At 42.0% G+C, this 288,358-nt stretch overlaps 5 protein-coding genes and 1 long non-coding RNA gene across 14 annotated transcripts in view; 2 read left to right on the top strand and 4 right to left on the bottom strand.

Annotated features, from left to right (window-relative positions):
- Positions 1-8,593: 8,593 nt before the first annotated feature.
- LOC145877559 (uncharacterized) lies at positions 8,594-15,067 on the bottom strand. Its single transcript, XR_014391872.1, has 2 exons — positions 14,954-15,067; positions 8,594-11,696 (listed from the first exon to the last, which is right to left on the bottom strand). It is a non-coding gene; the product is annotated as an uncharacterized LOC145877559 (long non-coding RNA).
- A 6-nt stretch (positions 15,068-15,073) lies between these two features.
- LOC106599287 (biliverdin reductase A) lies at positions 15,074-27,558 on the top strand. Of its 3 annotated transcripts, none has more exons than XM_014190446.2 (7): positions 15,074-15,168; positions 15,840-15,964; positions 16,308-16,427; positions 20,779-20,876; positions 21,904-22,011; positions 23,002-23,170; positions 23,366-27,558. In XM_014190446.2, exons 2-7 carry the CDS (start codon positions 15,846-15,848, stop codon positions 23,637-23,639), a joined length of 888 nt encoding a protein of 295 aa, XP_014045921.1. In that variant the 5' UTR covers positions 15,074-15,168; positions 15,840-15,845; the 3' UTR covers positions 23,640-27,558. The 3 variants fall into 3 exon arrangements, with proteins under 3 accessions (XP_014045921.1, XP_014045918.1, XP_014045919.1); XM_014190443.3 differs by having other exon boundaries at positions 15,097-15,229; XM_014190444.3 differs by having other exon boundaries at positions 15,116-15,225.
- Positions 27,559-30,582: 3,024 nt separating this feature from the next.
- ecop (EGFR-coamplified and overexpressed protein) lies at positions 30,583-49,074 on the top strand. Its single transcript, NM_001146409.1, has 3 exons — positions 30,583-30,704; positions 38,199-38,276; positions 48,097-49,074. Exons 1-3 carry the CDS (start codon positions 30,625-30,627, stop codon positions 48,134-48,136), a joined length of 198 nt encoding a protein of 65 aa, NP_001139881.1. The 5' UTR covers positions 30,583-30,624; the 3' UTR covers positions 48,137-49,074.
- Positions 49,075-53,580: 4,506 nt separating this feature from the next.
- On the bottom strand, positions 53,581-138,601 carry LOC106599285 (TGF-beta receptor type-1). 2 transcript variants are annotated; one of them, XM_014190439.3, is made up of 9 exons: positions 138,443-138,601; positions 93,837-94,091; positions 87,075-87,311; positions 83,877-84,107; positions 83,273-83,440; positions 82,934-83,090; positions 71,870-71,994; positions 71,120-71,250; positions 53,581-58,128 (listed from the first exon to the last, which is right to left on the bottom strand). In XM_014190439.3, the coding sequence occupies exons 1-9, from the start codon at positions 138,510-138,512 to the stop codon at positions 58,003-58,005; spliced, it is 1,500 nt and encodes a 499-aa protein (XP_014045914.1). In that variant the 5' UTR covers positions 138,513-138,601; the 3' UTR covers positions 53,581-58,002. The 2 variants fall into 2 exon arrangements, with proteins under 2 accessions (XP_014045914.1, XP_014045916.1); XM_014190441.3 differs by lacking the exon at positions 53,581-58,128 and adding an exon at positions 63,826-69,279.
- Positions 138,602-140,688: 2,087 nt separating this feature from the next.
- On the bottom strand, positions 140,689-192,106 carry LOC106599284 (collagen alpha-1(XV) chain). 4 transcript variants are annotated; one of them, XM_045714691.2, is made up of 44 exons: positions 191,971-192,106; positions 191,803-191,876; positions 170,111-170,667; positions 168,197-168,271; positions 167,700-167,792; positions 159,357-159,480; positions 159,062-159,099; positions 158,741-158,941; positions 158,591-158,617; positions 158,426-158,488; positions 158,257-158,334; positions 158,104-158,163; positions 157,650-157,781; positions 157,335-157,430; positions 155,294-155,347; positions 155,144-155,170; positions 154,844-154,972; positions 154,677-154,736; positions 154,529-154,564; positions 153,207-153,248; positions 153,031-153,093; positions 152,561-152,596; positions 151,651-151,734; positions 151,296-151,355; positions 150,705-150,740; positions 148,076-148,138; positions 147,828-147,917; positions 147,697-147,732; positions 147,386-147,439; positions 147,217-147,273; positions 147,047-147,097; positions 146,699-146,740; positions 145,291-145,318; positions 145,096-145,170; positions 144,916-144,941; positions 144,525-144,623; positions 144,178-144,322; positions 143,942-144,006; positions 143,619-143,747; positions 143,401-143,496; positions 142,989-143,057; positions 142,676-142,873; positions 142,359-142,474; positions 140,689-142,213 (listed from the first exon to the last, which is right to left on the bottom strand). In XM_045714691.2, exons 1-44 carry the CDS (start codon positions 191,979-191,981, stop codon positions 141,997-141,999), a joined length of 3,912 nt encoding a protein of 1,303 aa, XP_045570647.2. In that variant the 5' UTR covers positions 191,982-192,106; the 3' UTR covers positions 140,689-141,996. The 4 variants fall into 4 exon arrangements, with proteins under 4 accessions (XP_045570647.2, XP_014045910.3, XP_045570646.2 ...); XM_014190435.3 differs by lacking the exons at positions 191,803-191,876; positions 191,971-192,106 and adding an exon at positions 173,591-174,348; XM_045714690.2 differs by lacking the exons at positions 157,335-157,430; positions 191,803-191,876; positions 191,971-192,106 and adding an exon at positions 173,591-174,348.
- Positions 192,107-202,114: 10,008 nt separating this feature from the next.
- The window catches only part of LOC106599281 (solute carrier family 12 member 7), a 101,256-nt gene continuing 15,012 nt past the window's right edge, over positions 202,115-288,358 (bottom strand). Inside the window, exons 1-26 of one of the 3 annotated variants that reach the window (XM_045714692.2) lie at positions 264,111-264,388; positions 245,993-246,087; positions 245,645-245,776; positions 238,079-238,225; positions 237,801-237,855; positions 237,451-237,581; positions 236,992-237,233; positions 236,560-236,771; positions 235,833-236,000; positions 235,494-235,592; positions 235,264-235,321; positions 234,617-234,791; positions 234,414-234,532; positions 234,218-234,316; positions 230,688-230,807; positions 228,661-228,765; positions 222,650-222,818; positions 220,375-220,570; positions 219,872-220,041; positions 219,494-219,625; positions 219,275-219,382; positions 218,085-218,219; positions 216,984-217,159; positions 216,500-216,514; positions 211,439-211,572; positions 202,115-208,937 (exon numbers count right to left, since the gene is read on the bottom strand). In XM_045714692.2, the coding sequence (XP_045570648.1) occupies positions 208,846-208,937; positions 211,439-211,572; positions 216,500-216,514; positions 216,984-217,159; positions 218,085-218,219; positions 219,275-219,382; positions 219,494-219,625; positions 219,872-220,041; positions 220,375-220,570; positions 222,650-222,818; positions 228,661-228,765; positions 230,688-230,807; positions 234,218-234,316; positions 234,414-234,532; positions 234,617-234,791; positions 235,264-235,321; positions 235,494-235,592; positions 235,833-236,000; positions 236,560-236,771; positions 236,992-237,233; positions 237,451-237,581; positions 237,801-237,855; positions 238,079-238,225; positions 245,645-245,776; positions 245,993-246,087; positions 264,111-264,141 (3,315 nt within the window). In that variant the 5' untranslated portion in view covers positions 264,142-264,388 and the 3' untranslated portion in view covers positions 202,115-208,845. Of the gene's footprint in view, positions 208,938-211,438; positions 211,573-216,499; positions 216,515-216,983; positions 217,160-218,084; positions 218,220-219,274; positions 219,383-219,493; positions 219,626-219,871; positions 220,042-220,374; positions 220,571-222,649; positions 222,819-228,660; positions 228,766-230,687; positions 230,808-234,217; positions 234,317-234,413; positions 234,533-234,616; positions 234,792-235,263; positions 235,322-235,493; positions 235,593-235,832; positions 236,001-236,559; positions 236,772-236,991; positions 237,234-237,450; positions 237,582-237,800; positions 237,856-238,078; positions 238,226-245,644; positions 245,777-245,992; positions 246,088-264,110; positions 264,389-288,358 lie in introns of those variants that run through there. The other 2 variants (XM_014190430.3, XM_014190432.3) reach the window with 2 other exon arrangements.

Consider the following 288,358-nt stretch of genomic DNA (forward strand, 5'->3'; position numbering starts at 1 on the left):
TCTTGAAAAAGCCAAACCTTGACCCAGAAATAATAAAAAACTATCGGCCTATATCGAATCTCCCATTCCTCTCAAAAAAAATGAAAAAGCTGTTGCGCGGCAACTCACTGCCTTCCTGAAGACAAACTATTTTATTTATTTCACCTTTATTTAACCAGGTAGGCAAGTTGAGAACAAGTTCTCATTTACAATTGCGACCTGGCCAAGATAAAGCAAAGCAGTTCGACAACATACAACAACACAGAGTTACACATGGAGTAAAACAAATATACAGTCAATAATACAGTACAAAAATAAGTCTATGTACAATGTGAGCAAATGAGGTGAGATAAGGGAGGTAAAGGCAAAAGTCCATGGTGGCAAAGTAAATACAATATAGCAAGTAAAACACTGGAATGGTAGATTTGTAGTAGAAGAAAGTGCAAAGTAGAAATAGAGATAATGGGGTGCAAAGGAGCAAAATAAAATAAAGAAATACAGTAGGGGAAGAGGTAGTTGTTTGGGCTAAATTATAGATGGGCTAAGTACAGGTGCAGTGATCTGTGAGCTGCTTTGACATCTGGTGCATAAAGCTAGTGAGGGAGATAAGTGTTCCCAGTTTCAGAGATTTTTGTAGTTCGTTCCAGTCATTGGCAGCAGAGAACTGGAAAGAGAGACGGCCAATGTATACGAAACGCTTCAGTCTGGTTTTAGACCCCATCATAGCACTGAGACTGCACTTGTGAAGGTGGTAAATTACCTTTTAATGGCGTCAGACCAAGGCTCTTCATCTGTCCTCGTGCTCCTACACCTTAGTGCTGTTTTTGATACCATCGATCACCATATTCTTTTGGAGAGATAGGAAACCCAAATTGGTCTACACGGAAAAGTTCTGGCCTGGTTTAGATCTTCTGTCGGAAAGATATCAGTTTGTCTGATAAATATCGGTGTTCCTCAAGGCTTTGTTTTAGGACCGCTATTGTTTTCACTATATTTTTTACCTCTTGGTGATGTCATTCAGAAACGTAATGTTAACTTTCACTGCTATGCGGACGACACACAGTTGTACATTTCGATGAAACATGGTGAAGCCCCAAAATTGCCCTCCCTGGAAGCCTGTGTTTCAGACAGAAGGAAGTGAATGGTGGCAAATGCTCTACTTTTAAACTCTTGACAAAACAGAGATGCTAGTTCTAGGTCCCAAGAAACAAACAGATCTTCTGTTGAATCTGACAATTAATCTTGATGGTTGTACAGTCGTCTCAAATAAAACTGAAGGACCTTGGCGTTACTCTGGACCCTGACCTCTCTTTTGACGAACATATCAAGACTGTTTCAAGGACAACTTTTTTCCATCTACGTAACATAGCAAAAATCAGAAACGTTCTTTCCAAAAATTATGCAGAAAAATGTATCCATGCTTTTGTCACTTCGAGATTAGACTACTGCAATGCTCTACTCTCTGGCTACCCAGATAAAGCACCAAATAAACTTCAGTTAGTGCTAAACACGGCTGCTAGAATCTTGACTAGAACCCAAAAATTTGATCATATTACTCCAGTGCTAGCCTCTTTACACTGGCTTCCTGTTAAGGCTGGGGCTGATTTCAAGGTTTTACTGCTAACCTACAAAGCATTACATGGGTTTGCTCCTACCTATCTTTCCGATTTGGTCCTGCCATACATACCTACACGTACGCTATGATCACAAGATGCAGCACTCATTATTGTCCCTAGAATTTCTAAGCAAACAGGAGAAAGCTCTGCCTCCAGCTATGTGAGAGACGCAGATTCGGTCTCGACCTTTAAGTCTTTATTGAAGACTCATCTCTTCAGTAGGTCCTATGATTGAGTGTAGTCTGGCCCAGGAGTGTGAAGGTGAACGGAAAGGCACTGGAGCGACGAACCGCCCTTGCTGTCTCTGCCTATCCAGTTCCCCTCTCTCCACTAGGATTCTCTGCCTCAAATCCTATTACGGGGGCTCAGTCACTGGCTTACTGGTGCTCTTCCATGCCGTCCCTAGGAGGGGTGTGTGCGTTGAGTCACTGACGTGATCTTCCTGTCTGGGTTGGCGCCCCTCCCTCGGGTTTGTGCCGTGGGGGAGATCTTCATGGGCTATACTCAGCCTTGTCTCAGGACAGTTGGTTGGTGGTTGAAGGTATCCCTCTTGTGGTGTGGGGGCTGTGCTTTGGCAAAGTGGGTGGGGTTATATCCTGCCTGTTTGGCCCTATCCGGGGGTATTATCGGACAGGGCCACAGTGTCTCCTGACCCCTCCCGTCTCAGCCTCCAGTATTTCGGCAGCAATAGTTTGTGTCGGAGGGGCTAGGGTCAGTCTGTTCAATCTGGAGTGTTTCTCCTGTCTTATCCACTGTCCTGTGTGAATTTAAGTATGCTCTCTCTAATTCTCTATTTCTTTCGCTCTCGCTGTCTTTCTTTCTCTCGGAGGACCTGAGCCCTAGGACCATGCCTCAGGACTACCTGGCCTGATGAATCCTTGCTGTCCCCAGTCCACCTGGTCGTGCTGCTGCTCCAGTTTCAACTGTTCTGCCTGCGGCTATGGAACCCTGCCCTGTTCACCGGACGTGCTACCTTATCCCAGACCTGCTGTTTTAAACTCACTGGAGACAGCAGGTGCGGAAGAGATACTCTGAATGATCGGCTATGAAAAGCCAGCTGACATTTACTCCTGAGGTGCTGACCTGTTGCACCCTCTATAACCACTGTGATTATTAATATATGACTCTGCTGGTCATCTATGAATATTTGAACATCTTGGTCACGTTCTGTTATAATCTCCACCCCGCACAGCCAGAAGAGGACTGGCCACCCCTCATAGCCTGGTTCCTCTCTAGGTTTTTTGCTAGGTTCCGGCCTTTCTCTGGAGTTTTTCCTAGCCACCGTGCTTCTATACCTGCATTGCTTGCTGTTTGGGGTTTTAGGCTGGGTTTCTGTACAGGACTTCGTGACATCAGCTGATGTAAGAATGGCTTTAGAAATTGATTGATTGGTGTTTTTTTTATCAGTGTCAACGTCAACAGTGAAGAGGTGACTCCGGGATGCTGGCCTTCTAGGCAGAGTTGCAAAGAAAAAGCCATATCTCAGACTGGCCAATAAAAAGAAAAGATTAAGATGAAAAAAAGAACACAGACACTGGACAGAGGAACTCTGCTTAGAAGGCCAGAATCCCGGAGTCGCCTCTTCACTGTTGACGTTGAGACTGGTGTTTTGCAGGTGCTATGTAATGAATGAAGCTGCCAGTTGAGGACTTGTGAGGCGTCTGTTTCTCAAACTAGACACTCTAATGTACTTGTCCTCTTGCTCAGTTGTGCACCCGGGCCTCCCACTCCTCTTTCTGTTCTGTGAAGGGAGTAATACACAGCGTTGTACTGTACAAGATCTTCAGTTTCTTGGCAATTTCTCGCATGGAATAGCCTTCATTTCTCAGAACAAGAATAGACTGACTAGTTTCAGAATTAAGTTCTTTGTTTCTGGCCATTATGAGCCTGTAATCAAACCCACAAATGCTGATGCTCCAGATACTCAACTAGTCTAAAGAAGGCCAGTTTTATTGCTTCTTTAAATCAGAACAACAGTTTTCAGCTGTGCTAACATTAGGGTTTTCTAATGATCAATTAGCCTTTTAAAACGATAAACTTGGATTAGCTAACACAACATGCCATTGGAACATGGTCGCTGATAATGGGCCTCTGTACACCTATATAGATTATCCATAAAAATAAAACAAAATCAGCCGTTTCCAGCTACAGTAGTCATTTAATACATTAACAATGTCTACACTGTATTTCTGATCAATTTCATGTTATTTTAATGGACAAAGAATGTGCTTTTCTTTCAAAAACAAGGACATTTCTAAGTGACCCCAAACTTTTGAATGGTAGTGTCCATTTGCTTCCATCCCAGTATTTTTGTCAGCCATCTTTGCTGAAGAAAGTCTCCAGCCTTGGGTCGATTAGCGTCAAATTCATCATGGGAACCACTCAATATGATTGGTCATCGCCTAGCAGTCGCTACTGGTGATTTGCATAAAGTTGGGAAATGTTGAACTTTTTCACCGCCTCCCACGCCACGTTCGCGCCTCCCAACGGTCCCCACCCTCTAAGCTTCTCATCACTTTCCTTCCATTGAAAATGAATGGGAAGTGGTGTGTCACGTCACATTAACGTTAGCTGACGTTAATAATGGACAAACTTTGACAACAACCATGACCAGTCCAGAAATGAAGCTAGATGCAATGTCACAAAGTATTTAGCGACTACGACAAACTACACTGAAACAAATACAATAACTACAATTACCAATTTTGAACTTTTTGGTATTTTCTCCAGCTGGCCTCGACTGTTAACCAACTGACTGATTTTCACAACGACCGCTGGAAAGACAGGCACTGTGTTCGACTCGAGCAGCAGCTACCGCTGCTGGATCGTGTATTTCTTGTTCCTTTAGAGCAGTGGTTCCTAAACTTTTTATAGTCCCGTACCCCTTCAAACATTCAACCTCCAGCTTTGTACCCGCTCTAGCAACAGGGTCAGCGCAATTTCAATCATTGTAAGCCTGCCACACACACACAATCCGATACATTTATTAAACATAATAATGTGTGTGAGTTTTTGTCACAACCCGGCTTGATAATACTAATCAATAATTTTGCTCTTTATTTAGCCATCTTACATATAAAACCTTATTTGTTCATCAAAAATGGTGAATAACTCACCACAGGTTAAAGAGAAGGCTGTGCTTGAAAGGATGCAAATAAGTCTGCAATGTTGGGTTTTATTGGAGAGAGTCTCAGTCTAAAATAATTTTCCACCCACAGTCTGTGCCGGTATGTAGTTTCATGCTAGTGAGGGCCAAGAATCCACTCTCACATAGGTACGTGATTGCAAAGGGCATCCGTGTCTTAACTAGTGATGTACCGATATGACATTTGTGGCCGATACCAATATCCAATATTTTCCTTGCCAAAAAAAAACTAAACCGATAACCAATATTTAAAATGTTTGCGTCCTTTTAAACATTCTAGTTAAATAGTTAACATACATGGACGCAGCGGTCTAAGGCACTGCATCTCAGTGCAAGAGGCATCACTGCAGTCCCTGGTTCGAATCCAGGCTGTGTCACATCCGGACGTGATTGAAGTCCCATAGGGCGGAGCACAATTGGCCCAGCGCTGTCCGAGTTTTGCCCGAGTAGGCTGTCATTGTAAATAAGAATTTGTTCTTAACTGACTTGCCTAGTTAAATAAAAGGTTGCACACACACACACCAAAAAAGTTATTTTGTTGTCATTTACGTATGTCCCCATTACCAGTAAAACATAATCAAAACCTATTTCTTTCACTGACTTGCAGTGCTGTTTCGTTGTTCATTTGTTCAGTCGTTTCATTCTCAACCAGGATTTCTATGGAACGCCGTTTGGGTCTTTGCATGTCAAAAAAGATACATATCAAATAACACTTTGCTGCAGATCACAAAATAATTAAATGCCTTAATACATTTTTTACGTAGTTATTAAACATTGATTACACTATCACTCGTATTTCATATGTCACAACGATTCGTCGATACGTATGCTATGATGATGGTAAAGTTGTCTAGCGCACCTACAGTGCTGGTCATTAAAAAAAGCTAGCTAGCTCATGGATGCAAACAATGTTCTTCCCCAAAAACATAGCAAAGTGACATATCTGTTTCAGTAGCTATCGTTAGCTAGCTAACTATATAGCTAGGTGTCATCATCTAAAATAACCCTAATTTATAAGACAGTTATTTTAAGTGTGGCCGGACCCATCTATGTGAAGCTAGCCACAATAAGGATTAGCCACAAGTGGACTTTGCAGTTAGCCTTCAAAATAAAAGTATGTCATTGACAGTGATGCAAATGAATACAAATAGTATAATTATGCCATAATTGAATAGATCATGCTAAACGATGTTGGAATGTTATATAAATTCAACAAAAGACAATAATTAGTTAATTTGACAAAAATTGGTTGAAATCACAATGGATGTATTATACTTTAGAATTGCATTGGGGGCATACTTATTTCACTGTACAGCCTTACCTATGGATTGTGGATCAATGACAAGGGGTACGAGTCTACTCAGTGACACCCAGAGAACATTAGCATCGTAGCTCTTATTGCGGGACTCTGAAACAACTGAATTGAGCCACATTTATGTCAACCTATGTGTATTGAACACTATTCCAGAGGAAAAACAATACTGTGTGGATGTTTTGGAGTCTGATAACTCTGAGGACGTGGGGAAAAAATATATTGGGTATTGAGTAGACTGTTACCCCATTTCATTGATCCCCAATCCTTAGGTAAAGCTGTACAGTGCAATATGAATGTCAATACACACAAAAGGCTGTCTGGGGAGGTGATTTCACACAGTCACAGTCCCGCGATAAGAGCTACAACACTAATAATGGTGTAAACTCTTCACAGTTGTGTTCTGTGGGTGTCACCGAGTAGACTCATACCCTATTTCATTGCTTCACATTCCAACCTTGTTTAACATTATCTAGTCTAAATATGTCATGATTCCACCAATTGTAACCTTCTGCATCACTTTGAAAAGAGGTACTTTTATTTTGAAGGCAAACCACAAATTCCACTATTGTGCCTAATCCTTATTGTGGCTAGCTTCACGACACATAACCCAGTCAGGTCGAGTCTCACTAGCCAGATGAAGCTAGCTGGCTGCTTATAACGTTAGCTTTGGGCACAGGGTTAAGTAGCTGGCTAGCTATCTATTTTCATGAACTGAAGTTCAATTTCAATAGGCGAACAACAAGTGGCTACCTAGCTAATACTTACTCACAAGGATTCCTAAATCATTGCTAAGAACAGTGAAAATGACTGCAGTTTCGACTGGTCATTGTTTTCAGGCTGGTTGTATTGGTCCTAACTAGGTACCAAGCTAAAGCTAGCTAGCTACCGCAGAAGTTGCGGTCGATCAAATAATGCTTTATTACCAATGCGGTATTGTAAACACATGGTTCATGGCCTGTGTTTGCAGACTTTTTGTACAGCTTTGACAGTGCTACTGATAGTAGTGGTGGGGCTTGGCTTGCACACGCAAATTCACAACACACAACATTCTATAATAGAACTGTGTTATTTGATGTGTCAAATTAAAAGCTTATTTAACGCGCCACATAGTGTTATTTGACGTGCATCTTTTTTGACACGCAAAGACCCAAACGGCATTCCATAGTATGTCATGAAGCTAATAGCACTGATGCTACTAGTGTGTAACTACGATAGGGCAACATCTGAACAATAGCGCACTTGGTAACATTAGCGTGTACCGGTGCTCGACCAGTTGCGAAAGCCAACATCACCCACAACAGAGAACGGTTGATTGTCAAGGGCAATGAATTCCATTATCTTGGCGTTAATGGATTTCGCCTTTGAGTTGTCTCGCTAAAATGTTCTTACTCTTTCAAATGACTGCTCGACTTGTTGACTGCTCGATCCACACAGCAGACATTGTGGGCTAGGTTAGGAATGCTGTGTTGCATGTGTAGCGCTAAATGTTATGTGGTGTCATTACGTCACGTACCAATGTTATATAGGTATGCATGTCAGCTTTGATATCGGTTTTTCACATCGGCGTTAAACTAGACATCGGGCTGATACCAATGTTGGCATTTTTAGCTAATATCGGCCGATTCCGATATGTTCACCGGTATATCGTGCATCCCTAGTCTTAACAGCGCGATTTTGCCAAGGCAAGAAACTCTTGCAGCCCTATCCAGAAATCTGGCAGTGGCTTCTGATTAAATTCAAATTTTCACAGAAACGCTTGTTGCAATTTCAATGAGGCTCTCTTGTTCAGATATCGGTAAGTGGAATGGAGGCAGGGCATGAAAGGGATAATGAATCCAGTTGTTTGTGTCATCTGTTTCGGGAAAGTACCTGCGTAATTGCGCACCCAGCTCACTCAGGTGCTTCGCTATATCACATTTGACATTGTCCGTAAGCTTGAGTTCATTTGCACACAAAAAATCATACAATGATGGAAAGACCTGTGTGTTGTCCTTGTTAATGCAGACAGAAAAGAGCTCCAACTTCTTAACCATAGCCTCAATTTTGTCCCGCACATTGAACATAGTTGCGGAGAGTCCCTGTAATCCTGTAAACTTGTCTGGAGGTTAGTTAACCTCACTAGGGTAGGGGGCACTATTTTCACCTCCGGATGAAAAGCGTGCCCAAAGTAAACTGCCTGCTACTCAGGCCCAGAAGCTAGGATATGCATATAATTGGTAGATTTGGATAGAAAACACTCTAAAGTTTTCAAAACTGTTAAAATAATGTCTGTGAGTATAAAATAAGTGATATGGAGGAAAATCCATCCAGGAAGTGCCATTATTTTTAAATAGCTGTTTTTCCAATGAAAGCCTATCCACCATTTAAAGGGATAGGACCCAGATTCCATTCCCTATGGCTTCCACTACTTGTGAACAGTCTAAAGACATTGTTTCAGGTTTTTATTCTGAAAAATGAGGGAGAATGACCACTTTGAGTGAGTGGATTGTCAGAGTGTGTGCAACTGGTCGAAGGAAGTCAGGTGCAGGAGAGCAGAGATGAGTGAACAGGCACACTTTATTCAGGCAGAGGAAAACAGCCGGACGCAACTGCGTCACAACACTCTGGCGCGAGGCAAAAAGCGATAGCGCACAAATTACACGAAATGGTACAAATAACAAAACCACAGGTTACAACAATACCCGGCGCAAAACCAGCCTGTAGCGTCACACACGTAACGAACGAACAATACCACACACAGACATGGGGGGGAACAGAGGATAATATACACATAGAGTAATGAGGGGATGTAAACCAGGTGTGCGGGACAACAAGACAAAACAAATGGAAAATGAATGGTGGAGCGGCGATGGCTAGAAGATCGGTGACGTCGACCGCCGAACGCCGCCCGAACAAGGAGAGGGACCGACTTCGGCGGGAGTCGTGACGTGGGATGTCCCCAGAGCTGTTTCCTGTTTTTCTTTTATATTGACGACGCTATTGTCCGGTTGAAATATTATCGATTATTTAGGCTAAAAACAACCTGAGGATTGATTCTAAACATCGTTTGACATGTTTCTACGAACTTTACGGATACTATTTGGAATTTTCGTCTGCCTGTTGTGACTGCATTTGAGCCATTGAATTACTGAACAAAACGCGCCAACAAAATGGAGGTTTTTGGATATAAAGAGGGACTTTATCGAACAAGACAAACATTTATTGTGTAACTGGGAGTCTTGTGAGTGCAACCATATGAAGAGCATCAAAGGTAAGTGATTAATTTTATTGCCATTTCTGACTTTTGTGACTAATCTACTTGGCTGGTAACTGTATGTAATGTTTTGTGTGCTGGGCGCTGTCCTCGGATAATCGCATGGTTTGCTTTCACCGTAAAGCCTTTTTGTAATCTGACAAGGCGGCTGGATTAACAAAAAGTTACTCTTTATTTTGATGTATTACACTTGTGATTTCATGAAAGTTAAATATTTATTGTAATTTAATTTGAATTTGGCGCTCTGCAATTTCACCGGAGGTTAGCCAGGTGGGACAGTAGCGTCCCACACCCCCTAGAAAAGTTAAGTGTCCAAAGAAGGGCCAGAAGTATCCAGAATGGTGTCGTCTGTGTAAAGTTGGATCAGAGACTCACCAGAAGCAAGAGCAACATCATTGATGTATACAGAGAAGAGAGTTGGCCCGAGAATTGAACCCTGTGGCACCCCCATAGAGACTACCAGAGGTCCGGACAACAGGCCCTCTGATTTGACACACTGAACTCTATCAGAGAAGTAGTTGGTGAACCAGGCGAGGCAATCATTTGAGAAACCAAGGCTGTTGAGTCTGCCAATAAGAATGTGGTGATTGACAGAGTCAAAAGCCTTGGCCAGGTCAATGAATACAGCTGCACAGTAATGTCTCTTATCGATGGTGGTTATGATATCATTTAGGACCTTGAGCGTGGCTGCACCCATGACCAGCTCTGAAACCAGATTGCATAGCAGAGAAAGTGAGGTGGGATTCTAAATTGTCAGTAATCTGTTTGTTAACTTGGCTTTCGAAGACCTTAGAAAGACACGGTACGATAGATATATGTCTGTAGCAGTTTGCGTCTAGAGTGTCTCCCCCTTTGAAGACGGGGATGACTGCGGCAGCTTTTCAATCTTTGGGAATCTCACACGATACAAAAGCGAGGTTGAACAGGCTAGTGATAGGGGTTGCAACAATTTCGACAGATAATTTTAGAGAGAGAGGGTCCAGATTCTCTAGCCCGGCTGATTTGTAGGGGTCCAGATTTTGCAGCTCTTTCAGAACATCAGCTATCTGGATTTGGGTGAAGGAGAAATGGGGAGGCTGGGGCGAGTTGCTGTGGGGAGTGCAGGGCTGTTGACCGGGGTAGGGGGAGCCAGGTGGAAAGCATGGCCAGCCGTAGAAAAATGCTTATGGAAATTCTCAATTATAGTGGATTTATCGGTGGTGACAGAGTTTCCCATCCTCAGTGCAGTGGGCAGCTGGGAGGAGGTGCTCTTATTCTCCATGGACTTTAGTGTCCCAGAACTTTTGAGTTTGTGCTACAGGATGCAAATTTCTGCTTGAAAAAGCTAGTCTTAGCTTTCCTAACTGCCTGTATATTGGTTCCTAACCTCCCTGAAAAGTTGCATATCACGGGGGCTATTCAATGCTAATGCACAATGCCACAAAATTCAAAATGTCATGTTTTGTTTCTAAATGTCTGCGCAAGAGTGATGGTTCCCTGGAGAGAGTAACGATTAATGTGATTGGATGTTAATTATTTGACTTGGCTACCTGTATTTAACATTGTGTTGTTATTTCGATGAACACTAGATGGTTAAATTTTAGGCAGTGAAACGAGGCTACTCAGGCGAGAAAAAAACCTCACCCAATTGTATTGCCACGTTGGAAAATATAAAAGTGTACTGTTTGAAAATGTGAATTCTTTTAATTTTTTATGTGAATCACATTTTTATTTGGCGTACCCCCGACGGCATTGCCAGTTTGGGAATAAATCAAATCAAATTTCAAATCAAATGTATTTATATAGCCCTTCTTACATCAGCTGATATTTCAAAGTGCTGTACAGAAACCCAGCCTAAAACCCCAAACAGCAAGCAATGCAGGTGTAGAAGCATGGTGGCTAGGAAAAACTCCCTAGAAAGGCCAAAACCTAGGAAGAAACCTAGAGAGGAACCAGGCTATGAGGGGTGGCCAGTCCTCTTCTGGCTGTGCCGGGTGGAGATTATAACAGCACATGGCCAAGATGTTCAAATGTTCATAAATGACCAGCATGGTCAAATAATAATAATCATAGTAGTTGTCGAGGGTGCAACAAGTCAGTAACACAAGAGTAAGTGTCAGTTGGCTTTTTCATAGCCGATCTTTGAGAGTATCTCTACCGCTCCTGCTGTCTCTAGAGAGTTGAAAACAGCAGGTCTGGGACAGGTAGAACGTCCTGTGAACAGGTCAGGGTTCCAGCAGGTCTGGGACAGCAGGTCTGGGACAGGTAGCACGTCCGGTGAACAGGTCAGGGTTCCATAGCCGCAGGCAGAACAGTTGGAACTGGAGCAGCAGCACGGCCAGTTGAGCTGGGGACAGCAAGGAGTCATCAAGCCAGGTAGTCCTGAGGCATGGTCCTAGGGCTCAGGTCCTCCGAGAGAGAGAAAGAAAGAGAGAAAGAGAGAATTAGAAAGAGCATATTTAAATTCACACAGGACACCGGAAAAGACAAGACAAATACTCCAGATGTGACAGACTGAACCTAGCCCCCCGACACAAACTACTGCAGCATAAATACTGGAGGCTGAGACAGGAGGGGTCAGGAGACACTGTGGCCCCAATAACTGCTTTAGAGGTAATGCTAGCTTCCTATTAAAGATACTTCAGCAAGCTATGATGTTGGCAATTGATGATACATGTATGCTGCTATTTGCTATGTTGAAAATTACAATCACAGATTTGTAAAACAGACAGGAAATAGTAGCATCTTGGTTATGTGAGGGCTCAATCTTGAATTAAACTTTGTTTTGGTTCAGCAAAAATATGGCATGCAACCTTGGGTTATGACAAATAAACACTATGACCAAGTTACACAGTTGGTGATAGAATTATTAATTTACCCAGTTTAGATATGCCGTTTTATTTTCTTCTGTCTTCTCAGAATGGGAAGGCAGCCCATAGCTACAGGAAAATGTTCGATGTCTCACAAATATGAGGTGTGCAAAAATAATGAATGTGACATTAAGCAGACTTTTTTTCTAAAGCGGCAGTATGCATGGGTTCATTTTCAGTTTATGGCACCGGGAATCGAACCCAAAATCATGACGTTTCGAGCACCATGATTTTTTCTATTGATTGTTATGGTCGTTATTTATTTAGCTATTTTGATAGGCCATAGACTACATCTGTAATAGTTTAATAGCCTACTGCAATAATTCAACATACAGGGTTGTAGGCTGCATCACTCCTTCAGCCTAAATAGCAGATTATCAAAGGGAAGATATAGGCTAGGCCTTTGCGTTCCTCCAGGCTGCGCTCTGCGGGCTCCGGGCACGCGCCACTATTGATAGGCCTACGTTTTTAGAAAATATAATTATTATACCTCTAGGCTACAACAACACAGTGCGATGAGTAATGTATTATTATTAGTACACAAATATTGTCTAAGGTGTAAACTGCAGTGATGTAGGATCATTTGAATTAACGCTCAAACGTCATTTTGTGTTTTATGCCTGAATAAAGCCCCGATCAGCTATGGGTTTATTCTCAACAGTTTACAAAGTCCAGAAAATGACATCAGGCCACTCATATGGTGTATTTTGTCAGGATGTATCGGCGTTTAACGATAGGCCTACTATAGAAAAATAGTAGCCTATGAGAGTGAGATGTAGTCTGTCGTGGATCATGTATTCCAAGTCGTCCTAATATTCACATGGCCACCAGTATATGCCTACAAATCGTTAATGCCATTATATTAGGCCAGAATTGTCCGAAGGACTGAAATTAATAGAATTAGTGAGAGTGACGTTCCCCCAAGAAATCTGTAGTAAAATCTAATGAATTTATAGCATAGATTCTCTACGGTCCTTCTCCATGTAATAGCCTAATGGGCCGAATTTTAGCATGCAAATGACCCAGCATATTCTTGGTGAAATTATTACATTAAATCGTTTTTTTCTTTATTCTTCCATCACCTGCCTAATAGAAACCTCATATGGCCTACTTCTGAAAAAGTTAATCGGTCCAGATATGATGAAGTGTACTCAGCCCGAGTACCATTAGCCAGAACCCCAGTAGCCTAATATGATTCCGCCGGACTCGGGAAGAGCTCGGCCCGTATGAAGTCCCCCGAGTCTGAGTCGATGCCGAGTCGGAATAGGCCCGAATCCACAGTGTTGACTATCAGACCCAGAGAACACCAGCAAAGACCAAGATTGAAGTAGTCTAACACAATAGAACACTGAAAACCCATTGAAGAACTCACATGTACAGATTTACAATGTATTTATAAAAATGATCTCCATATTAATTTCAGGGTCAACACCTTGGGATTCTTGTGGCAACATCGCCATCTGGTGTATTCAAAGTGCAATTACAGCCGTCGAAGATAAGCGCAACCAAGGACAGCACTGTAGCAGACAGCGTAGGAAATTCGTTCCAGCAAAGCTTTCCTGTAGTCCAGTGTAAGCATTTTGTTCGAAGACTATTACAACGAAATTAAATTAATAAGAAATTCAGTACTTTTAAAATAGATTTCAGGCCTTCATCTAGGTAAGGACTAAAGAAGTCTTAACCATAGACCGTATATAAACCATAGACATTTAGGGTGTTTTCACACATAGGCCTCTTTAATATAACCGACCTCAGTCCTGTTTCAAGTGAACTCTGGGGTAGAAAAAAAAGGCAAAGTTCTCAGTTCTCTTTGTATTCACACCGCCCTTACCTTTGAACGAGGACTGAAACTCTTTTGCCAATGTACTTCACCTATTTTGTGGTCCGAGTCCCCTTTGCATTCACATTGCTATGTTTAGAAAGGAACCAAGATCTTTTTCCAACATTCAATCAATGCACTGTGGGTTTTTACAAAGTGCAGAACAAGCCATTCCATCAGACTGTATTATCAGACAGCTAGATATACCTTATACCTACTTACATTTTGGAAGCTAATATATTGATTGCATTTATTTCAAAAGTGACACATCATAATTGTAATCAGAAGATACTATTAACATGTAAATATTATTGGTAACAGAATAAATAGAAGAATAACTGCAGATTAAATAATGCTGTAATTGACAATTTTACAGCCAATTTAGGCTACTGCCCCTTTAAGAGCTAGAATATATTTTTTTACCATATGTTGCGATTCTTACCAAACATGTTGTCGTCTACTCACACTATTCAAACGCCACAATCGAATTAACAGTTAATGAAGCTCTCTTAGCCTATAGATCACATATTGCAAACAAATAATCTGAACTAAAATCGGAATTTTGTGGCACTAATGTGAGGGGCTATGGCAGGGGTTAATGGTGTTGCAGTAGTGTAGTGCGGGAATAATGACAAGAGAACCTGGGGAGTTTTGTGTTCACAATGACCTAAAAAAGGGAACCGGACAGCGGAATTCAAGCCAACCGAACTCAGTCAACCTCTCATGATGTTTTTCACTTAGGCTCGTTTCAGGGTCTGAGTTCCTTTGGAGTGTTCACACTGCACACAAAAAACTAAGCCAACCGCACTGAGTTCACACAAATTGTCTGTAAGGGACCATGTGATAACACCCTTAGTTAAACTGAGGACATTCATGCTGCCATGGGAGTCGCCATATATTGTTGCATAAACCATCACATACATATATCTAAACATTCGTGGACATTATGTGTAAAGAAACGAAAATATCATAATTACCTAGTGTCATAGCAGGTCTGTATTTGTTTTATAACAACAACAAAAAAAAGCAAACCACATAACTTCCGACGAGACGTCCATCACGTGAGTAGACTTGATTCACCAATCACCGCGTTATATGGACGTCACACGCAAGCAGTAAAAAAAAAAAAAACACGTGAGCTGGTTATGAAAGTTATATCACCGGGGCAAGAGAGTCGATTACTTTGTTTAACGTAAGCATTTTATTCACTTCAACGAGACAAGGGTCCTCAAAGGCAATTCAGAAAAGGGTTGGTAAGGAAATCAAGCTTGAATTTAAAGCAGTTTAAATTCAGTACGGAACTAGCTACTCATTCAACGAGGACAGCATTGTTACCTGCATTGCAACATTGTTGATGTCATGTTAGATCATATACTTATCATTATTATGTCAATTATGAATTTCCTGGTCATTGGTCTAGTTTCAAGTTACTTTGTGTAAGGCATTGTTTTTCTGTATAGTTTTGTTAGTTAAAAAATATGGCAACTGCCATCAATGGAGAATGTGACGATTCAAGATATTTATATGGATTAACTAAATACATCTGTATTAAAACTGTTGGATCTGTCTGAATTTACAGAAGTGAAACAGGGTGGTTTCTTTCTAACCATTTCCTTCCCAACCACCATGTTTCACTTCTGTAAATTCAAACAGATCCAACAGTTTTAAGACAGATTTATTTAGTTAATCCATATAAATATTTAGAATCGTCAAATTCTCCATTGATGGCAGTTGCCATATTTTTTAACTAACAAAACTATACAGAAAAACATTGCTGTGTTCCTTCGAATCTCTGTCCAGAACTTGTCTTGGGTCTTTATGCAGAGTGCACAGTTGATAAGCTCTGACTCCATCTCTTTGCAGTCAGACATGTTTGGTTCAGTGGTGGTTGGCATTGGGACGGCAGGCTTGGTGAGGATCAGGGACATGCTAGCCCCTCTGCCCTCCAGCGCAGCTGAGAAGCTCAGTGTCAAAGGCTTCATATCCAGGTGAGGCACCAAGACTCATCTCATAGTTTTTTTGGACACGCTGTGCACAGCAGTGTGTCTAGGTCCATGTGCTGGTTTTGGCAGGAACAACTGGTGTTAAAAAAACAATGGTAAAATTCGCACACTGAAATAATACCTTGATTTTAGTGCTTTTTTATTATATGTGCAGTGCAATTAACTTTGTTGCACTGCACATATTAAATAGATATATAGTCACTGTCCTGTGACCTGTACTCGGTCACAGAATCAGCAGCTCGGTCCTGCATACTGTAGCAAACAATGTGACTCTATTTCAAAGCAATTTTTCCGTAGTGAATATGACTCTGGTGTTGTCTTTCCATAGGAGGATCCTGGAGGAGCAGCAGGGAGTGAAACAAATCACTGTTGAGGATGCCCTGAGCCGGGACGACATAAAGGTGGCTTTCGTGTGCACCGAAAACGCTGCCCATGAGGAAAACATCAGGTAAAATGCTTTCTATCTCTCACTGACCACATATCTCTATTATAGTCCTCTGTGGTAGTTGTTTAGCTATCCCTTCGTCAGTTTTGTTTCTATCTGAAATGCTCGTACACAAGAGCTATATTTTCACCATGTTACAAATCACCACTAGGAGACAGCACTAGAACACGTATATTGTCTGTATCAATCCTCAGTACACTATTTTCTTTCTTTCTCAGTCCACTGAGGCTCCATCTCGGTGTAAAAACTGTACGTTAATTAACCATTCATTGAACCTGGCCCATTTACTAAACCCTCAGACAAACTGTTGGAGCTAGGAACACAAGCATTTCGCTACACCCGCAATAACATCAGCTAAATATGTGTATGTGATCAATACAATTTGATTAGATTTAACAGTTCTAGTTTATAAGCTATATATTATACAGCATTGAGACATATTGTGACACAGTAAATTCAATGTTATATTACATGTACAATCCACATAAAATCAACAGTGTAATGTTTGGATTCAATCTTGTCAGGTGAACTGTTGTGTCCTCACCTTTAGTCTAATAATTTTACCATAATTTTCAAACTTCCCTTTGAATTATTGTCACCCACTTCCCTTGAAAAACAGTTTGCCCTACAGCTAATTCTGCCAAATCAAAAGAATGTGCAAAAAACTATCAGATTTCGACAGAAATATGACTGAGACGCAAATAAAATTCAAGGAGAGGGGGTACAAAAATGGTCAGATTAATACTGCCATTGAGAAAATTCAAAATAAAACAAGACATTACCTTTTTCAAGGTCAGTCTCGCAAAAAGAAGCATTCTTGCGTTCTAACTACCCGATATTCAAAGTGCTCTGAACAAATTAAGGGAATCGTTCACAAACATTGGCACGTTCTAAGATCCGATGACAGTATCGGTAATGTGTTTTCGGACCCTCTCTTGGTCGTATTCTCGTGGGGCAGAAATCTCAGAGATCAACTGGTAAAGTCTGATTTACCACCCCAAGATGTCCCTGCACAAAGTCTATTTGCGCCCCTACTGGATGGAAACTACCAGTGTAATGGCTATGCTCAATGCAATGGCACTTATAAATGTAGATCCTTCAAACACCCCCAAACAAGGAAACAGATCCAAATCAAAGTTGTTATCACGTGCTCCACTAAGGCAGTTATTTATCTTATAACTTGTCCTTATGGTAAAAATTATGTGGGTAAAACAAAGTGCGAATTAAAAGTACGAATCTCGGAGCATCGTAGCACCATTGGGTGCAAAAACTCGACTTACCCAATTGCGGCCCACTTTTTTGGAAGCAAACCACTCGATTTTGTCCCTACGTTATATTGGCATCAAACATGTCACCCTCCCTAGGAGAGGGGGTGACCTCGACAATTTATTGTTAAAACGAGAGGCTGCCTGGATCTTTCATTTAAAGACCCCTGCTCCCTTCAGTCTCAACGTAGACTTTGACCTGAAGCCATACTTGTGATTATTGTGATTTTGCTATTGTAAATGTTTGTAGGCTTATGTAGCCAAATTGTATATATGATCGTATGCTATTAATTTAAGTTTTTTGAATGCTATTTTAATATATGAGAATGAACCAATGATATCAGGCCACACCCGGCCGTGATTACAGACACCTGTGTGTGTCCTTTGACACTATATAAACTAGTCACCCCGCAGAGTTTGTCATTATACCCTAATGAAGACAGCTTGTCTGTCGAAACGTTGGTTATTAAATTATTGCATCTGAGCTCCTAGAGTGTGCGGCTCTCCTTTAATTTTTCAAAAACCCTTTTAATTGCTACCATGCTTATGCGTCATATGCATTTCATATTTCTTCTGTAAGAAACATTTCCGTGTAGCTGTTTTGATGTACAGCACTCAAACCCTGGAGAGGACCACCAAGGCTACAGCTCTCTAATGGCTCTCTTTATGACTGCGAACTGTAGCGAAAAAACACAGAAATTGTTTTTTTTTTCTCTCTCTCACTGCTAAATGTACAGAGTGTGCAGAGATGGGCTATTAAAGAATGGAGAGTTATTTTAGGCTGGTTAATGAGGGTGTTTAGAACATGGCCATCATGTTTCACTGGTAGACAGTTCCAGGCTAATTGTCTAAATGGAACAGCAGGAACTGCCCTTCATACTGTAAAGGGAAAAAAGCCATGAAATGTTATTGAGAACAGCTTTTTCATAGAGGATACAGTGAGGGAAAAAATTATTTGATCCTCTGCTGATTTTGTATGTTTGCCCACTGACAAAGAAATGATCAGTCTATAATTTTAATGGTAGGTTTATTTGAACAGTGAGAGACAAGAATAACAACAAAAAAATCCAGAAAAACGCATGCCAAAAATGTTATAAATTGATTAGCATTTTAATGAGGTAAATAATTATTTGACCCCCTCTCAATCAGAAAGATTTCTGGCTCTCAGGTGTCTTTAATACAGGTAACGAGCTGAGATTAGGAGCACACTCTTAAAGGGAGTGCTCCTAATCTCAGTTTGCTTCTGTGGACAGTTGTCTTTTATACAGGTAACAATCAATCAATCAGATTCCAAACTCTTCACCATGGCCAAGACCAAAGAGCTCTCCAAGGATGTCAGGGACAAGATTGTAGAACTACACAAGGTTGGAATGGGCTACAAGACCATCGCCAAGCAGCTTGGTGAGAAGGTGACAACAGTTGGTGGGATTATTCGCAAATGGAAGAAACACAAAAGAACTGTCAATCTCCCTCGGCCTGGGGCTCCATGCAAGATCTCACCTCGTGGAGTTGCAATGATCATGAGAACGGTGAGGAATCAGCCCAGAACTACACGGGAGGATCTTGTCAATGATCTCAAGGCAGCTGGGACCATAGTCACCAAGAAAACAATTGGTAACACACTACGCCGTGAAGGACTGAAATCCTGCAGCGCCCGCAAGGTCCCCCTGCTCAAGAAAGCACATATACATGCCCGTCTAAAGTTTGCCAATGAACATCTGAATGATTCAGAGGACAACTGGGTGAAAGTGTTGTGGTCAGATGAGACCAAAATGGAGCTCTTTGGCATCAACTCAACTCACCGTGTTTGGAGGAGGAGGAATGCTGCCTATGACCCCAAGAACCATCCCCACCGTCAAACATGGAGGTGGAAACATTATGCTTTGGGGGTGTTTTTCTGCTAAGGGGACAGGACAACTTCACTGCATCAAAGGGACGATGGACGGGGCCATGTACCGTCAAATCTTGGGTGAGAACCTCCTTCCCTCAGCCAGGGCATTGAAAATGGGTTGTAGATGGGTATTCCAGCATGACAATGACCCAAAACACACAGCCAAGGCAACAAAGGAGTGGCTCAAGTAGAAGCACATTAAGGTCTCCAGACCTTAATCCCATAGAAAATCTGTGGAGGGAGCTGAAGGTTAGAGTTGCCAAACATCAGCCTCGAAACCTTAATGACTTGGAGAAGATCTGCAAAGAGGAGTGGGACAGAATCCCTCCTGAGATGTGTGCAAACCTGGTGGCCAACTACAAGAAACGTCTGACCTCTGTGATTGCCAACATGGGTTTTGCCACCAAGTACTAAGTCATGTTTTGCAGAGGGGTCAAATACTTATTTCCCTCATTAAAATGCAAATCAATTTATTACATTTTTGACATGCGTTTTTCAGGATTTTTGTTGTTGTTATTCTGTCTTTCACTGTTCAAATAAACCTACCATTAAAATTATAGACTGATCATTTCTTTGTCAGTGGGCAAACGTACAAAATCAGCAGGGGATCAAATACTTTTTTCCCTCACTGTACTTCATTGTCTTTATTTTGTGTCAATTTAATTTGAAGGAACATTTTGAGAAAGTTACAAGAAGTTTTAAGAGTGGTCAATGTGAAGTTTTCCCAACTCTTAGCTCGATGGGTTGTTGAATCATTGACCAATGGCTCTTTTTTTAATTTTTTATATATATATATTTTTTTTATTTCAACTTTATTTACTAGGCAAGTCGGTTAAGAACACATTCTTATTTACAATGATGGCTAAGCCCTAACCCGGACGATGCCGGGACGATTGTGCGCCGCCCTATGGGACTCCCAATCACGGGCTGGTTGTGATACAGCCTGGAATCGAACCAGGTCTGTAGTGACGCCTCTAGCACTGAGATGCAGCGCCTTATACCGCTGCGCTACTCGGGAGCCCTTGCTGGTCAGTTTGGTTTACAAAGTTACATTTCAGTTGTGCAACTCCCTAGTACAGGACAGTCTTTGAAATCGAATTTATGTTCGTTTCAAGCACTGTCTCTTGGAAACCCTTCTTGGATACTGTAAAAAAAGGAATTTCTCCTATAATATGTTTTATGTTCTAATGGACCATAGGATGTTTCTGGAAGCTGGGAAGCATGTCTGTGTGGAATATCCAATGGCCATGACACACAAAACTGCTGTGGACCTCTGGGACCTGGCTCAGGAAAAAGGTGAGCTGGACAGAATCATTGGAATATATTTTATAGAGAAGACATGGTGAAGTCTTGATGACATGGTGATGATGATGTAGTAGACGTGTATCTGTGTCAGGGTTTCCGTTTGGAAAATATGGCGCCGGACATTTGACCGGCAGCATTTTAATTGACAGGACATTTGAGGAATTTAACGGCCCCGTATGCATTGGGTGTGTAACAAGATTAGGGCGTCTACACACGGTGCTCAGAATGACAGAAATCACATTTAGATTATGGTAATTCATGTTTACACTGTACATGCAACTCACTGGACAATGAAAGAAAGTTGATTTGAAAGCCAATAGAACATAGTGGTTTCAATGGCATTGAAATTAGATTTTGGCTCAGCTACTTTGAAGCAAGGTAAGACATGCCTCATAATATGAAGTAAAACGTTCAGGTTTCACACAATTAAGTATGTTTTCAAAATGCATACTACCTCCAGCTCACATTGTAAAGTGTGATGCGCTGAAGCCTGACTACCGTTGCACATGAATGACGAATGGGAGGCGCGCTTCAATTACCAGTTGAGAAATAAAAATAGTAGCTCTTTTTAATCATGGCCATCAAAACAGTTTGTAACATGCAATTTCATTTTAGAATTGTTGCACAATGATTGGGCTTATAAAAGCACATTTTACTCCAGCAGAAACAGGAGCTGTAGCAGCAGCTCTTGCGCTGTCTGACAGACTTTCTGCTTAAACTAGGCTCTGTATCTGTATGCTGTCTGCGATAAGCATAGACCAATAAGCATGACTGGTTAAATGTATTTACATCGACTGGTATTTTTTATCAATGAATAGGATAAAAAGCATTATTTCACAATTCCATTTTTTTTCTCCCGGACAATTGGCCAGCACCAATTTTATTTATTGGCTTTTCATATTTTTGGGGGGGTGGCCAAAAGCCTGGCTATTACCGGCTAATGGAAACCCTGATCTGTGTATCTTAACAACTACTGATCACCTACGTATTTAATGTTCTATGTCTTCTATGTTCCTAGGAGTGGTCCTGCATGAGGAGCACATAGAACTCCTGACAGCTGACTTCAAGCAGCTGAAGAAGGACGTAGCAGGGAAAAGGCTGGAGGAGGGATTCCTTCACTTCACAGGTGAGACGGAGACCGGAATTGAGAATATAGCACAAATCCCAGGTGAAAACACAACCGTGATACACGAAGGCCCCAGCACTACTGATACAGACATCACCTCAATATAATATTTGCTACAGAAACTAACTGCATAGCATGTATCAAATTGATGTGCATCATCCAGGTAACAGGCTTTGGGATGAATATTTCATTCCAGAGCTTTTGATATAATGAAGGCTCCCATCAAAGCGACTTGTGAAATGTTGTTTTCATTCTCCACAGTACACTTGTTGAGGTTGATGTGAAAGAGAGCCTGCCTGTGGAGTGTGGCAGGCAGACTGGTCTCTGGTATGAAACACAGAAGGGTGTTGTTGATGAAATCTAGAGGTGTGTGTCAAATGGTACTGTATTTCCTACATAGTGCTATACTTTTGTCATTAGTAGTGCGCTACATAGGGAATAGGGTGCCATTTGGGATGTTGACTAGCTCTGTCCTATTTCATCAGAGCCTCGTCGCTGGGGAAGAAGCAAGTTAATGCATATGAATGGACTTCTCCTAAAGCACCCATGATTGAATAATAAATAATAGTTATCAACTCCACACGCTCCACATAACCTCAGATGACAGACAGTATTTTATAGCAGCTGCCTGTTGACCAAGAATGGAAGTCAGAGCTTAGTGGAGAGAATGGAGTAGTTTTTCTTAAATTTGAGTCGGGGCAGTTTTCGTAGTTCGACTGTAGGAGGCAGCAAGCGCAAAATGAAATGAATCATCTGTTGGGAGATTCACTTCAATGGTTCATTCATTTTATGCATAATGGTGACATATACTGCAACAGCACCACACCAGTTTATGTACTGTCGGAATGTGATGAAATACAAAATCAATACAAAGGGCATAATGTGTCCGGATCTTAAATGTGAGCAGAGGATGATTAACATGAGCCATTTGGATTACATGTCCCATTACAACTACTTCTGACTGTAGTTTTCCTGTGTGTCTCACAATAGGAGGTCCTCTGAAGCCGGGCTTTGGTTTCCCAGCTTTCAGTGGCATCGCCCGGCTCACCTGGCTGGTGGATCTGTTTGGAGAGCTGTCTGTCACCGCTGCCAGCATGGAGGAAGACAAGGAGAACAAGTACATGAAGATGACCGCTCAACTCATAACCAAAGAACAGAAGTATGTACTCTGTACTCCATTGGAATAATCAAGTAGTCATATCAGATATTAAGTCCTTTCACAACGTCTCAAACCTAGCTATTCTGCCAGCACAAAACGTAATTGCCTTTATTACATCTAGATATACTGGTAGTCCACGCTGAAACGTTGGGTTAACTATACTCCTCTATCTCTTCTATTATGGATTTAATACAGACCTCTCACGTGGATTGAGGAGTGGGCTCCCGGCCTGCCCAGGGCCAAAGACATCAACTTCCGCTTTGACTCATGCACCATCACCCAGCTTCCCCCAGCCACCAGGGAGCCGGTGGGTATCTTTATGCAGGACCTGGTGCTCTTCAGTCAGAAGCTGCTGGGCCAGGTGCCCCGTGACCAGCTCCATGCAGAGCGCCGCAGAGTCCTCCACTGTCTAGAGCTGGCCGACCGCATCCAGCAGCTGAGCCTGAAGGGCTCAGCCCAAGACGCCTAGTAACCAGCAGCCTACCGAGGGGCCCCAGCAGCCTACCGAGGGACCCCAGCAGTCTACCGAGGGTTGTGAAATTACAGTAACTTTCCAAAAATTCCCATGTTTTACAGAAATTTGCAACGCTTAACCTACTGGTGGATGTCCAAGCGCACAAGATCCATCCATAAGCCTTCTACAGTAAAGCTACTGTAACACGCTGTACTGTAGACATATGCTCGGCGCATCTTTGAAATGTTAAGGGATTTTATGTGTTTCAGAAACAAATTGGTTTCAGAGGCTGCATTTACACAGCAGCCTCATTCTGATATTTGTTCCACTAATTGGTCTTTTGATCTTGCCTGACGACTGAATTTTTCCACTGCTCTATGTTTGCTATATACTTCAGTCTGAGACTGCCGTCGTTGAAGTCGTTTGTGGGGACATCAAAATGAGGGGTGTTGTACAAAGCAAAGTAATAAGTGATTGGATCATCTTTAGCCAATGACACATTTTCAAAACGCCACTTTACCCACGTGTGTTCTGGCTGGGTAGATACTCCGATCCTGACTCATTGTGGAAAAGAAGCTAACATCCGTGGGTGTGGCATACTGTAGAATTTGACCTGAGCAAGGAGTTTGGGTAGCAAGGAAACGTTTGACCAATCACATCAGATCTTTTCACATCAATCTTTTTCAGAGGTGATCTGATTGGTCAAAAGATCAATTAGACATTTTTAATTTTTATTTTATTTCACCTTTATTTAAACAGGTAGGCCAGTTGAGAACAAGTTCTCATTTACAACTGCGACCTGGCCAAGATAAAGCAAAGCAGTGCGACAAAAAACAACAACACAGAGTTACACATGGGATAAACAAACGCACAGTCAACAACAATAGAAAAATCTGTATACAGTGTGTGCAAATGAAGTAAGGAGACCAATAGTGGCGAAGTAATTACAATTGAGCAATTTACATTGGAGTGATATATGTGCAGATGAGGATGTGCAAGTAGAAATACTGGTGTGCAAAAGAGCAGAAAAACAAATATGGGGATGAGGTAGGTAGTTGGTTGGATGGGCTATTTACAGATGGGCTGTGTACATCTGCAGCGATCGGTAAGCTGCTCTGACAGCTGACGCTTAAAGTTAGCGAGGGAGATAATGGGCTGCCTGTGTAAACTCAGCCTAAGGCATGTCGGCTTATTATCTTAGGGTTAGGCTGTTACTACAGACTACGCCTTAACATTGATGGAAGGTCAGTTGATATATAGTTTGATGTTTGCATTGTGTTACTTATTGAAGTTAATCTACATTACAGTTGAATATACTGTAACATTCCTCTGGTTGATCACAGCTCATGGTGCTTTATCATTGGCTGGTGTGCTTTACTTATCTCATATGACATTTTAATATTGACATGTTGTATAGCTATTGTGCGCACAGAAGTGTAAGGCAAAACAGTGACACTGATCGTTGCATTTAATTTGTATTTTTTTTATTTAACCTTTTTATTTAACCAGTCAAGTCAGTTAAGAACAAATTCTTATTTACAATGACGGCCTGCATGTTCAAATCGTTAACACCCTACAATAGGTGTTATCATTTACCTGAGGTATCATGCAATCTCAGATAGCTCAGGCAGAGGAAAGTGTGTTATTTACACCGCAACTGGAACATTGTCAGTAGACTGCAATTGACACATCTGTTTAGTTGTTTTAAAGTAGCAATCCAGCCTCCTTTTTACCTAATTTAACACCTGATTTACTTAACAAAAGGCATATCTCAATAGGTGGTCCAGGCAAGTCCTGACATAGCACAAGTGGGGGGTGGGCCTTTCCTCTTTTGTTCTCTATTGTTCCTCAAGCAAGGGGGAGGCCGATGACATCACGGATTCCCATCAGACCGACTCTTTGAATGCCCTACCCCTTGATGTTTGCAGTTGTCTAAAAAACACTATTTTGCTCTTTTTTTCTAATCTTTAGTTGGTGTACTTTATTGTATTTATACATGGACATCGCTTTTCAACAGTACAAGTTCAAAAATCACCGGAGGACATATTTCAGTGTTTGATTAAAGGGGCATTGCAGTTAACTTGATTTAGATGTTTTTGTAATGTCTGGAATTGCAGGCTGTTCAGGTGGGATGGAACTTTTGGACCGCATCATGACTTCACACCGCTTCCCTGGTTTTAGCACTAAATCATTCACTAGCTTGTTGCCTTAGTTGTAATTTGTGCAATGCGCTTCCTTTCCTTTTTCTGTTTCAAACCAGTATTTCAAGGGTCTCAAAATTAGCTGTTCACCATACAATATAAGTTTTCTACTTAATTCTGGGATGCTGACAGACTGAATTTGTGCCTTGGCCTGCTCAGTTCCCTCTCCCATTGTTATCCATTCATGTCAGTCCCATCTAATGATGTATATGTCTACCATGTCGTAAGTATTCACTACCCAGTGAATGCAGTTTGGCCACTTTAACTGTCACTAGTGTTATTAGCAATTTATATGGAGAGAAAATTACATTCTTTAACAGTTTAAGAGGGAGAATTGTACTGTTATATTGAATTATAATGCCTGAATGTTTTAATAATTTGTGTGTATTGTAACTGTGTATAATTTGCAGTTTCCCATATTAACAGGCCATATGTGTGCTTGATTGATCATCTTCCTGTTTGATTCTGGCAATGATGAAAGAAGTAGGCAACCATCAATAATAAGCATTGCAGAATCCTGCACGAGAAATATTATTGTTTTTTTCACAAGCAAATAGGTAGCTGTTGCACCCTGGCCCAGGGTCATAATACTGGTCTGATCTGCAGGCTATGGTTACCAGTCGATGGACATGAGTGTTGCTCCTGCCTGTACCATCTGCTTCTGTTTATAGACTCACAGAGTAGAGCTGATGGGGATCAGAGAGAACACTGGGTTACTCCTGAAACCGGGTAAATCCACACCAATAAGATCATTAAGCGAAAAATGAATACATTTATGAGTTACTCATTACTTTTACAAATGACAAAACCTATATTGCATTGCCTATACTGCATATGATTTGTGTGATCTAAATGTTGTGACACTGAAGTTGTGACAGTGTGGACTCATAGCCTGTCCTGGGTTTAAAAAAAGCTCAAAATGTTCAATGGTCTGCGATTGCTTTCAAGCAGTGCTTCTGTGTCCTTGATTGCAGTGTTCCTAGAGATACTGTGGGGGCGTGTCGCGTTATCATCATCTTTATGCGTGTGAAAAGAATAGGCTACGTTCTATACAATTTAATGCAAAAGATAGTGACAAACTGAACTGTGACGAAGAGATCAACTCCGATTGCTTGATGGTCTGAAGCCGTATCGACTAATGGCACCGACAGTCGACCAAACATCGGACAGTCGTGGCCGGTGGCTCACCAAACACACTATGCGGCGAGATGGACGAAAAATGATTTCTTAACATGTCTGATTAATTTTGGACTATCACGGTATTTAGGTGGAGGCTACTGCCCGTGAGCGGAGTTGACATTTCGTGAATGATGCCAGTTCTATGTGGAATCATATTTCTGTTTTGGTTAGTGGATGAGGTGAGTCTGATATTCATAGTCAGAAATTCAATTCAGTGTTAAAGTGAATAACTGTTGCCATGAGTCCTCTTTTTGTTTCCATTAAAAGGTTTAGGCCTTGGTAGGACGGGCTTCGGAACTGTCTCGTTGGTCTCTGAAATATCATAGCCTTGGGGTTTATTGAAAGTCAACAAAACAATGCGCCCTGCTGCTGCAGAAGTTGTGAGCTATTGAGAGCTATTTAGGCCTATGAACGCTAGGCATTTATGTAAGGTCACATAAATCCGTGGTATATTGAATGATATTCTGTACATAATGTATTAAAATCTATATTCTTGAAATGAAACAATATTTCGAAACTCACCATTCATTAAAGTCTTACTGGACTCATATTTACATCAGCCTGGATAATATCATATGTACCACAATTTGTTTGGCCTTGTCTTGCCTCTGACCATTTGGTTCCATCCAATAAGATACAATAAATAGATCGCACAATACCATTTTACAAAGCTGACTGCACATACAAACAGACACATGCACTCACACACACCTACAGTTCACTCATTCGAACACACACACAGGCATCTCTTCTTCTGCTAATCGTTGTTAATTGTGACAGAACTGAAGCAGTGACAAACAGCTCTTTGTGGTATTGTTTGTGAGCCCAGCTCCTCTGCTGATGACCAAAAGCAGGCTCCAGTCCTGCTCAGGGACTGCTTTGTCCCCTTGCCATGAGTGTAAATGGAAGGGACACGCTGCAATTGACCGTGGACACACATCCACCTGGCAGATCTAGGCTGGAGTTTTTCTCACAATGACTTCCATCCAATAAGGGCCGAGGCTAGCCGGCTCACCTCACAGCTCACACATGCCTTACATGGACATCAAACAAAAATGGATGCCTCATCATCATAGAAGCCAGAGCCATAGAAAATAACACAGGGGAATAGTGTGATTATGTCTGGGCAGATAGTGAGAGTCCACAGACAATTTTTCTCTAGTATCTCATTTTAGAGGCTTGTTATACATTAGGTGCTGGGCCTGGTAGGACAGAGGGTGCATTGAACTGTATGTGTGCATAGTGGGTTCTGGACTGGACTTTGCAGTCACCGGTTCACAATCATCTTGAGTTGGCCTCTGAACATAGAGCATTGCATGAAATAGAAGTTTGGTTCATCAAATATAAACGTTGCTTACAGTAAGTGATTTTTATATCACTTGTGTTAATGAAAAGCCAACCAAGTCCTGTTTGGTGGTCACATCTGGCACATCACAGAGAAATAAAACTACAAGGTATTCACATGGTTGACAAGTTTCCTACTTAAATGCCGAACACTTCATTTTCCCTCTGACTTGGCCTCTGATCTCATACCAGCAAATATAAATCAATGACTAGTTTTCTTCTTCTCATTGACAGTGCACAGCTTCCAAGAACTACTGCTGGTATTTTGAAGGAGGCTACCCCATCTATTTCATGTAAGTATACTGTACACACACATGGGTAACAAAATGATCTGGACACAGACAACATTTAATTGTAGCATACATACATTGTTAAGACATTCATATTTTACAACACATCTTCATTTAACCAGGTAAGTTGACTGAGAACACATTCTCATTTACAGCAACGACCTGGGGAATAGTTACAGGGGAGAGGAATGAGCCAATTGTAAGCTGGGGATGATTAGGTGACTGTGATGGTATGAGGGCCAGATTGGGAATTTAGCCAGGACACCGGGGTTAACACCCCTACTCTTACGATAAGTGTCATGTGATCTTTAGTGACCACAGAAAATCAGGACACCAATTTAACATCCCATCTGAAAGACAGCACCCTACACAGGGGAATGTCCCCAATCACTGCCTTGAGAATTGGGATATTTTTTTTAGACCAGAGGAAAGTGTGCCTCCTACTGGCCCTCCAACACCACCTCGAGCAGTATCTGGTCGCCCACCCAGAGACTGACCAGGACCAACGCTGCTTAGCTTCAGAAGCAAGCTAGCAGTGGGATGCAGGGTGGTATGCTGCTGATTGAACTGTTTGTGAACTTAAAGAGTGCAGTCTATTGATTCCCTCTGGCTTGTTTAAAGGCCGGTTTGTGTTTGATTAAAGAAAATGGTCCCTGGATGTGGATGAATACAGCGAGATCACCAGATTGGTAAAGTTCTAATGAGTCAATACCGGCCTATGACTGCACTTTAATAGAAGATTGATTTTGTCTGTCATTCAAATAGGATGCCGTCGAAGCGGCGAGGGGAAAGAAAGAATAAGCTGTAACTTTTCCCAATCCAATCATCAAATCCCACACAGCATCCACTGGGTTGAGAAATCACCCCGTAGAAGATCTTTGATTTCGATCTAAATCATTGAACTAATGAGCTAAGTATTAGTCTTCAGACCAAGTCTTTGAAATTATAAAGACATGTTGGCCACTAAGCTGGCCACTATGCTTTTAGAAATGCATTACAGTGGTGATACATCAGTAGGAGTTGAAGTAATGGTGGTAGAGAGAGGAGATCTTTACCGCATTGACTTTGAGATTTGGATTGCATTGCCTCTGTAAAAAAGTGCACACACAGATCTATTGAAATAGAGTATAGTGCAGACAGACTATGTGGAATTATAGTGCACTACTAGGAGACTGCTGGCTCAGCTCTATGCCCTTTCCTAGGCCCCAAATCCGACACAAGTGTAAATGGAACATTATTCCCTTTAAGAAATCTAAGAAATGAAGGTGTGGTGGAGGTGTGTTTACAAATACGCTGTAATCTGACCTTGACTTAATTCCCTCATAATTCCACCAGTTTTACCCGAGAGTAAAACATGAATAAGGTCGAGAGAACCTACCGGTTCCAAGTGGAAAATGCATCTTCTTAATTTCTTTTGATAGAAATAACAGTATTCTCCATGCACTGTAATTCACAACTTGATAAGAACTATTGAATGGAGCTAGATAAATGAGTAATTTGTTTGGATAAGGGAATTGTAAATATAAATTACACTTGTTTTAGATCTGTTTTAGAAAAAAAACACATAGGCAGTGGTGACCCGTCATTCAGGGCCTGTTTAGAGCCCTACATTTGTAGAGGGGGGGATTTTAGTTATTTGGATTTTTACGAATTATCTTTGAAAGACAGGGTCCTGAAAAAGGGACATTTATTTTTTTGCTGAGTTATATATATATATATATATATATATATATATATAATAAACTCATATATATATAGCTAGATTTTTTTTGGGGGGGGGGGGACTTTCCTGTTTTGCATGTTATTTTGGCATTAATACGTGTCACATATTTGTTTCATCCAACTCGGAATTGTACATTTGGAACTCAGGCCTCTTTTTAGAGCTACAACCTGAAGATCACTGACATCATCATGATTAAACAATTTTTTTTCTCGAGTTCCCAGTTGTCTTGAAAGCACCATGAATCCAGAGAATGGCAGACTTTGATGACAAAGTTTGATGACAAAATTTGCCCACGAAGGACCGCCGCACCACCTTCCTGTTCAAGTGAGCACAGCACAACAAGGTGAGTCCAAAAATGTCTTGTATGCTGCTGCATGAATTATGTAATATGCCAGGGAGATATGTATAATGTAGCTAAGAAAGTAATACTAAGTGTATGTTGTGTAGTAACCTGTAATTAGCCAATGTGCCTCACCCTAATAATTTGGTATATTTTCCTCTTAATTTCGCCTACTGTTCTGACTTGGTGGTGCATATGTAGCCTATAACCTGTTTTTGAGAAATGTAATCATCGAATATTGTAAGAGCTTTCATTGTCTTCTTACAGTATATGCCCCCTTTATTTATCCTACGGTTCTGACTTGGTGTACAGGGAGAACACTGTAAGAACGGCCCATGTTCTGAATTATGTTGCTGTACATTTCAAAGGTGCTGAACAAATAGTTAAATAGACTACGTCTGTCCTAGCTCGCTCATTGATGTCTTAATCGAAATTACAGATGGCCTCTTATCTGCTTGTCGTCCCCTTATGGCATAGTTTGTACATCTCATTTGTCCGTAGAAACCACATTTGTTTAAGCAAGTCAGCCATATCAGCTATGTTTTTTTTAAAAGGCAGTAAATGAGGCTGAATGAACTGTTTCGCTGCCAGTCAAGGCTCCGCTAATAGCCAGGTGTAGCAGTGGTTAGGTGTTGGGACTCTGCTGTTGGGACAGCTTTATGTAGGCCCTAACAGTTTGTGGGTACCATTTGTCACCGTTATAGTGCAATTAATGTATAGTTTAGTGTTGTGTTGTGGCTTTGCTGGCATGCATCCCACATTTTAGTTTTTTTTGGCCCCACCCGTAGCATGCGCTCCAGCAGGTATATCTCACTGGTCACCCCCAAAGCCAATTCTTCTTTTGGCCGCCTCTCCTTCCAGTTCTCTGCTGGCAATGACTGGAACGAACTGCAAAAATCACTAAAGCTGGAGACTCTTACCTCCCTCTCTAGCTTTAAGCACCAGCTGTCAGAGCAGCTCACAGATCTCCATGCAGATCTCCATGCACTGCATAGCTCATCTGTAAATTAGCCCATCCAATCTACCTCATCCCCATACTGTATTTATTTATTTATCTTGCTCCTTTGCACCCCAGCATCTCTACTTGCACATACATCTTCTGCACATTCCACCATTCCAGTGTTTAATTGCTATATTGTAATTACTTCACCACCATGGCCTATTTATTGCCTTACCTCTCTTATCCTACCTCATTTGCACATGCTGTATATAGATTTTTCTACTGTATTATTGATTGTATGTTTGTTTATTCCATGTGTAACTCTGTGTTGTTGTATGTGTCAAACTGCTTTGCTTTATCTTGGCCAAGTCGCAGTTGGAAATGAGAACTTGTTCTCAACTAGCCTACCTGGTTAAATAAATGTGAAAAAAATACAAATAAAACATGCTAAAATTGCCACTGCATGTATGCTAATTCAATCGTTATGGAGCAGAGTGCAGACCAAGCTGTACAGTTTGAACCCAACGCATGGCACAATACTTAGCTGTGTCATCACACAGTTCCATGGTTAGCGTAGGCAATAGAGGAAGATATAGCCTACTAATGTACACTATTCTCCCTATTATAATTCTATATAGACTAATCTTCCAACATTACCATGGGTTAAAGAACTGAATGTGGCAATTTTCAGAATGACTCAAACCACTGTATTTTTTTATTCATCAATATATTTCATCCCTAAAGTCTCTCCAAACCAGCATTTTTTATATGATTCATACATACATTCCTAACCCTAAAATTTGCATAAATAATCTACAAGATCTGAGTATTTTTAAATCTACTAGTTGGTGTCGAAACGGAGACGAATATGTATATATTTAGATGGCTTTCTTTCATTGATCTCTATTTTCTGAACCTATTCTCTCAATGTATTCTAGTCTGTCAACAAAATTAACGTACACCGTATTTTTATTTATTTCACCTTTATTTAACCAGGTAGGCAAGTTGAGAACAAGTTGTCATTTACAATTGCGACCTGACCAAGATAAAGCAAAGCAATTTGACACATACAACACAGAGTTACACATGGAGTAAAACAAACATACAGTCAATAATACAGGTGAAAGATAAGTCTATATACAATGTGAGCAAATGAGGTGAGATAAGGGAGGTAAAGGCAAAAAAAAGGCCATGGTGGCGAAGTACATATGATATACCAAGTAAAACACTGGAATGGTAGATTTGCAGTGGATGAAAGTGCAAAGTAGAAATAGAAATAATGGGGTGCAAAGGAGCAAAATAAATAAATACAGTAGGGGAAGCGGTAGTTGTTTGGGCTAAATTATAGATGGGCTATGTACAGGTGCAGTAATCTGTGAGCTGCTCTGACAGCTGGTGCTTAAAGCTAGTGAGGGAGATAAGTGTTTCCAGTTTCAGAGATTTTTGTAGTTTGTTCCAGTCATTGGCAGGGCTATATCTGTTCCTGGTTCTAAATTTCTTGAATGGGGCATGCTTATTTAAGATGGTGAGGAAGGCATTTAAAAAAATAACCAGGCATCCTCTACTGACGGGATGAGGTCAATATCCTTCCAGGATACCCGGGCCAGGTCGATTAGGAAGGCCTGCTCGCTGAAGTGTTTCAGGGAGCGTTTGACAGTGATGAGTGGAGGTCGTTTGACCGCTGACCCATTACAGATGCAGGCAATGAGGCAGTGATCGCTGAGATCTTGGTTGAAAACAGCAGAGGTGTATTTAGAGGGCAAGTTGGTTAGGATGATATCTATGAGGGTGCCGGTGTTTACGGCTTTGGGATGGTACCTGGTAGGTTCATTGATAATTTGTGTGAGATTGAGGGCCTCAAGCTTAGATTGTAGGATGGTGGGGTGTTAAGGATGTCCCAGTTTAGGTCACCTAGCAGCACGAGCTCTGAAGATAGATGGGGGGCAATCAGTTCACATATGGTGTCCAGAGCACAGTTGGGGGCAGAGGATGGTCTATAGCAGGCGGCAACGTTGAGACTTATTTTTAGAGAGGTGGATTTTTAAAAGTAGAAGTTCAAATTGTTTGGGTACAGACCTGGATAGTAGGACAGAACTCTAAAGGTTATCTCTGCAGTAGATTGCAACACCGCCCCCTTTGGCCATTCTATCTTGTCTGAAAATGTTGTAGTTAGGGATGGAGATTTCAGAGTTTTTGGTGGTCTTCCTAAGCCAGGATTCAGACACGGCTAGGACATCCGGGTTTAAAGGGATTTAAAGGGGTGGATTAACATAAATGTACTGAAAACCATATTGAATGAAAACGGCATGAGAAAATCTGTTGGCCAGCAAGTGGGAGAGTTTTCAGCAGTTGAATTACATTTATTCAGCGCGCGCAAGGGAACCACGCCTGCAAAGCCTGTTACACACCTTAATAAGGTAAGTCTGAATACCGATTACTGAGAAGTGCGTAAGAAAGGCATACTTTCCCAAATCGAAATCGGGCCCCTAGCGATGTGCTGCTAATGACTTGTGTAATGGATGGCCCTCAAAGGATACTTCGGGATTTTGACAATGATGTCCTTTATCTACTTCTCCAGAGTCAGAAGAACTAGTGGATACAATTTTTATGTCTCTGTGTCCAGTGCCGTGGAATATTTCTGATTCAAAGGAGCGAGACTTTGTCATTTCTTGTCATCTTTATTTAATATCGATTCATTATTGCAATGAAGCGGGTGGATTCCACACTCTGAAATGTGATGCCGAGAACTCAACGAGCAGAACCGAGCCACAGTATTTTATAGTTAAGACACATACTCCTGAATACGTGACAAACAACAGATGTCTGGAATAGTTTGTATGAATCATAAAGGTTAGGATTTGTATGTGAGAAAGAGTATCCCCCAGCAGATAGCATTTACTGTGAAGACTGTTCGAATTGTATAGAAACAAGGGTTTGGCCCCTAAGACAAGGTTCCTCCTATCAGCCGTCCAGACCAGAGACATCTCCTCCCTGGTACCTCACAGTATACAAACACCAACTCATTCTATGGAATGCAGGCTGTAGATTTTATCACCAAGGCATCATAAATCAATTGCTATCGCCAAGGCCCAGAGGCCCAACCCCAGTCCCACAGGCACAGATGAGAGTACTCATCAAACCTTATTTGATGCATAAACAGTATTATAACATCATCTTGTAATTTTTCTACCATACCAGTATGAAGGAAGTTAAGAGTATCTGCTAGAATGCTAGCAGATACCTATAAACTTCGTCATTGCACTAGTGCAGTTGTGATTTTAGCATGTAAATCTTAGTGGGGGAAAAAACAAAAATGTGGGATGCATGCCAGTAAAGCCACTACACAAGACTAAACAATACATTAATTGCACTATAACGGTGACCACAAACTGTTAGGGCCTACATAAAGCTGTCCCAACAGCAGCATTTCTGAAATGTACAGTGACAGAATTCAGAACATGGGCCGTTCTTACAGTATACTCCTTGTACAACAAGTTAGAACCTCAGGATAAATAAAGGGGGCATATAAAACAGACAATGAAAGCTCATATAATATTCAATGATTACATTGCTCTAAAACAGGTTATAGGCTACATGTGCACCACCAAGTTAGAACAGTAGGCGAAATTAAGAGGTGAAAGTAGAGCAAATTATTAGGGTGAGGCACATGGAACGCCGTTTGGTTCTTTGTGTCTCAAAAAAGATACACATCATATAACACTATTTGATGCGTTAAAGAAGCTTTTAATTTGACACGTGAAATAACACAATTATATTATTGAATGTTGTGTGTGCTGAATTTGCATGTGTGGCCACGAACGATATGTTTACAATACTGAATACTGAATTAGGGTGAGGCACATGGGCTACTAACAGCTTACTACACAACATACACTTAGTATTACTTTCTTAGCTACGGCATACAGTTGAAGTCGGAAGTTACATACACCTTAGCCAAATACATTTAAACTCAGTTTTTCACAATTCCTGACATTTAATCCTAGTAAATATACCGTGTCCTAGGTCAGTTAGGATCACCACATTATTTTAAGAATGTGAAATTTCAGAATAATAGTGGAGAGAATGATTTATTTAAGCTTTTATTTCTTTCATCACATTCCTAGTGGGTCAGAAGTTTACATACACTATATTAGTATTTGGTAGCATTGCCTTTAAATTGTGTAACTTGGGTCAAACGTTTCGGGTAGCCTCCACAAGCTTCCCACAATAAGTTGGGTGAATTTTGGCCCATTCCTCCTGAAAGTTCTGCTTACAAATTTTCTATAGGATTGAGGTCAGGGCTTTGTGATGGCCACTCCAATACCTTGACTTTGCTGTCCTTAAGCCATTTTTCCCCAAATTTGGAAGTATGCTTGGGGGCATTGTCCATTTGGAAGACCCATTTGCGACCAAGCTTTAACTTCCTGACTGATGTCTTGAGATGTTGCTTCAATATATCCACATAATTTTCCTACCTCATGATGCCATCTATTTTGTGAAATGCACCAGTCCCTCCTGCAGCAAAGCACCCCCACAACATGATGCTGCCACCCCCGTGCTTCACGGTTGGGATGGTGTTCTTCGGCTTGCAAGGCTCCCCCATTTTCCTCCAAACATAACGATGGTCATTATGGCCAAACAGTTCTATTTTTGTTTCATCAGACCAGAGGACATTTCTCCAAAAAGTACGATCTTTGTCCCCATGTGCAGTTGCAAACCGTAGTCTGGCTTTTTTATGGCGGTTTTGGAGCAGTGGCTTCTTCCTTGCTGAGCGGCCTTTTCAGGTTATGTCGATATAGGACTCGTTTTACTGTGGATATAGATACTTTTGTACCTCTTTCCTCCAACATCTTCACAAGGTCATTTGCTGTTGTTCTGGGATTGATTTGCAATTTTTGCACCAAAGTACGTTCATCTCTAGGAGACAGAACGCGTCTCCTTCCTGAGCAGTATGACGGCTGCGTGGTCCCATGGTGTTTATACTTGCGTACTATTGTTTGTACAGATGAACGCGGTACCTTCAGGCGTTTGGAAATTGCTCCCAAGGATGAACCAGACTTGTGGAGATCTACAATCCTTTTTCTGAGGTCTTGGCTGATTTCTTTTGATTTTCCCATGATGTCAAGCAAAGAGGCACCGGGTTTGAAGGTAGGCCTTGAAATACATCCACAGGTACACCTACAATTGACTCAAATGATGTCAATTAGCCTATCAGAAGCTTCTGAAGCCATGATATCATTTTCTGGAATTTTCCAAGCTGTTTAAAGGCACAGTCAACTTAGTGTATGTAAACTTCTGACCCACTGGAATTGTGATACAGTGAATTATAAATTCATCTGAATCTGGGGAAGTAAATAAAAGGTCTCATTGCCAAAATCCTGAAGTATCACTTTAATGCTGAAAGCTGGTAATTTAGCTCTTACCCTTCTAGTACGGCTTGTGTTGAAATACAGTACAAAATATTTATAGTAGGAGAGGGAGCATTTTAAATGTTGAGGAGGATTTGTCATGGAAGTGGTTTGCCGTCTATTTAGCCAGAGGATTTAACGTTCAGTGCAGCTCAGTGGATGATGAACATTTCTCTGAAATCTGTAATGATTCCATAAATAATCTCTCCTCCATGTTTAAAACTGAAGCTGCTATATGCCCTTGAATAACATCAGACACTGCTGCTCTCTGTGCAGGGTAGATCTGAAGCCTGGAACTGCCAAATCACATCTCTGCCTGACACAATTAGCCCCACCCCATCAACAGAAAAAGAAACATCACACTGTATCAAACATATTATTCTACATTAATATTTTTAACTAAGCATGAATAATTGTTAACTTTCAAAAAAAATATACAAAAATGAAATAAATGGCTACCTAAAAGTTCCAATATTTGACGTAGAAAACTTTTTGTATCTGGGTGAGGGTAGGTGTGTGTGTGTGTGTGTGTGTGTGTGTGTGTGTGTGTGTGTGTGTGTGTGTGTGTGTGTGTGTGTGTGTGTGTGTGTGTGTGTGTGTGTGTGTGTGTGTGTGTGGCGCACACACAGTAGTCAAGTCACAGAGAACAATTCATCATAAGATTTCCTCTATACAGATGCTGACAATTGATCTGCAGGGGGTTCAGATAGCTATCCAATTTCAGCTCAGGGACTCAAGACAAACTGAAATGAATGGACGTGGAACTAAACTCAGTGTACCCTCAATAGTTTCTCAATATTCATCTTAGACCGCAGAGCAGTTTTCATCTGCTTGACGTGTCTATTTTACTGGGACACTTGGTATTTTTCTCAGACTTTTCCCTCAGTATTGTAAATTGTACTGTGCCTATGAGAACTGCCATTTGTTAATGTGTTTTGATAGGGATGTTGGAAGACTATACTGTTTGCACAAAAGCCTTCTCTTAGTCAGTATTCTAGATGCTGGTGATTGGAATAACCTTTTCCTCTGTGTGTGTGTGTGTGTGTGTGTGTGTGTGTGTGTGTGTGTGTGTGTGTGTGTGTGTGTGTGTGTGTGTGTGTGTGTGTGTGTGTGTGTGTGTGTGTGTGTGTGTGTGTGTGTGTATTGTAGATGCCGGTCGTATGAGAACTGTTGTGGGACGAGGTGCTGTGTCCGAGCCCTCTCCATCCAGAAACTATGGTACTTCTGGTGAGTTCCCCCAATACTAGCCTGCCAGTCTTACTTCTCTCCTCCCTCCTCTCTCTCTCTCTCTTTTTCTCAATCTTCTTTCTGTCTCGCTCTGTACTTTTCGCTCTCTCTCGCTCCCCTCTCTATCTCTCTCATCAACTTGCTCCCTGCATGTACTTGTGTGCATTTATGCATAAGACATTGGTTTGTTCATAGAGTTTATGGTCCTTTGGGAACTCCTTTGTTTCTACTTAGACCATGCCCCTCATGCGAGGGCTTCTTGCTGTAGCTTAAAATAGCTACACTGGCTCACAGTGAAATGCTTAATTGTTATGACATGATCCTAATATGCAATTCAGTCAGAAACTGCTCTCTCTCTCTCTCTCTCTCTCTCTGTGTGTGTACCACAGGAGGCTGCTGAGGGGAGGAATTCTCATAATGGCTGGAATGAAGTAAATGGAATGGTCTTCAATAACATTCCATTCACTCCGTTCCAGCCATTACTATGAGCCCATCTGTTTCAGTATGATATATTGGATAAAGTAATAAAGACAGACACCAATGTCTAGTTCAATAGCCTTGTTCATGCATTGTACAAATCCTTGCACGCGGAGTCCGGGGAACAGTCCGGCTAGTCGATTACCTATCAACTAGACTCCGTAACATCATCCTTTTCAATAGAAAGTGCAAACATAACAGCATAACATTAAATTGTTAACAATCAAGTCACAACAATTGAAAAACCATGACATTTTCTTTTTACTTCAGTTGTCATCTTCCTTTCTTTTTCTTTTTTTTTTATAAACAGAGGACAAGTTAACACAGTCTCTTGCTTACAGAGTAAGCCTGTCCGGTGGCTTGCACAGCCGACCCACCCGTGAGTAAGTATGGGCTCTGACAGGGGTAGGATTAGGGCCACGAGCTGGAGAGCTTGGTGGGGTAGAAGCCTCACCTTCAGTTGGCTCATATCTCAATTCTGCGCCTCTTACCCTTGGGCCTGGACTGTGATCCAGCTCATCTAGGTGAGTGTATGGCGTGTTCTGGTTTGTCTGCTCTGCCACGCGCAGATCCACCCGATTGCGACGATAGAGGGAGCCACCAACATCCACCAGGTAAGAATGTGGTGCAACTCTCTGTAGGCACGTGCCCAGCCTCCAAAGTCCTGTGTGGTCTCCCGGCAGCAGTTTCATCCTTATCGTTTCACCCACCTCCAGCTCTGGTAGGTCTCGAGCAGTCCGGTCGTAGAAGCACTTAGCGAGCTGCTTTCTGTGACGTAGTTTGTCCGTGACGCCAACCATGACGCAGGGCTCAAGTAGCTTGTTAGCTACGGGGATGGTAGTCTTCAGACGTCTGGACAGAAGGCGTTGTGCTGGGCTGCTGTCCATGTTTTCGGTGGGTGTGTTCCTCCACTGTAAGATCGCTTTCCACGGGTCGTTGCTGTCGCGCACGGCCCTGCTTAACAGGTTTTTTGCAATCTTGACAGCTGACTCTGCCTTGCATTTGCTTTTGGGTGTCTTGGAGAGGAGGTCACGTGGTCAAACTCCCATTCTGAGGCGAAACGCTTGAACTGTGCAGTGAATTGTGGGCCATTGTCCGTGATTACCTTGTCAGGCTGACCTTGCCTTGCAAACTGCGCCTTGCAGCGCTTTATGACCGTCTCTGCAGACAAGTCAGGGAGCAGTTCAATTTCCCAAAAGTCAGAGTAGTGGTCAACAATGAGAAGATAATCCTTTTGTCTGTGGCTGAATAAGTCCATGCTGACGATTTGCCAGGCCCTTGTGGGCAGTTCGTGTGACATCATGGTTTCCTTTTGCTGTTCATGAGCGTACTCGTTGCATGTGGTACAGTTGCTGACAAAGTCTTTAATTTCTGCTTGCATGTTTGGCCAGTATAATGTTTCACGAGCCTGGCGGTAGCATGCGTCACCTCCAACATGACTGGAGTGTATGCGGGTAAGCATCTCTGGACATAGTGATTTGGGAATAATGACCTTCTGACCTCTGAACAAGACGCCATTTTGCATGCTGATCTCATCTCGAAAGGTCCAGTATTCTCTCACTGTGAAAGGTGTCTCCTCTTTCAGGTATGGCCAACCTGCGAGTGCCATGGACTTCAGTGATTGTAGGTGTTCGTCCTTGTCAGTGTGTTGCCTGATCTGGGCTAGGCGGTGATCTGTGACGTTTAAGTAGTCTGCCTGATTGATCTGTTGAACATCTTGTTCCTGCTGTAGCGAACAGATGGCCTGCTGCTGATAGGAAGTGCCTCTGCCTGTACATTGTGCTGTTGCCCTGCTCAGTGTGTCGCTGATGTACAGTGGGGGGAAAAAGTATTTGATCCCCTGCTGATTTTGTACATTTGCCCTCTCATAAAGAAAGGATCAGTCTATAATTTTAATGGTAGGTTTATTTGAACAGTGAGAGACAGAATAACAACAAAAATATCCAGAAAAACGCATGTCACAAATGTTATAAATTGATTTGCATTTTAATGAGGGAAATAAGTATTTGACCCCCTCTCAATCAGAAAGATTTCTGGCTCCCAGGTGTCTTTTATACAGGTAAAAAGCTGAGATTAGGAGCACACTCTTAAATGAGTGCTCCTAACCGCAGCTTGTTACCTGTAAAAAAGACACCTGTCCACAGAAGCAATCAATCAATCAGATTAAAAACTCTCCACCATGGCCAAGACCAAAGAGCTCTCCAAGGATGTCAGGGACAAGATTGTAGACCTACACAAGGCTGGAATGGGCTACAAGACCATTGCCAAGCAGCTTGGTGAGAAGGTGACAACATTTGGTGCAATTATTCGCAAATGGAAGAAACACAAAAGAACTGTCAATATCCCTCGGCCTGGGGCTCCATACAAGATTTCAACTCGTGGGGTTGCAATGATCATAAGAACGGTGAGGAATCAGCCCAGAACTACACGGGAGGATCTTGTCAATGATCTCAAGGCAGCTGGGACCATAGTCACCAAGAAAACAATTGGTAACACACTACGCCGTGAAGGACTGAAATCCTGCAGAGCCCGCAAGGTCCCCCTGCTCAAGAAAGCACATATACATGCCCGTCTGAAGTTTGCCAATGAACAACTGGTGAAAGTGTTGTGGTCAGATGAGACCAAAATGGAGCTCTTTGGCATCAACTCAACTCGCTGTGTTTGGAGGAGGAGGAATGCTGCCTATGACCCCAAGAACACCATCTCCACCGTCAAACATGGAGGTGGAAACATTATGCTTTGGGGGTGTTTTTCTGCTAAGGGGACAGGACAACTTCACTGCATCAAAGGGACGATAGACGGGGCCATGTACCGTCAAATCTTGGGTGAGAACCTCCTCCCCTCAGCCAGGGCATTGAAAATGGGTCATGGATGGGTATTCCAGCATGACAATGACCCAAAACACACGGCCAAGGCAACAAAGGAGTGGCTCAAGAAGAAGCACATTAAGGTCCTGGAGTGGCCTAGCCAGTCTCCAGACCTTAATCCCATAGAAAATGTGTGGAGGGAGCTGAAGGTTCGAGTTGCCAAACGTCAGCCTCGAAACCTTAATGACTTGGAGAAGATCTGCAAAGAGGAGTGGGACAAAATCCCTCCTGAGATGTGTGCAAACTTGGTGGCCAACTTCAAGAAATGTCTGACCTCTGTGATTGCCAACAAGGGTTTTGCCACCAAGTACTAAGTCATGTTTTACAGAGGGGTCAAATACTTATTTCCCTCATTAAAATGCAAATCATTTTATAACATTTTTGACATGCGTTTTTCAGGATTTTTGTTGTTGTTGTTATTCTGTCTCTCACTGTTCAAATAAACCTACCATTAAAATTATAGACTGATCATTTCTTTGTAAGTGGGCAAACGTACAAAATCAGCAGGGGATCAAATACTTTTCCCCCCCACTGTACATCTCTGGTCCTGGCTTGTAAATTTCCTTCAGGCTGTAGTTTTGCAGAGTCAGGAGCATGCTTTGAAGCCTCTTGGGTGCGTTGAGGAGAGGTTAGCCTTCCCTGTAGCTCAGTTGGTAGAGCATGGTGTTTGCAACGCCAGGGTTGTGGGTTCGATTCCCACGGGGGGCCAGCACAGAAAAAAAAATGTATGAAATGTATGCATTCACTACTGTAAGTCGCTCTGGATAAGAGCGTCTGCTAAATGACTAAAATGTAAAATGTAAATGTTTACTGAATATGGCAATGAGTGGTTTGTGGTCAGTTTCAGCGGTGACCAGCTCTCGACCATATAAGTAGTGATGGAATCGCTGGCAGGAGAAGACGATGCTGAGGCACTCTTTCTCAATTTGTGCATAGTTCTGTTCAGTGGGGGTGAGCGCTCTCGAGGCAAACGCAACGGGCTGGCCTTCCTGCATAAGGCAGCATCCAAGTCCCCTTTGGCTGGAGTCGCTCTGGATTGTGACAGGCTTCGTGACGTCGTAGTAGTGCAACACAGGCATGGATGAAGCCAGAGATTTCATCTCTGGCACTGCGGCCTCGTGTTTGGGTAGCCAGTGCCATGGTGTGTCTTTGTCCAGCAACCGGTGCAGAGGCTCACAGACTGCTGATAGGTGTGGCATGAACTTACCAAGATAGTTTGCAAAACCGATGAGACGCTGTACTCCTTTTGCATCAGACGGGTTTTGCATGTCGAGGATCGCTCGAAACCTTGTCTGGGTCCGGCTTCAGGCCTTTTTCCGAGAGAATGTGGCCATGGAAGTGGACGTCTTTCACCTTGAACTGCAGCTTCTTCAGGCCAAGACAAAGCTTAACTGATTGACAGCGCTCCATCAGTGCCAGGAGCTTCACATCGTGGTCGCGTTCTGCTTCTTCGTCTGTGTCACCACAGCCTACGATCAGGACATCATCGGCGATGGGTTCAATGCCCTTGAGCCCAGCCAGTAACTCGTGCTGCTTGCGTTGGTATACCTCAGGCGCCACTGAGACACCAAACGGGAGCTTGAGCCAGCGTTTCCGACCCCAGGGGGTCCAGAAGGTAGTCATGAAGCTGCTTTCTTCGTCCAGCTTGCATTAAAGGAATGCATCTCGGGCATCCACCAAGGTGAAAATCCTGGCCTTGGGAAGCTTGTAGAGGACATCCTCTAGTGTCGGCATGATGTAGTGGGATCGTTTCAGTGCTTGGTTCAGATGCTTTGGGACGATGCAGACCCTCAGCTTCTCTGGTTTTTTCACTATGACCATATTGCTGATCCAGTCAGTTGGTTCGGTCACAGATGTCATGTGGCCATTGGCCTCATACTTGTCCAGCTGGGCCTTCAGAGCCACTTTGATTGCAATGGGCACATTGCATGGAGCACACTGGACTGGAGTGATCCACTTCAAAGTGTACCTCCCCAGGCACTGATTCAACGGGCATGTTGAATACATCGTCATATCTGCTGACTAGTTGTTCTTTGGACAGGGGTCCATGCTGGACATGATCCACAATGTGCAGGTCATTTGGTACAGTGAACTGCACCAGTCCCAGGCGTTTGCATGTAGAGCCTGAGAGGAGAGGATGTTGACTAGTTTTCACAATCTCAAACTCCAGCTTGTGTTTGCGTCCCCGAATAACACATTCGGTCTCAAAGGTGCCCATGGAGCTCATTAGCTCTCCTGAGTACAGCTTTAGTCTAGTGTCGCTGGGCAATAGATGTGTCAGGTGCCAGATTGATTTTGTCTTTGTAGCTCATTACTTTGCATGTAGCACCGGAATCCAGTTAACATTGTTGTTGCTTGTTGTGTAATCGTAGTGTCACAAACCATTTCTTCCCTCTTGAGTGTACAGCCCCAATGGATTCATGCATGTAAATGTCACTTTCACTGTTCAGCTCTGAACATTGAGTGACATCATCAACACAGTGAATCTTGCCCTCACTCACCCTTCTTTTGCTTTTGAGACACACTTTTGCAAAGTGATTATTAGTTCCACAAGCTCTGCATGGTTTTCCACAGGCAGGGCAGTGCTCTTTGCCACGTGTGTGTGTGTATTCCCACAGTATTTACATGCTACGGGGCTCTCTGTGTTCACCGTTCGTGGTGAATTACTCTGCCTCGATTGGTTTTGTCTGAATGTCTGCCTAGCAACAGCGTGAACCGTATCAACGTCGGAGCGTGGGGTTTCGATTTCCATTGCTCTCATTCGCATGTCAGTGACTTCAGCAGTGCGGCACATTTCGATGGCAGTTACTAATGTTAAGCCTCTCTCAGTAGACGCCGGCGCGTATCCTCATTTGCAATTCCCAGTACTATTTTGTCACGAATCAATTCATCCTTCAATCCCCCGTATTCACAAGTGGCGGATTTTTATCTCACACGGGTTACAAAGTTGTGTACTGACTCACCCTCTTCCTGTTTGCAGCTTCCGAAAACGAACCGCTCGTAAATGACGTTTCTGGCGGGTTTGAAGTAATTCTCCAATGCATCCGATATAGCCTTTGCATCACACTGTTGTCGCGCTGTGAGGGTGAGATTGTGCCGGTAGATATGCCTGCATTCGCTGCCCATTAAACTCCTGAGAGTTGCCGCTTGTACCTCGTTGGGTTTCCCATGTAGACCGGCCGCCAGCGCATAGTCCTCGAATTCATCCCTGAAATTGTCCCAATTAGTATTCCAGTCCCCTGTGAGAACCATGGGATTTGGTGGCGGAATGTTCGCTGCCATAGCGATGGAATAGGAGATTTCTTTGCCTTCAGTCATTGAGGTAGGTAGTGATGCTAGCTAGCCAGCTAACAACAAGTTGATCAGTGTTGTGACTAGGAGTAGGAAACGGCATGTGTTCGCATATGGAACGTAACTGTGCCTATACTGTACTTAGCTACAAAAATAACAAACGTGTGGTTTTTGAGCCACTTCTGATACCATGTTTCAGTATGATATATTGGATAAAGTAATAAAGACAGACACCAATGTCTAGTTCAATAGCCTTGTTCATGCATTGTACAAATCCCTACACGCGGAGTCCGGGGAACAGTACGGCTAGTCGATTACCTATCAACTAGACTCCGTAACACCATCCTCCCCAATATAGGTGCCACCGGCCGCCTGTGGTGTGTGTGTGGGTTTCTTTACTTTACATTACAAATTTTGTTGCAGTGTCATGTACACGTTTAAAGTGGCGTTTAAATAACAAAACAAATTGACAATACAACTTTCATAACAGTTACATACCAATAAAGAGAGAGTAGCCTGCTGGCCTTACTGGGTCGGTAGGAACATTAGCCCGAGCTATTTAGGAGGGATATCACACCTGGCACAAATGATTGTCTAGTTCTGTTTTTCCTGCTGAGGGGTGCCCTATACCAGTGCCCAGAGGGGAGTAGTTCAAAGTCCGAGTACAGGGGGTGGCTTGGGTCTAAAATTATTTTTCATACTTCAGCATTGAAGTTCCTTTTGACCTCAATTTTTGGGGAGAACTGAGCAAATTTTAGGTCTTGTAAGCGGAAACTTGAACATTGTGAGATTTTTGTGCAACTCGTGGCACGCGTTTACAGTGAACACTGAGGCTGTACCCTTACAGTTTTAGACAGTAGCCAATAAGCTATTGTGGCTATTTGAGCATAATGTAGACCTACCAACAAAACCAATGGAGCAAATCTCATAAAATTTTCACATGGAAATAGCTTTCGATTTCTATGATAGGCCTACAGTAACCTATATGTAGTGTTCAATGCAGGCCTACATTGCATGAGACCTTTAAAAACGTTTTTACCTTATGAAGGGCTTGATATTAACTCATGATTTTTTACTTTGTCTTTAACACCATGGGCCAAATAGGTGACTGTAAATTGCTTTGTATTGTGTTGTATGACCAAGAAACCACTTTACAAAACAAAATGTATTATTATTACAATGTAGGTTGCTTGTTTGCATATTCAAGTCTGTCTCAAAATACTACACTGCCCCTTTAATTAAGACATACGTTTTTTACCTGACTGACTTTTCAAAGAAAACTTGAAATGTAGCATACACGTTTTGTGCTCTTGTATGAAGAAGTATCTCCCTGTTGCTGACCTATACTTATCTATAACTTGGTTAATAACTCGCTCACTAGCAATGAATAGCAACATGTGCACACGCGCTGCTGTACGCTCTGAACTGGGTGATTGAAAGACCGCTCGTGGGCTTCCCCGGCCAATAGAATACTACCCCATTGCGCTCTGGCTCTCCCTACAACAAAATCACAGACTTACTCTTGCAAAGTTTGGTTTGTTTTGGTTTGTTTAATTGAAAAGGGGCTGATATAATGTTTATCAGAGAAAAAGAAAAAACATTTATCTATATAGTGCAAACTAATGGGACGAACTCAGTGAAATTCAGTCTCGTCTCTGCGCGTCGTGGTATTTCTTCAGCGCAGCAGTCCTTCAGGAGGGAACATTGATCATGACTTTAGTTTGTTCTTCAGTTCAGTACACCAGTTTGAAAGAAATGTCCCTGTACTATATTTACACAATAAGGCATGGGGGTGTGTGGTATATGGCCAATATACCACGGCTAAGGGCTGTTCTTATGCACGACTCAACGGGGAGCCCCTGGATACAGCTCTTAGCCATGGTATATTGGCCATATACCATAAACCCCCGAGGTGCCTTATTGCTATTATGAACTGCTTACCAACGTAATTAGAGCAGTAAAAATATATATTTTTTGTCATACCTGTGGTATAACTTCTGTTATAAACTTAGTGATTCGTGCCTTGAATGCTGATTGTCTGACAGCCTTATACCAGGGGTATGGCTAAATATTTATTTTAACTGGTCTAATTATGTTGGTAACCAGTTGATAATAACAATTGTGGTATATGGCCAATAGGGCTGTAGCCAGGCACTCCTTATACACAACACAACACGAACAGCCCTTAGCCGTGGTATATTGGGCATATCCCTTTAATGACACCCAATGACAGCTCCAGGTGAGTCCCATATGCATTTCCTCCTCCTCTATTCCCTCTCCCACTCTTTCTCCTCTCACTCAATATCCCAGTCCACCTCCTCCCTTTTCTTTCTCAATACCCCACTACCACATCCTCTCTCCAGATCTTCTCTATTTTATCCCCACCCCATCAAGTTATTTCCTTTTATCTCCCACTATTCCAGACTCAGTACAGTCATTTATACATAGCAGAGTACAAACAACCTTTTCTCAGTTTACTATAATAATCTGGTCAGAAAGGACCAGTCTCTGATCTCATACAGTACAGTGATTGACTCTCTTTTTCTGGTTCTGGATCCAAAATGGCACACTAGTCCCTGTATAGTCCACTACAAATAGGGTTTGGGCCAAAAGTAGTGCACTATGAAGGGAATAGGGTGCAATTTGGGACTAACACTGGGTCGGCTTCTTGGATCCATTCTGGCTGATGTCACTCTGAACACATTCTTGCTATTTTGACACACACCCCATACCACCTCCACTCATTGACCTGGAACTATGGGTATTCCTATTTCATGTTCTGGCTCTGGAGGGAAGAAGAGTAAAATATAATAGTGCTATTATTCCATGTGTTTTCTGTGTTGAGGTTTAAAATGTGATGTATTCTAGTTCAGTGCTGCACCAAGATCTGTCCCTGAGTGGACCAATTGAAACTGAGCTGTTGGAGAGAAATGCTGCTTATTCATATTTATGCCTTTAACACGTGCTCAGATTCTGACCTCTCTCACACCAAATGTCACTCAGTTCAGCTCTCACTGTAGCAGTCAGGCAGTGTAGCAGACAAGTCTGGACGACAGTGGTATTTTCGTGAAATGCCCTGTATTGCTGACCACATTATTTACGTCAACCTTACGAAACAAAATACAGTGCGTAGATGGTGAACTACGTGAGTTTTCATTCATTTATCTACTCTCTTTGTCCTCCAGGACTGCAGCATGCAGAACTATGGGGACCCAGGAGGGCTGATCTTCACCCCTACCTTCCCCTACAGCCCCCATCCCTACCCCTCCCACTTGGCAACCCTACCCTCCTGCAACCTCCCTCCTCCACCCTATGAACAGGTGCTGCAGGCCTCAGAGAAGAGGTAACCTGGAGGAAAGACATTGGAATTAATACAATTATTTCAAACCCTTCAGAGTTCCCAACACCGCCACAACTGGCAGCAGAGCGAGTTAGAGTTCTCTGCACATCAATAGGGAAGGGTCACTATCCTACGTTTTGACTCATGAGTAAAAAGCGAGTCTGATATTGTAGACTACTAGAAATGGAATAGCATCTCTACATTAAAAACATCTCATTAAGGGACGCTTTCCCGGACCAAAAAGCATGCATGGAAGCATGCATTTAAATAGCTTTTTAGTCCGGGAATAGGCTTAATCTGTGTCTGAGAAACCAGCCCTGAAAGTAGCTTCAAATCTGTACCACAATGAATCGGTGTCAAAGTGTTTGTTTTGACGTCACCTCTCGAAGAGACTCAACAGGATCAAAACAGACATAGATCCAGAAAGAGAGGTGCTCTGTCAGTGTGTCAGCTGGAAGAGCAGCATCTGAGCACAACTCACTCAGGACACGGTATTATCGCCCACTGTCTGGTATGTGTTTAATATCACTGCCGTTGGAGCATTTAGTATCTCTAGTTGAGGCACAAGTTTACTGTAGATCAGAAGCCTGTAATGCTGTGGACATACTATAGTCATGGCAAATCAGTTTAGCTTTGTCTCTTAAAATTCATTTTGGTGCATGACTTTCCTCTATATTTTATTAAGGTAGTGTAGCCTATAATCTAATGAATTCAGGTATAGAGTGTGGTCATTGTTTCAACAACAACAACAAAAATCACAGTATCCTGAATTAACAGAGGGTAAATATATCACCAGCTTGCCTAATAAAGTGATTTAGTCTGGAAATAAATTGTGTTCCTTCCAAATATTACAAGTTAAGGTCGCTACAATGCTCTTTGCCCAGAATCCCAATGTAATATGTCTTACCACAACCTTACAGTGCTCCCTTTTCCCATTCAACAGGAATACTGATACATCATGGAAGACTTTAAACCACTAGGTGTCAGTATAATGTTCAACATGCAGCCAGCTGTGTTGCAGTATGTGCTCTGGAGGCAAGCTGCTGGGCTGTACAACACAAACCATTGATTTTCTATATCACATTAGTTCTCATTCATTTCCAATGGATTTGATCAGTTTTGATCTTCACCTATTTCCTTGAATTGTAAGTGTGCCACATTAAATCCTGGAAATGGGTGTTTTGTACACATCCTTCACACAACAGGTACAGTGCATTCGGAAGGTATTCAGACCCCTTGACTTTTTCCCCATTTTGTTACGTTACAGCCTTATTCTAAAATGGCTGAAATAATTGTTTCCCCCTCATCAATCTACACACAATACCCCATAATGAAAACAGGTTTCTACAAATGTTAGCAAATGTATATATTTTTTTAAACAGAGATACCTTATTTACATAGGTATTCAGACCCTTTGCTATGAGACTCGAAATTGAGCTCAGGTGCATCCTGTTTCTATTGAGCATTGAGATGTTTCTACAACTTGGAGTCAACCTGTGGTAAATTCAATTGATTGGACATGATTAGGAAAGGCACACACCTGTCTATATAAGCTTTTTTCAGAGAAAAAAACAAAGCCACGAGGTCAAAGGAATTGTCCGTAGAGCTCAAACAAGATTGTGTCGAGGTTCAGATCTGGGGAAGGGTACCAAAACTTTTCTGCAGCATTGAAGGTCCCCAAGAACACAGTGGCCTCAATCATTCTTAAATAGAAGAAGTTTGGAACCACCAAGACTCTTTCTAGAGCTGGCTGCCCGGCCAAACAGAGCAATCGGGGGAGAAGGGCCTTGGTCAGGGAGGTGACCAAGAACCTGATGGTCACTCTGACAGAGCTCCAGAGGTCCTCTGTGGAGATTTGATAACCTTCCAGAAGGACAACCATCTCTGCAGTATTCCATCAATCAGGCCATTATGGTAGAGCCCGGGACTTGAACCCAATTTAACATCTCTGGAGAGACCTGAAAAGCTGTGCAGCGAGGCTCCCCATCCAACCTGACAGAGCTTGAGAGGATCTGCAGAGAAGAATGGGAGAAACTCCCCAAATACAGTTGTGCAAAGCTTGCAGCGTCAAACCCAAGAAGACTCGAGGCTGGAATCGCTGCCAAAAGTGCATCAACAAAGTACTGAGTAAAGGGTCTGAGTAGTTATGTAAATGTGATATAAGGTTATTAATACATTTGCAAAACAATTCTAAAAACCTGGTATTGCTTTGTCATTATGGGGTAAAGGTATTGTGTGTAAATTGAGGGGGGGGGGGGGGGGGGGGGGGGGCAATTTAATTAATTTTAGAATAAGGCTGTAACGTAACGTGGAAAAAGTCAAGGGGTTTGAATACCTTCTGAATGCACTGTAAATACAGAACATTAAATAACTGTAAGCCACACTCATTACAGAGAACAGTTCTCTGAATGCAGAACTAGTGAGCCGTACAGACATTACAACTGCAGGCAGGCTGACTTTCTAGAGATATAGATTTCTTAGTAAACAGCTCTACATTTGCAGCAGCAGCAGTCAGTGACTCAGAGGATTACTCCCAAACCCCTGCAGCTATTTGCATAATGCCACCAATAGCTTAATGATGCGATTACATGCCATTTACCCAGCACCCTGAATGTAATCTTCTGATTCCAAATATTTGTTCACAGTAGGAACCATCTGTATCAAAGGAATAAGACACTGTTGCATCTACAACACAACCAAGTTCAGTAGTCCATACAGCTTGTGTGCGTGCGTGCTAGTGTATGCATTTGTGTGTCTGTGTGTACCTGCACTACATGCTTTCTCTCATTCACTTTCAAAACTTACTAGAAAAATTTGCTCTAGGACTGTTTTCCAACTCCAGTCCTCGAGTCCCCCTCAACTGCACACATTTTTGTTGTAGGAGACTGACTGAGTCAACCTTGAATCTAGATCCACTGGTTCAATCTAGTTCTGTTTTCTGAGTAAGCTATAATTTTTCTTTATAAAGTACTGCTACTGTATAATTAAGAAAAGGCCCGAGGGGGTGTGGTATATGGCCAATATACCACGGTTAAGGGCTGTTCTTTAACACGACGCAACGCGGAGTGCCTGGATACAGACCTTAGTCGTAGTATATTGGCCATGTATCAAACCCCAGAGGTGCCTTATTGCTATTATAAAACGGGATACCAACATAATTAAAGCAGTAAAAGAAAGTTGTGTCATACCCGTGGTATATGGTTTGATATACCATGGCTGTCAGCCAATCAGCATTCAGGGCTCTAACCACCCAGTTTATAATACCGTTTAGAGTATAAAAATAGTCTTTACTCATGCCTTTGGACATATCTGTCAGTGCACAGTAAAAACAGTGTTCGTTCATGCGTCATCTAGTACGTATAATATTACCCAGGTTACTGAATTGGTTACTGAAAAAACAGAACTCAATGAGAAACAGCAAGATAATTGAATAATGGCACAAAATCACAACTGAAAATAGCTTGGATGGAACTTTACAAATCCTGCTGTATTGGGGAAAGGGATAACAGTATGGTAGCTTTCCAGTATGATTGGAATTGCCTAGTCTCACAAACCTCTATACAATGGGACAGTTGCTGGTTGAAAAGTGTGAATGAAAACCACCCTGCACTCTGCCAATTCAGGAACTGAATCAAACCTTGTGGCAAAAAGAGATTGAATCTCGACCCTGGGATTTTTCTCATTAGATTGGACCCCAGAGTACTAAGGGTCTGTGATGCACAGTGGGTACATGCATGGCTGCACAGATGTGGGATACAACATGGCAGAGGGAATACCAAACACATCCTTGGCTTGCATCTTACGCAACCACTCAATGTCTAGACTGCGCAGTTAAAAATGTGGGTGGCATGTACATCAAGCATTAATCACTACCATCAAAGCCTTTACGAAACACGCTGGATAAGTTGAGGAGAAATAGAGATGGTGTCATGGAGAGAGAATAATGAGAGGCAAGGACAGAGCTCCCTGAATGAACAGTGAAACAAGTGGAGTGGAAATGTAAGGCTGGTCTTTAACCACAGTGGGCTGGAGGTGAACACATGACGTGACAGGTGGATTGACTGCAAGTAAATTATTTGTCATCAAGGGGAACAGAGACCAAAGTATTTTGAAAAATAACTACGAGGTATATGTTGTTATAAAACCAGTGGAAGTAGGCCAAGGCATGGAGAACTAGAACTAACCTGAGGGGAAATCTGACTTTTCCCCAACTGTCAGAACATAACTCTCCCCAGAATGGGAATAAAGCACAAAATAGGATCCCAGAAGTGAATTACCTCTGGGAATGATCATATAACCAGAGTTTGTATCAGCACCGTTTTTTTTAAGGTGATAAATGTTTCTCCCTGCTCTCACTATTCCTACTGACCCCCATTATCATGCTCGCCAGAAATATGGCTATGAGAAAAATGACCACGACTGAAGTTAGGCTGGGAGAGAGGGAGGGATAGATTTGACTAGTTAAGTGCAGAATTATTTCAAATCAGAACTTTCGATTGATTATTTCCACCTTTTGAAAATAATCTCCCTTTTCAAATAGCATGCAGACATAGTTACATTGAACAGCTCAAATTAAATTTCTCAACATGGAATCCAATCATGCTGATATCTTCACCCTTCAAGAGTCCAATCATTGATGATAGAGTATCAAACCAGAACACACCCTCTTGGAGCCCTGTTGGCTTTGAGAAATGAAGGAACACTGCATGGACGTCTGGATAGCCAAAACTCAAGAGATGACGATGAACTGTCAAGAGATGGGTTGATGTTTGGCCAGGCCAATAGCTTCTCAGCCTGACTACAGTGAGTCAGAACAAAGGGATCTCCAGACAGACAGGGTCTACAGGGAATCTCTAGACTCTAAAGAGACCCTGATAGAGCCTCCCCATTTGCCCCTGAGTACTTATAACGTATTTACGTTCCAGACATCATAAAAAAGTTTGAACACCTGAGGGGGTCAACTGATATAGAGTGGAATAAACACTGAAACAAAACACTCCTTATGGCATACTAAATGTAGTCAAAGTCAAATGGATGCATTTACAGTACTAGAATTGTTGAATGTGCATTAGCAATAATCCCTGTGGCCATCATGTTGGTGGGGGGAACATGTAAAGGGGAAATGTGGTTGACAGAATAATTTGATAACAAAGCTATACTATTTAGATTTATAGAAAGCATTTAAATTCTAGTTTGTCTGGATACTTCAATATCTTGCAGTACAATGTGAATGACTTGAACCTGAATGACTAGTGATTTTTTTTATGTATACACTCACAGAAGATGGGTTCTTTCAAAGAGAAGAAGAAAAAAAACAAATGTGACAAGGTAAGAAAATGTGTATATATTTATTCACAAAACATCCTACTTCACTATACATGAACTTGAAATAATAGTCAATGTCCTCTGAATTCCTATGTCGAGCGCTCGTTCTTTTAAACACTTTACAACATACATGTACTTTATCTCAGGGAGGAGAAAATACGCACCTCTGAAAAGGTGTGTGGTGTAACATGACCCTCCAAACAAATGGTATATATGAAACTGTACAGGGGCTTTCTCTACAACTTGACAGGGTTCTAAAGAGATTAAAAGCATTCTTCAAATATCAACAATTCTCAAATAAGAGATTGTTCAAACCGAGCCAGTAGGACAACTTCCTAAACATATGGGCACAACAAACACCGTATATGGAGTACCACTGACAAAGAAATGTGCATTAATATTATTTCAATTAGACATTTCATAGAAATAGAATGGCAAAAGTGGAAAATAATAGTATTATGTACATTGAGGTAAATTATAATAATACAAAATTAAAAACATTGGTGTGCCGAGGAGGTATCGTTTCCATTTTTTGATTGTGTTTCAAATCAAACTTTGTTTCATTTTCTTTTCAGCAGAACATGTGGTGGGCTTTGAACATGGTTCCATATAATAGAAGTCAAACATAGGCACTGGGAGAAATAAGAAGGCTTTCTTCTGCTGGAGCCAGTATGTAATAGCACATACTGCAGCTACTTTACAGCTACTGTGCAATATGTGATAAAGATGACCAGGGAATCTTCATATTTTCCCTCAAATACTGTACGTTTCAGAATGGCTTGCTTACCAGAAGCGGTTTTTTAAATTTTATTTTATTCTGTTTCACAATCTGTACTACACAGCAGAGCTTAATACCAATTTCCAATTTTGTGGTTGCATCAGAAGCCCACTACTAAATATGTATACTTCGCTGCCTGCCTCACTGGTCTTTTTCCCCTTCTGCTAATCAGATCATCTCATTCAGTACATACTGCCGCAGGGCTCTTCTCCTTTAGCAAATGAGTGCTTGAGTTCAGGTCAATGAGAGGTGACGACCGTAATCATGTATGTGTAATGATGGCTACATACTGCATTACTGGTAATTGGGAGATTCAATTCCACTCATTGAAAATAATGGGGAGTGCTTCAGAAAGTATTCATACCCCTTGGCTTATTCCACATTTTGATGTTACAGTCCAAATTCAAAATAAGGACTTTGTTTTTTCTCACCTCCCTGACCAAAGTAATCCATTTTGAAAACAGGCTGTAACACAAAATGTGGAATAAGTCAAAGGGTATGAATACTTTCTGAAGGCACTCTACATACAGGTATAAAACACAGTACAATTCACAGCACATTTATAGATTACAGAACAATTGGGAAAGGAAATATCAAAATGTAAAACAGTTTTGACACTGGGAGGGGGCAAATGCAAGGTTCCTGGTGAAAGCTAGACTAGCAGATAATGATCATAGTTAGTGGAGTCCTTGCTGGTAAGGACTCAGAGGCTGTTTATGTTGCCGAGATAAATACCTGGATGTTTCTATGAGAGTCAGAAAAGAAAAAGGCTGCTGATGAGACAGAGGAATGACGTAGAAAATAAAATTGTTGGATTAGTCATGACAACAGTTGCATTTCTTGTTCCACTGTAAAATACTACTTTTTTTGGTTTAACATACACTGTATATCGTAGCAGCAATATCCAGCACCTCAAGTCTGACAAATGTGAAAAAAACACCACATTGTTTTTCCATCCACAACACTGTTCTGTAATGACCAGTTGACCAATTATGCATTCCATGCATGGCACAATAGTTCAAGGGCGTTTTGATTTGGTTTAAGCAGGTTGATGTAAACTTGCTAAAAGACAAAAACAAATAACACAGTAGCAGATATGAATACAGCATGCACCTCCGGTTTTGCAAAAAAATAAAAATAAAAAAAGAACCCTACAGGTCAAATCTAAATGCCATGGCATTGACAAGCGTTTATCTGACCTCTCCTCACAGTACTTTATAGTCGATTATATTATTGTAGATTATATTTTTTAAATGTAATTATGCAGCAATGCTCAGAAGTGCACTTATTGCTACTGAAGCGATATGATACAATGTCTACTTCAGATGACCTACAGAATTTCCTTGACTCGTTTAATTATCCTTTCTGTGTTCTGTCCTACTGGAAAATAATAAGGGAGGTCACATGATCACATCTGTATGTTTAGCAGCATAATGAATCTCCAACTAGTAAAGTAAAATGTTCTGTCTTTCATTCATGCAACAAATGAAAGATCGACTACAGGACCTGTATAGGTCTCATGGGGCTTTCTCACTGTAAAGGTAGAGCTGTACACAAATCTAAGACATCCAAATGTACATTCTTGTTCGAAATGTTATGCCCCTAGATGTGAAAACTCATTCACATAAAAGCAATACAAATATACAGAAAATAGTGTATATAATGCAGCTCCATCAATGCTTTCCCTTAAGGATTGATTCCTACTGAGAAGATTTAAAGGTAAACTGGTATCACGGTGATGCTTAATTGTATTCATTAGTGCACATCGTAGCACTACTCGGTGGAATACAAAAACAAGAAGGTCTTATTGGATAAATCCAGGTAATCCGTTTGGTGCCTAATGAATATGACCCTGACTTCCACTGCATTTTTTTCCTATGGCAGTGGGAGGACCCATTCCTTCAGAGAACCTCCTTGATTCAGAGCACTTCATGGTTATGGTTGAAAGAATGAAGAGTGCTTTGTATAAAATAGAGGTATACTATACTGAACAAAAAGATAAATGCAACATGTAGAACATGTGAAAGTGTTGGTCGCATGTTTCATGAACTAAAATAAAAGAGCCCCTGCCCAGTCATGTGAAATCCATAGATTAGGACGTAATTAATTAATTTTAATTAACTGATTTCCTTGTATGAACTGTAACTCAGTAAAATCTTAGAAATTGTTGCATGTTGTGTTATAAGTTTGTTCAGTATATCTATCAGCTTAGGTGTACTGTATGTACACATAGAATGTACACCTGTATACACACACGAATAGAGTACAGCATACACACCCACTCCAGAGGGGGCTGGTGGGAGGAGCTATAGAAAGGACCGGCTCACTGTAATGGCTGGAATGGAATTAATGGAACGGAGCCAAACATGGTTTCCATATGTTTGATAGTTCAATTAATTCCATTCCAGCCATTACATTGAGTCTCTTCATAGCTCCTCCCACCAGCCTCCTCTGACCGACTCATATTTACACTAAGAAATACATTTACAGGTGACTGCCAAAATAAAGGAAACACCAACATAAAAGTGTCTTAACAGGGCGTTGGGCCACCATGAGTCCCAGAACAGCTTCAATGTGCCTTGGCATAGATTTTACAAGTGTCTGGAACTCTATTGGAGTGATGCGACAATATTCTTCCACGAGAAATTCCATCATTTAGTGGTTTGATGATGGGAGGTGGAAAACGCAGTCTCAGGCGCCACTCCAGAATCTCCCATAACTGTTCAATTAGGTTGAGATCTGGTCACACACACTCACAAACCCTTTAAACCCCCTATGCTCCTTTGAGACCCCTCTTTCAAAGGCAGATCTCTTCTACTAGCCATGGTAGTCAAAATAATGGGAAACTGGACATTTTTATACATAACCCCAAGCATGATGGGATGTTAATTAACTCAGGAACCACACCTATGTTAAAGTACCTGCTTTCAATATACTTTGTATTTATTCAAGTGTTTCCTTTATTTTGTCAGTTACCAGTACATAGCAATGAATAAAATACTGCATATTTCACTGCATATTTGACAAGTCTTGATAGAGGTCATATCCAGTTTTTCTTGACAAAAGTATACACAATTATGGAACTGGCATCTGTAAAATAAATGTTAAAGGTACAAAATGTTGAGTGAAAGAAATAAATGCATATGAGTAACACTCAATCCTGTTTGAATGAAATGCTTAAATAGACACATACCGCGGTACTTTGAGAAATAACCAGACAGAGGTATTTGAAAATGTATATTTTCTTTCAATGCAAGTCATTTCTTTGATTCAGAATATTTTCAATGGAATTCCTACCAGCGGTAGGAATAGTCAAGTAGTGTCTGTTGGGGGTAAGAAAAAGGGCTTGTTGCAACCAGTCAGGCAAACCGGTGGGAGGGTCAGGGGGTTGTGTCTCTGCATCCAGAGTCCAGACAGAGTATTATCCAGGTTATCCACTGGAATCAACCCATGTTTTAATGCCATATTAGAGAGCAGAGAAACAATCTCTCCAATCAGCCTTAAAGGAATGAGTCATAGAAGGGTAAACACACCCACCTGATTGTACCATCACCTCCCTCCCTCCTTCTTCAGAGAAAGAGGAGTCGAGGAGAACAGCACATAGATGGGGACCGATATTCCAGACATTCAGGTGGCGTTGTCTCTAGTTTACATCTTGATGCCTTCCTGCTGGCTGAGCTGGGACAGGGACTTCTTGATGCGCAACGCGGTGAGGCGGGCCGCCCCGTTGGAGTACCAGCACTCCCTCATGATCTTAGCCATCACCCGCAAAACCTGGGGATGGGACAGAGACAGGGGAGATGGCGTCAACATCACAGGACAGCAATTACACATCCATATTTTGTTTTGCACGTTGTTGAGCACTGAGATATACATATGGATTGGTCTAGCTGCCCCCACCAATCGTAGAGTAAACACCATGACTGCGGCAATTGCAATGTCACAATGTCATTCTTCAAGTGGAAAAAGTAATGGAATCACTGCGGTTGTGAAAGAACTCAAGAGCGAGCGAAAGAGAGAAACAGCAATAGAGAGACGCTACTCATAGACATGGTGTTGAATCTGCAACCGCAGTCTGAATTAAGACTTAAACCCCTGGTCTGCGGCCCAGCAAAGACAATGGAGACACAGAGGAGCTCCAGCGTTCTGACCTTGAAAAGGCTGGTCAGACTTACAACATCCAGGCCACAGGTCTGAATACCAATCCATTGCATCCCTATTCCTCAATCTCACGAGGGCTGCCGAAGGTCTTTGTCAGTGAGTCTCGTGTCGAATGCAGGGCTGTATTGAGCAGTATGCCCTCTGGCAGATCGGACAGGATGTTCTGCTGGTCCCCTCTTAGAGGCTTTTTTTCTTCTTTTTTTTCTCAATATTAGGTGTATTATGCATTTGACCTAACTGATTTGAACTGAACACTTTCATATTCTCATTTTAGCCAAATACATTTAAACTCAGTTTCACAATTCCTGACATTTAATCCTAGTAAAAATTCCCTGTCTTAGGTCAGTTAGGATCACCACTTTATTTTAAGAATGTGAAATGTCAGCATAATAGTTGAGAGAATGATTTATTTCAGCTTTATTTCTTTCATCACATTCCCAGTGGGTCAGAAGTTTACATATACTCAATTAGTATTTGGTAGCATTGCCTTTAAATTGTTTAACTTGGGTCAAATGTTTCAGGTAGCCTTCCACAAGCTTCCCACAATAAGTTGGGTGAATTTTGGCCCATTCCTCCTGACAGAGCTGGTGTGACAGTTAGGTTTGTAGGCCTCCTTGCTCGCACACGCTTTTTCAGTTCTGCCTACACATTTTCTACAGGATTGAGGTCAGGGCTTTGTGATGGCCACTCCAATACCTTGACTTTGTTGTCCTTAAGCCATTTTGCCACAACTTTGGAAGTATGCTTGGGGTCATTGTCCATTTGGAAGACCCATTTGCGACCAAGCTTCAACTTCCTAACTGATGCCTTGAGATGTTGTTTCCATATATCCACAATTTTCCTACCTCATGATGCCATCTATTTTGTGAAGTGCACCAGTCCCTCCTGCAGCAAAGCACCCAGATAACATGTGATCACATCCATTTTGTGAAGTGCTCCAGTCCCTCTTGCAGCAAAGCACCCCCACAACATGATGCTGCCACCCCTGTGCTTCACGGTTGGGATGGTGGTCTTTGGCTTGCAAGCCTCCCCCTTTTTCCTCCAAACATAACGATGGTCATTATGGCCAAACAGTTCAATTTTTGTTTCATCAGACCAGAGAACATTTCTCCAAAAGGTACGATCTTTCTCCCCATGTGCAGTTGCAAACCGTAGTCTGGCTTTTTTAATGGCGGTTTTGGAGCAGTGGCTTCTTCCTTGCTGAGCGGCCTTTCAGGTTATGACGATATAGGACTCGTTTTACTGTGGATATAGATACTTTTGTACCCGTTTCCTCCAGAATCTTCACAAGATCCTTTGCTGTTGTTCTGGGATTGATTTGCACTTTTCGCACCAAAGTACGTTCATCTCTAGGACACAGAACGCGTCTCCTTCCTGAGCGGTATAACGGCTACGTGGTCCCATGGTGTTTATACTTGCGTACTATTGTTTGTACAGATGAATGTGGGGCCTTCAGGCATTTGGAAATTGCTCCCAAGGATGAACCAGACTTGTGGAGATCTACAATTTTCTTTCTGAGCTCTTGGCTGATTTCTTTTGATTTTCCCATGATGTCAAGCAAAGAGGCACTGAGTTTGAAGGTAGGCCTTGAAATACATCCACAGGTACACCTCCAATTGACTCAAATGATGTCAATTAGCCTATCAGTGGGTTTGATGTTGCACTTCTTCAGCTGGTCCTTGTAGTGCTTCATCTGCCCCCATACAGACCGCCGGCCAAGATGTAGCTGGCCATACATGATCTTCCGTGGCAAGCGCTGCTGAGACATTCTAATGACATGCCAAAGCTAGCGCAGTTGGTGTTGGGTGACCATGGCCTCCATACTCTTGCAGTTGGGTCTTAGCAAGTATTTCAGTATGGGGCACACAGTGGCAGCAGGTGATTCCCAGGATGCGCTGCAGGCATCTTATGTGGAATCGCTCGAGCTGCTTGTTGTGGCATCTGTAATTGACCCAGGCTTCACAGCTGTAAAGAAGTATGGTGATGCAGATGGCAATTTGTGTGGAGGTGGAGATCCCTGTTTTGGAAGACCCTATATTTGAGTTTCCCGAAGGCAGCTGATGCTTGCTTGATCCTATTTTGAATTGAGGTTGATGATGCAGTCCTCCGAGAGTATGCTGCCCAGGTATATGAAGGACAGAACAATTGCCAGTGATTTGTGTTCAATGGTGAGGACAGGCATGGTGGATGGAGGGCTTGATCTCCATTGGCAGACCACCTGTCTTGGTGGTGTTGATAGACAGTCCCATCCTGCTAGACCCTCACAGCCGCTACAAGGATGGACTGAAGGGCTTTCAGAGTGTGGGCCACAAGAGCACAGTCATCAGCATACTGCAGCTCAAGAACCTGCTCTATCAAAATGTTGGTGTTTGCTTGGAGCCTCCTGATGTTGAATAGGTTTCCATCCAGCCTGAAGTTCACCGCAACACCGCTGCTGTCTTCAAGCTCCTTGTGGAAAAGCTGGGTGACACATAGGAGGAAGTTCCCTGCTCACAGTGTTGAAGGCCTTGGAGAGGTCGACGAAGGCCATGAAAAAGGTCCGGATGTTGTTCACGGCACTTCTCCTGGAGTTGCCGTACCGTGAATATCATGTCGACCGTACTCCTGTTCTTTCTGAAGCCGCATTGTGACTCTGGCAGCAGTTCCTCTGTGATGTTGTTCACCAGCCTGTGTAGCATCACCTTGGACAGGACCTTGCCGGCAACAGCCAGAAGGGGTATCCCCCGGCTGTTGTCGCAGATGGACTTGTCACCAATTGTTCTTATAGATGGTGACAATGTTTGCAACCCGCCGCTGTTGGGGGACGATCTCCCCATCCCAAACCTCAGTGATGTACTGGTGGAGCGTTCTGGTGCAGAAGTAACCTCCCTTCTTAAGTAGCTCTGCCGGGATGCTGTCAGCACCAGGAGTCTTGTTGTTCTTGAGGGAACAGATAGCTGATAACACCTCTTGGAAGGTTGGAAAATGGTTGAGGTCTGGAATGGGTGGACAGACAGGCAGTTCTTTCAGGATGGAGTGGTCTGTAGAAGAATGCTAATTGAGTAGTGCTTAAAAGTGGTCAGCCCACCTCATCAGGATCTGGTTTTGGTCCTTCAAGAGAGTCAGACCATCAGCTGTTTTCATGGTGGTGATTGAGCGACTTCTAGGGCCATAGATATCTTTAGTTGAGTTGTAGAAATTGTGCATGTCGTTTTTGTCTGCATAAATGTGGATTTCCTGTGCCTTATTCGTCCACCATTCATTTTTTTCAGAGCGTGCAAGATTGTTTGCACTTCCTTGCGCAATGCATGCCATTGCTTGCGAAGGATAGCAAATGTGGGACTGTTGAGAGTAGCCCTGTACGCTTTGTGCATATTGTCCAGTAAGGCTGTGATGGTGTCAGAGGCTGGGTAGAAGGCTGTTCTTAATTGCCAGTCCCACACCGTGCTTATGTTGTCCACCCGGAGGGTAACCTTTCCAGAAGAAGGTGTAACCTTCTCCCTCTTATTTCTGGGAACCTTCATCCAGGAACTTGGTCTCACTCAGGGCAGCAATGTCAATGTTGTAGCGCCTTAGTTCTGCAGCAATAAAAGCTGTTCTCCGATGGGGTCTATTGCTATTATCGCCAGTGTCCAAAAGAGGTCCGATGTTCTTTCTCACTAATTTCAGGGGAATTATTTTCTTTAGCATTTTTCGACCGCTGAGTGGAACTCCCGATAGGTGCGGTAGTCTATCCAGGATGGAGTGCGTGGGCAATTTTTAGGTCACCTTTTCTAGGCCTCTCCCCAGCTGTGGTGAGCAGTGTGGCTCCTAAATAGGGCTGCTCAGTCACACAGGGGTCTGCCGAGAGCAGCTGCCACTCAAGTCACAGCTGCTGGCAACCATAATAGCCCTGTGCCGCTGGCACTGATTAAGGGCTCCCGGTGCATTCACTCCTGCCCCCGTCACCAAACACCCCAACGTCGCCAGACTTTAGTCCGGTTTCCAGTTGATGGCTTCACCAAGGCCAGAAGTGGATACCTGCGCAAAGGAAGTTATTTAAAGTGCCGCTGAGGGTGCGCAATCCCCAACAGCACTACTTCACTGTAGGAAGGTGAAATTCCAGTGGCAAGGGGGAAACCCAGGATGACCAGAATCTTCCACAGCTGCCGGAGCCCCAGTCTGTCAGCGTCCACCTATCACGCACCACCAGCACGCTGCTTCTCTCTCAGGGTGTGCTCCCCTAGCCTTTGTCGTACCAGACTAACCCACAAGGCAGCGGGACAGTGGTTGATAGCTGCCAGGATGTGTCCACAAAGAGGTGGGCCTGTACAGATGCATCTCTGGGGCCCACAGCTGCTCCGAGATCCCCTGCCAGTTAGCCTGGAGTTTCAAGACAACCAGTAAACATGTGCCGTCGCGAGGAGGCCCGACAGGAGTCTTGGTCATGGAGAGGCTTTGTACCAACAAGGGGAGACTTGTAGTGAATTTGGGAGCGGCTTCATGCACAAGGGCTTGCCGGCGGCAGCGAGCTGTAAGCGAGAGTATGCAAGCGGGCATGCAACTAACCTCTACCTAGGCACTACTGCACTAGATGCGTCACATGCACGCTGCGGTTGCCTGCCAACACACACAAAAAAAAGAATTAACATAGATTGTTCCATTATACAATACATAGCCTACTGCATATATGCATGGCAGAAAAACATAAATCAAAACTGATTTAAGATGTCTTTGATACATAATTAATTGGTCTGGCCTTTGAGTGTGTACTGTTATTATGCATCCTGGATGGACTGGTTACCTTATGCTACGCTTCAAAATGTATATTCATGAGTCTGGGAGAAAAAGTATAGTCCTAGGCGATGCTGTTGGTTCATTGATTGTGCAGGGCAGATTACAGTTAGCCTACAATTAGTGAATTTGTTTTGGATTTTCAATAACCTGGTTATAGGGAATTTTTATATTTTCATAATTAATTGGGTGACACATTACCTTTAGCTATACAGAATCTCTCACCACCATACGTTTCCATCTCCTCCTCTCTCTCCTTTATTCCTTTCTCAAGCGTGCAGAGGGGCTGTGAACAGTTTAGTGAAATATGTTTAGTTGCGAAACGTTACTAATCGATGTTCCCAAACAGATTTCACTTGGTTCCCCAAATTAAGCACTGGGTAGCTGCAAGAACAAGGTTGGAGAGCCTATGGCAATACAGCGTTTGGGTGGAATATCACCTGTTGGGCAGCCAAAGCATACTCCTCAAACAGTGGTTGATGCAAGGAATGAAAAAAGTGTTCTTGTATTTCTTTATCAGCGGCTCATATTAAGCACATGCTCCACTATAAAACTGAAGTAGCCTACAAAATAGACCAACGTTCCATATTCGAGTGCATACAGATGACATGTATTTTCCCCCCTGCCCCTTTGATAATGGCCAATTCTAAACCTCGACAAATTTTGCATATTAGTAAAGACAAGATTAAATTGAGAGTAGTCTGATGAGAAAACAGCTGTGCAGCCTGAGGAAAGGAACAGAGTGCAAGCTTTTTTGCTGCTTTGTCAAATCATCAATAGCCTATAGTCGTACCTTGCAGCTCATATAGTGTATGTCTTGATTTCTAAGACATTCTATGGTTTGTATCATTCACAAATAAAGTTGGTCACTCTGACAGAGCTCCCGAGTACCGCTGTGGAGATGGGAGAACCTTCCAGAAGGACAACCATCTCTGCAGCACTCCACCAATCAGGCCTTTATAGTAGAGTGACCAGACGGAAGCCACTCCTCAGTAAAAGGCACAGGAGGAAACCAGGCACTGCTCATCACCTATCCAATACCATCCCTATGGTGAAGCACGGTGGTGGCAGCATCATTCTGTGGGGATGTTTTTCAATGGTAGGGAGTGTAGGGCTAGTCAAGATCGAAGGGAATGATGAACGGAGCAAAGTACCGAGAGATCCTTGATGAAAGCCTGCTCCAGAGCGTTGAGGACCACAGACTCACCTTCCAACAGGAAAATGACCTTGAGCACACAGCCAAGACAACACAGGTGTGGCTTCAGGACAAGTCTCAATGTCCTTGAGTGGCCCAGCCAGAGCCTGGGCTTGAACCCGATTGAACATCTCTGGAGAAACCTGAAAATAGCTGTGAAGCGACACTCCCCATCCAACCTGACAGAGCTTGAGAGGATCTGCAGAGAAGAACGGGAGAAACTCTCCAAATACAGATGTGCCAAGCTTTTAGCGTCATACCCAAGAAGACTTAAGGCTGTAATTGCTGCCAAAGGTGCGTCAAAAAAGTACTGAGTAAAGGGTCTGAATACCTACAGTACCAGTCAAAAGTTTGGGCAAACCTACTCATTCAAGGGTTTAATTTATTTATTTTTTTCCATTTTCTACATTGTAGAATAATTGTGAAGACATCAAAACTATGAAGTAACACATATAGAATCATGTAGTAATCAAAAAAGTGTTAAACAAATAAAATATATTTTAGATTCTTCAAAGTAACCACCCTTTGCCTTGATGACAGCTTTGCACACTCTTGGCATTCTTTCAACCAGATTCATGAGGTAGTCATCTGGAAAGCTTTTCTAAGTCTTGAAGGAGTTCCCACATTTGCTGAGCACTTGTTGGCATCTTTTTCTTCTCTCTGCGGTCCAACTCATCCCAAACCATCTCAATTGGGTTGATGTCAGGTGATTGTGGAGGCCAGGTCATCTGATACAGCACTCCATCACTCTCCTTCTTGGTCAAATAACCCTTACAGTCTGGAGGTGTTTTTGGGTCATTGCCCTGTTGAAAAACAAATGATAGTCCCACTAAGCACAAACCAGATGGAATGGCTTATCACTGCAGATGCTGTGATAGCCATGCTGGTTAAGTGTGCCTTGAATTCTAAATAAATCACTGACGGTGTTACCAGCAAAGCATCTGTAAGAATATTTTAAGACATAATGCAGAGGACTAAAAGGTCAAGAGGGAATTAACGATCAATGGAAATAGTTGTTTTTCAGCAATAGGGAATTAATGAGTAATGGGTCAGAGACATGGGAGGAATTTCAGTCCGTGACTCATAGCTACATGTGGCAAGTTCTCATTGGTTCAAATTGTCTATAGATTCAGCCTGAAACAGGATACATTAGCAAAATTTTATTGCCAGGAATTAAAATTGGTCAACCACAGGCTAGGGTTGGGGGTTATAAATTACATCCTGTCCCTTTGTTCAAGGGAAGAATCAGTGAGGACAGGGAAGAAGGACCATCTACTTCCCAGCATAACAACTATGATTTGTTCTCTTTGAATAAACCTATTTTTCTCCCCCTGATTTGCTTTGGAGTCTGTGTTATTGATGAATAACATCAACTCCTAACACATCCCACACCATCACACCTCCTCCTCCATGCTTCACGGTGGGAACCACACATGCGGAGGTCATCAGTTCACCTACTCTGCGTCTCACAAAGACAAGGCGGTTGGAACCAAAAATCTGGACTCATCAGACCAAAGGAAAGATTTCCACCGGTCTAATGTCCATTGCTTGTGTTTCTTGGCCCAATCAAGTTTCCTCTTCTTATTGGTGTCCTTTAGTAGTGGTTTCTTTTCATGAAGGCCTGATTCACACAGTCTCCTCTGAACAGTTGATACTTTTTCCAACCTACACTCTGAATGTTTAAATGATGCATACAATAGTGTTCTTAAACTATGTCTATAAAAATAAAATAATGGATTAATTGTGATGGTGTATATTTAATGATTTATTAGACTTTTTTTAATGGCGATGTTCCAAAGGTGCGCATCAGCGGCTTGTATGTGTCAAGGCCTGGAGATGCGTGTTTGTTATTTAATGGTCAATTACCGTGAGACCGGCAGACTTTTGCATGACAACATTTCATGACTGCTACAGCCCCTCCCGAGACAAAAAAATAAAAAATAGTAACACAAGGCTTTATCATTGTTTTTTTTTACAGAAATGTTTGGTGATCGACTAGGAATACCTTGGAGATAAACTGGTTGGTGACCACTGGTCTAGAAAGTTGAGTGAAGTGGGCTGATATATTTCTGCGCGGTAATCCCGGGGAGCTGCGCCGCAGTCGGGGCTACTGCGCACGCAGCTTAGAGGGAACATTGCTTGTATCATTGCACATCCTGCAAATCACCAGCAGAGGGCAACAATTTTGAATCCATTTTCCCATTCACTCTATTGGTAATGCTTACCAATTGGATCACAACTGTAGAATTTGCAGAGATCCCTCTCTGGAACTTTGATATGCCCGTAGAGTATATTATGTTCAACAAAAAAATATACAAATAAATTGCATATATTCAATATTCATGCTTATTTTTAAATATTAATTTAAGAATTGTTATTGAAATCAAAATACTACTCATATTACAGTGCAAGCAGTAAAGCTTCACATGACACCAATTTTTGCTTTGTAGCACCTACATATGAAACATTATGGAGTCTTAAAAGGAGGTCATAAATATGCCAATTGATTATTTTTAGATACAAATGTCAATAATCCTTCCTCCAAAAGGACCATTCTATGGATTTACATTTTGTGAAAATCCATAAAATCATGGTATTTTTTGTGGCCTGGTTTCATGAGGAATCACTCCATGGCTCTACTATTGCCAATCTGTTAACTGCCCAACCTGCTCTCTCTCAGGATAAGGCCAAATTAGCACCTAAATACGCTTTCCAGGAACCCCTTTCCATTAGGAATGTTCCAAACAATAGGTCAAAAATACATTTTAACCATAACTTCTTATTTAACCAATAAATATTCTTCATTGACTCACACATTTTTGTCATGAAAACCGTATACCATGGGCATGACAAAACATGTATTTTTACTGCTCTAGGTTTTCAATGGGGTTCAAGTCTGGAGACTGAGTTGCCATTGCAAAATGTTGATTGTGGTCAATTAAGTTGTTTCAAGTTGTATTAGTCGTATGTATGGGATACATATGTATACACTGTCCAACAAAATCCTTACTTGCAGGTTCCTTCGACAATGCAACAATACGAAATAAAATAAACAAAGTAAAATGGCTCAGTAGAATAGAATAAACATTTTAGTATCAGTATAATACAGGAAGGCACAATTTATAATCCAATATTTTACACGCTTTGGGGACGGGGGGATTAGGGGGCAAGTGTTTAAATTGTGCAGTATTTAGCAATCATAATACGAGTCTGGTAGCAGCAGTTGTGTCACGTCTGCTCCTGCTCCTCCACGCCAGAATACTAACCACCGGTCCTGGGATTCATCATTACGCACACCTGTGAACCATTATGATTCACACCTGGACTCCATTACCTTCATTTCCTCCCCTTTATATGTCACTCTTCAGTTGGTATTGTTTTGTTGTTTTATTAAAACGTTTCACCTGCACCACGCTTCCGACTCAACGCCCCATCATTACAAGTTGTGATGTGTGTGTGTGTAGCGTACATTTATACGTACGTGGGTATGTGCTAAGGGGTGCAGAGTCAGTGTAGGTGGTCAGTCCAGTTCAAGTGTTCAGCAGTTTGATGGCTTGTAGAATGAAACTTCTCTGACCCTGTTGGTATCAGACCTCAAACTCCGATACCGTCTGCCCGATGGTAAGGGAGAGAGAACAGCTCATGGCTGGGGTTTCTAGGGTCCTCGATAGTACTGCGGGCCTTCCTCAGGTGTCCTGGATGGGTGGGAGCACGGTCCCAGTGATGTATTGGGCCATCTTCACAGCCCACTGGAGGGCCTTGCGGTCGTGGAAGGAGCAATTCCCATACCAGGTCGTGAAGCAACCGGTCAGGACCTTCGATGGTGCAGCAGTAGTATTTGGAGAGAACCTGGGTGGCATGCCGAATTTCTTCAGCCGCCTTAGGAAGTAGAAATGCTTTTGCGGCCTCTCGACAAGATTGGTTGTGTTATTGGTCCATGTCAAGTCCTCAGTGATGTGTACACCGAGGAACTTAAAACGGCAGACTCTCTACCGCAGTCCTGTTGATATGGATGGGGCCATGTTCCCTCCTCTGCTTCCTGAAGTCAATAATCAATTCCTTTGTTTTGCTGATGTTGAGGGAGTTTGTCCTGGCACTACAATGCCAGTTCACTTACTTCCTCCCTATAGGCTGACTCGTCATTGATGGTTATCAGGCCTACAATCGCGGTGTCGTCAGAAAACCTGATGGACTTGGTGTCGTGCAAAGCCACGCAGGGGTGGGTGAACAGGGAGAACAGCAGAGGGCTGAGGACACACCCCTGGGAGTCGTTGTGGAGGAGGTGTTGTTGCCAATCATCACATCCTGTGGTCTGCCTGTCTGGAACACCAGGATCCAGTTGCAGAGGGTGGTGTCCTTTTTTTAATTTTTTTTTTTTTTTTTAAGGCATCTCCGATCAACAGACGCATATCTGTATTCCCAGTCATGTGAAATCCATAGATTAGGGCCTAATGAATTGAATTGATTGATTTCCTTATAAGAACTGTAACTCAGTAAAATCTTGGAAATTGTTACATGTTGCGCTTCTATGAAGAGCTGGAACAAGAGTTCGTGAAGAGCTGGAACAAAAATCTGTAAACTCCTGTCCTGTCTATTAAATTTGCCCTCATGTACTGAACAAGTTTATGAATGTTGGAGGTTCATCTCCTGGATATCCCTCACTTGGGAATTACTTCTTCGACAATGGACTGTGCTTTAAGGACTCAGATAGAGGAAAACCAATAAAAAATGTAACATTTATTCAAAGTGTTGATGTCCACATGTTTCTAGTTTAGAGGCTTGGGCATCTGGTGACTGCAGTTAATCTGTCTAATCCCCTGCAAGGAGAGAGAAAGTCATCAATAATATTACAATTCATTCTACTGAACATTTATTCCTGTTTAATATGCATTTATATTGGATATGTTATCTTGTTATCACATGCCAGTATTTGTTTTGTATCCAATGCATTTAGTTTCCATTAGGATGAAGTAGCCTAGGCCTTCTAATCTAGTTAGATTGCATCATATTACCTTTCAATATTAGTTATCGACAAATATAAAAGCATGTTATCTTGAACATCTGTGTCATGTAATAATATGCAAGGGTGTGATAGTTGTATGAATTAAAAATCACAATTCAAGACTACTCATTAGAAAAAACATCAGCTCTAATGCAATATTAGCTTCACAGTGAAACTCCACTATTCTGGCTATTGATCATTCTTAAACAGTCAGTAAAATAGCTTATTTAGCTATCACAAACGATGGAGCAGCAGACCAAGCAATATGCGAGAGGAGGACCCTATACTGTAGGATAATTATTCTGGTCGGTGTCAATTTCATTCACTAACAGGTACTGAGGAGATCAATTCTGTTACTTGTTATTCGTATCAGATATTTCCATTTTGGGCTTGGTCACTGAATTGCTAGCACTAGTTGCTCACGCTGCTACAGTGGCTACAAACATCTCGCCCCTCGTCGAATGCGAATGCGTTATCACGTGATGCTGCCTTTGAATCCCTTCCCAAGTGGCAGTAACCTAATAGAAAAGATTTGGAGGTAGGCAGCTGCCTTTGGATTGGTTAAATAATAAGAGTAGGCTACGTCAACATTAGTTTCCACTCATAACAAAGTTTCAAAACGATTGCCCAGCAATGGGCGTGAACTCCTGATGCTCCGAGCCGAAGTGTGCTGATCAGACCACTGCGTTACGGCAGTTCACAATGCTCTAGCAAGCCGTACAAATATTTGATGGTGTGAGGTTCGTTGGTTTGCAGAGCCTTCCCCAAACCATAGCCCCTTAGGTATGGTACGACAGTGCATTGTATAGCCTACAAAAACCACTTCCAGTTGCCCCCAGGCGGCGATTCTAAATATATATAAAAAAAAAACATTTCTCCTGCTTCAGTATTATTTTTCTCCTGCGAAGAAATGGGTCATATTAAGATCCGGCATCTGTATGTATGCACTCACGCAGCCGAGTTGGGAAATAGCTTTCAAGATTTTTAGAATTGGTAATACTGTCAGGTGGGGGGGAAGAAAGAAAGAGAGCAGCACTGCTGAAAGAACACCAGTCCATCTATAGATTTTAAAGTGAGGAGCAGCAGAGACAGGTAGAAAGATGGGTCTTTTAGTCATCTCTCCGAATGTGTACCTGATGTGCTCATGTTAATTTAGCGAATTAGCTTTGAGTGATTTAAAACCGCACATTTTTTGCCTCTTTTCTCCAACCGCAGACAGAGTGAAACAAATAGACTGATGGGACATTTAATATTCACCAGCCTGGCCATCAATTCAGGGGTTTGCTTTACAGCTGGCCTGGGATGCCTAGGCTCTGGCAGGAGCCATTGTAACCTTGCAGGGGATGATGATCAGATTACGATGCTTTATGACTGCAAATTGGATGTAATCTAATTGTCTGTTTCCAAGCAATAAAAATTGCATCAATAAAGACAGAGAGAAAGTGGATCTGGTGATGAAGTGGGAAGGCTGCTGGCAGGAGACCAAAGAGGGAGAGTAATAGAGGAAACAAAAAAAACAAAAAAAGAGAGGGAGAGAAAGTGAGAGACAGAGGCGAGGCAGACAGTTAAGAGACTGACCAAGAAACAGAGAGAAACAAACTGATGATATTCCCAAGGGAAGCGAAGCAAGACAAGAAGCACATAGTATGTCATACCTCGCAGCTCTGCCACCTGTTGGGGATGTTGGCCCGTAGTTTCTGGTCACACACCACCCTCCTCATCTCTTCCACCGAGGGATCTGACTGGACCAGGTCATAGTAGGGCAGCTGGTAGTCCTCGTGGATACCTGGGGAGCAACAGACATGGGATGGGATTAGACACAAGGCCAATGGCAATCTAGGAACAAATTCTGACAAAGTGTTGAAAATATCAGAGAAAGGCAAATGATGACTCCAAGCCTTAGAGGGACAGACTAAACTAGAGTCAGAGTGAGTCCCACAATATATCCCAAACCTTGGGCCTTGTGTCAGTGGCAGGCTGCACTGTGTAACAGACATGAGGCTTTCAGAAATTAGCCGCGGTCCTTGGGGCCAAAACAACTCACTGTGTGATAAGAGCTAAAAGGAGCGTAGTGTTATCTCCAGTGGTGGGTAAAGTACTCATTGTCATACTTGAGTAAAAGTAAAGATACCTTAATAGGAAATGACTCAAGTAAAAGTTACCCAATAAAATACCACTTGAGTAAGTCAAAGTATTTGGTTTTAAATATACTTAAGTATTAAAAGTAAATAGAATTGCTAAGATGTACTTATGTATCAAAAGTACATTATTTTCTTTAGGAATGTAGAGAAGTAAAAGTAGGCAAAAATAAAAATAGTAAAGTAAACTACAGATACCTAAACAAAACTACTTAAGTAGTAATTTAAAGTATTTTTACTTAAGTACACTACACCACTGGTTCTCACCTCCTATTGAGCATCTCCGTGCGATCTCCCAGAACACCAGGCCCATGGCGTAGATGTCTGCCCGCTTGAACGACTCAAAATGCTTCATATTGATTGAGTCATCCAGGACTTCAGGGGCCATGTACCTGAGGAGACATTCACCAGACAGTTCTCTTTAGCCTTTCAAACACAGGGTCGACAACATGAGCTCTTTATTCACTCTTCATTCTCAAAGAGTATCCTGAGTGACCAGGGCGAACAAGTGTCCTCCCAGTTAAGAGGTACTGAATGTACTATGCTGATTTAAACATGAACGTTCTAAAGATGAATATTCTACGCTGACCTTTTCTGATCCAAAGCTCCAATGACGGTCTAAAATCTTGATTTAAACATCCCTGTACAGTCTCAGTCTATTGTCTAATCCTTTACTAGGTGATGATCTGATCAAGGCGAGCCTTGCAATGTCGTCAGGAGAGTGGGAGAGTAAAGGGCAGGAGCAAGAGAGAAGGGCTGTAGTAGGTTAGAGGTCACAAGAAAGGCCAAACCCAGACAACACTCAGGATTTTTATTAGCCCGTCACACTGTCACTGACTGCAGTGCGTTGTGGGAGGCCCGCGTGCGAGTGCACAGGTGTGTGTGTGCATGCGTGTGTTCATGTGTGTGTTCCTGCGTTGAAGGGATGGTTGGCAGACGCAGAGCAACATCAGTGAAAGGGATTGGCTGTGACATGCTCCTGCCCAATGCTTGCTAGTGTCTGCTGAGACCAGCCAAGCCTCCCAGCACTGCTCTTCACGCCCCATAATGCAACACATCACGATCAACATTCCTCCCTCACACTCCTATCCATCCCTCTGTATAGCCTTAGCTTGACGCAGGTAACCATTTTCACACCCTCATCTATTCTTTTACACATCAAATCTCATATCCTTGCTAATTCCTTTTAGCACTGGAAACCACATTGGAGTGGACACATTATTTCTGTGTTATAATTAAGAGGACAATGTACATTTGTAAGAAATGGCATTAGTGTAGCAAATAGAAGTAATGCAGGCAATATTTGAAAGACATGCTCCGGAACTCTGGTGACTACTAAGTATATTTTAAATGTGTAGTTCATACAAACATAATCTATGAGCAGAATTATTGTCGTACCTTAAAAATTCCCTAGTTTGAAAGCAAATTTTTCTGGAACCTGTGCTGCGCAATTTCCCCTACATTTCCCCCCCATGCGAGCCAGCCCCCTAGTGATTCGAGTCCTAGCCAATGAGTTTTGGCGCCTTGTCATTTGAGTGACGTCTAGCAAGATGCACACAGAAGAGCGAGAGAGAGCGCAATGATGTGGTGCCCATACAGTACCAGTCAAAAGTTTGGACACACCTACTCATTCAAGGGTTTTTCCTTTATTTTTACATTGTAGAATAATAGTGAAGACATCACAACTATGAAATAACACATATGGAATCATGTAACCAAGAAAAAAAGTGTTAAACAAATCAAAATATATTTTATATATTTGAGATTCTTCAAAGTAGCCACCCTTTGCCTTGATGACAGCTTTGCACACTCTTGGCATTCTCTCAATCAGCTTCACCTGGAATGCTTTTCCAACAGTCTTGAAGGACCTCAACCATCTCAATTGGGTTGAGGTTGGGTGATTGTGGAGGCCAGGTCATCTGATGCAGCACTACATCACTCTTCATCTTAGTCAAATAGCTCTTACACAGCCTGGAGGTGTTGGGACATTGTCCTGTTGAAAAACAAATTAAATCCCATCTGGTTTCCTAAATAAAATCACTGACAGTGTCACCAGCAAAGCACCCCCACACCACCTCCTCCATGCTTCACGGTGGGAACCACACATAAGGAGATCATCAGTTCACCTACTCTGCGTCTTACAAAGACACGGCGGTTGGAACCAAAAATCTCAAATTTGGACCAAAGGACAGATTTCCACCGGTCTAATGTCCATTGCTCGTGTTTCTTGGCCCAAGCAAGTCTCTTCTTCTTATTGGTGCCCTTTAGTAGTGGTTTCTTTGCAGCAATTTGACATGACGGCCTGATTTACAGTGTCCTCTAAACAGTTGATGTTGAGATGTGTCTGTTACTTGAACTTCTCCTCTGCAGCAGATATAACTCTTGGTCTTCCTTGCCTATGGTGGTTCTCATGAGAGCCAGTTTCATCATAGAGTTTGATGGTTTTTGCAACTGCACTTGAAGAAACTTTCAAAGTTCTTGACTGACCTTCATGTCTTAAAGTAATGATGGACTGTCGTTTCTCTTTGCTAATTTGAGATGTTCTTGCCATAATATGGACTTGGTCTTTAACCTCTCTTGGGTAGGGGGCAGTATTTTGACGTTTGGATGAAAAGCGTGCCCGTAGTAAGCTGCCTGCTACTCAGGCCCAGAAGATAAGATATGTATATTATTAGTAGATTTGGATAGAAAACAGCCTGAAGTTTCTAAAACTGTTTGAATGATGTCTGTGAGTATAACAGAACTGATATGACAGGCAAAAACCTGAGAAAAAATCCAACCAGGAAGTGTGGAAATCTGAGGTTTGTAGTTTTTCAAGTGATTGCCTATCTAATATACAGTATCTGTGGGGTCATTTTGCACTTCCTAAAGCTTCCACTAGATGTCAAGTATTTAGAACCTTGTTTCATGCTTCTACTGTGAATGGGGAGAGAATAAGAGCTCTTGGAATCAGATGACTGAGAAAATGACATGAGCTCAATCACGCGCATTCCAGTGAGAGTTAGGTGTGTTCCTTTTCATTTCTGAAGACAAATGAATCGTCCGGTTGGAATATAATGGAAGATTTATGATAAAAACATCCTAAAGATTGATTCTATACATCGTTTGACATGTTTCTACGAACTGTAATAGAACCTTTGACTTTTTGTCTGAACTTACTGCACGAGCACAGTGCATTTGGATTACTCGACTGAACGCACGAACAAAATGGAGGTATTTGGACATAAATATGGACTTTATCGAAACAAAACAAACATTTATTGTGGAACTGGGATTCCTAGGAGTGCATTCCGATGAAGATCATCAAAGGTAAGTGAATATTTATAATGCTATTTGTGACTTCTGTTGACTCCAAAATGGCGGGTATCTGTATGGCTTGTTTTGATGTCTGAGCGCTGTACTCAGATTATTGCAAAGTTTGCTTTCGCCGTAAAGCTTTTTTGAAATCTGACACAGCGGTTGCATGAAGGAGAAGTTTATCTATAATTCTGTGCACAACACTTGTATCTTTTATCAAAGTTTATGATGAGTGTTTCTGTAAATTGATGTGCTCATTCACCAGAAGTTTTGGAGGCAAAACATTTCTGAACATTACACGCCAATGTAACGGGATTCACACTTAAGGGATCCATAAGACATTTTAAGAAGGAAAGAAATTCCACAAATTAACTTAACCTCTATGGGCTAGGTGGGACGCTAGCGTGCCACCCGTGGTGCACTCCATCAACAGCAGGTGCATTTCAAGAGCGGCAAATTTGAATCCAAATAAATGTCAAAATTCAAATTTTTCAAACATACAACTATTTTACACCCTTTGAAAGATAAACATCTCCTTAATCTAACCACGTTTTACGATTTCAAAAAGGTTTTACGGCGAAAGCATAAATTTAGAGTATGTTAGGACAGTACATTTACAAGAGTTGTGTGTAATGTTTTGTCAAGTCAAAGACAGGGTCACCAAAACCATAAAACCAGCTAAAATGATGCACTAACCTTTTACAATCTCCATCAGATGACACTCCTAGGACATTATGTTAGACAATGCATGCATTTTTAGTTCTATCAAGTTCATATTTATATCCAAAAACAGCGTTTTACTATGGCATTGATGTTGAGGAAATCGTTTCCCTCCAATAACCGGCAGTCAAGTCAGCGTCACAAATTAAATAATTAAAATTAGAAAACATTGGTAAAATATTATATTGTCATTTAAAGAATTATAGATTTACATCTCTTGAAAGCAATCAACTTGGCAGATTTAAAAATAACCTTACTGGGAAATCACACTTTGCAATAATCTGAGCACTGCGCCCAGAAAAATACGCGTTGCGATACAGACTAGACGTCATGTTGGGGAGATCTAAAATCGAAAATACTATGTAAATAATCCATTACCTTTGATTCTCTTCATCAGATGTCACTTCCAGGTATCACAGGTCCATAACAAATGTAGTTTTGTTCAAAAAAGCTCATCATTTATGTCCAAAAATCTCCGTCTTGTTAGCACATGATCTAAGCCAGCCGGACTTCTCGTCATGAACGAGGGGAAAAAATATATTTACGTTCGTTCAAACATGTCAAACGTTGTATAGCATAAATCATTAGGGCCTTTTTTAACCAGAACATGAATAATATTCAAGGTGGACGAATGCATACTCTTTTATAACGTATTGGAACGAGGGTACCCAACATGAACTCGCGCGCCAGGTGTCTAATGGGACATCATCGTTCCATGGCTCTTGTTCGGTCAGATCTCCCTCCAGAAGACTCAAAACACTTTGTAAAGGCTGGTGACATCTAGTGGAAGCAATAGGAAGTGCCAAAATATTCCTCAGCCCCTGTGTTTTTCAATGGGATAGGTTTAAAGGTAATACAACACATCAGGTTTCCACTTCCTGTCAGAAAATGTCTCAGGGTTTTGCCTGCCAAATGAGTTCTGTTATACTCACAGACACCATTCAAACAGTTTTAGAAACTTTAGAGTGTTTTCTATCCATATATAATAAGTATATGCATATTCTAGTTACTGGGTAGGATTAGTAACCAGATTAAATCGGGTACATTTTTTTATCCAGACGTGCAAATGCTGCCCCCTAGCCCTAACAGGTTAACAAGGCACACCTGTTAATTTAAATGCATTCCAGGTGACTACCTCATGAAGCTGGTTGAGAGAATACCAAGAGTGTGCAAAGCTATCATCAAGGGAAAGGGTGGCTACTTTAAATAATTTCACATATATTTTGATTTAACACTTTTTTGGTTACTACATGATTCCATATGTGTTATTTCATAGTTTTGATGTCTTCACTATTATTCTACAATGTAGAAAATAGTAAAAATATATAAAAACCCTTGAGTGAGTAGGTGTCCAAACTTTTGACTGGTACTGTATCTGCACATGTGACATACTACACCATTTTCAGGGACCACTTTTAGCTCGTGAGCTCTAATTTCATAACTACTGGCTAAAAAGTATAAAAAAGTACCGGAGAATCTTTAAACTTCTCCCTGAGAAGAGTACTGGACCAAACAGATCAGATTTCAATCCTTTGCCAACACATGCTCCGTCTATGGAGCCGTTTAAGATTTCAGAGATAAAGCTGTATCTACTCCTCAGCACTCTCTCTCCCCCCCTTCATCACTCCTCAGCTCTCCCACTATCACCCAGAGGCATCTAATATCAACAGGCTCTATGACTAAGATGTGATTTTCCCTGAGCGCAAGCCACAGACACAGTTAATACTGACGGCACACTAGTAAGGGCATACACAGCCGTGTGGATTAAGGCATCAGAGAAAAACAATGTGACCTGCACTCAAGTAGAGTTATGGCTAATCCAAATAAGATTTCAAATGACGTTAAATATACGTCTGTGTTTCTATATGTGTTCTTGTGTTTCAAGTTTTATTACTCGTATTTACGGGATACACATGGTATACACTGTCCAATGAAATGCTTACTTGCAGGTTCCTTCAACAATGCAACAATAACAAATAAAATATAAGAATACAAACAAAGTAAATGGCTCAGTGGAATAGAATAAAACATTGTCATAAGAATAAACATTTTAGCATAAGTATAATACATGAAGGCATGTGTGTGTGTGGATGTATCACCCCAGACAATGGTTTCCCTGTGCAGTAGGGCTGTCCCTGACAACAACAAAAAATCTTGGTCGACCGAGAGTCTGTTCTTCCTTTCAAATTTTAAAATGTGTATATGGAAAAATACACACCATATGTGTTTGAATAAAATCAACTATACTGAACAAAAATATAAAAACGCAACGATTTCAAAGATTTTACTGAGTTAGTTCATAAGGAAATCAGTCAATTGAAATAAATAAATTAGGCCCTAATCAATGGGCAAGGTTTTAGCCATGGGTGGGCCTTGGAGGGCATAGGCTCACCCACTTGGCAGCCAGGCCTACCACCTGGAGGTAGGCCCTGCCAATCAGAATTCGTTTTTCTCCCAGGGCTTAATTACAGATAGAAATACTCCTCAGCATCCCCCACACAGATGATCCCCGCAGGTGAAGAAGCAGGATGTGGAGGTCCTGAGCTGTTGTGGTTACACATGGTCTGCAGTTGTGAGCATGCTTGAACATCCTGCTAAATTCTGTAAAAGGACATTGGAGGCAGCTTACGGTACAAATTAACATTCAATTCTCTGGCAACAGCGCTGGTGGACATTCCTGCAGTCAGCATGCCAATTGTACGATTCCTCAAAACACGAGACATCTGTGGCATTGCGTTTTGTGACAAAACTGCATATTTTAGAGTGGCCTTTTATTGCCCCCCAGCTCAAGGTGCACCTGTGTAATGATCATGCTATTTAACCTCACTAGGGTAGGGGGCAGCATTCAGAATTTTTGATGAAAAGTGTGCTCAAAGTAAACTTCCTGCTACTCAGGCCCAGAAGCTAGGATATGCATATAATATATTTGGATAGAAAACACTAAAGTTTCTATAACCGTTAAAATAATGTCTGTGAGTATAACAGAACTGAAATGGCAGGCGAAACCCAGAGGAAAAACCATTAAAAAAAAAAAAATTCAGCATACCACTGATTTCAATACCTGCCACTTTTATAATAGGGCGAAATCGTCCCCGATTGCAGTTCCTAGGGCTTCCACTAGATGTCAACAGTCTTTAGAAAGAGTTTCAGGCTGTTTTTCATCCAGACGTCAAAATACCGCCCCCTATCCCAAAGAAGATAAGGACAACAAAGTCAAGGTATTGGAGTGGCCATCACAAAGCCCTGACCTCAATGCTATAGAAAATGTGTGGGCAGAACTGAAAAAGTGTGTGCGAGCAAGGAGGCCTACAAAACCTGACTCAGTTACACCAGCTCTGTCAGGAGGAATGGGCCAAAATTCACCCAACTTATTGTGGGAAGCTTGTGGAAGGCTACTCGAAACGTTTGACCTAAGTTAAACAATTTAAAGGCAATGCTACCAAATACTAATTGAGCGTATGTAAAACTTCTGACCCACTGGGAATATGATGAAAGAAAGAAAAATCTGAAATAAGTCAGTCATTCTCTCCACTATTATTCTGACATTTCACATTCTTAAAATAAAGTGGTGATCCTAACTGACCTAAGACAGGGAATCTTTACTAGGATTAAATGTCAGGAATTGTGAAAAACTGAGTTTAAATGTATTTGGCTAAGGTGTATGTAAACTTCCGACTTCAACTGTGTATGTATGCATGTATGTATGCATGTATGCATGTATGCATGTATGCATGTATGTGACACGCATACAAAAGTGTTAAACAGATGAAAATATATTTTATATGTGAGACTCAAAGTAACCACCCTTAAATTCTAACAACAATTACTGTCAGTGTCACCAGGAAACACCCCCACAACATCACACCACCTCTTCCATAATTCTCGGTGGGAACCACACATGCAGAGATCATCCGTTCACCTACTCCGCATCTCACAAAGACACGGCGGTTGGAACCAAAAATCTCAAACTTTGGACTCCACTGGTCTAATGTCCATTGCTCATGTTTCTTGGCCCAAGCAAGTCTCTTCTCAACCCAATTGGGATGGTTTGGAATGAGTTGGACCGCAGAGTGAAGGAAAAGCAGCCAACAAGTGCTCAGCATATGTGGGAACTCCTTCAAGACGGTTAGAAAAGCCTTCCAGGTGAAGCTGGTTGAAAGAATGCCAAGTGTGTACAACGCTGCCATCAAGGCAAAGGGTGGCTACTTTGAAGAATCTCAAATACATTTTGATTTGTTTAACACTTTTTGGGGGGTTTCATGATTCCATGTGTTATTTCATAGTTTGGATGTCTTCACTATTATTCTACTATGCAGAAAATAGTAAAAATAAAATAAGAGCCCTTGTACAAGTAGGTGTGTCTAAACTTTTGACTGGTAACAGTCCATTACTTTAAGACATGAAACAAACTCCAAGCGGGCAGTCATGTGCCTTCTACTGTAGAATGGCTTCCATCAAGCCACTCTACCATAAAGGCCTGATTGGTGGAGTGCTGCAGATATAGTTGTCCTTCTGGAAGGTTCTCCCATCTCCACAGATTAACTCTAGAGCTCTGTCAAAGTGACCATCGGGTTCTTGGTCACCTCCCTGACCAAGGCCCTTCTCCCCCGATTGCTCAGTTTGGCTGGGCGGACAGATTTAGGAAGATCCTTGGTGGTTCCAAACTTCATCATTCTTGAATGATGGAGGCCACTGTGTTCTTGGAGACATTTAATGCTGCAGACATTTTTTGGTACCCTTCCCCAGATCTGTGCCGCGACACAATCCTGTCTCGGAGCTCTATGGACAATTCCTTCGACCTCATGGCTTGATTTTCACTCTGACATGCACTGTCAACTGTGGAACCTTATATAGACAGGTGTGTACCTTTCCAAATCATCTCCAATCAATTGAATTTACCACAGGTGGACTCCAATCAAGTTGTAGAAACATCAAGGATTATCAATGGAAACAGGATGCACCGGAGCTCAATTTCAAGTCTCATAGTAAAGGATCTGAATACTTATGTAAATAAGGTATCTGCAAACATTTCTAAAAACCTGTTTTCGCTTTGTCATTATGGGGTATTGTGTGTAGATTGAGAAGGAAAAACATGTATTTAATCCATTTAAGAATAAAGCTGTAACGTAACAAAATGTGGAAAAAGTCAAGAGGCCTGAATACTTTCCGAATGCACTGTATATGGATGATGTATAAAGCCAGGCACATTTAACAGCTAGGCTATTGATTATAGACCTAATTATGTTGGTTTCCTCTTTCCTACATTTTCTGAAGACAATTAAGGCAAGGGCCGTTTTCTCACTCCGCTGCTGCCTCTGCTGCATTGTTCTCAAGACCAATATGCTGGTTAACCTCTTGACGGTCGCCTAGGATAGGGGGCGCCACAGCGCATTTTGAAAAAAATGTGTGCCCATTTTAAACGGCCTACTACTCAAACTCAGAAGCTAGGATATGCATATAATTAATACTTGTTGATAGAAAACACCCTAAAGTTTCTAAAACTGTTTGAATGGTGTCTGTGAGTATAACAGAACTCATATGGCAGTCAAAACCCCGAGACAGATCGAAACAGGAAGTGGAATTCTGAATTGCGAACTCAACTTCATCACATTGCCTATTAATCACACCGTGAGCTATGGTTCATTGAGCACTTCCTATTGCTTCCACTAGATGTCCCCAGTCTTTACAAAGTGATTTGAGCCTTCTACTGTGAAAACTGAATGAATGAGACGCAGTGGAACGTGGTCACACGGAGAGGGCCATCACCATTATGACGCCGGCGCCCCTGGTTACCCTCCCCTTTCGAAACGTTTTGAAACACAATGCAATCGTCCCCCTCGAATCTTATTGGCTCTCTTGTTGAAAAACGCCCTGAAGATTTATGTTATACAACGTTTGACATGTTTGAACGAACCTAAATGGGAAAAAAATGCATTTTCTCGAAATGGCTGTCCCGCGGCCGACGGAGCATTTGGATCAGCCTTCAGACGCGCTAACAAGAACAAGCTCTTGGAACATAAAGGAGTAATTTTTTAGAACGAAAATACATTTGTTGTGGACCTGGGATTCCTGGAAGTGCTTTCTGATGAAGACAACCAAAGGTAAGGGATTATTGACAATAGTATACAAGACTAGATGTGATATGCGATTGTTCCAAGATGGCGCTGACCTGTAACGTTAGCCTATTTTTCAGAGTAACGCATCCCCTTTCATCGCAAAGTATGATTACCCAGTAAAGTTAATTTTAAATCTGGCATTACAGGTGCTTTCAAGAGATATTCATCTATAAATCTTAGAATGACAATATTACATTTTAAAAAATGTTTTCGAATAGTAATTTAGTAAATTGTAGCTCTGTTTCATCGGATGCATTTGAGGGAAAATAGTTAGTCAACGTTACGCACCGATGTAAAATGCTGTTTTTATATATAAATATGAACTTTATCGAACAAAAGAATGCATGTATTGTGTAACATGATGTCCTAGGTGTGTCATCTGATGAAGATTGGCAAAGGTTAGTGCTGCATTTAGCTGTTTTTTGGTTATTTGTGATGCATGTGGTTGGTCGGAAAATGGCTATGTGGCTACTTTTACGATATACTCCTCTAACATAATCTAATGTTTTGCTTTTGCTGTAAAGCCTTTTTGAAATCGGACAACGTGGTTCGATTCAGGAGAGGTGTATCTATAAAACGATATAATTTGAAAAAAAAATAGAACAATTTTTTTCTAACATTTTGTTATGCTAATGCCGATATGATTTTTCGCTGGATGTCCGTCCCACACAGGGGTTAACGTTAATATTATGCACATATGAACATAGGAAAACAATTCAAAGGGGCACTGAAGATGTTTCAGAACCTCGGACAGCTACCGCTATCGAACGCAGGAGAAAGCACAATTGTTATAAAATAATATATTTGTGTTGTACAAATATTTTTACATAACCTGTCTTATACCCAATGTCCACCAGATGCATACATTGTTTTTGCCGGACGCCTAGCCCATATTTTCCGTACAATAAAGCAAGGCACGAGTTGAAAAAATTGAACGCATGCGGTATGCGTGCTGCTCCATTGACAATGAATGACTTCCACCGGAGCGCCATGAGTTTGATGCATCTGGTGGACATGAGGCCTTAGAGTGATGGACCGTGCCATCCTAGGGGGCTCCGCAATGGATTAGTCCACTGAGACTGGCGCATATCAGACAGGTGTCTTGCGCACCAACTGCTCGACTAAAGAAATTTAGGTCGACCAACAGCCTATCGACCAATCCTCTAAATGGAGTCAGCCCTACTGTGCAGCCAGTCACCTCTTGGTTCCCACTCTGTGATTGGGGGCGATGTCGATGGTGTCGGTGGCGGAGTCGTGGCGGACAGCCAATCCCAGGTCAGCGATGCAGCAGGTACCATTCTTCTTCACCAGGATGTTCTTAGACTTCAGGTCGCGGTGGGCGATGGCTGGTTTACCTGGGGGGAGGGGGAGATGGTAATGAGTAAAAAGAGAGGGAGGGAGAGAGAGAGAGAAGTGGAAAAGGAAAAGAGCTATACAGAGAAAGGAAAAGCTGAGTGCAGAGTAAAACCACCACATTTCATAACTATACATGTACGTTATGTGGATACATGTGCCCCATTTGATTGGTCCTCCTCACCTTGCGTGCCGACAATCTCCATGTGCAGGTGAGCCAGGCCACTGGAGGTGGACAAGGACAGCTTGATCATGCCCTCCACTGTCACCGTGTACCTGTTCAAGTAGTCAAACAGGGAGCCGTGCTCATGGTAATCTGATACCAGCCACAGCTGGGTCCACGTGCCATTATCTTCGAGGAGAGCAAGGACAGCGAGAGGGGCAGAGTGAGGAGTGTGTGAAAGAGAGAGTGAGCTACCGTATCCTATTCCACAGGGAAACACTTTACATAATGATTGCATTTACAACAGATTATCCCATCAGTGAAAGGCTGCCTGCTAGCATCCTGACAATACTGCCTGGGTCCCAGCCAAATACACAGTTCTCACTGCTTGTCAGCTGATTTAGGCATGTGTGGCTTCTACGTACACTACACACAATTAAGAGCATTATAGAAGTCATAGAAAATAGAACCAGTACTGGGTCATGCTCAGTAGGGCACACTGTAAAGTATTTTACAACAGAAAATAAAAACTTGGCCACTTATTGGACAAGTTCAGAAAGTACCTTCCTGTTTCTAAATGTTTTCTCCCTAATGAACACAACCATGGCCCAATGTGCCCTCTGACCTTTGTTGTCAGCGGCGATGAAGCCCAGGATGTTCTCATGGCGCAGCATGACCGTCTGGTAAATCTCAGCCTCGCGGAACCACGAGCGCTCCTCCCGAGATGAGAAGATCTTAACGGCCACCTCCTCTCCTCGCCAGCGGCCCCGCCACACCTCCCCGAACCTCCCCTTCCCAATGCTCTCCTGCAGGATAATAGTCCTTGCTATGGTCCTCTGCACCAGCAGGGGCAGGCCTGCAGAAGTGGATGGAGAGAGAGCACAGTTATCATGAGGCAAGGGTTTTAGGATAAGTTTGAAAGCAGTTCAGGCAGACCTTGAGTAAAAAAAACAAGCCATTAGATCCAAAATGTGTCTTTCTGTTGATGAATCCAATGTGTGCTCAAGGCCAAATTTTAAGAACATTGAGGGAGACAGATGTACAGTCGTGGCCAAAAGTTGAGAGAATGACACAAATATTAATTTTCACAAAGTCTGCTGCCTCAGTTTGTATGACGTCAATTTGCATTTACTCCAGAATGTTATGAAGAGTGATCAGACTAAAGTCCCTCTTTGCCATGCAAATGAACTGAATCCCCCAAAAACATTTCCACTACATTTCAACCCTGCCAAAAAAAGGACCAGCTGACATCATGTCAGTGATTCTCTCGTTAACACAGGTGTGAGTGTTGACGAGGACAAGCCTGGAGATCACTCTGTCATGCTGATTGAGTTCGAATAACAGACTGGAAGCCTCAAAAGGAGGGTGGCGCTTGGAATCATTGTTCTTCCTCTGTCAATCATGGTTATCTGCAAAGGAAACACGTGCCGTCATCATTGCTTTGCACAAAAAGGGCTTCGCAGGCAAGGATATTGCTACCAGTAAGATTGCACCTAAATCAACCATTTATCGGATCATCAAGAACTTAAAGGAGAGCGGTTGAATTGTTGTGAAGAAGGCTTCACGGCGCTCAAGAAAGTCCAGCAAGCGCCAGGACCGTCTCCTAAAGTTGATTCAGCTGCGGGATCGGGGCACCACCAGTACAGAGCTTGCTCAGAAATGGCAGCAGGCAGGTGTGAGTGCATCTGCACACACAGTGAGGCAAAGACTTGGAGGATGGCCTGGTGTCAAAAAGGGCAGCAAAGAAGCCACTTCTCTCCAGGAAAAACATCAGGGACAGACTGATATTCTGCAAAAAGTACAGGGATTGAACTGCTGAGGACTGGGGTAAAGTCATTTTCTCTGATGAATCCCCTTTCCGATTGTTTGGGGCATCCGGAAAAAAAGCTTGTCCGGAGAAGACAAGGTGAGCGCTACCATCAGTCCTGTGTCATGCCAACAGTAAAGCATCCTGAGACCATTAATGTGTGGGGATGCTTCTCAGCCAAGGGAGTGGGCTCACTCACAATTTTGCCTAAGAACACAGCCATGAATAAAGAATGGTACCAACACAGGAGTTGTTCAATTTGATAAACTCTTAGAGCAACTTCTCCCAACCAGCCAGGAACAGTTTGATGACGAACAATGCCTTTTCCAGCATGATGGAGCACCTTGCCATAAGGCAATAGTGATAACTAAGTGGCTCGGGGAACAAAACATCGATATTTTGGGTCCATGGCCAGGAATCTCCCCAGACCTTAATCCCATTGAGAACTTGTGGTCAATCCTCAAGAGGCGGTTGGACAAACAAAAACCCACAAATTCTGACAAACTCCAAGCATTGATTATGCAAGAATGGTCTGCCATCAGTCAGGATGTGGCCCAGAAGTTAATTGACAGCATGCCAGGGCGGATTGCAGAGGTCTTGAAAAAGAAGGGTCAACAATGCAAATATTGACTCTTTGCATCAACTTCATGTAATTGTCAATAAAAGCCTTTGACACTTATGAAATGCTTGTAATTATACTTCAGTATTCCATAGTAACATCTGACAAAAATATCTAAAGACACTGAAGCAGCAAACTTTGTGGAAATTAATATTTGTGTCATTCTCAAAACTTTTGGCCACGACTGTGCAGTAAGAAAACATCAACAGTCAGATCTGCAGATATTCTGTTTCAAAGACGTAGAACAAACAGTATCTGAGAATAGAACAAATGAACACTGTCTGAAGAGTGACGGTCTTCAATGTTCTCTCATTCTCTAATTTGGAGGTCCTCTGTCTGTCTGGTTTCATCTGGTGTATGTGTACATAAAACAATCTAGAGCGTGCTTCTGCCCACATTCCGTCTGGTCTGCATTCTTTCCATTCTCTTAAACCTGGGCATTAAAACTCAATGAGCGGAGAGAATAGCCAGCAAGTTCGTGCCAGTTCGAAGGGCAGAGAAAAACAAATACTGTCCCAACTTCGCTTCAACAGAGGGTTCATTTTTTAAGCAAACTTCCATTGCCCTAACAAGAGTTACTAAATAACTTTTAATCTCCAGTTCTATGGACAGTTAACGTAAAAGCCCTGAGGATGATGGCCACACATGAGATGTTGACACATCAAAAGGGTTGGCTGTAAGAGTGTGTGATGAGGCTATGATGATAGTTTTGACCTATGTGATTGGAAACATGAATTAGATGATATTTCTCTGATTGAATGATGGTCCTCGTCTGGTAGCAGTATGTCACAGCCTAGCCGGCTGCTAAGCTGATGTATTAATGAACACACGTCTCCTTTTCATTCACTGAATCAGTCATAGCGAAGATCATTTCCAGCAGCATATTGGCTCTCATCTCGCAAACCACTCTATTGGAATTTAACAATTGAAGAGTATTGAACAACTTCTTCAATACAACCCACTGAGTATATGAGAAACTAAGAGCTCGCAAGGTCAGTATTGCAGCTCTATGGAAACAACTTCTAAGCCTTTTCAGAACAACTTACATAAGCGGTCAGTTAATGACATTGGAAAGTGTCTACAGACAGACTTGTCCATTGGGCTGATATAACTATGACAGAAATCCTCAAAGTATCCCCCCACCTCTACATGGAATACTTTAATCAATCCTAAGGGAGATTATAACACTCCAAGGTGTGAAACCTGTATTGGTAAAGAGATGAGACGCCATTATGTTAGCTTCAGGAACATCTTGATGAAGATAAAACTGGACATATTGTACAGAGCATTATGGGTACTGTAATAGATCATGCTACACCTCTAAGCTCAGCAATCTGTTGAAAATGTATCTCCCAAAGAGTGTGATAATGTACAGTACATCAAACTACAAAACCCACCTGATCCGGAGCCGGAGGTGGTCATGTCATAGATGAGGTCTTTGAGGGTGTGGCCGTCGGCCAGGAAGGGGTGGTCCATGGTAGGGTCTTCCTCGTTGGGCACGCGGCGGTGGACAACAGAGCGGCTGTGGCACACGTAGAGCACCAGCAGCAGCACAAAGCACAGCACACACACCGGCCCTGCGATGACAGCCGCCAGGGCTACTGGGCTCAGGGGAGGCGTACGGGCTGTGGGGACTAAGAAGGGGTGGGGGGTGGGGGTGGGGGTGGGGGGGGGGGGGGGGGGTGATCCAGTCGCTGATTACTTTTTTGTATAACACCCCTCATTTTGATGTCCCCACAAACGACTTCAACAATAGGCCGTCTCAGTCTGAAGTATGTAGCAAACATAGAGCAGGGGGGAAATTATGTTTGAGTCATCAGGCAACCGGCTATCACCAATTGCAGGAAATCAGTCAGTCATACTCATTTCTGGATGTTTAGTCTGTCCATAAGAGACAGTTTCAATCAAAATAACTTCCTTACATAATACACACAGCTTTTTTGGGAGTGATAACAAAGCAGGAACTGATAGGATTCCTTTGAAAACATTGCAACAGCCTTGTTGAAACAACAAAAGCATTTCCCAATACTGGCTAGAGTTTCTCATGTTGACTTGCTGAGAGTCAGAAAAGTGTAATCTGCACACAGCGCTGAGACGTGAGAGTGATCAAATATTAAAATGGTACTTTAAGTCAGGCGCTTTCTTTTCTCAGAATAAGGGCCGTCGTGGGACTTCATTACGAAGAATCAAAACATGCTTCTGGAGCTTTTAAACCGTTCAACTGCCTGGCCACTGCCTGTCAAATCTTTCCAATATTCACAGCTGCACACATACAGAGGAAGGCTTACTAATGGCTCTGCTACTGCTGTGACACAGCTGAATGACAGTAGTGTATGGTGAGACAGAGGACATCTGCTGACTATCATACTGAAAAGGACAGCATGGAGGCAGTTTCAGACCCATGACCAAGAATGGCAGCACTGAGGTACTACTTTCTGACCACAAGAGCTAAACCTGACATCGTGTCCAGGCAGGGACATTGCCTCAGACATAAACAATATTCAGTGACATATAGGGCCAGTTTTCTTATCAAAGATTAACCCTCTAGAGTCTAAGCTGGTGGCTAATTTGATGAAACATTTGGCATTACTGCTATTAGCCCAAAGAAATGCATTGAAAAACAGATTCACTACATGGAACAACAGATAGTCAAAAAGGAAGTTTGTTCTGAAGCGTCTGTCCTATATCTGAGCGATATAAGAAAGATAGGGGAACACAGACATGAATTTAAACCCTTATTTTAGGTACTAAACTATCTCCATATATACTTCCATTCATTTTTTAAACTAGTACTGGGAACCTTCAGACAAATTTTGTGAGCAAACCAACCGGCAAGCACGTGTTTGTGAGAGTCATCTTGCCAGAGAGGTCATAATAGTTTTTAGGCCAAACCGTTCGGATGTAACAGTAGTTTTCATGAGAAGACCAATTTTTGTGATGTCTCTGTCTGACTAACACCCTTCTAGCTCTGCCACCTTTCACCGCAGATGCAGAAGGGCGATATCGGCGGATGTGGTGGATTGAGACGCATCCCATGCAAAAAAAAAACATCTCCAGCTTAAAACAGACAGATTTTGATGGGGATTCTTTTGGTCGACTGGTCAATAGGCTGTTGGTTGGCCGAGATTCTTTTAGTCGAGCAGTGGCAAATATATATTAAAAACATTTATGGCACATGAGGAGGCCGCGGGGATGGCACACCAGTATCACATTTACCTCAAATTACCATCAATTCTAATTTAAAATGTTTATTTGATTACGCTAATTTCTGTTAATGCATTCAATATATTATTATTACAGTCTTACTTTTGTCATTGTTGGAGTGGACATGTTGTTTGCAGAGTGTACAACCTAGGCTACACTTGTGAGAAAGGTTTGAGTTTATTTTTATTCTAGGAGTTGTCAATTTATTAATTGTCTTTTGTTTGGAGCGCTCCTATCAATCTTGAGTAAGCACACACACACACACACACACACCTGATTACGCATAGCAGTAGGCTTAGGCTACCTGGCTTGCGTGAAAATGTAGAGACTTATAAATACCCATTTGGGGGTCTCATACTATTTCTGATTGTCTTAACTCACCATCACTGTGTAGCTTCTCAAAGTATTTTTTTCTTTGCCTCAAACAAAGTAAACAAGGTCTGTTTTCACATCCATTGAGAATGAAAATAGTTAAACGTAGCCCATTTGAAAAATCTTTCCTGCTCTCTCCCTTTCAATAACCACTCAGAGTGAAAGGGGGAAAAAATATCATGCTCTGATTCGGTGGAATCATCATAAAATAGGCCTACCTGATTACTTCTTATCCCTTACGCGACTAGCCCACAGTTGTCTTTCCGGAGCTCACTGGCCCAGGAAATTGAGGGCCCATAATATTTTGTTAAATGTTGCAAGTTTGCTAGCACCAGCTTCAAGCCAGACAAAGTTATTAGTTAATACGTTTCAAGTTCCTTGCACACAGGCCATGCGTAGCCGATGTTATTTATAGGATATTTTCTACCTACAGGCTGCAATGTTTTTATTCGAGTGGCTTTATGTATGCTATTGTTACATATATTGGCAATGGAAGTTACTTTTAGATTTGTATAAGTTTCATTTGATAGAATTTGGATGAACCACATGACATTGATTTTGAGATATGAACACTACTATTAATTAAATGAAACTGTTCCACCAAAATGTGCACATGAAAATCCTAACTGGCACGCAGATCAGTAGAAATTATATTGTAGGAGAAGGGTTCAGACTAAAAAGCATGTTCAATGGAAATCGAATTTGCCTCGGTGTCCAGCAAGGTTTCTGTTGTGCGGCCTGACAACGTGAATTTTTACCCATATGCATTAGTATGTGTGTAACTCATTACCCACTGTGCTCAGAATGACAGAAATAACATTTAGATTATGGTAACTCATCTTAACAGAACATGCAACTTCTGTAATGAAGCAGTCAATAAAATGTCATTTTCAAACATTTGCCAAAATGCAATTCGCGGGAAAACATCATTCTAAAACAGCGCACCTGATACCAGTGCTTCCATGTGACCGAGATGATAGGCGATGCGTGAGTCAAGTTTGGGGAAGCACATTTTCACTATAAAAATGTACCTTTATTATAAAGTATTCCATGCATCATCGCATTTGCAGACTTACGTAAGATAGCCTACTATTCCTTATGTGACGAGTAAATTGGATAGTCATAGCTATAGGTTCACATTTCACAAAGCAAGCGACAAACTGAAAGAGCAGCAGAATGGCGGAAAGATTCAATTGAACGAATGCAGAGCGCAGGTGACATTTGTGCAGGTGATATACTGGTATTCTACTGTAGAATAGCGAGTGGAGGATCTTCAAACATGCTTTACAAATAATTGTGTCACCATCAGTTCTCTGCATCACTGTTTAGAGTGCGTCACACAATACCAAATCAATTCGGATAATTCTACTAACAGACTCAGATTTTTCACTTTAAAACTTCAAAACCACAAATTGGTCTCAGAGAATTTCATTATTCTGTACATGTGACCTGTTACATTTGGTAAGGTTACATATAATGTGAACGTCAAAGAATGAGAGTTCAAATCACATCATGGACAAGTTTAGCATTTTAGCAACTTTTCAATTACTTAGCATTGTTGGAGTCGGGATAAGCTTTGAACATTGAGATATTAAATAAATGATAGATCAGAAGCATAGAATGTGTTGGGTGGATGGGACATCACAGGATTGCTATAGGGGAACGGATGAACATCTGTGTATTAGGCGAAGGAGGGTTTGAGGTCAGAAGGTAAGGTTAGATCCCCTGAATGGAGTAATAAGGGTTTATTACGCTATTACCCTCTTCCTGTGGAACCATAAACTGTAAGGATTGGAGAGGAGGAGTGTCTAAAGTGGGGTATACAGTTGAAGTCGGAGGTTTACATACACTTAGGTTGGAGTCATTAAAACTTGTTTTTCAACCACTCCACAAATTTCTTGTTAACAAACTATAGTTTTGGCAAGTCGGTTAGGATATCTACTTTGTGCATGACACAAGTCATTTTTCCAACAATTGTTTACAGATTATTTCATTTATAATTCACTGTATCACAATTACAGTGGGTCAGAAGTTTACATACACTAAGTTGACTGTGCCTTTAAACAGCTTGGAAAATTCCAGAAAATGATGCCATGGCTTTAGAAGCTTCTGATAGGCTAATTGACATCCTTTGAGTGAATTGGAGGTGTACTTGTGGATGTATTTCAAGGCCTACCTTCAAACCCAGTTCCTCTTTGCTTGACATCATGGGAAAATCAAAAGAAATCAGCCAAGACTTCAGAAAAATTGTAGACCTCCACAAGTCTGTTTCATCCTTGGGAACAATTTCCAAACTCCTGAAGGTACCACGTTCATCTGTACAAACAATAGTACGCAAGTATAAACACCATGGGACCACGCAGCAGTCATGCCGCTCAGGAAGAAGTCCTAGAGATGAAGGTACTTTGGTGCAAGAAGTGCAAATCGATCCCAGAACAACAGCAAAGGACCTTGTTTCCTCCAGCATCTTCACAGGTACAAAAGTATCTATATCCACAGTAAAAACAAGTCCTATAGCGACATAACCTGAAAGGCCGCTCAGCAAGGAAGAAGCCACTGCTCCAAAACCGCCAGAAAAAAGCCAGACTACGGTTTGCAACTGCATATGGGGACAAAGATCGTACTTTTTGGAGAAATGTCCTCTGTTCTGATTAAACAAAAATAGAACTGTTTGGACATAATGACCATCGTTATGTTTGGATGAAAAAGGGGGAGGCTTGCAAGCCAAAGAACACCATCCCAACCGTAAAGCACGGGGGTGGCAGCATCATGTTGTGGGGGTGCTTTGCTGCAGGAGGGACTGGTGCACTTCACGAAATAGATGGCATTATGATGAGGGAGAATTATGTTGATATATTGAAGCAACATCAAGACATCAGTCAGGAAGTTAAAGCTTGGTCGCAAATGGGTCTTCCAAATGGACAATGACCCCAAGCATACTTCCAAAGTTGTGGCAAAATGGCTTTAGGACAACAAAGTCAAGGTATTGGAGTGGCCATCACAAAGCCCTGACCTCAATCCTATAGAAAATGTGTGGGCAGAACTGAAAAAGCATGTGAGAGCAAGGAGGCCTACAAACCTGACTCAGTTACACCAGCTCTGTCAGGAGGAATGGGCCAAAATTCACCCAACTTATTGTGGGAAGCTTGTGGAAGGCTACCCGACCCAAGTTAAACAATTTAAAGACAATGCTACCAAATACCAATTGAGTGTATGTAAACTTCTGACCCACTGGGAATGTGATGAAAGAAATAAAAGCTGAAATAAATCATCCTCTCTACTATTATTCTGACATTTGACATTCTTAAAATAAAGTGGTGATCCTAACTGACCTAAGACAGGGGATTTTTACTAGGATTACATGTCAGGAATTGTGAAAAACTGAGTTTAAATGTAAATGTATGTATGTAAATTTCCGACTTCAACTGTATATACTTATGATCAGAAATGTTTTTTTTTGTCTGAATACGGCTGTGTCGACCCTTTGGGAAGAATTAAACTTGGTTAAACTTCTCTAGTGTCCGCGAGTTATTTACTCTGAAAAATAAGAACCTAACAGCATGTAAGATAACCCTTCTAGCTAACCCCTAGCCTAGCTAATGTTAGCTAGCTAGAATTCGTAACATTTTGTACGTTTTTCTAAGTCGTGAAATATTGTATGTTTTGCAAATTCGTAACATATAAAACATTAAAATGTTTTGCAAATTATTAACATACTGTATAATAGAAATTGTAATTCATAACATATATGAAATGGGTGATGGACATCCACAAATTAATACATACCACACGAAACATAACATTTCATACTAAAATGGAGGGTCCCGAATTTATGTACTGAATAATACGAAATGCTCTGAGACCAAGTTGAAAACCAATTACTGCAAAGTTAAACAAACCAATCTAATAAAAACAAACAAATTATTTTCTATCTGAAAATGATCCAGTTTCACTCGTTTCTGGGCAAAGTAAAACAGTTCTTTCCTCCTCCATGACGAGATGTCATGTCCATGTTGGGTCATTCATTTTACACACAAGACTACATTCAACAATTTCCACTGAACACAAAAAAAAAATCGATTTACTCGAAGAACAGTGCAGATGCAAAGTTTGGTAACAGAATGACGGTTTGTGCGGTCATTTTGTTACCAAACTTTGCATCTGCACTGTTCTTCGAGTAAATGTGTTTTGTAAAAATGTATGTGGAAACTGTCAAAAGTTGTCCTTGTGCATAGAATTGTATGGTTTAACTTTGCAGTCAGTGGTTTTTGTTCGACATGTATTCTTAAGTGAAAAATCGGAGTCTCCATGTCATTGTTACCGTGTTGTTGCCCATTCATAATCCCTACTCCAAAGCATTTTTGTATATCTGAAATGATTGGGAAAGTATAAGCAATATGGTAATATGATGAGCGGTATGGTAATATGTTTGGCAACATTTTCACCATACCACTTCCTTCTATTTACTCCCTTCAGATCTACTGTACACAGTTGCACTGCAATTGCCTATGAACTAGTGGTGGATTTGGGACTGGGCATGCGAGTGTGTGAGAGATGAGACTCGAGCCATATCAGACACTTACATGTCAACGAGTAGTCGCCCGGATTGGGGTCTTTGTTACACATGTCTGTGTTGCAGCAGACAGGGACCACCCCAGTGTTCTCTGTTTTCGATGGGGCGCAGACAAATGGCCTGTCCTTAGGGATGAGGTCTGCCTCAGGTAAACACATGCTCCCCTGTGCCACCATCTTACTGCCTGACTTCACGAAGGACACAAAGCACAGGCCGTCCGTGTAGCAGGTGCTGTTACTACACCACTGGCAGTGGCACTGCAATGCTAAAGCAGGAAAGAGAGAAAGGTTGTTAGTGATTACACATAACACAGAAAAAGAAGGGACATGGGTCTTTCTATAAACTAAGGTATCCGTGAGCATTTCTTGTAGTGGACAACTGTTTGGAGCTGATACAAAGTAATTAATGACCATTTGCCTTTTTTTGTGTCAAAATATTAAGCTGTAAAAGGGGGGAACATCGATACTTTCAATATAATTCATGAGTTGAATCAAAACCTGTTTAAACAAGGGGTGGTAACATTTAAATGTTAAAAACGAAGTTGGGATCTTTAACGTTAAGAAGAAAAACAAACGCTAACCAAAAAGAACAATGTTACCCATTTAATTACAATCACATTGCAGTGATCACAAAACATTATTTTCTGTGTCATAGCGAATAGGTGAATTTGCAAGGCATGCAAGACATTGCAAGATGAAGATTACCAAAAAACATACAGTGCATTCGGAAAGTACTCAGACACTAAGCACATTTTATTACGTTACAGCCGTATTCTAAAATGGATTAAAAAAAATATAACATCTACACACAATACCCCATAATGAAAAAGCAAAAAAACAGGTTTAGAAATTTTAGCAAATTTATTTAACTTCTCTAGGGCCAGTGGGACGATTTCGTCCCACCTACGTGACAGCCAGTGGAATCCCGTGGCGCGTTATTCAAATACCTTAGAAATGCTATTACTTCAATTTCTCAAACATATGACTATTTTACACCATTTTAAAGACAAGACTCTCGTTATTCTAACCACACTGTCCGATTTCAAAAAGGCTTTACAATGAAAGCAAAACATTAGATTATGTCAGCAGAGTACCCAGCCAGAAATAATCAGACACCCATTTTTCAAGCTAGCATATAATGTCACAAAAACCCAGAAGACAGCTAAATGCAGCACTAACCTTTGATGATCTTCATCAGATGACACACCTAGGACATTATGTTATACAATACATGCATGTTTTGTTCAATCAAGTTCATATTTATATCAAAAACCAGCTTTTTACATTAGCATGTGACGTTCAGAACTAGCATACCCCCCGCAAACCTCCGGTGAATTTACTAAATTACTCACGATAAACGTTCACAAAAAACATAACAATTATTTTAAGAATTATAGATACAGAACTCCTTTGTGCAATCGAGGTGTCCGATTTTAAAATAGCTTTTCGGTGAAAGCACATTTTGCAATATTCTGAGTACATAGCCCAGCCATCACGGCTAGCTATTTAGACACCCACCAAGTTTAGCCCTGACCAAACTCAGATTTACTATTACAAATGTTTGATTACCTTTGGTGTTCTTCGTCAGAATGCACTCCCAGGACTGCTACTTCAATAACAAATGTTGGTTTGGTCCAAAATAATCCATCGTTATATCCAAATAGCGGCGTTTTGTTCGTGCGTTCAAGACACTATCCGAAGTGTAAATAAGGGTCACGAGCATGGCGCAATTCGTGACAAAAATCTTCTAAATATTCCATTACCGTACTTTGAAGCATGTCAACCGCTGTTTAAAATCCATTTTTTGGCCATTTTTCTTGTAAAAAAGCGATAATATTCCGACCGGGAATCTGCGTTTAGGTAAACAGACGAAAGAAAACAAAGCATTCTGTCGACGCGGGCACGCGCCTGAGACTCACAGTACTGTAACCAGCCACTACCCAAACGCGCTACTTTTTTTCAACCAGAGCCTGCAAAGCCACGATTCAGCTTTTTGCCGCCTTCTGAGAGCCCATGGGAGCCGTAGGAAGTGTCACGTAACAGCAGAGATCCTCTGTAATGGATAGAGATAATCAAGAAGGGCAAGAAATTGTCAGACAGGCCACTTCCTGCATGGAATCTTCTCAGGTTTTGGCCTGCTATATGAGTTCTGTTATACTCACAGACACCATTCAAACAGTTTTGGAAACTTTAGGGTGTTTTCTATCCAAAGCCAATAATTATATGCATATTCTAGTTACTGGGCAGGAGTAGTAACCAGATTAAATCGGGTACGTTTTTTATCCAGCCGTGTCAATACTGCCCCCTAGCCCTAACAGGTTAAAATAATGTCTGAGTATAACAGAACTGATATGGCAGGCGAAACCCAGAGGACAAACCATCCAAAAAAATAATAATTTCAGCCTACCACTGTTTTCAATGGCTGTCATGTTTATTATGAGGCGTAACCCTCCACGATTGCAGTTCCTAGGGCTTCCAATAGATGTCAACAGTCTTGTTCTTAGAAAAACTACAAATTGTAGCTAATTTTTCCAAGTGGCTCCCATTTTGGCTGTAGTGTTTTCATGCACGTGGATGAGAGCGCGTTCTTTGTTGTTTATCTCCGGTAAAGACAATAATGATTCTCCGTCTTAAATTCTAATTTTTATTTACGTATTAGGGTAGCTGAGGTTTGATTATAAACGCTGTTTGACTTGTTTGGAGAAGTTTATTAGTAACTTTGGGATTCATTTTGAAGGAGGGAAACCGGTGGATTATTGAATGAAGCCCGCCAGCTAAACTGAGTTTTTGGGGTTATAATTAAGGACTTTATCGAACAAAAGGACCATTTGTGATGTAGCTGGGAACTTTTGGAGTGCAAACAGAAGAAGATCTTCAAAGGTAAGGCTTTTATTCTATCGCTATTTCTGACTTTCGTGGCACAACTGCCTGGTTGAAAAATGTTTTTCATGCTTTTGTATGCGGGGCGCTGTCCTCAGATAATCGCATGGTGTGCTTTCACCGTAAAGCCGTTTTGAAAATCTGACACAGCGGCTGGATTAACAAGAAGTTAAGCTTTATTTTGATGTATGACACTTGTATTTTCATGAATGTTAAATATTTCTATTTCTGTAATTTGAATTTCGCGCTCTGCAATTTCACTGGATGTTGTCGAGGTGGGTGGCTAGCGGAACGCCTGCGAAAGAAAGATTAAACCCTTTCTCATGCTTGGAATCTTAACACATTTGGCAAAAATTGTGACAAATGTAAGGAAAGAAAGTTTGTATTTTATGAGCAGTTTGTCGTTATATCTTACTATTGAATTACACATTGAACTTGATTCTGTAAAATTCCTGAATATTGCTGTCGGACACTTTTTACATGGAGATTTGGGAAGTGCACCGTAATATTTTGTATCTCCCTATATTATAGTGTGAAAACAGTTTATGGTCATACATATCCAACATAATGTATGGATTGCAAAATCAAATGCTTTTAACCTGTTGGGGCTAGGGGGCAGTATTTGCACGGCCGGATAAAAAACGTACCCAATTTAAACTGGTTACTACTCTTGCCCAGAAATGAGAATATGCATATAATTAGTAGATTTGGATAGAAAACACTCTATTTTAAAACTGTTTGAATGGTGTCTGTGAGTATAACAGAACTCATATGGCAGGCCAAAACCTGAGAAGATTCCATACAGGAAGTGCCTTGTCTGACAATTTATTGTCCTTCTGTAGCCTCTCTATCGAAAATACAGCATCTGTGCTGTAACGTGACATTTTCTAAGGCTTCCATTGGCTCTCAGAAGGCGCCAAAAAGTGGAAAGATGTCTGCAGTCTCTGGGTTAAGTACAGCAGCTCTGTTTGTTACTGGCCTGCCTGGGGACAGTGAGACTGAGATGCGCGTTCACGAGACTTCTCAATTGTTTTTCTTTCAGTCTTTGAATGAATACAACGTCGCCCGGTTGGAATATTATCGCTATTTTGCGAGAAAAATTGCATAAAAATGTATTTCAAACAGCGTTTGACATGCTTCGAAGTACGGTAATGGAATATTTTGCCATTTTTTGTCACGAAATGCGCTCGCGCGCCACCCTTCGGATTATGACCTGAACGCACAAACAAAACGGAGCTATTTCAATATAACTATGGATTATTTGGAACCAAAACAGCATTTGTTGTTGAAGTAGAAGTCCTGGGAGTGCATTCTGACGAAGAACAGCAAAGGTAATGCAATTTTTCTTATAGTAAATCTGAGTTTGGTGAGGGCCAAACTTGCTGGGTGTCAAATTAGCTAGCCGTGATGGCCAGGCTATCTACTCAGAATATTGCAAAATGTGCTTTCGCCGAAAAGCCATTTTAAAATCTCACACCGCGATTGCATAAAGGAGTTCTGTATCTATAATTCTTAAAATAATTGTTATGCTTTTTGGGAACGTTTATCGTGAGTAATTTAGTAAATTCACCGGACGTTTTCGGTAGGTATGCTAGTTCTGAACATCACATGCTAATGTAAAAAGCTGGTTTTTGATATAAATATGAACTTGATTGAACAAAACATGCACGTATTTTATAACATAATGTCCTAGGAGTGTCATCTGATGAAGATCATCAAAGGTTAGTGCTGCATTTAGCTGTGGTTTTGGTTTTTGTGACATATATGCTTGCTTTGAAAATGGCTGTGTGATTATTTTTGGCAGGGTAGTCTCCTGACATAATCTAATGTTTTGCCATCGCTGTAAAGCCTTTTTGAAATCGGACAATGTGGTTAGATTAACGAGAGTCTTGTCTTTAAAATGGTGTAAAATAGTGATGTTTGAGAAATTGAAGTTATAGCATTTTTGAGGTAATTGTATTTCGCGCCACGCGATTCCACTGGCTGTTGACTAGCAAGCGCAAGCATCCCACCTTGCCCAGGGAGGTTAACAGAAAGAGTCACTTAACTTCTATGGGCTAGCAAACGTCCCACCCTAGTCAACAGCCAGTGGAATCGCATGGCGCGAAATACAAATACCTCAAAAATGCTATAACTTCAATTTCTCAAACATGACTATTTTACACCATTTTAAAGACAAGACTCTCGTTAATCTAACCACATTGTCCGATTTCAAAAAGGCTTTACAGCGAAAGGAAAACATTAGATTATGTCAGGAGAGTACCCTGTATTTCTGATCAATTTGATGCCATTTTAAAATGGAAAAAAATAAGAAAAAAAAGTTATTTCAAAAACAAGGACATTTCTAAGGGACCCCAAACTTTTGAACGGTAGGGTATATACAGTTGAAGTCGGAAGTTTACATACACCTTAGCCAAATACATTTAAACTCAGTTTTTCACAATTCCTGTCATTTCATCCTACTGGAATTGTGATGCCATAGAGCCAACACAATAGTATCTATTGCTATAGTAGAGACATATCCTAGCTATAATTAGTCAGTGGTTGCACGTCTAACTAACGGGAATGAAGCAAGGGTGTGAATATATCCTTTCGCTGTTTAAAGCAGGTCTTCAAATACCCAGAATTGTCTGAATAGCCTGGTAGCGTGCTGTGAGTGTATCCAGCTTACACCTGTGCAAATCCGTGTGTGTATAGCAATGGAATGAAACATCATCCAATGCCGCAAGTCATGCTGTAGATCCACCACACACCTGGAGGGTTGTGGGGTCCTGTCCAGAACAACCCCTAGCCCTTACTCCTAGACACTTGGAGATCTGAGAGGATTGAACAGGTGTAAGCGATACCGCCAAAATTCCCCCAAGCCTTTCAGAGGGTAAGGTGGAGCTCACACCATGTCACCACCCATCAATCCCTCTCAGATCTCCACAAGTGTCTCGACTCTGGGTAGTTGGGGCTAGGGGTTGTTTCTGGACATGACATGGGTATTATGGTAGTGCAGTCAGACAGTCTGGCAATGTCAAAAAATGTTAAAGGGGCAGTACAACTAAAATCGAGATTTTCATTTTTCTTATATTTCCACACAGTTTTGTATTTATATCCTTGTGGGGACCAAGTAATAGATTTTCCTAATCTTAACCCTAACTCGAAACCCTAACCATTCTGGTACCCACAAGGAAAGTTAAACCAACCCCCCACCACCACCACCACGCACACACGGGTAGGCCCGGGACGATAACGGTATCTCAATATTTTTTCCATGGCAAAAATGAAAACACGAAGCATATCGAACTCTTTGACCTTTAAAAACCTGCTGTATGTAAAATATTATGTGCTATAGCTTGGAAAATAAATGTGACTCTGGATGCAACAATCATGTTTGTTTCCAACATTAGGGCTGTTTTCCGGAAGAAGTTAAATCCGCTAAATGTTTTGTTTCCTTGCCACGATACTAACAAGTATCACGATACTGGTATCGTCCTGGCACTACAGAAGTCGAATTAACACAATTGTGAAAATTATAGTAATGCCCTTTTGTGTAAAAGCTGTAAAAAAAAAAAGAAGCCTGTTCAGGTAGGATGGAACCTTTGGCCCACATCATGCCGTGACAATGTGATCTGATTATCAAACCAAACCAAACGTTATTTGTCACATGCGCCGAATACAACAAGTGTAGAGCTTACAGTGAAATGCTTACTTACAAGCCATTAACCAACGATGCAGCTAAGAAAATACCTAAAAAATTTAAATTGAGAAAAAAGTAAGAGAAAAACAAATATTTAAAATATTTAAAGAGCAGCAGTGAATAACAATAGCGGGGCTATATACAGGGAGTACTGGTACAGAGTCAATGTGTCAATGTGCGGGGGCACCGGCGGAGGTAATTATGTACATGCAGGTAGTGTTGTTAAAGTGGCTATGCATAGATAATAACAGAGTAGTAGCAGCGTGGGGGGGAGTGCAAATAGTCTGGGTAGCCATTTGATTATCTGTTCAGGAGTCTTATGGCTTGGGAGGTAGAAGCTGTCTAGAAGCCTCTTGGACGTAGACTTGGTGCTCCGGTACCGCTTGCCATGCGGTAGCAGAGAGAACAGTCTATGACTAGCGTGGCTGGAGTCTTTGACGATTTTAAGGGCCTTTCTCTGACACCGCCTGGTATAGGAGGTCCTGGATGGCAGGAAGCTTGGCCCCAGTGATGTACTGGGCCATACGCACTACCCTCTGTAGTGCCTTGCGGTCGGAGGCTGAGCAGTTGCCATATTAGGCAGTGATGCAACCCGTTAGGATGCTCTCGTAAAATCTTTTGAGGATCTGAGGACCCATGCCAAATCTTTTCAGTCTCCTGAGGGGGAATAGGTTTTGTCATGCCCTCTTCACGACTGTCACGGTGTGCTTGGACAATGTTAGTTTGTTGTTGATGTGGACGCCAAGGAACTTGAAGCTCTCAACCGTGCTCGGTCCTCTTTTTCCTGCAGTCCACAATCATCTCCTTTGTCTTGATCACGCTGAGGGAGAGGTTGTTGTCCTTGCACCACACGGCCAGGTCTCTGACCTCCTCCCTATAGGCTGTCTCATCGTTGTCAGTGATCAGGCCTACCATTGTTGTGTCATCAGCAAACTTAATGGTGTTGGAGTTGTTCCTGGCCGTGCAGTCATGAGTGAACAGGGAGTACAGGAGGGGACTAAGCACGCACCCCTGATCTCAACACGCGCCCCCGTGTTGAGATCAGTGTGCCTGATGTGTTGTTATCTACCCTTACCACCTGGGGGCGGCCCGTCAGGAAGTCTAGGAACCAGTTGCAGAGGGAGCTGTTTAGTCCCAGGGTCCTTAGCTTAATATACCAATGACTGTTCATCTGGGTAAAGGGGTGGGCTCTAGAACAGCTTATCATCCAATCAGGGCTGTGTATGTAAATATCTTCACATTTGTTTCCTAATGCCCACATGATCAGACTGAACATTAAGGGCCAAAAGGAGGCTCAGGAAAATAAATGATTCAAAAATCAAATGTATTGGTCACATACACGTGTTTAGCAGATGTTATTGCGGGTGTAGCGAAATACTTATGCTTCTAGCTCCACCAGTACAGTAATATCTAACAGTTTCACAACATATACACAAAATACACGTAAATCTAAGTAAGGAATTGATTAAGAATATACACACGTCAGAGCGGCATTGGACTAAGATAGTGGCATAGTATAGAATATATACATATGATATGGGTGATGCAATATTTATTTAATTAGGCAAGTCAGTTAAGAACAAATTCTTATTTACAATGATGGCCTACCGGGGAACAGTGGGTTATCTGCCTTGTTCACGGGCAGAACGACAGATTTTTACCTTGTCAGCTCGGGGATTCGATCCAGCAACCTTTCGGTATCCGTATCTTGCATTACTCATTACCACAAAAGTAATGAGTAATGCAAGATACGGAGACGGAAATGAAATACTAGCCACTTTAACAAAGTGGCTAAGCTATGTCTATAGGCAGCAGCCTCTGATGTGCTGGAGATGGCTGTTTAACAGTCAGTGGTGTAGTATAGAATACAATACAGTATATACACATATGAAATGGGTGATGCAATATGTAAACACAATTTTAAATGACTAAGATACCGTAGAATAGTGTGGAGTGCAGTTTATACATATGAGATGAGTAATTCTAGATACGGAAACATTATTAAAGTGGCTAGTGATCCATTTCTAAAAGTGGCCAGTGATTCCTAATCTCTGTCTATAGGCAGCCGCCTCTGATGTGTTAATGATGGCTGTTTAGCAGTCTGATGGCCTTGAGATTGAAAAACAGCTTCTGTCTCTTGGTCCCAGCTTTGATGCATTCAAAACATATTTTGGAGTTATTTTCATTAAATAAACAGTGATTTATTAGACATACAATATTAGAAAGACTACATGGGGGCTTTAATACCTGTCAAATACTTGCTTCCTCTGTCCTAAGAAGAGTTCAATTGCATTTCCTTGATTTGTTTCATCCTCTCTCCTCAAAACCCATTGGATGAGAAGGTCAGAGGTCCTTCCCTCTCACCTTCTTATACAATGGGTTTTGAGAAGGTGAGAAGAGAGGACGTGAGGAATCGAGATTCTCCCCTTGATTCCCCACCTCCCTTTCAAAGCATATTGGGGGAGAGGAGTGAAGGTTCCTCTCCTCAGGCTACAATGTACTTTCAAGCAGAGGCAAGGAGTGGAGGAAACAGACAGAGGAAGCAAGAATGACAGCTAGTTTTCAGACAATCAATAAACATTTTGTGTGAGTCTGTGTATGATTTCATTATTATTGTAATATTTCAATGATTTTGTTGACAGAACCCATTGTATTACATATTAATACAAAAGAACGAAATAAGCATAGCCAAGTCAACACCTTAACATTTCTCTGTTTGTCCGGAATATAAACCAACCATATGAAAATTGGCATTCATTGTGCACAAAAGGTAAGGATGTTCTTTCAGAGCAGTAATTTCAGGATAAATGTGATCACAGCAGCTGTGGTTTGTAAGTAGCCTACACAATGTGGTTGATAGTGGGTTGCAACCACAGATACTACAGCACACACCGTAAATAACTGGAAAGTGTTGCTAATACTTTTACTGCAACAGGAGAGTCCAAACTCTAGAGAGTTCTTATTAGTCAGCCTTTGGTCCCATAGCTCAGGTTACACAGGAAGGTGGTGTGTGTGTGTGTGTGTGTGTGTGTGTGTGTGTGTGTGTGTGTGTGTGTGTGTGTGTGTGTGTGTGTGTATACACACAACAGTGGCACCATGCAGAGCTGCAGCTAACACAGGCCAGATGTAGTGGGTCCTGCAATACACTCAGCCTGCAGCGAGCTCCTGTGACCACACACACGACACCGGAGGAGCAACAGGCCAAACCGCAAAAACACCCTTGCATCAAACCACAGGCTACAATTAAAGCAGTTTGGGATAGCAGGCCGGCTAGACGGACTTCTACAGCTCTGGCTTGAAACAAGATCGGGGAGGGAGAGAGAGAGGGCGGCCATTAAAGGAACGCTAGGAGTAATGGACATCTGCTGCATTCCTAGAGAGAGAATCTTGGGGTCGGGACTTGAGTGGGAGTTGCAATGGCAGCAGTACTGCAGAGAGAGTCAGGGGAGGGAGAGTAGTTATGCGAGAGAGAATGGGCCATGGTAGAGTGGCAGTCTGATCATGTATCCTGTAGCACTGACTGAGGGATCCATCAATCCTGGGATAACTATTGTTTTAACTATGCTTTGTGGGGAAAAAAGTTACTTTGGAAGGGACTACACCTTTAATACAGATTCCAAAAAATGACTACTTTTTTAAAAGTATTTGAATACAGATCTGAGAAAGCAACTACTTTAAAAACATACAGTGCATAACCTACTTACATAAGTATTCAGACCCTTTGTTATGAGACTCAAAATTGAGCTCGAGTATATCTTGTTTCCACTTGTGGTAAATTCAATTGATTGGACATGATTTGGAAAGGCACACACCGGTCTATATAAAAAGGTCCCACAGTTGACAGTGCATGTCAGAGCAAAAACCAAGCCATGAGGTCGAAGAAATTGTCCGTAGAGCTCAGAGACAGGATTGTGTCGAGGCAAAGATCTGGGAAAGGGTACCAAAAAATGGCTGCAGCATCGAAGGTCCACAAGAACACAGTGGCCTCCATCATTCTTAAATGGAAGAAGTTTGGAACCACCAAGACTCTTCCTAGAGCTGGCTGCCCGACCAAACTGAGCAATCAGGTGAGAAGGGCCTTGGTCAGGGAGGTGACCAAGAACCCGATGGTCACTCTGACAGAGCTCTAGAGTTCCTCTGTGGAGATGGGAGAACCTTCCAGAAGGACAACCATCTCTGAGAGACTCCACTAATCAGGCCTTTATGGTAGAGTGGCCAGTCGGAAACCACTCCTCAGTAAAAGGCACATGACAGCCCACTCTGAGTTTGCCAAAAGGCACCTAAAAGGACTCGCAGACCATGAGAAATTCTCTGGTCTGATGAAACCAAGATTGAAATCCATGTAATATAGCTGACACAGTCACAATAAATCTACTATTTATTTTAGACCGGTCTAAAGAAGCATGATTTGAAGAAATTGTAGTCTATTTCAGAAGAACAGAATAGCATACTCTGAGTTGTCCTTATTTTAGGTCCTGATCTGGCTATGCCAAATGGGCTACACTAGTTCATTTAGCAGACAAGATTTGCTTCGAATTCTATGGCATTGTTTTATAGTATGAAGAATACAATGGAACAAAACTGAATAAAATATATTTTATCCAAACGATTTGAGGTAGTGCACACTATTCTGTGTTGAGCGGTCAACAAAGAAATAGGTACTCCTATATGCTTAACATAATCACTAGTTAACTACACATGGTTGATGATATTACTAGTTTATCTAACGTGTCCTGCGTTGCATATAATCGATGCGGTGCCTGTTAATTTATCATTGAATCACAGCCTACTTCGACAAACGGGTGTTGATTTAACAAACGCATCTGCGAGAAAACCACTGTCGTTGCACCAATGTACCTAACCATAAACATCAATGCCTTTCTTTAAAATCAATACACAAGTATATATTTTTAAACCTGCATATTTAGTTAATATTGCCTGCTAACATGAAATTGTGTCACATCTCTAGCGTTCATTGCACGCAGAGTCAGGTTATATACAACAGTTTGGGCCGCCTGGCCCGTTGCGAACTAATTTGCCAGAATTTCACGTAATTATGATATAACATTGAAGGTTGTGCAATGTAACAGGAATATTTAGACTTAGGGATGCCACCCGTTAGATAAAATACGGAACGGTTCCGTGTTTCACTGAAAGAAAAAAACGTTTTGTTTTCGAGATGATAGTTTCCGGATTCGACCATATTAATGACCTCAGGCCCGTATTTCTGTGTGTTCATTATATTATAATTAAGTCTATGATTTGATAGAGCAGTCTGACTGAGCAGTGGTAGGCATTCATTCAGACAGCACTTTCGTGCGTTTTGCCAGCAGCTCTACGCTGTGCTTCAAGCTGTTTATGACTTCAAGCCGGGTGGGTATAATTTCTGGAACGTTCCAACAGGAATCTGTTCCAAAAACTTTGTAAATAACAAGGTTGCCAAAAAACAACGCATACAAAGTTGTATAGCGGCAGAATAAGATACCGGGTAGGGAGTGGTCTATTTCGTTGCGTTTTTCACTCATCACGTTTATTCCGAATAATGTCTTTCCTCACTCTGGTTGCTTATGGACAAACATTAAGAATAAGCTACGTGGTGAGTTGATGCCTATTCGGCAGCTAGTTAGCTAGGTTTGTATGCGTTGCTACTTTGTATGGTTGTTGGTTGGCAACCTTTTACTTTACGTTTTTTGGAACAGATTCCTGTTGGAATGTTCCACAAATTATACCCACCCCTTCAAGCCTATCAACTCCCAAGATGAGGCTGGTGTAACCGATGTGAAATGGCTAGCTAGTTAGCGGGGTGCGCGCTAATAGCGTTTCAAATGTCACTTGCTCTGAGACTTGAAGTAGTTTTTCCCCTTGCTCTGCATGGGTAACGCTGCTTCAAGCTTGGCTGTTGTCGATGTGTTCCTGGTTCGAGCCCGGGTAGGAGTGAGGAGAGGGACGAAAGCTATACTGTTACACTGGCAATACTAAAGTGCATATAAGAATATCAAATAGTCAAAAGGTATATGAAATACAAATCGTATAGAGAGAAATAGTCCGATAATAACTACAACCTAAAATTTACCTGGGAATACTGAAGACTCATGTTAAAAGGAACCACCAGCTTTCACATGTTCCCATGTTCTGAGCAAAGCACTTAAACGTTAGCTTTCTTACATGGCACATATTGCACTTTTACCTTCTTCTCCAACACTTTGTTTTGCATTATTTAAACCAAATTGAACATGTTTCATTATTTATTTAAGGCTAAATTGATTTTATTGATGTATTATATTAAGTTAAAATAAGTGTTCATTCAGTATTGTTGTAATTGTCATTATTACAAACAAAAAAATAAAATAGACTAAAAAAAAAAATATTACAATAAAATAAGAAAAATTGAATTTTTTTAAAAGTAAGAAAATTGGCATCGGCCTTTTTTGGTCCTCCAATAATCAGTATCGGCGTTGAAAAATCAATCGGTCGACCTCTAGTATCCAATATCGCTGGCGAAGTCTGGTAAGCATGTGATCGCTCCCAGAGTGGCCAACCCACTCATGGATGTGGAGTAAGATCAGTCTGGGGATGTAGGAGTCTTTGGGAAGGATCATAGGATTCTTCAGTTCCTTAGGCATAGCAGCTTTGCTTAACCTTCCTCCCACTCTCAGAATGCCATTGTCAACAATTGGATCAAGCTTACAGATTGAGCCGCTTCCCTTGGCACATTGTCTTCCTTTCCCAACGAGTGCAATCTCTTGTTTAAAGTGCTGTATTTGCTCAAATCGAATTATGTCCCTTTCTCTGTGATGACCTAGATGAAGCAGAGACTTTCTTTTCCAAACATCAGTTTGATCCTCAATTTGTTCCTTCAGTGAGTTTGTTAACTCTTTGGACGGACTCTTTTCTTCTACACTTGTACTGTTCATGATGACATCTTTTCTCACCTCTGGATCATCGGGAGGGATGGAGCCAAGCTCCTCTGGGACTTTCAACCATTGCGTTTCTGCTTTCTCCAGGAATTCTGGTCCTTTGAGCCATCTTTTTGAGTTAAGGAAAGTTTCAACATGTAACCCTCGAAGCATTGTCAGCTGGGTTGTGTTTGGAGTTCAAATACCTCCACGGTACAGCTTTGATAGGTCACGGATTACAGCAACCCTATTAGCTACAAAGGTATGAATCTCATTGCGGATACATTTTAGCACAGACTGTCTGTGTCCAGAAAGTTGACTCCTCAAGTTCAATCTGGAGCACCAACCTTATCCTGCCAACTTGTACAGTCAATGTTGCTGCAGCAAGTTCCAGTCTGGGGATCGTCATCTGCTTGAGTGGAGTCACCCTTAGGTTTACAAACGGTATGGGGAAATCAAAGTAACTTGCAGTGCCATAGCCTTGGCTTGTGGCTTGTTCTTCTGTGGCCACAACATATAAGTTGGACTTGACTGTTTCAATCACCTCTTCATCGTACTTCTCAAAGTTGTCTTCTGCAGTCTTTCACAGTGCAACGTTTGCGCAACTTGGAGAGGATATAGCACCCGAAAAGACTGCAGAAGACAACTGTCATTCTATACTCCTCCAATCTTTTGTTTGTATCACCATCTGGCCACCATAGGAATAACAGTCTAAGTTATCTTCATGGACGCATACTTGATGGAACATTGCTGTGATGTCTGCCATCATGGCAAAGTGCTCTTGCTGAAATCCTAGCAAGATTCCGATGAGTGTGTTTGCCAGGTCATAGCCTTGAAGGAGTTCACTGTTGAGAGATGTGCCTTTATATGATGATGAGCAGTCGAAAACCACTCCTATTGTTCCTTTGAGCTTATGGTGAACACCATGGGTGTGGTATGTACCATACCTTGCCTTTCTCTCTGAGCTGCTGTTCTTGTGGTACCTACTCGGCATAACCTTAAGTTATTACCCCTTCTATGAAACCTTTGAATTTTGCAGCGTAAACTTCGTCCTTCTTAAACTTCCTGATAAGATTTAGAGTCTGCTGCTCTGCCATATCACGGTTGTTTGGCAGGACAACATCTTTGTTGTGAAAGGGCAATGAGAAGTAGTAGCGACGGTCTTTGAGGGTTATGGAGCTTGATCTCCATAAACGTACGATCCTCAGCTAACATCTCACTTTCCTATTCATACTCTCTCAGAGAAGTCATGGTTGAACTGATTTACAAGACGAACCCCCAGGTTGGCCATCACCATAGGACGTCCAGATTCCTCTGCTATGGTACAGGGGTTAAGAGGACCATTCATCACCCATCCAAAGAGTAATTTCACTGCATATGGTCTGTTGCCTTGGCTATTTATGATTTGCCAGGGTTCCATTGCCTTTGGAGCATTTACGCCAATCAGGAGTTCAACATCGGCATCAATCTCCTTCAACTGAACCTCTTTCAGGAAAGGCCACCTTTTGAGATCCCTTCTGAGTGGGAATGTTCTCTCGTCACTGGGATCTTACTCTGGGTGTAGACCTTTGGTAATGCAAGAAGTGTCGCCTTCCACGTTGCCAATCTCTAATTCAGATATCTCAAAGCTCTTGGAAGAACTCCCGTGCCCCATTGTGCATAGCAGAATTTCAGTCTCACCGCCTTTAGGTTTCAGCTGCCTCATGGGTCTCTCCGTACAAAATGTTACTGAGCTACCAGAATCGAGAAACGCATAGGTTAAACACAGACTTTTACTGCTACACCCCTCATATCCACCTTTTGAGATCTAAATCTAACTTCCTTCAATGTTGGAAGGAGGCCGCGGTCATCCCCCTCTTCAATGGGGGAGACACTCTAGACCCAAACTGTTACAGACCTATATCCAACCTGCCCTGCCTTTCTAAAGTCTTTGAAAGCCAAGTGAAAAAAACAGATCACCAACCACTTCGAATCCCACTGTACCTTCTCCGTTATGCAATCTGGTTTCCGAGCTGGTCACGGATGCACCTCAGCCATGCTCAAGGTCCTAAACAATATCATAACAACCATAAAAAAAGACAGTACTGTGCAGGCGTCTTCGTCGACCTGGCCAAGGCTTTCGACTCTGTCAATCACCGTATTCTTATCGGCAGACTCAAAAAGCCTTGGTTTCTCTAATGACTGCCTCGCCTGGTTCACCAACTACTTCTCAGATAGAGTTCAGTGTGTCAAATCGGAGGGCCTGTTATCCGGACCTCTGGTAGTATCTATGGGGGTGCCACAGGGTTCAATTCTCGGGCCAACTCTTTTCTCTGTATATATCAACGATGTCGCCCTTGCTGCGGGTGATTCTTTGATCCACCTCTACGCAGACGACACCATTCTGTACACATCTGGCCTTTCTTTGGACACTGTTAACCTCTCTGGGCTAGGCGGGACGAATTCGTCCCACCTACGTAACAGCCACTTGCAGCCTGTGGCGCGATTTTCAAAACCTTAAAAATCCTATTACTTCAATTTCTCAAACATATGACTATTTTACAGCTATTTAAAGACAAGACTCTCGTTAATCTAACCACACTGTCCGATTTCAAAAAGGCTTTACAAAAAGGCTTTCAATACTGCCCCCTAGCCCTAACAGGTTAACCTGTTATGGCTAGGGGGCAGTATTTTCACGGCTGGATAAAAAACGTACCCGATTTAATCTGGTTACCACTCCTACCCAGTAACTAGAATATGCATATACTTATTACATATGGATAGAAAACACCCTAAAGTTTCTAAAACTGTTTGAATGGTGTCTGTGAGTATAACAGAACTCATTTGGCAGGCAAAAACCTGACAAGGTTTCATGCAGGAAGTGGCCTGTCTGACAAGGTGTCGTTCTTCTTGTCTCTGTTTATTGAAGAGTGAGGTGTCCCGTGACACTTCCTACGGCTGCCATAGGGTCTCAGAAGGCGGTAAAAAGCTGAATCGTGGCTTTGCAGGCTCTGGCTGAAAAAAAGTAGCGCGTTTGGGTAGTGGCTGGTTACAGTACTGTGAGACTCAGGCTCGTGCCCGCGTCGACCGAAAGCTTTGTTTACTTTCCTCTGTTTAGCTAAAAGGAGATTCCCGGTCGGAATATTATCGCTTTTTTACGAGAAAAATGGCATAAAAATGGATTTTAAACAGCGGTTGACATGCTTCGAAGTACGGTAATGGAATATTTAGATTTTTTTTGTCACGAATTGCGCCATGCGCACGACCCTGATTTACCATTTCAGATAGTGTCTGGGACGCACGAACAAAACGCCGCTATTCGGATATAACGATGGATTATTTTGGACCAAACCAACATTTGTTATTGAAGTAGCAGTCCTGGGAGTGCATTCTGACGAAGACAACAAAAGGTAATCAATCTTTTATAATAGTAAATCTGATATTGGTGAGTGCTAAACTTGCCGGGTGTCTAAATAGCTAGCCCGTGATGCCTGGGCTATGTACTTAGAATATTGCAAAATGTGCTTTCACCAAAAACTCTGACATATCGAGTGCATAGAGGAGTTCTGTATCTATAATTCTTAAAATAATTGTTATGCTTTTTGTGAACGTTTATCGTGAGCAATTTGGTAAATTCACCGGCAGTGTTGGGTGGGAATGCTTGTCACATGCTAGTCACATGCTAATGTAAAAAGCTGTTTTTTGATATAAATATGAACTTGATTGAACAAAACATGCATGTATTGTATAACATAATGTCCTAGGGTTGTCATCTGATGAAGATCATCAAAGGTTAGTGCTGCATTTAGCTGTCTTCTGGGTTTTTGTGACATTATATGCTAGCTTGAAAAATGAGTGTCTGATTATTTCTGGCTTGGTACTCTGCTGACATAATCTAATGTTTTGCTTTCGTTGTAAAGCCTTTTTGAAATCGGACAGTGTGGTTAGATAAAGGAGAGTCTTATCTTTAAAATGCTGTGAAATAGTCATATGTTTGAAAAATTTACGTTTTTGTATTTTTGAGGAATTTGTAATTCGCGCCACGCCTATCATTGGATATTGGAGCAGGTGTTCCGCTAGCGGAATGTCTAGATGTAAGAGGTTAACTTCTCTAGGGTAGGGGGCACTATTTTCGCCACCGGCCCAGAAGCTAGGATCTGCATATAATTGGTAGATTTGGATGGAAAAATCTCTAAAACTGTTAAAATAATGTCTGAATATAACAGAACTGATTTGGCAGGCGAAAACCTGAGAAAAATCCATCCAGGAAGTAGGATTCTTTTATTTTTTAGGTTTTCTATTGAATGCCTTTACAGTATCCATTGACTTAGGACTCAAATTGCACTTCCTATGCCTTCCACTAGATGTCAACAGTCTTTAGAAATTGTTTCAGGCTTGTATTCTGAAAAATGAGGGAGTAAGACCAGTCTGAATGACTGGACCCTACAGTGTCACAGCTTTTTCATGCGCACGACCGAGAGCATGCCTTTCTTGTTTACCTTTTATATTGACGACGTTATTGTCCAGTTGAAATATTATCGATTATTTAGACTAAAAACAACCTTAGGATTGATTATAAAAATCGTTTGACATGTTTCTACGAACTTTATGGATACTATTTGGATTTTTGTCTGCCTATTGTGACTGCGTTTGAACCTGTGGATTACTGAAGAAAATGCGAACAACACGGAGGTTTTTGGATATAAACAAGGACTTTATCGAACAAAACAAACATTTATTGAGTAAATGGGAGTCTTGTGAGTGCACCGATATGAAGATCATCAAAGGTAAGTGATTCATTGTATCACTATTTCTGAATTGTGTAGCTCTTCTACTTGGCTGGTTACTGTTTGTAATGATTTGTCTGCTGGGCGCTGTTCTCAGATAATCGCATGGTATGCTTTTGCCGTAAAGCCTTTTTGAAATCTGACACCGTGGTTGGATTAACAAGAAGTTCATCTTTAAACCCATGTATAACACTTGTATGTTTCATGTATTTTTATAATGAGTCTTTACATTTTGGAATTTGGCGCTCTGCAATTTCACTGGATGTTGGCCAGGTGGGACGCTAACGTCCCACAGACCCTAGTGAGGTTAACAAACCTCCAAACGAACTTCAATGCCATACAACACTCCTTCCGTGGCCTCCAACTGCTCTTAAATGCATGCTTTTCAACCGATCGCTGCCTGCACCTGCCCACCCGTCTAGCATCACTACTCTGGATGGTTCCGACTTAGAACATGTGGACAACTATAAATACTTAGGTGTCTGGCTAGAGTGTAACCTCTCCTTCCAAACTCACATTAACCTCTATGGGACCGGCGGGACGAATTCGTCCCACCTACGTAACAGCCACTGCCATCCTGTGGCGCGATTTTCAAAATCTTCAAAATCATATTACTTCAATTTCTCAAACATATGACTATTTTACAGCCATTTAAAGATAAGACTCTCGTTAATCTAACCACACTGTCCGATTTCAAAAAGGCTTTACAACGAAAGCAAAACATTAGATTATGTCAGCAGAGTACCAAGCCAGAAATAATCAGACACCCATTTTTCAAGCCAGCATATAATGTCACCAAAACCCAGAAGACAGCTAAATGCAGCACTCACCTTTGATGATCTTCATCAGATGACAACCCTAGGACATTATGTTATACAATACATGCATGTTTTGTTCAATCAAGTTCATATTTATATCAAAAACCAGCTTTTTACATTAGCATGTGACGTTCAGAACTAGCATACCCCCCGCAAACTTACGGGGAATTCGCTAACATTTTACTAAATTACTCACGATAAACGTTCACAAAAAGCATAACAATTATTTTAAGAATTATAGATACAGACCTCCTCTATGCACTCGATATGTCCGATTTTAAAATAGCTTTTTGGTGAAAGCACATTTTGCAATATTCTAAGTACATAACCCAGGCATCACGGGCTCGCTATTTAGACACCCGGCAAGTTTAGCACTCACCATAATCATATTTACTATTATAAAAATGTCATTACCTTTTGTTGTCTTCGTCAGAATGCACACCCAGGACGTCTACTTCAATAACAAATGTTGGTTTGGTCCAAAATAATCCATCGTTATATCCGAATAGCGGCGTTTTGTTCGTGCGTTCCAGACACTATCCGAAATAGTAAAGAAGTGTCGCGCGCTTGGCGCAATTCCTGACAATAAAATTCAAAGTATTCAATTGCCGTACGTCGAAGCATGTCAACCGCTGTTTAAAATCAATTTTTACGTCATTTTTCTCGTAGAAAAGCGATAAAATTCCGACAGGGAATCTCCTTTTCGGCAAACAGAGGAAAAAATCCCAAAGGCGGGGGCGGTCGGGGTCACGCGCATAAGCTAGTGTCTCTTGATGGGCCACTTGAGAAAGGCGATAATGTGTTTCAGCCTGGGGCTGGAATGACGACATTCTCTTTTTTCCCGGGCTCTGAGAGCCTATGGACGACGTGGGAAGTGTCACGTTAGAGCAGAGATCCTTAGTAAATGATAGAGATGGCAAAGAAGTTCCAGAAATGGTCAGACAGGCCACTTCCTGTAAAGGAATCTCTCAGGTTTTGACCTGCCATTTGAGTTCTGTTATACTCACAGACACCATTCAAACAGTTTTAGAAAATTTAGGGTGTTTTCTATCCATATGTAATAAGTATATGCATATTCTAGTTACTGAGTAGGAGTGGTAACCAGATTAAATCGGGTATGTTTTTTATCCAGCCGTGTCAATGCTGCCCCCTAGCCCTAACAGGTTAAGCATCTCCAATCCAAAGTTAAATCTAGAATAGGCTTCCTATTTTGCAACAAAGCATTCTTCACTCATGCTGCCAAACATACCCTCGTAAAACTAACTATCCTGCCGATCCTTGACTTCGGCGATGTCATTTACAAAATAGCCTCCAACACTCTGGATGCAGTCTATCACAGCGCCATCCATTTTGTCACCAAAGCCCCATATACTACCCACCACAGTGACCTGTATGCTCTCGTTGGCTGGTCCTCGCTACATATTCATCGCCAAGCCCACTGGCTCCAGGTCTTTGCTAGGTAAAGCTCCGCCTTATCTCAGCTCACTGGTCACCATAGCAACACACACCCGTAGCACGTGCTCCAGCAGGTATATTTCACTGGTCATCCCCAAAGCCAACACCTGCTTTGGCCGCCTTTCCTTCCAGTTCTCTGCTGTCAATGACTGGAACGAATTGAAAAATAAATAAATACAGTTAAAAAAAATACAAAAAAATAAAATAAAAATCACTTAAGTTGGAGACTTATCTCCCTCACTAACTTTAAGCGTCAGCTGTCAGAGCAGCTTACCGATCGCTGCAGCTGTACACAGCCCATCTGTAAATAGCCCATCCAACCAACCACCTACATCATCCCCATATTTGTTTTTCTGCTCTTTTGCACACCAGTATTTATACTTGCACATCATCTGCACATATCACTCCAATGTAAATTGCGTTTACTTCGCCACTATTGGCCTATTGCCTTACCTCATTCGCACACACTGTATCCAGATTTTTCTATTGATATTGACTGTACGTTTGTTTATCCCATGTGTAACAAAACTGTTTTTGTCGCACTGCTTGGCTTGATCTTGGACAGGTCGCAGTTGTAAATGAGAACTTGTTCTCAACTGGCCTACCTGGTTAAATAAAAGGGGAAATAAATAATGAAAAAAAATGTGCAGGATAGTGGGGTGCCTCTGACAGGTCATCCTTTTTTAAAACATTCTTTGCTTAACCTCTCTGCGGTATGTGGGACGCTAGCACCTCTCTGGGGTATGTGGGACGCTAGCGCCTCTCCTTGCTTGGAAAATGGCTGTGTGGTTTTTCTTGTATAGCTGCTGTCCAAACATAATCTAATGTTATGCTTTCGCCGTAAAGCCTTTTTGAAATCGGACATTGTGGTTGGATTAACGAGAAGTGCATCTTTAAAATGGGATATAATAGTTGTATGTTTGAGAAATTTGAATTATGAGATTTTTGTTGTTTTGAATTTGCCGCCCTGCTATTTCACTGGCTGTTGAATAGTGTGTCCCGCGGGTGGGACGCTAGTGTCCCACATACCCCAGAGAGGTTAATAGCCTCTTCTGGCTTCCATATGCAGACAACTGCAGACCAGATCCTTGGGCTGACGAGAGGTGTACTGTTCCTAGAGCCTATCCTGGTGGCTGCTTGTCTTATCTTCTATGCCATGCTCAAATACATGCATAAATGGCCTAAGGTTTAGAGAATCACTGTCAAACGTAGGTATCTCCCTAACAGGGAGTGTGGCCTGTTTGTACTGTAGTACAAGGTGTTCAGCAATTTCATTCTGCCTTTGCATGACAGTAGAGAGGTTATCGTGGCTGATACCCACAGTGTTGATTCTGTGTTGATTGTTAGACCTTAATGTTGGCTGCTGAAGGGTGTGGTTTATGACTGTTTTCTGAATGGGTTTTGATGGCTTTGTCATCTGTTGTAAAATCCTTTGTAGTGGGGTCTGGTACTGCGCCTAATCCTGCTAAGTCAACAGGTGATGGTTCAGGTTCCTGGTTCTCAAAATAGGAGTTAATTCCATCTTCTTGGCTTCATAAGTGTGCTGCCACGGCATGGGATTGAGAAATTGACTCACGGAAATTGCTGCCATTTCTGTTTCCATTTTTTTTCCATTCTAACATCCAGTTGAGCTTTCTCCAGTTCCAATGCATGCTTGTCGAGCGAGAAGTGCTGCTCTCACTGCCTCAGCTTTTAGGCATGCAGAGGACCCTGAGCATGATGTAGCCTTAGAATACTTGGTTTTACTTGATATTTTTGACACATTGGAAATGCTGTCATGTAGTTCAATGAGTGGTTGTGGCTCCACTTTTCCACGTTTTTCAGGAAATGTTCATAAGTCCTCATTCTTGGTTACATTTTAGTCATTTAGCAGACGCTCTTATCCAGAGCGACTTACAGTAGTGAATGCATACATTTCATACATTCCCTTGTGGGAAGGGTCGCTGATAATAGTTATGCTCTCCTGTCACTTTTCTTCTTCCGTGATTAGCACAGATTCAAGAGCATTCTTAACTTGTTGGGGCTAGGGGGCAGTATTTGCACGGCCGGATAAAAAACGTACCCGATTTAAACTGGTTACTACTCTTGCCCAGAAACGAGAATATGCATATAATTAGGAGATTTGGACAGACAACACTCTAAAGTTTCTAAAACTGTTTGAATGGTGTCTGTGAGTATAACAGAACTCATATGGCAGGCCAAAATCTGAGAAGATTCCATGCAGGAAGTGCCCTGTCTGACAATTTGTTGTCCTTCTAGGTTCTCTTTAAAAAATACAGCATCTCTGCTGTAACGTGACATTTTCTAAGGCTTCCATTGGCTCTCAGAAGGCGCCAGAAAGTGGAATGAGAGCTCTGCAGTCTCTGGGCTAAGTACAGCAGCTCTGTTTCTTACTGGCCTGCCTGGGGACAGTGACACTGGAGATGCGCGTTCATGTGAATTCTCCATTTTGTTCTTTCAGTCTTTGAACGAATACAACGTCGCCCGGTTGGAATATTATCGCTATTTTATGAGAAAAATCGCATAAAAATTGATTTTAAACAGCGTTTGACATGCTTCGAAGTACGGTAATGGAATATTTTGAAATTTTTTGTCACGAAATGCGCCGCGCGTCACCCTTCGGATAGTTACCTGAACGCATGAACAAAACGGAGCTATTTCAATATAACTATGGATTATTTGGAACCAAAACAACATTTGTTGTTGAAGTAGAAGTCCTGGGAGTGCATTCTGACGAAGAACAGCAAAGGTAATCCAATTTTTCTTATAGTATCTCTGAGTTTACACTGAAGTTTTAGAAACTTCAGTGTTTACTATCCAAATCTACTAATTATATGCATATTCTCGTTTCTGGGCAAGAGTAGTAACCAGTTTTAAATCGGGTACGTTTTTTTATCCGGCCGTGCAAATTCTGCCCCCTAGCCCCAACAGGTTAACAGCAGCAGCGTAAAAATGGGGGGTGGAGTGGAGACAATGCAAATAGCTCTCCTGCTATCTCTCTCAGAATGACCTTCTCGATCCAAATCAGTCAGGTTTCAAGGCTGGTCATTCAACAGACTGCTCTTCTCTGTGTCACGGAGGCTCTCCGCACTGCTAAAGCTAACTCTCTCTCCTCTGCTCTCATCCTTCTAGACCCATCTGCTGCCTTTGATACTGTGAACCATCAGATCCTCCTCTCCACCCTCTCCGAGTTGGGTATCTCCGGCACGGCTCACTCTTGGATTGCGGCCTACCTGACAGGTCGCTCCTACCAGGTGGCGTGGCGGGAATCCGTCTCCGCACCACGTGCTCTCACCACTGGTGTCCCCCAGGGCTCAGTTCTAGGCCCTCTCCTATTCTCGCTATACACCAAGTCACTTGGCTCTGTCATATCCTCACATGGTCTCTCCTATCATTGCTACGCAGACGACACACAATTAATCTTCTCCTTTCCCCCTTATGATAACCAGGTGGCGAATCGCATCTCTGCATGTCTGGCAGACACATCAGTGTGGATGACGGATCACCACCTCAAGCTGAACCTTGGCAAGACGGAGCTGCTCTTCCTCCCGGGGAAGGACTGCCCTTTCCATGATCTCGCCATCACGGTGGACAACTCCATTGTGTCCTCCTCCCAGAGTGCTAAGAGCCTCGGCGTGACCCTGTACAACACCCTGTCGTTCTCCGCTAACATCAAGGCGGTGACCCAATCCTGTAGGTTCATGCTATACAACATTCGCAGAGTACGACCCTGCCTTACACAGGAAGCGGCGCAGGTCCTAATCCAGGCACTTGTCATCTCCGTCTGGATTACTGCAACTCCCTGTTGGCGGGGCTCCCTGCCTGTGCCATTAAACCCCTACAACTCATCCAGAACGCCGCAGCCCGTCTGGTGTTCAACCTTCCTAAGTTCTCTCACGTCACCCCGCTCCTCCGCACACTCCACTGGCTTCCAGTTGAAGCTCGCATCTGCTACAAGACCATGGTGCTTGCCTACGGAGCTGTGAGGGGAACAGCACCTCCGTACCTTCAGGCTCTGATCAGGCCCTACACCCAAACAAGGGCACTGCGTTCATCCACCTCTGGCCTGCTGGCCCCCCTACCGCTGCGGAAGCACAGTTCCCGCTCAGCCCAGTCAAAACTGTTCGCTGCTCTGGCACCCCAATGGTGGAACAAGCTCCCTCACGCCGCCAGGACAGCGGAGTCAATCACCACCTTCCGGAGACACCTGAAACCCCACCTCTTTAAGGAATAGGATATAGTAATCCTTCTAACCCCCCCCCCCCCCAAAAAAAAAATAATATATAGATGTACTATTGTAAAGTGGTTGTTCCACTGGATATCATAAGGTGAATGCACCAATTTGGAAGTCGCTCTGGATAAGAGCGTCTGCTAAATGAGGTAAATGTTTAGCCATTTTGATTAGCTGTTCAGGAGTCGTATGGCTTGGGGGGGGGGGGGGGGGGGTAGAAGCTGTTAAGAAGCTTGAGGACCCATGCCAACATCTTTTCAGTCTCCTGGGGGGGATATAGACATTGTTGTGCCGTCTTCACGACTATCTTGGTGTGTTTGGACCATGATTGTTTGTTGGTGATGTGGACGCCAAGGAACTTGAAGCTCTCAACCTGCTCCACTACAGACCTGTCGATGAGAATGCGGCGTGCTCGTTCCTCCTTTTCCTGTAGTCCACAATCATCTCCGTTGTCTTTATCACATTGAGGGAGAAGTTGTCCTGGCACCACACTGCCAGGTCTCTGACCTCCCTATAGGCTGTCTCATCATTGTCGGTGATCACCGTGTCGTCGGGAAAACTTAATGATGGTGTTGGAGTCATGCTTGGCCATGCAGTCACGGGAGTACAGGAGGGGACTGAGCACACACCCTTGAGGGGCCCCTGTGTTGAGGATCAGAGTGGCAGATGTGTTGTTACCCACCCTTAACACCTGGGGGCAGCCCGTCTGTAAGTCTAGGATACAGTTGCAGAGGGAGGTGTTAAGTCCCAGGGTCCTTAGCTGAGTGATGAGCTTTGAGGGCACTATGGTGTTGAACGCTGAGCTGTAGTCAAATGAATAACAAAACCCGAGACTTCCTTAATTTTAGATTTCATGCACCAGCTGTTACTTACAAATAGACACAGACCGCCACCCATTGTCTTACCAAAGGCAGCTGTTCCATCTTGCTGATGAACCGAAAACTCCGCCAGCTTTATGTTATCCATGTCGTCGTTCAGCCATGACTCGATGAAACATATTACAGTTATTAACATCCCGTTGATAGGAGTCTTGATCGGAGCTCATCCACTTTGTTATCCAATGATTACTGTCGGTCTTATTAGCCAACGTGCAGAGGGGGATTACTCACTCGCAGTTGGACCCTTACAAGGCACCCCAACCTATGTCCCCGATATCTCAGTCTCTTCTTCATGCAAATTACAGGGATTTGGGCCTTGTCGGGTGTCTGAAGTAAATACTTCGTGTCCGACTCGTTAAAGAAAAAATCTTTGTCCAGTAATCGCTTTCCTGATATCCAGAAGCTCTTTTCGGTCATAAGAGACGGTGGTAGAAACATTATGTACAAAATAAGTTACAAATAAGGCGAAAAAAAACAAACAATAGCACAATTGGTTAGGAGCCCGTAAAACGGCAGCCATCTCCTCCGGCGCCATCTGTAGCTCAGTTGGTAGAGCATGGTGTTTGCAACGCCAGGGTTGTGGGTTCGATTCCCACGGGGGGCCAGCACAGAAAAAAAGAAAAAAAAAAAAAAAGAATGTATGAAATTGTATGAAATGTATCCATTCACTACTGTAAGTCGCTCTTGTCTGCTAAATGACTAAAAATGTAAAAATGTAAAAAAAAAATATATATACACTGTTTATTTGCACTGCTCGACTAAAAGAATCTCGGTTGACCAACAGCCTATCGACCAAACAATTGACTAAATGGGGTCAGCCATTGATGGAATGAAAATAAACAAATCCAAGGCAGAACTATACTTTTACAATCTAGAGAGAGAAAACATGTACTGGGCACTGTACTGAGGCTGTGTACAGGTTACACAACCTGGCCTTGAAGTCATGAGGAGAACACAGCAGAATAGAGACAACCAAATAAAGAACAGGACAAATAAACAAAAACAGTTCTCTTATAGGAGATGTATTCATAGCACTCATTGGAAAAGCTCATCAGTATGGCCACAGTAATACCGTGCTCAGCAGAAGAGACCTTGGAGAGCTAAAGGGAATGAGAGGAGCAGATGATTGCGTGTTCCTTTCCCCTCAGACAGTAGCCTTGACTGTCTCAAATCTCTCTCCATCTCTCATTCAGTCCCTTCTCATATTCTGGATGCATACCTGAGGCTGTGGGGGGGGGGGGGGGGGGGGGGTATGGCTTGACTGATTGACTGACCAACAGCAGCCCTAAGGACTAACAGTATCAGACCATCGGCACTGTTGGCTGCAACACTGGCATCGCCCTGACACAGGTTTCTATGTACCCACTACCCTGCCCCCTAGCCAGAGAGAGCAAGGCCTGCCGGGATGAAGGAACAGAACATTCCAGAAGCTATAGAGGATGATTGACAGCCACACTGGAACAGGATGACTTCTACAGCTACTAAAAATACTCCAATACACACAATGAACAAAACCTAGTAACTAGCATAAAAATCAGCAGGATTCCTATACAGCAAGACTCCTAAAAAAAACTATCCATTTCAGCCACTTCTTGCTTTTATACCAGTGTTAAAAGCCCATAAACCCAATCACAAACTGGCGGCGGAGTCCGCTAAGGCAGTTACATCTGTCGATGTGCCCTTGAGCAAGGCTCTTAAATCGTAATTGTGCCAGCTTCACTGTTGATAATGGCATACCCTGGCCATGATCCCACTCTCCAAAAGGGATCCCCGGGAGAGTTGGGATATGCAAAAAAAATTAAAATAATTTTAAAAAACACACCATTCCAATTTACACGTGTACATGTGTGAAATAGGCAAATATAAAGCAGACAAACGTATCATTATTTAATAGCCCAGAATTTACTAAAAGGCTTTTAGAGAGGAAAAGTGAATGCCAACGGCAGCAGCAGGTTAGAGCAGACAGATAGAAATGCCTGGGTTTAAGCACACAGCCAGAATAAATTATGGCGTTGAAATAGGAGAGGTAGAGAAAGGAGAGGTATGCAAGACATATCCATCAGCTGAGGGTAGAGGTAGGGTCTGCAGAGCGAAGGACCCTGTTGCTGCAGCAGCTCTCAGTCAATGGCCTTGCTGGAAAAGGCTTCTATCAGGCCCAAGTGTGCACTTCAGGGGCTATAAACAGTGGGCAATGGTCACACTAAGGACAGAGGACAAAAGCAAGGTAGAGAGCGACATGTTTCTTTATCCTCTGAGCAGTATTTACCCTAGGATTTTTTCAGCAGTGGCAAGGGTAGCAATGACATGCTAGCTGTTCACAGACTTTGTCATTGAGCCAGCGAATAGGCAGCAGAAGCTTTGAATATGTAAATGTCTGACAAGTGTACTAACTTCCTGCATATAATATATTTTGTGTTTGCCGACGTCACAACATTTATTTCCATTTAAAATGGACAATAAAATATAATGTATCCATTTGAAAGCGTGTCTTGTCAGAAAAATATATTTAAACAATTACAGCATATTTTTTGCAGTGGTGGCGACAATTTAGAGGCGATGGGCGATATCTCCTAAAAATATTTTTTTTCCTTAACGTACGGGTGATTCACATCTCGATTAAAAAAAAAAAAAAGAGTTGTTCACGAAATAAGCGTTGTTGTACAATTAAAAGGACAAATGCACTGCATTTCAAACAGTCAGCAATAATCGAATGAATTCAGGGCTTGTGAAGTTATACCTAGGCTAAATCTAAGCCTTCCACAACCATAAAACCCACAAATTATTTAATTATTTAATCAAAATAGTTTAACCTGCTTTTTTTTGCAATAATCACTGATCTGGCTTTCAAGTATTTCAATGAAAATGCCCTTTGTAGTTACACATTTAACTAGAACCATGCATAATGCACATTTACTAATAATGACAAACTTTTTGTAGCAGGCATTGGGCTATAGAAAATGAACACAGGTCCCATCAACAATCTCTAAAGCCCACGTGCTAGTGATTAGCCAGCTAATCTTAATATTTCAAGTTAAACCAACTTGGATATATACGGAACAAAAATAAACGCAACATGTAAAGTGTTGGTCCCATGTTTCATGAGCTGAAATTAAACATCCCAGAAATGTTCCATATGCACAATAAGCTTATTTCTCTCCAATTTTGTGCACAAATGTGTTTACATCCCTGTTAGTGAGCCTTTTTTCTTTGCCAAATTAATCCATCCACCTGACAGGTGTGGCATATCAAGAAGCTGGTTAAACAGCATGATCATTACACAGGTGCACCTTGTGCTGGCGATAATAAAATGCCACTAAAATGTGGAGTTTTGTCACAACACAATACCACAGATGTCTCAAGTTGGGGCAGGAATTTCCAAAAGAGCTTTGAATGTTAATTTATCGACCATAAGCCACCTCCAACGTTGATTTAAAGAATTTTGCAGTACTTCCAACCGACCTCACAACCGCAGACCATGATTATGGCGTGTAGATAAGTGGTTCCCTGTAGCTCAGTTGGTAGAGCATGGTGTTTGCAACGCCAGGGTTGTGGGTTCGATTCCCACGGGGGGCCAGCACAGAAAAAAAAACAAATAAAAAAAAAATGTATGAAATTGTATGAAATGTATGCATTCACTACTGTAAGTCGCTCTGGATAAGAGCGTCTGCTAAATGACTAAAATGTAAATGTAAATGTTTGCCGATTTCAACATCGGGAACAGACTGCCCCATGGTGACGATGGGGTTATGGTATTGGCAGGCATAAGCTACAGCCACAATGAACACAAATGCATTTTATTGATTGCAATTTGAATGCACAGAGTTAGCGTAACGAGATCCTGAGGCCCATTGCCGTGCCTTTCATCCGCCGCCATCACTTCATGTTTCAGCAAGATAATGCACGGCCCCATGTTGCAAGGATCTGTACACAATTCCTGGAAGCTGAAAATATCCCAGTTCTTCCATGGCCTGCATTCTCACCATTCATGTCACCTAGGGCTGGGCGATATGGCAAATAAATTATCATGATATCTATATATTTTTTCACTCGATAACGATTATTAATCAAATAATGTTTAAAAGGTCTGCTTCAAACTCAAGAATGCCTGAACAAACCGTGATTAGAGCGTTGGGCCAGTAACCGAACGGTTGCTAGATCGAATCCCCGAGCTGACAAGGTATGAATCTGTCATTCTGCCCCTGAACAAGGCAGTTAACCCACTGTTCCCCGATAGGCCGTCATTGTAAATAAGTTGTTTTTAACTGACTTGCCTAGTTAAATAAAAAGGTTACTTTTTTTTATTATGTGAACTACACATAAAATTATACTTGAAGGAAAATTGTTCCATGTTTGTGGCCAGGGAGCACATACCTGGGGTCAATTAAATTGAGGAGCCTCTTGAAACCTTCCTTTTCGACTGTGCTAATTGGTAGCACGTCCTTAGCAATGCAATGCATAATAGCATTTGTGATGTCTTTGTCTTTTCGATGTTTGCTTGTAGGGCATAAACGCTGTCAGTGTTGACTGCGTCGGGCAAACATCCCTAGATTGGCTGGTGCTTGAGGGGCGTTTATCAATACCGTGGCACAAACTCAAACTTCCTGCATGTTCCAAAGAGTGATTTTGCTTCAATGTTGAAAAAGGTTTATCGTATTACCAGACTTCGTAGCCACCTGTCTACGGCACAATTTGCACCGAACATTGCTCTGCTCTTTTTGAAGTCCGACAAAACCAAACCACTTCCAAATGACTGAAAACAGTTTAACCCTTTAAATTCTTCGTAATTTCTGCTCCTTCTCCATGGCTATTGCTGCCACTGTTTTCACCTACGTCACTCATTTTTCGTGGTTAATAGTGGCTACTCCATCACTCGAGGTGCTAAGTGGTTTTTAGTGGGCGTATACCTCTCCACGTGCATATTGTCACTTCTCCGCACATTCCTGCTGCATCAGAGGTGAAATGGACTGCTGTACCTAATTATTCTATATCGGCATTATCGAAAATGAATCTAAATGTTTTTATATCGTTATTAAGGGAAGTAATTACCTCGATAATTATTGATATATCACCCAGCCCTAATGTCACCCATCGAACATGTTTGGGATGCTCTGGATTGATGTGTACAACAGAGTGCTCCAGTTCCCGCCACTATCCAGCAACTTTACAAAGCCATTGAAGAGGAGTGGGACAACATTCCACAATCAACTCTATGCAAAGGAGACTGACTGGTTTATATTCTTGTTCAGTGCATTTGCTAGCTAACAAGGTTGAACAGTTGAATTGATATGAACTCACTCTTCTGTCTGTCTCCAACTGTTTGAAAAGCATGTTAGTCTGTCCACTTTATTCAGGAGTTGAAATCAAGTGGACAACTTTATTTCTCAGTCATTTTCCAGAATCAATGGTCATTGATACTCTCGTTTTTGTAGTGTGTGCTCTGCATGCAATTTAAGTAGTTGAGACATAAAAAGGATATTTAGAAAAGTGAACTTCTCTATTACAGTAAAATAATGTCTCAATGTGTTTTGGTGTTCATATGACCAATACTATTGGGCCAAACCTCAAATAGCAAGTTGAAACTGCTTGTCAGAGAGGAAGATGTGATCTCTCAACATTGTTGGCGTGAAAGGCAGAGGCTTGGTGTGTGTGTAAACCATAGAGGATAACAAAGGCCAATGCATTTCTATGGGCCTATTTTTGACCTGCCTTCCTGCATTTGGGACAACGACTCCCTTTGTTAGGGCGGAGACGTGCATCTCGTCATTATATACAGATCTCTGGTGTAAATGGTAAAATGCACACAGTACCAAGGAGCGAAAGAGACGAGACCAAAAATACAACATGGAAAACAAGCGGACATAAACACTCAAATACAGAAATAACAAAACCTTGATTCTTGCGATATTGGCAATTGGAATATCGCGCAAAAACATACATTCAAATTAATCTGATATATCGCCCAGCCCTACGGTGGGCTACCGTTGCTGAATAAATATAGGGGAAACACAGCTCTGAGTAACCTACATGTGTAATATATGTTAATTCCATTGCCTTACACTGCATCCTGAGTCCTCTTTCTCACACGCACACCATAATGCCACTGAACTACAAGCTGAGGGGATTAAGACTCGCTGGAAGTATTCTGTCACCCCTCGTCCCCATCCCCTCTAAAGCCTGGTCTCTGGGGAGAGAGGAACTCTTTTCAACAGGGCTACAGGTCAGTCAGCGATCTAGAGGGGGAGGAGAATATAGACAGGACATGGGGGAGCATCTGACCTGCCTAGTATCACAACATCCCATTTACTTTACTCTTCAAAAAACAGCCTACATTAGACGGGTTGGCTGACAACGTCACGAAAACAAATGTGTACGCTTCAAATGGGGCAGATGGCTGGGATCTACCAACAATGACAAGCTGCCATGTAGGGAATCGTAGGTGGCTCGTTTCATCTTGACACCTTGTCTTGTTTAGAGGTGTTTTGACTGATGTCATGTCTATTCTAATAAGGCAAAAAAATAAAAACAGCTAGTTAGCTAACCAACAACTGTAGCGATTTGAGAGACAACAAGTGTTCATTGTGCAAATGTATTTAATGTTTTCAATAAACATTGGAGACAAATGTTTACGTTGTCAACAATCTAAGCCAACCGTCTGTTTTGCCACAGTTGCGCACGCATACAAAGGACATACCAACCTATACCCTCATGTCCTAACCTCCAAACGCCATCATCTTTGATTCAGAGGTGACAATCAAGAATACCCATCCACACTGATAACTAGGGCTGGAAATTGCCAGGGACCTCACGATACGATATTACCACGATACTAAGGTGCCGATGTGATATGTATGGCGATTCTATAGGTATTGCGAGTTCATGTTCCAAACATATTGCTCACTACATATCTGCTGCAGAGATACGAGAGAGAGCACAAGAAACGTAGTTATGATCAGTCATGGAAATAAGTGTTAACATGTTGAAAAATACTAGAGTTTTTCTCCAGGTACAGCCGACTAGCACTAGCTAACGCTATAGCTGACCGCTCTACAGTTATCTCCGTAGTCAGGTCCAAGCTCGGCCCTGCTCCATCACCCTGATTGTAGCTCTTTTGTCCTCAAAAGATATGTGTGAGTGAGAGAGTGAGAGAGAGACCTGACTAAAGCAGATGTCTCGAGTGACCGCTCTGGTCGTGACCTGTTCTCTGCCCATTCATGACTTTAGGGACCTCAGAGTAATTGAGTATGTGTGAGCTTACTCCGACTAGCTGATGCTAGTACACAGATTGCCTAATTTAACACAAACCTAGATTGATTTTGGAGCTGGAACACAAAGTGTGCCTTCAGTGGTGTATTGGCACACACTCATACACCCACACCATTTATTGCAAATCATATCAATTGAAGTGCTCTGAAAAAAAAATCACAAACAGCCAGTGGTGTAAAACAACTAAGTACAAATACTTTGAAGTACTACTTACTTTTTTTTGGGGGGGGGGGGGGGGGGGGATCTGTACTTTACTATTTATCTTTATTTGAAAACTCCACTACATTCCTAAAGAAAATATGTAGATTTTACTAGGGATGTGACAAAAATTATAATCTTAACATTTAAAATGCCCATTTTGTTATCGGTTTTCAAGTTATGTAGTCTCCATTAGCCTGGCTAACATTTGCTAGTTAACTAGCTTCTCTCGGTTTGATGCAGTCAAGACAGGAACCATGTAATCAGATGAGATGATCAATAACTAGAAATAAGTTTGTCTACCAGCGCAAGTCGACTTGGTTACCATCTCTCGCCTCCTCCCTGCTCCCCTTGTCGCTCACTTTTGAGCTGCTGCTCTGCTTTGAGCCTCTCGCTCTCCCTCGTGTATTACAGCTCCGGTAAATAAAGTAGCTAAAAGATTAGCTTTTTTCTCCTCCTAACATTACAGCATTGTTTCGTTAGGTATTGGTTTAATTTGTATTTCCCTTTATGATGATCGGGACCTGTTAGTGGTAGCTTTGTGATAACTACACTGATTTTAAATTGTGTGAAAACCCAAAAAACACATTGTTCTCCAGTTAAACCCCTCCTTTTAAAAGATTACTAAAATGTAGTCTATTGCTGTGAAAAATGTTGTGTGTGACACCAAATCATGGGCTGTTGCCACCTGAAAAATTTTGTGGCACCAGTGCCACCATGGGAAAATGTGAGTCTGGAGCCCTGTCCTCGAGCCAAAAAGTTAGACCACCCTTGGACAGTAGTTTCTGTAGAAAACAATGGCTTCATAAGTATTATTGTTTTGCTTCTAGCTCAGTCATTGCATTTGAGGAAGCCAATTGTGTTGTCGGAGTCTCGAAAGAGCATTATCTGCTCCTGTATTCATATTAATATATAATTCATATAAATTGCTTTGCTCAAGGGTAAAATGATATTTTAGTTATGACTGTGGAATCCAAAAATGTCAACAATAGATTATGTAGGCCTACATGTTCCTCCTGTCCTTGTACACTAGTTTGAACATGTGAAACTCGATAACATTTGTCAGTTTAACTTCTTATAGGCCTAACGTACGCTAACCCCATTCCGTACAAATGTGTGCAACCACGAGGCTGCAAAGAAAACTAATGGGACTGTAGCGACATCAAAATCTGGGGTGTGAACAACGTTTCTATTCAAGCGTTGATTTTTACCTTTATTTAACTAGGCAAGTCAGTTAACTTCTCTAGGGTAGGGGGCAGTATTTTGACGTCTGGATGAAAGGCGTGCCCATAGTAAACTGCCTGCTACTCAGGCTCAGAAGGTAGGATATGCATATTATTAGTCGATTTGGAAAGAAAACACTCTGAAGTTTCTAAAACTGTTTGAATGATGTCTGTGAGTATAACAGAACTCATATGGCAGGCAAAAACCTGAGAAAAAAATCCAACCAGGAAGTGTGGAAATCTGAGGTTTGTAGTTTTTCAAGTGATTGCCTATACAGTATACAGTGTCTTAGGATTCATTTTGCACTTCCTAAGGCTTCCACTAGATGTCAACAGTCTTTAGAACCTTGTTTCATGCTTTTACTGTGAATGGGGAGAGAATGAGAGGTCCTGGAAGTAGATGACTGAGAAAATGACATGAGTTCAGTGGCGCGCCCTCACGTGAGAGTTAGCTGTGTTCCTTTTCTTTTTTGAAGACATTGGAATATTACTGAAGATTTATGATAAAAACATCCTAAAGATTGATGCTATACATCGTTTGACATGTTTCTACGAACGTAAATATAACTTTTTTTGACTTTTCGTCGTGACATTTTGCACGCGCTTCCTGCATTTGGAGTAGTGGACTAAACGCGCGAACAAAAAGGAGGTATTTGGACATAAATTACGGACTTTTTCGAACAAAACAAACATTTATTGTGGAACTGGGATTCCTGGGAGTGCATTCTGATGAAGATCAAAGGTAAGTGAATATTTATTCTGTCAATTTTGTCATTTCTGTTGACTCCAAAATGGCGGGTATCTGTATGGCTTGTTTTGATATCCGAGCGCTGTACTCAGATTGCAAAATTTGCTTTCGCTGTTTAGCTTTTTTGAAATCTGACACAGCGGTTGCATTAAGGAGAAGTGTATCTATAATTCTTTGAATAACTGTTGAATATTTTATCAACGTTTATGATGAGTATTTCTGTAAATTGATGTGCTTATTCACCTGAAGTTTTGGGAGGCAAAACATTTCTGAACATTACACACCAATGTAAAATGGGGTTTTTGGATATAAATATGAACTTTATCGAGCAAAACATACATGTATTGTGTAACATGAAGTCCTATGAGTGCCATCTGATGAAGATCAAAGGTTAGTGATTAATTTTAGCTGTACTTCTGGTTTTTGTGACGCCTCTCCTTGCTTGGAAAATGGCTGTGTGGTTTTTCTTGTCTCGGCGCTGTCCTAACATAATCTAACGTTATGCTTTCGCCATAAAGCCTTTTTGAAATCGGACAATGTGGTTGGATTAACGAGAAGTGCATCTTTAAAATGGGATATAATAGTTGTATGTTTGAGAAATTTGAATTATGAGATTTTTGTTGTTTTGAATTTTCCGCCCTGCAATTTCACTGGCTGTTGAATAGTGTGTCCCGCGGGTGGGACCCACATACCCCATAGAGGTTAAGAACAAATTCTTATTTTCAATGACGGCCTAGGAACAGTGGGTTAACTGCCTGTTCAGGGGCAGAACGACAGATTTGTACCTTGTCAGCTCGGGGATTCGAACTTGCAACCTTTCGGTTACTAGTCCAAAGCTCTAACCTGCCGCCCCGTTGACATGGTATTGGAGAAAAGTTGAAAAAAAACGCTGTACGTTGCATCGTGACGTACAGCACGCATAAAGCAACTAATTCTGTCTTACAGCATCTCTCCACCAGGTGTAGCACTTCTCTCACCGTTTAAAAATAAGAAAGGAACAGGGTAAGGGGGGATACCTAGTCATTGTTTGCGTCATCACTGCAAGCTATCATGACTCTCAAAAGCCGCTGTTTACTTCTGAAGATCAGGTTGTTAGGGCGGTGCTAAAGTGATTCAAATGCGACACAAACCTTCAAATAGGTATGTAATGACACATTATATAAACTCTTTATAGTATTTTATTTACATTTTAGAGGCGATAAGGTGATAAGTTGGACAGATCGAGTGAAAAAAGACGTTTCCCCACACGACATCTCTCCTTCTCACTATCACGCAATAGGCTTCGCTTCCCCACCCGCCATTTTTTTTTATTTTTTAAAGACCCGACGGAGCTCATTGCCTTCTTGAATCATGCAGAGATGGGCATCATGAAGGTCTCATCAGTGATTTTGTTGGAAAGGGGAGAAATTGTGCTTTACAATGGTATTGATAAAACAGTTGATCTGGAAGTATTATGTTTTTTGGGCTCTAAAATGAAGGTCAATTGTACGGACCGATGTAAAAAAGTGCGTTAGTTGTTGGCAGCGCACGGACAGACGGACGGTCTCGATTCACAGGCAACACTGTTATGAATAAATAATCTATAATAACATGATGAAATATGTATCCAGCTGACAAACTATGTCTGCGTCCCAAATGGAATGTTTTTGCATATATGGTGAATACTTTTGATCAGGACCCATAAGTCTATGGTCAAAAGTAGTGCACTATAGGGCAGGGATATTCAATACTTAACCAGAAGTAGTCCAGGCCTCTTAAGGTTTCTGTTCTACCTGATAATGAATTGCACCCACCTGGTGTAAAATCAGTCCCTAATTAGAGGTGAAAAATGGGGGGGGGGGGGGGGGGGGGGGCGAGGGGGGAAGCAGTGGAACTGGCTTCGAGGTCCAGATTTAAAATTGGAGGGATATAGGGAATAGGGTGTCATTTAGGAAGTACCAGTAAGTCTGCCTGCACACTCATGTTTTTGTAAATCATCGGCGCCCAGGGAGCAGTTGTTGTTGGGGGTTAGCTGCCTTGTTCATGGGCAGAATTTTTCCACCTTGTCGGCTCAGAGTCGAACCAGCGACATTTTGGTTACTGGCCCAATGCTCTTAACCACTATACGACCTGCCGCCCTTATTACTATTAGCCTACCTATTACTCTATTACTGTGCTCAAGGTAGTTCTACACACAGAGAATAAAACCTGAATATGCAATACTATGACATTTTTTCCTCAAGAGACCAAACCCATTGAACAGAGAGAAACTAGAGCACAGCGCCTGAAAAACAGTATCAGTGTCAAACTAACCTGTCCTTCACTCTTTTTGAATATTTATAGACAGTGAAATTAAAAATATATATTTATACAGTACCACCAGTCAAGTTGACACCTACTCATTCCAGGGTTTCTTTTTATATTTTACTATTTTCTACATTGTAGAATAACGGTGAAGACCTCAAAACTAGGAAATAACCCATATGGAATCATGTAGTAACCAAAAAAAGTGTTAAACAACATTTCAATTAACAGGTGTGCCTTGATAAATGTAAAATGTGTGGAATTTCTTTCTTTCTGAATGCATTTGAGCCAATCCGTTGTGTTGTGACAAGGTAGGGGTGGTATACAAAAGATAGAGCTATTTGGTAAAAGACCAAGTCCATATTATTATATTACAAGAACAGCTTAAATAAGCAAAGAGAAATGACAGTCCATTACTTTAAGACATGAAGGTTCGTCAATATGGAAAATTTCAAGACCTTTGAAAGTTTCTTCAAGTGCAGTCGCAAAAACCATCAAGCGCTATGATGAAACTGGTTCTTATGAGGACCGCCACAGGAAAGGAAGACCCAGGGTTACCGCTGCTGCAGAGGATACGTTCATTAGCGTTAACTGCACCTCAGATTGCAGCCCAAATAAATGCTTCAGAGTTCAAGTAAGACATCTCAACATCAACTGTTGAGGAGACTGCGTGAATCAGGCGTTCATGGTCAAATTGCTGAAAAGAAACCACTACTAAAAGGACACCAATACGAAGAACATACTTGCTTAGGCCAAGAAACACGAGCAATGGACATTAGACTGGTGGAAATGGTCTTACGACCAAATTTGATATTTTTGGTTCCAACCGCCGTGTCTTTGTGAGATGCAGAGTAGTTGAACTTGTGAGGTGTCTACTTGACCAGGAAGGCGAGTGACCAGGAAGGCGAGTGACGAGTGCTCGCCTTCCTGGTCACCACAACACTCGCCTTCCTGGTCTACAAGTGATTAGTGCTGCGTCAGATGACCTGGCCACCACAATCACCCGACCTCAAACCAATTGAGATGGTTTGGAATGAGTTGGACCGCAGAGTGAAGGAAAAGAAACCAACAAGAGCTCAGCATGTGGGAACTCCAAGACTGTTGGAAAAACATGCTAGGTGACTACCTCTTGAAGCTGGTTGAGAGAATGCCAAGAGTGTGCAAAGCTGTCATCAAGGCAAAGGTTGGCTAATTTGAAGAATCTAAAATAGAAACTATATTTTTATTTGTTTAACACCTTTTTGGTTACTACATGATTCCATATTGTGATGTCTTCACTATTATTCTACAATGTAGAAAATAGTAAAAAAGAAAAGAAAAACCCTTGAATGAGTAAGGTGTCCAAATTTTTGACGGGTACTATCTATATATACACACACACTTATTTTATCAGCTAAATTGACAGAACACATTTTCATTTACAGCAACAACCTGGGGAATAGTTACAGGGGAGAGGAGGGGGAATGAATGAGCCAAATGGTAATCTGGGGATGATTAGGTGGCCATGACGGTATGAGGGCCATCTTGGGAATTCAGCCAGCACACTGAGGTTAACACCCCTACTCTTATGATAAGTGCCATGGGATCTTTATTAAGCACAGAATCAGGACACCCGTTTAACATCCCATCCAAAAGACGGCACACTATACCAGGCAATGTCCCCAATCACTACTTTCAGACCAGAGGAAAGAGTGCCTCCTACTGGCCCTCAAAAACCACTTCCAGCAGTATCTGGTCACCCATCTAGGGACCAACCGTGCTCAGCTTCAGAGGCAAGCCAACAGTGGGATGCAGGGTGGTATGCTGCAGGGATAAAATGTTTTATCCAGTACAGGGATAGATTATTAAATGTAATGTGGAAAGGGACACAGGGTTTCTTCTCAGCCTACCAGTGAAATAGGGGGGAGAGTTTGTGCAATTCAGCCCTCTTTACTAGAATCCAAACATCACTGCCATTGCTCTGCTAAGAAGTGTCTGACCAGTGGGGACAGGGCACTGCTTTATGTCAGATAGTGGCATAGGCTTTTTATGTGGTCTGTATATATATGCCTAGTGCCTGCATTGAATCAGAAAGCTTCACCCACTCATATAGGAAATAGAATCTCCATCTAGCCTATGGTTTGGCTTTACCAATTTCCTGTCACAGAGGACATTGAACACTTAAATAATTAATGTAAAGCAGCACTCACACATATGACGCAGTGGTATTTTCTTAAGTTTATTTCATAACCAAAGTGACAAGGATACGGCAGCCTATACAATTCACAAGAGGATGGTAAATGCTATGTGGCTGAAATATTCAATTTTTTGGGATGGCTAACAAAGCCTTTGTGAGGTCAATATGTGTCCTTGAGCTTGCTGTTATGAAAACATTATATATAAATAAATAAATAAATAAATAAAACACTACCTTTCAAAAGTTTGGGGTCACTTAGATATGTCCTTGTTTTTGAAAGACATCACATTTTGTCCATTAAAATAACATAAAATTGATCAGAAATACAGTGTAGACATTGTTAATGTTGTAAATGACTATTGTAGCTGGAAACGGCTGATTCTTTTTAATGGAATATCTACGTAGGCATACAGAGGCCCATTATCAACAACCATCACGCCGGTGTTACAATGGCACGTTGTGTTAGCTAATCCAAGTTTATCATTTTAAAAGGCTAATTGATCATTAGAAAACCCTTTTGCAATTATGTTAGCACAGCTGAAAACTGTTGTTCTGATTTAAAGAAGCAATAAAACTGGCCTTCTTTAGATTAGTTGAGTATCTGGAGCATCAGCATGTTTTGGATCGATTACAGGCTCAAAATGGCCAGAAACAGAACTTTCTTCTGAAACTCAGTCTATTCTGTTCTGAGAATTGAAGGCTATTCCATGTGAGAAATTGCTAAGAAACTGAAGATCTCGAACACCGCTGTGTACTACTCCCTTCACAGAACAGCGCAAACTGTCTAGAACCAGAATAGAAAGAGTGGGAGGCCCCAGTGCACAACTGAGCAAGAGGACAAGGACATTAGTGTCTACTTTGAGAAACAGACACCTCACAAGTCCTCAACTGGCAGCTTCATTAAATAGTACCCGCAAAACACCAGTCTCAATGACAACAGTGAAGAGGCGACTCCGGGATGCTGGCCTTCTAGGCAGAGTTGCAAAGAAAAAGCCTTCTCAGATTTGCCAATAAAAAGATTAAGATGGGCAAAGGAACACAGACACTGGACAGAGGAAGTCGGCCTAGAAGGCCATCCCAGAGTCACCTCTTCACTGTTGACGTTGAGACTGGTGTTTTGCGGGTACTATTTAATGAAGCTGCAAGTTGAGGACTTGTGAGGCGTCTGTTTTTCAAACAAGACACTAATGTAGTTATCCTCTTGCTCAGTTGTGCACTGGGGCCTCCCACTCTTTCTATTCTGGTTCTAGACAGTTTGCGCTGTTCTGTGAAGGGAGTAGTACACAGCGTTGTACGAGAACTTCAGTTTCTTGGCAATTTCTTGCATGGAATAGTCTTAATTTCTCAGAACGAGAATAGACTGACGAGTTCATTAGAAAAGTTCCTTGTTTCTGGCATTTTGACCCTGTTATCGAACCCACAAATGCTGATGCTCCAGATAATCAACTAGTCTGAAGGACAGTTTTATTGCTTCTTTAAAAATCAGGACAGTTCAGTTGTGCTAACATAATTGCAAAAGGGTTTTCTAATGATCAATTAGCCTTTTAAAATTATAAACTTGGATTAGCTAACAATGTGCCACTGGAAAACAGGAGTGATGGTTGCCGATAATGGGCCTCTGTACGCCTATGTACAGTTGAGGTCGGAAGTTTACGTACACCTTAGCCAAAAACATTTAAAAACTCAGTTTCACAATTCCTGACATTTAATCCTAGTAAAAATTCCCTGTCTTAGGTCAGTTAGGATCCTCACTTTATTTTAAGAATGTGAAATGTCAGAATAATAGCAGAGAGAATGATTTATTTCAGATTTGTATTTATTTCATCACATTCCCAGTGGGTCAGAAGTTAACATAAACTGAGTGTTTAGTAGCATTGCCTTTAAATTGTTTAACTTGGGTCAAACGTATCAGGTAGCCTTCCACAAGCTTCCCACAATAAGTTGGGTGAATTTTGGCTCATTCCTCTTGACAGAGCTGGTGTAACTGAGTCAGGTTTGTAGGCCTCCTTGCGCGCACACACTTTTTCAGTTCTGCCCACAAATATCTATAGGATTGAGGTCAGGGCTTTGTAATGGCCACTCCAATATCTTGACTTTGTTGTTCTTAAGCCATTTTACACAACTATGGAAGTATGCTTAGGGTCATGGTCCATTTGGAAGACCAATTTGCGACCAAGCTTTAACTTCCTGACTCATGTCTTGAGATGTTGCTTCAATATATCCACATAATTCTCCCTCCTCATGATGCCATCTATTTTGTTAAGTGTACCAGTCCCTCCTGCAGCAAAGCACCCCCACAACATGATGCTTCCACCCCCATGCTTCACGGTTGGGATGGTGTTCTTTGGCTTGCAAGCCTCCCCCTTTCTCCTCCAAACATAACGATGGTCATTATGGCCAAACAGTTCCATTTTTGTTTCATCCGACCAGAAGACATTTCTCCAAAAAGTATGATCTTTGTCCCCATGTGCAGTTGCAAACCGTAGTCTGGCTTTTTTATGACGGTTTTGGAGCAGTGGCTTCTTCCTTGCTGAGCAGCCTTTCAGGTTATGTCGAAATAGGACTCGTTTTACTGTGGATATAGATACTTTTGTACCCGTTTCCTCCAGCATCTTCACAAGGTCATTTGCTGTTGTTCTGGGATTGATTTGCACTTTTTGCACCAAAGTATGTTCATCTCTAGGAGACAGAACGGGTCTCCTTCCTGAGCGGAATGACGGCCACGTGGCCCCATGGTGTTTATACTTGCGTACTATTGTTTGTACAGATGGACGTGGTAGCTTCAGGTGTTTGGAAATTGCTCCCAAGGATGAAACAGACTTTTGGAGGACTACAATTCTTTTTCTGATATCTTGGCTGATTTTCTTTTGATTTTCCCATGATGTCAAACAAAGAGGCACTGAGTTTGAAGGTAGGCCTTGAAATATATCCACAGGTAAACCTCCAATTGACTCAAATTATGTCAATTAGCCTATCAGAAGTTTCTAAAGCCATGACATAATTTTCTTGAATTTTCCAAGCTGGTTAAAGGCACAGTCAACTTAGTGTATGTAAACTTCTCACCCACTGGAACTGTGATAGAGTGAATTATAAGCAATTCTGTAAACAACTGTTGGAAAAATTACTTGTGTCATGCACAAAGTAGATATCCTAAACGACTTGCCCAAACTATAGTTTGTTAACAAGACATTTGTGGAGTGGTTGAAAAACGAGTTTTATTGACTCCAACCTAAGTGTATGTAAACTTCCGACTTCAACTGTAGATATTCCATAAACAAATCAGCCGTTTCCAGCTACAATAGTCATTTACAACATTAACAATGTCTACACTGTATTTCTGATCAATTTGATGTTATTTTAATGGACAAAAACAAGGACATTTCTAAGTGACTCCAAACTTTTGAACTTATATGTATTTAAGTGCTGGCCCGAGAGTTTTTATTCAATATGTGGAGAAAAAGCATTCACTCAAAGACTTTGTTTATGTGAATTATTGGTTGACAAATTACCTAAACGTTGGCTGTATGAATTGATGTGACATTTTCAATTGGTTCACAGAACCCCATCACTCTGAAGTGACAATGGTGTTTGTACACATTGTGGAATGACTGAGGAGGGTTTATCCCCCATGGTAGGCTATAGGTTTGTAAGTGACATTATGGAAATGACATATAGCCTATATGTCATTTCCAAAATGTCACTCACAGACCTATCCACATCTCTGCACAGTACACTGATATACATGGATGAAATGAGACCTAACTATATGACATTATAGCAGAAAACTAGATCATGTTTCTGATCATATCCCTGCTTTCCTCTCCTCCTGTCATCTATACCAAGAGATCCTACACAGGGATGCTAGTGCTGGTGAATCGGCTGTGTTCTGTACATTGAAGGTATGAGGGTGTGGATGAGCATCTTTCAGCTCTGCCTATCAGAGTGGACTCATGGAGCGCATCACCGTTCCCCATACAGATGGGATGCTTTGTGTCAAGAAGCGTGCTCCCTGAATGGGATTTACCCTTTTATCTAAACTGCATCTCGAATTGGATTAAAAACGTTGTGGCTTCATTAACTATGACCTTGACTCATCTCATCTCTAGGCTACATCTATCCATCCTTTATAAACGCAAATCTGTCCCTGTACGATTTTCGAATAAGACATGGCGATAATGATACTGTGTTACAATGTATGTTTGCTCTCAGAGCTTCAACAGAGAAGCTGCCAAAACTATAAACTATGTTGCCTAGGACAACTCGCGGGTTAATGTCAACGTAGGCTCCATGCGACTCCAGCAGTCATCGATACATCAGCACGCGCGTTGAATGTTTAGTAGCCTAATAATTCATTGTTATCAGCAAACACATTGTTTTAATTGATAGCCAACTACGGCTCCAATTTTCTGTATCAAACGGTCCATACGATGTTTATCTGGTAAACGTGTCGTTGGGCAGCCAGTAATTAACAATGTAACAGCGTATCTTCATTTACACTACACACGTGAGTACTAATCAATGCGCTTCAATCGGCAATTTAGCGACCTTTTAGATCATAATGTGGTCTTCGGACTAATGTCTTCTACTTTGTCTATTCGACAATTGTAGTTATCGCTATTCCATAATAATTATCTAGCACTTGTATCACATTGTAGCAAATATAAAACTGACACGTTTACAGCTTTGCTTGTCCCCCGACTCAAAACACAAGAAAGCCACGATAAACAATTATGGACAAAATTAATTTACAGCGCGCCGTGCCAAAAATTGACAAAGTAGGCTACCGAAAGAGATCAATTGTCGAGTTTCTCTCTTTTGCTCGACAACATAGGCTATGAACCACTTCAACACAACGGGACATAAATGTCTGAGCATGGCACCGCCTAAGTCCTAAACTACAGGCAACTGAGGCCATTTTCCTGTGACTTTTTATTCTCGCTCCCCCTCTCGTCTGGCCATACGCTTAACAATAAACATTCCTGACAGCTCGCATACCCCTGAGCTGCGCCATCTTTGAAAACACTATTCTTGAAAACAAAAAAACAAGTGTGAAAATGTAACTTGAGAATCACAATTCTGTATCTGAAGCCATATACGGCAGTCACCGAATCACTTACCGATGGATATCTGAACTCCCGCTCCAAGAAACAGGACCCAACATGTTAAATAAGAGCGCATTGTATCCATTGTCGCACGGAATTACTCTGGACTTGCTGTTGGTCAATCGTCAATTTCTCGCACTCAACTTCTGTAGTCTTTGCTTGGAGAAAAAAAAAATTGTGTGATTGGCCAACAACGCGAAAATACCCCGCCCACATGGGACACCCCTAACCCCTCTCTCATTACCCACCCTGTTTGATTCCATTTTGTAGCCACGTACAACGCATGCCTATCCATCCACTGCTATTTACATGTCAGGCACAGATGCCCAACCCCATCATATCCATTAGTCTAAATAATTTTAATGAGTAGCCTATTCCAATAGAAAGATTATGTATAATTATCCAGTCACATTGATGACATTAAAACCCCTAGCCCATTGGTAGCCTATTGATCAGATCAGCTTGAAAATGTATTATATAAATATATCTAAGCATGTAGCCAATGAATACACAGCATACATATCATTTATGTCAATAACTTTAAGACTTTGAAATGGTATTATGCTTTCTCCCATCCACTCCTACCACTGGTTGTATGGATCCACATACACAACTAGTATCTGACCCAGTCCCCTTCTGCCCCCCTCTACACCCTTCTCTGGGCCAGTGGCAGAAGAGATTGATGACAGCACATTCTCTCTAGTATCTGGTCTATTTGCCAACAGGCCTTGTCCTGGCGGTCCAGCATACACTGGACGCAATGCACCAAATTCCCCCCAGGCCCTCCCGCCCCAAACACAGGGGGATCAATGTGGAATGCTGCCCTTTTTAGTTGACCAACACAGTTTTCTGTTTGTTTGACTACTGAGTGAACAGAGCCTTTAGTGTGACAGAAAAACAGACCTTGCTGGGGAGATGCAAACAAACAGCACGTCACTATTTGGAGTCACTCGGCTTTCTAAGTTTAAATCCATTCACAGTCTTCCATTCATTCAAGATTTAAATTAGCACCACTTCATCAATAACACTGAATTTGAAAAACTATTCCCTGGCTTACTTTCATCCCACCAACAGAGTTACAGGATGAAAAGGTGAATGTTATGGTTAGGGGGGTGATAGAGTTTCTCCGTTATGCATTTATGTAGGAGACTGAGCTTGGTTGTGCTCTGCTTTGATAATGAGAAGACTGTGGGGGTACGGTAGATAGTGTACAGGGAGAGCACATTATCCCCTGTTGTTTGTTGTAGTTTGTCAGTGCCTTGGACAGGTGTCTTGGGTGGCAGGGTGCAAAGTAACACAAGGGCAGGTGACAGGTGGGAGTATAAATTGTCTCCACACACACACACACAGGTTCTGTAATGACACAGAGCACAGTGAGGGCAGATGGTCATGAACACAGGACTCTGGATCTACCTGAAGGGACAAGACAAGAACATCCCATTAACAGCCTGAGAGAGGCCTGTAATGATGGAGAAAACAACAAACACACTGCCGTGCTGCATGAAACTGGCCTCCTTTGTCACAGGTGAAATAACGTAAGCTCCCCCTATGACTACAAGCCAATGCACTTATTAAACCTGACATGATTACTAAGGAAAAAAATAGATATTATGAGGGATGAAAGATCCAACTTGAGGGGGATGTTACTGTAAGTTTTATATTGCCCTTCCCTCTTTATGTATGAACAAAAACCTTTTCATTGAATAGATTTTATTTTCAACTCAAAAGTGCATCCTGTCCTTCATAAAGGGTCTCACAGAACTGCTGCTTTGTCTGGAGGACAATGATGTATGTACAAAGCAGCACTGTGTACTGCAAACGTCTAGGTTTTAGATTCAGGGAAACAATGAAACATTCAGAGAACCTTGTTTACAAAAGATCATTAAAATCAATATGATTAAAATGACTTCGGTCGATTAATAATTTCAAGGAGAAACACAGAAGCGTTGTATCATTGCACATACACTGTAAGAAACACCTAGTCAGAGTAATCCAGTGAGACAGATGTAATAACCAGAAATATTTCTCAAATGTCCCCAACCATAATTAAGCTGTATGAACGCTCATATCAAATTATGCTGAGTTTTTTTTATTCTTAATGATGTTCACGTCCTAGGCCCACTTTCAACAGAACAATCGGGAAAGTGACATGGTTTGCTACCACCTATTGCCCATTTGGTGTAACTGCGTTTATTTACCTACAAGATAAAATGTAATTGATTGTGTGTTGCAGAACTACACATGACATTAATAACAGAGTCTTAAAAAACAAACAAAACATTTATTCACTGAGCACCAGTCAATGAGTACAAACATTGTATTTCTCTGAATGACAGTCAAACTTTTTCTTTCCAATTTAAAAAAAGACAATCTTCCTGACTGTAAAAAAATAACCTATCACGCCTGTGAAATTAATCAACATATAAAAATACTTTGAGCTCTAGAGTTGTTACCGTTCCTATCTTTTCCCCAGCCATTAAAATATCTAGCTCTTAATTATATATTTGTTGAAAGTACATCTACAATTAGTCAATTAGTAGAATACCGTACAAAAATAACTTTCAAGTTAGATAGCACGTGCAGTGTTTCAATTTCATTTGAAAGTGAACCTATGTTTTGCTAGATTTAAGATGATGTGCTGTTACAGTATAAATAAAAATGCAAAACATAGAATTAAACTTAAATATTAAGAAAACGCTATCACTCGCAACAGAAAAACCCTTAACAATTTTCACAGACAAAAAGCCTTCATGGCTATGGAAACAACCCAAACTATTCAAATCAACTCACAGTGCATCGAAATGACTTCAAGGCCTAAAGAGGGAAAAAAGGTTTCCTTGTCTGAACTCATCCAAGTATTTCATTATACATTTTTATCAAAGAAAAATAGAAAAGACCAGTCGTCCTAATTTCATCATATCATATTGTTTTGGGGACTGATACAGTAATCCACAAAAGGTTAGAACTGTTGTTGTCTCTATGCAAACTACTCTACTGGGCACTTAATAAGACTAAATTGAGCAAGCCAACAAAAACCAACTGTGTTAATGACTACTTCAGTAGAAACAGTGTGTTAGTCGGTTGGTTGCTGATTACCAGTTCTTTGGCATTCCTTCTTCAGTCAATTTAAACACAGAGTGAATTGGAGTTATGCAGTGCTTTTGACAGAAAGCAATTTACATTATATTTACACTTTTCTTAAAGGGACAGGAAAACGTACATTAGGGACAAGTGCAAAGCGGTGATGCTGTGTTGATGGGAGGTTAATAATGAGAGGTGAATGAAGTGGGGGGAGTTTCATCTGTGATCAGTATGAAATATTGTAAAAGTGCCTCTTGTGGTCCAGCATATAGCTGCTCTTTGTTAATAGGAGACTTTGTGTGTGTGTGTGTGTGTGTGTGTGTGTGTGCGCGCGCGTGTGTAGGGAGGGAGTTAGTTTATTGTGTGGCCCACATGGCTGTTTGCTGTCAATGAGAGGTGTGTGTTTGCTCTTCATGAAAACATGAATGAGATATAGTTTTGTGTGTGTGTATGAGAGAGAGTGTGTATACTAGATGTGTGTGTTGAGGTTAATTAGACATTCTGTGGTCAATGTAGCTGTTCTCGATACACAGCACTACGAAGCGGTTGGAGCAGCTGCGGGTGTGTTGGCCCAGCAGTCTGCCCGTTTGGAGGAGAGAGGCCTGGCCCGTCACTGCCATGTCACCTGCCCGCCACGCCTCGCAGTAGTTAGTGGTCATACGGATGCCCACCGTGCTGGAGCCATGCCACACCAGCTTCTGAGGCCTGCGTTCACAGACAACATACACAGAGAGTTAAACACAGACCTATGACATTTTACATTTAGAGACACTCGTTTCCAGAGTGACTTAAACCAGGGTTCAACTATGTTGTATGTCTTTTAAGGGGTCAGCCAAAGCTGGTCACTAACCAAGTGGGGTCCGTCATGACGTTCCGTCCGTCAAAGGAGTAGATGGGGATTGATGGTTCCAACACACCTCCATTCCCAGAGAATATGTTCATCCAGCTGCCATAGAGCACCTCTCCCTGTGGAAAAGATACGATTAAAAGGCACATTTACAGTCACACACTTCCTGTAGTTTCAATGAATAAAATATTTCATTTAGAAAAATATAACTATACCTTAATGAGATTAGTACAACTGTCTTACCACATCATAACCAAAAAACAAAGGACCTATCAATCCATTGTTTGTGTTTTAGTTGTCATAAGAGAGAAGAACTGTACCTTGAGGTTGATGACGGGCATGCTGTAGCGATCTCCCTTCTTGACGATGGTTGCCAGGTCCTGGAGGTGTGAGGACATGAAGGCTCTGTAGGTAGAGGTGAGGCCCATGGCGCGGGCCTGCTGGTAGCACTGGAAATCTGCCCCCCGGATGCCACCCATGTCCCCAGAGAACGGAGCGTTTAGGGCCACCAGGTGCAGCTGGGAGGAAAAAAGTCAATGGACTTAGGTCAACACAGCTCAATCAAGTCCATGGTGACAATGTGCAACAGAGGTATAAACCCATTGCATATTGATTATGAAAATGAAGTCTTACCCCCGGTACTGAGTGTACTGTATGAGGTAGGACATTATAGTTGGGCATGTAGCTAGTTCCAACTAGTTCCTAAAAAAACAGAGACAATCAAAGATTGACACGCTGTGAGTAAAGAAATCTGTAATAAAACATTGATAATAGACTGAAGAGTGGCAGGTAGCACCTAGGTTAGAGCGCTGGGCCAGTAACCGAAGGTCACTGGTTCGAATACCGGAGCCGACAAGGTGACAAATCTGTTGCTGTGCCCTTGACAAGGCACTTAACCCTAATTGCTCCAGGGAAGCTGTTTGGATATGCAAAAAAACTAACATTTACATTACGCACTTGCGTGTAGCAGGACAAATAGAAGCACGCCCCAGATGTAGTGTGCAGTGTAACAACAGTGGGTGCTGTGTTACTGTAGCCACAGTACCTGCCTGTGTGGTCTGCTGCGATCTCCTGGTCTGCTCAGGGCCTGGGACAATGCAGAGGATGGGGTCTCTGCTGGGACAGGGATCAGCTCACCAAGCTGGAGAGACAGGACACTCATCACTGAATAAGCACAGGCAACATCTCATTTTCTATGCCAAAGGCTTTTAAGCAACTGAAGACATAACTGTGGGATTGTGGGACTGTAAAGGCATACAGTACCTGAACCTTGCGCCAGCCATCTCTGGCTCTAACATAGAGTTCTCCCTTGTCTGAGACGTAGGCCATGGATCCCTCTGCAGCACGGTGGCTCTCCCTCATCAGAGTGATGGTGTTCCTGTATGTGGTCACCTGGGGTGAGGAGAGAGGAAGTTCACACTGAATCATAGACAACAGACAAATCCATGGTGACAATGTGAGAACTGTATAGTGCACACGCAAACTCACACAAGTCGGTACACAAAAACACATACACACAATTCCCTGTGTGTTTACCTATGTTGACTTGGTGAGTATATAAGGAAGTACCCTACTGGTTCTCTTACCAGATTTTCATTGCCAGTAATCCCAGGAGGACCAGGAGGCCCAGGTGGGCCAGGAATACTCACAGCTGAAAAAAAGAACAGTCATACAAAAGTATAGCAGTGTACTCTAGGTCTACTAAACATACATTTGTGTATTTTATTAAATACATGTACTTAGAATTCACCCTAAACTAAAGCATGACAGCAAGGCTTAGTTTAAGATGTTGTATTTTAGTGAGCACACAGTGCACAGCTACCTGAGGCATAGACAGGGGGTGGTCCAGGGGGTCCAGCAGGGCCAGGGGGCCCCCGAGTGCCTGGTCGTCCGATGCCAGGAACCCCTGGTTCACCAGGAGCTCCAGGATGACCAGGGGCGCCAACAATGGACTCACCTTTTGGCCCCTACGTATAAAGCATATACAAAATGGGCAGAGACACTGTCATATTTACATCCAAATGTAACATACAAAAGTAAAAGCTATATCATGTATGGAAATGAGTGTCTTTTCTATTTAGCTTGACTACAGTTTGTAGTCAAGGTAAATATATACAAGGTAAATGTATACTGTACTTTGTTGATTATTTGGAGCCTGGAATTACTCACCACAAGGCCTGATCTCCCAGGAAGACCTGGTGGGCCAGGCAACCCAGCGTCACCCTTCTCTCCTTTCATTCCTTCATAGCCCACGTCCCCTTTTTCTCCCTGAGGAACACACAGTTTGGCTGAATCAGACTATTACATTTACATTTGAGTCATTATCCACAGCGACTTGCAGGAGCAATCAAGGGAACATCGACAGATTTCTTTACATAGTTGGCTCGGGGATTTGCACTAGCAACCTTTCGGTTACTGCCCAAAGTTCTTACCCATTAGCCTACCTGCCGCCCTATGACATGCATAAGAGTTTTACATAACATACATTTCCACTACTTATACAGTATTTGAGAGTTGAACCAGTAAATGTTCCTTAGAGAACTTAAGGGAAAAGACTCACCACAAAGCCTTCTGGAAGAACATCATCTGAGGAGGGAGAAGAAATCTCAGTTAATTGTCGTCTGTTGCAAACATATGTCTGAAGACACTCATGCATACAGTTTGTTATAATTAAGTGCGCTAATTGCCAATAAACAAGTTCAATGGAGGAGAACCTGCACCCTTGGCTGCATATACATACCTGGTTCTCCAGGTGTTCCAGGCAGTCCAACCTCTCGCTTTTCTCCTTTAGCACCTCTGTTTCCTCTCCTGCTACCTTTACAGAAATACAGTACAGGTGTATGAGACAACTGAGATCATCTATAAAAGTGTAAACCCTGTTCCATAGGCTGGATCGGTGATCCGATATTGTCAGTGTGAATCATTGATGACTTACCTTGTGATGATCCCCTGCTGCCATTCACCTATAACACAAGATTGTATGCTTATTGTGCTGTTATTGTGGATCAAACTTGTTGTGGAAAGATGTCACAAACAATATGGTTAATATAAAATTACAGCCAAAACCAGTTCCACATAATTCCCCCAAAATAATTACCAACAAAACAGCTTTACATCCGATACAGACAACAAGTAAAGCTGTTTCTGTCCAGTCAAAAACGTTGGGAAAATAAAATGGAGACGTGGAGATTCATTTAGGTGTTAAAACTTCCCTGCCAGCCTTGCACACACCAGTTAAACACAGAATGAGGACAAGGAGGGCGAGAGGTAGTAAGGAACTCAGTTGAATGTTCTTATTTTGGTTGGCCACCTTGAACTGCAGAGAAGTTAGAAGACGGAGAACACATATTACATTGGTTTTAAGGTCTCAGCACTGGCTGCCTGTGAGTTTTTAAATACATTTTATGATTCTTCTATTGTTTTATAAACCAATCCACAATAGTGCACCCCAATGCATGTCAGACATGTGTTTAAGGTATGTACCCAGTAGGTCCCTTAGGTCCTCTGGCACTGGCCTTTTAACTATCCCAAAACCTAAAACCAAGAGGCATGGAGAGGCAGCATTTAGTTATTATGTCCCCAGCCTGCAATAGCCTGCCAGAGAACCTGAGGGGGGATGAAACAGGACACATGTAAAATGTATCTTTAACACATATTTTTAGCTTTGCTTTTCCTTAGGGTGCTTTTTAGTGGTTCACTTTGTGTCATTCTTTCGTTTTTTTTTATCTTATGTTTGTTATGTAATAAATATTTCAGCTTTTATTTTCATAGTTTTTCGTTTTTTTCCTGTAATGCACATTGAGTTGTATGAAATGTGCTGTATAACCAAAGCTTGATTTGAGGAATAACCTCTTAGCGCTCTAAAGCTGAAAACGCAACAGATAAAAACACATGCAATAGCAACATGCCGGGGGTACAGACCTTACACCATGCCCAGGATTAAAGCAACCAGATCACTCGAGGAGAAAACCTCTTTACATTTCTACTGGATTTTTACACTGTCAGCATAAAGCAGGCTGAACATTCAAAAGAGTTTCAATTCATCAATTCAGAAATGTATGTATTGAAGTCAATGTGAATATTCAGTGTGGTTGAGATGTTCCAGTCACATATAATGGGACTGTATGATGTCACATATGACCTTACGACCTGCGGAAGAGCAGGAGCCAGCTTTATGCTGTTGTGAGGACCACCACAAACCCAGGAAACGCGGAGGGAGACACAGCACAGCTGCAGACAGGAGGAAAGGAGATGGAGGGACTGCCTGTTAGGGGTAAGAGCCCACGGACTTACATGCGCTGCCCCACCCAAAGGTCCTTAAAGGTGCTCAAACACAAACTTACTGGTGTTTTGCAGAACGGTCGGGGACGGACCGGAAAAACTGTCTTTAAGATTCAGAGGGAAATTATGACATCAGACTAGTATTGATGGCGACACACTTGACAGCATCTGGATATCCAATGAAAGCGTGTACTTCATGTGTTGACATTACACCATCACTGGAGACAAACGACCGTTCATTTGTTGTTCTGTTTTGTTTGTCTCCAGTGGGTCTCGTTGCTACTGTATAACATTACTACTAAAATCAAATGTCCATTCCCATCGACAGTGCATTCTAATAATAGTAGAGAAACAGCAATGACATCAGCACATCAATTCTTACTTACAGTATACAGGCATACTGTACTTACTCCATTGAGTCCTATTACTGGTCCTGGGGGACCGGGAGGGCCAGGAAGTCCCTAAAACACAATCACATCGATCAATCAATCACAGTCAATGACACCTCACTTTTCTATTAGTTAGTTAGTTGATTGTACTATAATCCCATAAAATCACGTTTCAAGATGGCGATTCTTACTGGTTGACCAATGGCATCACCCTTGTCTCCCTTCTTCCCTGCCATTCCAGGTCGTCCCTACAGAAGAAAAAGGTAAACACTTACACAGGGCAGATTACAGTGACGGATCAAACTATCATATAATAACCAAACAAATTATAACAGTAGAGGGTTGACTAAAAACACTAACCGGTCGACCAGGGAACCCGTATTCTCCTTTTTGTCCGGTTGGTCCGATTGGTCCCTTAAAAAGAAAACATGGTATTTTTTCATAACATTTTTTCATAACAGTAGGGACCAGTTTCCCAGACACAGATTAAGCCAATTCCTGGACTAAAAAGCATGCTCAATGGAAATTCTCCATTGAAAGTACTTTTTAGTCCAGGACTAGGCTTAATCTCTGTCCGGGAAGCCGGCCTTATATGTTTACAGTTGTTTCAAACGTCTATAGCTTAGACCAATGTAACAGAGCATTGATTTAACAAGTCTTCATTCACTCACCATGATACCAGCAACTCCAGGGAACCCACGCTCACCCTGTAAACAGCACCCATACAAGGTCAGAACGCTTATCATCAGACAACCACTACCATACAATGTCCTTTGACCCTAGAGGTAGAAAGAGACGTCACCTTGATTCCTTTTGGTCCCTGAGGGCCCCTGACACCTGTCAACACAGTGCCGTCGGCAGCGATCGTGACACCAGATTCCCCCTTCGCACCCTATGATGAGGAAAGACATAGAAGATACAAAGACATGATCATCAGGTCTTGGTTAGGTTATAGAAATCCTACCCATCTGATATAAGGTCCGGAGAATATAAATGCCCTAGCATGCAAGGGCAGTTAACACTAAAGACAAGAGCTTCCTCTGAGCTTACCTTCATTCCTGGTGGACCGTGAAGACCAGGAAGCCCAATGTCACCCTTTGGTCCTCTTGGGCCCTGGGCCAAGATCACAAGAATAATTATGGACAGAAAATATAACAGTATTAGAGCATAATGTACTTACAGTATAGTAGGTGAGTCAAGATATATGTTTTATTCAGAACTATAGACTCTTCTCATTATGATAAGGATGATGTAAAGAATATTTGTTGGTCCGTCATGTGAGAAACAACCAGACGCCAAACTTGACACATTTATGAAATTGCTTATCCCAGTTAATAATAAGCAGGCACCCATTAAGGAAATGACTGTATTGATTGACGAGGAATTGAAAAATTGTATGGTTGAGAGGGATGAGGCAAAAGAAATGGCAAATAACTCTGGCTGCACAACCGATTGGCATATTGATAAATCATGTGACTAAACTGAATAAAAAGAAGAAGAAACTACACTATGAAACAAAGTATAATGACAAAGAATGATAGTAAAAAGCTTTGGAGCACCTTATGAAATTTTGGGCAAAAAGGCATACTCCGCTCCATCATTCATTGATTCAGATGACTCATTCATCATAAAACACACTGATATTGCCAACTACTTTAATAATTTTTTATTGGCAAGATTAGCAAACTTAGGCATGACATGCCAGCAACAAACACTCACACCACACATGCAAGTATATCTGACCAAATATGAAAGACAAGCATTGTAATTTTGAATTCCGTAAAGTCAGCGTGGAAGAGGTGAAAAAAGTATTGTTGTCTGTCAACAATGACAAGCCACCGAGGTCTGACAACTTGGATAAAAAATTACTGAGGATAATAGCGGACGATATTGCCACTCCTATTTGCCATATCTTCAATTTAAGACTACTAGAAGGTGTGTGACCTCAGGCCTGGAGGGAAGCAAAAGTCATTCTGCTACCTAAGAATAGTAACGCTCAAATAGCCGACCAATCAGCCTGTTACCAACCCTTAGTAAACTTTTGGAAAAAATTGTGTTTCACCAAATACAATGCTATTTTACAGTAAAGAAATTGACAACATATTTTCAGCACACTTATAGGGAAGAACATTCAACAAGCACTTACACAAATTACTGATGATTGGCTGAGAGAAATAGATGATAAAAAGATTGTGGGGGCTGTTTTGTTAGACTTCAGTGTGGCTTTTGATGTTATCGATCAGTCTGCGGCTGGAAAAATGTATGGTGTTATGGCTTTACACCCCCTGCTATATTGTGGATAAAGAGTTACCCGTCTAACAGAATACAGAGGGTGTTCTTTAATGGAAGCCTATCCAACATAATCCAGGTAGAAATAGAAAGTCCCCAGGGTAGCTGTCTAGGCCTCTTACTTTTTTCAATCTTTACTAACGACATGCCACTGGCTTTGAGTAAAGCCAGTGTGTCTATGTATGTGGATGACTCAACACTATACTCGTCAGCTACTACAGTGACTGAAATGACTGCAACACTTAAAGAGCTGCAGTTAGTTTCAGAATGGGTGGCAAGGAATAAGTTAGTCCTAAATATTTCAAAACTAAAAGCATTGAATTTGGCACAAATCATTCACTAAACCCTCAACTAAATCTTGTGATGAATAAGGTGGATATTGAGCAAGTTAAGGTGACTAAACTGCTTGGAGTAACCCTGGATTGTAAACTGTCATGGTCAAAACACATTGATACAACAGTAGCTAAGATGGGGAGAAGTCTGCACATAATAAAGCCCTGCTCTACCTACTTGACAGCACTATCAACAAGGCAGGTCCTACAGTCCCTAGTTTTGTCGCATCTGGACTACTGTTCAGTTGTGGTCAAGTGCCGCAAGAGGGACTTAGGAAAATGGCAATTGCCTCAGAACAGGGCAGCACGGCTGACCGTTAGATGTACACAGAGAGCAAACATTAACATGTCAATCTCTCCTGGCTGAAAGTGGAGGAGAGATTGATTTCATCACTACTTGTAATTGTGAGAGATATTGACATGTTGAATGCACCGAGCTGTCTGTTTGAACTACTGGCACACAGCTCAGACACCCATGCATACCCCACAAGACATGCCACAAGAGGTCTCTTCACAGTCCCCAGGTCTAGAACAGACTATGGGAGGTGCATAATACTATATAGAGCCATGACTACATGGAACTCTATTCCATATCAAGTAACTCATGCAGGTAGTAAAATTAGATTAAAAAAACAGATAAAAATACTCCTCATGGAACAACGGGGACTGTGAAGCAACACAAACATAGGCACAGACAAGTGCATACAAACACACTATAACATACGCACAATACACACACGTACCATGGATTTTTTGTTGTAGATATGTGGTAGTAGAGTAGTGGCCTGAGGGCACACACTTAATGTGTTGTGAAATCTGTTGTGAATGTATTGTAATGTTTTTTAAATTGTATAACTGCCTTAATTTTGCTGCATCCCAGAAAGAGTAGCTGCTGCCTTGGCAGAAACTAATGGGGATCCTTAATACATACAAATACCCAATTCCTTCCCATGGCAGCAAAGACTAAATTAAATCTGTAATACAGTAATTCATACATTTACAACGGATCCTGCATGCTATTTATGGGGTTATCACATAAAGAATGGAGTTGCTCTTACAGGGAATCCTGCTCTGCCAGGCTCTCCTTCAGGGCCCTGTGACATGCAACAAAACCCACATATTATTAACGCATGGAATAATACAGTAACATGTAGTGTCTATGCAGCATGTATTAGCAACCATCTCACAGAATACACACATTTCAAGGCTGTAATGTATCAACAATCTTTAGACCTGATATAATCATGGTTGAGTGTAAGTGTATACATACATTATGTAAGTAAGCTAAGCATATGCATTGTATAACCTAACTATATGCATTCTGGATCAAGTATGCATTAGGGTTGCATTAATGGTTGATTGGATGGTTAGGCTGACCCTTAGCTGAACCTAGCTCTAGTAAATAGGCATTGAGGAATTGAAAACAGGCCATTCTGGCTTCACAAATGACAGATGTGACCAGAATGAATTAATCATTTTGTCATTGCTCATGCATGACAAAACAATAAATGCAAACTGCCCTGAGGCATATTGATATGTGCCATGCTTCAGCATCCAGCTTATTTAATGTAGAGCAGAATGGTCATTTCCACCAAAATATAATTGACTAGTTTCAGAAACACATATCAACTGAACATTGTGCTACTCACCATCGGGCCAGGGGCCCCACGGATCTGATTAAACATGCCCCCTGTGTCGTTCAGGAGGAGCTGAGGATAAATATATGGCACACTGATTACAATAGTAAATATGCTGTATCTATACTTTACATACTGTACAAACTATGAATATTTGAAAACCAAGTGGATGGCGATGAATACAATTGCAACATACATCTCAAGTTACTTCATGTAATATACGTGTGCACACCCATTTGGTTATGAATACTCATGAAGGTAATAACCCCTTAATAAACCACAACAGCTCTATTCCTGGACAATGTGTGTGTGTTATTTGCGAAACAGCACCCAGACAGAGGATGGGAGTTGTGAGGGGTGGACGTACATCCTGCAGATTGATGATGGGACCTGGAGAGCCGGGAGGACCAGGAGATCCAGGTACAGTGTGTCCATCAGGACCACACTCTCCCTGGAAGACACAGGACAGTTAGGATACTGTTCCCCCATGAACTCAACATGAAGGACAAGAGAGGTAATATTAATAATATGCATCTCAATCTCTCCTGGCTGAAAGTAGAGGAGAGATTCACTTCATCACTACTTGTATTTATTAGAGGTATTGACATGATGAATGCACCAAGCTGTCTGTTTGAACTACTGGCACACAGCTCGGACAACCATGCATACCCCACAAGACATGCCACCAGAGGTCTCTTCACAGTCCCCAAGTCCAGAACAGACTATGGGAGGCACACAGTACTACATAGAACCATGACTACATGGAACTCTATTCCACATCAAGTAACTGACGCAAGCAGTACAATTAGATTAAAAAAAACTGATAAAAAAACACCTTATGGAAGAGCGGGGACTGTGAAGCAACACAAACATTGGCACAGACACATGCATACACACACACACACACACGATAACATACGCACTATACATACACATGGATTTAGTAGTGTAGATATGTGGTAGTGGTGGAGTAGGGGCCTGAGGGCACACAGTGTGTTGTGAAATCTGTGAATGTATTGTAATGCTTTTAAAATAGTATAAACTGCCTTAATTCTGCTGGACCCCAGGAAGAGTAGCTGCTGCTTTGGCAGCAGCTGCTGGGGATCCATAACAAATACAAATACAAGCCATTTTGAATAATACAACCAATGGTCTATAATGTTGTAACAGGCTTTGATGCAACCACACGGAATATATGATGAACAATAGACGAGGGTAGAAGAACAGCCCACATCAGGGTTAGTTTGGAATTGTTCTGCTGTGTAACACTAACATACCTTTGGTCCTGGATCGCCTTTGTCTCCTTTCAATCCCTGGGGAGAGACAAGTACAGAAACCATAGCGTATCAAACACCTTCATAGTAGACAGTAAGTAGATGAAAGTAAGCCGGTATGGAAATAGTGGGGGTACACTGTACTGGTAAAACATGAGACTTCAACAATTATAAAAACAAAGATGGCAAGAAAACTGTAGGCTATTAAGCCAAAATGTATCATTACTACCTGTCAGCCGCATGAAAAATGTGCGAATGGACTTGAAAACGGGTGGTATATGCTCCAAAATGCAGTGTGGTTCGACGTGAACACAAACATTTTGGCTAGGCAGAGATGACTGGCCGGGACCGACATACGCGCAGACAGCAGTGGACACATCCATTAAATCTACTTTAATCCCTGGGTTTAGCTAAGACTTAAGTTCATGGTTACTGCACGTGAGGCATGGTGTACTTTCTGGTTCAATACTGACCCTGGCGCCAGGAAGTCCAGCTAGCCCTTGGAGTCCCTCAGGGCCAGGAGCACCAGGCTCACCCTGAAAAGAGACAGAATAAAGCTGAAGACAGGATAAATTACACAGTATATGGAGACACAACCATCAATGTCCATCAATATTGTAGAAGGTGGTGTAAAACAGATGCAACCAACCTTCACTGACAACCCAGGAGCCCCATCCTTCCCATCTTCACCCTGTAGGAAACAAACAGGATATACAACTTATCAGATTTCCATGTGAACCAACATGAACAAAAATATAAACGCAACATGTAAAGTGTTGATCCCATGTTTCATGAGCTGAAATAAAAAATCCCAGAAATTGTCCATGTGCACAAAAAGCTTATTTCTCTCAAATGTTTTGCACAAATCTGTTTACATCCTGAGTGAGCATTTCTCCTTTGTCAAGATAATCCATCCACCTGACAGGTGTGGCATATCAAGAAGTTGATTAAACAGCATGATCATTACACAGGGGCACCTTGTGCTGGGGGCAATAAAAGGCCACTCTAAAATGTGCAGTTTTGTCACGTAACACAATGCCACAGATGTCTCAAGTTTTGAGGGAGCGTGCAATTGGCATAATGAATGCAGGAATGTACACCAGAGCTGTTGCCAGAGAATTTAATGTTAATTTCTCTATCATAAGCCGCCTCTAACGTCATTTTAGAGAATTTGGCCTCACAACCGCAGACTACATGTAGCCACTTTAGCCCAGGACCTCCACATCTGGCTTCTTCACCTGCGGGATCGTCTGAGACCAGCCACCCGATGAAACTGTGGGTTTGCACAACCGAAGAACTTCTGCACAAACAGTCAGAAACCATCTCAGGGTAGCTCATCTGCATGCTCGTCGTCTTCACCAGGGTCTTGACCAGTTCTGTGTCGTAACCGACTTCAGTGGGAAAATGCTCCCCTTCAATAGCCCTTGGCACATTGGAGAAGTGTGTTCTTCACAGATGAATCCCAGTTTCAACTGTACTGGGCAGATGTCAGATGGCGTGTTTTGCGTCGTGTTGGCGAGCGGTTTGCTGATGTCAAGGTTGCGAACAGAGCAATGGTGGCAACGGTGTTATGGTATGTGCAGGCATAACGCAATGACAACGGACACAATTGCATTTTATTGATGGTAATCTGAATGCACAGAGATACCGTGACAAGATCCTGAGGCACATTGTCATGCCATTCATCCGCTTCTATCACCTCATGTTTCAGCATGATAATGCATGGCCCCATGTCGCAAGGATTTGTACACAATTCCTGGAAGCTGAAAATGTCCCATTTTTAGTTAGGGCAAATCAAGTCAGAAATGTTAAAGTGGAAAATACCAACTTTAGAAGCCTTTTTAAACCTTGAATACACTAAAGTTTGCCTTTCTTGTAGTGCAGGAAATTTCCTGCCACAACAGTGAGATCAAATTAAGATCCTACACCTCTATTTCCACAACCTAGTTATTTTCATGTTTGTAATCTTACCTTTGGTCCTGCAGGACCAGGAAGACCAGGAGGTCCCTATAGAAGAGAGTACATAACAACAGTTATTCTCATGGAAACTTAAGGAGAAAGAGAATTTACAAGTACTTCAAAACTACAGGAGACACACACATACACCACTCTCATTCACCTGAGGGCCTTTGAGTCCTACGCCAAGGAGCATGTCATTCTTCCCAGACCCCTCCATGTCCTGCAAGCACCAACACACAACATTGTTGCATTCAGAATCAATAGAGACAAAACAAGACAACCGTATGATAGGAAACTGACTCAACAGTAAAATCAACAAAACAGCACCTCAACAAACAATCCTGCTCCTGGGGGTCCGGGGGGGCCAGGCAGCCCCCGAGGGCCAGTGTCGCCCCTCTTCCCCTCTGGTCCCCTCGGTCCTGTAGCTCCTGCCAACCCTAGGTCACCTGATTCACCCTGCAGGGAAGAATAGGCCCATTAAACTGACTATGAAGAACATAGTATAGTTTTGACTTACAATAAAGTAGATGTTACTGCAAGTCAACAGCATGACTAGGAATTTAGGTCTCATTGTTTGATTAATGCATTTTATAACTGATAACTGAGTTATCAGATGGTTAGAAATACCTTCGGTCCAACTAGTCCTTGTTCACCCTATGTGAGGAAGAGAGATCGGTTAAAGCTAACATGTGCAATGGAAATGGTTATAGGGGATCAAATCAGCTAAGTTCCCTTAGAAAATGCAAACAATAGGCTCCAGAGTAACTGTCATCTTACCTTCAGACCTTTAGGCCCTGTCGGCCCAACTTCCCCATCCAGACCAGGTTGACCCTGAAATCAACAGCAGAGAGATGTGATGTCACAACCGTCGCTCTCTGAATTTCATGCACAAACATGTCACACAAGTGACTAGTCAACCACGACCAAGACTGTCTTGCTTTCCTTAGAGTGATAGTAGCTACCATAGATACTGTTGCAAAGATAACTTTCGAAAATTCATTTGAAAGGTTTCTCAACATAGTAATTATTCATTATTTTGTAACTTTATTGAATCCCTCAGAATTAGTTACTTTTCATCATAAATTATAATATTCCTCTGTCTCAATAGTTGTAATTTAAAAAGTATATAAATCATTGCCAGCCTGTGCCACCATTGTCCCTTTTGCCATTCCTGAAGGAACAACATGGCTCATTGACTGTAAAAAATAAAGGGCAAGCTCCATAAATGCAGTTAGTGAAAGCACGCAGGCAACTGACTTATATAAAAAGGCAGATTCTCTCCAATGTACAGTAGCTTGACCATGTTTGATGTATGAAGCACATAGCTCAAGCTTAATGTCCATCAAGGCAGTTAAAGTCAAACCTGGGTTGTTTCCCGCTAAATGAGAGGATTGGGAATGAGCATAGACCCCATGATGGTTTCATAGATGGGTAAACAATTCAAAGCAGAGGCACGTGAACATACACACACACACACACACACACACACACACACACACACACACACACACACGAGTGGTGTACCGCAGTTTCGTGGGGGCCCCCGCAAGGTCTGAGCAAGGCCCCCCCTGTTAGAAGTTTTTTTTGGGGGGGGTTCTACACATTTTGCCATAGGCAAAGAGAAACATTTTGCAGTTTTATATCTAATCTCATGCTATTCTACACATTTTGTCATGCGGTTGAGAGAAAATTTTGCTGTTTTAAAGCTAATTCCTTGCAATTCTACACATATTATTGCCATGGGGCAGAGAGAAAACATTTTAGTTTTAATTAGCTCATTTCATGATATTCTACACATTTTGCAATGAGGGTGAGAGAATTTTGCATTTTTAAAGCAAATTTCTGTCTATTTTACACATTTTGCCATAAGGCTGAGAGAAAATGTTTCAGTTTTACAGCTAATTTCCTGTAATTCTAAACATTTTTGCCATGGCTTGTGACCTGTTCATATACAGTACCAGTCAAAAGTTTGGACACACCTACTCATTCAAGGGTTTTTCTTTATTCTTACATGAGGACCTGTGGCGGTCCTCATGAGAGCCAGTTTCATCATAGCGCTTGATGGTTTTTGCGACTGTACTTGAAGAAACTTTAAAAGTTTCCGGTTTTACTGACCTTCATGTCTTAAAGTTTTGATGGACTGTCGTTTCTCTTTGCTTATTTGAGCTGTTTTTGCCATAATAAGGACTTGGTATTTTACCAAATAGGGCTATCTTCTGTAAACCACCCCTACCTTGTCACAACACAACTGATTGGCTGAAACGCATTAAGGAGGAAAGAAATTCCACAAATGAACTTTTAACAAGGCACACCTGTTAATTGAAATACATTCCAGGTGACTACCTCATGAAGCTGGTTGAGAGAATGCCAAGAGTGTGCAAAGTTTTCATCAAGGCAAAGGGTGGCTACTTTTAAGAATCTCAAATATAAAATATATTTTGAATTGTTTAACACTTTTTTGGTTACTGCATGATTCCATATGTGTTATTTCATAGTTTTGATGTCTTCACTATTATTCTACAATGTATAAAATAGTAAAAAATTAAGAACAATTAGTAGGTGTGTCCAAACTCTTGACTGGTACTGTACATCCAGCCCCCCCCCCCCCCCCCCCCACTGCACAAAAGGCCCACAGAGCTTGTGGGGCCCCCAGCCTTGTGGGGCATGCTAGTGACACACACACACACAGACACACACACACACACACACACACCTCATGTACAGTACATTAAAGGGGGCAGGCTGTTAGAAAACATGGTTGGAGAGAACAGTCTGCCTTTTCAAGCCTACAGGTTCAGTGAAGGAACCAGGGAAATACCTCGCCAGAACCAAGCCCAGAGCCGAACAACCCTGAGCCAAACTCAGAGCCAAACCCAGAGCCCAAGCCAGAACCACTAAACCAATCCTCATTCACCTGAAACAATAAAGGCCAGGGATAGCCAGGTCAATAACAACAGAGAGTGGAGAGGAAACCACTGTCAACTACAATGCATACACATACAGAAGAGTATAAAATAACATTTACAATACAAAATAAGAGTGGGAACATCAATAACAGTTGAAAATGGGTGGTAACAGGTGGAAACATCAATAATTAATCTTAGGGAGAACATGAGATAGACAGACAACTCACCGGAGGTCCAGGTTTCCCAACAAGGCCATATCTGCCAGGAGGACCTGGTTGCCCAGTGAACAGGCCCTCCGAGGCATTGAAGGGGCTGGTGGGTCCTGGGGGGCCAGGTTGACCTGGAGGGCCAGGAGGACCCTAGGAGAAAATCCCCAAATGATCACGTCACTATAGTGGATTGGTCTCAACTATACAGTAGGTGATCAGATGAAACAACACCACCTGTTGGATATGGGATGCCATAGCACATGTTTAACATTGAGAGATGAACACTTGTAGCCTCCTACTTCAAGCCTGATCTCGCAAGCAAGTGTAGCGAAACCTGTAGTCATGTGATGATTTATTTAAATGAAATCTTGCGAGATCAGGCTGGCAGTATGTGGCTAAAATACTCCTCCTAGAGACATTTTATTAGAGAAAAACATAACAGATAAGCTGACAGCAGAATTAACATTCTTACTCTGATCAATTCTGTGTTGTCAAGGTCTCCAAAACCAGAGCCGAGTGCATCCTCTCCATACTGCAATTCAACAGAAAACAGGCAATTAAAGACAAATCCCCATTTGATCCCCAGTTCAACCCAATGTTTTCAGGATGTTACACTGCTACCCACCGGCACGCTGTGTGATCTGAGGGGTCCGGGAGGTCCAGGGGGGCCTGGTGGCCCTGGTAGTCCTGCTCCTGGGTCCCCCTGCGCAGAAGAGAACACAGGGTACGACTAACTGCCTATCTCACACACATTGAATATACATTTTTCCTTCTAACACCTTTTATTACTGTACCTTGTCTCCTTTGACTCCAACCTCCCCTGCCAAACCTGGGAAACCTTGAGGTCCTCTCTGTCCCTGTGGGTATTGCCATAGATTCTGTCATTTTTTAAGACCTACAGTATTTATGTATGACCATGACAGAACAGTACAAATTTGACACAAGGCAGATTTACTCACTGGATCTCCATCGTCACCCTTGCTTCCCTAAAGAAATTGAACACTCCTTTGATTTATCTTTTCAGTCTTGTCAAGTGAAGGTAATAGAAAACAATAAAACATGTACTACAATCCCAGAGTAATGGGAGATTATAATGACATAAAGCTCACCTGCTGTCCGTCCTTCCCTGGCACCCCAGGGGCCCCTGTTGGCCCTGAAGACCCCCGAGGGCCCCTGGGTCCTGGCTGGCCGTGTCCAGACCTTCTACCCTCAGAGGGAGTGGGGGGGCCAGGGGGGCCACGGGGACCAGCAGGACCCATAGGCCCAGGCTCTCCTCGCTCTCCTTTCTGTCTGTGGCTAAGAGGCCCACCCTGATGATCAGCACAAAGAGGAGAACGTTGTGTAAGAAGATGTATTAAATACTGAATCATTAATTAAGCATTTAAAGGAAATCAGGTTTTGAGGCACGTAACATCTGAGCTATTACTTACATCCCCTGACATCTCTGGCTCCTCTGTCTGGTGGGGTCCTGAGAGAGGAAGAAGAGACACCAATAGGATTAACCAATGAGGCTTCAATAATGTTAACCAGGTAGGGATATATGATGTATTCAACCAACGATATCAACCAGTGAGAGACAGATAAGAATGATCAATGCAAAGAGAAAATCCAATAACAATTGACATAGTCACCGGATGAGTTAAATCAAGAGCTCATCCGTTATTTCCCTGGACTGCCATAAGATGATTGGTTAAGATAAGTGCACTGTGAACCTGCCTTCCCCACCTCTGAGCAGCATCTCCTGATTGGCCTCTTCTGTGGGGGTCAGGTGTCCTGAGTACTCATCTAGCTCCACCTCCGGAGACTCTGTGGGCGGGGCTCGCACAGGCCCGCTCAGCATGTCCTCTGGCTGGAGGGAGAAAAAAAATGACAAGGAAGAGAGAGAGATAAAGAGTGAATGCGAGAAAGAGTAAAAAGAGAGCGAGAGAGGGAGGGGGGGTAAGTCAATTTGTAAAACAACGTTCAACTTATTTTAAATATACAGGAAACATCTAGCTATCTAAAGCATCTGGACAAGAATCAAATAAGAACAATAAGATCAGACAGCTTATGTCATATATTTATTTGTAGTAATTGGGGTCAGATTGTGGGTTGTTTAAGGGCAGAGTGATATGACTTTCTGGGGCAAGTACAGTGCTAGTGGCTAGTGGTGGGAGGATGAAAGTGAATGTAGCATACACACAGCCAGAATCTGGAGCACCCCCGGAATGGAAGAGAAACAGACACTGTATCTGTGTTTGCTTCCTATTGACAAGGATGTGGGGGTTGGCCACATTTTCCTTATAAAACAACCACTGCTACCAGTACACATAACAGACACATCAAAGGCCAGTGCAAATACCTAATATGGGGGGAACATTAGTGTTAGGCCATAGACAAACACACTATCCAGGTTATACTTCCACACTCCCTTCCCACAGGGGGCAGCAGCAACCTTGTCCAAATGCTGAGCCTGGTTGATAAGCACACCAAGTGCTGCCAATTAAGGTGATCTTCAGTCAGTCTCCCACGGGGCAAGCCGTGAGGCTGCTGGGTTTGTTTGGTGGCCATGAGGTCTTTTGTTTGGGCATGCCTTTGGTATTTTTCCTTTTTGTACATATTTATGTTTCGTCACCATCTGAACAAATTATAATCCGCTTGGACTGGCCAACCAGGAGGTCAAGACGGAGCTGGCCCTGAACTCGGTAGGTTGCGGTCTCCTGGGCACATGCACTGCATGAAAAGCAGAGTTTCTGGGTGAAATCAGATCTGCTATATTCCCGTGAAATTTGAGGTGCATGGTCGTCGGTGTGAATTTCCTATGCATTCTTGTACACTCCCATGCACCCCTAAACATTTGTGTGATACGGGATTTTCTGGGATAGTAAATTCCCAATTATGCATTAACACGTTTCTGGACATTTTCAGACTGTGCATGTCACGTAAATGTTCAACAGCTGCAGGCGTGTGACTCTATTTTGTCATGTGGTGGAAGAGCAGCCAACTCTCAGTGTCTGCATATTTATCCTGTTTTCAGGTTTGTAACATTTATAAACATGGTTTCTTTTTCAAAATCTAGAGAAATTGTTATCAAAAATTGTGAGTTGTCTGTTCATTGATGTATAATTGAAGTGTTTTGACCGAGTGAAAATGAGTGAGCTACAGTAGCTAACTATTCTGAGTCTATATAACCAGCTTATCAGGCTCTCAGTGTGCTTCATGCAATAGCTAGAGGACTCCATTATGTCCAGGAGTGATAAGTATATATTTTCTGTCTTTATCTGTTGTGGTCTAGTATTTTCTTTTTGCTAAATAGGGCCATCTACTTTAAGTGCTGCCTGTCTTCCCAGTTGTAACGCTCGTCGTTGGAAAGAGAAGTGGACCAAGGCGCAGCGTGGTAAGTGTTCATGATTCTTTATTTTCACAAACACTCAAACAAAATAACAAAAGGCGAAAAAACGAAAGCACACAGTTGTCAGGCAACAGAATGCTAAACAGAAAATAACTTCCCACAAACACAGGTGGAAAACAGGCTGCAATCAGAGACAACGATAGACAGCTGCCTCTGATTGGGAACCACACTCGGCCAAAAACAAAGAAACAAAAAACAGACTTCCCCACCCGAGTCACACCCTGACCTAACCAAACAGAGAATAATAAGGATCTCTACGGTCAGGGCGTGACAGATCCCCCCCCCCCCCCCCCCAAAGGTGCGGACTCCGGCCGCAAACCTGAACCTATAGGAGAGGGTCCGGGTGGGCATCTCCTCTTGGTGGAGGTTCCGGACAGGGGACCGTCGCTGGAGGCTCCGCGCCGGGGACCGTCGCTGGAGTTTCCACGCCATGGATCGTGGCTGCAGGCTCCGCGCCATGGATCATCACTGGAGGCTCCGGGCCATGGATTATCACTGGAGGCTTCGTGCTATGGATCATCCCTTCCGGGGTCGGGCCATGGATCATCACTGGAGGTTCCGTGCCATGGATCGTCGCTGCAGGCTCCGCGCCATGGATCATCACTGGAGGCTCCGGGCCATGGATCATCACTGGAGGCTCCGGGCCATGGATCATCACTGGAGGCTCCGGGCCATGGATCATCACTGGAGGCTCCGGGCCATGGATCATCACTGGAGGCTCCGGGCCATGGATCATCACTGGAGGCTCCGGGCCATGGATCATCACTGGAGGCTTCGGGCCATGGATCATCACTGGAGGCTTCGTGCCATGGATCATCACTACAGGCTCCGGGCCATGGATTATTACTGGAGGCTTCGTGCTATGGATCATCCCTACAGGGTCCGGGCCATGGATTATCACTGGAGGTTCCGTGCCATGGATCATCACTACAGGCTCCGGGCCATGGATCATCACTGGAGGCTTCGTGCCATGGATCATCACTGGAGGCTTCGGACCATGGATCATCACTGGAGGCTTCGTACATGGAGCCGGAACAGGTCTCAGACTGGGGAGACGCACTGGAGGCCGGGTGCGTAGAGCAGGCACAGGGTGTACCAGGCTGGAGAGACGCACTGGAGGTCTGGGGCGTAGGGCTGGCACAACCCGTCCTGGCTGGATGCTCACTTTAGCCCGGCAAGTGCAGGGCGCTGGCACAGGACGAACTGGGCTGTGAAGGCGCACTGGCGACACAGTGCGTAGAGCTGGTGCAGAAAATACTGGGCCGTGGAGGCGCACTGGAGGTCTGGAGTGTAGGGTTGGCACAACCCGTCCTGGCTGGATGCTCACTTTAGCCCGGCAAGTGCGGGGCGCTGGCACAGGACGAACTGGGCTGTGAAGGCGCACTGTGTGTAAAGCTGTGTGTAAAGCTGGCGCAGGATATCCTGGACCGAGGAGACGCACCGGAAACCAGGAGCATTGAGCCGGCACAATCTGTCCTGGCTGAATGCTCACTTTAGCCCGGCAAATGCGGGGAGCTAGCAACGAGCGCACCAGGCTGTGAATGCGCACTGGAGATACGGTGCGCATCACCGCATAACACGGTGCCTGACTGGTCACATGCTCACCACGGTAAGCACGGGGAGTTGGCTCAGGTCTCAACCCTGACTCCGCCAATCTCCCCGTGTGCCCCCCCAAAAATATTTTGGGGAGCTGCCTCTCGGGCTTCCGTTGTTGTGCTACTTCCTCATTTCGTCACCGTTCATCTCTTGCTGTCTCCATCTGCTCCCTTGAACGGCGATATTCCCCAATCCGTGTCCAGGGTCCTTTGCTGTCCAGGATCTCCTCCCATGTCCAACTATCCTGGCCACGCTGCTTGGTCTGTTTTTGGTGGGAGGTTCTGTAACGCTCATCGTTGGAAAGAGAAGTGGACCAAGGCGCAGCGTGGTAAGTGTTCATGATTCTTTATTTTCACAACACACTCAAACAAAATAACAAAAGGCGAAAAAACGAAAGCGCACAGTTCTGTCAGGCAACAGAATGCTAAACAGAAAATAACTTCCCACAAACACAGGTGGAAAACAGGCTGCCTAAGTATGATTCCCAATCAGAGACAACGATAGACAGCTGACTCTGATTGGGAACCACACTGGCCCAAAAACAAAGAAACAAAAAACAGACTTCCCCACCCGAGTCACACCCTGACCTAACCAAACATAGAGAGTAATAAGGATCTCTACGGTCAGGGCGTGATACCAGTAGCCTACTTGGTGTGTGAACTGCTAACTGCTCATCATTTACAGATAGTTGTTGACACATCAACCAGGATCAAGGGGCAGGACAATTTGTTACTGGTTTTGGGAATCAGTGGTTGTATAGGAGGGGGAGTGGTTTCACCTCTCCTAGGCAATCAGCAATTAGTAAACGGAGGTGTGCTCCCCACCTCTGCTAGGCAATTAGTGTTAGTTCTTCAGTCTCCCATGGTTTCTCAGCGGCAGCCGTGTAAGCGACGGTTTTGTCGCAAAACTTAGACTGTTGCCGAAACAGACTGTTCTGCCGCGTTGTTCAAGGAAGGAAAGAGAGGATGGCTCCACACCACTCTCTCACTTTACTATCTTACCTAGTTATTTACAGATTCTCATTTAGTTTTTTTGATAGCTTTGTCAACAACGTGTATGTTTTCTATACCTGTTCACACCTCTCCCTGTAGGCTTTGCAGATGCTCCCCACCCCTTGGCTGCAACCCTTCTAATTTACTGTACCCTGCGCACAACCCATGTGGAATTCCGGGTCTTTGGCAGTGTTCGGATCTGTGGTCAAGAATGGCGAGTTCATCTCAGCTTATGCTGCCCTTCAGTCCCTTGACTTTTTGGCCCTGACGGAGACATGGATCACTCCAGAGAGAGCAGCTGGAGTAACAGTGTTTTCTTCATCTGACTATGTTTTCTCTCATAGGCCAAGAACATCTGGTCGTCGCGGTGGTGGCACAGGTCTACTAATTTCTCCTAAATTCAGATTTTCTCTTTTCTCCATCTCCTCATTTGAATTCCATGCTGTCACTGTCACTTGTCCACTCAAATTTAACATAATTGTCATCTATTGCCAACCGGGTGCCCTTGGAGAGCTCCTCAATGAGCTTGACACCTTTGATAAGCTCATTTCCTGACGATGACTCAACACTTTTGTACTTGGCGACTTCAAACTCCCAACGTCTGACTTCAATTAATTTTTATTCAACTCTTTCCCCTCCTTGACTCTTGACCTCACCTTTTCCCAATCCCCTCCAACTCACAATGCAGGCAATACGCTTGACCTCATCTTTAGTAGAGGCTGCTCACCTACTAATCTCAATGCAACCCTCCTCCAGGTCTCTGATCCCTAACCACTCCGCCCCTACCCAGATGGTCATGCGCCGAAAGCAATCTTCGCTCTCTCTCCCACAAACATTATCCTCTTCTATCCTATCATCGCTCTCTTCTGCTAAATCCTAAGCCCTGCTAAATCCTTCTCCCTCCTGTCTGCTGATTCTGCCTCTTCGATCCTCCTCTCCTCCCTTTCCGCATCCTATGACTCGAGCTGTCCCCTTTCCTCCCGGCTGGCTCTTAAATTGAGATGTTTTATTTATTTTTTTACAAATGACGGCTCAAATTAAGTGTATTTACATATGAACTACGCAAATTCAATGTATTTTAGAAGTTTACTTTTCATGAAAATGGTATCTTATGGTGGCATGCTAATTGCTAACTGCTAATGTTAGCTAGCTCAGCGCTAGGTGCTAGCTAGCCTACCATGTCACCCTACTAGCTAGCTTATGTTGTTGTTAGCTAGCTGTTACATTTAATACACAGGTCTATTCTAACATTTGCTTGTACAATTAGCACTGTATAAATATAGTGAAGGCGATATACTGTTGTTGCCCATATAAGGGGCGGAAGGTAGCCTAGTGGTTAGAGCGTTGGGGCCAGTAACCGGAAGGTTGCTGGACAGAATCCCCGAACTGACAAGGTAAAAATCTGTTGTTCTGCCCCTGAGCAAGGCAGTTAACCCACTTCCCCGGGTGCCGAAGACGTGGATGTCGATTAAGGCATCCCCCCCCCCACACCTCTCTGATTCAGAGCTTTAAATGCGGAGGATACATTCAGTTGGACAGCTGAGTAGGTATCCCCTTTCCTTTCCTTTCCTAATGCATGGGTGTGTCATAGCTACATACACCTAGTGAGACAAGGCTGTGTTTACACAGGAAAAAGAGTGAAACTCTCAAAGGTATGTTTAATGCCGTTTTTACACACATTTACATTTTTACGTACGATAACACGGTGATGCACCAAAACATACATTTAACCTTTGGCTTATATTCATTGCATGTTCTTGTGCCACCTATTACGAGATTGTGAGGCGGTGTGTATCTCTCAGGTTTACCTGAGAACATAGGGGACACAATCTTGGAGAAACGTGCAAAGGGTCGCCAGAGGAGAAAGCGGGTAAGCCTTTTTGTATTAGTAGCTTCTGTGTAACACTAGGTTTACTACTCCTGTATTACTCCTTGTCTTTGGAATACAAAGGTTGTATATGGCCCAATTACATGTTTCAAGTTATATATTTGAGTCTAGAAGAGTAGAATGAAAACAGATGTTGAATTCCACCCACCTGGTCTAGAGTGGCTGCTATAGCCCCTGTGGTTCCATTAATCACGGATTGCTGTACATGGTTGGAATACTAATTGCCTATGTATCATAACTGCATTGACTGTTTTACTGAAAATAACAGTAATCATGAACCACGTACATGTTTTGGCAAAAACGTCCACATGCTTGTAGCTTTGTGCACTGCCAGTATCACATGTATAACTTGTTGCATATCTTGTTTGATTATAATGATCTTTGGGTAGTTGTTGGGGGTGATACATCCAGTGCATGGAGCCAAAGGCATGTGAAGCACCTTTCAACCAGGTGGATGGAATTCACCTGTTGTCACAATAGTCCAATAATACTAATAATTTCACAAGATATCCCAAAAAATGTTGGGGGTTACTACCATCAAGGTCAGAGTGATATATGTCAAAGGTTGGAATTCCACTTTAATGTCGCTCAACCTGGGGTTGGTGGGGCTTTAAAGTAAAGTTCAGGCTTGAATTACACTGAACAAAAATATAAAGTGTTGATCCCGTGTTTCATGAGCTGAAAAAAAAAATCCCAGAAATGTTACATACGCACAAAAAGCTAATTTCTCTCAAATGTTGTGTACATCCCTGTTAGTGAGCATTTCTCTTTTGCCAAGAGAATACATCCACCTGACAGGTGTGGCATATCAAGAAGCTGATTAAATAGCATGATCATTATACAGGTGCACCTTGTGCTGGGGACAATGAAAGCCCTCTCTAAAATGTGCAGTTTTGTCACACAACACAATGCCAAATGTCTCAGGTTGAGGGAGCGTGCCTCCTGACTGCAGGAATGTCCACCAGAGCTGTTGCCAGAGAATCTAATGATAATTCCGCTGCCACCAACGTCGTTTTAGAAAATGTGGCATTAAGTCCAACCGGCCTCACAACCACAGACCACGTGTTACCACGCCAGCCCAGAACCTCCAAACATGGACGATGCTGGGCCAATTGTGCGCCGCACTATGGGACTCCCAATCACGGCCGGATGTAATACAGCCTGGATTCGAACCAGGGACTGTAGTGACGCCTCTTGCACTGAGATGCAGTGCTTTAGACCGCTGCGGCAAACGGGAGCCCAATCTTTGAAATTGTTGCATGTTGCGTTTATATTTTGGTTCAGTATATATGAATATGCATGACTTGAGACTAATGCATTTGTTTACTGTGTTCTATTGTTTTCATAGTTTTTGCTTCTAGATGCACAGTTGAGTGCTTGCAGAGGATGAGAGAGACATTTGGACAGGAGTTAATGTTGACGTGATGAGCGATGAGGATGGCCTGCAAAACGGCAAACCAGTGTGGGTGCGCACTGCCCTGTCAAGAACTTGGAGAGGGACCAGAGTTATTTACTGACACTTGGGTGGACGGAAATGTATTGCAACTGGCGTTAAACATGCATTGGAATTTCAAGATGTGGGTGGTCGTTTTAGGGGTTTTACTGAACCGTTTCCAGATATATGCACGCCTGTGCCTGTCCTCACACAAGTGGTCCGTTATCGGAGATATACTGGATGTGTGTACACTTTCACGCAAATTTCCCAAAACGATGTATTCGTAATTGTGCACTGGAGTGTTCCATGCAGTGATGTGCATTCAACACGGTCCTCAAATGCTGATTTCTGAAATAAATGCAAACATTCATTCAGGTTACAGACATGTAACAAGGCTTAGGACTCCTAGACTTAGCGAGTGCAACAATATTAGCAGGCTAGTTACTGGGTTTCGTAAAACTGGGTAGAGCGATAGAGGTACTGAATCTCCCTACTGGAATATGCCCCCAGTGTTCACTATTACGTACTTGTGTTTTGTACCAGTACAAATTGAAACTGATAAAACAGACAAAAGATGTTCCACTACATGTCAAGGCTTATGCAAGATACTTCCAATTAAGTCTGTCAAAGTGTTGCTCAGACAGCCACGTTCCTTGTCCAAGCCAATCTTAGTTGAGCGGATGGATGCTCTTTCTCTCACCTCTGCTCAACCAGCGTCCGTTGAGTCTCTCACTGAACACATTAATCTCTCACACCCCATGCTCACCCTTGCTGTTTCTTTTCTTCGTTTCGTGTTCTTCATCAGACCCTCTGTTTCACGGTCGTCCATCGTTTCGGCCCCACTCCCATCCCCAGAAGCCTGGAATACAAAGACATCACCATCTCTCTATCCAAACACAATATTGACACCAGTGACCTAGAAGTAGAATTTCCCTAACTACCCACTAGAGAGAAGTCTTAATTCACATAATTTAGGCGAAGAAAGGTGAGAGTAGTGGCAGATATGTACATTCAAATGGATGTGAGTGAGGGCCAGTTAAAAGTGAAAATCAACCAGTATTCCTTATTTTGAACACTAGGGGGAGCCCTCTGTATGCAAAGTCAAGCCATGGATAAAAGTCCTGCCAGCCAAACGCTCAACACATTAGTCAATAATTTGTGCTGGTGATGCCTCTAGAATGTCAGGAGCTCAAGGCTATGGATACATACATATCAATAGAACTGAATCTGTATTGTGTCAGGCTGTGGTGTGTAGACACTCACGTAGGGATCATCTTCCTCACACTGTTCCTCTGCAGCCCTGGGGTCTGATTTGATCACCAGCTGCTGGATAGAGCCCTGTACAGAAGGAGAGAAAGAGAGATATATGTGATGTATGATAAGGAGTTATTGTGCTGATATAGCTAACTTAGAGAGATATTCTGATCTGGGATAAGTGGGATGTAAAATACTGGCCCCACAGTCAGTCAGTATGGAACACAGCAAACTACGACATTTACTACTGTAAAATCATGACACAATATTGCATAGAGAGACAAAGACCGACAGAACACAAGACCAAAGATAGAAAGAGTGAAATTAATCAAGGCTGCATCAAAACAAAACTCGTAGCTTTATTGTCCTGGCTGGTTTTGATGGGCCAGAGCTATCTCTTCACACACAGTTTAACCCGGCAGTATTGCCCAGCATGACAGACCACAGTGTTCTTTTGGCTCTGTGATTAACTGTGGGACCCCCTTATTCTACCGCCTTCTCTACCCCCTCCTCTCCCACCTCATTTCCCTCTCCCTCTCTCTCCCTCCCCCTCTCTCTCCCATCTCACCCCTCCTCTCCCCCTAACCCCTCTCTCTCCCCCTCCCTCACTGGCCCTTCTGCTCTGACTGACTGACTGTGGTTTGGCCCTCTCAGGCCCCTCGCCAGTCCACCACCAAATTGCCTCACAACAACAAAAGGTAAAGCTGCCCACTTTGCTGCTGTCGTCACGGAAACCACTTTCCCAAACACACACCACCACCGTCAGAACTCTCAAGGCACAGCAGCATACTACTAATAAACGTTGCCGGATGGTTCATTTAGGGGCATGGAGAAAGTCCCATTCACTTCATCATCAAGTTTTTATTAGTCATATCATGTACAGGGTACAAACGGTACACACCGTCCAAAAATAAATGCTCACTTGCAGGTTCCTTTTCAACAATGCAACAACAATTAGAAATAATAAAAGAGAAGAATACGAACATAAAGTAAATAGCTCAGTGTTTGACCTAATAGAAGCGGGCTTTAGGGGAAGTTTTGCTCTTGCTCTGACACCCAACAAAATGATTAATAGGAATATTTTCATTGGTTATATTGAACCAGCTGAATAGTTCTCTCTTCATAGATAATCAATATGAAATATCTCAATGGTCTCACTCTCCATAACTACACTAGATGACAGTCAATGTGTGGTAGCTGGGAGATATTGTTTTGACTAGACCAGACACTACTATCACCCCCTTAATTCCTCAGTTAGTGAACCTCACCGTTTCTCCTCTCAGAGAAGCAACTGGAACAGACATCACAGGACACATGAAAGTGAGGACTTGAGCTGAGCAGAGCTGACCACGGGTCTGTTTATTAAACAAAGTTGATCTCTCCCTTCCTCTCTGAGAAACTGCCAGGACCTCCCATCAGGACACAGACCGACACACATCGATGGCTGTCAAATTTCAGGATGTTTGGACCGGAGTTATACAACCTTATATGAGCTGATTCTGAGAAACTGTGATCAAGTGACTATAATCCATGACCGAGCACATTCGTACATGAATCACTATATTTGATATAGCTAAACATTCTTGTTGAAATCCGATATTGTATGCTAGACAAGTGGTGCACAGCGAATCTGAAGATGTCCCAGCTGTGGAGCTTTTAGTACAGCATTTAAGACTAATTCAACACAGATGACCATTGAGTCTTTTATCATGTTAATGGAGTAATGTTCATGCTAACACAGACTGGGCAAACAGAGTAGGACTCACAATCCACACAGTGCAAGTCATTTGTGCAAAGAATTAAACACAGACACACAGAGAGAGAGAGAGCGCACAAGAGAGAGCCCAGCCCACCCAAACCCAGCACACATAAACTCACAGTAACATGGTACTGTAAAATGATCAGAAGCAACCACCAACTTACCATAAACCTCTCCAGGCCAGTCCCTCCAGCGTTGCCCACAAAGATGCCTGAGCTGGGCTCAAAGCTGAGCTGGCGGCTGCTCCTGTGGAAGGTCTCTGCTTGGAAGTCATCACAGTCCATATAGAGGCACACTTCCTGGTCCTGCACCGACAGAGTGAATATCGTCCACTTTTTGGTCATATCAGGCACCTTGAAAGACACCACCTGCTGGCTGTGTGAGGACCCCTGGCCCCCCTCGGTGTAGTACAGCTGAATCCTCTGGGTCTCGTCCTCCACGGCTGTCAGCGCCAGCCCCAGCTGCACCACCTTCTGCTGGGCATCAGTGATGGCGAACAGCACCCCTCCCTGGTTGCTGCTCGGCCTGATGGTGACGATGATGGCAAAGTCCCTGAAGAAAGGGTCGGGCATGAAGGTCTTGGTGAGGCGTCCGATGTTGGCGCCGGGACCGAAGTTGTAGGCCGGCCGGAAGCCCTCATAGCCGGTGATATAGGAGACAGAGGGAGGGAGCGGCACTCCGATCAACTCAGTCAGGTCTAAGTGGCCTGTAGAGCCATGCTCTGTAAGCAGGAGGAAACGCGACAGAATCATGAAATCAAAACACAATGAATAGAATCACATGTATGAGCCTAAAACTGTATAGAAAACTCTGTGGCAGGTAGCCTAGCAGTTAAGAGCGTTGTGCCAGTAACCAAAAGGTCGCTGGTTCAAGTCCCCGAGCCGACTGAAAAATCTGTTGATGGGCCGTTAACACTAATTTCTCCTGTAAGTCACTCTGGATAAGAGTGTCTGCTAAATTACTAACGTAAATATAATAGATGGCTCAGTATTACTATAGATATCAGTACCATTTCCATTATCGGCATAACTCAAAATCACAATAACATCCAATGCTCTCATCAAGATATGTCACCATACTGTACGTCATCAAGTTACGTAATTTCACCACTGCAGTCAGAACCTCAGTCACTGGAACCTTTACGGAACTCCTCCTCCAGTGTCAATTAGAAGATAATATCATACATGTATGTGCTGTCACCTGACCTTGATCAGTCCCTGGGTATCATCACAATCACATGGTTGTTTGCATTGAACACAAAGGTTGGGTTTTCCATACACAGATTAAGCCTAGTCCTGGACTAATAAGCACTTTCAATGGAAATTCTACATTGAACATGCTTTTTACACCTCGATCATGTGTAGTACAGACTATAGAATGTTGTAGAATGCCATAGTAATACTACAGTATTAGCCACAAAAAAACACTAGTAAATACTACAGTATAGTACAGTCTGAAGAAATACTACAGTATACTTCAAACTATATACTGTAGTTCTTTTACTGCAGTATTCTAACTATAGTTAACTGTAAACACTACAGTATATTACAGTAAATACTACAGAATAAACTAGTGTTTTTGCAGACTTTAGTCCGCAAAAACACTACAGTGAATACTACAGTAAATACTACAGAATAAACTGTAGTGTTTTTGCAGACTTTAGTCCGCAAAAACACTACAGTGAATACTACAGTAAATTCCACAAAAACCCTACAGTGAATACTATAGTATTTTACCAAAGTATACTATTTTTTAATGTGGGTAGTACAGGTCTAGGCTCAACCTGTGTCCCGGAAACCATACCAAAGAGCGCAAGCACAGTATAGGAATAATATCTCATTCTACCATAACCGATGTCTCCCAAATCCATCTATCCTCATCACTGAGCCTAACGACCCCTTAACGAGTCAAACATTCACCTATGGCTCATTGCACTCAATTTCTTCCCCCTGTCCAGACCATAATGCCCCCCAACATAACCTACAGACACTTGCCGTAAAACCTTTCATTGGGGTTGAGGGGCCTATCATTGTGGCGTAGAGAGAGGGTTTAGCGGAGAAAGATACCGGTAGATCACATTCTCTCCATTCTCCCCCACATGCCGTTCATCTCCCTTGGCGAACACTATCACCCCAACATTCCACTGTGGTAACCTCTTGGCCATTGGTTTCACCTCAGTCTTGTCAAGTATTAACCCTCCTCTACACATCAGTGGGCCTCTCCACCCACAGACTAGACATGGTCTCTGATTGGGTCTGTAATTCATCAAATTAGCAAAGTGTAAAAAAAACATGCCAATTAGGGAGGAGGGTGGTAGTGTTTGAACATCCTCCACTCGGAACGAATGCCTCCCACAACATGCAGCCTCCCACAAACACTGACTGAGTCACACAACCCAGACTGCCACAACCAAGCCAATCTCTTAGTGGGATCAGAGAAAGATCTATCAGAAGTTCACGTAAAACAGTTTGGTAGGAATATATACAAACATACATCTGATGTCCTCAATGAGGACCCTGCCTGTTTTAGCATATCAACACAGTAATGCTAATAACGTACAGGTGAATGGTGCGAACTGTCTAAAGTTCTGTAAGTAGGTTGTCATACTGAGTGGATGTCTGGGAGAGTGAGTTACTGTTTATGGCCGGCTATAATCAAAGCTGGATCGACAGACAGACATCCTCCTTGGACAGACACATTGTGGAGAGAAACTGTCAGAGTGTAACACCTACAGTACAGCTCAGACAGAGGAATAGACAGGAGAGCCCTCATGAAACTCATGGGTTACTACAAAAGTTAACAACACATTTTATTCTGAGAGAGCTTGCAGAATGTGGACACAACTTTGTTCTCTTTGTCCAGTGATTTTCTTGGAGTCTATGTACTGAATTATTCTAGTCAGGCAAGACTGGTGCACCATCCATTTCAATTCGGAAAAAGTTGTATTGCTCCTCTCATCTCCAGCCTCTTGATATCATTCCTCCCTCCCATACCTCAGCCATCCGTCCATCCGTCCATCCCCCACTCTCTCTCACCCGACAATCCAGCCCAGCCAGGCTCTGAAACAATTCTAAACACTCCTCAGACCCTACTTTCCTCAGGTTCCAGGAAGGCTCCTGGCCCTAATCCTATTATTTTAATATCATGTGATAGGGATTTAATTTGGAAACCAAGGAGCTAGCAGGAAACCTGCTCCCCTCAACAATGCACAGCCTCAATTAGACAAGTTAAAAACACTTAGCCACGCTCAGTAATCTTGAGCAGGCTGTGAGGGAACACACTTCCTAATCCCTGTCATGATCCCACTACAAGTATCAGCTTGAGACTATTTTAACAAAAATAATGGACCACCATGAGTCTACAGCTCCACAGCTGCCACATTGTCAGGGTCTTTCGATTCCTTCAGGGGAAGTTTTTTAGAGCATTATGCTAAGTCGATGACTGAGAACTCACAGAGCATTGGTTCTATTTCATTGAAAGTGCAAGCCAAGTGTAGAACCAGTAGCAGAAGTGTTTGTTATTTAAACACAACATAAAGACTACTTTTTAGGACAGAATCCCAAACGGAAATGAAACTGGGAAAACTACATCACCCAGCACACTCCAGGTCTTCCTCGACTCCTGCACAGCACAGAATAACTCACCACGACTCTTCCACATTTTCAGAGGTCTTTTCTTAGCGTTGGGCTTGATCTCTGTTGTTCCAGCACCTGCAGGCTCCTGTGTGCTCTGTAGAGGTGTACTCTGAACAGGTGCAGTAGTGTACACCTCCGTCTGGGTCCCCACCTGGCCCACCTCTGTCCCTTCCATTGTCCAAAATACCTTGGTGGTGGTGAGGACCTCGGTGGTGGGGGGCTGTGTGGTCATCTCCTGTGCCTTCCCCCAGAGCACACTCCACCATTGGCCATGAACTGGAGCCATGAGCAGCAGCAGCAGACTGCACAGGCGCAGGACAGCCATCCTAAAAACTTAAGATGTATGTTCTCCAGTATGTTCACAGCTCAGCTCTCATGCTCCACTCTCTTCCCTGCTTCTATCTGCCCTCTCTCTTCCCTGCTTCTATCTGCCCTCTCTCTTCCCTGCTTCTATCTGCTCTCTCTCTTCCCTGCTTCTATCTGCTCTCTCTCTTCCCTGCTTCTATCTGCTCTCTCTCTTCCCTGCTTCTATCTGCTCTCTCTCTTCCCTGCTTCTATCTGCTCTCTCTCTTCCCTGCTTCTAACTGCGCTCTCTCACCTGCTTCTAACTGCGCTCTCTCTCTCTCTCTCTCTCTCTCTCTGTTCTGCTCTGCTCTGTGATTAGCGGTGACGCCTGCTCCAGACCCCCTCAGCACCACGCAGACTTAGGTATTTCACAGGCAGCACAGCAAGAGCAGCAGCTCTACACCACGTCTGGCTCACTTCACTCTGGCTCCCATCACAGTGGGTGGGTGTGTTAAGAGGATGTAAGGGTCAGCCGTAAGCCACAGCCCCCTTCAGTAATGCCATCCCCCTCTGTATACCATTATCATCAACCCTAGTACAGCTTAAATATAGGAGCTGGTCATCAACAGTCGTTGCTTACTAAACAAACAGTTGTCAGTAAAAAAATAAAAAAATAGGTGCACCATGATATTAGCTCTGGTATTTTTTATCCTGTAGTATGTTCTTCATTTTCTTTTTAAAAAGTAAGCCAACATGTTTTCAGCACCTTTATTTCCATGACTGATCAAAATGATATTTTATTATGGCTCGCTTACGTGTTTCTGCAGCAGACATAAAGTGAGCAATATGTTTGGAGCATCAAATAGCAATATAATCGCAGTATCGAATCACAATACGTACAGAATCGTGAGAGTCGCAATAGATATCGTATCGGGACCTAAGTATCGTGATATTATCGTAATGTCGTATCGTGAGGTCCCTGGCAATTCCCAGCCCTGAAGGACATGGTGAGCACTGCCTACATGTTCCATTCCCCCGGGACAAGAGTTAGGACTACAAGACCTCAGAAGAATGCTGTAAAAAGGGCACCACAAAGGAACACAATTAAATGTAACATTAACGGTTTGAACATTTGACATATTACCTATCCTTAGTCAGTTGCATTCATGTCCATGAGAAAGCTGAATAGAACTATTGGTGTAACAATACACATAAACCACAGGAAGTTGGGGTGCTGAGCAGCACCCTCTGAAAAATGGCATGCATTGAATCGCGTGGCCTTATCGTCGCTTTCTTTTGCAAAATTACTAAGAATTAACAAACTTGTTTTCTAAAATTGTCAATTGCAAACATCATATTAAGGTGTGGGATGTTCATTGTATGACAAGAAAAAATGTGCAGATCCATTTCACTCCAGCATATAGCATAATCTGTCTGTCCACAATTCACCTGTGGGAAAATGGCGGTTCTCAACACCACACAACACAAAGAGCTGGCTGCTACTTTCCGAGAGATCGTTCATGAGGAGATTACCTCTGGCCTCGACTTGAAATGAAAACCGGTAAATGAATCACTCACTTCTAAATTGAATGCCTATTCAACTAAAGTGGAAAGTCTGGAGAAGACAGCCAATGTGACAGAGGTGTGAATCCATGACCTGGAAACAGAGCGAGCTAAGCTAGAAGGGGAAAACAATCTCCTAAAGAGAAAACAGAATCACTTGAAAATTATTCCGGTAAAATCAATGTTCGGGTTATAGGACTTGAAACTGGAGTGGAAACTGGAGTGCAACCCAACTTCCTTCATGAGCATTCTTCTCTCTGAACTGTTTGAGCAGAAGAAGCTGGGTCCCATGCTGCTAATTAATATTGCGCACCACACAGGTCCTCTATGAAACGGGTCTTGTTCTATGATTGTACAAATCCATAGTTTTGAAGTCAAACAGTGAATTGTTCGCCTTGCAGTGGAATCCAGGGCTCTGACCTATGCGGAGAATAGGATCAGCATCTACCCAGATCGGAGTGGCGAACTGCTAAAAAAGAGGGCGACCTACAATGAGGTGAAATCCCAGCTACGCGAGCTAAATCTGAGATGCGGTTCATCCATCTGGCAAAACTCCTCTTGATCTTCCAGAATACAACAAATCAAATCAAACTTTATCACATAAGCGAATTCAACAGGTTTAGACTTTACCGTGAAATGCTTACTTACAAGCCCATAACCAACAATGCAGTTCAAGAAAGAGTTAAGAAAATATTTACCAAATAAACTAAAGGAAAAAATTATAAAAAAATAACACAAGAAAATAACAATAATGAGACTATATACAGGGATACCGGTACGGAGTCAATGTGCGAGGGTACAGGTTAGTCAAGGTAATTTGTACATGTAGGTGGGGGGGGGTGTCAATGTAAATATTCCGGTGGCCATTTGATTAATTGTTCAGCAGTCTTATGGCTTGGGGGTAGAAGCTGTTAAGGAGCCTTTTGGTCCTATACTTCGTGCTCCGGTACCGATTGCCGTGTAGTAGTAGAGATAACAGTCTATGACTTGGGTGACTGGAATCTCTGATAATTTTTTGGGCTTTCCTCTGACACAGCCTAGTATATAGGTCCTGGATGGCAGGAAGCTTGTCCCCATGTACTGGGCCGTATGCACTCCCCTCTGTAGCGCCTTACGGTCAGATGCAGAGCAGTTGCCATACCAGGCAGTAATGCAACCGGTCAGGATGCTCTCGATGGTGCAGCTGTAGAACTTTTTGAGGATCTGGGGACCCATGCCAAATCTTTGCAGTCTCTTGAGGGAGAAAAGGTATTGTTGTGCCATCTTCACGACTGTCTTTGTGTGTTTGGAGCATGATAGTTCATTGTTGATGTGGACACCAAGGAACTTGAAACTCTCGACCTGCTACACTACAGCCCTGTCGATGTCAATGGGGGCCTGTTCGGCCAGCCTTTTCCTGTAGTTCTCGATCAGCTCCTTTGTCTTGCTCACATTGAGGGAGAGGTTGTTGTCCTGGCCTCCTCCCTATAGGCCGTCTCATCATTGTCGGTAATCAGGCCTACCACTGTTGTGTCATCAGCAAACTTAGTGATGGTGTTGAAGTTGTGTGTGGGTGAACAGGGAGTACAGGAGGGGACTAAGCACGCACCCCTGAGGAGCCCAGTGTTGAGGATCAGCATGGCAGACGTGTTGTTACCTACCCTTACCACCTGGGGGCGGCCCGTCAGGAAGTCCAGGATCCAGTTGCAGAGGGAGGTGTTTAGTCCCAGGGTCCTTAGCTTAGTGATAAGCTTTGTGGGCACTATAGTATTGAACGCGGAGCTATAGTCAATGAATGGCATTCTCACATAGGTGTTCCTTTTGTCCAGGTGGGAAAGGGCAGTGTGGAGTGTGATTGAGATTGCGTCATCTGTGGATCTGTTGGGGCGGTATGCGAATTGAAGTGGGTCTACAGTATCTGGGATGATGCTGTTGATGTGAGCCATATCCAGCCTTTCAAAGAACTTCATGGCTGCAGATGTGAGTGCTATGGGTTGGTAGTCATTTAGGCAGGTTACCTTAGTGTTCTTTGGCACAGGGACTATGGTGGTCTGCTTAAAACATGTTGGTATTACAGACTCGGACAGAGAGAGGGTGAAAATGTCAGTGAAGACACTTGCCAGTTGGTCAGCGCATGCTCGCAGTACACGTCCAGGTAATCTGTCTGGCCTTGTGAATGTTGACCTGTTTAAAGGTCTAACTCACATCGGCTGCGGAGAGTGTTATCACACAGTCGTCCAGAACAGCTGGTGCTCTCAAGCATGTTTCAGTGTTATTTGCCTCGAAGCGAGCATAGAAGTGGTTTAGCTCGTCTGGTAGGCTCATGTCACTGGGCAGCTCTTGGCTGTGCTTCCCTTTGTAGTCCGTAATGGTTTGCAAGCCCTGCCACATCCGACGATCGTCGGAGCCGGTGTAGTACGATTTGATCTTAGTCCTGTATTGACGCTTTGCCTGTTTGATGGTTCGTTGGAGGGCATAGCGGGATTTCATATAAGCTTCCGGGTTAGAGTCCTGCTCCTTCAAAGGGGCAGCTCTAGCCTTTAGCTCAGTGAAGATGTTGCCTGTAATCCATGGCTTCTGGTTGGGGTCTGTACGAACAGTCACCATGGGGACGACGTCATCGATGTACTTATTGATGAAGCCATTGACTGATGTGGTGTACTCCTCAATGCCATCGGAAGAATCCTGGAATGTATTCCAGTCTGTGCTAGCAAAACAGACCACTTTTTTATTGACCGAGTCACTGGTGCTTCCTGCTTTCATTTTTGCTTGTAAGCAGGAATCAGGAGGATTGAATTATGGTCAAATTTGCCAAATGGAGGGCGAGGGAGAGCTTTGTACGTGTTTCTGTGTGTGGAGTAAAGGAGGTCTAGAGTTTTTTCCCTCTGGTTGCACATTTAACATGCTGATAGAAATGTGGTAAAATGGATTTAAGTTTCCCTGCATTAAAGTCCCCAGCCACTAGGAGCGCTGCCTCTGGATGAGCATTTTCTTGTTTGTTTATGGCGGTCTTATTTCCAGCATAGGTCTGTGGTGGTATGTAGATCGCTACTAAAAATACAGATGAAAACTCGCTTGGTAGATAGTGTGGTATACAGTTTATCATGAGATAGTCTACCTCAGGTGAGCAAAACCTCGAGACTTCCTTAGATATCGTACACCAGCGGCTGTTTACAAATATACATAGTCCGCCCCCCCTTGTCTTACCAGATGCCGCTGTTCTATCCTGCCGATACAGCATATAACCAGCCACCTGTATGTTGATAATGTCGTTGTTCAGCCACAACTCCATGAAGCATAAGATATTACAGTTTTTAATGTCCCGTTGGTACTTTAATCTTCCTCGTAGGTTGTCGATTTTATTTTCCAAGGATTGCACTTTATCTAGTAGAACAGAAGGCAGTGGAGGTTTATTTGATTGCCTACAAATTCTCAGAAGCCAGCCTGACCACCCTCTTTTTCTCCAGCTTCTCTTCATGCAAATGATGGGGATTTGGGCCTGTTCCAGGGAAAGCAGTATATTCTTCACGTCGGGCTCGTCAGAGTCGTTAAAAGGAAATAAAAGCTTCTGCCAGTTCGTGGTGAGTTATCACTGTTCTGATGTCCGGAGGTTATTTTCGGTCATTAGAGACGGTAGCAGCAATATTATGTACAAAATAAGTTTAAAAAAAAGTTACAACAACGCAAAAAAACGAACAACAGAACAGTTGGTTAGGAGCACGTAAAACATCAGCCATCTTCTCCGGCACCATGATACACATAGCCCCACATTCCTTGTGGGACTACAGCGCATTGAATTCCTAAAATGGGCAAAATATGGCAATATAAGTTGGAAACTACTTTTTGCTACTGGTACTGAGATATGGCCAGTCCCATATGGACAACTACACAATGTTTTTAAAAAAAAAGTTATTTTAGGACAGGCTATTGAATTTATCTCCCAGGGAGGCCATAATGAAATATTGTGAAGATTTTGATTATAGACTTAATTTCTTGCACATACCATCTTCTTAATTTTTTTTAAATATATATTATTGATCACTTAAATGCTTAATAAAAATGTAGGGCGGGGGGGGGGGGGCTTTCTAAAATAATTAAGAACTCCTCTTCTCTCAACAGAAGAAGCCACCTCGCTGGGAGCTCAAATCTCTCTAAATGAACTCAAAAGGGAATTGGATAGCATGAATAAAGGGACGATATTTCTCCTGAGGTCTATTTAAAATGTTGGAATCAATTAGGTCCACTGTTGCTCGAAATTATTAACACAGCCGTTCACAAAGGTTAATTTGGGAGTGATGTGAATACAGCACTAATGTAACTTTCATTTAAAAAAGGTAAGGATGACAACCAGTGTTCTCACTATCGCCCCCATCTTTGATAAACACAGATATGAAACTGTTTTCCTAAATGTTGTTGTCCCGTCTCGAAACTTACCCAAATTGGTCCACACAGACCAAAGCGGGGTTTGTTAAGAAAATGTGTCCTCGGATAAACTCCGATGGCTATTACATATCGTAGATGCTTCATCAGAAACAACAGTTCCTTGGGCTGTATTATTTCTCGATGCAAAAACATATTTTGGTCTGTCTTGGAACATATGGGAATTGGCTCCATTACTATGATTAAAATACTCTATGTCAATCCCTCAGCCATAGTTATAACAGACAATATCTGCTCCGTTTAGAATCACTAGAAGCAGCAGACAAGGCAATCCAATTTCGCCTTTGCTATTTATTATCATCCATGGAACCTGGCACAGGCAATTTTTCAATCAAAGGAATAACACCAATTTACCTAGAATCTACTAATTACTTCATCTCATTATACGCAGACGATATTTTACTTTATCTAGACAATGTATCTCAATCGCTCCCAAACACATTGAAGATCAAAGATAAATTCAGCTTAATCTCAAGTTATAAAACGTACAGTATCTAACCAAATCAAGCCTTCTGCATCTCAAGACCCAGATGGAGCTCCATCTCTACTTATGGAATACCAATTGTTACCGATTCTAAATACATGGGAGTAGATATTTCCTTTTTTAGATAAAACCATCACCAGAAACTTTAACAGAATGCTCAAATCAATTAAATCCGACCTCAATGGAATAATATCATACTTGCTTAAACCGGCAGAATATCTATTGTCAAAATAAATACAGTGCATTTGGAAAGTATTCAGACCCCTTCCCTTTTTCCACATTTTGTTATGTTACAGCCTTATTCAAAAATGTATTAAATACATGTTTTCCCTCATCAATCTACACACAATACCCCATAATGTCAAAGCAAAAACAGGTTTTTAGTAACTCTTGCAAATGTATAAAAAAACAAAACAGATACCTTATTTACATAAGTATTCAGACCCTTTGCTATGAGACTCGAAACTGAGCTCAGGTACATCCTGTTTCCATTTATCATTCTTGAGATGTTTCTACAACTTGATTGGAGTACTGTGGTAAATTCAATTGATTGGATGTGATTTGGAAAGGCACACACCTGTCTACATAAGGTACCACAGTTGACAGTGCATGTCAGAGCAAAAACCAAGCCATGATGTCGAAGTAATTGTCCGTAGAGCTCAGAGACAGGATTGTGTCAAGGCACAGATCTGGGGCAGGGTACCAAAACATGTCTGCAGCATTGAAGGTCCCTAAGAACACAGTGGCCTCCATCATTCTTAAATGGAAGACATTTGGAACCACCAAGACTCCTCCTAGTGCTGGCCACTTGGCAAAACTGGGCAATCGGTGGGGAAAGGGCCTTGATCGGGGGGGGTTGACCAAGAACCCAATGGTCACTCTGACAGAGCTCCAGAGGTCCTCTGTGGAGATGGGAGAACCTTCCAGAAGGACAACCATCTCTGCAGCCCTCCACCAATCAGGCCTTTATGTAGAGTGGCTAGACAGAAGCCACTCCTCAAAAAAGACAGCCCGTTTGGAGTTTGCCAAAAGGCACTTAAGGACTCTCAGACCATGAGAAACAAGATTCTTGGCTTGAATGCCAAGCGTCACTTCTGGAGGAAACCTTGCACCATCCCTATGGTGAAGCAGGGTGGTGGCAGCATCAAGCTGTGGGGATGTTTTTCAGTGGCAGGGACTGGGAAACTAGTCATGATCGAGGGAAAGATGAATGGAGCAAAGTACAGAGAGATTCTTGATGAAAACCTGCTCCAGAGCTCTCAGAACCTCAGACTGGGGCGAAGGTTCACCTTCCAACAGGACAACTACCCTAAGCACACAGCCAAGACAACACAGGAGGAGCTTCGGGATTCGTGTCCTTGAGTGGCCCAGCCAGAGCCTGGACATGAACCCGATCGAACATCTCTGGAGAGACCTGAAAATAGCTGTGTAGCGACGCTCCCCATTCAGCATGACAGTGCTTGAGAGGATCTGCAGAGAAGAATGGGAGTTTCCCAAAATACAGGTGTGCTAAGCTTGTAGCTTCATATCCAAGAAGACTCAAGGCTGTAGTCGCTGCCAAAGGTGCTTCAACAAAGTACTGAGTAAAGGGTCTGAATACTTATGCAAATGTGATATTTCAGTTTTTTGTTGTAAATTTTCAAAAATGTCTAAAAACCAGTTTTTGCTTTGTCATTGTGGGGTAGTGTGTGTAGATTGAAGAAGAAAACAACAATTTAATCAATTTTAGAATAAGGCTGTGACGTAGTCAAGGATTCTGAATATTTTCCAAATGCACTGTATTGCTTCGGCTAAATTTTTGTAGTTCAATGATTCCCATGGCTCCCCCTTCTGGCAATTGGGATAAAATTCCTAGTGCGGTTTCCACTTCTTTTTTTGTTTTCGATTGTATTATTATTATTATTACAAAACATCTCAGCAATCAGTACATTAGGTCCCCATTGGACAGGAATCTGCCAATCAGTGGCTGTCTGACTCTGGGCACTGATTAAACATGGGAGAGTGAAAAGCTGGACTGTGACAGAGGAGAGGGGAATGCAGGGCATGGAGGAGAGGAGAAGAGCAGAGGGGCGTCTGCCAAGCCTTCACAGCTCAGTGATCAGAGGGGCCGGGCAGAAAGACATGCAGGCAGGCAGACAGGCAGGCAAAAATACAGGCACGCAGGCAGGCATAGTGACAAAGAGAAGCCTGTTTCGCTACTCAGTACTCAGGACCCTGGTGTTGTGTGTTGAGGGGATGGGAATGGGGCCTAGGACAGGTTCTGACAGCACTGTAGGCAGCACACACACACACAGACATGGAAGATGAGGATGAGCCCACTCTGGACCAATCAAGTACCAGAGGAATACACTGTTCACATACTGCTTCAATTACAGTAACAATACCTATTCAAATGCACATTAAGATTACCAATACACAATCATCCATTGAACACCAACTGTAATTTTGATGTGCATGTTTGGATATTACAACCAGCACTTGGCATTGCATGTGCATTGTCTTAGATGTGCAACATTTCACAGCAATCCACAGTGGAGGTATGGATGGACTCCATACTAAAGAGACTAGAAACTAGTGTTTCAGTGGTCCTAATGAGAGTTGCTGGGAGAGTTGGGGCTGGAGGTTTGCTAAATGGACCAGATGATGGATGTAGTGTAATTTTAAGGAAACCCGGCAGGGAAGAAGGAAGCCCAGGTTAGCCTGCCCTGGGGTGGTAGTGTTTCATGTGAGGGGGCCCCTTATAAGTATCCCATTCTTATAGGGGCGTGATGGGCTATAGAGGGCTAGGGGCTAGGAGGCAGGCCATCAGTTGCTGTTTTAATGTTGTGAATCTATTCACACAGAGATAGTCATTTTTCATCTATATGGAATCAGTACACAAGACCTTTGACTATGTAGTACACTATATCCAAAATCCAGTAACACCTAGCACTTAATCACATGTACTATGTATAAAATAGATTCAGCACAAAGTGATTAATATGCCCACAATATATGCTATGAACAATGATAATATAAATACTGTGCTCATAAAAAATCTAACCATGGGTTTGAATACCCCCATTCAAATCTGTAATGAATTCCTTCAAATGTACCTACTGTAAAAGCGACTGTTTAATATAACAACTAAGCTTCTTGGTAACTTCATGTGTAGATTGTTACAGGTGTAAAAGCATTCACCTTCCCTGTATGTCTACAGCTTGTACAGTGTTCATGCTTTGAAGCTGAGCTACAATAAAATGACATCAAGGACCAATCATTCATAGACAGAGAGTGGTCCTCCAGCTCCACCATGTGGTCATAAACAGAACTGCAGATGAAACTTCACTCCCTCACCAGAACACACTGCCCTGCGTACACACACTGTGCCCTAAATGCACCCCATTCCCTATGTAGTGCACAACTTTTGACCAGAACCCATAGGACTCTGGTGAAAAGTAGTGCTCTATATGGGGAATAGGGTGCCACAGCAATCCCTGTCCCTTTAAGATTGACCATAGTGATGTCACCAGAGGTCAGGTTCCTGGGAGGATTACCATCAGTGTGGAGGAGAAGAGCCAACCTGACAGAGGCCAGGCCTCACTAATCAATTAGCAAAGCGAAGGAGACTTTGCGGGTGAACAAAAACAGAACTTTGCCACATTAAATCACAATCACTGGGAAGCTCTCTTATCAAGAGTCTGACCCTTGAATGGTGTATTATTATTATGGGCAGCAGATCAAAAGCAATCTGGTTTTATCGGGGTGATTTAGTTAGACACATGGGCCCACTGGCCTATAGCTAAGTTTGTAGTCAAATAAGTCTCTCTCAAAAAAGATTTGTCCCACCATGTTGACAGACAGACATGCCAATATTTTGCTTGCAAAATAATCCATTATTTGTATGCCACCATATGTTAGGATATTCAGATCCTTACTCCTTTAACTATCCTCATCAGTTGATTCTACATTTAGTTAAGCCTACATTTCATCTGAGGGCTGCCAATGTATTAAAAAAAGTGACAAAATCCATAAGCCATAAAACTCCTAAATTGCCACATAACTTTCAAATAAGAGGGCATTACTACTAATAAAATGCTAACTTGACATAAAACCATAAAAACATCCCTTTAAATGTACAGTTAGACCAATCTAGGCTTGAAGACAAAGTATGTAGTAGGCTGTCCATATAGCAGCCAAAGTACTTATTGTGTCAGAGAAACAAACTGATTGGCAGTTCTCCCAGCCAATCCCTGTCTAGATATAAGAGCTATGGGTGGAGACCAGTGGAGAGGTAGACAGTGTTTGACTGTTCTCCACTCTTCCAGAGGTAATTATAAAGCATTTCACTTTTCAACTCTCTCTCCGCACACACACATACATACATAAGTTCACTCTCCCTCTAAGCGATCCAACTCAATGAAGCCTCTGTTGCAGATCTGTTTTCCTATGGCTAAGTTGGCCAACCCCCCCCCCCCCCAAGTGTCATTTATGACGCATTTTCAGGTCAGGCTATCTATGGCATGTTCAGAGCAGGACATTTATTTATTTATATGTACTTATAGGGTAAGGGTACTGGTCCTCTCTGACTTGTAATAATCTGCATTAACATTATAGTTGATGATGTTTTACTGGGCGAAATACTTTGGCAAATGTGACACCAGATTACAGACACACTGTGATGATACACCACTGACTATACCCCCCTCCCCTCAAGGTGTCAAAAGCGTTCCACAGGGATGCTGTCCCATGTTGACTCCAATGCTTTCCACAGTTGTGTCAAGTTGGCTGGATGTCCTTTGGGTGGTGGACCATTCTTGATACACACATGAAAAACCCAGCACCATTATCGTTCTTGACACAAATCGGTGCGTCTGGCACCTACTACCATACCCTGTTCAAAGGCACTTCATTCTTTTGTCTTGCCCATTCAACCTCTGAATGGCACACATACACAATCCATGTCTCAATTGTCTCTAGGAGTAAAAATCCTTCTTTAACCCGTCTCCTCCCCTTCATCTACACTGATTGAAGTGGATTTAACAAATTACATCAATAAGGGATCAGAGGGGGAAGCAATGGCGGAAGCATTAGTATTTTGTGATTCTCTTGGCGCAAGTACAATTGGTGAGAATGAGTGGACGATGGTGAACAAGAGTGGAGAAAAAGGGTTAAAGTTGGAGATGAACAGCAATTTATGGTCGGGGTGCAATTCACAAGCAAGGATGTTTTTTGGTGGTAAACCGTTTGAGGTCTCGAAGATGGTGAATGACGAATTGGGTAAAGTGGAATCGGTCAGAGTGACCAGAAGCGGTATGATGTTGATTTCATGTGTGTCAAAAGCGCAAAGGGAGAAAGCTCTGTGGCTCTACAAGATGTCGACAGCTACGATTTTCAGAGTAGGGCACCGGTTAAAGGTGTTATTATTCCAGGAATGGTAGACGCACTTAGCTTGAATCGAATGATAGACGGAAAGAAGGATCAAAGCCTATCGGTTATACTGTCGTTTGATGAAGGGGTTCTCCCGACTTATGTAAAGATCATTTGGTGAGACAGTGCTGTATGTACAGAAGCCGTTTCAGTGTTACAATTGTAAAAAGTTTGGACACGTGGCAAGTGTTTGTCGAAGGAATAAATATGAAGTAGTGGAAGAAAAGTATAGCCAGTTATAATTAGTTATGCTAATGGTTTAGCAGATTCTAAAAAAAGAAGATCAGTCTTTATGTGGCTAAAAGAAATATAACATTATTAAAAAGGTTATATCAGGTATTGTTCATCCTGATCAGACAGGTTTTTTCATGGACGATACATTTAAGGTGAACACTCCTGCCTTAATAAGGGCACATATTTAAAGAGTAGCGGAATTAACAGGAAGCCTTTCTGCCAGCTGGTGAGCATTAGATGCGTTTATTTACCTCATTCTGAGACATTTTAACCTGGAGTAAAGTTGAGTGGGAGGGAGGTCAGGTTAGTTAAAGAAATACTGTAACATAATACAATATATACAAAAAAATCAAATATGATGGCATGCCAAAATAACACTGTCCTTGATCCTCAAGTGCTTAAAGTAGGAAAGGAAAGGTTGCTGATAAAGTGTCTGATACAGATTCATAATACACATCTGGGTGTATTGTTTTATAAGGACAGATAACTTTCTCGCAACACCGTTCCCACAATTAGTAGTAATGGCAATGCAAACAGACCTGTGGAGATGCATTGTATGGTCTGCTTATTTGGGTCGAACAGAGGAGAGCCAGGGCCATCTATCTGAGTCTGCCAAGGGTCCCTTCAGCACACACACACACACACACACACACACACACACACACACACACACACACACACACACACACACACACACACACACACACACACACACACACACAGGTAAGCAGAACGCAATGCCTCTGGGTCTGGTTCAGTCTTGCAGTCTGCTTTATAAAGACCATCGAGCCATTTCACTGGCTCACTCAACCAATCAGAAATCATACAGCACTGGTGACATCACGTCACAAGAGCGTGTTTTATGTGTCTGGACAGAATGGAGAGGAAAGATGGTTTGACAACATTTCGGCCACAAAGGAAAACCAAACAGCCCAGTGAAAACCTCTATTGAGTATTGTTCAGACTGAGACAGATTTGTTACAGTAGACTGGACAGTTATTCAGCAGAGTTCATTCATAAATCTCCCTGGGTAGGGAGTGAAAGAGGTCAAATTTACAGGTGAGATAACTGAGTAATGTGCCCTCAAACCATGAACTGTCACTGTGGTCATCGTCACTGTCTCTACTTTGATATCTAGATGATCTGTAGCCTGTCGGATTCACCTGTCAGTATGGTCTCACAAGAGAAGCAACTGGAGTCACCATATACTCTTTCATCTGCTTTTAGCCTCTAACAATGAGAACTTAGATTTCTTTTAGATTTAAGTGCTGCCTTCAATACGATTGATCATGCTATTCTCACTAAGAGGCTAGAAGACTTGGTTGGTCTACGAGGACAGGTTCTCAATTGGTCCAAATCATACCTCTGAGCGGTATCAATTTGTTCAGCTGGCCGATAATTCATCCCTGTTGGCGTTTTTCCTATTTTGTTGCATTACAACCTGTCATTTTTATTTGGATTTCATGTAATGGACATACCAAAATAGTCCAAATTGGTGAAGTGAAATGAAAAAATAACTTGTTTCAAAAAGAAAAAAAAGAAGAAAAAAATAAAGAAAGTGGTGCGTGCACATGTATTCACCCCCTTCACTATGAAGCCCCGGAATAGGATCTGGTGCAACCAATTACCTCCAGAAGTCACATAATTAGTTAAATACAGTCCACCTGTGTGCAATCTTAGTGTCACATGATCTCAGTATATATATATATATATATATATATATATATATATATATATATATATATATATATATATATATATATATATATATATATATATATATATATATATATACATACATATACACACACACACCTATTCTGAAAGGCCCCAGAGTCTGCAAGGTCTAAACAAGGTGCACCAAGCAAGCGGCACCATGAAGACCAAGGACCTCTCCAAACAGGTCAGGGGAAAAGTTGTGGAGAGTACAAATCAGGGTTGGGTTATAAAAAAAATATCAGAAACTTTGAACATCCCACAGACCACCATTAAATCCATTATTAAAAATGGAAAGAATATGGCACCACAACAAACCTGCAAAGAGAGTGCCGCCCACCAAATCTCACAGACCAGGCAAGGAAGGCATTAATAAGAGGCAACAAAGAGACCAAAGATAACCCTGAAGGAGCTGCAAAGCTCCACAGCGGAGATTGGAGTATCTGTCCATAGGACCACTTTAAGCCGTACACTCCACAGAGCTGGGCTTTACGGAAGAGTGGCCAGAAAAAAGCCATGGCTTAAAGAAAAAAATAAGCAAACACGTTTGGTGTTCGCCAAAATGCATGAGGGAGACTCCCCAAACATATGGAAGAAGGTATTCTGGTCAGATGACACTAAAATTGAGCTTTTTGGCCATCAAGGAAAATGCTGTCTGGCGCAAACCCAACCCTTCTCATCACCCCAAGAACACCATCCCCACAGTGAAGCATGGTGGTGGCAGTATCATGCTGTGGGGATGTTTTTCCATCGGCAGGGACTGGAAAACTGTTCAGAATTGAAGGAATGATGGATGGCGCTAAATACAGGGAAATTCTTGAGGGAAACCTGTTTCAGTCTTCTAGAGATTTTGAGACTGGGACGGAAAATCACCTTCCAGCAGGACAATGACCCTAAGCATACTGCTATGCACACTCTAGGTTTCTGTTTTTTTGTGTTACTTCTTGTATGTTTCAAAGTGGTAGGCATGTTGTGTAAATCAAATTATACAAACCCCCCAAAAATCAATTTTAACTCCAGGTTGTAAGGCAACAAAATAGGAAAAATGCCAAGGGGGTGAATACTTTCACAAGCGACTGTATCTGACAGACATGCTCGTTCCATACAACCCAGTGAAGGCGCTCTGCTCCCAAGGAGCCGGTTTGCTTACAGTTTCTAGATGCAGAACCAAGGCGGAGGGAGGAGCGTTCTCTATTAAAGCACCTTAGTTGTGGAAGGGTTTGCCTTGTCAGGTATGAGCGGCAGACACCATTTGAGGTTTTTAAATCACTTTTTTGGGGGGGGGCTTTTAATAAGTGATTGTTTTCCACATCCTCTTTTCATGTTATTACTTAAACAATATATACATGTAAAGTGTGTTGTGATTTTAAATGCACTTTAAATAACGTTTAATTTGATTTAGTCATCATCGGACCGCACTCTGGCACTTTCATGGTGAGATGCTGCTAGACTCTAAGAGATGATCTGTGCAGCAAAAACACATCAAACAGAGCAAGAGTTCACAGATGAGACAGACGACACAACACAGCAGGCATGTCTCTCTCCTAGATGTCTCACTGGGTGGTGTTATGACTACAGGAGATAGTCATAATTCTCCACAACCAGTTTGTGCCCACTGACTAATCTCTCTATAAATCTGTATAAGATCCTTCCCATCACAGCTGTAAAATGGCCACGGCTTCCCTTTCACTGGGTGTGTTTCCACAACTTTCACAGGACAGAACAGCGGCTTACAGGGAGAGTGCTGAGTGCTCCCCATGGAGCCTCCAGGAATACTGTACTGTACATTCCCCATCATTTTTACCTCAAAGTGAACAGCTTGTGAACAACTTATCAGGACAATTTCATCAAAAAAACTATCATTTTCCTCATCGTACTCAGATAAGGTTATCATAACACACTTACAGATGTCACTTACACAAGACAGTCTTCACGTCCAAAAGTGGGTAACCGTTAGATGAGGGAGTTACTAGCCTTTTCAAATGAAGTAACCAAGGAAACCTCACACCTACAAAACAACATCAGCATATATTTGAAGCCACCAACTGTCAAATATAAAAACGGTTGAGAAGTTATGACATTCCTATGCTTGTATGAGCACATGGAAAAATATTGTATATTCATGTCAATGTTTCAAAAAGTACTAATACATGAATAGGTAGAATATTTTGTAATAAACTTTCCATTGAGTGTTTTTTCCCTTCAAAACCAAAAACGAAACATTACATTATAGCTCAGTGACACCTTTTAAAGTTGGTCTTATAACCGTCACCATTCTGCTATATATGACAATATACTGTAAGTGGAACATATTTGGACCCTTTCCAAAAAGTGGAGGGAATTTCTTAGCCCATAAAACTGAATAAGGTTTATAATGTGAATTGTTCATTTTCAAATTTATTTATAAAGCCCTTCTTACGTCAGCTGATATCTCAAAGTGCTGTACAGAAACCCAGCCTAAAACCCCAAACAGCAAGCAATGCAGGTGTAGAAGCACAGTGGCTAGGAAAAACTCCCTAGAAAGGCCAGAACCTAGGAAGAAACCTAGAGAGGAACCAGGCTCTGAGGGGTGGCCAGTCCTCTTCTGGTTGTGCCGGGTGGAGATTATAACAGAACATGGCCAAGATGTTGAAATGTTCATAGATGACCAGCAGGGTCAAATAATAATAATAATCACAGTGTTTCGATGTATTAACACGCTTCAAAAGAAAACTCCCACTGGGGACAGATCAACAGGACTGTATTAACCAAACATGAATCAATTCGTGAGGAAATGAACCAGACTAAAATCAAAATGTGAAAGGCAGTAATATTTTGCCCCACTAAAAAAAAAGTGGGTTAGGGTTAGTAAAAGTAGTCAAAGTAAAATTTCTCATTAACCAGTCATAAAGAATAATAAAACCTCAGATAGCGGTGGATTTCGTGATAAGAATATACAATCCCCGTTGTCTTTTATATCTTCATTAACAGACGTTTTGGCTAGGGTGATCATCATATTTCAAATTATGACATTCCTACACACATTCCCATATTTTAACTCAAAACTACACATTGAGAAAGAGATATTATACACGCTTTATGCATTTTTGTGTTCTAATTTGATTTGAAGCGTAGTTAACACGATATTCTCCAGAGCCACTCAATTAGACAGCAGATTGAAGAGGAACTTTGTATTTCTGAATAGCCCTTTAGAATGTGTGTTACATTGTCAGTGTAATGACAATGTAACAACCCTAGATAATAGTACAGTTCTCCCTCTATGGTAGTAACAAGAGGTAAATTTACATGAGAAGTGACCACACCAGTTCACACCCAGGTGCTGCGCTTAACCAGACCTCTGCTTCCAAGTCCACTGTGTACACACTGCCAATAGCGGATGGGGCGGAAACCAGTTCCCATCAAGCAAACATCTTATAGCAGGGTATATGAGGGCTATTTAAACCAATTAAAGAAATTAGAAATGCAATATTGGTGGGTAAATATACATGCACTCTAAAAAGTGTTTGTTTACAAGTATTGTATGTGACTCACATATTATTTTGAATACAGATGCAAATAATGCATGTCCACATTCTTGTCGAATAAGGGCAGCTCATCATATGAGCGTATAACTCAGACTCTCCCGGAGGCTGTTTACTACATGCTACTACTGTATGTCACAGGATAATCTGTGAGATGGAGAAAAAAAATCCTTCAGCTATTCACCCAATAAACCAGTTGCATTCAACTTTCAGTAGGGAGGTGAAACATGCAGCAGACACTTCCTTTCAAAAGCATCGCAGCATAGGTGGATCAATAATGTACTGTACACTAAAACTACATAAGCCTACATCTCACACCTTAAATTAACTTGTCCTCAGAAAAGATATCAAGTATATCAATTTAAGATACTGTATTTAACTAATATGACATTAAGAAGGCTATTTGATAAGAAGCTACTTTGTCTTACAATTCATTCCAAGAGAGTCAAGACATTTAAAATCCAAATGCAGCAGGTCGATAGCCTTGGCAATGTTTAGGCAAGTATTGAGTGCATCACATCAGCACTTCCAAGAAATACATCAAATAGGGCTACATTAATTATGAATACTTACATTTCAAAACGTCTTACCTTCAATGACCTGAACTGCAGGTTCAAAGTGGTACAGCAGGATGAGAAGAATAACCGAAGACCACCTGGGGAGGCTGGAGGTAAGAAAATGATGTTGCATGAGTTAGCCTGAATATTTTTTGGGCCTTTAAAATCAAGCACAGAACATTAGAAAATAAACACCCTTACCAAATAATCATTTTGGGAAAGAGATGTCAAATCCAAGCATCCAAAATTGTCCTCAACGTGCTTGGAGTTGGAATCTGCTCTCTGTCTACTTCAGACCTTTGCGTCTCCTGCCACTGAGTGCACTCTCCCTCCCTCTCTCCACTCTGTCTCTCCCTGACAGGCTGGAGTACCAATCGAACAAAGAAGACCTCAGTTCTTCAGTGAGTCACTGGCCCACAGACACGGAAATCTGACTCCTTAAAATCCCTCACTAAACCGCTGCCTTAAAATTCTTAACTTTGCCATTTGTATGGCGACTATCTGAATTTTTCCATCTCCATTATTTTATTGCATTATTACCAGCATTTGAAGTTGATGGTATGGAATATATTTTGAAATCCATCTATTAAGCTGGCTGGGGAACCTCAATAAGATTAAGCAGCTCCAAAATGTTTTAGTGAAAATTACATTTTGAGAGGGGCCGAAATTTGTTCTGACTCAATGAGAGTTGGGGAAAAGTTAAATCAACTTAAAATGACGTGTTACTGAAATTGTTCTGATTCATGAGACAAGTTACTATGGAAATAATTTCATCACAAATATGTGTAAATTATGTCAAATATTGGAAAACTTAATCGTGAACGTCTGTTCATAGCCTATACCCAACAACAGGTAGTGGCACCCTGACAGTGAAATTTAGTAATAAGGTGAAGACCTTGCAAGTGTTTGAAGTTTGGTTGTCATCAACCACTGAGGACTGCTTATGCTTTTCCGTAGACCCTGTATCATGTGACTCTCGGCACCCTGTTTAGATGCTTGTCTGCCTCAGACTCCATGAACTGGACCTACTGAAGATGGAGGTAAAGTTCCTGGTTGGCATGTTGACCACAAGGCATCTCCACAAATACCTGATTCCAATTCAGTTGATATGCAACTACACCAGATACATCCAGATCTCTACGAGTATACATTTTAAAAAGGATGTGATCTCTGAAAATTATAGTCTTTTAGCTTAGATCATTTGACATCATTGTTGGATGGTCACTGATCTAACATAATGTAATCATTTTGGATCAACTGATTTTTATTACAATACATAGTTGTTTATGACATGTTTCCAAGAAAGCTGGGGGAAGAAAACTCTCATGGAAGCATTCCTGATGGAGATTTTATGTTGTGAAGTTACAATCCACTTTGACAATTTGCCTGATTGTTATTCTAGCTGGACTCCTAACCAGTCAGCCACTCTTTCCTCTGCCCTACAAAACCACTGCACGACATACCCACACCAAAGCCAATTACATTATGTCATAACAGAACTAGTGGTATAGCCACACTGACAATAGTGAAGAGGTAATAATAAAAGATAATAAAAGCAAATAGGTTTCAATTAACAGAGTTGGTTGGCCCAGTTCAACAGTTTAAAGAGATCCAAGTGTTATTACCTCAAGCAGGGAATGGACAAGTAGAGAAAACATTGCCAGGATCCTTCTGGCCCAAAGTTACATTCAGCTCTATCTGCCTATAATAACCTTTATCTCAGCAAGCACAGAGAAGAGGCTGTGAGGCCATGCTGTTTTCAGTGAAAATGGTTGGGATGTTAACGAACTACAATTAGTAGATCTTGGAATGTAAGGGTCCCTACTCTACTTTTAAACTGAGGAGAATGCAGACAACCTGGCACATTTTTTGCCTTATTATTAGAATTGATATGCTCTTCTATCATCTAAAGACAACACCAGCCAGATACCATCTGAACTGTTGTTGTGTCTGTGAAAAATGTATCCTGAAAAATCAATAGAATGTTTTCATTTTGAGAATCAATTCTTACAATATGTTTTTAAAGAGCATGCTAGGACATCTGATTTGAAGTATTTCATTCAAGGACTAGATACACCGACAGATATTACTCCAAGTTCAGCAGGGACCTGGGTGCATTCGCATTAAAGTAGTCTCTCGCTCATATGAGATTTGGTTCTGGGTTGCCAGATTAGCATGAAAGTTACGCTTACTATACTCTTTAGGGGAACACAACAAACACTACCCTCTGCATTTCTGTGGGTTTTCTTCTCATAAGGCTTTAAAACTTGTGTCGTAATACCTGCATGAGGTTTTGAGCAGCACCGGTCTCCTCAACCTCTGTCTTCTACAACCCCATGTGTTGGGAAAGAGAGCTAGGAAATCTGAGAAATGAAAAGTGAGACTTGATTTCTTTTACATGATGGCAAGCCAGGTCCCATGCTGTACGTCCCTGCGCTTGTTTATAGGTTGTTGATTTATTGCTTTGGTAACTACGGTAACAGCTTACGTAATGAAAAAGGGAATTTTCTCAGAGAACAGCGTTTTTATTCACAGTGCTTGAAACTCATGTAAAATGTGACTTGTATGGAATGCCATATGTGGGATGTGACTGGGTTAGCTAGCAGTAAGGAGGGCTATGTCAGGACAGTGTGTGTAATGCTGATCTCACAAGCCATGGGTCAGCAATTATCATTATACCAATACCATAATCAATGATATTAATTGATCATAAGGAAAATAGACAGGTTGAATGTATGGTAAATGTGCATAGTGGATGAATGTCATGACATTTTGGCCCATTCCTCCTGACAGAGCTGGTGTAACTGAGTCAGGTTTGTAGGCCTCCTTGCTCGCACACGCTTTTTCAGTTCTGCACACACATTTTCTATAGGTTTGAGGTCAGGGCTTTGTGATGGCCACTCCAATACCTTGACTTTGTTGTCCTTAAGCCATTTTGCCACAACTTTGGAAGTATGCTTGGGATCATTGTCCATTTGGAAGACCCATTTGCGACCAAGCTTTAACTTCCTGACTGATGTCTTGAGATGTTGCTTCAATATATCCACATCATTTTCCTACCTCATGATGCCATCTATTTTGTGAAGTGCACCAGTCCCTCCTGCAGCAAAGCACCCCCACAACATGATGCTGCCACCCCCGTGCTTCACGGTTGGGCTGGTGTTCTTCGGCTTGCAAACCTCCCCCTTTTTCCTCCAAACATGACGAGGGTCATTATGGCCAAACAGTTCTATTTCTGTTTCATCAGACCAGAGGATATTTCTCCAAAAGGTACGATCTTTGTCCCCATGTGCAGTTGCAAACCGTAGTCTGGCTTTTTTATGGCGGTTTTGGAGCAGTGGATTCTTCCTTGCTGAGCAGCCTTTCAGGTTATGTCAATATAGGACTCGTTTTACTGTGGATATAGATACTTTTGTACCGGTTTCCTCCAGCATCTTCACAAGGTCCTATTGCTGTTGTTCTGGGATTGATTTGCACTTTTCTCATTAATGTACGTTCATCTCTAGGAGACAGAACGCGTCTCCTTCCTGATCAGCATGACGGCTGCGTGGTCCCATGGTGTTTATACTTGCGTACTATTGTTTGTACAGATGAACGTGGTACCTTCAGGCATTTGGAAATTGCTCCCAAGGATGAACCAGCCTTGTGGAGGTCTACAATTTATTTTCTGAGGTCTTGGCTGATTTCTTTAGATTTTCCCATGATGTTAAGCAAAGAGGCACTGAGTTGGAAGGTAGGCCTTGAAATACATCCTCAGGTACACCTCCAATTGACTCAAATTACAGTGGGGGAAAAAAGTATTTAGTCAGCCACCAATTGTGCAAGTTCTCCCACTTAAAAAGATGAGAGAGGCCTGTAATTTTCATCATAGGTACACGTCAACTATGACAGACAAAATTAGAAGAAAAAAAATCCAGAAAATCTCATTGTAGGATTTGTAATGAATTTATTTGCAAATTATGGTGGAAAATAAGTATTTGGTCACCTACAAACAAGCAAGATTTCTGGCTCTCACAGACCTGTAACTTCTTCTTTAAGAGGCTCCTCTGTCCTCCACTTGTTACCTGTATTAATGGCACCTGTTTGAACTTGTTATCAGTATAAAAGACACCTGTCCACAACCTCAAACAGTCACACTCCAAACTCCACTATGGCCAAGACCAAAGAGCTGTCAAAGGACACCAGAAACAAAATTGTAGACCTGCACCAGGCTGGGAAGACTGAATCTGCAATAGGTAAACAGCTTGGTTTGAAGAAATCAACTGTGGGAGCAATTATTAGGAAATGGAAGACATACAAGACCACTGATAATCTCCCTCGATCTGGGGCTCCACGCAAGATCTCACCCCGTGGGGTCAAAATGATCACAAGAACGGTGAGCAAAAATCCCAGAACCACACGGGGGGACCTAGTGAATGACCTGCAGAGAGCTGGGACCAAAGTAACAAAGCCTACCATCAGTAACACACTATGCCGCCAGGGACTCAAATCCTGCAGTGCCAAACGTGTCCCCCTGCTTAAGCCAGTACATATCCAGGCCCGTCTGAAGTTTGCTAGAGAGCATTTGGATGATCCAGAAGAGGATTGGGAGAATGTCATATGGTCAGATGAAACCAAAATATAACTTTTTGGTAAAATCTCAACTCGTCGTGTTTGGAGGACAAAGAATGCTGAGTTGCATCCAAAGAACACCATACCTACTGTGAAGCATGGGGGTGGAAACATCATGATTTGTGGCTGTTTTTCTGCAAAGGGACCAGGACGACTGATCCGTGTAAAGGAAAGAATGAATGGGGCCATGTATCGTGAGATTTGGAGTGAAAACCCCCTTCCATCAGCAAGGGCATTGAAGATGAAATGTGGCTGGGTCTTTCAGCATGACAATGATCCCAAACACACCGCCCGGGCAATGAAGGAGTGGCTTCGTAAGAAGCATTTCAAGGTCCTGGAGTGGCCTAGCCAGTCTCCAGATCTCAACCCCATAGAAAATCTTTGGAGGGAGCTGAAAGTCCGTGTTGCCCAGCGACAGCCCCAAAACATCACTGCTCTAGAGGAGATCTGCATGGAGGAATGGGCCAAAATACCAGCAACAGTGTGTGAAAACCTTGTGAAGACTTACAGAAAACGTTTGACCTGTGTCATTGCCAACAAAGGGTATTTAACAAAGTATTGAGATAAACTTTTGTTATTGACCAAATACTTATTTTCCACTATAATTTGCAAATAAATTCATTAAAAATCCTACAATGAGATTTTGAAAATTCTGAAAATCCTGATTTTCAGGATTTTTTTTCTCATTTTGTCTGTCATTGTTGACGTGTACCTATGATGAAAATTACAGGCCTCATCTTTTTAAGTGGGAGAACTTGCACAATTGGTGGCTGACTAAATACTTTTCCCCCCACTGTATGTCAATTAGCCTATCAGAAGCTTCTAAAGCCATGACATCATTTTCTGGAATTTTCCAAGCTGTTTAAAAGGCACTGTCAACTTATTGTATGTAAAACTTCTCACCCACTGGAATTGTGATAGATTATTTAATTTCTAATTCACTGTGTCTGTAAACAATTGTTGGAAAGATTACTTGTGTCATGCACAAAGTAGATGTCCTAACCGACTTGCCAAAACTATACTCAACAAGATAATTGTGAAGTGGTTGAAATTAGTTTTAAATGACTCCAACCTAAGTGTATGTAAACTTCCGACTTCAACTGTACTGTTGAAAATCTGAGGTTGTTTTAAAGGTACAAATTCAACATACTTTTTTTGTTCTATGTTGGTTTGTCTATTGAAATTTTGGTACCATGATGACATAATCCTGTAGTTGAAATTTCACCGTCAAAACAACAGTTTATGGTTAACTTTTTTTCAAATCCAAATTGCGTTGACACATTCAATTGAAGCAACATTGATTTAACCGATCTGTGCCCAGTGGAAAAGCTCTTTAATGTAACTGTATGATCTCAAACCCATTCTGTATCCCAAATGCTAAAATCAGTCTGTTCAGTTTAGTTCTCACAGCATAATTTCTCTAAGGACGCTAAAAGCAGCCATTGAGCAAAAAGAGGATTCCCCTTCCCCAGTCAGACTAAAAACAAAAAGAGGATTCCCCTTCCCCAGTCAGACTAAAAACAAAAAGAGGATTCCCCTTCCCCAGTCAGACTAAAAACAAAAAGAGGATTCCCCTTCCCCAGTCAGACTAAAAACAAAAAGAGGATTCCCCTTCCCCAGTCAGACTAAAAACAAAAAGAGGATTCCCCTTCCCCAGTCAGACTAAAAACAAAAAGAGGATTCCCCTTCCCCAGTCAGACTAAAAACAAAAAGAGGATTCCCCTTCCCCAGTCAGACTAAAAACAAAAAGAGGATTCCCCTTCCCCAGTCAGACTAAAAACAAAAAGAGGATTCCCCTTCCCCAGTCAGACTAAAAACAAAAAGAGGATTCCCCTTCCCCAGTCAGACTAAAAACAAAAAGAGGATTCCCCTTCCCCAGTCAGACTAAAAACAAAATAGCACAAAACATAGTTAGCAGAGGGTTAAAATGATATTAACACCCCCCCATCATAATGTTAGCAGAGGGCTAAAATGGTATTATAACACCCCCATCATAATGTTAGCAGAGGGCTAAAATGGTATTATAACACCCCCATCATAATGTTAGCAGAGGGCTGAAATGATATTAACACCCCCCATCATAATGTTAGCAGAGGGCTAAAATGATATTATAACACCCCCCCCCCCCCCCCCCATCATAATGTTAGCAGAGGGCTAAAATGGTATTATACCACCCCCCATCATAATGTTAGCAAAGGGCTAAAATGATATTAACACCCCCCCATCATAATGTTAGCAGAGGGCTAAAATGGTATTATAACACCCCCATCATAATGTTAGCAGAGGGCTAAAATGGTATTATAACACCCCCATCATAATGTTAGCAGAGGGCTAAAATGGTATTATAACACCCCCATCATAATGTTAGCAGAGGGCTAAAATGGTATTATACCACCCCCCATCATAATGTTAGCAGAGGGCTAAAATGGTATTATAACACCCCCATCATAATGTTAGCAGAGGGCTAAAACGGTATTATACCACCCCCCATCATAATGTTAGCAAAGGGCTAAAATGGTATTATAACACCCCCATCATGCCATTTATAAGTGGGTCAAGCGTAAAATAATTGCATAAAATCTTGTGATAATATAATAATCAACCCATAAGGGGAATCAAAACACCATGGAGATCTTAGTCCTTCTGGAAGTTCCTGCCAAATCCTAATTTCCTAATTTGTCTGGTTTGTTCACGCTTCACAGTACACCCATATTCGAGAACGGTCTGTGAGGGAGGAGAGTCTTAGCGAAGGCTTCTCTGACAAGTGGCTGTACTGTCCTAATTGGGAAAACAAAAAACTTCAAACATGGCTTGCTTGATTTAAATGCTCATGTGCCTTTGGACAGAAATGCATGTTGTTAGACGCAATATACTTCCTTCTAGAACATTTGTTAGCATTTTGTCTGTGACCATTTAGTCTGGAAGGACTTACATAATAATAGTTGGTTTAACACAGTAGCTGTTTGTGCAGGGCTGTTGGGACAGTTTCAGAGGTTGTTAGGCATTGATTCCCAGCCACATGATAACAAGCCTTGCCAGTGGAAAGCACCCAAGCAGAAAAAGGACATCATGGGAAATGTAATAGGATGTGCTTCAACAGCTTCATGTTCCAATCAAATTTTATTGGTCACATACACAGGGTAAGCAGATGTTATTGCGAGTGTAGCAAAATGCTTGTGCTTCTAGTTCCAACAGTGCAGTAATATCTAACAATTCAACAACAACTACCTAATATACACAAAGGGATGGAATAAGAATATATACACTACCGTTCAAAATTTTGGGGTCATCTAGAAGTTTCATTGTTTTTGAAAGAAAAGCAATTTTTTGTCCATTTAAAATAACATCAAATTGATCAGAAATACAGTGTAGACATTGTTAATGTTGTAAATGACTACTGTAGATGGAAACGGCTGATTCTTTTATGGAATATCTACATAGGCATAAGGAGGCCCATTATCAGCAACCATCACTCCTGTGTTCCAATGACACGTTGTGTTAGCTAATCCAAGTTTATCATTTTAAAAGGCTAATTGATCATTAGAAAACCCCTTTGCAATTATGTTAGCACAGCTGAAAACAGTTGTTCTGATTAAAGAAGCAATAAAACTGGCCTTCTTTAGACTAGTTGAGTATCTGGAGCATCAGCATTTGTGGGTTCGATTACAGGCTCAAAATGGCCAGCAACAAATAACTTTCTTCTGAAACTCGTCAGTCTATTCTTGTTCTGAGAAATGAAGGCAATTCCATGCGAGAAATTTCCAAGAAACTGAAGATCCTGTACAACGCTGTGTACTACTCCCTTCACAGAAGATCAATTAGCCTTTTAAAATGATACACTTGAATTAGCTAACACAACGTGCCATTGGAAGACACGAGTGATGGTTGCTGATAACTGGCCTCTGTAGAGATTCCATTAATTTTTTTTTTTAATCAGCCGTTTCCATCTACAATAGTAATTTATATTATTAACAATGTCTACACTGTATTTCTGATCAATTTGATGTTATTTTAATGGACAGAAAATGTAATTTCTAAATGAACCCAAACTTTTGAATGGTAGTGTACATATAAATATGTGGATGAGCGATGGCATAGGCAAGATGCAATAGATATATACATATGAGATGAGTAATGCAAGATATGTAAACATTATTAAAGTGGCATTATTAGTGACTAGTGATCCATTTATTAAAGTGGCCAATGATTTCAAGTCTGTATGTAGGCAGCAGCCTCTCTGTGTTAGTGATGGCTGTTTAACAGTCTGATGCCCTTGAGATCGAAGATGTTTTTCTGTCTCTCGGTCCCAGCTTTGATGCTCCTGTACTGACCTTGCCTTCTGGACGGCAGCGGGGTGAACAGGCAGTGGCTCGGGTGGTTGTTGTCCTTGATGATCTTTTTGGCCTTCCTGTGACATTGGGTGCTGTAGATGTCCTGGAGGGCAGGTAGTTTGAACACAGTGATGCGTTGTGCAGACCTCACTACCCTCTGGAGAGCCTTGCGGTTGTGGGCGGTGCAGTTGCCGTACCAGGCGGTCATACAGCCCGACAGGATGCTCTTGATTGTGCAAGCCTAATTTCTTCAGCCTCCTGAGTTTGAACAGGCACTGTTGCGCCGCCTTCACCACACAGTCTGTGTGGGTTGACCATTTCAGTTTCTCCGTCATGTGTACGCTGAGGAACTTAAAACATTCCACCTTCTCCATTGCTGTCCCGTCGATGTGGATTCGGGGGGGTGCTCCTTCTGCTGTTTCCTGAAGTCCACGATCATCTTTTGTTTTGCTGACATTGAGTAAGAGGTTATTTTCCTGACACCACACTCCGAGGGCCCTCACCTCCTCCCTGTAGGCCGTCTCGTCGTTGTTGGTAATCAAGCCTACCACTGTAGTGTCGTCTGCAAACTTGATGATTGAGTAGGAGGCGTGCATGGCCACGCAGTCGTGGGTGAACAGGGAGTACAGGAGGGGGCTGAGCACACACCCTTGTCAGGCCCCAGTGTTGAGGATCAGCGAAGTGGAGATGTTGTTTCCTATCTTCACCACACTGGGGGCGGCATGTCAGGAAGTCCAGGGCCGGGTTGAGAGCCAGGGGCACAAGCTTAATGATGAGCTTGGAGGGTACTATGGTGTTGAATGCTGAGCTGTAGTCAATGAACAGCATTCTTACATAGGTATTCCTCTTGTCCAGATGGGACAGAGCAGTGTGCAGCGTGAAGGCGATTGCATCGTCTGTGGACCTATTGGGGCGGTATGCAAATTGAAGTGAGTGTTTGAAAGTCTTGTCAAATGAATGTCATGACGTTATGATGGTATGATACAGGGGATGTTGGCTAAAAGTACAAACTTTGAGTGCAATACAGTTTTCCCGTCCCAATTCAATAACATCCTATTACATTTCTCCTGATAACTGACTGATCCAGTATAGTGCACACTGTTACATGAATCCAAAGCCCTTGCATTTATCAGGATTCACTGTAGGCTATGCAGTATCCAGGTACAAGTTATTCACAGTGGGAGGTCTTCACATTATCCTGATTGACATCAAGATCTTGCCAGTAAAATATTTTGCGACTTTTCTATTGTAAGCAATGCCCCATGCTGAACAAACCAGGAATAAAAAGATGAACTTGGTACAACTACAGTATATAACCCCAGACGTTACATAAATTATACACATGTCATACACATAAAGGCTGTAACAAATGCAATTAAACCTCTAGTCTGGAGTCACACATATCAAATGGTAAAGACAACATTTTATTTACTTTCAGGATTTTCATAATAAAAAAATAAAAAAAAATCCCATCACTCAAATCTTTTTGAACAGCCCATTTTCTCAACACATTTAAACAAAAAGGGTCGAGGGGGGTGAGTCTACTTTAACTTTAAGAACTACATAACATGAAAGGAAACGGTAAATACTATGCATACGATTGTTGATGTAGAGAACTAAAATGAGTCATAAGAGATATGTACTCCAGCTATACTATCAAATTAATTATGCTACTGATAACTTTACATTGAAATACATGAACTCAGTCATTCTGATATTCATTCATTCATATCATCTTTGGCACGTAATAGACCATCTGAATCTATAGGGCTCATACTAGTACACATGCGAGCAGAATAGGCTGACATGTTTGCGTCTCCCACTATATTTCTATATGAGGTGGATTACAGTATATAATAGGCCACCAACATGCAATACTGTCACAAACAAATGTATAGTATAATTTTTAAAAAGTGCCAAACAATCTTTGCATTCATCTACCATCTATCTTAAAATGATGGATTTAGACACCATGTCATATTCTTATAGTTCTTCCATATTCAGCTAATTCTTATTGTAAAAAATACATAAAATATGCCTTGCTAAATTGCATATGGTGCAGACCGCAGACACATTCAGGCTCCCTCAAACACACTGTAACCTCACAACATTGGATTCAAACAAGCATAACGCATGTAGATACGGCATAACCACTAGGGGAGAGTACGACCATGTAGTAGGAACAATGTCGACCCCATAGTCCTGTGTTTACCTACAATACTCATTAGGGACAAAAGAATAGTTTACAGTATACCCCGGGAAATACAGTACATTCATTCACATCCAAAATCTATCAGAGTGTAGATAGAGTACAACATTAAATAAATCAATACCAGAAACTTTAAGGATCTCAATACACACAATGGCTGCTTTTCTATTGAAATGTACAACTACAGTTGGACTCTAACACAATACACAGCATCACAGACAATTAAATAAGGTATTCAACTGTTTCCTATTACACTGTGATATGTTAAGAGCAGAAGTAGACGTCACCTGATTTACTGACTTGAAAAAATAAACAATAGGCCAACTGCTCAGTATGTCCTTATAGTGCACCAGCCAACTTACACACCATTCTGTGCTGATGAATGTGACATGGACACATTCATTCTCTATAGAACACCTAAATGATAGACTGTCCCAAATGGCAGGGCCTAGCCTAGCCTTTTGGGGGCCCTAAGCGATATTTGGTCCCCCCCCCACCTCCCAGGCAAAACATTTTAGTGGCCCCATTCTTGAAGGCGGAGAGAAATGTACGTTTTAACGTTAATTTCATACAATTCTACACATCTTGCCATGGGGCGCAGAGAAAATACAACTTTTATATTACCGTGTAGTTTACCAATAAAATGGTCTGACGGTGAAGTGGACATACTCAATATTCATATCCCCAAAATAAAGAAATTGTCACTACAATACACTTTAATAGAAAGTTAGCAAAAATAGATAAGATATTGCTACCATGGAAAGGAAAATACCTGTCTTTGTGCAAAAATCACCCTGATTAACTCTTTAGTCATATCCCAGTTTGGCCTTTCCTACACTTGCGACTTGTTTTTTAAATTATATGAGCAAAAAAATATTACATTTTATTTGGAATGGGAAGCCAGATAAAAATTAAATGGGCCTATTTATATAATGAATATGAATTCGGAGGCATTAGACCTCTCACTAAAGGCTTCAGTCATACAAAAGTTATACTTAAAACGGGTTCTCAAGCAGATCCGTAAGAATGTCTCACCCCATGTTCAAGAATGCCCTTTTCCCCTTTATATTTTTTTAATAAAAAAATGTGCTATTTTTAAAACAAGCCATAGAAAGTTGGTTGCAATTTCAGTTTAATCCACCAGAAAAGACAGAACAAATATGACAACAAATATTACGGTTAAACTCAAATATACTGATTGATAAAAAAAAAAAAAATTATATCATAAATAGGACTGGTGGAGTCACACATGCAGCGAACAAAAATATATGTAAATGTCTGCTGTACAACCAACTAATTGCAGCCTTACTGCAAAAATGGAAGAGGCATGTGGAAAGGGGAGAAAGTAAGGAACTTCTCTGTCAGCCCTTCATTAAAGACCAAAATTGGTTAAAGACAATTGTGATAAATAAAAAAGTATACCAGTTTCATTTAAGATCCCAAAAATTGACAGCTGTGCCATACAGATTGCAAAGTAGTCAGGAAGATATTTTTGATGTACCAATTTCATGGCACATGGTTTATGAACTGACACAAAATTATTCCGGATTCAAAACCTTTTTCAATTTAAATTATTATACAAAAATCTTGCAACCAATAGAACATTATATATATGGGGGATAAAACCGTCCAGCTCTGCACATTTAGCTGCAAAGAGACAATCATTAGATAATTTGTTTTGGTACTGTCAATATGCATCTTGTTTTTGGTCGCAGGTTCAGGGATGGCTCTTGAATTGCAACATTTACTTGGAGCTAACTCTACAAATAGCACTGCTGGGTGATTTGAAAAGTCATAGTCAATCGATCAATAATATAATAATACTCTTAGCAAAAATGTTTATCTTTAATTTACAATCTGTAGAAAATATGATAATAGAACATTTCAGAACTTTTGTGAAACATCACAGCTGAAAAATATATGGCAAATAGAAACTGGATGGTGTTCAGAGATATATGGAAAGGGTTGAGTGGAGATGAAGGGTGGGACTAAAAATAACAAGATAACTCATGTAAAAGATACTGTGTCTGTAAAATGTACATAGGTTCATAACAGCACAGTTAAAAATATATGGCAAACAGAAATCCAACTGGATGGTCTTCAGAGATAGATGTGAGGGATTGAGGGCAGCTGAAGGATAAAAAAAACTATTACATACATACATACACACACACAGTTGAAGTCGGAAGTTTACATACACTTAGGTTGGAGTCATTAAAACTCGTTTTTCAACCACTCCACAAATTTCTTGTTAACAAACTATAGTTTTGGCAAGTCAGTTAGGTATATCTACTTGGTGGATGACAAGTCATTTTTCCAACAATTGTTTACAGACAGATAATAACACTTACAATTCACTGTATCAATATTCCAGTGGGTCAGAAGTTTACATACACTAAGTTGACTGTGCCTTTAAACAGCTTGGAAAATTCCAGAAGCTTCTGATAGGCTAATTGACATAATTTGTGTCAATTGGAGGGGTACCTGTGGATGTATTTCAAGGCCTACCTTCAAACTCAGTGCCTCTTTGCTTGACATCATGGGAAAATCAAAAGAAATCAGCCGAGACCTCAGAAAAGAAATTGTAGACCTCCATAAGTCTGGTTCATCCTTGGGAACAGTTTCCAAACGCTTGAAGGTACCACGTTCATCTCTACCATCAATAACAGGCAAGTATAAACACCATGGGACCACGCAGCCATCATACCGCTCTGGAAGGAGACGCATTCTGTCTCCTAGAGATGAACGTACTTTGGTGCGGAAAGTGCAAATCAATCCCAGAACAACAGCAAAGGACCTTGTGAAGATGCTGGAGGAAACCAGTACAAAAGTATCTATATCCACAGTAAAAAGAGTCCTATATCGACATAACCTGAAAGGCTGCTCAGCAAGGAAGAAGCCACTGCTCAAAAACCGCCATAAAAAAGCCAGACTACAGTTTGCAACTGAAAATAAGGACTAAGATGGTACTTTTTGGAGAAATATCCTCTGGTCTGATGAAACAAAAATAGAACTGTTTGACCATAATGGCCATCGTTATGTTTGGAGGAAATAGGGGGAGGCTTGCAAGTCAAAGAACACCCTCCCAACCGTGATGCACAGGGGTGGAAGCATCATGTTGTGGGGGTGCTTTGCTGCAGGAGGGACTGGTGCACTTCACAAAATAGATGGCATCATGAGGTAGGAAAATTATGTGGCTATATTGAAGCAACATCTCAAGACATCAGTCAGGAAGTTGAAGCTTGGTCGCAAATGGGTCTTCCAAATGGACAATGACCCCAAGCATACTTCCAAAGTTGTGGCAAAATGGGTTAAGGACAACAAAGGTATTGGAGTAGCCATCATAAAGCCCTGACCTCAATCATATAGAACATTTGTGGGCAGAACTGAAAAAGCGTGTGAGAGCAAGGAGGCCTACAAACGGGACTCAGTTACACCAGCTCTGTCAGGAGGAATGGGCCAAAATTCACCCAACTTATTGTGGGAAGCTTGTGGAAGGCTACCCGAAACGTTTGACCAAAGTTAAACAATTTAAAGGCAATGCTACCAAATACTAATTGAGTGTATGTAAACTTCTGACCCACTGGGAATGTGATGAAAGAAATAAAAACTGAAATAAATCATTCTCTACTATTATTCTGACATTTCACATTCTTAAAATAAAGTGGTGATTCTAACTGACCTAAGACAGAGGATTTTTTTACTAGGATTGAATGTCAGGAATTGTGAAAAACTGAGTTTAAATGTATTTGGCTAAGGTGTATGTAAACTTCCGACTTCAACTCATATACACACACACACACACACACACACACACACAAGTTTGGGACACAGCTACTCATTCAAGGGTTTTTATTTATTTTTACTATTTTCTACATTGTAGAACAATAGTGAAGACATCAAAACTATTAGGAATGCTTTTCCAACAGTCTTGAAGGAAATCCCACATATGCTGAGCACTGCTTTTCCTTCACTCAGCGGTCCAACACCCCAGACTATCTCAATTGGGTTGAGGTCGGGTGATTGTGGTGGCCAGGTCATCTGATGCAGCACTCCATCACTCTCATTGGTGAAATAGTGCATACACAGCCTGGAGGTGCGTTTTGGGTCATTGCCCTGTTGAAAAACAAATGATAGTCCCACTAAGCGCAAACCAGATGGGATGGAGTATCGCTGCAGAATGCAGTGTCACCAGCAAAGCACCCCCACACCATCACACCTCCTCCATGCTTCACGTTGGGAACCACACATGCAGAGATTATCCATTCACCTACTCTGCGTTTCACAAAGACACGGCGGTTGGAACCAAAAATCTCAAATTTGGACTTGTCATCAGACCAAAGGACAGATTTCCACCAGTCTAATGTCCATTTCTCGTGTTTCTTGGCCCAATCAAGTCTGTTCTTCTTGTTGGTGTCCTTTAGTAGTGGTTTCTTTGCAGCAATTCGACCGTGAAGGCCTGATTTACGCAGTCTCCTCTAAACAGTTGATGTTGAGATGTGTGTCTGTTACTTGAACTTTGTGAAACATTTATTTGGACTGCAATCTGAGGTGCAGTTAACTCGAATGACTTATTAACTCTGGGTCTTTCTTTCCTGTGGGGGTCCTCATGAGAGCCAGTTTCATCATAGCGCTTGTTGATTTTGCGACTGCACTTGAAGAAACTTTCAAAGTTCTTGTAATTTTCTGGATTGATTGACCTTCATGTCTTACAAAGTAATGGTGGACTGTTGTTTCTCTTTGCTTATTTGAGCTGCTTTTGCCATAATATGGACTTGGTCTTTCACCAAATAGGGCTATCTTCTGTATACCACCCCTTCCTTTTCACAACATAACTGACGGTCTCAAACGCACTAGGGAAAGAAATCCCACAAATGAACTTTTAACAAGGCACACCTGTTAATTGAAACGCATTCCAGGTGACTACCTCATGAAGTTGGTTGAGAGAATGCCAAGAGTGTGCAAAGCTATCATTAAGGCAAAGGGTGGCTACTTTGAAGAATCTCAAATATAAAATATATTTTGATTTGTTTAATTGATTTGTTTAATCATGTTACAACATGATTCCATGTGTGTTATTTCATAGTTCCGATGTCATCACTATTATTCTACAATGTAGAAAATAGTAACATATAAAGAAAAACCCTTTTGACTGGTACTGTATAATATATCTAAAAATAAATGGGGGTTTGGAAGCCACAATCTATCTGCGATATTAAAACTGATCTACCCCCTAAAAGAAAATATATATTGACAAATTTCACCTTGTGTATAACAGAATGTTGAGACCCCGACTAAGCTCTTTTTTGTTCACAAGAGGCTGTAGGGCCCTACGCGACTGCTTATGCCCAAGGCCAGTTCTGCCAAATGGCACCCTATTCCCGATATAGTGCATTACATTTGACCAGGGCCCATAAGAGCTCTCGTCAAAAGTAGTGCACTACAGGGCAAGTGGCTCACTCAAGGGCACAACCACAGTAGGCTGCCTAACCTGGGATTTAAACACCCATCTACCATCTGGACTTACAAGCTACATCCTATGTCAGCTAGGCTAGACCATACTACATTAGAGTCCTGAGCCATGTCATCCGAGGACATCTCTATCCATCCTAATATCATTACTTATGCACTTTGTTCTACTGAAAGAATTCCTATTCCTAACGACTGACATGGAAAACCTGAACGGAAGACAATAAGAAATGGAAAGATTATCCAGAGTGCCCTCTGTTGTCCTCCAGTCAGCAGCAGTGTGTGCTTAGTCTGCTCCGCGTGTGGAGGCAGCCCCCTACTGTCCTCCTATACTACAGTATAGGGGCGACCCACTCCTCTCCTGGCACTGTGGTGGAGGCTGAGGCCCAGCCATTTGTCCGGATGACCCCGCCGGATTCTCTGAGGCTGCACCATACCCGCCCATGTCTGTTGGCGTTAGGAATAGATTGTTATCACCTCCCTGCCTCCGCCACGTACCAGCAGCACACGGTCCAGTCCATCCATAAGAACCTCCAGAAACTCCATGTCTACAGGCCATGTGGTCAAGGAGAAACAACCGCATAGACACTGACGTGGAAGAGTACTAATGGTACAGTGATTTGAAATGTCAAAAGTAATGGGGGCAATAACCTAAAAGTCTGGAATTTTATTTAGATGCAGACGCCTCAAGCAGTTCCTCATCAACAGTTCATGCCCATGTACAATGCCGTCCGTGAAAAAGTATTTCAGATTCTCTATATTTGCATATTCTTTACACTGAATGTTATCAGATCTTCAACCAAAACCAAATATTAAATAAAGGGAACCTGAGTGAACAAATAACATTTGTATACTTATTTCATTTATTTAATTAGAAAAGTTATGCAACACTAGTGCTGAGAGATTTCTAGAAATGTAGTTTTTTAACTAATTGACCAACGTCTATATACACTATACAAAAGTATGTGGACACCCCTTTGCTGACAGGTGTATAAAATCGAGCACACAGCCATGCAATCTCTATAGACAAACATTGGCTGTAGAATGGCCTTACTGAAGAGCTCAGTGACTTTCGAAGTGACACTGTCATAGAATGCCACCTTACCAACAAGTCAGTATGTCAAATGTCTGCCGTGCTAGTGATCTTTTTATGAAGTGGAAATATGTAGGAGCAACAACAGCTCAGCCGCAAAGTGGTAGGCCACACAAGCTCACAGAACGGGACCGCCGAGTGCTGTATGCGCATAAAAATCATCTGTCCTCGGTTGCAACACTCACTACCAAGTTCCAAACTGCCTCTGGAAGCAATGTCAGCACAAGAACTATTCGTCAGGAGCTTCATGAAATGGAAATCTTAACACTACAGCACACAATGACATTCTAGATGATTCTGTGCTTCCAACTTTGTTTCAGCATGACAACGCCCGTGCACAAATCTAGGTCCATACAGAAATGGTTTGTCGAGATCGGTGCGGAAGAACTTGGCTGGCCTGCACAGAGCCCTGACCTCAACCCCATCAAACACCTTTGGGATGAATTGGAATGCCGACTGCGAGTCAGGCCTAATCGCCCAACATCAGTGCCCGACCTCACTAATGCTCTTGTGGCTGAATGGAAGCAAGTACCCACAGCAATGTTCCAACATCTAGTGGAAAGCCTTCTCAGAAGAGTGGAGGCTGTTATAGCAGCAAAAGGGGGACCAACTCATATTAATGCCCATGATTTTGGAATGAGAAGTTTGACGAGCAGGTGTCCACATACTTTTGGTCATGAAGTGTAGTTTAGCACAGAAAACATGGTAATTAACTACAATGATCATAATCCATTGCGTTCCTACTTGTTCGGTCTGTCCGTTTCTTTTACACATGCTATGTTAGGTTAGTGTGGGACATAGAGAGAACAGAGAAGAATGCGAGCTCGAGAGGGATAGCGAGCAGTTGCTTCGCGAGGTATCTCTACCTGAAAAAACATGATCTGTGATTGATAGTTGGTATTCAGCGGTCATAAAAGTATGCCTTATTTATGTCTGGCAAAAATCCTGCGTTCCCCAATAAGCTCCTCATACCAACGGTCAAGCATGGTGGTGGTAGTGTGATGCTTTGGGGATGCCTTTCTCCCTCAGGACCTGGACAACTTGCCATCATTGAAGGAACCATGAATTCTGATTGTATCAGAGAATTCTACAGGACAATGTCAGGACATCCGTCTGAGCTGAAGCCCAGCTGGGTCATGCAACAAGACAATGATCCAAAACACACAAATTCTACATCAGAATGACTTAAAAGCAACAAATATAACATTGTGGAATGGCTTGGTCGAAGTCCAGACCAAAATCCAATTGAGATGTTGTAGCAGGACCTGAAACGAACAGTTCAAGCTTGAACAGTGGCAGGTAGCCTAGTGGTTTGAGCGTTGGACTAGTAACCGAAAGGTTGCAAGATCGAATCCCCAAGCTGACAAGGTAAAAATCTGTCGTTCTGCCCCTGAACAAGGCAGTTAACCCACTGTTCCTAGGCCGTCATTGAAAATAAGAATTTGTTCTTAACTGACTTGCCTAGTTAAATGGTAAAAAAAATAAAAAATAAAAAAGCCACAAATGTCGCTGAGTTAAAGCAGTTCTGCATGGAACAGTGGACCAAAATTTGAAAGACTGATCAACATCTACAGGAAGCGTTTGGTTGCAGTCATTGCAGCTTAAGGTGGCACAACCAGTTAATGAGTGTAAGGGGGTAAATACTTTTTCACACAGGTGAACTGAGTGTTGCTTAATTTTGTTTAATAAATAAATAGGTATCCAATTGTGTTATTTGTTCACTCAGGTTCCCTGTATCTAATATTATGTTTTGGTTGAAGATCTGTTAACATTCAGTGTGAAAAATTAGCAAAAATAGAGAAAATCATAAAGGGAGAAAATACTTTTCACAGCACTGTACATCAGAATAGCTTCAGTCCCTGTCAGTCTATTTATTACTGTAAGATGATACTGACTCAGACAGTGGACACTCCGTTATCCAGTTCAGAGTATACTAGTGGTTTAAAAAAAGGATACAATTCTCGTCACCACCCTTGTTTTTGGGCGGTCCAGGCATGTTCAGCAGCACCAGCTGAGCTCCCTGGGATTTGTTGACCACAACCTCATTCAACTTGACCGCGGTGTGCATCCTCCTCACGTTAGACTGGTTCCTACAAAATAACAGGTTAAACTCAAGAATAACAACTCTTACATGTCTTCTACTTGGATTGAGTCCCAAAAGGCACCCCTTTCCCTATATAATGCACTACATTTGACCGGAGCCTGACAGGCACTGGTCAAATGTAGTGCATTATATAAGGAATAGGGTGCCATTTGGGATGCATTGTATGCCTTATATCCTACTACAGGCTTCTATTATAAACATGACATCACACCTGTCATAAGCTTTCATGATGCGTGACTTGACGGTATCATGGCAAAATTGTAATCACAAAAATGTACAGTAAGCCAATTAGCTACCCTAAGTAATGTATAACAAATGCCTCCATAGACATGCTACAGTATAGCCATACTATAGATTATACTGATATAACATGGTTCAGGAGTAATGTCATGTTGATACTGCATGTAACAGTAGGCTAAACTAAATCTAGTTAAGGAATATTGTAGACAGAAGTAATTGTTGATTTGACAAGAATAATATCACGCCTCACTTACCTCTAAGCATCAAGGCATATTTGTTAGATACAGTTGAAGTCGGAAGTTTACATACACCTTAGCCAAATACATTTAAACTCAGATTTGAACAATTCCTGACATTTAATCCTAGTAAACATTCCCTGTTTTAGGTCAGTTAAGATCACCACTTTATATTAAGAATATGAAATGTCAGAATAATAGTAGAGAGAATTACTTATTTCAGCTTTTATTTCTTTCATCACATTCCCAGTGGGTCAGAAGTTTACATACACTCAATTAGTATTTAAATTGTTTAACTTGGGTCAAACGTTTCGGGTAGCCTTCCACAAGCTTCCCACAATAAGTTGGGTGAATTTTGGCCCATTCCTCCTGACAGAGCTGGTGTAACTGAGTCAGGTTTGTAGGCCTCCTTGCTCACACACGCTTTTTCAGTTCTGCCCACAAATGTTCTACATGATTGAGGTCAGGGCTTTGTGATGGCCACACCAATACCTTGACTTTGTTGTCCTTAACCCATTTTGCCACAACTTTGGAAGGATGCTTGGGGTCATTGTCCATTTGGAAGACCCATTTGCGACCAAGCTTTAACCTGTTTAGGATAGGGGGCAGTATTTTCACGGCCGGATAAAAAACGTACCCGATTTAATCTGGTTATTACTCCTGCCCAGAAACTAGAATATGCATATAATTATTTGATTTGGATAGAAAACACCCTAAAGTTTATAAAACTGTTTGAATGGTGTCTGTGAGTATAACAGAACTCATATGGCAGGCCAAAACCTGAGAAGATTCTATATGGGAAGTGTCCTGTCTGACCATCTTGGCCTTCTGTAGCCTCTTTATCAAAAATAGAGGATCTCTGCTGTAACGTGACATTTTCTAAGGCTCCCATAGGCTCTCAGGAGGCGCCAGAACGGGGAATGATAACTCTGCAGTCCCTGGGCGAAAAACAGTAGGGCTTTTGGAAAGTGGTCGTTCTGAGAACAATGACACTGGCTCGCGCGTGCATGTGAAGACTCCATTTTCTATTTTCAGTGTTTGAACGAAAACAAGGTCTTCCGGTTGGAATATTATCGCTATTTTACGAGAAAAATCGCATAAAAATTGATTTTAAACAGCGTTTGACATGCTTCGAAGTACGGTAATGGAATATTTTGAATTTTTTTGTCACGATACGCGCCGGCGCGTCACCCTTCGGATAGTGTCTTGAACGCAAGAACAAAACGCAGCTATTTGGATATAACTATGGATTATTTGGAACCAAAACAACATTGGGTGTTGAAGTAGAAGTCCTGGGAGTGCATTCTGACGAAGAACAGCAAAGGTAATCCAATTTTTCTTATAGTAAATCTGAGTTTGGTGAGTGCCAAACTTGGTGGGTGTCAAAATAGCTAGCCATGATGGCCGGGCTATCTACTCAGAATATAGCTAAATGTGCTTTCACTGAAAAGCTATTTTAAAATCGGACACAGCGATTGCATAAAGGAGTTCTGTATCTATAATTCTTAAAATAATTGTTATGTTTTTTGTGAACGTTTATCGTGAGTAATTTAGTAAATTCACCGGAAGTTTTCGGTGGGTATGCTAGTTCTGAACGTCACATGCTAATGTAAAAAGCTGTTTTTTGATATAAATATGAACTTGATTGAACAAAGCATGCATGTATTGTATAACATAATGTCCTAGGAGTGTCATCTGATGAAGATCATCAAAGGTTAGTGCTGCATTTAGCGGTGGTTTTGGTTTTTGTGACATTATATGCTAGCTTGAAAAATGGGTGTGTGATTATTTCTGGCTGGGTACTCTCCTGACATAATCTAATGTTTTGCTTTCGTTGTAAAGCCTTTTTGAAATCGGACAATGTGGTTAGATAAAGGAGAGTCTTGTCTTTAAAATGGTGTAAAATAGTCATATGTTTGAAAAATTGAAGTTTTGGGATTTTTGAGGTGTTTGTAATTCGCTCGATCATTGGATATTGGTGAGGCATTCCGCTAGCGGAACATCTGTCCCTTAACTTCCTGACTGATGTCTTGAGATGTTGTTTCAATATATCCACATACATTTTCCTACCTCAAGATGCCATCTATTTTGTAAAGTGCACCAGTCCCTCCTGCAGCAAAGCACCCCCACAACATGATGCTTCCACCCCCGTGCTTCACGGTTGGGATGGTGTTCTTCGGCTTGCAAGCCTCCCCCTTTTTCCTCTAAACATAACAATGGTCATTATGGCCAAACAGTTCTATTTTTGTTTCATCAGACCAGAGGACAAAGTACGATCTTTGTCCCCATGTGCAGTTGCAAACCGTGGTCTGGATTTATTTGAACAGTTAGAGACAGAATAACAACAAAAAAATCCAGAAAAACGCATGTCAAAAATGTTATAAATTGACTCACTGTAGGCCTTGAAATGCATCCACATGTACACCTCCAACTGACTCAAAGGATGTCAATTAGCCTATCAGAAGCTTAAAGCCATGACATCATTTTCTGGAATTTTCCAAGCTGTTTAAAGGCACAGTCAACTTAGTGTATGTAAACTTCTGACCCAATGGAATTGTGATAGTGAATTATAAGTGTTATTATCTGTCTGTAAACAATTGTTGGAAAAGTAACTTGTGTCATGCACCAAGTAGATGTCCTATCCGACTTGCCAAAACTATAGTTTGTTAACAAGAAATTTGTGGAGTGGTTGAAAAACGAGTTTTAATGATTCCAACCTAAGTGTATGTAAACTTCCGAATTCAACTGTATTTTTAGCACCAGTCAAAAGTTGACACACCTACTCATTCAAGGGTTTTACTTTATTTTTACTATTTTCTACATTGCATAATAATAGTGAAACATCAAAACTATCAAATAACACATACGGAATCATGTACTGCGGTAACCAAAAATGTGTTAAACAAATCAAAATATATTTTATATTTTGAGATTCTTCAAAGTAGCCACCACTTTGTCTTGATGACAGCTTTTCACACTCTGGCATTCTCTCAACCAGCTTCATGAGGTAGTCACCTGGAATGCATTTCAATTATCAGGTGTGCCTTGTTAGAAGTTCATTTGTGGAATTTCTTTCCTTCTTAATGTGTTTGAGCCAAACAGTTGTGTTGTGACAAGGTAGGGGTGGGTATACAGAAGATAGCCCAATTTTTGTAAAAGACCAAGTGCAGTCGCAAAAACCATCAAGCACTATTATGAAACTGTCTCTCATAACGACCTCCACAGGAATGGAAGACGCAGAGTTACCTCTGCTGCAGAGGATAAGTTCAGTAGAGTTACATGTACCTCAGATTGCAGCCCAAATAAATGCTTCACAGAGTTCAAGTAACAAGACACATCTCAACATCAACTGTTTAGAGGAGACTGCAGCAATCAGGCCTTCATGGTCAAATTGATGCAAAGAAACCACTACTAAAGGACACCAATAAAAAGAAAGACTTGCTTGGGCAGAGAAACACGAGCAATGGACATTAGACTGGTGGAAATCTGTCCTTTGGTCTGATGAGTCCAAATTTGAGATTTTTGGTTCCAACCGCCGTGTCCTTGTGAGACACAGAGTAGGTGAATGGATAATCTCTGCATGTGTGGTTCCATGTGAAGCATGGAGGAGGTGGTATGATGGTGCTTTGCTGGTGACAGCGTCAGTGATTTATTTAGAATTCAAGGCACACTTAACCAGCATGGCTACCACAGCACTCTGCAGCGATACGCCATCCCATCTGGTTTGCGCTCAGTGGTACTATTATTTGTTTTTCAACAGGACAATGACCCAAAACACACCTCCAGACTGTGTAAGGGCTATCTGACCAAGAAGGAGAGGGATGGAGTGCTGCATCAGATGACCTGGCCTCCCACACCCGACCTCCCCGGGGGGGGGGACCGCGGGGGCGCCCAGCGCTCTGCATATGTGGGAACTCCTTCAAGACTCATGAGGAATGCATTTCTAACAATCTAGTTCAGAGAATGCCAAGAGTGTGCAAAGTTTTCATCAAGGCAAAGGATGGCTACTTTGAAGAATCTCAAATATAAAATATATTTAGATTTGTTTGGTTACTACATGATTCCATGTGTTATTTCATAGTTTTGATGTCTTCACTATTATTCTACAATGTAGAAAATAGTAAAAATAAAGAAACCTTTGAATGACTAGGTGTGTCCAAACTTTTGACTGGTACTGTATATATGCTTACCATTATAAGCATATATAAAATAGTCTAGGCAAGTTAGGCAAGGTCACACATGCTAAGTGAATTATCTTTTCCACGTAAATCAACAGAGAGTACCATACATGCTGTTAGAAGAGGAGGAGAGAAGTGAAGAAAGACACACCCCTCGTCACACACCCCTCGTCTCTCTAAGAAAAACTATAAGGTCACGACATGAGGGGGAAAAAAGGATCACACACACATACTTAAGACTAAGGGAAACTTGACTTACAGACTCTCCCACTCACTAGAAGAGAGGAAACAAAACAAAACATAGAACGACTTAGGTATGTTTATATATATATATCACACACACACACACACACACACACACACACACACACACACACACCTCACCATGGTTAATCACACATTTCAGACACAAATAGGGAGAACAGGGCATCAATGATGGAATACAGACTAGTCTGAACATCCTGAGAACAGAGTATAGTTCAAGTCAAGGTACATCATACTCTGTCTAGATATTTTAAGTATGTAACTGTACTGTAGCTATTGTAGCCATTATTCTATATGTGCACTAGGCAGGTGCATCTATGGATTGCGTAGTTTCTGTTGACAGTGCTAATACCATTTTCACACTACCATAACCAGGCCAGTACAGAACAGCAAGACTCAGTTCGGCTCAGTAGTGTGAAAGGGGTATGTCTGACAGTGTACTGCAGTGTGAGCCTTGGGCCTCTAGGGGAGATACTTACGGTTTCATATTGAAGAGGTCCTTCACGCCCACGTTCGGCTCGCCACGTTTACGGTTCTTCTCGGCGATCAGCTTGTCTTTGGTCCAGGTCATGTGGACATGGTGGTCGGGCGTAGCGGTAGCTGTGTCACTGAGGTTGGCGTGGGACTTAGTGCCCAGTTTAGTGATCAGCTGAGCCTGGAGGATAACACTTGTGTCACTACAGACCCAGGCAGGATGCTAAAGAAAGCGGTGCCTCCCGTCAGATAGGATCAGGAGGCTGGCACAACTATAGAATGGAGACTATGCAGAACGCATTATCGGCAAGAATGATAATGTTAATCCAAGCAATAGATCCAAAATGGATTATGGATGATATTCTCATGATTGCATTCGTTCATCTGTCTACTCCATGGAAAAGGCATGAAATATTACTGTACATTTCAATGCTTCAACGTTAAAATAACAAGGCTCCATAAAAACAATACATGACATAGAAACAAAATAAAGTGTACTATAGCAAACAATAGTAATAAAACATACTACAAATAAGTGAAGTGAAGTTGAAAAATGGAAATGATGGAAACGATTAGGAAAAATGGGATTACATTTCTACTCCAAGTTCAAGTTGGAGGTTTGGGGTTGGCGGTTTTGCCAGCGTACCAAGAACGTTGTAAGTTTTTGGTTCTAAGAAGATCTTTGTAAAAATATCTAAGTGTAATACTTGCTACAAAGTTACTGAGCCGATAACTCTCAGGTAAGTGGATGCAGGAGTAGGGTGACAAGGACACAAGAGGACCACAGCCATAGAAATCCTATAATTCAGTTCTCTTTCATTCTTTTCCCACAGCCATATTCATTCAGAGTAACGCTTGAGGGCGCTGCTTCCAGAAACTCATACAGTATTGGGGTACGCTTTTACTGGAACACCTTAGTCATTCCTTAAGATTTCCTCAAGAACTGACAAATCACAGCTATTTAAAAAAAGACTTAATAGCTGTGGCTCTGTCCATGTCAGATACAGGCATGAGGATGGGCTAGAGGGTGGAGAGGGAAGGGAGATGCTTATGGGATGTTTATGGGATGGTTCTGAGGCAGACACATCACATGGCTGCTGGGCTACCTCCTCATCCTCCTGTATGTCCATGGATTTGGACAGGCTTGGGACCTGTAGTGTGTTTGAGGCCTGTAGTGTCTCCACCACGGATGACTTCCTCTTCTCGATGGAGTTACGCGAGTCGTCTGTGATGCTCTGAATCTGAAGCCCAACCCGATGCGAGCCCAGAACATCCAACACAGCAGCAGGAAATCAGGACAGGCCAAAATGTCACAACAGTCGGTCCATATTACGAGCCACAAACAACAAGGAAGTTAAGAACTACTGTAACAGGAAGGAACACAAATATAATCTATCCCGTGTGTGAAGTGCAACCTTTGTCCCCATCTTTGATTTAAACACTGTGCATAGGCCTACTGTCAACATTCAAAGCAGTGACCAAGTGTTTGCTTGTCAATATAATTATGTTTTATCCACTATTGTACAAAAGCTGAAGAGCATATGCACATCCAGGTACTTTCTGCAGGTGCTGGAGTTGTAGGCAAACTCATGGAAAATAAAAAGGAAAATGCTGCACACTGCTGCTCATGCTCCCAGGTGATTTTATTTACAACAATGTTTTGACTTAAACCCTTTAGTTTCAAAATGTACATATTGTGTTTCTTATCCTAATTGAATATATATATATATATATATATATATATATATATATATATATATATATATATATATATACATACACACAATATACACATATTTTGTGTGTGTACCATATTTTACTGTAAATACTGATCACCTTCCTTGTGTATGATCATGTATTTTGATACATTGAATGTTAATATTGTGAACCTATGTTATTTAATTTTACCTCCCGTTTCATTAAGTGATGTCACTGAGTACTGCCCCTACATATAGGACCTTCCACCCCCACCTGGATATGGATGCCTGATGCAGGGTCGAAATGTTGTTCCATATAAAATCACCCGGGAGCGTGAGCTGCAGTGTTCCGGCGTTTCCTTTTTGTTGTCCTCTATTGAATCAACTGGTTACACCACAAGAGGCTGCTGAGGGGAGGACGGCTCATAATAATGGAAAATGCTGCACACTGGAATGGAGTAAATGGAATGGTATCAAACACACTATACCATTCCATTGATTCCATTCCAGCCACTACTATGAACCCGTCCTCCCCAATTAAGGTACCACCAACCTCCTGTGGGTTAAACAGAACCTGACAGAGTTGAGCATCACATTACCTCTCTCTCTCGCTCGGTTCTGGACAGCTGCATCTGTTTCAGCATCTGAGAGCGCTGCTCCATCACCAGGGTCTTCTCATAGGTGAAGGCTGCAATGTCACTATCGTGCTGAGGACAGAAATGCAAAGAAACTGGCAAAAAAAAGGGGCAAAACCCTTGACAAATGGTTTCTTATTAATACTATAGCAGGTATGATTAAGTGTGAGTGCAGCTGCTTACCATCTCCACCACCTCCACTACAGCGTTGAGACGGAGGTGATACAGGAACATCTGCAGGTCCTTCTTCATCTGAATACTGTTGTCATCCATCTGAGCCACTGTGAAGATACGCATCTTACACTTCCTCCACACCTGGGGCGGACAAGGAACAGAGAGATAGAAAAAAAGGAAAGAAACTATGCGCGTCTGTAAACTGTTCTAAATGCTATAGTGCTTCAGTCCATTATCAGTTGTGGAAATTGTTTAATGGCCCCTTGCAATTAACCATTTTTTTTATCTGGCCATTATTAGAATGTAGTGCGTATATAATTGTTCTTCTTTTTTTACAAAGCAACAGTATACAGTACCCAAAGGCATATGGTGCCAATGCCACAATACCTTGTGTTGGCGCAGTAAGAAAGGCAGCAGCATGAGAAGACCTCCATCATGAACAATCCACCACACGTCTATGGTGCCCTCCCCCAGACGGTCCTGGTTGCAGGGGAACTTGTCAATGTTCTTAGCAACCAGCAGGGCCTGATGGGCTGACGTAGTCTCTCTCACTGTCTCTGTGGGATAAGGAGGATATTTACTGTACTGCTTATATTGTTATCAGTGCAAGAAACCCATATAATTAGGCCCCACAGTTTTGACTGACTCTGGTCAAGTCATTTGGTCAGGAAAAACTCTTAACCCTGCCCATAAACATACAAAAATGTTCTCAGAACCTAAAACCAAATCTCAATAAGTAGCTAAGCTAGCTTAATTTTTCAAATGTATGTGGATGTCGTCACAAGAGGCTACTTAGTATGACATACTTGATTCTACTTAAAATCTACTGTAGACTAGTATAGCAAACGATGGTGTATACTGTGGAGGATACTAGAGTATGGTGTGTGTACCAATGAAGTTCTTCCAGGGGTAGGAGTCCTCAGCCTGTTTCCAGCCCCCAGGCCAGGCCATGAGAACGGCGTTGTGTTTCATGCCCCCCAGCCCTGCCGACTGGATCAGGTGGGAGAAACCATCCCGCAGGTTAGAGGACACCACCACGTGGCAGAAACCTTTGGTACGCTCCGCGTGCATGACCGACTTGACGTTCTGCACCAAGAAAAGACAAGCAAACATCAGGAGAAAATATAATGAAAGAGTGAAGAGGAGGATGAATTGATGGGAAAGTGAAAATAAATACAGTTTCCAGAAATACACTTGCAAAATACCGATAGTGGGTGAAACATTTGATGCAAGAATACAGAGGTAAGAAAAAGTGAGTGAACCCTTTGGAAATACCTGGATTTCTGCATAAATTGGTCATAAAATGATCTGACTCATCTAGGTCACAACAATAAACAAACACAGTCTGCTTAAACTAATAACACACAAACAATTATACGTTTTCATGTCTTTATTGAACACACTGTGTAAACATTCACAGGGCAGGGTGAAAAAAGTATGTGAACCCTTGGATTTAATAACTGGTTGACTCTCCTTTGGCAGCAATAACCTCAACCAAGCGTTTTCTGTAGTTGCAGATCCGACCTGCACAAAGGTCAGGAGGAATTTTGGACCATTCCTCTTTACAAAACTGTTTCAGTTCAGCAATATTCTTGGGATGTCTGGTGTGAACTGTTCTATTGAGGTCATGCCACAGCATCTCAATCGGGCCGAGGTCAGGACTCTCCAGTAATCGTATTTGCTTCTGTTGAAGCCATTCTGTTCTTGATTTACTTCTGTGTTTTGGGTCGTTGTCCTGTTGCATCACTCAACTTCTGTTGAGCTTCAATTGGCGGACAGATAGCTTTACATTCTCTTGATAAACTTGGGATTTCATTTTTCCGTCGATGATAGCAAGCTGTCCAGGCCCTGCAGCAGCAAAGCAGCCCCAAACCATGATGCTCCCTGCACCATACAGTTGGGTTGAGGTTTTGATGTTGGTGTGCTGTGCCTTTTTTTCTCCACACATAGTGTTGTGTGTTCCTTCCAAACAACTCAACTGTAGTCTCATCTGTCCACAGAATATTTTGCCAGTAGCACTGTGGAACATCCAGGTTCACTTTTGACATCGGGCGTTAAACTATCGTCCCGTTAAACTAACGGGCCGATACCAATGTTGGCATTTTTAGCTAATATCGGCCAATTCCGATATGTTCACTGATATATCGTGCATCCCTAGTATGTATGTATGTATGTATGTATGTATGTATGTATGTATGTATGTATGTATGTATGTATGTATGTCCAGTGATGTTATCCTCGCAAGGGGAGGGTGCTAGAGTATGGAAAACAGGGGTGACAATCATTTTGACTGTTATCTTTCGAGATTGTTTAAAAAATAATTAAAACAAAATCTTTCTGAGCAATTGTATTAGTATAAAATAATATACCAATTATTTTGAGCATAGAATATCACTCAGTACTTGTATTTATTTTACGCAGTCTTTTTTGCTCATATTTATCAAGGTTGCCAATAATTATGGACCTAACTGTATGTGACTGACTGCAATAAGGGCAATGGAAAAAGAGTGTATTGTCTTTTACATAAACAAATGAACTATGCTATAGTTGATTTGATTTCACGCCGCATAGCCATATAGCCTAGGCTACTAAGCACAGTAACATAATTCAAAAAATATGCTATTCTATTCTTTTGAAATACATTTTATTTGTTGCATAATGTTTTTTAAGGCCTGCCTAAATGGAAATAATAATAGATTTCTTTGTGATGGTGTATATTAAATGGACTTAGACTTAAAATAGACGCCTGCAGCATTGGTCAATTCGAATTTGTCGAGGCCCAGCTATTCTAGTTTTAAAGAATAAAAAATAGGATTTTGTGTCTGTCATATCATTAGTATTGTATCCTCTTCTACATTATTAAATTGAAGGCTGACCAACATGTCTCGTTGCCAAGATTCATTTGAGGGTGTTTGTGAAAGAAAGTAATGCAAAAGTAATATAACGCATTACTCTGCACAAAGTCATTTTCATAAATATAGTACATATTACTCCTTACTTTCAAAGTAACGCGTTACTTTATGAAAATGACTTTGTGCAGAGTAACGTGTTACTTTGAAAGTAAGGAGTAATATGTAATATATTACTTTCCCAAGTAACAAATCCCAACAATGGATACGAATTCCCTGCCGCCATGATCATGTGATATGAGTGTCTCAGTCTCACCTGCTCTGCGCTCTTGGCCTCGGCTCCCAGGGTCATGTAGGTGCCCTCCAGCACAGAGCTGACGATGGTCAGGCCTTTCCCTGCCTTCAGCTGGGTGGTGAAGGACAGCAGACGAGGGTGTTTCACCCCCAGGTCTGAATCCAACTTCAGTAGCACCAGTAGCTGAGGCCTGGGGGGAGAGATAAGGTAAAGTACATTCAGTATATGTCAATAGATAGGCATCAGGAAAAGTCCCTAAACTAGGTCACCAGACAGAACATCAAGACAACTGTGTGTATTGTGCATCAGATCTACACTAGATTGTACAGTCTTCAAACTGACAATGCACCCCTATGTTTTGATTTCGAAGCCATTCTTGTATCTTTCACAACTAAAGCTGCCAAATAACTCTAAAATCTTGCATATATAACCTGTTTCAAATGATCCCTTTTATGCTCAACATAGCCACTTCAAATGTTCACTCGCTCTGTAATGGGAAAAATATCCTTTCTATTTTACTCAGCTAAGTTAGATTATATTTTTCTTACTATAAAATCATATAAAATAATGGCACAGGACTTATAAGCATATCTTTTCAGCTAAATGAACAAGCCTACAAATCAAATCAATGTTTATCTGTCACGTGCGTCGAATACAACAGGTGTAGACCTTACAGTGAAATGCTTACTTACAGGCTCTAACCAATAGTGCAACAAAGGTATTAGGTGAACAATAGGTAAGTAAAGAAATAAAAAGTTTTAAAAAAAGACAGTGAAAAATAACAGTAGCGACGCTATATACAGTAGCGAAGCTATAAAAGTAGCAAGGCTAGATACAGACACCGGTTAGTCAGGCTGATTGAGGTAGTATGTACATGTAGATATGGTTAAAGTGACTATGATTTTATGATGAACAGAGAGCATCAGTAGCGTAAGAGAGGGGTTGGCGTGTGGTGGGTGGTAGGACACAATGCAGATAGCCCTGTTAGCCAATGTGCGGGAGCACTGGTTGGTTGGGCCAATTGAGGTAGTATGTAGATGCATGTATAGTTAAAGTGACTATGCATATATAATAAAACAGAGAGTAGCAGCAGTGTAAAAGAGGGGTTGGGGGGGGGGCACACAATGCAAATAGTCCAGGTAGCCATTTGATTAACTGTTTAGGAGTCTGATGGCTTGGAGGGAAAAACTGTTGAGAAGCCTTTTTGTCCGAGACTTGGCACTCCGGTACCGCTTGCCATGCGGTATCAGAGAGAACAGTCTATGACTGGGGTGGCTGGGGTCTTTTTAGGACCTTTCCTCTGACACCGTCTGGTGTAGAGTTCCTGGATGGCAGGCAGCTTAGCCCCAGTGATGTACTGGGCCGTACACACTACCCTCTATAGAGCCTTGCGGTCGGAGGCCGAGCAGTTGCCGTGCCAGGCAGTGATGCAACCAGTCAGGATGCTCTCGATGTTGCAGCTGTAGAACCTTTGAGGATCTCAGGACCCATGCCAAATCTTTTTAGTTTCCTGAGGGGGGAATAGGCTTTGTCGTGCCCTCTTCATGACGGTCCTGGTGTGTTTGGACCATTCTAGTTAGTTGGTAATGTGGACACCAAGGAACTTGAAGCTCTCAACCTGCTCCACTACAGCCCCGTCAGTGAGAATGGGGGCGTGCTCGGTCCTCCTTTTCCTGTAGTCCACAATCATCTCCTTAGTCTTGGTCACGTTAAGGGGTAGGTTGTTATTCTGGCACCACCCAGCCAGGTCTCTGACCTCCTCCCTATAGGCTGTCTCGTCGTTATTGGTGATCAGGCCAACCACTGTTGTGTCGTCAGCAAACTTAATGATGGTGTTGGAGTCATGCCTGGCCATGCAGTCGTGGGTGAACAGGGAGTACAGGAGGGGACTGAGCACGCACCCCTGGGGGGCTCCAGTGTTGAGGATCAGCGTGGCAGAGGTGTTGCTACCTACCCTCACCACCTGGGGGCGGCCCATCAGGAAGTCCAGGATCCAGTTGCAGAGGGAGATGTTTAGTCCCAGGATCCTTAGCTTAGTGATGAGCTTCGAGGGCATTATGGTGTTGAATGCTGAGCTGTAGTCAATGAACAGCATTCGCACATAGGTGTTCCTTTTGTCCAGGTGGGAAAGGGCAGTGTGGAGTGCAATAGAGATTGCATCATCTATGGATCTGTTTGGGCGGTATGCAAATTGGAGTGGGTCTAGGGTTTCTGGGATAATGGTGTTGATGTGAGCCATTACCAATCTTTCAAATCACTTCATGGCTATGGACGTGAGTGCTACGGGCCTGTAGTCACTTAGGCAGGTTGCCTTCGTGTTCTTGGGTGGTCTGCTTGAAACATGTTGGTATTACAGACTCAATCAGGGACATGTTGAAAATGTCAGTGAAGACACCTGCCAGTTGGTCAGCACATGCCCAGAGCACACGTCCTGGTAATCCGTCTGGCCCATCAGCCTTGTGACTGTTTAACTGTTTAAAGGTCTTACTCACGTCGGCTACGGAGAGCGTGATCACACAGTCGTCCGGAACAGCTGATGCTCTCATGCATGCCTCGAAGCGAGCATAGAAGTGATTTAGCTCATCTGGTAGGCTCGTGTTACTGGTCAGCTCTCGGCTGTGTGTCCCTTTGTAGTCTGTAATACTTTGCAAGTCCTGCCACATCCGACGAGCATCAGTGCTGGTGTAGTAGGATTCAATCTTCATCCTGTATTGACGCTTTGCCTGTTTGATGGCTCGTCGCAGGGCATAGCAGAATTTCTTATCAGCTTCCGGGCTGCCGCACCTTGAAAGCGGCAGCTCTACCCTTCAGCTCAGTGCGAATGTTGCCTGTAATCCATGGCTTCTGGTTGGGGTATGTACGTACAGTCACTGTGGGGACGACGTCCTCGATACACTTATTGATAAAGCCAGTGACTGATGTGGTGTACTCCTCAATGCCATCGGAAGAATACCGGAACATGTTCCAGTCTGTGATAGCAAAACAGTCCTGTAGTTTAGCATCGGCTTCATCTGACCACTTTTTTATAGACCGAGTCACTGGTGCTTCCTGCTTTAATTTTTGCTTGTAAGCAGGAATCAGGAGGATAGAGTTGTGGTTGGATTTACCAAATGGAGGGCGAGGGAGAGCTTTGTATGCGTCTCTGTGTGTGGAGTACAGGTGATCTAGAATGTTTTCCCCTCTGGTTGCCCATTTAACATGTTGACAGAAATTTGGTAAAACTGATTTAAGTTTCCCTGCATTAAAGTCTCCAGCCACTAGGAGCGCCGCCTCTGGGTGAGTGGTTTCCTGTTTGCTTATTTCCTTATACAGCTGACTGAGTGCTGTCTTAGTGCCAGCATACGTCTGTGGTGGTAAATAAACAGCCACAAAAAGTTTAGCTGAAAACTCTAGGCAAGTAGTGTAGCCTGCAATTTATCACAATATACTCTACTTCAGGCGAGCAACATCTAGAGACTTCCTTAGATTTCGTGCACCACCTGTTGTTTACAAATATGCAAAGACTGCCCCCCCTCGTCTTACCGGAATGTGCTGTTCTATCTTGCCGGTGCAGTGTATATCCCGCTAGCTGAATATCCATGTCGTCATTCAGCCACGATTCCGTGAAACATAGAATATTACAGTTTTTAATGTTTCGTCGGTAGGATATTCGTGATCGTACCTTGTCTAATTTATTGTCCAATGATTGCACGTTGGCGAGTAATATTGACGGTAACGGCAGCTTTCCCACTCGCCTTCTGCAGATCCTCACGAGGCATCCCGCTCTGTGTCCTCTGTACCAGCATCTCTTCCTCTTGCAAATAACTGGGATGTTGGCCTTGTCGGGTGTTAGGAGAATGTCTTGTGCGTCCTGCTTGTTGAAGAAAAAAATCTGTCTAATCCAAGGTGAGTGATCGCTGTCCTGATATCCAGAAGCTCTTTTTTGCCGTAAGATACGGTTGCAGAAACATTATGTACAAAAACAAGTTACAAATAACGGCAACAAAAAAAACACATAATAGCACAATTGGTTGGGTGCCCGTAAAGCTGCTGCCATTTCTTCCGGCGCCATTTTCTGTAAATGCCTATGGCATGGAGCATAGCCAGATAACACATGCCTACAGTAGGCCAACTCATATTCTGTTCTTCTGAAATACATTTTCTTCATATCATAATGTTCGTTTGGACCCAATTAAAATAAATGGATTCATTGCGATGGTGTAACTTACATTACATTTATTTGACTTTTTTTTTTTAAATGTTCCAAAGGTGTAGGTCAGCAGCTTGTGTCCATGGAGGCCAGGAGATGCTAAACGTGTTAATGTACATTTTCGGTCAATTACAGTGAGACCGGCAGTCTTTTGCATGACAATAACTGTCTGACAAAATTTCATGACTCTTCGAAGAGGAAGGGTTTTATCATCACTCTACAGTCGTGGCCAACATTTTTGAGAAGGAGACAAATATTAATTTCCACTAAGTTTGCTGCTTCAGTGTCTTTAGATATTTTTGTCAGATGTTACTATGGAATACTGAAGTATAATTACAAGCATTTCATAGGTGTCAAAGGCTTTTATTGACAATTATGCGAAGTTGATGCAAAGACTCAATATTTACAGTGTTGACCCATCTTTTTCAAGACCTCTGCAATCGGCCCTGACATGCTGTCAATTAACCTCTGGGCCACATCCTGACTGATGGCAGCCCATTCTTGCATAATCAATGCTTGGAGTTTGTCAGAATTTGGGGGTTTTTGTTTGTCCAACCGCCTCTTGAGGATTGACCACAAGTTCTCAATGGGATTAAGGTCTGGGGAGTTTCCTGGCCATGGACCCAAAATATCGATGTTTTGTTCCGCGAGCCACTTAGTTATCACTTTTGCCTTTTGACAAGGTGCTCCATCATGCTGAAAATGGCATTGTTTGTCACCAAACTGTTCCTGGCAAGTTGGGAGAAGTTGCTCTCTGAGGATGTGTTGGTACCATTCTTCATTCATGGCTGTGTTCTTAGGCAAAATTGTGAGTGAGCGCACTCCCTTGGCTGAGAAGCAGCCCCACACATTAATGGTCTCAGGATGCTTTACTGTTGGCATGACACAGGACTGATGGTAGCACTCACCTTGTCTTCTCCGGACAAGATTTTTTCCAGATGCCCCAAACAATCGGAAAGGGGATTCATCAGAGAAAATGACTTTACCCCAGTCCTCAGCAGTCCAATCCCTGTACCTTTTGCAGAATATCAGTCTGTCCCTGATGTTTTTTTCTGGAGAGAAGTGGCTTCTTTCCTGTCCTTCCTGACACCAGGCCATCCTACAGAAGTTTTCGCTTCACTGTGCGTGCAGATGCCCACACACTTGCCTGCTGCCATTCCTGAGCAAGCTCTGTACTGGTGGTGCCCCAATCCCGCAGCTGAATCAACTTTAGGAGACGGTCCTGGCGCTTGCTGGACTTTCTTGGGCACCCTGAAGCCTTCATCACAACATTTGAACCGCTCTCCTTCAAGTTCTTGATGATCCGATAAATGGTTGATTTAGGTGCAATCTTACTGGCAGCAATATCCTTGCCTGTGAAGCCCTTTTTGTGCAAAGCAATGATGACGGAACGTGTTTCCTTGCAGGTAACCATGTTTAACAGAGGAATAACAATGATTCCAAGCACCACCCTCCTTTTGAAGCTTCCAGTCTGTTATTCGAACTCAATCAGCATGACAGAGTGATCTCCAGCCTTGTCCTCATCAACACTCACACCTGTGTTAACGAGAGAATCACTGACATGATGTCAGCCGGTCCTTTTGTGGCAGGGCTGAAATGCAGTGGAATTTTTTTTGGGGGGGATTCAGTTCATTTGCATGGCAAAGAGGGACTTTGCAATTAATTGCAATTCATCTGATCACTCTTCATAACATTCTGGAGTATATGCAAATTGCCATCATACAAACTGAGGCAGCAGACTGTGTGAAAATTAATGTGTCATTCTCAAAACTTTTGGCCACGACTGTACATTGGCCAAGGAGTCATCGCCACCCTACGCTCTACACGGTTCTCGGCCTCTCACCTCCAGTTCTTAGTGTGTGTTGGCACCTCCTCCAGGCGGATCAGAGCGTAGCGAGCAGCGTTCAGGGACAGACCTCTGATCCCGTCTCCCCACTCCTTCTCTGCCCTGAGAGGAAAGAGAGTTAAATTATACATTTTGTTTAACCTTTATAGAACTAGGCAAGTAAGTTAACCTGTTTAGGATAGGGGGCAGTATTTTCACGTCCGGATAAAAAACGTACCCGATTTAATCTGGTTATTACTCCTGCCCAGAAAGTAGAATATGCATATAATTAGAAAACACCCTAAAGTTTCTAAAACTGTTTGAATGGTGTCTGTGAGTATAACAGAACTCATATGGCAGGCCAAAACCTGAGAAGATTCTACATGGGAAGTGCCCTCTCTGACCATTTCTTGGCCTTCTATAGCCTCTTTATCGAAAACAGAGGATCTCTGCTGTAACGTGACATTTTCTAAGACTCCCATAGACTCTCAGAAGGCGCCAGAACGTTGAATGATGACTCTGCAGTCCCTGGCTGAAAAACAGTAGCGCATTTGGATAGTGGTCGATCCGAGAACAATGAAACGGGCTCGCGCGTGCACGTGAAGAGTCCATTTTACATTTTCAGTCTTTGAACGAAAACAACGTCGCCCGGTCGGAATATTATCGCTATTTTACGAGAAAAATCGCATAAAAATTGATTTTAAACAGCGTTTGACATGCTTCGAAGTACGGTAATGGAATATTTTGAATTTTTTTGTCACGATACGCGCCGGCGCGTCACCCTTCGGATAGTGTCTTGAACGCAAGAACAAAACGCCGCTATTTGGATATAACTATGGATTATTTGGAACCAAACCAACATTTGTTGTTGAAGTAGAAGTCCTGGGAGTGCATTCTGACAAAGAACAGCAAAGGTAATCCAATTTTTCTTATAGTAAATCTGAGTTTGGTGAGTGCCAAACTTGGTGGGTGTCAAAATAGCTAGCCTGTGATGGCCGGGCTATCTACTCAGAATATTGCAAAATGTGCTTTCACCGAAAAGCTATTTTAAAATCGGACATAGCGATTGCATAAAGGAGTTCTGTATCTATAATTCTTAAAATAATTGTTATGTTTTTTGTGAACATTTATCGTGAGTAATTTAGTAAATTCACCGGAAGTGTTCGGTGGGTATGCTAGTTCTGAACGTCACATGCTAATGTAAAAAGCTGGTTTTTGATATAAATATGAACTTGATTGAACAAAACATGCATGTATTGTATAACATAATGTCCTAGGAGTGTCATCTGATGAAGATCATCAAACGGTTAGTGCTGCATTTAGCTGTGGTTTTGGTGACATTATATGCTAGCTTGAAAAATGGGTGTGATTATTTCTGGCTGGGTACTCTCCTGACATAATCTAATGTTTTGCTTTCGTTGTAAAGCCCTTTTGAAATCGGACAATGTGGTTAGATAAAGAAGAGTCTTGTCTTTAAAATGGTGTAAAATAGTTATATGTTTGAAAAATAGAAGTTTGGGGATTTTTGAGGACTTTGTAATTCGCGCCACGCCCTATCATTGGATATTGGAGCGGTGTTCCGCTAGCGAATTGTGCGCTGCCCTATGGGACTCCCGATCATGGCCACTTGTGATACAGCCCGGGATCGAACCAGGGTCTGTAGTGACACCTCTAGCACTGAGATGCAGTGCCTTAGAATGCGTCGCCACTCGGGAGCCCCTGAGTTCAGAGAGTGGGTTAAAAAAGGCAGGAACACTATAGGATTCAGAGATCTCACACATTAGGTCACAAAAGCAATAAACCAAACTGAAACCAATGCAATGCACCAAACTGTAACTGAAGCCAATTATAACACACAGTCCAGAACATGGGTTAAAGAAAGGGTGGGACACGTGTAGAGATGTATGATACGGTGTTATATTGTATTGTGTGGGGAACAGCCACACTACATAAAAGCTGAGTGTCACACATTTAAGTACCACAACCAATGTAATTACAATACAGTACAATGTTATTGAGCTGTAATTGGGAAACCAAACTCTTACCCTCTGTACTCAATGTACTTATAGATGCATCCTGCGATGGACATGGCTACCAGGGCATAGTACCAGGAGGAGATGAACATGAGGGAGAGACAGAGACTCATCCCCAAGAATGACAGAGTCCTGCAGGTACCAGAGAACAGGACAACAGGGGCTTAGTTTTTGGATAGGCATTAGGTCAGTGTTCCTTAGTCCTGATATTTCTTGGACACCTACTTTTATTCCATACCAACACTAACACACCTGATTTAATTAATCAAGGGCTTGATGATTAGTTGATTGGTTGAATCAGGTGGGTTAGTGCTTGGAAGAAAAAAAAATTAAAATCTAACTTCGTTTGTCACAAACGCTGAATAATTGTAGACCTTACCGTGAAATGCTTACTTACAAGCCCTTAACCAACAATGCAGTTCCAGAAAGAGTTAAGAAAATATTTACCAAATAAACTAAAGAAAAAAATTATAAAAAGTAACAAAATAAAAATAACGAGGCTATATACAGGGGGTACCGGTACCGAGTCAATGTGCGGGGGCATTGGTTAGTCGAGGTAATTTGTACATTTGATTAATTGTTCAGCAGTCTTTTGGGTAGGGGGTAGAAGCTGTTAAGGAGCCTTTTGGTCGTAGATGTGGCACTCTGGTACCGCTTGACATGCGGTAGCAGAGAGAACAGTCTATGACTTGAGTGACTGGAGTCTGACAATTTTTAGGGCCTTCCTCTGACACTGCCTGGTATAGAGATCCTGGATGGCAGGAAGCTTGACCTCAGTGATGTACTGGGCCGTACGCACTACCCTCTGTATCGCCTTATGGTCAGACGCCTTAGCAGTTGCCATACCAGGCAGAAATGCAACCGGTCAGGATGCTCCCCAATGGTGCAGCTGTAGAACTTTTTGTGGATCTGGGGACCCATACCAAACCTTTTCAGTCTCCTGAGGGGGGAAAGGTGTTGTTGTGCCCTCTTCACGACTGTCTTGTTGTGCTTTGACCATGTTTGTTTGTTGGTGATTTGTTGGACACCAAGGAACTTGAAACTCTCAACCCGCTCCACTACAGCCCCGTCGATGAGAATGTGTGCCTGTTCTGCCCACCTTTTCCTGTAGTCCACGATCAGCTCCTTTGTCTTGCTCACATTGGCTGTCTCATCGTTGTCGGTAATCAGGCCTACCACTGTTGTGTCGTCAGCAAACCTAATGATGGTGTTGGAGTCATGTTTGGCCACGCAGTCGTGGGTTAACAGGGAGTACAGGAGGGGACTAAGCACAAACCCTTGAGGGGCCCCCATGTTGAGGATCAGCGTGGCAGACGTGTTGTTGCCTACCCTTACCACCTGGGGGCGGCCCGTCAGGAAGTCCAGGATCCAGTTGCAGAGGGAGGTGTTTAGTCCCAGGGTCCTTAGCTTAGTGATGAGCTTTGTGGGCACTATGGTGTTGAACGCTGAGCTGTAGTCAATGAACAGCATTCTCACATTAGGTGTTCCTTTTGTCCAGGTGGGAAAGGGCAGTGTCGAGTGCGATTGAGATTGCGTCATCTGTGGATCTGTTGGGGCGGTCTGTGGATTGGAGTGGGTCTATGGTATCCGGGATGATGCTGTTGATGTGAGCCATGACCAGCCTTTCAAAGCACTTCATGGCTACCGACGTGAGTGCTACGGGGCGGTAATCATTTAGGCAGGTTACCTTTCGCTTCCTTGGGCACAGGGACTATGGTGGTCTGCTTGAAACATGTAGGTATTACAAACTTGGTCATGGAGAGGTTGAAAATGTCAGTGCAGACACTTTCCAGTTGGTCCGCGCATGATTTGAGTACACGTCCTGGTAATCCGTCTGGCCCCGCGGCTTTGTGAATGTTGACCTGTTTAAATGTCTTGCTCACATCGACTACTGAGAGCGTTATCACAGTCGTCCGGGACAGCTGGTGCTCATATGCATGCTTCAGTGTTGCTTGCGTCGAAGCGAGCATAAAAGGCATTTATCTCGACTGATAGACTTGGGTCCCTGGGCAGCTTGCAGCTGGGTTTCCCTTTGCAGTCCGTAATAGTTTGCAAGCCCTGCCACATCCGACGAGCGTCAGACCTGGTGTAGTGGGATTCAATCTTCATCCTGTATTGACGCTTTGCCTGTTTGATGCTTCATCTGAGAGCATAGCAGGATTTCCTATAAGTATTCAGATTAGTGTCCCGCTCCTTGAAAGTGGCAGCTCTAGTCTTTAGCTCGATGCGGATGTTGCCTGTAATCCATGGATTCTGGTTGGGATATGTATGTACGGTCACTGTGGGGATGACGTCGTCGATGCACTTATTGATGAAGCCGATGATGGAGGCGGTATACTCCTCAATGCCATTGGATGAATCCCGGAACATATTCCAGTCTGTGCTAGTAAAACAGTCCTGTGGCGTAGCATCCGCGTCATCTGACCACTTCCATATTGAGGGAGTCACTGATACTCCCTGCTTTAGTTTTTGCTTGGAAGCAGGAATCAGTAGGATAGAATTATGGTCAGATTTGCCAAATGGAGGGCAAGGGAGAGCTTTGAATGCGTCTCTGTGTGTGGAGTAAAGGTGGTCTATAGTTGTTTTTCCTCTGGTTGCACATGTGACATGCTAGGAGAAATTAGGTAAAACTGATTTAAGTTTCCCTGCATTAAAGTCCCCGGCCACTAGGAGTGCCGCTTCTGGATGAGCATTTTCTTGCTTGCTTATGGCCTTATACATCTTGTTGAGTGCGGTCTTAGAGCCAGCATCGGTTTGTGGTGGTAAATAGACTGCTACAAATAATATTGATGAAAACTCTTGGTACATAGTGTGGTCTACAGTGTATCATAAGGTACTCCACACCTCAGGCGTGCAATATCTAGAGATTTCTTTAATATTAGACATCGCGCACCAGCTGTTATTGACAAATAGATACACATCCCCACCCCTCGTCTTACCATCCTGCCGATGCATGGAAAATTCTGCCAGCTCTATATTATCCGTGTCATCGTTCAGCCATAACTTGGTGAAACATAAGATATTACAGTTTTTAATGTCCCGTTGGTAGGATAGTCTTGATCGTAAATCATCTACATTGTTGTCCAATGATTGCACATTGGCCAATAGAACGGATGGTAGGAGGTTTACTCACGCGCCTACGAATTCTCAGAAGGCAGCCCGACCTCCTTTTTCTCCATCTTTTCTTCACGCAAATGATGGGGATTCGGAACTGTTCCCAAGAAAGCAGTATATCCTTCACGCCGGACTCGTTAAAGAAGAAATCTTCATCCAGTTCGAGGTGAGTAATTGCTGTTCTGATGTCTAGAAGGTATTTTCGGTCATAAGAGACGGTAGCAGCAACATGTACAAAATAAGTACCAAAACAAAGTAACAAAATATGCGAAAAAAGTAACAAAATAGCACAGTTGGATAGGAGCACGTAAAACGCCAGCCATCCCCTCTGGCGCCATTCTCAACAAAACCTGCACTCCTTGTGGGTCCAAAGGTCCAGAATGGAATATAATTGCATTTGGCGCTTTTGGTATGAGAAATAAACTCACCAGTGGTAAAACTTAAACCTGGGCCTCCAGTTGGGAGTGCGTAGCAGTGTCTGGACGGCACAGGCTAGGTTGACAAACAGGTAACACATCAGGAAAAACCTGCAACCCAGACCCACGGAAAGGACAAAGAAAAGTGACTTATTTTTGACCAACAGGCTTTTGAGGCAAGATTATTCACACTGAGCTAAACACTCACATTGAGAGAATGGGGGCAACAGCATCCAGTGATGCAATGAGGATTCCAATCTCACAGATACCAACAGTCATCAAGAGGGCCCAGGTAGGTTCCCCATTGGCTTTACCATGACCAAACACCTAGAGAGACAGAGACAGAACTAGCTGACGTGTTTCTGTTTTCGAGATGCAAAAGCAAGGGCAGAGTCTCTAGGACCTTCTTACCTGCAGAAAGGGTACGATCCCATCGCGTGCTATGGCCTGCAACAGGCGAGGGGCACCAGTGAGGCTCTGCAGCCCTGCCCCACAGCAGGAGAAGAAGGAGCCAATCACGATTACCCACGGAGAAGGCCATGCCAGAGTTCCAATCACCAAGTTCTTCTTAACCGAGTCCCCAAATCTGTAGCAGAAATACACACAGTTGAATGTTATACAAACACAGGTACTGTATTGTACAGGAGAGAACTAGACCAAAAGAAAGACATAAATGTGAGCACATACTGTACACATAATGAAAAACCCAGTAATAATCTTAGGCTGATTGGGACAGAACAGCTGAACACCCTATCACATGACATTGAACTTATTGGCACACAATGTTCTCTTTACAATGCTGTCCGTGTACGTGTGGTCTTTCCTTCTAAATGCGCAACAAGGGGGTATGTGTATGATGGGTATTTGATATAGAAATAATACAGAGCAGTAAAGGCTTCCGCATCAAAGTTACATAATGACATAACAGCTATTTCCAATTTGTAAATAATAATAATAGTTACTTGGAAGTACTAACTGTGGAATAATAATAATATATGTATTTTATATAGCGCTTTTCACTATAAAGATAATCACAACAACGCTTAAATAGTACTTACTTGTCTCTCAAAACGACACCCTCGATACAGGCACCAAATAGGACAACACAGGTCATGTCTGGGAGTTGTGTTTAAGATAGTAACACACACACACACACACACACACACACACACACACACACACACACACACACACACACACACACACACACACACACACACACACACACACACACACACACACACACACACACACACACACACACACACACACACTTCCCCAAGGATACAAATAAAAGAAGTGGTTGCTATGGCCAGAATGGTACCGATGGGAATCGATCTCTGGGCATCTCTCAGGTCTCCAGATCTGTTGGAGCCCGCCATGATTCCTGTGATGGAAACACACAAACCGTACTAGTCAAACGTTTGGACAAACCTACTCATTCCAGGGTTTTTCTTGATTTTTACATTGTAAAATAATAGTGAAGACATCAAAAAATACATAGTTCTTCCAAACCTCAAGTTACAGTAGCACCCCAACAATCTGCATGAGGGTGACAATCAATCAATAATGTCATGGTATGGTAGTTACATTATGTCTATGGTGCCAATATGGTCGCTATACCAACCTGTGACAGAGGGGAAGTAGATTCCCACCAGCAGAGTGAAGAAGGTGGAGATGTCATTGAAGATGTAAGGCTTGTAGATATCTCTGGAGTTATCCTGGACTGGGACAGACGACTGATTCTTCTTCTCAACCAACATCCCACTGGGCCCGTAGTCACCCCACATGTTGTCTATGGGGGACACAGAGGAGACACATTATAGTAGACTATAAAAACTGTTGATATCCAAATGTTTTGTCAATTGAGAAATAACACACACAAAAAAAAGACTAATATACTTTGATTTCCTAATTCAAACAACAGGTTGAGAAGACAAACCAAGAATTTGTATAAGGATCCCCATTAGCCTCTGCCAAGGCAGCAGCTATGGTTCCTGGGGTCCAAACAAGATTAAAGCAACTACGTCACCATATTTTTTTGATAAAACAGTACATTATATAACACATTATTAACCTACAACATGTATAATACCAAAATACTATACCACAATAATATTACAACATTACAATGTACGTGTGTGTTAGCGTGTGTATGTGCCTGTGTGTGTGTGTGTGTGTGTCTTCCCAGTTTGCTTTGTTCATGATAATACTATGATAAATGATGGTATGACCATGGTAAGTGAGTAACTAGTAGTATGAATGTAGAAGGCCTGGTAACATTTGTACTGTGTAGGTCTCCACCAGGCCTATCCAGTGTAGTAACGTTCCCCAGGCAGTGGATTGTAGCTGACCTTTGATGACCCCGCTGAGCAGGCCTGGGATGCCCTGGATCTCAGTCACGTTGTTCAGGGTAAAATATTCATCACAGGTAGCGTTGAGGTGGGGGCTGCCACAGAACAGCTTCCACAGCTCGGTGGTGTACGTCACGTTCTTGATCACCTCCGTCTTCATACACTTCTCAAAGTTGTGGTTCTGCAAGGAACGGTTCCCCAGGAGACAGATTCTGTAGGAAACATACATCTATGAGGAGATCTTGTGTAAAGAATATTTTCCTTTTGGCCACTAACGGCTATAAAGAGTCTATTCATATGCGTCACACTGATATCGGGCCTATAAGATCAGATGACTGATGATGGTCCTATAAAGTGTGCCTATTACTCTGACGAGACAAACACAGGCACAAGCATTTAATTGACTAACTAGAACGCATAAATCGAACTCACGGATAGTCTGGTGGTTCTATGATGGTCTTGATGACTCCAGCGTAGATGGCCATGATGGAGAGCACCACACAGGCCAGGAAGACCAGGGCCAGCTTGTTGACATATTTGACCCCCACAAACACCACTAGAGCCATAAGTGCCAGACAGCAGGTCCCATACACACGCATGTTATTCAGCATGGCCTCCGTCTCGTCCTCCTTCTTCTCCGCCACAAACACTGCAGTGTTAGGCACGATGTACGTCTGGAACAAGAATAGGAGTCAGCTAGGACACTAGCTTTATGAAACATTGGTTGGGCCTGACCATGTGACATGTCCAGGAAAAACTCTGGGCCACTGTTATAGGCTATAACAAGGTAACAACTCCTGGAAGAGTCATGTGGTCATTAAAAACTCCTGTCTCAAAACATTGTGCATGTCCTACAGTATATCATGACCAGGCATTCTGTTTCATCCTTACCAGTAGGATTTCAATGGTACCCAGAATGTACATGGACCCAGCGAACGTGGTGCCCAGGTAGAAGCACAAGCCCACAGCCCCACCAAACTCTGGACCCAAAGACCTGGAGATCATGTAGTAGGAGCCTCCAGCTGCATGGGGCAAGAGAACAGATCCATGTAAAACGAATAGAAAATAGCAAAAAGGTATCCACAGAATCTATAGAGCATATGTAATACATTTAATAGTAAATAAACCACCAAGGTAAAACATTGACAGTACTATAGTGTTAAATAACCACGTCTCCATAAAAACACAGGTTGAGGTTTCTTATCCAAGGTGAAAATAAGTTGAAGTTGAACTGGCATTACCTGGCACTACACCATTTGTTGCAATAGCGCTCATTGATATCGCTGTCAGCATGGTCTGTAAGGGAGGAAAAAATACAAAATACTAGCATTGTTGGGTGTATGGATACAATTTCCTCAGGGAGTAAAAAATGAGATGATTAAGATCGACAGAGAATACTACAGTATAGTACCTGAAACTCCCTAAAAGAAAGAAAAGTAAATAGTCAAACTAGATGTATTGTAGACCTATATTCTTCACACCTTAGTACTCTTACATAGTTCTATAGAAAAGTACTCACACAGGTGCAGCACATGACGACAATAGCGAAGGACTCCATGATGCCAGCGGTGCCAACGATCCAGGTGAGACGCAGGAAGAGGATGACTCCCAGGATGTTCTGCATGCAGGGCAGGTACACACCGATGAAGGTGCCCATCTGAGAACGCTAGAGGTGCCAATGCAGAGGGCCAGGGAAGAGGAGAAGTAGTATTACCATGAGTCAGGTTATGGTACAGTAGGGCCTTGTAAGGTATACTGTAACGCCGCAATACAACACTGTACAATCCGGTCCAATTTGTATAATGTATTTTTTATTTATTGAATATTAAAACATACAATCTACCTGCAGTGAAGCGGCTCAACATTTACATTACATTCAGTCATCTAATCAGAGCAGTCCACAGAAGCAACCAGGGTTAACGCCCTGCCCAAGGGCACGTCGACAGATCTTCCTCCAAGTCAAAACGGGGACCCGAACCAGCGATCTATCGGCCACCGGACCAAGCTCCCAACCACCAGGCCACCAACCCTCCAAGATCTCCCCCTCAACCATCCGAGACCCCCGTCCCTTTCCTGATGACGCCGTTTTTATTCCTCCTCCAGTTTTGATCCTTTATATTGGGCAGACAAAACCAGTTCCTTACCTCCTCCCGCTATCTTTTCAGGGGGATGAAATTGGAATTTAACCAGCTCTGCAATCCTCATTTGAAAAAGAGAAATGCTTTGAAAAAGGTTTCATTTTAAATTAAATTGAAAATTTGACATCAATCTGCACAAAGGAAAAAAGGCCATTTTGGATTCAAGTAAAAGTTTTGTATAACTGAAGCTTTTAGAGAGAGGATTAGCGCTTTTATATTTAATAATCTCAACTAATCTAGTTCATATTCTTTATATAGATAGGCACGCTTTAGCTTGTCTGGTTTAGAAACCCAGATAAAGCGAAATATGTTTTTCTCATATGATTTGAAAAAATAATCATCAGGAGTAGCAGCGCCATAAGTAAGTGAGCAAACTGAGATTAACTAAGGAGTTAATCAGGGCAATTTTTCCATAGACAGGTATTTACCTCTCCATGGTTGAAGGATCTTGTCTATTTTTACTAGTTTTCTATTGAAATTCATTGTGGAGAGCTCATTTATATATTTTGTGATATGAATACCAAGTATATCTACTTCACCGTCAGCCCATTTTATAGGGAAACTGCAGGGTAATGTAAAAGTTGTATTTTTTAAAGATCCAAAACGTAATATGGTACACTTATCATAATTAGGTTTTAGTCCAGAGAGTCCAGAAAAGTTATCTAGATCTTTAATGAGACATTGCAGGGATCTAGCTTGCAGACTTAATATAAAACTTGAGTCATCGGCATACATGGACACTTTTGTTTTTAAGCCTCGGATTTATAATCCTCTAATGTTATTTGATTTTAATAGCTAGCATTTTGATGGCCATAAAGAATATATATGGTGTCAGCGGACCCCCTTGATTAACTCCTCTTGACAATTCAAAACTCTGAGAAGTAGCTGTTATTTACTATTTTACACCTGGGGTTGCTATACATTACTTTTACCCATTTTATAAGAGACTCACTAATATTTAAAACAGTGCATTCAGAAAGGATTCAGACCCCTTCAATTTTCCATATTTTGTTACGTTACAGCCTTATCTACACACAATACCCCATAATGACAAAGCGAAAACAGGTTTAGACATTTCGGCAAAATTATTACAAATCAAAAACTGTAATACCTTATTTACATACAGTGCCAGTCAAAAGCTTGGACACATCTACGCATTCAAGGGATTTCCTTTATTTTTACATTGTAGAATAATAGTGAAGACATCAAAACTATGAAATAACACATATGGAATCATGTAGAGAGCGAAAAGGTAATAGGTAATATATTTTGATTTGTTTATTTGACATTCTTCAAAGTAGCCACAATTTGCTTTGATGACAGCTTTGCACACTCTTGGAATTCTCTCATCAGCATCATGAGGAAGTCACATGGAATACATTTCAATTAACAGATGTGCCTTGTTAAAAGTTCATTTGTGGAATTTCTTTCCTTCTTAATGTGTTTGAGCCAATCAGTTAAATTGTGACAAGGTAGGGTTAGTATACAGAGGATAGCTTTATTTGGTAAAAAGACCAAGTCCATATTATGGCAAAAAGAGCTCAAATAAGCAAAGAGAGTCCATCATTACTTTAAGACATGAAGGTCAGTCAATGCAGACAATTTCAAGAACTTTGAAAGTTTCTTCAAGTGCAGTCGCAAAAACCATTAAGCGCTATGATGAAACTGGCTCTCATGAGGACCACCACAGGAAAGGAAGATCCAGAGTTACCTCTGCTACAAAGGATAAGTTATAAATTGTAGCTTAACCAGCATGGCTACCACAGCATTCTGCAGCGATATGCCATCCCATCTGGTATGCGCTCAGTGGGACTATAATTTGTTTATCCACAGGACAATGACCCAACACACCTCCAGGCTGTGTAAGGGCTATTTGACCAAGAAGGAAAGTGATGGAGTGCTGCATCAGATGACCTGGCCTCCACAATCACCCAATCTCAACCGAATTGAGATGGTTTGGGATGAGTTGGACCGCAGAGTGAAGGAAAAGCAGCCAACAAGTGCTCAGCATGTGTGAACTCCTTCAAGACTGTTGGAAAAGCATTCCAGGTGAAGCTGGTTGAGAGAATGCCAAGAGGGTGCAAAGCTGTCATCAAGGCAAAGGGTGGCTACTTTGAAGAATCTAAAATATATTTAGATTTATTTAACACTTTTTTGGTTACCACATGATTCCATATGTGTTATCACATGGTTTGGATGTCTTCACTATTATTCTACAATGTACAAAATAGTAAAAATAAAGAATAAACCCTTGAATGAGTAGGTGTGTCCAAGCTTTTGACAGGTACTGTAAGTATTCAGACCCTTTGCTATGAGACTTGAAATTGAGCTCAGGTGCATACTGTTTCCATTGATCATCCTTGAGATGTTTCTACAACTTGGAGTCCACCTGTGGTAAATTTAACTGATTGGACATGATTTGGAAAGGCTCACACCTGTCTAAATTAGGTCCCACAGTTGACAGTGCATGTCAGAGAAAAAACCAAGCCATGAGGTCGAAGGAATTGTCCGTAGAGCTCCGAGACATAAAAAAGTCAAGGGGTCTGAAAACTTTCCAAATGCACTGTATATAAAATCCAGTCCTACTTTATCAAAGGCCTTTTCAAAATCTGTTATAAATACCAGGCCTGGTTTCTTAGATGTTTCATGTTGTTCTATTACTTCTAGTGGTGTATGTACATTATCTCCAATGTATAATCCATGTAAAAAAAAACTCTGATAAGGATGAACAATACCTGGTAAAAACTTATTAATTCTGAGTGCTATGCATTTCATTAGTATTTTTCAGTATTATCATGAAAAAATTGAAGAGGCTTCCAGATCTTTATATTTGCAATCTGGGTCTTGTTTTAATAATAGTGAAACCAGACTTTCCTGCTGAGTACCTGACAGAGTACCATTTCTATAGGAGTAGTTAAAACATGCTAATAAAGGAGCTTTGAGTATATCTAAAAAGGCTTGATACTTACAGTTGAAGTCAGAAGTTTACATACACCTGAGCAAAATACATTTAAACTCAGTTTCTCAATTCCTGACATTTAATCCTAGTAAAAATTCCCTGTTTTAGGTCAGTTAGGATCACCACTTTATTTTAAGAATGTGAAATGTCAGAATAATAGTAGAGAGAATGATTAATTTCAGCTTTAATTTCTTTCATCACATTCCCAGTGGGTCAGAAGTTTACATACACTCAATTAGTATTTGGTAGCATTGCCTTTAAATTGTTTAACTTGGGTCAAGCAATTCGGGTAGCCTTCCAAAAACTTCCCACAATAAGTTGGATGAATTTTGGCCCATTCCTCCTGACAGAGCTGGTGTAACCGAGTCAGGGTTTTAGGTCTCCTTGCTCGCCCATGCTTTTTCAGTTCTGCCCAAGATTTTTCTATAGGATTGGAGGTCAGGGCTTTGTGATGGACACTCCAATACCTTGACTTTGTTGTCCTTAAGCCATTTTGCAACAACTTTGGAAGTATGCTAGGGGTCATTGTCCATTTGGAAGACCCATTTGCGACCAAGCTTTAACTTCCTGACTGATGTCTTGAGATGTTGCTTCAATATATCCACATAATTTTCCTACCTCATGATGCCATCTATTTTGTGAAGTTCACCAGTCCCTCCTGCAGCAAAGCACCCCCACAACATGATGCTGCCACCCCCATGCTTCACGGTTGGGATGGTGTTCTTCGGCTTGCAAGCCTCCCCCTTTTTCCTCCAAACAAAACAATGATCATTATGGCCAAACAGTTCCATTTTTGTTTCATCCGACCAGAAGACATTTCTCCAAAAAGTATGATCTTTGTCCCCATGTGCAGTTGCAAACCGTAGTCTGGCTTTTTTATGACGGTTTTGGAGCAGTGGCTTCTTCCTTGCTGAGCAGCCTTTCAGGTTATGTCGACACAGAACTCGTTTTACTGTGGATATGGATACTTTTGTACCCGTTTCCTCCAGCATCTTCACAAGGTCCTTTGCTACTGTTCTGGGATTAATTTGCACTTTTCGCGTCAAAGTACATTCATCTCTAGGAGACAGAATGCGTCTCCTTCCTGAGCGGCATGATGGCTGCGTGGTCCCATGGTGTTTTTACTTGCGTACTATTGTTTGTACAGATGAACATGGTACCTTCAGGCATTTGGAAATTGCTCCCAAGGATGAACCAGACTTGCAGAGGTCTCCAATTTATTTTATGAGGTCTTGGCGGATTTCTTTTGATTTTCCCATGATGTCAAGCAAAGAGGCACTGAGTTTGAAGGTAGGCCTTGAAATACATCCACAGGTACACCTCCAATTGACTCAAATGATGTCAATTAGCCTATCAGAAGCTTCTGAAGCCATTACATAATTTTCTGGAATTTTCCAAGCTGTTTAAAGGCACAGTCAATTTAGTGTTTGTAAACTTCTCACCCACTGGAATTGTGATACAGTGAATTATAAGTGAAATAATCTGTCTGTAAACAATTGTTGGAAAAATTACTTGTGTCATGCACAAAGTAGATGTGTTGGCGATTCAGGAAGAATTTGTTGCATTTTTCTCCATATTCTATCCAGTTTGCTTTATTTTTGTAATAGATTACATTAGATCATTCTTAAATAAATTCCTCCAGTTCTTCTGGTTTTTCCTCCAACTTGTTTTGTGTCTCTGTATTACCAATTTTATTGCCATCTACCTGTACTATTAGTTTGTATATTTCCCTTGTCTGTCTTCTTTCTTTAGACAGAAAAATGTTTTTTTTTTTTTTACTTACAAATATTGAATTGAATGACCTCTGATGGTACATTTAAAAAGGTATCCCAAATAATAAAGGGATTTGCTGAACCTTTTTTGCACTGATAAAATACTGTTATAAATTATTAGCTAAGAAAAAATTATCCTCCAGTAGACTTGGATAAAATTCCGATATCCCCGTCCACGTGGAAATTCTGTAACAGTTACGTGGTTAAGGCCAATTAGATGATGGCCCGATTGCATTCTGCCTCCTATCCATACCTTTGATGCAAGAGAGAAAGAAACAAAGTAGTCAAGACGACTAGCTTGATTAAGTCTCCTACACAATACATCTTACAGCTGAGATTACAATTGGCGTTATTCCCCAGATAATTTTTGGTCTACAAATGTAATGTGGGCATTAAGAGTTGGCAGAATATTAACATAGCTGTACACTATTTGGTAAATGTTTATATTAAAATTGGCTCATTCGCAACCATCAAACCGTCTCATTTGGAATGCGGTCACTGGCAGCATAAAAAAACAACAATGGTGAAGTCAATGGTGTGAGGTCAGCTGCTTAACTGTGCCCTGTAGTGATATGATTCAAACCCAGTATCAGGAAACCCCATCATTTAGCTGGGTTACTCACTACACTAAACATATACAATACCGTCACATGCAAACCATACCACGCCAATCCTCCAACAAATATTCTCACCACACAAGTTGTTTTGTTTTAAGCCTGTTCCATCCCCCATCCATCTTCCTGTGTTTGTAAGTTAATTTTTACAAATATTGTCTGATAACATTATGTAAACACAACTGACAAATTTACTGCAGAATGAATGTGCGTCACAGTTTGGAATTTTGAACTTTAATAATTATATTTCTGGAGTCTATGAAGAGAGTGAACATAGGATTAAGTTTGCATTGGCATGCATTTCAGACAGTGAGTTGACAGATTTATTGCTCATACAATACATTGCAATGTGCTTTCTGCATTTAAGAAGTGGATCCTTCCTTAATCTCTCGTGGACAGACTACGTAAACATTACTGGTACTAATTACGCAAGATTCTAGATCTGGGTTAACTAAGATTAATCCTTCCTCGGTTTTCAGCCCTTTCTCAGCATTTACCCATTCATGCTCACATATAATAACAGAAAAGTATTTTAAGTTGAAAACATCATGTTGAGACCCTTGCAGTCCTTCAGAAAAATCAACAGAACGATTCAGTAAAATAATACTATATCTGTTCTGTGTGTATGTAATTCAGAAAGCAGGACGATACAAATATAACACCCAAGCACAGCGTACAGTTATTGGCTACCTTTACAATGATCTGTTTGACCTCATCACAGCCATTACAATCCATACCCTGATCACCACAGGATAAATGAACAATTTCAGTGTGTCATCCACCGGTTGATGACACAAGCGCCCCCCCCCCCCAGGTATGCCCCACAATGCAATTCAACATTCCAAAGTTACAACGCCCCTCCACTCTTTTGAGATCAGAGAACCCTGCAAAATCACACCTACAATCACATCAACAGCCCCCCCCCCCCAAAAAAAGAAGCCGCTGCGTAAATACAGTAAAGTACATACCATATATCCCATAAGACAACACAGCCCTCTCGCAATACTGCTGTTGGTTCTCCTGTACGCCTTTTTACCAGGGTCAATGTGGCCCTTGTTCATAGACCATTCACAACCTGGAGTGGCATCTTTATGATCCACTCTTCGTCTCCAAAACCTCCCTCCCCAAGCCAATCAGATCTCCAGCAGGGAGATGTGCTGGAGTAATTGTCAGGGGGCAGAGGTATGGTTTCTGTGGCCTTGCGGTGGTGCTCTGACGCTGAAGAGCAACAGTAGGGGTATTTCTTTGGATGGGATTGGTAGCAACGGCTAGAAGGATGTGAAGGCAGCTATAGAAGAAGTTTGCTCAAGGCCTGGCATCAGTTGTAACAAAAATAAGCCTGAGAGAACTCAGCCTGTGGTCACAAGAATGCTTTATTATATTCTCAAATTCTCACTCTGTTCTCAGACGAGCTGCTGAATAGCCATCACGCTCACCAACCAAGGTTGGTTTGCATGATAATAGAGCACTTTTTTCTGATCCAAGAACAATGTCCTTGTCAAGTGGATTGAGAGTTAATACAATGTCTGTCTTCTACCGTACCTCTTTAGCAACGTCTCCCACAAAGTACCCACTGGGATGAGAACGGTCATACTGTAGTACCTTGACTGTAATCTTTGTGACCCCCTCCTCATTCTCGTACTCCTCGTGCTCAGTGACGCCCTGGGTGAGGTTGGTGTAGTTGGCCAGCTTGTTGAGGAGAGAGGACACCATGGGGTTGCTCTCAATCTCTTCCTGTCAATAAGGACACGACGACATTGAAATCAGAACACCATGGCATTGAAGACATCCAAGTATACAACAAACTAACACAACAGATGTTTGGATGATATGTAGTCTACAACAACATAATCCAGGTAAGCATTTAGCTCCCACTTTAGATTAAGTGGCATAAAATGTATGTGGTAATTAATTACATTATAATATCAAAAGCATTGACATGTGGTATACCTCAAAGAGAGCCATGTTCTTGCCATCGTAGTAGTTTTCTTGGTCGTGGTCAGTGTTGTTGATGAAAGGGCTGCTCTCTCTGGGAGTGTTATCTCCTGGGAGAGAACAGAAAACGTGATAGCGTAAGATAAAACAAACCTCTACTGTACAATGGAAAAAACGGATAGCCAAACACGCTTCAGCTCACAAAAGGGGAATCAAGTGCTCGACTGAGGGACTTCAAAATCCCCCAAAAACATTCCTTACCCCAGGATACTTCAACTGGTGACTAAGAAGGAGAATAAAGAAAAAGGAGCATTCTGTTTCTGCATAAATCTTATAGATTTATTGATGGGACAAACAAACAATAGGCTTACGTTTCAGCATGAATCACTTTCATCAGAGCCTTGAGTAGGAAAAGGGTTGGAGTCACCAATATACCCTTGCATTGGAGTGTCCCACTTGTCATGTCAATCAAACATGTCAATAATGTCAACACTGTCAGGAGTAGCAACTAAACAGGTTATTCATACAAGAGTATGAACATCATTCAAGATTCCTACATATACATTCCACTTTAATAACAAAAGAAAGAGACAAACTAAGAAAAACGCATTTACAAAAAAGATGAGAAAGAGAGCTCTGCATTCAGACCCTTTGGCTTGACGCAATCTAAGCAGTTGAGCCAAAGTGCCTTTCTCTAACAATTTCTTCACAATATTGCCCCCTCTGGAGGTAAGAGAAACTTTCTCAATTCCCCAGAATTTTAAGGTTGAGGCTGAGCCATGACTGGCACTCGCGTACAGTGGTGGAAAAAGTACTCAATTGTCATACTTCAGTAAAAGAAAAGATACTCGAGTCATTATCTATTAAGGTAAAAGTGAAAGTCACCCAAGAAAACACTACTTGAGTAAAAAAGTCTAAAAGTAATTGGTTTTAAATACACTTAGGTTGGAGTCATTAACCTCTTGACGGTCGCCTAGGATAGGGGGCGCTACAGCGATTTTTGAAAAAAATGTGTGCCCATTTTAAACGGCCTCCTACTCAAACTCAGAAGCTAGGATATGCATATAATTAATACTTGTGGATAGAAAACACCCTAAAGTTTATAAAACTGTTTGAATGGTGTCTGTGAGTATAACAGAACTCATATGGCAGTCAAAACCCCGAGACCGATCGTAACAGGATGTGGAATTCTGAATTGCGGACTCAACTTCATCACTTTGCCTATTAATCACACCGTGAGCAATGGTTCATTGAGCACTTCCTATTGCTTCCACTAGATGTCCCCAGTCTTTACAAAGTGGTTTGAGTCTCCTACTGTGAAAACTGACTGAATGAGACGCTGTGGAAAGTGGTCACATGAGGAGGGCCATCACCATTATGACGCCGGCGCCCCTGGCTACCCTCCCCTTTCGAAACGTTTTGAAAGACAATGCAATCGTCCCCCTTGAATCTTATTGGAGCTCTGGTTGAAAAAGGCCCTAAAGATTTATGTTATACAACGTTTGACATGTTTGAACGAACCTAAATTAAAAAAAAAATGCATTTTATTGAAAGAGGAGTCCCGCAGCCGACGGAAGTTTTGGAGCAGCCTTAACCTGTTGGGTCTAGGGGGCAGCATTTGCACGTCTGGATAAAAAAAATGTACCCGATTTAATCTGGTTACTAATCCTACCCAGTAACTAGAATATGCATATACTTATTATATATGGATAGAAAACACTCTAAAGTTTCCAAAACTGTTTGAATGGTGTCTGTGAGTATAACAGAACTCATTTGGCAGGCAAAACCCTGAGACATTTTCTGACAGGAAGTGGATACCTGATGTGTTGTATTGAGTTTAAACCTATCCCATTGAAAAACACAGGGGTTTAGGAATATTTTGGCACTTCCTATTGCTTCCACTAGATGTCACCAGCCTTTACAAAGTGTTTTGAGTCTTCTGGAGGGAGATCTGACCGAACAAGAGCCATGGAACGGTGATGTCCCATTAGACACCTGGCGCGCTACTTCATGTTGGGTACCCTCGTTCCAATACGTTATAAAAGGCTATGCATTCGTCCACCTTGAATATTATTCATGTTCTGGTTAAAAAAGGCCCTAATGATTTATGCTATACAACGTTTGACATGTTTGAACGAACGGAAATATATTTTTTCCCCTCGTTCATGACGAGAAGTCCGGCTGGCTTACATCATGTGCTAACGAGACGGAGATTTTTGGACATAAATGATGAGCTTTTTTGAACAAAACTACATTCGTTATGGACCTGTGATACCTGGAAGTGACATCTGATGAAGAGAATCAAAGGTAATGGATTATTTACATAGTATTTTCGATTTTAGATCTCCCCAACATGACGTCTAGTCTGTATCGCAACGCGTATTTTTCTGGGCACAGTGCTCAGATTATTGCAAAGTGTGATTTCCCAGTAAGGTTATTTTTAAATCTGGCAAGTTGATTGCGTTCAAAAGATGTAAATCTATAATTCTTTAAATGACAATATAATATTTTACCAATGTTTTCTAATTTTAATTATTTAATTTGTGACGCTGACTTGACTGCCGGTTATTGGAGGGAAACGATTTCCTCAACATCAATGCCATAGTAAAACGCTGTTTTTGTATATAAATATGAACTTGATAGAACTAAAAATGCATGCATTGTCTAACATAATGTCCTAGGAGTGTCATCTGATGGAGATTGTAAAAGGTTAGTGTATCATTTTAGCTGGTTTTATGGTTTTGGTGACCCTGTCTTTGACTTGACAAAACATTACACACAACTCTTGTAAATGTACTGTCCTAACATACTCTAAATTTATGCTTTCGCCGTAAAACCTTTTTGAAATCGTAAAACGTGGTTAGATTAAGGAGATGTTTATCTTTCAAATGGTGTAACATAGTTGTATTTTTGAAAAATTTGAATTTTGACATTTATTTGGATTCAAATTTGCCGCTCTTGAAATGCACCTGCTGTTGATGGAGTGCACCACGGGTGGCACGCTAGCGTCCCACCTAGCCCCAAGAGGTTAAGAAAGCGCTAACAAGAACAAGCTATTGGGACGTAAAGGATTAACTTTTTCAATCTATGGATTTCACATGACTGGCAAGATATCCTTAAAAAAAACTGGCCTCACAAATGGGCCTCAGGATCTCGTCACGGTATTTCTGTGCATTCAAATTGCCATCGATAAAATGCAATTGTGTTCGCTGTCCGTAGCTTACGCCTGCCCATACCATAGCCCCACCGCCACCATGGGGCACTCTGTTCACAACATTGACATCAGGAAACCGCTTGCCCACAAATCTACATACACATGCTCTGCAGCTGTGAGGCCGTTTGGATGTACTGCCAAATTCTCTAAAACAACGTTGGAGGCGGCTTATGGTAGAGCAATAAACATTCAAATCTCAGGCAACAGCTCTGGTGGACATTCCTGCAGTCAGCATGCCAATTGCACACTCCCTCAAAACTTGAGACATCTGCGGCATTGTGCTGTGTGACAAAACTGCACATTTTACAGTGGTCTTTTATTGTCCCCAGCACAAGGTGCACCGGTGTAATGATTAGTGCTGACCCCAATTAGTCGACTGGTCGATTGTTTGGTTGTTAGGCTGTTGGTCGACCGAGATTGTTTTAGTCGAGCAGTAACAAATATATATTTGCGCCCATCTCAGTGAACTAATCCCTTGTGGAAGCCTAGACTAAAAGCCAATTTATGCTTGATCCGAAAATGTGGTTGGAGCCTCCATATGGAGAGTGTGACACAATTGCGGAGCCTCCAGAGGCATGCAAAGACCAAATCGAGCTCCATACCGCATCGACATGCGCTTTCCAGATTTTTAAACAATGCACAGGCCTCTGTATAGCTCCGCATTGACATGATTGGTTGACTGTAGGTGGGGGCGGTACATCCTGGAGAAAACACAAACTCACTTCCTTGACAAACGCTCTGCACTGCTCCGCAAAGTGCAAGAAGTATGAATGCCCCGACTTCTGCTGAGGCCGTATCACCGTAAATGCTGCATGGCCAATGCAGATGTAGGATTGACCACGCGCTACAGATGCACAATGCACTTCTCTCTCCAGAATGCGGTCTCTCCTGCCAATTTTTGCACATTCATTGTTTCATAACTTCATTGTGTGAATTGTTAGTGTTATTTCAATTCTCCATTACATATATCACCAGTAGTACATTTACTGTTCATTCCTAATCTACAATGTTGGTTACTTTGGTTACAGTCATTTCTGTTAATGCATTCAGTATTATTATTCCAGGACTCCCATTATCATTTCAGGAGTGGATAAACTGTAGCATAGGTTGTGCACTCTGGAAAATGTTGCAAGAAACAAGTTTTGGTTAATTTCACTCCATTTATGAGTTTTGTCAATTTAGCGAATTGTCTTTTGTTTGAGCGCTCCTGTTAATGTTGAGTAAGGACACACACGCATAGAAGTAGGCCGAAAGGCTACATGGCCTGCGCGCAAATGTAGGCATACAGTGAGAAAGTATTCAGACCCCTTGACTTTTTCCACATTTTGTTACGTTACAGCTTTTCTCTAAAACTGATTTGCTCAATCTTAACACAATACACCATAAAACAGGTTGAGAAATTGTTGCTTATTTAAAAAAAAACTTAAATTATAGATGCACGATATAAAAATCAGTAAGCATATCGGAATAGGCCGATATTAGCTAAAAATGCCAACATCGGCCCGATGTCTAGTTTATCAGCGATGTGCAAAACCGATGTCAAAGCTGACGTGCATACCAATATAACGTAGATAGATGATGTAATGACGCCACGACAAATACAGCGCTACACATGCAACACAGCATTCCTAACCTAGCCCACGTCTGCTGTGTGGATCTATTTTGAAGTTTCAAAGGAAGATAACAAAAAGGCCATATGCAACATTTGTATCTTTCAATACCACAAAACCCGTACGGTTAAATCTTGCAAAAGTACTTTACTACCCACACAGACAGTGTGCTGAAGCAGGCGTAACAGCGCCTCTTCAACCCCAGGAGGCTAAAGAAATTGGGCTTGTCACCCAAAACTCTGACAAACTTTTACAGATGCACAATTTAAAGCATCCTGTAGAGCTGTATCACGGCCTGGTATGGCAACTGTACCACTCGCAACCGCAAGGCTCTCTAGTGGGTGGTGCGGTCTGCCCAACGCGTCACCCAGGGCACACTGCCTGCCCTCCAGGACATCTACAGTACCCGATGTCACAGGAAGGCCAAAAAGATCATCAAGGACATCAACCACCTGAGCCACTGCCTGTTCACCCCGCTATCATCCAGAAGGCGAGGTCAGTACAGGTACATCAAAGCTGGGACCGAGAGACTGAGAAAGAGCTTCTATCTCAAGGTCATCAGACCGTTAAATTCTGTTAAATAGCCATCACAAGCACATTAGAGGCTGCTGCCTATAGGCATAGACCAGAAATCACTGGCCACTTTAAGGAATGGAACACTAGTCACTTTAATAATGTTTACATATTTTGCATTACTCATCTCATATGTATATACTGTATTCTATACATCTTAGTCCGTTCCGCTCTGAAATAGCCCGTCCATATGTATATAGTCTTAATTCATTCATACTTAGATGTGTGTATATGTTGGGTAATTTGTTAGATATTTCTGCACTGTCGGAGCTAGAAGCACAAGCATTTCGCTACACCTGCAATAACATGTTAATCACTTGTATGTGACCAATAAAATTTGATTTGATTTACTAGAGGCTGTGAACAAGCGATTCGGTGGCATTCTCTCTGAGCCTCTTTACTGTGTTGCCAGCACGCTCGATGCTAGGTACAAGGACCGCTACTTTGATGCAGACAAAAAAAACAGGGTTTACGTGAAATGTTAGACACAGCTGGACAATATGGAAACAGACACAGTGACAGTGCATACCGAGGAAGAGGACCCACGACAGAAGAGGCCACGAGCTGAAACTTCACTGCTAGACATGTATAATGAAATCCTGGTTGAGAATTAAACGACTGAACAAATGCACAACTAAACAGCACAGAAAGTAAGTGAAAGAAATAGGTTTTGTTTATGTTTTACTGGTAATGGGGACATACGTAAATGCCAACAAAATCATTTTTGGGGTCAGCGTGTGTGTTTTTCAACTGTTTAACTGTACTAAAATGTTTTTAAAAAAGGTAGCTAAAATTTTAAATATCGGTATCAGATTTTTTTGACAAGGAAAATATTGGATATCGGTATTGGCCAAAAAAGTTCATATCGATGCATCCCTAACAGAAATACCTAATTTACATAAATATTCAGACCCTTTGCGATGAAACTCGAAATTGAGCTCCGGTGCATCCTGTTTCCATTGATCATCCTTGAGATGTTTCTACAACTTGATTGGAGTCCACTTGTGGTAAATTCAATTGATTGTACAGGATTTGGAAAGGCACACACCTGTCTATTTAAGGTCCCACAGTTGACAGTACATGCCAGAGCAAAAACCAAGGCATGAGGTCAAAGGAATTGTCTGTAGAGCACCAAGACAGGATTGTGTCAAGGCACAGATCTGGTGAAGGGTACCAAAACATTTCTGCAGCATTGAATGTTCCCAAGAAGACAGCGGCCTCCATCATTCTTAAATGGAAGAAGTTTGGAACCACCAAGACTCTTCACAGAGCTGGCCACCCAGCCAAACTGAGCAATCAGGGGAGAAGGGCCTTGTCAGGGAGGTGACCAAGAACCCGATGGTCACTCTGACAGAGCTCCTCTGTGGAGATGGGAGAAACTTCCAGAAGAACAACCATCTCTGCAGCACTCCACCAATCAGGCCTTCGTGGTTGAGTGGCCAGACAGAAGCCACTCCTCAGTAAAAAGCACATGACAGCCTGCTTGGAGTTTGCCAAAAGTCACCTAAAGACTCTCAGCCCATGAGAAACAAGATTCTCTGGTTTGATGAAACCAAGATTTAACTCTGGCCTGAATGCCAAGTGTCACATTGGGAGGAGACCTGGCTCCATCCCTACAGTGAAGCATGGTGGTGGCAGCATCATGCTGTGGGGATGTCTTTCAGCGGCAGGGACTCGGAGAGCGCTCAGGAACTGGGTTGAAGGTTCCCCTTCCAACAGGACAACTACCCTAAGCACACAGCCAAGACAATATAGGAATGGCTTTGGGACAAGTCTCTGAATGTCTTTGAGTGGCCCAGCCAGAGCCCAGACTTGAACCCGATCGAACATCTCTGGAGAGAAGAATGGGAGAAACTCCGCAAATACAGGTGTGCCAAGCTTGCAGCGGCATACGCAAGAAGACTCGAGGCTGTAATCGCTGCCAATGGTGCTTTAACAAAGTACTGAGTAAAGGGTCTGAATAATTATGTAAATGTAATATTTCCATTTTGTATTTTTAATAAATGTGCTAAAATGTCTAAAAATCGGTTTTCGCTTTGTCATTATGGGTTATCGTGTGTAGATTGATGAGGGGAAAAAAACAATAACACATTTTAGAAAAAGGCTGTAACGTAATTTTGGGGGGGAAAAGTCAATGGGTTCGAATACACTGTATAAATGTGCCTATTTGGGGATCAGATGGTATTTCTGATTGGCTTAATGCATCACCTCAAACACCAAGCAAACAAAGTCTGTTTTTACATCCATTGAGAATTACAATAGTTCCTCAATGCATTTGAAAAATATTTCCAGCTCTCTACCTTTCGATAACCACTTACGTGAAAGGGAAAAACATCACACACTGATCCAGTGGAAAGGTTTTAAAATAGGCCTACCTGATTACTTATCAGTGCTTGACTTGGACTGAAATGGGTTTTGGTACTCATTTTGGATGCTGGTACTGTTTATATTTGGGTGCAGGAGCTCCACAATACTATATTCTATAAAGAGAAACAGGAGCTCAAGTAGTAGAAAATCTGTGGTGCTGGTACTCAGCTCCAGTGAGCTCCTGCCCAAGTCAAGCACTGCTTCTTATCCCTTGCAGAAATAGCCTACAGCTCTGTCTGTCCCGAGCTCACTGGAGCAGGAAACTCTGAGGGCCTAGAATATTTTATACAATGTTGCATGTTTGCTTGGACAATCTTCAGGGCTGGACCCAAGTTAATACAATGTTTCAAGTTCATTGCATAGAGGCCATGTGTAGCCAATGTGATTTATAGGACATTTATTTTTATCAGGATATTTTCTACCTGCAATGTTTTTATTTGTTGGCTTTATGTAGGCTATTTTGAATAGTATTTTATTTATTTTTTACTATCAATATACGTGCAGTGAAGCCGCGCAACAACTATACCACACCAGTCATCCAACAGACTCCCATTCAGAGCAACACACAGAAGCATCCAGGGTCAATGCCCTGCTCAAGGGCACGTCGACATATCTCCCACAAGGCCAAAAACGGGGACCCGAACCCTCCAAGATCCCCCCACAGTTCCCCAAGAGCTGCCCCTCAACCATCTGAGACCCCTCCCACAATCCCAAAGGATATTTTTTTTTTTTACATGTTTTTTAACCCCCCCCCCCCCATGCACTAACAAAATTAACTAAAGAGAAAAAAGAAAAAGGAAAACAGAAACAACAACACAAAAAAAATAAAAATAAGGACATCAAGGACAACCAAAATCATAACAGCAAGGCCAACTGTTTATGTTTGATTGCATGTCTGGCAGTATTAACGTGTGTGTGTCCGTGTATGTGTGTATTGAATGAGAGTGTGTGTATATGCATGTGTACAAACACCTGCACGGCATCAGCCTCAGGCAAACCGGCATTAGCTGTAAAAACACTGCCCCTCAGTATCATTCAAACGTACATTTTATTATATTTTATTTTTACTTTATTTTTATTTTTTTCTTTGACCAGCATTCAATCTCCCACCCATCAACTCCACTCCCACTTGTCTCCAATTCCACATCCCAACCATCAGCCCCTCCCACCTATCTCTGCTGGCCACCCTCTTCGGATTTCTACACGACATACACTACCATTCAAAAATTTGGGGCCACATACATTTAAAAAAAAAAAAAGAAATTTCTAAGAAAAACATGCTGGCCTTCTAGGCAGAGTTCCTCTGTCCAGTGTCTGTGTTATTTTGCCCACCTTAATCTTTCATTTTTATTGGCCAGTCTGAGATATGTCTTTTTCTTTGCAACTCTGCCTAGAAGGCCAGCATCCCGGAGTCGCCTCTTCACTGTTGTCATTGAGACTGGTGTTTTGCGGGTACTATTTAATGAAGCTGCCAGTTGAGGACTTGTGAGGAGTCTGTTTCTCAAACTAGACACTAATGTACTTGTCCTCTTGCTCAGTTGTGCACAGGGGCCTCCCACTCTTTCTATTCTGGTTAAAGCCAGTTTGCGCTGTTCTGTGAAGGGAGTAATTTATTTTTTTATTTCACCTTTATTTAACCTGTTATGGCTAGGGGGCAGTATTTTCACGGCCGGATAAAAAACGTACCCGATTTAATCTGATTATTACTCCTGCCCAGAAACTAGAATATGCATATAATTGTTAGCTTTGGATAGAAAACACTCCAACGTTTCTAAAACTGTTTGAATGGTGTCTGTGAGTATAACAGAACTCATTTGGCAGGCCAAAACCTGAGAAGATTCTGTACAGGAAGTGGCCTGTCTGACCATTTCTTGAACTTCTTTGCCATCTCTATCTTTTACAAAGGATCTCTGCTCTAACGTGACACTTCCTACGTCTTCCATGGGCGCTCAGAGCCCGGGAAAAACCTGAATGTCGTCATCCCAGCCCCAGGCTGAAACACATTATCGCCTTTCTCAAGTGGCCGATCAAGGGACTGTGGGCTTAGGCGCGTGCCCTGGCCGCCCCCGTCTTTGTGATTTTTCCTCTGTTTGCCGAAAAGGAGATTCCCGGTCGGAATATTATCGCTTTTTTACGAGATAAATTGCATAAAAATAGATTTTAAACAGCGGTTGACATGCTTCGAAGTACGGTAATGGAATATTTAGACATTTTTTGTCACGAATTGCACCATGCGCACGACCCTGATTTACCATTTCGGATAGTGTCTGGGACGCACGAACAAAACGCCGCTATTCGGATATAACGATGGATTATTTTGGACCAAACCAACATTTGTTATTGAAGTATCAGTCCTGGGAGTGCATTCTGTCGAAGACAACAAAGGTAATAACATTTTTGTTATAGTAAATCTGATTTTGGTGAAGGCTAAACTTGCCGGGTGTCTAAATAGCTAGCCCGTGATGGCTGGGCTATGTACTTAGACTATTGCAAAATGTGCTTTCACCAAAAAGCTATTTTAAAATCGGACATATCGAGTGCATAGAGGAGTTCTGTATCTATAATTCTTAAAATAATTGTTATGCTTTTTGTGAACGTTTATCGTGAGTAATTTAGTAAATTGTTAGTAAATTCCCCGGAAGTTTGCGGGGGGTATGCTAGTTCTGAACGTCACATGCTAATGTAAAAAGCAGTTTTTTGATATAAATATGAACTTGATTGAACAAAACATGCATGTATTGTATAACATAATGTCCTAGGTGTGTCATCTGATGAAGATCATCAAAGGTTAGTGCTGCATTTAGCTGTCTTCTGGGTTTTTGTGACATTATATGCTAGCTTGAAAAATGGGTGTCTGATTATTTCTGTCTGGGTACTCTGCTGACATAATCTAATGTTTTGCTTTCGCTGTAAAGCCTTTTTGAAATCGGACAGTGTGGTTAGATAAAGGAGAGTCTTGTCTTTAAAATGCTGTGAAATAGTCATATGTTTGAAAAATTAAAGTTTTTGTATTTTTGAGGAATTTATAATTCGCGCCACGCCTATCATTGGATATTGGAGCAGGTGTTCCGCTAGCGGAACGTCTAGATGTAAGAGGTTAAGTTCTCTTCCCCTGAGTTTTTTTTATTCATGTGATGTTAGAATGTTCTCTCATTTCCAGAATGTGATTGTTACGCAACAGTATATTTAATCCGCGCTGCCCTCAAACCAAGACACGCATCCTGTTTTTATTTATAGGCTGTTTTCAACTTGTCAATTTCAAATTATTTTCTAACAAGTTTTCTTATTTTCTAACAGTTTGAATTGTGGTGTGGTCCGCCTCCTCATTCATTCACAAAAAAAGTAGTCATTTTTACAGACCAATTAATTCTTTTGACATTTGTGACCCGGACAAAATTCCCCAAGCACTTCCCAATTGTTAGTGCAGTTCAAGTCTCCAGACATTTGCGCATCTCCCGTCCTGTACACCCGTGTTCACATTTTCCGTCTGTTGTCCGCATCGCAGTCATAGTCGTTTTCATTACCAATAATAACTTTGGAAATGTGTGCGTTTCTATCAAAGTAAGTGCCTTATTACGTTATAATAGTTCTGCATGTCATGTTATGTCGTTTCCACTGTAGCATAATATTTTTGTGTATATTCCTTATAACCGCGGACACGAGAGGTAACGTTACTCATTTCATAACCTTTATGGTGTTATACTCAATGCCTTAGTAGCTAGCTACATTCTTATATTAGCTCTGGAAAACAATGCTAATTGCATCAGAGAAGTATTAGTTTGTGTTGAATTTTGTGATGAGATAGATGTTCTTCTGCATTTTTGTTTTATTATTTCACTACCACACCATGTTTAACTGTGTTCGATCTTGTCTATCCACATTGTCTCAAGAGGACCACAATGGAAATAAGTCCCAGACTTTGTGTGTTATCCTTGATGATTTTACTCATGTGCATGTATGGCTTTTTCAAGTTGTGTGTGCTTGTTTTTTAAAAATGGTCGCTTTAATAAACTAAACTTTGAAGCTACTCTGGCCTTATGACTCCCAAGTGGCGCAGCTGTCTAAGGCACAGCATCTCAGTGCTAGAGGCGTCACTACAGACACCCTGGTTCAAATCCAGGCTGTGTTTCTATCAAAGTGAGTGTCTTATTACGTTATAATAGTTTCTGTATGTGATTTGCATGTGAACTGTATGTCCAATTACAAAAAATCCCTTGTTCAGTAATCATCTCACCTGTTAGTTGGCAGTGAACTATGTGGCCATTGAGGGATGCGTCGATCAGATGGAAAAATATCTTCTTATACCACTTGGTTGTGTGCATTCCACAAAGCTGTTTATCATGTCCGCCTTATCCACTGCCCCCATTTTGAGGTTATAGTCAAGCACGCATTCTGGTTTGATGTTTCTCTCTCCCATCAGGTGGTCCACCTTCCCTGTGGCCGACATGGTTGCTGTATGGACAGTGGAGAGGACATTGATGTCTCGTTTGTCATGCCACTTTACTGCCAGCTGTTGACCGTTCTCCTTCAACTCCACCTCCCTTCTCTGCATCCAAATGCAGACATCCCCTTCCTGTTTGACCGGGCTGTGCCACAGGCCCCTGTGCTGTTGGAGAGCAGATGCTGGAAGAGTGTGGGACTGCTGTAACAATTGTCCACATACAAAGTGTGACCCTTGCTGAGATGAGGAGCCAGCATGGTCATCACCACGGACCCGGACACCCCAAGTCCCTCATACTCATCAATGCTAGGTCCTTGTATGGCACAAAGACTCAACCAAATGCTATTGTCAGGCCGGCAAGAACATTTCTTATTTTGTATAACGGGTAATTTAGGATGGCAGTAGCATTGTTGACGAAATGCAGGCATCGCAGCAGAACTAGGAAGCAATCTTGGGAAAAGAGGGTGGCAAAGAAGGGAGTTGCAAACATAGGATCTCTGCTCTAGTATTCTCTTAGGGAGTTCTTCTTTACTATCCCCATGAGGACTGTCACCAGGAAGGTATACATTTCACTAATTGTGGTTGTCCCCCCATTCCTGGCTCTCTCTTCTCCTGTAGCTCCAAGGCATAGCGATTGGTCTCCTCTACTATGTCTCCCACCAGCTCCTCTGTCAGAAACAACTTGAAGCACTCTGCCTCAGATGGAAATGTCAAGGGGTGTTGCACTCCAGACTGGGACTCATCAAAGCAAACAGCAGGGCCAGGAGGGGTGAAATGGCTGGTGGCCTCCCGGCTACCACAGAACTCCTGTACTTCATCCACTGTCGGTCTGCTACCATCACCACCAGCATCTTCAAAGGGAACTGGGACTTTGTCAGTGGATAAGGAGTCCTCAGATTCAGGGTTCTCAATGGCTGGGGGGCAGCTCCTCACTGTCACTGTCAGAATCTGATTCTTGACTTTCATACTCAGACTCATTGTCAGAATTTTTTTTAAATCTCCAGAATTTCCACATGCGAGTTGTCTCCTTTTGAAAGTCACTGCTAATGCTACAGCTTAGCTCACTAGCAACATGCATAAACAACAACAACACTGAATGGCTCAGAGTGGGAGTGAGAGGTACGTGAATGACTGCCCGCACGCGCCACTTGAATCAATAAATCACTATCAGAAAATGTTTTGTGTGGTAATTGATATATTTTATGTTTTATTCACGTTTTCAAGTCCCGGTGATAAATCATGCATTCCAATTCTTCTTATTATGTGTGTAAAATACTTTTATGAAGGTTGTACTGATTATGATGAGCTAAGCTAATTCCAGCTATGTGTGGAGCCATGTTTGTTGACATACAATGCATTCTGGGTTTCTAGATCTCTGGTCTGTCGGACCAAAGATGCTATAACAAAATGAGGTGAGTAAGGGTCCACTCATTTTTTGAGAACTTCAGGAAGTGAATGGTGGGGTGTGAACGATGGTAGACGACACACCCCTTCAACACGCATACTATAAAATAGACCAAACTCATGGCGGCGCGCTGAAACTAATCATCGTCGGATTACTTTCGATTTCTAGAAAGTGTTTTACTCTATTTCCATCAATGGTGAGCTCACCCGTGATGTGATTAATTATACATAGTAATTGCTATTAGCTAATTCATATTCTACTTTATGTCAGCCAAGCGTTATAAAAATATGACTGCTTGTGTTGCGTCAGTATTTCCTCATTTAGCGTTAGGACAAATTTAGGCTACATTTTTCCGGTTTGGATTATTGTGTTATGCTATAGATACAATGTTCAGATATTCACATAACTATCCAAAAATAAAAACGCTCACATTCCGGACATAACTTTGTAAGGACTGTGTTTGTGTAAATAGTTTCTGAAAAAACAGTGGCCAGCTCAAATGCTGATTGTTGCGTCATTCGAAACTGGCCATTCTAAATAAGCGTTCTAATCACACAGGTGTGATCGTACGCTTCAGGGACCACTGTAGAATGATCACACCTGTGTGATGGTACGTGTGAAAGGGTTAATGAATAGCGGTTTTGTTTTAATCAAAAATAACAAACCGAGTGTTTTCCAGCATACAGTGTTCAGCTGCGCACTCTGATGACGTATCCACTCGGATTTTTTACATAGTTGGCAAAGGCAATAGGAGTTATTTTAGGTTAGCATCATTTTCATTTAGATCTAGATCGAATTATGATTGACCACATGACAATGATTGAGACATGAAGACGTTACTATAAATTAAATGAAAGTTTCACGAAAATGAGCATATGCAAATCATAACTGGCACGCAGATCGGTAGAAATGGTAAGATAAATTGGCATTCCAAAGTTGCCGATTTCTCATGTAGCCTATTACCGGAAACGTCTGGAGAATAATGGCAGAATCTGCTAAAGCCAGCAGGAGCGGGAATGGAATAGTTGGGTCAGGTTGTTTTTTTTTAATTCTGATTATCTAGATCTCTGGCACCCTCTTCAGGCATTTGTCTTATTTCATCAAACCGTAAGCTTAAAGAATCAGACAAGCTCAATGCATATGTTTGATTTTATTAAAAACACAGTGTGACTGTATATGGAAAAATACATAGTCAAAAATGTAGACCAATCGATTGGTCGAAAGAACAGGCGACTTTTGGTTTACTAAGATTTGTTTTTAGTTGGGGTCAGCCCTATTAATGATCATACTGTTTAATCAGCTTCCTGATATGCTACAGCTGTCAGGTTGATGGATTATCTTGGCAAAGGAGAAATGCTCACGAACAAGGATGTAAACAAATTTATGCACAAATTCTGAGATAAACTTTTTGTGCATATGGAATACTTCTGGGATCTTTTATTTCGTCTCAGTAAATATGGGACCGACACTTTACGTGTTGCGTTCATATTTTTGTAGCTGTAAAACTGTACATTTTTCCTCTACGCCCCATGGCAAAATGAGTAGAATTGCATGCAATTAGTTAAATGTTCTCTCTGCCCCATGGAAAAATGTGCAGACTTGCAGGAAATTAACTACAAAAATTCAGAAAATAAAGATAAATCGCTGTCACGAGAAGGGCCGCTAAAATGTTTTGCTTGCAAGGGGTGGATGGATGCTGGTACGCAGACCCACAAGCCACTGTGGCTCCTCATCGTGATTGCCCCGATCAAAGTTAGATAGCGGGAGAGGGCTTCTAGGCCTCCTGCATAGGGGATGTTTGTATAAAGAATTTGAACATCCATAGTTACAAGTATGTCATTAGATTCAACTTTGACATTCTCAAGGATCTTTAGCACATCATTGGTGTCGCCCAAGAATGCTGGGAGGGGAGGAACCAACTTTTTTTATGAAAAAATAAATAAAAAACCTACAAAATTGGGATAGGGGTTCCGTGAGGCTATCATTTTACTATATGCCTCAGTGGAGGGTCAGACAGTTTCTTAGGTAGGCCATAGTAAACTGCACATTCTGGGTGATGAGGAAATCTCTCATTTTCAGTAATCCAACCATGGACTAAAGCACTTAATATATGCATCAATGTTAATCTCAATACAATCTGTAGGGTTTGCACGTAAGGGGACATTTAATTCTCTATTGTTCAAATGACTCATAATGGCCATGTGATACTGTTCATAACTTTGTACCACAACAGTGCCACCCTTATCAGCAGGGCAAACTACAAGATTACAGTGATTTTGTAGACCTTTGAGCGCTACAACCTCTTCTGCAATGAGGTTACCTTTGGAGTATTTATGCTTACTGGCAACTTCTCTAAGGCAATAGAAGGACAAAGATTGGTGAAAGGACTTATTTTTCAAAGGGTTAGGAATTCTCACTCCCTGATTGGTTTCAATATCAGTATTCACCTGATTTCAAAAAACAGTGTCACTGACTCAAAACAGAGGTGAAGAAATGCTTAAATGCAGTTGTCTAGAGAATCTGAACGTTTGTCTTTTGAATCACTATGGATTTCCTGGGAGTTTCTTCCACTTGACCAAAGCACTTAACATTTTCAGTCATACTTGTCTTAGGAAACAACCAATATTCCGTTGTTCACTTTGCCCTGCTACAGGTCAATAAATCATCTCCAGAGTTTTGTTGATTGTCATTGCCATGTGTCCTGTGGGATTTTGTGCCTTTGTCTGTGCTACGAAGGCTGAAAAAGCAGCACTGTCTGTAACCTTCAGATGACCTTCCCCTCTCAGATTACCATATGTACTCAGTTCTGCTCCAGTGTGTCAGCACCAGCGGTGCCTTTGAAGAATTCTGTGGCTGTTTACAGCAACAGACGTCTCACTGTTTAACTGCCAAAGAGCTGATCTCTGTTTAAATAATCTGATATGAAATCAGGAATAGAACAAGAGCAGCATTGCACACTAGAGAATTCCCACCCCTGTAGCTGAGTAAATGTTATGACAGGCAACCTGCTGGTAGCACACACAAAGCTACTGGAATCAGAGTAACCAATGCCATCATGTGTACCGGATGAGGCTGCTGATGACACTGGTCAATGAGACTGACACTAAGGTCTGCACTGTAGACATCCTGTACAGTATGATAATCAAAAGGTCAAATTAGCTTGAAACAACTTTCTCTTTGCGATAATGTTATTTTCCCATGATTGCTCCCCCAACTGTCTAAGACGAGAGGTGCTCACCAGTGTTTTGTCATACTACTAAGGAAATTGCGTCTAATGTCATCATAATGAACCATCTAATTATAAAGTGCAGCCTAGTATTCAAAACTAAGAGCAGACACTGTTCCATAAAGGAGGTTCGCAATGATGCCATTTATCAACACAATGCATCATCCATTTCCATTACAGACTTCCTTGTAAATTAGATGTGATGCTACATCCCAAGAGAGTTTCAATGAAAAGAGCACCATTTCTCAATCATTGGAGTCTCTTCATTCCTTTCAAGCCATAGTTAGTTTGCCCTACAGTAGTCTACCACAGTCGCTGTGTTTAACAACATAAGTTTGGCAAAGCGAGACTAACACACTACAGACAATAGACACCCAGCCTATTGTAAAATGTGCTGGCTGAGGAAAGCAAGGCAGTTTTCCAAAGAGAAGACAAGGGCAGTGGTTGAACCATCCATCACCATGTACTGGCTGTCTGCTCTGTTCATTCCACACACACACACACACACACACACACACACACACACACACACACACACACAATGCATAGGAATCAGTTGTATCAGACTACAGCGATACATTAGACAATGGGGATCTGACACTGTGTAGAGAAGAGAGGTGGACAGGTTCAGGTTCATGCATTCAATCTGGGAGATAATCCTCGTGATTGACATTAGTTCCATTGACAGATATGAACAGCACTGAACCTGCAGTAGTAGTACTTGGCAAATTGCCGATGGCTTAAGTGAATAACTTCAAGGTAAGAATCTCAGAAACTAGGAATATTTTAACTCCTATGTACACAAAATAAATACAAAAACGTGGCTGATTTAACATACATTTTCAATATTTAAAGTCCCATGAAAGTTTACCAAATGCCGAAAAATCCCTCCCCACAACGACATCAGGTAGTTTGCTAACAAGGAACTAGAGTAAGTGAAGCATTGCACCCTCTATGATAATAAATGACAATGAGATCTACTTATAACTTGTTAAGCCTCCACAGTGGAAGCTGCCTAACACACCTGAGCCTAAAGGTAAGATGCACAGACAGAGATATGAAATCCCTATATTTAACCCTGGGTCATCCCAGCACCACAGATTAACGACTACAATACACAAGGACAGACAACACATACCTGTACATACAGTAAGTACATCATGATGGCTTAACCATCACTTCCACAACAAGAGAAACATCTGTGGTAATGAACAAACGTCTTACTACAGACCAGACGAATGTGCAAATATGTCTAGCCTGATTATTTCCTAACGGTTCATCACACAGAAGAGCTCACCTGATTGTCTTGAACCCTCCCCATGCTCCATGCTAGTGGGGAGGTAATGCTGGAGTCCCACAACTCTCTTCCAGTATGGTACTGCAAACCTCAGAGTTACAGACCTCAGTCTGCTCTGCCTAGTCCCACTTTCATGGAGTTGACTTCAAATTGGTGTAACACAGCACTATATGAATATTTGCCTATCTGTTCTGCAATAGGGAGCTTGGCAGCTTTGGTTCAGGTAGTAGACAGGCAGGTATCTATGTCTGCAGTGCTCTGGGAATCAGCTGCTCCAGCCCTGTAAGTTGTGGACATCCCAACTCTGTCCTGTTACCGTCCTGTCCAGTCTGGGCACTCTGTCGGAGGCAGTGGAGCAGCATCAGCCCTTGAGCTCCTGACCCCTCATCCACTCACTGGAGGGAGGGGTAGAGGATGCAGCTTTAAAGCTGCAATATGTAACTTTTGGGGCGACCCGACCAAATTCACATAGAAATGGGTGTTATGGATCTGTCATTCTCACTGAAAGCAAGTCTAAGAAGCGGTAGATCTGTTCAATATGCGCTATTGCTATACTTCTCGTTCTTAAGATTTGTTTTTGCGTCTAACTTTCAGGTTTGTACACCAGCTTCAAACAGCTGAAAATACAATATATTTGGTTACGGAAAATGTATTTCACAGCGATTTAGATGGTACAATGATTCTATACACTACAGTTGCGTGTTTTGTCACAAACTGAAATTAGGCGAACTATTAGAATTTTAGCAGCCAGGAAATGGCGGAGCGATTTCTGCATTGAGCATCATTAAGTTATTGAAGGTGAGCTACTGCGCCTGTCTGCACCCTGAAACACAGATTAATGATCTTACAGTGCATTCCCCTACACACACATACACACACACACAGTACACGCAGCTATTAGCTTACCATAAAACTTGTGTACACAGTATGCAGCTTGCAAAAATTCTCAAACATGTCCAGAACAAATTCAAGGAAACGTACAGTATTCTACAGGGACATGACTGCATGGAACTCCCTTACATCTCATATAGCGCAAGTGAAAAGCAAACATGGTTTCAAAAAACAAATAAATCAAAACCTCACGGCATAACTCCCCCATGTGACCTACTTGTTATGTGTATGTACTGACATGTATACTGAACTGAGTTACAGTTAACCTGTTGGGGGTAGGGGGCAGTATTTGCACGGCCGGATAAAAAAACGTACCCGATTTAATCTGGTTATTACTACTGCCCAGAAACTAGAATATGCATATAATTATTGGCTTTGGATAGAAAACACCCTAAAGTTTCTAAAACTGTTTGAATGGTGTCTGTGAGTATAACAGAACTCATATGGCAGGCAAAAACCTGAGAAGATTCCTTACAGGAAGTGACCTGTCTGACAAGTTCTTGTTCTTCTTGGCTCTCTTTAATGAAAACTGAGGATCTTTGCTGTAACGTGACACTTCCTACGGCTCCCATAGGCTCTCAGAAGGCGGGAAAAAGCTGAATGATGTAATTCCAGCCACTGGCTGAAAAACATTAGCGCTTTTGGTAAGTGCTCTATCAGAGGACAATGGGACGGATGCGCGTGCACGAGTCGACCCCATGTTTTTATTTTGTCTCTCTTTGAACCTAAACACGCTTTCCCGGTCGGAATATTATCGCTTTTTTACGAGAAAAATGGCATAAAAATTGATTTTAAACAGCGGTTGACATGCTTCGAAATACGGTAATGGAATATTTAGAATTCTTTTGTCACGAAATGCGTCGTGCGCATCACCCTTCTTTACCATTCGGATAGTGTCTTAAACGCACGAACAAAACAGAGGATATTTGAACATAACTATGGATTATTTTGAACCAAACCTACATTTGTTATTGAAGTAGAAGTCCTGGGAGTGCATTCTGACGAAGAACAGCAAAGGTAATAACATTTTTCTTATAGTAAATCTGACTTTGGTGAGGGCTAAACTTGGTGGGTGTCTAAATAGCTAGCCCTGTGATGCCGGGCTATCTACTGAGAATATTGCAAAATGTGCTTTCACCGAAAAGCTATTTTAAAATCGGACATAGCGAGTGCATAGAGCAGTTCTGTATCTATAATTCTTAAAATAATTATGTTTTTTGTGAACGTTTATCGTGAGTAATTTAGTAAATTCACCGGAAGTTTGCGGGGGGTATGCTAGTTCTGAACGTCACATGCTAATGTAAAAATCTGTTTTTTGATATAAATATTAACTTGATTGAACAAAACATGCATGTATTGTATAACATAATGTCCTAGGGTTGTCATCTGATGAAGATCAAAGGTTAGTGCTGCATTTAGCTGTGGTTTGGGTTTATGTGACATTATATGCTAGCTTGAAAAATGGGTGTCTGATTATTTCTGGCTGGGTACTCTGCTGACATAATCTAATGTTTTGCTTTCGTTGTAAAGCCTTTTTGAAATCGGACAGTGTGGTTAGATTAACGAGAGTCTTGTCTTTAAAATTGTGTAAAATAGTCATATGTTTGAGAAATTGAAGTAATAGCATTTCTAAGGTATTTGAATAATGCGCCACGGGATTCAACTGGCTGTTGAGTAGGTGGGACGATTTCGTCCCGCCGACCCTAGAGAGGTTAATATAACGAAATCAGTCAATTGAAATAAATGCATCAGGCCCTAATCTATGGATTTCACATGACTGGGAATACAGATATGCATCTGTTGGTCACAGATAGCGGTGTGGATCAGAAAACCAGTCAGTTTCTGCTGTGACCACTAGAGGTCGACCGATTATGAATTTTCAACGCCGATACCGATTATTGGAGGCCCAAAAAAAGGCGCTGCCGATTAAATCGGCCGATTTTTTTGCCGCTTTTTATTTGAAATAATGACAATTACAACAATACTGAATGAACACTTATTTTAACTTAATATAATACATCAATAAAATCTATTTAGCCTCAAATAAATAATGAAACATGTCCAATTTGGTTTAAATAATGCAAATACAAAGTGTTGGAGAAGAAAGTAAAAGTGCAATATGTGCCATGTAAAAAAGCTAACGATTAAGTTCCTTGCTCAGAACATGAGAACATATGAAAGCTGGTGGTTCCTTTTAACATGAGTCTTCAATATTCCCAGGTAAGAAGTTTTAGGTTGTAGTTATTACAGGAATTATAGGACTATTTCTCTCTATACGATTTGTATTTCATATACCTTTGACTACTGGATGTTCTTATAGGCACTTTAGTATTGCCAGTGTAACAGTATAGTGTAACAGCGCACACCCGCTAACTAGCTAGCCATTTCACATCGGTTACACCAGCCTAATCTTGGGAGTTGACAATCTTGAAGTCATAAACAGCGCAATGCATTGCGAAGGGCTGCTGGCAAACACACGAAAGTGCTGTTTGAATGAACGCTTACGAGCCTGCTGCTGCCTACCGTCGCTCAGTCAGACTGCTCTATCAAATCATAGACTTAATTCTAACATAATAACACACAGAAATACGAGCCTTAGGTCATTAATATGGTCGAATCCGTAAACTATCATCTCGAAAACAAAACGTTTTTCCTGTCAGTGAAATACGGAACTGTTCCGTATTTTATCTAACGGGTGGCATCCCTAAGTCTAAATATTCCTGTTACATTGCAAAACCTTCAATGTTATGTCATAATTACGTAAAACTCTGGCAAATTAGTTCGCAACAAGCCAGGCGGCCCAAACTGTTGTATATACCCTGACTCTGCGTGCAATGAACGCAAAATGACACAATTTCACCTGGTTAATATTGCCTGCTAACCTGGATTTCTTTTAGCTAAATATGCAGGTTTAAATATATATACTTCTGTGTATTGATTTTAAGAAAGGCATTGATGTTTATGGTTAGGTACAATCGTGCAACGATTGTGCTTTTTTCGCAAATGCGCTTTTGTTAAATCATCCCGTTTGTCGAAGTCGGCTGTCTTTGTTAGGAAGAAATAGTCTTCACAGTTCGCAACGAGCCAGGCGGCCCAAACTGCTGCATATACCCTGACTCTGTTTGCAAGAGAAGTGACACATTTTCCCTAGTTAAAAGAAATTCATGTTTGCAGGCAATATTAACTAAATATGCAGGTTTAAAAATATATACACTTGTGTATTGATTTTAAGAAAGGCATTGATGTTTATGGTTGGAGCAACGTGTACCTAAGCGATTATATGCAACGCAGGACAGGCTAGATAAACTTGTAATATCATCAACCATGTGTAGTTAACTAGTGATTATGATTGATTGATTTGTTTTTTTATAAGATAAGTTTAATGCTAGCTAGCAACTTACCTTGGCTTTTTACTGCATTCGCGTAACAGGCAGGCTCCTCGTGGAGTGCAATGTAAAGCAGGTGGTTAGAGCGTTGGACTAGTTAACGGTAAGGTTGCAAGATTGAATCCCCGAGCTGACAAGGTAAAAATCTGTCGTTCTGCCCCTGAACAAGGTAGTTAACCCACCGTTCCTAGGCCGTCATTGAAAATAAGAATGTGTTAACTGACTTGCCTAGTTAAATAAAGGTCTAAAACCTGAAATCGGCCCTAATTAAAATCGGCCATTCCGATTAATCGGTCGACCTCTAGTGACCACCATTTTCCTCCTGCAGCGCGACACATCTCCTTCGCATAGAGTTGGTTGTGGCCTGTGGAACGTTGTCCCAGTCCTATTTGTAACTTTTGTATTGATTTTGGCCCTTTGTTCTCCCAATTTCAATTACGATCTTGTATCATCGCTGCAACTCCCCAACGGGCTCGGGAGAGGCGAAGGTTGAGTCATGCGTCCTCCGAAACATGACCCGCCAAACCGCACTTCTTAACACCCGCCCGCTTAACCCGGAAGCCAGCTGCACCAATGTGTCGGAGGAAACACCGTTCAACTGACGACCAACGTCAGCCTGCAGGCGCCCGAGCCACCACAAGGAGTCAACAGAGCGCGATGAGCCAAGTAAAGTGGAGGCTGCTGAGGGGAGAATGGCTCATAATAATGGCCGGAACAGAGCAAATGGAATGGCACCAAACACTTGAAAACCATGTGTTTGATGAAATTGATACCATTCCACTCCAGTTATTACCACAAGCCCATTCTCCCCAATTAAGGTGCATTATCATGCTGAAACATGAAGAGATGGTGGCGGCTGAACGGCACGACAATGGGACTCAAGATCTCGTAATCTCTGTACATTCAAATAGCCATCGATAAAATGCAATTGTGTTCGCTGTCTGTAGCTTATGTCTGCTCATACTACCAATGCCACGCCAACGCCGCTCGCCCACACGACGCCATATACATGGTCTGCGGTTGTGAGGCCGGTTGGATGTACTGCCAATTTCTCTAAAACAACATGGTAGAGAAATGAACATTCTTGCAACAGCTCTCGTGGACATTCCTGCAGTCGGCATGCTAATTGCTTGCCAAAAAAACTTGAGACATCTGTGGCATTGTGTTGTGTTACAAAAATGTACATTTTAGAGTTGCCTTTTATTGTCCCCAGCACAAGATGCACCTGTGTAATGATCATGCTGTTTAATCAGCTTCCTGATACGTCACACCTGTCAAGTGGATGGATTATCTTGGCAAAGGAGAAATGCTTACAAACAGGGATGTTGTCACAACTTCCGCCGAAGTCGGTTCCTCTCCTTGTTCGGGCGGCGTTCGGCGTCACCGGTCTTCAAGCCATCGCCGATCCACTTTTCATTTTTCCATTTCTTTTGTCTTGTTTTCCCACACACCTGGTTTACATTCCCTAATTATTTGACGTGTATTTAACCCTCTGTTCCCCCCATGTCTGTGTGTGGAATTGTTTGTTGTTTCGTGTATGTGCACGTTAGACTGGTTTGCGCTGGGTTATGTCAACCCGTATTGTGTTTAGTGTTCTTCGTGCCGTGTATTGTTCGCCGAAATAAAAGGCTCCGTTTTCTACCCAAATTCTGCTCTCCTGCGCCTGACTCCTTTACAGCCAGTTATGCATACCTAACAGATGTAATCAAATTTGTGCACAAAATTTGAGAGCAATAACCTTTTGGGCATATGGAAAATGTCTAGGATCTTTCATTTCAGCTCATGAAAAATAGGACCAACACTTCACATGTTGCGTTAATATTTTTGTTCAGTGCCAGTCAAAAGTTTGGACACACCTACTCAGTCAACGTTTTTTCTTTATTTTTAATATTTTCTACATTGTAATAGTGAAGAAATCAAAACCATGAAATAACACATATGGAATCATGTAGTACCCAACAAAAATTGTTAAACAAATCAAAATATATTTTTGATTCTTCAAAGTAGCAACCTTTTGCCTTGATGACAGCTCTGCACACTATTAGCACTCTCAACCAGCTTCACCTGGAATGCTTTTCCAACATTCTAGAAGGAGTTACCGCTTATGCTGAACACTTGTTGGCTGCTTTTCCTTCACTCTGCTGTGCAACTCATCCCAAACCATCTCAATTGGGTTGAGGTCGGGTGATTATGGAGGCCAGGTCATCTGATGCAGCACTCCATCCCTCTCCTTCTTGTTCAAATAGCCCTTACAAAGCCTGGAGGTGTGTTTTGGGTCATTGTCCTGTTGAAAAACAAGTGATAGTGAGACTAAGTGCAAACCAGATGGGATGGTGTATCGCTGCAGAATGCTGTGGTAGCCATGATGCCTGTGTGTGCATTGAATTCTAAATAAATCACATACAGAGTCACCAGCAAAGCACCCCCACACATCACACCTCTTCCTCCATGCTTCACGTGGGAACCACACATGCAGAGATCATCCGTTCACCTACTCTGCCTCTCACAAAGACACGGCGGTTACAACCAAAAATCTCAAATTTGGACTTAACAGACCAAAGTAAAGATTTCCACCAGTCTAATGTCCATTCCTTGTGTTTCTCTGCCCAAGCAAGTCTCTTCTTATTATTGGTGTCCTTTAGTAGTGGTTTCTTTGCAGCAAATCGACCATGAAGGCCTGATTCATGCAGTCTCCACTGAACAGTTGATGTTGAGATGTGTCTGTTACTTGAACTCTGTGAAGCATTTATTTGGGCTGCAATTTCTGAGGCTGGTAACTCTAACGAACTTATCCTCTGCAGCAGAGGTAACTCTGGGTCTTCCTTTCCTGTGACGGTCCTCATGAGAGCCAGTTTATTCATAGCGCTTTTGATGGTTTTTGCGACTGCACTTGAATAAATGTTCAAAGTTCTTGAAGAGTTCTGCAATAACTGACCTTTATGTCTTAAAGTAATGGAATGTAATTTCACTTCTCTTATTTGAGCTGTTCTTGCCATAATATGGACTTGGTCTTTTACCAAATAGGGCTATCTTCTGTATACCACCACTATCTTGTCACAACACAACTACCTGGCTCAAAGGAAATTCCACAAATTAACTATTAACAAGGTGCATCTGTTAATTGAAATGCAATCCAGGTGACTACCTCATGAAGCTGGTTGAAAGAATGCCAAGAGTGTGCAAAGCTGTCATCAAAGCAAAGGGTGCCAACTTTGAAGAATCTCAAATATAAATATATTTTGATTTGTTTAACACTTTTTTGGTTCCTACATGATTCCATATGTGTTATTTCATAGTTTTGATGTCTTCACTACTATTCCCCAATGTAGAAAACAGTAAAAATAAAGAAAAACCCAGGAATGAGTAGGTGTCCAAACTTTTGACTGGTACTATATGTGTAACTGATATACGCAAACACACACGAGCACCACATGTTAATGTTTTTTAATTTATGTTTGTAAATTGCAAAGTCTGTCTAATGTATTTTTTGTTATGTGTCGAATCCCAGGAAAGCTAGCTGTCACCACTGTTGTCGGGTAATGGGGATCCTAACATACTGCTCAAAAAAATAAAGGGAACACTAAAAATAACACATCCTAGATCTGAATGAATTAAATAATCTTATTAAATACTTTTTTCTTTACATAGTTGAATGTGCTGACAACAAAATCACACAAAAATAATCAATGGAAATCCAATTTATCAACCCATGGAGGTCTGGAGTCACAGTCAAAATTAAAGTGGAAAACCACACTACAGGCTGATCCAACTTTGATGTAATGTCCTTAAAACAAGTCAAAATGAGGCTCAGTAGTGTGTGTGGCCTCCACGTGCCTGTATGACCTCCCTACAACGCCTGGGCATGCTCCTGATGAGGTGGCGGATGGTCTCCTGAGGGATCTCCTCCCAGACCTGGACTAAAGGATCCGCCAACTCCTGGACAGTCTGTGGTGCAACGTGGCGTTGGTGGATGGAGCGAGACATGATGTCCCAGATGTGCTCAATTGGATTCAGGTCTGGGGAACGGGCGGGCCAGTCCATAGCATCAATGCCTTCCTCTTGCAGGAACTGCTGACCCACTCCAGCCACATGAGGTCTAGCATTGTCTTGCATTAGGAGGAACCCAGGGCCAACCGCACCAGCATGTGGTCTCACAAGAGGTCTGAGGATCTCATCTCGGTACCTAATGGCAGTCAGGCTACCTCTGGCGAGCACATGGAGGGCTGTGCAGCCCCCCAAAGAAATGCCACCCCACACCATGACTGACCCACCGCCAAACCGGTCATGCTGGAGGATGTTGCAGGCAGCAGAACGTTCTCCACGGCGTCTCCAGACTCTGTCACATGTGCTCAGTGTGAACCTGCTTTCATCTGTGAAGAGCACAGGGCGCCAGTGGCGAATTTGCCAATCTTGGTGTTCTCTGGCAAATGCCAAACGTCCTGCACGGTGTTGGGCTGTAAGCACAACCCCCACCTGTGGACGTCGGGCCCTCATACCACCCTCATAGAGTTTGTTTCTGACCGTTTCAGCAGACACATGCACATTTGTGGCCTGCTGGAGGTCATTTTGCAGAGCTCTGGCAGTGCTCCTCCTGCTCCTCCTTGCACAAAGGCGGAAGTAGCGGTCCTGCTGCTGGGTTGTTGCCCTCCTACAGCCTCATCCACGTCTCCTGATGTACTGGCCTGTCTCCTGGTAGCGCCTCCATGCTCTGGACACTACGCTGACAGACACAGCAAACCTTCTTGCCATAGCTCGCATTGATGTGCCATACTGGATGAGCTGCACTACCTGAGCCACTTGTGTGGGTTGTAGACTCCGTCTCATGCTACCACTAGAAAGCACCGCCAGTACTCAAAAGTGACCAAAACATCAGCCAGGAAGCATAGGAACTGAGAAATGGTCTGTGGTCACCACCTGCAGAACCACTCCTTTATTGGGGGTGTCTTGCTAATTGCCTATAATTTCCACCTGTTGTCTATTCCATTTGCACAACAGCATGTGAAATGTATTGTCAATCAGTGTTGCTTCCTAAGTGGACAGTTTGATTTCACAGGAGTGTGATTGACTTGGAGTTACATTGTGTTGTTTAAGTGTTCCCTTTATTTTTTTTGAGCAGTGTATAATCCTAGAGTCTTGTGCACTTTTTACATTTAACAGCTCAAGGGGAAATAATTATGGAGTAGCTAAGAGAGATGACATGAAGGAATATTCCGTCCCTATCCCATTCCTCTGGAAAGTAAAACGTGCCATCCACACCAAACCAAACAGCGAAGTCAAACTGCTGAGTTGTTGTCTGGCATCAAAATAACATGGACCTGAATGGCCTCTGATGGTGACATTGAAAGGTCTGCCTTGGTGATGACCAGCACATCTGATGTCATATTTCACAGCACACTATTAGATTGGGTACTACTTATGTTTCAATATAAAGCTTTATCCCACACTATTCCATGCTATGTAGAGCCTTGCCACAAGATGTCCCTGTTTCACAAGAGCTCTAATTCAAGCATTCAGAATGAAAGCTTATTGAACAATCTTTAGAGCCAGCTTGATCAGACAGACAAACTTCTTCCATTAACCAACAGAACTTGCACTAAACTAATATGAATAAATAGTGGCTGAAAAAGTCAGGGAGAGTGAGCACTTGTGATGATATGGACTGCAGCCAGCCAGCACCATCACTTGGGCTTCTAGTTCTCAAAAGGTGTAATTTCTCCTCTTAGCTGATAATTCTCAACTCCATGATATGTACATCACATCTCAATGGAGTTGAGTGGCAATAAGATTTGGGGGAGTCTACCTCAGACTACATCGAGTTGGTATCAATCAATTCTTTAATGCGTACCTTATACCAATGTTTGTCCTGTGTAAAGGATTTATTTTCTTTGAGTGTTACAATCTGTTGTTTTTGATAAAAATATTGCATTCTGTGCTCCTTCTGTGTTAAATAATGGCTCCCTTGGCGGAGGTCGCATAAAAAAATAACGTCTTTGCACAGGACAACCATACAGTAGGTACAAAGTACGCATTAAAGAATGGACATTTTTACAAGTATCGACTGATACCAACTCAATGTAGTGGGAGGTAGTCTACACTCCGCCAAAACTCTTCGGCACTCAACTCCATTGTATTGTGCAGTTGACAATTCTCAGCTATTGTCCTCTAGGCCCATTAATAACCAATTAATGAACTAAACCATTAGTGCTTAAAATTAATATGACTTTACAATTTATTATTTATCTGTCTGTGTTCTTTAGGGTGTGTAACATCTACAAATCCAAGTCCTCCTATGTATAGACAATCCATAGTCCACTTGTGTTTTAAGTGGACTACCACATCCTGGTAATCTGTCTGGCCCTGCAGCATTGTGAGTAAGACAATTAAACAGGTCAACATTCACATCGGCTACGGAGAGTGTGATCACACAGTCGTCCGGAACAGTTGGTGCTCTCATGCATGTTTCAGTGTTACTTGCCTCGAAGCGAGCATAGAAGTAGTCTAGCTCGTCTGGTAGGCTCGTGTCACTGGGCAGCTCTCGGCTGTGTGTCCCTTTGTAGTCTGTAATGGTTTGCAAGCCCAGCCACATCCGACGAGCATCAGATCCGGTGTAGTAGGATTCAATCTTAGTCCTGTATTGACGCTTTGCCTGTTTGATGGTTCGTCGGAGGGTATAGTGGGATTTCTTATAAGCTTCTGGGTTAGAGTCACGCTCCTTGAAAGCGGCAGCTCTAGCCTTTAGCTCAGTGCGGATGTTGCCTGTAATCCATGGCTTCTGGTTGGGGTATGTACGTACGGTCACTGTCATCGATGCACTTATTGATGAAGCCAGTGACTGATGTGGTGTACTCCTAAATGCCAATGGAAGAATCCCGGAACATATTCCAGTCTGTGCTAGCAAAACAGTCCTGTAGCTTAGCATCTGCTTCATCTGACCACTTTCTTATTGACCGAGTCACTTGTGCTTCCTGCTTTAATTTTTGCTTAGAAGCAGGAACCAGGAAGACAGAATTTTGGTCAGATTTGCCAAATGGAGGGCGAGGGAGAGCTTTGTACGCGTCTCTGTGTGTGGAGTAAAGGTGGTATAGAGTTTTTTCCCCCCCTCTGCACATGTAACATGCTGGTAGAGATTAAGTAGAACGGATTTGAGTTTCCCTGCATTAAAGTCCCCGGCCACTAGGAGCACCGCCTCTGGATGAGTGTTTTCCTGTTTTCTTATGGCCGTATACAGCTCATTGAGTGCGGTCTTAGTGCCAGCATCGGTCTGCGGTGGTATATAGACAGCTATGAAAAATATAGATGTAAACTCTCTTGGTAAATAGTTTGGTTTACAGCTTATCATGAGATACTCTACCTCAGGCGAGCAAAACCTCAAGAATTCCTTAGATTTTTTGCAGCAGCTGTTGTTTACAAATATACATAAGACAAGGGGCTCTATCCTGCCGAAAAAGCATAAAACCTGCCAGCTGTATGTTAATCATGTCGTCGTTCAGCCACGACTCGGTGAAACATAAGATATTACAGATATCCTCTTACATCTAGACGTTCCGCTAGCGGAACACCTGCTCCAATATCCAATGATAGGCGTGGCGCGAATTACAAATTCCTCAAAAATACAAAAACTTTAATTTTTCAAACATATGACTATTTCACAGCATTTTAAAGACAAGACTCTCCTTTATCTAACCACACTGTCCGATTTCAAAAAGGCTTTACAGCGAAAGCAAAACATTAGATTATGTCAGCAGAGTACCAAGCCAGAAATAATCAGACACCCATTTTTCAAGCTAGCATATAATGTCACAAACAAAACCACAGCTAAATGCAGCACTAACCTTTGATGATCTTCATCAGATGACAACCCTAGGACATTATGTTATACAATGCATGCAGGTTTTGTTCAATCAAGTTCATATTTATATCAAAAACCAGCTTTTTACATTAGCATGTGACGTTCAGAACTAGCATACCCCCCGCAAACATCCGGTGAATTTACTAAATTACTCACGATAAACGTTCACAAAAAACAAAACAATTATTTTAAGAATTATAGATACAGAACTCCTCTATGCACTCGATATGTCCAATTTTAAAATAGCTTTTCGGTGAAAGCACATTTTGCAATATTCTCAGTAGATAGCCCAGCCATCACGGCTAGCCATTTAGACACCGACCAAGTTTAGCCCTGATCAAACTCCGATTAACTATTACAAAAGTTTCATTACCTTTGTTGTCTTCGTCAGAATCCACTCCCAGGACTGCTACTTCAATAACAAATGTTGGTTTGGTCCAAAATAATCCATCGTTATATCCGAATAGCGGCGTTTTGTTCGTGCGTTCCAGACACTATCCGAAATGGTAAATCAGGGTCGCGAGCATGGCGCAATTCGTGACAAAAGATTTCTAAATATTCCATTACCGTACTTCGAAGCATGTCAACCGCTGTTTAAAATCCATTTTTTATGCCATTTTTCTCGTAAAAAAGCGATAATATTCCGACCGGGAATCTCCGTTTAGCTAAACAGAGGAAAGTAAACAAAGCTTTCGGTCGACGCGGGCACGAGCCTGAGTCTCACAGTACTGTAACCAGCCACTACCCAAACGCGCTACTTTGTTTCAGCCAGAGCCTGCAAAGCCACGATTCAGCATTTTGCCGCCTTCTGAGAGCCCATGTGAGCCGTAGAAAGTGTCACGTAAGAGCAGAGATCCCCTGTAATTGATAGAGATAATCAACAAGGCCAAGAAATGGTCAGACAGGGTACTTCCTGTACAGAATCTTCTCAGGTTTTGGCCTGCCAAATGAGTTCTGTTATACTCACAGACACCATTCAAACAGTTTTAGAAACTTTGGAGTATTTTCTATCCAAAGCTAATAATTAAATGCATATTCTAGTTTCTGGGCAGGAGTACTAATCAGATTAAATCGCGTACGTTTTTTATCCGTCCGTGAAAATACTGCCCCCTAGCCATAACAGGTTAGATATATGTGCTCGTAGTTTGGCTATTTTACTATCGATTAATTGAATGTTGACTAATAGGACCGATGGAAAAGGTAGATTACACTCTCTGCGACGGATCCTTACAAGGCACCCAGACCTTCGTCCACGATATCTCTGTCTTTTCCTCCTGCGAATGACTGGGACGAGGGCTAGGTCGGACATACTAAGTAAATCCTTCCCGTACGACTTGTTTAAGAAGAATTCCTCCAGTACGGGGTAAGTAATGGCTGCCATGATATCAACAAGCTCTTTTCAGTCATAAGACACGGTGGCAGAAACATTATGTACGAAATAAGTTACAAATAACGCAAAAAAAAAAAAAATATACACATTGGTTACAGAATCATAAAACAGCAGCCATCTCCTTCGGCACCATTATTATGATGAATGAGCTTCTTCAGCTACACATAGCCTCTCTTTCTAGATGAGCCCGTGCGCAATCCGCTATTCCTCTTATCTTGGAGTCCCAAAAGCCTATTTAGATAACTGTTTGATGCTACAATGAAAATTAAAAAAAATTGTTGTCGAGGACGTTTGCTAGGAAGCCATCAATGTGCATGATATCTAACAAAGTGCAGTGAGGGTAGTAAAAAAATATGAAACGTGGATAATAAAAACAACTTTTTCAAATCATCCTAGAGGTTCATCCAGATCAGATTTTCTATTTCTTTACACCATTAGAAAGAGTAGATTCTAAGGTTGTTGTTTTTTTAATCAGGGCATGGGCTCCGTTTAAAAAAATATCCCTTTTTGCACGCATAACATGGGTTCCACATAGGGTGGGGCGGTATCCAGATTTTCATATCGTCCTTCTCTTATCCCTAGATTTACAGTATTAATAGCTTAGTACACAAGGGGGTGCCAAAAAAACAACATTGGGAATCTATTACCATAATGCTAACAAAATTAGCACAAGTAATAGAGAATTTCCATGGAGTATGCTAGCTAAATATGCTAATGAAAGCAAACAAAAATGAATTGCAGGACAAGACAGGCAATCCAGCTCGCAAAGTTATACATATACAGTGCCTTCGGAAAGTATTCAGACCCCTTGACTTTTTCCACATTTTGTAAGGTTACAGCCTTATTCAAAAATGTATGACAATGATGAGGGGGGAGGGGAACAATCTACACACAATACCCCATAAATATTTACAAAGCAGATAAAGGACATTTTTGCTAATTCATTAAACATAAAAAAGTATGCAGACCCTTTACTAAGTACTTTGTTGAAGCACCTTTGGCAGCGATTACAGCTTTGAGTCTCCTTGGGTATGACACTACACGCTTGGCAAGCCTGTATTTGGGGAATTTCTCACATTCTTCTCTGCAGATCCTCTCAAGCTCTGTCAGGTTAGATGGGGAGCGTTGCTGCATAGATATTTTCAGGTCTCTCCAGAGATGTACGATCAGGTTCATCCCCACAGCATGATGCTGCCACCACCATGCTTCACCGTAGGGATGGTGCCAGGTTTCCTCCAGATGTGATGCTTGACATTCAGGCCAAAGAGTTCAATCTTGGTTTCATCAGACCAGAGAATCTTGTTTCTCATGGTCAGAGTCCTTTGGGTGCCTTTTGGCAAACTCCAAGCGGGCTATCATGTGCCTTTTACTGAGGAGTGGTTTCCGTCTGGCCACTCTAGCATAAAGGCCTGATTGGTGGAGTGCTGCAGAGATGTTTGTCCTTCTTGAAGGTTCTCCCATCTCCACAGAGGAATGCTGGAGCTCTGTCAGTGACCATCGGTTTCTTGGTCACCTCCCTGACCAAGGCCCTCCCCTGATTGCTCAGGTTGGCTGGGCAGCCAGCTCTAGGAAGAGTCTTGGTGGTTCCAAACTTCTTCCATTTAAGAATGTTGGAGGCCACTGTGTTCTTGGGGACCTTCAATGCTGCAGACATTTTGTGTTACCCTTCCCCAGATCTGTGCCTCGACACAACCCTGTCTCCGAGCTCTACAGACAATTCCTTCGACCTCATGGCTTGGTTTTTGCGCTGACATGCATTGTCAACTGTGGGACCTTATATAGACAGGTGCGTGCCTTTCCAAATCATGTCCAATCAATTGAAAACCTATTTTCACTTTATCATTATTGGGTATTGTGTGTAGAATGCTGAGGATTTAAATTTTTTTTTTATCCATTTTAGAATAAGGTTGTAACACAACAAAATGTGGAAAAAGTCAATGTGTCTGAATACTTTCTGAAGGCAATGTATAGTCAAGAGCTACCAAATGTCATTTTTACTGAGTTTGGACATTTACAAGCGAAAGTGAATGAGATACATTGGGCAAATGAACAAAGTGTTGACACATGCTTGTCTGAAGGAAGAACAGTACTGGCTCTGGAGCAGCATGTGTACATGCTGTGTCTGTGAAGTCTGGTGTCACTAAGGCATTGGGCCTCCCTGCTTTGCTCGGGAGAAGATGAGGGAGGAGCAGACAGGCAGCGAACAGAGAGGAGAAAAAACAGGGATCAGTCTGCAGTGGCAGCTGTACAGATAAATCATCCAAAATGCTTCTCAAACACGGCAGAAAGCGCTTCACAATATAATGCACCGTTACTTTATTAATTCAGCCACATACTTAAATAACTAGCAAGTTAAACTTAGGGGTCGCATTAACACAGCATTCTTTGTTTTTCACGCAGGAAAAAAATAAAACACACAAGAAAAATCTTGCTGCGTTTTATAAATGCAGATCTAAATTGCATCTCATTGTAATTTCAGCTCAGCATCAGACACATTTTGCGCTTCAGTTGCACTTCTCTACTCGGATGAGAATTCACGAACTGGCACTGGATCAGCAGACAGGTTCCTTCTCGACAATGCAACAATAAGAAATAATAAAATATAACAATATGAACACTGCCTGTTATTAGGCATAAATAATGCACATGCTGCTGTGAGCTGTCCCATGCCACTCAGTCATTTAATCATCTTCAATTCATTTACAGTAGCCTACAATGACGCAAGTCATTTCCGTTTCACTCACGCATATTAATCAATGGACCTTTATATTGGAATAAATGTTAGGGCCCCATGAGCAAAGTAAAAAAAAAAAAAAAAGGATGACTGACAGTCTGAGCCTGTTTTTCCTGAATGAAAGAACAATTAGAAAAAAAAGTAGAGAGCTTTCAAGCATTACAAACATCCTTTTCCTGAAAGGAGGATAGCTTCTGTGTAAAAAGGGGTCCAAACTTTCCATTTGCGTCATGATCATTTGACATACTGTGCACCACAAATCATCCAGGATATGAACCTGGAGGGGAAGGAGATGGTGGGAAATGTAACACTAGGGCCTAGGCAACAAAACAGCAGGCAGGCAACAAACATCCCCTCTATAGACTATTTTTCTCTGTGGTTCTTCTCTCTGGTCCAAGCACATGAGATACAGCTACAAGATACAGCAGCGCAGACTATGTCTACAGTAAATGATAACCTAATCATTGACATAACGTAAGAAAGAACACACAGGTCACACTGACATTCCCTGCTCTGACATAGTTGACGATGGTATCATGTAACACCATGCAGAAGACTACAATATCATAACAACTATGTTCAATTACTGTAAACAAGATGCTGTATATCCAACCTGGGATCACTCAGAAAAAATGACTATGTCATCAACCCAGAAGGAGAAGGTAAAACAAAATGAGAGCACCATTGTCATGAAAGGCTATGCGAATTACAGTAGCATTGAACGTTAAATGCCATCACATGCATATGCATACAGCATGGCACGGCATAGGACTTTGTGTTGGGGCTCTGTTTGGTGCTCTTATTGTGACAGGCAGTGACAAAGTTGAACGCCCTGAGGGTATACTTATTGAGAAAGACAGTAGGCCAGGCCTACACATTCTTTACAAGCTTGCGGATGGGTTGGGCGTTGGCCTGTGGTACTCTGTGAACAGGATTTCAACAGTCTCATGAGTCACTGTGTTGAAGTCACTCTCCACAGAATAAGGAGAAATTATCTGCAGACTACGGAAACAACAGATCTTGCTTAAATTAATAGGAGAATCACATTGTAAACAAACTGAGGTTAGCTTGAATGTAACCACATGGGCCCCTGGGTCTTCTCTCTTCTAGGAACACAGACACAGCAAAACAGATCTGCACAACAGATGGTAATCTCATCCTAGTCCCAAGGGAGGGAAGTCTGACCTTTTATTGCTTCTGCCAATGGGGGAGGTAGTTTTCAGAAAAAAAATGAAGCAAAGTTAAGTCAAAATGATTAGCATGTAGCCTACCATGATACTGTTGCTCAAATCTGGGCAGCCTAAATGTCAAAACAGCAAGTAAGCCTAACTCTACCTCATTCATAAACAATTATGAATGACAGTGCCAACTATCGTTTCTCACACTGCCTCAGACTCTGGCTCACTGAATTAAATGAACAGAGAATCCATTATTTATAAAAAGATCTGTCGCCAGTGTTTTGTGGAGGGGGCACACTGACTGGACCGGGCAAGAGTACCCCCCCCCCCCCATTCTCCCTAGTAAGTGGTTCCGCCCAAAGTGCATGGAGCAAAGAGATGCCTAGGGAGGACTTTATAAACTCTAGTCTAGTGCAGTGGTTCTCAAACTGGGGGGGGGGGGGGGGGGGGGGGGCCTTTTAGGGGACCAAAAAGTTTGATAACCACTGCTCTGGTATGTGTAGTACCTTCAGTGGAGGAGGAGAGTGTAGAGCAGTGGTCACCAACCTTTGAGTCAAGATCAACTTGAGTCAAAATTCAAGCCAAAAATACATTTAAAAAATGTAAGCCTATGCAACATTAAAAACAGTACTGTAGCAATAAGGTTTGTGTAGTAGGCTATAGGACCAATACATTATCACCGCATATTGACTTTGCTTGAATTGCCCTGCCAATGCATTGTTGTTCTGACATTTTTTATTAAAAGAATTGAGATAGGATATATGACCACACCAGTAATAGATCTGTTGTTGTATTACTTGTGAGTCACAGCTGAGTGAGCATACATTTAAAACATTTGCTTTTTATTTTACTGGGCTGATGGTGCATGCATCTGATGGTCAGTCTCAGTGGAGGGAGAGAGCAGCAGGCTGAGGGTCCGCCTCTGAGCATCCCTCCGCACTCCCTTACCTCCACTGACCAAAAAGGAGCACCGTCTTCCAGCTGATGGTGAAACTCGAGTCTCACCACATTATTTCTGCCTCATGCACAAATTCATGTTGTTACTCCTATGAACAGAGAAAGTTACATTTTTCTTGATATTAAAAAAGACCCAAGCCCTAATAATAACAACAATGCAAGCCTACCGATACTTTCCTACTCATTCATTATGCTGCAGTGCTTGTTGTAGCGTGAGTGGAAGAAGGAAGAACGCACATTTTATGGCTTATATAGCCTAAGTGTTGAATTAAAAAAAAAAAGTATTGACAGTGCTGAGTAAGAACTTAAACATGAACTCACTCATAAAAACAGCAGCTCTTTACTGTATTCGTTGACAGTCTCTCTCAAGTTTTGAAATCTCACAATATCAACTTTGCTGTAGCTTTTATTTATTTTTTATTTGTTTACGCCTGCTACGTTACTACAGACAAATCTGAGCAATCCGATTGGCCAGTGGTAGACCTATAGTGTACTTGATTTGCTCTACAGGACTGCTGGGAAGGCGGATTTGTACTTTCAGACACATGAAATGGTTTTAAAGTCAGAACACTTAGACCTACTCGGCACACAGGGCAGCTGAATCGGGATCACCTACCGTAAAAAGCAGGAGACAAATAAAAAAAAACAGCAACGCAAAGGCTTTATTGTTGGGTTTTTTTTTACCCCAAAAATTGGTGATTGACTAGAAATGCCTTGGAGATCAACTGATCGGTTGGTGACTACTGGAGTAGAGTGACACAGTCTTTGATTTGATTTTAGCTGCCGGTAACGGGAAGGACTAGCAGGAGGTATGTTTGTAAATGAATTTGATCAAGCCATGTAGCCTATTGATTCCTTCTTGATGAATAAATAAAACAAAAATGTTTTGTTGTTTCTCTGTAATACTAGCCACCAATGTTCCCTGAAATTTCAGGTCTGTTGAGTGCAAACTCGAATGTGGGAAAATTCTTTGCAACTTCCACACTGAGGCTGTACCTGCTTTATGTTACAGTTTTATCAGTGACCAAGTAGGCTACTGTGGCTATTTGATCATAACATAGGCCTACAAGAGAGGCCCACCATCAAAAACAATGGAGAAAATGCATCCCATAACATTTTAACATGGAAATAGCAGATCTGTCATTCAGTAGCAGCCAATGTGTGGTGTTCAATGTAGGCCTACATTCCATGAGACTTAAAAAAACAAAACATGCAGGACTTGACATTAACCTGCTTATCCACGTGTCCTTCAGACACAGAAGTGACTGAAAATGGTGTTGTTTGATGCAAGAAACCACATTACAAAATAAAATGCATTATTATTTCAATACCATTATTACAGAGAATCAGACAAATTAGGCTACCCTCTGCCTATTGGCTACTTAGCTTATTCAAGTCTGTGTCAAAATACAACATTGCCCCTTTAAGACACAAAAAGTTATTTACCTGACTAGCATTTCAAAGATGTCTAGAAATGTACACATTTTGTGCTCTTCCGGGAAGCAATCACTACCCTATTGCTGACTAATGATCTATAACTGGGCTAATAACTAACTAGCAAAGGATATGAACAAAATGTGCAGACGTGACTTTGATCTCAAAACAAGCACATCTACTCACGACCACAGCTGTAAAGACAGACCCATATATGGCAATGGTCTATTTGCATTTATGCCTACTGCAGCTCTGATTGGTTATGCTGCACCAGTCTGTATAGAGTACTGGCTGAGTCGTGCGTGTCAATCCAATAGAATTCTACTCTGATGCGTTCTGCCTACAACAAAATCTCTCACATAGTTCCTTTTGTTACGATATGTTGCATTGAAAGTGGCTAATATTGCATTGATTCGATCAGAATGTCCACAGTAAAAGTAAAAAGGGAAACGTTGAAAACTCTAGAAAGGGAAAACTCTAGAAAGTTGAGTGAAATTCAATCTCGTGCTTCTCTCCATGGGGGAGCTGCCAGGCAGTCTCGGGGCAAGCTAGCCTAACTATCTTTACATATAATTAGGCATAATGATTACGTCTCTAGATTGTAGGAAAAAGCTGTTTCAGGCGTTTAAAATAATGGGTGCATGACGCCCCTGAATAGAAATACAGGTTTTATGAGTTTATTGATGTTAAGTTATGACAAAACAAAAAAACCTTTATGGGCTGTATATTTAGTGCATTGCAGGGAGAGAGACCCACGATGCTGTGATACCTGACTGTCTAAGCAGTCCATTTGGGAAAACTTTGTTTATACTGGATGTATTGTGTGGGGACAGCAGTGTGCGAGTACAGGTACTGTAGGCATAAGAACAAAGCGGAGAGCACATGACGTAACACAGATATAATAGCTGGAAATGAGTGAAGCCTTCCTACTGCTGATAACAGCCCAATAATGACCACAGACCAAAGCCTGCCCTTACGTGTTCTGTGTGACTCATACTAGTGTTGCACTGTATATCAAAACTTCAGTACTTTTGATAAAAAATAAGTAAATAAATAGGTACTAGAATTTGTTAGTTTCGGTACGTCTGTCAAATGTGTCTCACGTGATCAAGTCTGTCTATCAGCGTAACCCCTTTATAGCATGAAGAGAAAAGTGCCTGCTCCACTTACTCATTCATTGCTAGAGCTGTTACTCATTCATCGCTATAAGCTCCCCACCACCCACATGCTGCACAGAAATTAGCACACTTAGATAATACAACATTGCGTGTAGAAATGTTTAAACTGTTCATTACTGTTCGCAAAACAATGTCCACACAGGCTAAAACCAGTGGTGTAAAGTACACTGAACAAAAATATAAACGCAACATGTAAAGTGCTGGTCCCATGTTTCATTAGCTGAAATAGAAGACAAAATGGTATCTCTCTCAAATGTTGTGCAAAAATGTGTTTACATCCCTGTTAGTGGGCATATTAGCCTTTGTAAAGATAACCCATGCACCTGACAGGTGTGGCATATTAAGAAGCTGATAAAACAGCATGATCATTACACAAGTGCACTTTGTGCTGGGGACAATAAAAGGCCACTAAAATGTGCAGTTTTGTCACACAACACAATGACACCGATGTCTCAAGTTGAGTGAGTGTGCAATTGGCTCTCAAGTGGGTGGGCCTATGCCTTCCCAGGCCCATCCATGGCTGCGCCCCTGCCCAGTCTTGTGGAATCCATAGATTAGGGCCTAATGAATTTATTTAAATTGACTGATTTCCTTATACGAACTGTAACACAGCAAAATCTTTGACATATTTGCATGTTGAGTTTATATTTTTGTTCTGTATACTTAAGTAAAAATACTTTAAAGTACTACTTAAGTTGTTTTTAGGGATATCTGTACTTGACTATTTACAGTGGGGAGAACAAGTATTTGATAACCTGCAAAATCGGCAGTGTTTCCTACTTACAAAGCATGTAGAGGTCTGTAATATTTATCATAAGGTACACTTCAACTGTGAGAGACGGAATCTAAAACAAAAATCCAGAAAATCACATTGTATGATTTTTAAGTAATTAATTTGCATTTCTGGACAATTTCTATTAAGACAGCTTTACTTTTACTCACGTATGACAATCGAGTGACTTTTTAATTATAGGCTAACTTTCATTGCTAGCTTACAGCTGAAGAAACATCAATTCACTACCCTAGTACTTTGTTTGCAAACCATAACGCAAAATATGCTGACTTCAAAGCTGATTGTCAAAAAAACGTTATTAATTAACTTAGTTAACACCAAAACCTCATTCACTTCTTCGTCTCCCTCGCCACCCATCTGGTTTCCACTAGATTCCATAGCCACATTCTGCCTTGCTAATGAAGTAAATACTTTCTTAAAAAGAGACAGCGCACATTTTTGCAAAATGTGACATTCCAATAAATTAAGGGAAAGTTAGAAATTAATTGTGGTGGTCCAAAAAAGGGGAAGGCTGTCAAACTTCTTTTTTTTTTAATTGCTTTGAGGGTTGTGTTTTTATTTTTTTATTTTTTTGATTGGGCACAGGAGAGGGCAGTGGGTTTTACTATATAATTTCTTCCATTCTAGCTCCATTTCTTCATATGCTTTCATGCGCCGCCCCTATATCAAGGTGTTTTGGTACTTCCCTTATGCACTACGCTTTTCTGCGCGCTAACTATACCACAGGTCAATATAGTCTACCAGTCTATCCTGCCCTCTATCCACCATTCAGTGACAATAGTGGTAGGTGGATAATTTATCCAGATCTGCAATATGCTAATTAGCAATCATACGACACAAAATGACTCAAAGCTGCACCAATTTTCGAAATAAGCAGAAGGGCCAGGTGTATCATCGCGCATGAAAGAACAGTGAGACACGCACCTTAAAAAGCTCCGCTATTGATCTTGCTTAAGGACAATACAATCATCCTACCTAGACTAGCCTACAACAGCACATTGCAATGAATAATTGCATTATTATTGTCAAGTGAGTACAAAATTCTACTCAAGGCTGTAAACTGCAGTGAAAATGTATATTGAATAACAGCGCATAAGCCCTGTGATTTTAATATGTAATTCCATTTGTATCAGTTGTGGGTCTACTCTCCACAGTTTATAAGGTCCAGAAAGGCACAGTAGCAGGCCAGTCTGGCTGTATTTTAAGTTCTAATACTGAGATGTACTGTCTGTTGCGGATCATCATTCTCCCAAGTCGTCCTATAATACAGTGCCTTCAGAAACAATTCACACACCTTTTTCTTTTTCAAAATGTTGTGTCACAGCCAATAGCGGTGCGTGGGTAAAATCACTGGGGAAGCCAGAAAAAAGCCATATTACAACCTAAGTGTTGTGATAATTGCATTGTTTGCTCTATAACCTGTTAGTCCATATGCCTCGTGATATATAGGCCTAAAGGCTCAGACAATAGTGGAAGAATAAATTCAACCACACCTTTGTTTTATCACAAAACCAGATGGCAAACTCTATCTGGTTTAGTCCACAAAGCATATTGCATGAAACAGAGAGTTACATGACCCACAGCATGGTCAAGCAAGCTGATGTTTCCGACATTTTCAGACTACTAAACAACTATTGATTTAGAACCACAGAGAGTTACCGAAAGTAGCAAAGAAAACAGGGGCCTCTATTCCAGCACCATTTCAACTTCAACATCAAATCACCTTTGCTTAGTCTAATACAGTGATAACTAAAAGATACCAAAAACGATTTAGTCCATTCTACGTAAGCTAAGCATTAGTTCTACTGTGTGTGTGTGTGTGTGTGTGTGTGTGTGTGTACACGTTCGTGCAAGTAGAAAAATATGCTGACTAACCCTACTTGTAGAGAAACGCTAATGCCATCCTCCTCTCATGTTGATGAAAAACACTGTCATACTGTACACACTTAAATTTATTTTTCGTAGCTGTTTACATACCACCACAGACGGAGGCTGGCACTAAGACAGCATTGAATGAGCTGTATTCCGCCATAAGCAAACAAGAAAACACTCACCCAGATGTGGCGCTCCTAGTAGCCGGGAACTTTAATGCAGGGAAACAAATACATTTTACCTAATTTCTATCAGCATGTTAAATGTGCAACCAGAGGGGAAAAAAAACAAACAAAAAAAAAAACTCTGGACCACCTTTACTCCACACACAGAGACGCATACAAAGCTCTCCCTCACCCTCCATTTGGCAAATCTTACCATAATTCTATCCTCCTGATTCCTGCTTCCAAACAAACATTAAAGCAGGACGCACAAGTGACGAGATCAATTTTTTTTTTTTAAGTGGTCAGATGAAGCAGATGCTAAGCTACAGGACTATTTGCAAGGACTGGAATATGTTCCGGGATTCCTCCGATGGCATTGAGGAGTACACCAGTCATTGGCTTCATCAATAAATGCATCGATG

This window comes from Salmo salar, chromosome 03 (genome assembly GCF_965601325.2).
Source record: "Salmo salar chromosome 03, fSalSal1, whole genome shotgun sequence".
Classification (NCBI taxonomy): Eukaryota; Metazoa; Chordata; class Actinopteri; order Salmoniformes; family Salmonidae; genus Salmo; species Salmo salar.

Coding starts and splice junctions, on each gene's coding strand:
- ecop (NM_001146409.1), top strand. CDS start 30,625: ATGACAAAGTTTGATGACAAAATTTGCCCACGAAGGACCGCCGCACCA. Junction 30,705..38,198: donor AGTGAGCACAGCACAACAAG/GTGAGTCCAAAA, acceptor TGTGTATTGTAG/ATGCCGGTCGTATGAGAACT. Junction 38,277..48,096: donor CAGAAACTATGGTACTTCTG/GTGAGTTCCCCC, acceptor TTTGTCCTCCAG/GACTGCAGCATGCAGAACTA.
- LOC106599284 (XM_014190435.3), bottom strand. CDS start 173,906: ATGGCTGTCCTGCGCCTGTGCAGTCTGCTGCTGCTGCTCATGGCTCCA. Junction 157,782..158,103: donor ACAACACAGAATTGATCAGA/GTAAGAATGTTA, acceptor ATTTTCTCCTAG/GGTCCTCCTGGCCCTCCAGG. Junction 142,214..142,358: donor GTCATGACGGACCCCACTTG/GTTAGTGACCAG, acceptor CTGTGAACGCAG/GCCTCAGAAGCTGGTGTGGC.
- LOC106599287 (XM_014190446.2), top strand. CDS start 15,846: ATGTTTGGTTCAGTGGTGGTTGGCATTGGGACGGCAGGCTTGGTGAGG. Junction 16,428..20,778: donor GCCCATGAGGAAAACATCAG/GTAAAATGCTTT, acceptor AATGGACCATAG/GATGTTTCTGGAAGCTGGGA. Junction 23,171..23,365: donor CTCATAACCAAAGAACAGAA/GTATGTACTCTG, acceptor GATTTAATACAG/ACCTCTCACGTGGATTGAGG.
- LOC106599285 (XM_014190439.3), bottom strand. CDS start 138,512: ATGGATACAATGCGCTCTTATTTAACATGTTGGGTCCTGTTTCTTGGA. Junction 83,441..83,876: donor CATCGCCGCTGACAACAAAG/GTCAGAGGGCAC, acceptor CTCTCCTCGAAG/ATAATGGCACGTGGACCCAG. Junction 58,129..71,119: donor ACAGGTGGCAGAGCTGCGAG/GTATGACATACT, acceptor TCCCATCCCCAG/GTTTTGCGGGTGATGGCTAA.